General features: G+C 43.2%; 6 protein-coding genes across 10 annotated transcripts in view; 3 read left to right on the forward strand and 3 right to left on the reverse strand.

Moving 5' to 3' along the window:
• The first annotated feature begins 65642 nt into the window (after positions 1 to 65642).
• Positions 65643 to 122814, forward strand: LOC132012828 (aldehyde oxidase 4-like). The gene is made up of 35 exons (XM_059392634.1): positions 65643 to 65696; positions 69467 to 69524; positions 71482 to 71578; positions 74296 to 74404; positions 75714 to 75840; positions 79035 to 79096; positions 81507 to 81590; positions 82176 to 82256; positions 82706 to 82850; positions 83097 to 83189; positions 85052 to 85203; positions 86406 to 86499; positions 88362 to 88471; positions 90615 to 90799; positions 92014 to 92176; positions 93962 to 94054; positions 94762 to 94931; positions 95469 to 95583; positions 96117 to 96239; positions 97887 to 97983; positions 101488 to 101612; positions 103720 to 103853; positions 105460 to 105547; positions 105852 to 105938; positions 106113 to 106304; positions 107272 to 107499; positions 109844 to 109939; positions 111002 to 111130; positions 114522 to 114596; positions 115468 to 115520; positions 115949 to 116063; positions 116250 to 116315; positions 118450 to 118635; positions 120835 to 121002; positions 121833 to 122814. The coding sequence occupies exons 1-35, from the start codon at positions 65643 to 65645 to the stop codon at positions 121884 to 121886; spliced, it is 4008 nt and encodes a 1335-aa protein (XP_059248617.1). The 3' UTR covers positions 121887 to 122814.
• Positions 122815 to 132401: 9587 nt separating this feature from the next.
• Positions 132402 to 210818, forward strand: LOC132013437 (aldehyde oxidase 2). Its single transcript, XM_059393153.1, has 36 exons — positions 132402 to 132455; positions 134469 to 134526; positions 136699 to 136795; positions 138228 to 138336; positions 139696 to 139822; positions 141123 to 141184; positions 143804 to 143893; positions 146308 to 146388; positions 148144 to 148288; positions 152724 to 152816; positions 156602 to 156753; positions 158510 to 158603; positions 160448 to 160557; positions 161950 to 162134; positions 162788 to 162965; positions 164217 to 164309; positions 165393 to 165562; positions 166159 to 166273; positions 167776 to 167898; positions 170789 to 170885; positions 171688 to 171812; positions 172704 to 172837; positions 175272 to 175359; positions 178222 to 178308; positions 178495 to 178686; positions 180833 to 181060; positions 185580 to 185675; positions 187526 to 187654; positions 189545 to 189619; positions 190349 to 190401; positions 191543 to 191657; positions 195711 to 195776; positions 195885 to 196073; positions 198582 to 198749; positions 208331 to 208406; positions 210463 to 210818. Exons 1-35 carry the CDS (start codon positions 132402 to 132404, stop codon positions 208382 to 208384), a joined length of 4032 nt encoding a protein of 1343 aa, XP_059249136.1. The 3' UTR covers positions 208385 to 208406; positions 210463 to 210818.
• Positions 167104 to 222863, reverse strand: LOC132014431 (basic proline-rich protein-like). The gene is made up of 2 exons (XM_059395469.1): positions 221751 to 222863; positions 167104 to 167923 (listed from the first exon to the last, which is right to left on the reverse strand). The coding sequence occupies exon 1, from the start codon at positions 222861 to 222863 to the stop codon at positions 221877 to 221879; it is 987 nt and encodes a 328-aa protein (XP_059251452.1). The 3' UTR covers positions 167104 to 167923; positions 221751 to 221876.
• On the forward strand, positions 222629 to 236113 carry BZW1 (basic leucine zipper and W2 domains 1). 2 transcript variants are annotated; one of them, XM_059393154.1, is made up of 12 exons: positions 222629 to 222729; positions 223996 to 224069; positions 225798 to 225974; positions 227597 to 227691; positions 228805 to 228870; positions 229479 to 229614; positions 230469 to 230578; positions 230721 to 230891; positions 231351 to 231497; positions 232038 to 232176; positions 233743 to 233865; positions 234292 to 236113. In XM_059393154.1, the coding sequence occupies exons 2-12, from the start codon at positions 224006 to 224008 to the stop codon at positions 234321 to 234323; spliced, it is 1260 nt and encodes a 419-aa protein (XP_059249137.1). In that variant the 5' UTR covers positions 222629 to 222729; positions 223996 to 224005; the 3' UTR covers positions 234324 to 236113. The 2 variants fall into 2 exon arrangements, with proteins under 2 accessions (XP_059249137.1, XP_059249138.1); XM_059393155.1 differs by lacking the exons at positions 222629 to 222729; positions 223996 to 224069 and having other exon boundaries at positions 225897 to 225974; positions 227597 to 227602.
• Positions 236114 to 262857: 26744 nt separating this feature from the next.
• Positions 262858 to 273191, reverse strand: CLK1 (CDC like kinase 1). Its single transcript, XM_059393156.1, has 13 exons — positions 273049 to 273191; positions 270987 to 271147; positions 270535 to 270763; positions 269455 to 269545; positions 268992 to 269058; positions 266634 to 266750; positions 266387 to 266553; positions 265557 to 265651; positions 265330 to 265459; positions 264441 to 264523; positions 263927 to 264006; positions 263574 to 263664; positions 262858 to 263222 (listed from the first exon to the last, which is right to left on the reverse strand). The coding sequence occupies exons 2-13, from the start codon at positions 271145 to 271147 to the stop codon at positions 263079 to 263081; spliced, it is 1455 nt and encodes a 484-aa protein (XP_059249139.1). The 5' UTR covers positions 273049 to 273191; the 3' UTR covers positions 262858 to 263078.
• A 6747-nt stretch (positions 273192 to 279938) lies between these two features.
• PPIL3 (peptidylprolyl isomerase like 3) overlaps positions 279939 to 288358 on the reverse strand; it is a 9272-nt gene continuing 852 nt past the window's right edge. For 3 of the 4 annotated variants that reach the window (XM_059393167.1, XM_059393164.1, XM_059393163.1), the window contains exons 2-7: positions 287625 to 287709; positions 286281 to 286355; positions 285029 to 285122; positions 282888 to 282955; positions 280639 to 280757; positions 279939 to 280298 (exon numbers count right to left, since the gene is read on the reverse strand). In XM_059393167.1, the coding sequence (XP_059249150.1) occupies positions 280172 to 280298; positions 280639 to 280757; positions 282888 to 282955; positions 285029 to 285122; positions 286281 to 286355; positions 287625 to 287627 (486 nt within the window). In that variant the 5' untranslated portion in view covers positions 287628 to 287709 and the 3' untranslated portion in view covers positions 279939 to 280171. Of the gene's footprint in view, positions 280299 to 280638; positions 280758 to 282887; positions 282956 to 285028; positions 285123 to 286280; positions 286356 to 287624; positions 287710 to 288260; positions 288348 to 288358 lie in introns of those variants that run through there. The other variant, XM_059393165.1, reaches the window with a different exon arrangement.

Genomic DNA, 288358 nt, shown 5'->3' on the forward strand with positions numbered 1-288358 from the left:
TATTTATTTATTTATTTGAGAACAACGTGGGTAAACGCATCACACGTTAGCACAAATGACTTGCTATTCATGAGGAATGACTATATTTTTCCAAGAAAAAAAGCATTGAGAAGAGTGGCATTGCTTCCCAATTTTTGCTCGTCTCTTTCACACTGGCTTAAAAGAAGACAGCTGGATTCACATGTCCATGTCTCTGTTCAGCCAGACTTGTTACCACACATGGTCCAGCCTTTGGGAAGCTCCACTGTACCCTCCTGAGAGAATGAAAGCCAGTCACATGTTGCATTATAAAGTAGTTTTGACCTTTAGATCCCTGAAAGGGTTTCAGAGACTCTCAGGGGTCCTCTGACTCTACTCGGGGAACCACTGCTCTGACCTGTGGAGAGGAGTGTATGAATTATTTTCTTAACCAGAGATTTTAATTCATTTCCAGAGACTTCGGTTCTCTGTCATCCTTTCCAACAGAACACAAAACCGAAGGCCACAAGGACAGAATCCTTACGATAAAGAACTTGTCAGGGAGCCAGTCCGCCCTTAATTATCATTCCTATTTCCATCCCTTGAGTCAGTTAAGCAGCTTCTACCATGACTTTTGTTCCGTGTTGAAATTATTCGGAGTGGAACGGTTTATGAAAACACAGACTCTCACCAAAAGATCTGCCCTTTTGATGCCCCCCGCAGTGAACAAAATAGTTCTGTGTAAAATATTTTTACAAAAATATTATCAAATTGAACTCCAAGAAAAGTAAACAGTTCAGCCCGCTTGAGAAATGGTTCCCTTGTTTATTATTAACCAGTGGAGATGGTTTAAATCATGCTTCTTCTAGACGCACGGAACCGTTTCAGCTCCAGAGCACAGGGCAGGGAGCCTGACGCCCTGGGGTTCATGGTCGCATTCACATTCACCCTCTGTGTCACCTTGACCGGGTCACTTGCCCTCTCTGGCCCTCACTGTGACATTCGCCTGGAACACTAGACCCGTGGTTCTAATACCCGTCTGTAGGAGCAACGGGAAGTCGAGGGCTTGTCCTTGAGTACCACGTTCTTTGCTGAGCATCATAAAGTAGTGGCAAGTTTAGTCAGACCCAGTGGAATAGAAGTTTTAGACTTAGTAAATATGCATTATAGGATCCCTGTTCTGGATCAAGCCAGTGGGCACAGAAATTCATTAAAAAGAAAAGAGAAAGGGGAAGAAAAGAAAAAGGTCATGCAGTTAAGCACGGTCAGTCTATCTGCACATTATCCTCACACATAGTTATTTTTCCGTTTCTTTATTCCATCTACTGTCAACAATCGCTTGTGCCGTGGCTTTTAGAGAAACAGATGGGAGGAAAATTGCAAAGAAAGTCTGTCCGTTAACTACTTGTGCTGAGAAAAGTCCCAGCTTCCAACTTGAGCGGCAAAACCCCTCAGTTTTGCATCGGAAACAACAAATCTTCCTTATCACCTTTAAAAAGTCCAATCAATATTCTAGGCTTTTTACCTCAACAAACAATCTCTGAAAATCAAAAGAACTTCTAGTCAAATCCGTAACTGTAGAAAAAGCAAAGCCAGGGCTGGAGAGATTCTGGGGTTTTCCTAGGTTCACCTGGCTGGTTTGCAGCCGGGCTGGACTTAGAACCCGGGTGTCCTGTTCGCTGGTGTCCTCAGTGTTTTTCCACTCTCCAAGCTCGCCTGGTAATAAATTGCATATACAGTCCAGTGCACACACAGTTCCTTGTCTGTCGATGTTCTGTCATCATTTGTAACTTAGCCAACAATTATTTCTTCGGTTGAGAAGTTGACATTAGAAATCTCATCTCTGGCACATGAGATTCTTGTTTGTTTATAAGTTAAGATTTAATTAAAATTCACTTAGTTCTTTTTAAGCTACAAGAGATGGAAAAATATGCAAAGCAGCGAATTTAATTATGAATTGATGAGGCCACTGTTCTCTAAGTGTCTGTCTTCGTTTCGTCACCCATGGTAGGTTCTGTTCATTCTTGTTTGGTTTCTGAGCTATAATGAAGTCTATGTGTTTGTCATTGAGATCAGCACTGAGTCTGCATTTATCTATTGTAGTGGGTGGCAGAAGATCTCAAAAAGAATGTCTGGGGGCCCCTCAGTGGCTCAGTGGGTTAAGCCCCTGCCTTCAGATCAGGTCATGATCTCAGGGTCTTGGGATCGAGCCCCAAGTTGCACTCCCTGCTTAGCAGGAAGCCTGCTTCCCCATCTCTCTCTGCCTGCCTCTCTGCCTACTTGTGATCTCTGTCTGTCAAATAAATAAATAAAATAAAAAATTTAAAAAAAATAGAAATTTCTGGCTGTCCTTGGGGAGACAACTGCCCGGATCACTATAGAAACCCTAAATGACCTTCCAAGAATGAGGTACCCCAAAGCTCCTCATGTGATGGGGATGCCTCTCTTGATAGGCAGCAAAGAAGCCATCGTTCCCACGTCCTATCTTGAAAATCAAAGTTCGTGAGAGCAGACATGACTTGTAGCATCCAGTCACCAATGTAAATACATACCTGGTGTGTCAAACCCACCATCTTGCCCAACTAGTAGCCAGCTTGTTATAGAACTAGTATATTATAACCACTAGATATGTAACTGTATCTCCAGATCCTCAACAGTAATTTGTCTTCTCTTTCCTACTCTGGAACACAATGGGCTTTTTTCTGAGGTTAAAATTTCCTCCTTTAAAGTATCAGTAAATAGTTAAACAGATGTTTCTCTCAGGTTCTAGAGTGAAGAAACCTGCATGCGGGCTTATGGCTCAAGTCCAGTTCCGTTCAAACATGGGGGCGGTTGCTGAGGAATAAAGGCTTATTTGTCATAATTTTACTTCACTTTGCTTATTAGGCTTATAATAATCACTTCTAGGTCATACCGTTATTAGTAACACAAAACCCAACTGCCTTCTTTTCCACTCATGATAATTCTACCTTTTAGGACCTGATAAGAAATTTAAAGAAGTTTCTCGTTTAAAGAGGTTTTCCATCCAAGGATTATCTCTCTTGCAAGGATTTGGGGATGGTTTACAGCAACTCCCATAAAAGAAGGTATGTTCTTATTATAACAAAGCCCTTATGTCCAGATGGCTCTGCTCAAGAAAGCAAGGCTATTTGACACAATCGGAATCATGGGACCATGGAGATGGAGGAAATCATGTTTAGGCTTGCAATGCTGACCCACATCTGATCCTCTGAAAAGAGGATCTCCTCAGATTCAGGAGATCCTAGTAAAGATTCTACATCCTCTCTTGAGACTCCATTTTCTGCTGACAGCTGGGGCTCCACGAATGTTTGTTGATTCATCCAGAAACTCAGTCAGCTGTCTCTGGCCACCTCCAGTATTCAGGGAGTCCTCAAGCTGTTCCTTCCCTCCAGGAGCAGATGAGAAGAGCTACCACGGTGTCTCTCACATCGCCCGGGTGTCATGGCAGGCTCCCGGCCACCCACTGTCTCTTCAGTGTCCCTCCTCCCACTCAGCAGAACCAGTTCCAGTGGCTGTCCCAAAGGCATCCAACAACAAGAGCCATATATATATATATATATTTTATTTTCACAATTTAGGACTCCATTCTCTCGATCAGTATTGCTCTGTTTTATTAATGTCATCATTATTAAGCATCTACCCTGTGCCAGCAGTGGACTATAGGCCAGGAAATCAAGCCTACTGAGAAAGACAGGATTTCTTCCATAGGAACTCATGGTACTATGGGAAAGATAGATATTTAAAAAGATAATTATAGAGTGCTATAATAAGTGTGATATTTGACCTTTATATTTTCATTTATCATCAGTGCAATCTTCCTCCACAATCTAAGGGACGCTTTCCAAATTGTACTGTTTTTGCATTAACCCAGTGATAGCAATTTTTTATTTCAGTGAAGGCATATTTGGGGATTTTGAAGGAAGGAAAAGATGAAAAAAATACCCATTTCAAATGCTGTGTACAGTAATTGTAAAGCTAGGTATAAAGTTAGAAGCACTAGGTAAAATAAATATCTTGTATATTTATCCCCTTATTCACACTTTCTCCTCTATTTTCTATTAACAAATCTGTTTGACTTTGATAATGAGAAAAAATGGTGTTTTTTTTTATTAAATTGTGCTTTCTATCTTATAGAGATGTACTAATTAGATCTATACAAGAGCAGGGGTGATACTATGGAAACTTCTGCCTAATACGTCATTTTCTGTGATTATTACAGTTCTTGGGATAACTGGAAAATTGTAGTTTACACAAACACATCCACTAACAGATGTTTGTGTTACTGATTCACCTATGATTTCAATACTACAGAGTCCTCTCATGGTTCTGGCTTTTAATCTGAGAGACGAATTTATTTTCTCAATCTATTTACTTTGACATTGAACTTGGATCATGTGTAGTAAACGTTCTTTGAAGTCTAAATAAACACCTGTTTTATAATCTCAAGGGCAAGTGTTCAATGTCAAATCATAGTCACATTAAAACAGATCAAATAAGTCTATGTCCTGAGTTCACAGCACAGTATAAACGGCCTAGAAATGTGGACATGTAAATAGTTACCATCTTTCTAGATGAATCCTTGGGCTCTTGAGCTGGGATACGTGTGCTAAGTTAGCTTATTTGGTAAACAAAACAGAACCTTATTGACAAAAACTCTGGCCCAAAATGAACTCATCAGTCACATTTATTTATGCAAATAAAGATTAAATTATCCTTAATCAAACAGTCTTTGCTCCAAGAAGTACGAAAAGGAAACCTTTAAAATGAGAGCTGCAAAGTTTGTTTCAGATTCTTTTTGCAAGAGCCTTGCTTTCTATCCAACTTCCCAAAATTAAGGCATGAGCTCCCTCTGCTGAGTGAATTAACATATGTCAATGAGACAGTCTAAAACATCTGTGCATTACACGTTAGGACATTTTGTTCTTAGAAACGGAACAATGATGAATTACAAAGAAGTTTCCTTCTTTTAAAACTCATGACTCCAATATGGGCTGGAATGGAAAGGTGGAGAAACGTAATTTAGGACATTAGGATTCATTAATTTGGGTTTTTTCCTAAGCATTGACTCATGTCATGGCAATACTTTGTGACCACAAACTGGTCACTTTTTAATCTAATGACCAGGAAGTGTTTAGGAGCCCCTGTTCTCACACCTCCCTGTTCCCTGACTTCTGTTCTTCAAAGCACTTGTGATATCTGAAACTGCGTTACTTATTTATTCATTGATCTGGAGACGACTGTCTTTCCCTACTGGAATGTTGACTTCCTGACAGAAGAGTCATCATCTGGGCTCCCTGCCCCTAGAACAGTGCCTTCCACGCAGTAGGTACACGGAAATATTTGTTTAATGAATGGAAGGAAGAAGGCAAGCAGGCAGGTCTGTCACTACTGATAGTGTCACTTGGGATGGTGATTCACTTACAGTGGATACAGGGCTAATGATATGGAACTGGATACAAACTCAGTGGGAAGTGGAAGAAAGGAGAGAATTAATGGAGGCATGATGGAAGAGCTAAAGGAGGGGTTTACTGGAGTTAGACCAGGAAACAGGCATTATGCCAGGCACTGTGGATATAATGGTTTACTAACAGAAGGCGGGGGAGAGCATGGACCCTGCCCTCACGAAGGCTGACGGCGAAGATGGATGTCAAATAAGCACCAAAATAAATGGGGTGGGGGGTTTGGGAAGACGACTTCTAGTGGTGATCAAAGGGTAAGTGGGAGCAACCCAAAGAGAGGGGGGAGGGGTGCAGCATGGGCCAAGGGCCAGAGACAGAAAAGAGCACTGTTGCTGGAGTGGGAGAGGAGAAGGCAGGAGACTGACCTCAAAGCCTGGAGAGGGGGCACTGTCTTTGTCCCCGGAGTAAGAAATGGTTCTAATGGTTTCCTTCAGTTTTTCAGGGATCCTAAGCGTTTCTATATTTATGAGATGGTCTACTACAAGTGTGTGTTACTTTAATAATAAGAAATATGCAAAGTTTATGAAAGAGAAAGGGGGCATTATATGCCTACTATGGCCTTCTTGCCCTACTTGCCTTTTGCTCTGCCCGGCTTACAAGATGAATGAAGTCATCTTCTTCCACGCTGATCCCAGGAGCTGGCCTGAGCCTGGCCAGGTGCAGGGCATCGTGGGAGAAGTCACACCAAAGCTCCCAGTGATGAGACACAGACTGAAATCATCTGAGGACCTAGATCAGAGAACAGGTTCTCTAACCTACCACCTGGGTATGGGTACTTCAGTGAGGATATCCTATCACTCGGTATTTTCACTATGTCCTGCCACCTCCATCTGTGTTTTTCACACGGCTGAATCAGATGGATTCCTTAATTTCAGATCATTGTGGCATAAACCACTTAAATGACCAGGTTTGGGCTGGGTAGGGGGTACCTGCCTCCCTGGTTCCCCTACCCATGACCCCAAATCTTGTCTGTGGTTGTTAGGATTTGTGCTGTCCAGAAAGATCTATATATTTTTTAAGACTTTATTTCTTTATTTGACAGATCACAAGTAGGCAGAAAGGCAGGCAGAGAGAGAGAGGAGGAAGCAGGCTCCCTACTGAGCAGAGAGCCCGATGTGGGGCTCGATCCCACGACCCTGGGATCATGACCTGAGCCAAAGGCAGAGGCTTAACCCACCCAGGCGCCCCAGAAAGATCAATATTTAATGGCTCCCAAAGGGGTTCTCCAACCTGTTCCCTTAGAAAGACAACGAAGGGTTTTATTGAGAGTAACCAGCCTGGTAACAAATGCCAACGAATACCACACAATTCACTCACCTTCTGGGGTGATTCTGGACTGTAACAACCACAATCTGTAACAACAGCTCTGAAGTAGCGACGGTAACAGAACACACACGCAAGTAACTACAAATGCAACACGTGGCAGAGCTACCCTTGTTAGCGCCAGGTCTCTCTGTATGAAAGAACCCTTGGGCTGTGACTGCAGCCCCGTCTAAGCCCCTTCCGTGACAATGGTGGCCCTGTGTTTCAGCAGGTGCCTCCCGGATGCAGTAACATTGGCCTTCCAGCCGCCTGAGTCAGAGGCCGCATCTCTCTGCAAGGGCCCTTAGCCGGGGAGGGGGGGTCTCGGTCCTTGGATCTGCAGTCCATCATTCAGAGCGAGCTCCTCAGAGTCAGAAGCCTTCATCAGGGGCCTTCCGGGGGTGCAGCTTCCCCAGACAGCAAGCCCAGGACCGTGTGTGCCCTGCAGGCCGCCTCTCCTCTGCCCCGACTCCCCTCTAGCTCTGTTACCGGGGCACCTGCCACCCGCATCGCCCTGCCGCCCCGGGAAGGAGCTCACAGTGCCTGGCTGGAGGACGCGCACACCTCAGGGAGGCTGCTGTCCCCTCCGTCAGTCACGTCCTCCGGCCCTACCTGACACCTCACCCTCTCCCCGCTCACCCCGCCCTACCTGAGCAAGTTCAGGCCGTTGGAACAAAACACCGAAGCTTATAAACAGTGGGCATTTATTTTCATGGTTCTGGAAGCTGGAAGCCCAAGATGGGGCTGACATGTCGCATGCGGGTCAAGGCCCTCCTCCTGGTTGGTGGCTGGTGACTTCCCACTGTGTCCTTTCATGATGGAAGGGACTAGGCCTTTCTCTGGACGAGTCCCTCTTTTATGAATTACTTATCCCATTCATGAGGGCTCCATCCTTACGGCCTGATCACCTCCAAGGGCCCCACTTCCTAATACCATCATCTTTGGGGCTTAGCATTTCAACGTATGAAGGGGGGCCATAAGCATTCCGTCTGCAGCACCTTCCACCCCACTCCCCGCCCCGCTATCGCCCCCCACCCACTCCCGACTTACTCTGCTTAACCATTTTTTGTCTATTTATGCAAGTGACAGATGCATCATTTCAGAATGAATTCTTCATACATAAATCATAATTTGAGTCCCTCTAACTCAGAAATTAGAAGTGGGAGGCATTGAAGTGATTTTCACTATTTGTCTTCAGAGTTTCTGTTGTGTAAATAAGTAAAGGAATTCATGATTCCGCTAAAACATTTTTAGGATTTGCAAGGACATCTCTCATGCTGGCATTTTTTATTCTAATTACCCAGAATGAAGAGAAATGCCATTCTCTACTTAATTCAGCACTCACACTAAAAGCCCCAAGGTTGTGGATTCATCTTTCTTTTGGTCCTAAGGAAGCCATATTATGAGCAGATTTTAACCTAGGATGCCAACCATATGGAGTATAAGGAACTGCGTCCTCAGTGTGGTTTTAGAAGGGGGGGCTGACAAACCCCCTTTTAAGTGCTGATGTCAGTTTTATAACTATATTGAACACAGAGCGGTGGGGTAAGATGAACCTTCGCTTATGTCACTGAATACGGAAGTCGCTCTTCTCTTGCTGCAGACAGAAGTGACCGCACATGCATCATGAGGATAGTGGGTAGAAATGAGACACCGTGGGTCATCAGGAAGTACCAGCGAAGCACCCCAACTTGTCCCTCTTCTTCTCTATTCATTCTCAGGAGATAAAACATTTGTAATTGAAATAAGTTTATGACTAGTGTTATATATAGCAAGACTATGATGTAATGGAGCATAGAGTTTTATTTTAGGGGCAGATTTATTTTAATGTCTTTTTGACTTTCTGTCCTGGACTTATATGTTCAGGCTCTAAGAGAGAATTTCTTTTCTTTTTTTTTTTTTTAAATTTATACTTTGAAATTTTTTTTTAAGATTTTATTTATTTATTTGACAGACAGAGATCACAAGCAGGCAGAGAGGCAGGCAGAGAGAGAGGAGGAAGCAGGCTCCCTGCTGAGCGGAGAGCCCGATGTGGGACTCCATCCCAGGACCCTGGGATCATGACCTGAGCTGAAGGCAGAGGCTTTAACCTACTGAACCACCCAGGTGCCCACCCAGGTGCCACCTAGGTCCACTTTGGAATCCTTTATGGACAAATTTTTAACTACAGTGGAATCCCCAGGAGAAGATTCGTGAGGATTATAGACATCTCCCCTGGTATCAAGAGCCAACAAGATAGAAAACATCTAATTTTGTACTGAGCTTGTCAGATAAATTAATTGAAAAGGAAAGTTTCAACAGGACCAGAGTGGGGAAGTGACCCATATGAGGTGAAACAGAAAACAAAACAGAGCATTTTTTGGTTTATGGGCTACACAAAATACATCTCTTTCTCACTTGACTTTGGGCCAAAATTGTATTGGCCCGTCTGACCCCTGCCTCACCCATCAAGCTGGCTTCTGAATGCCTTTTCCCTCTTACCACTCAAACCCACCTTCAAAGGATAAAGATTTATTGCCACGGGGGCCTCAGACTTTGCAAGAACACCCTCCAAAAGAGTTCCCAAAACGTCCCGAGGACGCCAGTACTATTGAGAGAAATGTGGAGTCTCTCTTAAGGAGCCGCCTTCAAAGGGAATACCATTTATTTGCATGGCTGGGTTTCAGGATTGGGGTTGAAAATAATCACGTGACTTTCTGGCCATCCTTCCTGTACTAATGTTCCTATTATCTTTTGTGCCTCATTTGGTGAACCCGAGTCATATACCCATATTCGTCTCTGTCCCTCGAGGTATTTCAACTCTTTGAACTCACCCTTCTGCTCTTCCCACAACACACCCACCCGTCTTTATTGGCACATTTACCTGCTGATTCAGACCATTCTGGCCTGTAAATCACACATTGTCCCTTTGGCACAGTGCCTCCCATAAGCTGGAGGAGCTCGGCTCTGTTAGCCCAGGCAGGACACTGTTTCCCAAGGCAGGGTCCCAGGATACAGCCGGCTATGAACACATCATGAGAAAGTCCTGGTATTATGGGTGGCTATTTTTTCAGTTTCACTTTGACTTTAGAATGCGCCTGTATAATAAGAATACTACCAGATTTAATAAGGTAAAAATCATTTCAGTAGTATATGATACCTGTAAATGAAATGCTTCTTCCGCTCCCCCCTCCCAACAGAAGGAAAATGGCAATTACCATTTTCTTGATGCAAATGCAAGCCTTGAGCCGGGAAAAGTCCTAATTTCTGTTTTTTCCCCGTGTTGAAAAAGGTATGAGATGATGAAGTTTATGAGGTCCACTTTTATCGGTTTTCATGGCTTTATTTTTATCTTGAATTAAATTTACCATAATAAAAATAGAATTTTCAGCAAATACTTTATGCATGCCTAGGTGCAAACAATTATAATGGGTTAAATATTAATCTGCTTAATTAGAGAATTTCAAGACATTGCACTCTTTTCTTCAAACACTCTGCAAACCTAGGATCGTTGAAATCACAAATTATGTCATGGAAAGATAGTAATTAGCTAATTGTATAGGTGAGAGACTGAAGTACAAAGAAATTTAATGATTTCAATGACGTTTCATGGTGAAAGAGAGGCAGAACCAGGACCAAAATTCTTGTATAATAAAAATACTGAAACTGAATAGCATATTCTTAATTTTTTAAATAAAATGTTTAGGGTTAGCAGGAGCTCACCAACAGGGGGCAGCAGAGACCTCTTCTGCCTGCACATATTTTATGTTCCTAGTTTGGGAATGTGGCTTTTTCTCTGACATGGTTTCATAAGTGACAACGTGCAGCAAGAAGGCAGATTTGTGATGAGTTCTTGTCATCTACTAGTGGCGCATGGCAAAGTGGTATCTCTGGGGCCTTCTCTCCATATTTTATTGTAATTTAATATGCGCGTCCTACCTGGAATTTTGCTGCCCCACCGTCAGAGCCCAACGGATGACAGCACCTCCGTTCCTAGGCTTACTGAGTTGTACCGCTGTCTTTTCAGGAAGCTAGCATTTAAATCACCAGCACTCCAATCTGGATTTCCCACTGAGAATCCTTTCCAACAGTCAATAAATTAGGCAGAGTAGAGCAATGGAAGCAGGAAACTGCAATAAATTCTCATTTGCATTTCTAAGCAAACATCAGGGTCCTACTGGCTCCTGGGTTGGAACTGAGGAGCGGTTGGGAGGGGGAGAAGAAAGATAAAATCTGCAGGTGAGAACAAAATAAGACTAGACTGAACCAGTTCCCTGTCCCTCCTGCAAGGTGCAGGGGTGGAGCTGGGCGGGGAGGAGGGGTGCCGGCGCAGGCTCCCTCTCCAGTCTTCCAGGCCCTTTCCCAAGCTTCAGCCCTTTCCCCCTGGGGTCCTCTCTGCCCTCCCCCGGGTCTCGAATTTGAGACCTTCCTGTGCTTCCCAGTCTCTCAGTTGGGACTGAGACTGCGTTTTCCCAAATACAGGGCCAGTGCCTCTTCTGCCACTTGTCCTCAGCTCCCCTTGAAGAAATCAGTCCCACACCCAGCTTAGCCGCTGTGAAATGGATTTCATCAACTTTCACCTGTGCTTATCCTGCAAAACAGATTAGTTTTCAAGGAGCACCTTTTCTTCTATGTCCCCTGGAGTCAGAGCTCACCCTGATACCTGCCAAGCTGCTTTTAGAAGTGCTGGGGACATAGGTCCTTCATTGGGTCTAGGGCCAGGAAGTAGGGACCGAGAAATCGATGCGCAATTCGTGTGTACACATAAACACGTACATATTTGCACTTTCTTAATATAAAGTAAAACATGCCCTTTAAGAGACTGACGTGTATAAAAACGGTATCAAGGAAAAAAGTTAAATCTCGTGAAACTTACCACCCATATACAGCCATTGTCAAACTATTTTTAAAATATTAAAAACTTGGGCGCCTGGGTGGCTCAGTGGGTTAAGCCACTGCCTTCGGCTCAGGTCATGATCTCAGGGTCCTGGGATGGAGCCCCGCATCGGGCTCTCTGCTCAGCGGGGAGCCTGCTTCCTTCTCTCTCTCTCTGCCTGCCTCTCTGCGTACTTGTGATCTCTGTCTGTCAAATAAATAATTTAAAAAATTTTTAAATATTAAAAACTTGATTCTCATACAAATATCATTGATGAGGAAAAGCAGCAAGATGATAAACTAAATGGAAGTGAATTTGATAGTCTGAGGGTACAGACACAAAACAGTGATAGAAAATTGTTACTTTAGATGCAAAACTGGTTCATGTCTTACAGAGACTTTAACTGTAACCTCTGAGAGCAGAACTGATTTGATTTGCTACTAGAAAAAACATCCAATGTTATCATGCAACTTCACAGGATGTAGGTCCTACTCAATCATAAATAATAACGTCTCGACAGAGAATCAGGTAAACCTTGGGTTGGTCTGCTAGACCGTTTCCATATCGCATGGGAAGGGTATACTGTCATGTTTTTGCTTTCCCCCCCAAGTTTTAGATTGTTTTTAATAAATTTTCTTCCATTCTTAAGAGTTTTTAGAGTTCATATAAATATATGAATAAATAAAGCACTTCTTTTTACAAAATGGGGATTAGTGGGCATGTATAATTGTAAATATTTCTTCTTTCACTTACTAGTGTATCAGAAACGTGGTCCAGTCCGGAAATGTCCCGTGTCCTCCTCCTCACACCTACCATCCTTAGCTTCACACAGATTGACAATGAGGAAGAAGGAAAAATCTGGTTTAAACTAAATAAACTCCCTTGGAAAATCCCCCATCACAAGGGGGAAGATCTTTGCACTTCTTAGCAGATATTTCTATCTTATAAACACTCCTGCTGGGTCAATTTGCCTGGGTTTTTGTTTGTTTGTTTTGGTTTTGTTTTTTTGTTTGTTTGTTTTTAAGCGTAGGATCCGAGCCTAGCATGGAGCCCAGTGTAGAGCTTGAACGTGAGATCAAGACCTCAGCTGATAGCAAGTGGCAGAGTGGGACCCTTAACCTACTGAACCACCTAAGTGCCCCTATTTGCTGTTGGGGGGACGGAGGGGCAGAAGGAGAATGGAGAGAAAACCTTAAGCAGGTTCCACATCCAGTACAGAGTCCAACGAGGAATAAGTTTCACGACCCTGAGATCACAATCTGAGCCAAATCCAGAGTCCGGCGCTTAACCAACTGGGTCTCCCGGAGACCACCCCCAATCTTCTCTTTTTTAAGCATAGTGTGTAGATCCCCAGCAGCACCCCCAAGACCCAGTTGGACACCACATCATGGATCCCCCGGGTGTTAAATATGGCACAGGAAAGTTCCCGTATTTTGTAATGACATGTCTGCCTTGGCAGGAGAACTTGTCCTGGCTGCGGTAACCAGTACCCGGCCACACGCTAAAATTACATCAATAAATGAGGGCAGAGCTGGAAAGCCAGCAAGACCTAGCAGGCACTTAAAGGCATAATTACCGATCAACAGTCTACTCAACTCAAAACACTGGCTGAAGCATTTCACAAAAAACCACCCCAACCAACATTTAGCCTGATAAAACAAAATTTAAAAGGAAGAAAGAAAGCTGTGGGTCTGGGAGCGGATACAAAAGTAGACCCCTGCCAAGACAGAAAGCCAGTATCTGAAGAACCAGTCGTTATTATCAGAGAATGTAAAGGGTGAAAGCAACTCCCTCAGCTCATGAGATCCCCAGGAGTTTTAATTCTCTCCACTGATTTTCTGAATATCCACTTTCCAAGGAGCCTGAATTCCTAGGAGTGCTGTGGACTGAGTACTGGTTTAGAAGCTCCAGGATACACCCCCAGTGGAAGGTGAGAATAACAGACACACTTTTCTCCTCATCTTCTGCACCCCAGAAACCAGGGCTTTCCACTTCCCATGATGCACTTGCCTGGGGGCGCTGCTGTGAGCTCTGGCAGGTTCTTGGGCTTCCATTCACACAGAAGAGGGCCACATCATCCCATGAACACTTGGCACCTTTGGTGTTGTTTCTTGTCAGTTCCATCGACGCCTCTGAGACCCTGGCATTGCCTGGTGGGGTCCGTGTGATGATGGCTCAGCAGTTCCCCGTGACAGTGGCAGCGGAGAAGAGGAAACTGTACGCCCAGGACGAGGTAGGGTGACCAGAGTGTCTGCGTCTCTCAGCATCTTAATCATAGTGGTTGCTGCTCTTCCCTGGGAGTTTCCCAGGTGCCTTTAGACACATGACCCCACGTAGCCCTCCTGACACCCTTAGATGATTTATTTGTACTAAGGCCATTTCAGAACACACTTAAGGCAGCTAAGAACCCTGTTAAGCTGACAGAGATCTCTCCATTGTAAGATGAAGACACAGAGGTTTAGAGAGTTCTAGTAGATTGCCTGAGGCCATGGAGTTAGTGGTGACAGAGCCACGTTCAAACCCAACCCCAAGCTCTATCCTGCAGGTAACCACACACACGCCATACCCGGGCATGCTGACCCTGGCCAAGGGGACCCTGCTAGTGTATGTTTCTCTTCCCCTCAGGCGAGTTACTTGGTCTCTTTTTTTCTGCAAGTGTTTTATGAGGCTCAGGTTGTCTGTATTGGGGCTGCTGATTCATATGCTTATGCCAGGCAGGTCACAAACAGAGCAGAGATGGTGAATCAAGATGGGGAGCCTGTGACTGTGGGCATTCAGTCAGAATTCAGTCAGTCTCTGGTCATTTGGCAGTGATGATCCTTTCTGGAAAGTTCCAAATCATATTGTTACCGCAGTACTTGTGAAACCTCTTTCTCTTCGTGGCATTTCCCAGCTGCTGCAGAGATATAACACCAACCAGCAAGCATCTCCTAAAAGTTTCAGTCTGCCTTTCTTTCTACTCCCGCTACCTGGAAATGTGTCCTCAGCCCACAATGGATCTGTAATTGTGCCTAGTGGCCTTAAGTATTCCTGAAATGCTTCTGCTTGTCCTAAAGGGAAACCATTCCAGAAAGCCCCAAATCCCAAATTTGACATTCAAACCTTAGAAAGTTCAAGTCCTTGGCCTTGAATATTTTTAAATTTGAACTTTGTTTCTCTTAGCTCCTGCCCCATATTTCACCTGCTCTCATCTTTATCTCCCTTCAATTTTCTCTTGCTCCGTGTGGAACCAGCTTGCTCACCACTGAAGGTGAGAACTGCCCCTTTTTTCTGGGCTGTTCTGCACTTTTTGCCAGGTGCCACGGCAGAGCTGCAGTGGTTCCTTTTGTGCATTCCTGATATGGCCACTGAAGAGGGAAATAGCAGTCATTGGAATTGTTTGCGTTACGCTGGCCAGGGTAGAAGCCAGCTAGATGCCCTTGGCCCCTTTACTTAAGGGCAGAAATGGAAGATTTGTTGACAAATGAATATAGTAGAATGACATCTCACCTGGGGCCAGCTTCCAAGTGAAAATCAAGAATGATCAAAAATAACCTTAACATACCGTCCCACGACACCCAGAGAAATCGAGATATGAAGGATTAAAATTTAAATGTCAGAAATGAAATCCAAAGAATCAAAGAAGAAATCATGGAAGAATTCCTTTATAGTATTTCTAACTATGACTCAAAGTCTAAATTCCATAAAAGAGAAGATTAATAATTCAGTTACATATAATGACATACTTCTGCCTAAAGAAAAATATAATAAGCAAAGTTCAAAGACAAGCACCAACTGGAAAAATGTTTCCAAACCACAACACAGACAACAAGCTGATTTCCTAAGTATATAAAGATCTCCCAGATATCATGAAGGAAAAAACCATCAAAAAGTGGGCAAAGGATGCAAGCCGTCAGGTCACAGGAAGAAGAGATAAGTGACCCTTTTGTATATGAAGAGATGCTAGGTCTTACTAGTAGGAGAAATTCAAATCAAAAGCTACAATGAAATAAATGTCCTTTTTAACCTATCCGATTGGCAAAAATACGAAAGTCTGCCAACAAATTCAGTTGCAAGCTGTGGGAAAAAACAGGTAGCCTCTTATGTCACTGATGGAAGCGTAGACTGAAACAATCTTATGAAGGGAAATTTAGCAATATCTATTAAAATTCCAAATGCTGAAGCGCCTTGACAAGCAACCCTACTGTGGGAACTTATCCTGCAGTGTAGCTTGAACATATTCAAAATAAGATGTTTTCAAAATTATGTATTGCAGCATTGTTTGGAATAGTAAAATATTAGGAATACCTCTTGCCATCCATTTATACAATGGAATTTCATGTAGCTATATATATTTTAAAAAGGAATGAAGACGTTCTCTATCTGCAGATATTTAAAGATCTCCAAATTATACTGGTAGGTGAAAGGAAAATGCAGAAGAATGTTTGTACAAAGGAGGGTCATAAAAATATTTATTTTCCTTATATTTGCATGTAGAAACTCTGGAAGAACACACAACCCAATAATGGCAGTCAGCTCTGATAGGCGTAGGTAGAAACTAGACAGGGAGAAGAGCAAGATTCTTCATCAAAAACATTTTGTTTTTTTCTTTCTACATCATTTGAATGTGCTTTCTATTTTTGAAAAATAATTTTTTTAAAAGCATTGAAAAATCCCTTAAATTGTCTCTAAAGTACGGAACATAAGGTTTTACACATATGATCCTATTCCATAATGAAGTCTGAGAACAACTTGACTAAAATAAGGAGTGAAGTTTCAGTTGCTATGCAGGTGTCTGGGTATTAAGATCATTCTCCTTTAACATACCTGTCAGATTCCTGCCTGGGAGTGGGTGGAGAATTTTAAAAGGCACCTGCATGCCAGGAGGGATTAGACTAATCCAATTCCAAGCCTCCAGAACAAACCTGTTTTGTTGTTGTGAAAACGGGAGGAGAGGAGTGCTTGGGAGGCTCTGTTCCTTAAGTGTCCAACTCTTGATTTCGGTGGGTCAGGATCTCAGGGTTGTGGGTGGGGCCTTACACTCAGCAGAAAGTCTGCTGGAGATTCTCTCTCTCCTTCCCCTTCCACCCCCGCCCCCCCCATGCCTTTGTCTCTACTCTTAAAAAACAAAAAAAGGGGGGGGGGGGAGCAAGAATTCCCGATTTCAGTGAAGGTTGAAGTTCAGGGGTAAGTTAAGTATGTAGCTCATGGTGGTAATATTATCTAAACTCTGCCAGGCCAGGGTGCATGAAAAGTGCAGCTATACCCAGTGAGGCACAAGGAGGTCATATCCAAAACTGGTACTGTCCTAGGGAGTTCTAAAAGTGACAGTTAACATCATGTATGATTTTCGGAGTTAGGGATGTGGAGGTGACCCAAGTCAGAAATCATAAATGGCACTACATTGGTAATACATTTATTTATCTCTCAAGATGCAATACAACACAAACCATTCCTTGGACCTGGAAAAAAAGAGAAAAAAAAAAATACAGAAAACAAGGAAATATTGAGGATGCATTTCAATCCATGGATCAGATCACTGAAGGTGAATTCCTAAGTCTTTTCTCGTCATGAGAGTTTTCAACATATAGATACTATTTTAATCAATAATGCTGATTTGATAGAACCCAGATGCAATCAACTCATCTTAACTCTTCTCTTGGAAGTTGGTAGAGAGATGGACCATCCAGGACATCCGATTCAGAGAGGATGGGGATGATTCCTTGGCCAAAAAGTTAGTACTGGTTCCATAGACTATGGAAAATTTGAAAAATTTTTTGAAATTTTGAAATTTTGAAAAAGAGGGTGCCTTGATCAAAGTTCCCTTTAATAAATTCAACAGTGCAACTGGAGCAAGGTAGGAAGACAGTATCCATGGGAAACAAGTTGAAGGGCATTATAGTCTGTCAGGTGGAGATGATGACTGCGGCATTAGAGTGAAGAAGAGACTATACAAGCCATTGACTAGGTGTGAAGAGCAAAAGGGGATCGAAGAAAACCTTGAGATTAGAGGTCGGTTGACTGCCAAAAAGATGGTCATCCTTAACAACCTGGGGAGACACCATGACCCGTATGGAAGCAAGCTGAAGACAAGGGCTCAAGGGACTGGCAGGACATTCAAGGGGCACTGCCCACAGGCCATTAGAAGGGAGTTCTGCTGCTTCAGGAGACACTGAAGCTCGAGCTGTGGGTTTGGGGGAAGTTATGAAGGTGAACTATGTCACCAAAGGAGAGAATAATATCTGAAAATCTATTTTTAAAAAATTTCTAGATAAAAAGACAAGCACTTTTAGACCAAAACCTGAAAATAGAGGAAGTAGAGAGAGGAGTTGGTGCTAGGATTGAGTAATGAAAATTGTAACACATGGCGGAAGCAGGAGGGAGAGCAGAAAGAGAGAGAGGAGAGAGAGACGGTCTGAAGATAGAATCCTCAGCAATATTTCCAGTTGGGGTTATTATTATTTTCCACACTCCTGTCACCTAGAGAACCAAACGGGATGAACCATGTAACTTCTTGACGCTCATTCTGGACACTCAAGGGTATGAATTCAAGGGATGCCCCTATGGGCAATATTTAATATATATGCCCCTATATAAATATAATATCTATCTGATACCAGAGAGATCTAAAATTTATATCGACAGGTACACCACCAAGTATTTTCAATTGCCCTGATATCTCCAGTTTCTTGAATGCAAACAAACTTGGATTTTCTAACACCTAGGATTAATTATAGATTGCTGAAGTTTTTACTTCCTACTTGGGTGAAATTGGATTTTTTTTTAATTTTTAATTTTTTATAAACATATATTTTTATCCCCAGGGGTACAGGTCTGTGAATCACCAGGTTTACACACTTCACAGCACTCACCAAAGCACATACCCTCCCCAATGTCCATAATCCCACCCCCTTCTCCGAACCTCCCTCCCCCCAGCAACCCTCAGTTTGTTTTGTGAGATTAAGAGTCACTTATGGTTTGTCTCCCTCCTTTAAAACAGATTTCATCCTCCACTCCTTCCCTACCCCACCCCCACTTCTCCTCACATGGAACCATGTATTCTTCATAGCTAAGTTCCCTGGGGGTTTTCAGGGTGCTGAATTGTGGTTGGGGGTTTAATCTTTCCAGGGAAGCAAACAGTGTGTGACTGCTGGGTATCACTGCTGAAGGACCAGTCTTCCTGGGCCACCGGAAGTCATCTCTGCCCCTAGGCAGTTTCATGGTAGAAATGGATTCACTCTTAGGAAGGACCGTCTTGTTCTTTATTCTTCCGTGACAGCAGAGTTGTGGCTCAAACCAGTAATAATCGGTTGTAGATCTTGGCAACCCACCACCATGGGTAGGTGGGGGAGACATTTTAATTGCACACAACTCCTCAGGGATCTCGTGTGTATCTCATGTGTAAAAACAGCTGCCTGTGAAAACTTAGCCAAATTATAGTGATTCTTTGAAATCAACGCAAGAAACCAAATGTTATCCCCGTGACCGCGAAGAAAATAATATGAATGTTTAGTTAAATGCACTGCATTCTGTTTTGAATATATTTAAATTAAGTATCTCTAAAAACAAGAGTCTTGCCTGCTTGCTGTGTTGGGGACGTGCACTTTGGAGGGCAAGTGTGTTTTATGAGGAAACTCAAAGTGAATGTGGTTCAGAGGACAGAGAAATGGACATACACGTGGCAAGCCAAGAGGCAGCATTTTCATAGGTGGGTTTCCTTTTCAGTCATGGTTTTGGGGCCAGAGATGGTGCATTTCTAAATGAGTGTTGTCATGTTCTTGCTTTATAGCTGTAGAACCCAGGTATAAGAGATAACGTTCAGTTAGACCGTGACCATCAGGACAGGGGCAAAGCCCAGCCCCAAATTATATCCGTTTCCCTGTTCCCCTTCTTCTCAAATGAGGCCTACCTCCTACATCTCCATCATCACCGTCACCCCATTTCCCCTACTCACCCCAGCACATACATGTAGTTTCAGAGGGTGAGGTGTCCTCCCTCCTTTTCAGGGCCAACCCTTACACTGGCACCTTCGGTTCCTCTCGCTGTCCATAATTACCCCTTCTAGGTTCTATGCCTTTCATTTCCATCTCTTTACTGCCTCATTCTGCTCAGTCTGTAAACTCAAGCCTGTCCCGTCCTTAAAAGTGACCCTCTCTTGATCTCGCTTCAACCTTTAGCTATTGCTTCTGTCTCCTTCCCTCTGAGACAAACTTTTATATCAATCGCCTACCCTGCCTTACTTCCCATTTATGCTTCAATGTACTGCTTCTGTCAGGACCACCACGGGCTTGAGAGTTCTTCAATCAAAGAGACACTCTTCTGCTCTTTTTACCCTGTACTAACGCCATCTACACCACAGACTATTTGGTCCTCACAGCTCTACTACCTTGGCTTCTCTGACACTGCTCTTTCCAGTGTCTCCTCATGCCTCTTTGCTCTTTAATTTCCTGCTGGGCTTCTCCATCTCTCTCTTCCTGCTATTCTTCTGGGAGCCCAGATCCCTTTGAGAGTCTGAAGGCGTGGACCTTTCTCCCACATAAAAAGGACCTATGTTCTATGTAAGTAGCTCTGCCAGCTACAACAGACAGTCCCCAAATCTTCATGGATTGGCACAACCAAGATTGATTTCTTTTTTTTTTTTTTTAAGATTTTATTTATTTATTTGACAGAGAGAAATTACAAGTACACTGAGAGGCAGGCAGAGAGAGAGAGAGAAGGAAGCAGGCTCCCTGCTGAGCAGAGAGCCCGATGCGGGACTCGATCCCAGGACCCTGAGATCATGACCTGAGCCGAAGGCAGCGGCTTAACCCACTGAGCCACCCAGGCGCCCCCCAAGATTGATTTCTTGAGTGGACAAAGTCTAATGGGGATGCTGTCCTAGGGATGTGTCCCCGAAGGGTGACTCAGGGATCCACCTCCCTTTATGTGGCTCGGCCATCTCAGATTCTCGGGCTTCCAGCTGCACAGATGGCAAGTCAAGGCGGATGAAAGATGACGGTGAGCCTGTCCCCATTCCGCTGGCCAGAACTCACTCATACAATGTCACTTAGAAGCAGGAGAAGCTGAAAAATGGAGTTGGCTACATGCTCAGAAAGGAAAAGAATTGTATTGGTGAACATGATGCTGGAGGGTCCCAGACTCCTTGAAGCCTAGCGTAAGAGCTACATTAAGTGTTAGAGTTCCATTGGATCTCCATAGTCCATTGCTTCCCTTCTTTTGCAAGGTCCCATGGGTGCTCTCACTGCCCCTCATCTTTTCTCTACCCTCTTCATACTGAAAATTACTCACTGCATGTCTCCAGCTCTCACCTTTCTTGAAGATCTCATTTTCGTATCCAAGATACTTCATTTGGTTAGGCCACGGTCACTTCAAAATCAATAAGACCACAACTCCACTAAACATCTTCTTCCTTAAGCCGATTTCTTACTCTGTTTTTGATCTTAAATAATGACCTTATCATTTACCTACTCACAATAAGGCAGAAAACCAAGTGGCATTTTTACTCTCTCCCTCTCCTACATTTCTGCAGAAACGCCTCCTAATTACCTCTTAAATGTTTTTTTTTTAAATTATTCAATGTATTTCTGTTGTGTTTTACTCTTAAAATTTTTCATTTTGAAAAATGTCAATCATTTAGAAAAATGAACAGCTATAGACACTCTTACCCTGGATTCACCAGTTGTTAATAATTTGCTTCACTTGTGCCCCCCTCCCTCTCTCTCTGGTCCCCCCACACCCCCTTCTGTCAGTGTTCATTCTTCTGAATGGTTGAAATTTTTCAAAATAAAAGATTTAAAAATAGCAAAACATAAGAAAGAAATGAAATACGTTAAATACATATGTATATACACACACACATTCTTATAATATTCCCCTTCATTATCATAACACAATATTCTTGGGAAACTCAACATTGCTAGAATAATATTTCTGATATAATAGTGATATATGAGTCTTATTCAGATTTGTCCTATTGGCTTGTTAATGTCTTGAGGTTTGTTTGTTTGGTTTTTTCCAGGACTGAATTCAGGATCACTCACTGTATGTCTCTATCTCCTTTAAAACGGTTTCCTGGACTTCTTTTTTTTTTTTTTTTTTTTGAAATAATGGCATGAATATTTTTGAAGACCCAGGAGAATTGTTCAGCAGAACATCCCTTAGTTTGGGTAGGATGGTTGTTCCCTCTTGAGTAGATTCAAGATAAGCATTTTTGGCAGGGCTGTCTTTTGAGGGCATCACCCCAGAGGCATGTGACATGTGTGGCCCGCCATCCGTGACCTTCAGTTGGATGAGCTGGTTAAAGTGGTACTTCTGGGTTCATCGTGTGTGAGGACGGTCTCCCTTTGAGATGAGTAAGCTCCCAGGGAAGCGCTTATCTGAGGCTGAATGGCTAGTCTGTTCCCAGGAGTCTTTCATTCATTTTAATTTAATTTAATCAATTAATTATTTATTTCAGAGAGACAGAGAGTGAGAGTGGGAGCGAGGGGAGGGGCCGGGGGGGGGGGGGGGGAGACAAGCAGACTCCCTGCTGAGTGGGGGCTCCATCCCGGGACCCTGAGATCCCAACCTGGGTTATGTACCTGGGAGTAAGGTAAGGAAAAAGGAGGTATCACAAGGATTTTCATGTGTTAAAGAAGACTCACGGGATACTGGAGGCCTTGCCCTTGTCAAGTCAAGGTTGTTTTTCCCTTTAGCGAGGCAGTAACAGGATTGTTGGGAGGTTCCTGGCAGAACTTTACACTCTGCCCGCCCGCTTCAAGTATCTGCCAATGGGGTGCAGGTTATACAGACATTTCATTGCACCTATATTTCCTTCTGGAAGCTAGGCTATTGGTAGAAGTTCTTGCAGATTGCTAAGAAATCTGTAACCTGCAGGAGACTCGTGAGTGCAGGATTGTGATCTCTGTAAGTTAACTCTGTTTTTCCTTTCCTTAGCCTTAGGGCAGCCAGGAGTGTCACAGGTATCCCATGGGGGAGGGGGTTGTGGGGTGTCGCCTTCTGCTTTGTCCTCAGCTTGCCTCCTGCTCCCTCATTAAGAGGCTCAACCAACTGAGACACCCCAGCGCCCCACTCTCGTTAGTTTTCCTGTCACTGATCAGTCTTGCCTGGCAATTTCTTCTAACTCTCTACTGCACTTCACATTTATTACTTGGCATTTAATAAAGAACATCAAATTTTTTTTATTGATACGGATTCATAGATTCTTTTTTTCTTCAATTAATGTGTCAAAATCCATTCTGACCATTATTTTTGATGCTCAGATTGTCCTAAAATGGCCAGTAGGAGCCCGTCCAAGCTAGTTCCTGTAGCCTTTTTGATGAGGGAGCAGAAGTGTAACAGAGGACAAAGCAGAAGCTGGCACCACACACCCCTCCCCCGCCATGTGATATGTGTGACATTCCCCAGGCACTCCTGGCTGCCCTGAATTTTAAGCCTCTGCCTTCAGCTCAGGTCATGATCCCAGAGTCCTGGGATCGAACCCACATCAGACTCCTTGTTCAGCGGGGAGCCTGCTTCTCCCCTGCCTGGCATTCCCCCTGCTTGTGCTTGCTCTCTGTCTCTCCCTTTCTCTCCCTCACTCTCTGTGTCAAATAAATAAATAAATAATTTTTTTTAAAGGAAAAACAAATCAAATGGTTATCTGATAGCGAGCAGAGTCCCACAGGACAGGAGTCTCCCTCAGTTTGCAAACGTCTTAGTGATTTACAAGGGAAAAGTTTTCTTATCAATAGCCTAACTTCCAGAACCCCATAACTCAGTTTCCTGGAGCCCTAACATCACCCTCTCCTCCATGAAATTGAGGGAGGCTGAAGCAGAAGGAAATGTAAGTAAAATGGAATTTCCTTTGAACCTGCAGCCATCAACAAGAATGGGTGATGGAGGATGTCACATTCCTCCAGGAAACTCCCGACTATCTTCACGTTAGTGCCTCATTAGATGGAAAGAGCCTTGGCTTGACAATACCCAGGCCCCCAGTATCCTAAAGACTTTAGCATATCACAGTCCTTTTGGACACTCCCTTTGTCCTCATCTCCCTACTCCTGAGTGTATAATCAGCCACTCCTCAACACCACAGTGGAGCAGCTCTCTCTGCCCACGGGTCCTGTCCCCAGGCTTTCACAAAACCACCATTTTGCACCAAAGACGTCTCAAGAATTCTTTCTTGGTCATCGGCTCCGGATTTCACTGCACTGAACCTCACGTATATTCTAAAACTTCATCATTTTGAAATAAATTCTTCAGCTTTTGAGCACTTTCTGGCCCAATGAATTGTTTCAGGCTTTGTTTGTCCTTTTCTGGTCCCACACCTGGAACTGGCCTTTGGTTACATTCAGTGGAAAATGGTGTTTAGAAACCAGATCTGATGCTACTGGGCTATCTTTGCTCGTAGGCTTTTTTAGTAGACAGAGCTAGGACATTTTTTATTTTATTTTATTTTATTTTAAGAAATGAGGCCATGCTGATACTTCTAGTTCCAATCTGATACCACAGGGCTCACCTTCCCCCATTCCATATCTGCATCTCCCTTTGCCCAACAGTGAAAACCCTAGTTCCCAAAAATATACATGCATTTATTCATTTGCTCAATCATGCAATCCCCTCAAAATGGTTTCAGAATCACTACACTCAACACTGCCATACCCAAACTTACTAAACACAGTCAAGCTTTCTTTTTATTCTAACAGTGTTTCCCAGTGAGTGCATGACCCAAACATCAAGTTCAAAGTCTACTTGGATTAATGTTTTTTGGTAATATCAATTTTATATATGGCTAGGTTCATTTGTTTCTGCTTATACATTCAGTTTTAGAGTATTTTCTCCACTGCCATTTACTTAAATCTTTATTATAAAGAACTCCTCATACATATTAACAGTTGTGGGCACCTGGGTGGCTCAGTTAGTTGAGTGTCTGACTCTTGATCTCAGGGTTCTGAGTTCAAGCCCCACATTGGGCTCCATGCAGAGTGTGGAGCATACTTAAAAATGGAATAAAATAAAATAAAAATGAATATTAACAGCTGTATATAATGCTTCAGTTATTGAGGTTTACTAATAAGATACTTGGCTTAATTTCAGATTTTATGAGGATTTCTTCAGGGGACCCACAGAGACTTCACAAATATAATTAGTAATTTGTTCCCACCTGTGCCCTTGTACACCTGCGAGCGTGACATCTCATCTCCTACCAACCAACCTGCCCCAATTATCTAAGTGTGGCCTCTTGGGTGTGGGCTTCATGCTGGGACTTGCAGTCTTTATCCTTATCTCTATTCCTCTTAACCCCAGCCACAGTTTTTGCAGCATTCCTGGGGGTATTCCTGGGACTCACACCATCCTCAGGTGTGAAATGACCCAGCAAACACCATTCTTCTGAGCAGTGATCTTAATCCCTGATACACATTACTATCACCTAGAGAGATTTTTGAATGCTGATAATTATCTCTCCTTCCCAAAACCAATTAGATTAAAATCTCTGGGAATAGGATTTTATCAGTCAGATAACTTTTTTCTTAATGCAGTGTTCTAGTGGGACCTGCTTAACCAAGTTTGCAAACTCCAAGCACAAGATTCTTGGAATGCCATTCAATCCAGGTATCTATTCATAACAGCCTATGGAGGGACACTTTTTTCCCAGAAAGGTATCAAGAATTATTTATGCATCTCTGAACCTTTAGAAAGTATTTAAAATTTTATGTAACTTAGATGTCATTATAGAGAAAAGGGATGCTGGGTGGCTCTTTTGGTTAAGTGGCTGCCTTCGCTTGGGTCATGATCCCAGAGTCCTGGGACTGAATCCCACATCAGGTTCCTTGCTTGATGGGGAGCCTGCTTCTCCCCCTACCTCTGCTTACTGCTCTGCCTGCTCATGCTCTCTCTCTGGCCAATAAATAAATACAACCTTTTTTTTTTTTTTAGATTTTATTTATTTATTGGACAGACAGAGATCACAAGCAGGCAGAGAGGCAGGCAGAGAGAGCAGGGGAAGCAGGCTCCCCACTGAGCAGAGAACCCGATGTGAGGCTTGATCCCAGGACCCCGGGATCATGACCTGAGCCGAAGGCAGAGGCTTTAACCCACTAAGTCACCCAGGCGCCCCAATAAAATCTTTTTTAAAAAAAGATGTCATTATGGAGAATAAAGTAAAAATTATGTGCAGTGGTGCTTTGATATTAATTTCCAATTAGTTCCTCATCTAAGAATTGGTGAGTCTTCAGCCCATTGTAGCTAAAGACTGTCCTCATCTTCTTTCTCTGCCCCGATTCTATACCATGTCTAAGTCTCTCGTGTCTTTATTATCTCCCACAGCCCTGTGAATGTCTGATTCATGGCTCTCTTGCACTCCACAGATGATTCTCAGTTCCTCCAGACACCCAATCCATTTACCATTGTGTTTCTCTAGGGGCTGCTCCCACCATCGCTCATTGCAAAGAGTCTCCTGTCTGTCCTGTGGCCTCTAACCCAGGGGAACCTCCAGGTCTTCCTACCTCCCCAGTCCAAGTGTCACCCAGCAGAGCATTTCTACACCGGTGGACCAATGAAGTGGCAGGAGTCATTTCCTGATTGATGTCTGGATTAAACACAGATCCTGTGCTAAGCAGAAACATAGACATCATAGAAAGAAAAGGAGACTCCTTTATTTAAAGTTCCTCCCATCCTGCTGTTGTAGAGTTTTCGTCACCGCTTCTCACCTGCAGCAGCGAGGCCATTTCCAGCTTCTGTCTGGCCACCTGCTCCGTGTGGTCACCTGCTTCCTGCCCTCCCTGGGTCCATCACACAGCCAGGTTTATCTTGGCATCACAAGGGCTGCTGCTCAGCTATTTCCCAGAAAAGAACATTAAAAAAGCATGAGGCGTATGTTCTATTTTAGTAGTTCAGCCAAAATTAGGAGCTTAAAAGCTTCATATAGAAGGTAATACTAAGTGAAATAATGAAAGAAGAAAAGAGTGAGGTTCAGTATACCGCTAGGAAACTAGGGGGAAACCGCTAGGTTTCTGTTATGGGAGTCATAACCAGAGTAATGTTTCCTCAGAGGACAGCCTCTGTTACTCGTATGGGGTGGATTGAAGATGGAAATGGTCAGGGAAGACTCTGGAATTTGAACAGCTGCTAGGAAATTAAGTCTCAGGCAAGAGGATGGCTATTGAAAGAGGAGACCTGGGTCCTGGAAATACTGTGAGAGAAGAAATGAATGGTAGAATTTGAAGATGGATCAGTGTTTGGATGAAGAATGTGAGAAATTGGACTTGGAACTAAATTTTGCAAAGCAGGTAATCATTGATGTCCTTAATGTAAAATGAAGAATCTGGCCAAAAGACATCAGAAAGGAATTAAGAAAAAAAAAAGTAACCTATTCAGAGAGAATCCAATGAATAGCTGTTGATGACCAATCTTAAAAACTGAGAATTATGTGCAAAATCACCACAAAAAGTGGTCTATCATTACTCCTAAGAGCAACAGAAGAAGAACTTTTTAAAAAATTTATTCTTAAGTACTTTATTGTTTTGTTGTTGTTGTTTAATTTTTTTATCTTTTATTAACATATCACAGCACTCACCATAGCACATACCTTCCCCAATGTCCGTAACCCAACCATCCTCTCCCGACACCCTTCCCCCCAACTCCCGGCAACCCTCAGTTTGTTTTGTGAGATTATGAGTCTCTAATGGTTTGTCTCCCTCCTGATCCCATCTTGTAGAAAAAGAACTACTTTAGCACACAGATAGCTTTCCAGCTGCCTCATTTATCGTAAAAAGCAAGAAACTCATAGTTTCCTACTCTTTCCAGAGAGTAATTCTGCTCTTTGTCTCTTAACTTGTATATTCAAGAGAATATCAATCATTTCTGGAACATTCCACAAAGCTGAACTCGCAATCTCAAATCCTATGACATTGTGATTTTATTGTTTTCCTCTCTAGGACCTATCCATTTTATTCTAGAGCATGAGGATGGCATGTAAATACCTAAAGGACACCATCTACTACTTGGTATATGTTCAGGTGAGTGGAAAGTCATTACATTTAATACAAATTCAGGGATTCACTAACCTAAAGTTCTACATATCTGCAGAGCCCTGTGCTCACCAGGATCCCCGGACAATGTGATTCCTGCATCTTTTTATCAAGCCTCACTGCTGCTATCCCCTATGGCAGTTGAGTCACTGCACATAAAAGGGAACATTAATGCAGGGGATGAGAGAAAAGCTAAAGGAAGATAAAGGTGTGAGCAGAAGCTATGGCAGGTACAGATCTCTAGTTTCTGGGGCCCTCAAGAATACAGATATGCTAGGATTTGGGTTGAAATTTATCTAAGCCTGATTTATCCAATGTGTTTGTAACCTAGTTATACAAATGTTCCCACTTCCCTAAAGAATATTCTTTAGGCAATTTAAGCACTGTGGTCTAGAGCTTTGAATCTAGCAGGAAGCAGAAAATACCACTAAGAATCTAAAATAACCATTGCAAAGCTACAGCACTAAACCCCAGAAGATTTCATGTCACAAAGGAGGCTCTTGGGTCCTCACTCAGAGCTTTATCAAGCCTAATTTAGAAGCGTGGGTGTTTTCCCATGCCACCACGGATTAGAAGCAATCCCTACTCAGGTATCACCTTCCCTAGGAAATCTCCCTGAGGGAGCCTGGATTACCTTACTGAATTATTCACTCGGCGTGAGAATTAGTGGGTATTTCCCACATACCAGATTCTGTCTCTCCTTCCCTGTCCTCAGTACAGACTTCTAGCATGGAACTTCCCAATCCCAGTCTCCCTGCCGAACCATTGGCTTCTTGTGGGAAGACGGTCCCTGTCTTTGCACTTCTGTTTGTCTAGTATCTGGCACATAAAATACACATAAAAGAGGCTCACTGAGTATGTGCTGAGACCCAGCGTGTTGGAGCACACTATAAAGCAGTCAGGGAGTCAGAGAGGAAGAAGTCATACATGCCCTGCCTTCCTTAGAGTGAATTCTATCCACAGACAGGTAAGTAGTTGAGGATCCTTTAATAGGGCTTAAGAGTTTCAAGTCAACCGAACAGTGATTGAGATTAACATCATTAAAAATAATGGAAGAAACTCAAAATCCTCAGTCTGAAGAACAAAAGAGCTGAGGTACAAGTGTGGGTGAGTCAGGATACGGGAAGTCTCCTAGGGAAGAAGGGCAGCCTGGGAATGCTGGAAACAAAAGAAACAAAAGAAACAAAAGAAAACAAAAACACAGCTACTGGTTGGCCAGGACAGAATCCCTGCCCCCACACCGCCCCCCACCTTCAGTCTCCAAGCTGGGGCCTTGGATTTCCTCCCCTGCTGTGCCCCAACCCTCTGGCAGCTACTGTCACACATCAGAGCTCCCCACACTGACCCTCTGCAAACCCACTTCCAGCTGATTTAGGCAGCTGGGATTATAACCCCAGTGCAGCCCATCCAGGGTGCTGGCTCTGCTCAAAGTTCTGAAGAGCTGTGGGAAGGAGTAGAGCCATTCGTGGGTCTGATGGATGGAAGATGCAACCAGGGAAAATTGGATACAAGAGGCAGAATTCCCTATTGTATGAAAGCTGGCCAACATTAGAACAACTGCCTCCCTGCTTCTGTTCCAACATCACCAACAGGAAGGGATGCTCTAGGCCAGGTTTCAAACTGTTTTACCATGACCATAAAGTCAATTTATGATGGGACCCAGTACACACACACACACACACACACACACACACACACACACACAGAAACTAAATCACCCAGGACACTTAACTTTGTGATACAGCCTGATATTTCCTGTTCTTCCTCTTCTGTTCTATTTATTTTAATTATGTTGGTCCCATCTGAATGAATTGATTTCATGACTCATTATTGAGTCATGTTAGGCAGTTTGCAACACACCAAACAAGAAGCGATTTCTGTGGAGATGATCAGAGAACTCCTGTGTCAAAACCATGGAGATGCTAACCAGACCTCTGAGCCCACCTCCTGATTCTGAATTTTTAGGGTTGCTGAGGACCCACATACAGACTCCAGAAGGAAGCCCTGCACTGGTAGAGTTTGGAGGTGACCTCTAGAGTTCCTTACAAATCCAAAGACTGGGATTTCCTGGGCCCCTACCATACACAGATGTTATGTTAAGAGTTATAAAGACAGAAAGAATTCCAACAAAAAGTACCTGTCCAGCTGGAGAGACAGGACGTGCACACATAGAGAGCTACATAAGAACTTCACAATTCTAAGCCAGAGCGGAGTCCGGGCCTTGATACCCTGAGTCCAGGAAGCTGAGAAAACTTGTGCACTGCAGGGATCAATCAGGCCTCCCAGTCAGGAAATACTTGGTACCCATTAGTGGGAAGGGATGAAGGTCCCCTCTACTACTATGCTTTCTCACTGGTAACCACGACAACAGGTATAACAGCAATAAATAGGTAACGTTCATTGAACAATATTAAATAGCTAACATTTAATTGCTTATGACATGTGGCCTTATGGGAATTCTGATGTAGCAACAATCTTCCATGTTAGGTTATTGGTCCTCCAAGTGTAGTCTCTGGATCAGCAGCAACAGCATCATGTGGGAATTTGTTAGAAATGTACATTTGCACTGACTGAGAAACTGAGCCAGGACCAACTGTTTGTTTTAACAAGCCCTCCATGTAATTTGGATGCATGTGAAGTTTTGAGAACCACTGGGTTAGTAACAGTTTTGTCCCCATTGTTGCCTGTGGTGATGAAACGGAGAAAGGTTGAGTGAACTTCCAAGGTCACCCAGCTAATAAATGGTAGAAGCAGAGTTTGAACCCAGGCAGTCTGACTCCCCAGGATACTCTTGCCTGGAAAAAAGGAGACCACTCGCACTCTGCAAATGCCCAGGATTCCTTGGGCCTCAGCTGCTCACAGAATCTAATGTTGCTTACCTCTCACAGATCCACTTCTTGAACCAATGGTGGGAAAACATGGCGGCACTGAACACCACATCAATGGAGGCCGTGTACCAGGTGATACAGAACTGGTAAGTGGCTTACAAAAATGACTCAGGTTCCATTATTTGTGGTGGTAGGTTAAAGGTAAGCTTGGGGCACCTGGGTGGCCAGTTGGCTAAGTGTCTGACTCTTGGTTTCAGCTTAGGTCATGATCTCAGTGTTGTGAGATGGAGCCCCACATCGGGCTCCACAAGATCTGCTTGGGATTTTCTCTCCTTCACCCTCAGCCTCCTCGTATGCTCTCACTCTCTCTCTCTCTCAAAAATCAATCAATCAATCAATCAATCTTTAAAAGTAAGCTTTTTAGAATGTAGCTCAGAAGATGTGTGTGTACCCATACCCACTTTGAGTGGAATATAACCTGGAGATAAAGGTGACTCAGATAGGTTCCAGGTCTCCCCTGCCCTCTCTTTTTGAGGCAGCAGGGACCAGCAGGGCCCCTCTGCTGTTTTGAGGTGCTTTGTTGATGGAATTCCCAATGCTCATTCCCCTTTTGCTACGGTCTGGTCATGGTGTGTCCCTTTGATGAATGCCTCCAATTTCCCCCCAAAATACACTTCCTGAGAAGATCTCAGGAAATACTAAGGAAGGCTCTAGCCTAAAGGAAAAAACTCTGAGTATCTATAACACTCACGACATTTTGAGATGTCAGAAAAATTTAAAAATAACAAACATTGTTGGGGCGCATGGGTGGCTCAGTGGGTTGAGCCTCTGCCTTCCGATCAGGTCATGATCCCAGGGTCCTGGGATCGAGCCCCATGTCAGGCTCTCTGCTGGGCAGGGAGCCTGCTTCCCCCTCTCCCTTTGCCTGCCTCTCTGCCTACTTGTGATCTCTGTCTGTTAAATAAATAAATTTAAAAAACAAAACAAGCAAACATTGTTTCAATTTCTGCCAAATACAGAATATACATTAAATTGCAGAAATATCTTTTATCTATTCATGTAAGTATGAGCATATATATATATACACTCATGGATATATATGTATATGCATACACACACACACATATATAATGCTTATAATTTAAAATTAAGTAGCTGATCACTGAGGTAGGTTGCTAGGGACCCTGTGAAGTATTTCTCTCTGGTTGCTTCTGAGAATCAAGTTGAAAAATACATTTCAGAAGAGCTGACATTCCTCTGCCCTGAACAGGGAATTTGATTATTGCCTGTTTATGGTGGCATCAATCCAGATTTCATCACTTTGATTCCTTTTGTACTTGGAACACTTTCCAGGTAATAGAATGTACTCAACTCAAGCAAAATGCTTATAAGGTTCTTAACCTGTGGGGTCAAGGCTGAGCGTGCAAAGCCAATTTGCTGTCCGATAGAGCCTCCTGGGGGAGGAGTATTTGTAACAGAGACTTGGATGACAGCCATGGCAGCCAGATGCTGCCTGCCACTAGAGAAAATAGCAGACTGTAACTAGTCATCAGAAAATGTCTTCCAACAGACAGAAGCACAATCTTTTCAGTTCTCAAAACTGTTGATCTTAAAAACTTTATGTTTCTTCAGTATGTTCTTTCATGTTGGTTCCATAGTCTTCTATAGGCTAACCTCTATCATGCATACACTGTCTGTGGGTCTCGTGAAGCTTGGGATCGTCTCCTCCATATTAGGGAGTTAAACGTGTAGGGAACAATTGGCAGGACAACTTGCAAGCAAGAATTTAATCCATGGAATCCGATAGGATGCTGGCAGAAATTATGAAAACTTCATGCTCTAGCTATAGAGGAATTTTACCAGCAGAGTTAAAGAAGAAGAGAGGACTTGCCATTATCCCTGTAAAATGCTCAGTTAGGTATCCAAAGACATTTTATTATCAGGTGATTTTCAGAAATGCTTCTAAGTCTGAAAACAATTTTCTAAGAGCCTATAATAAAAGATCTATTGATACTACTTTTTAGAAAATTGTCAACTCCCAAAGTTTTGGTGCCGGTCTGGCAGATTGTTTCCATTGCTATAACAGCCACATGCTATGATTAATGATCAATTATTGACAACAAAGAAGGTTTGTAAGGAAAACTGAGACAAAAAACACCGAAGTTCTAACGCACAGATAATTTGAAGACTACCTTAAGTCGCAATCCCACTGAACAGCTGTTGTGTAACCCTTAAGTATGACTTCCTGGAAGGCTTATAAAACCTGCAGTACTGGCCCTGCACCACCTACACTTGGCTTTTAACTGATTGCAGCCACACGTTGGTGAAATTGTTGATTTCTCTTTAGGGCTTCTCATTATAGGCTATAAGATAAGCCCTTGCTTTAATCATCTCGTTAATCCTCTGCCTAGCACAAAGCATAAATGTCTAGATGGGTAGGCGGGTGGGTGGGTGGATGGATGGTTGATGGGTGGGTGAATGGATTGTTATATAAATGAGAAGGTGAAGCAACTTTGGGGGGCATCGGGTCTTCCTTTCTAATGTCTTTGAAATTGCTTTACTAGTTCTAGAAAAATAAGATCCATGTTGTGGTCTTTCCGACAAAGACACAGTGGAATCACTGGAAAACTACGGAGAAGATATCAACAATTCTGGTAGCGATTTGTGCCATGGAAATCTAGCAAATGCTGATTCCTGAAAAGCAATATTAATGACTGGGATTTTAGAACAATTTTTTTAACTGAGTTTCGTGGGATTGCACTAGATTATCAGGAAAAAAAGTAAAAAATATATAAACACTGCTACATGGACTATTCAGGGACTCTGTGCCAAAAAGATAAAAGTCTATAAGATGCTTCTCTTGCTTTTAGCAATCACCTTCCCATGGGTGGCCCTGGGAAATGGAGCAACTCCAATATTTTAAATTGCCCCAAACAGCAATCTCATTTACCTCTAGATGATTTGAAAACATAATCCTTACTTTAAACAGAAATTTCTTTGAAAAGCTTAATTAACCACACCCAGAATTGTGATTGTAACCAACCATTAAGTTCAGGGAAGACAATAACCAGCCTAGTTTTTTTCCCTCAAATTAATGTAAATGTATATTTATTAACATGTCCAAAGTTGCCTGTCATCTGCCCTTCAGTCATTCCTGTATCCCAGAACTTTTTACCCAACAAGGTTCTACTTGCTCAAGACATTTTCCCTTCTGCTCTGGAGAGACGTTAACTTGGGATTAAAGATTAATGAATTGCACCCACTTGGTAAAATCTGTATTTTAATGAGAGATTTCTAGAGTGGTGCCTAAATCTCCATGTTTCCCCAGTTTAGGAACCTCTGACAGCATTCAGAGCGCCATCGAACACATGCTTTATACCTGGAGAAGCTGCTTAGTATACCTTCTTTCAAGGACAAGTTGTTAAAATTTAAATTTTAGTGGCCAATGTTTTTTTCTGAATGAAAATAGCCTTACTGCTTTTTAAATAAATAATATCCTTTTTGTAATTATATAAATAATATGCTTATTGTGACTGTAAAACATGTTCACCGATATGTTAATATCCTTTTCTATACTGCTCAATGCATATGTACATGTTTGCATAACTTTCCACACTAGGGTTTACTTTTTACCTGCTATATGTTGTTGTGGGCTCATTTTAAAAGGGTTTGCCTTTTCTGTTGTGCTTTGTTTTAGTGGGGTGAGAGAATATGGCCTCCCCCCTCCACGCACACACTCCTGCAGGTAACCAGTATTAATAGTTTGTTAGCATCCTTCCATTTCTTTCTCCATATTTACATAATCATGAGCAAACATTCTCCTACATAAATGGAGTTGTGGCATGCAATATCTTTTTTTTTTTTTTAAGATTTATTTATTTGACAGAGAGAAATCACAAGTAGACAGAGAGGCAGCCAGAGAGAGAGAGAGAAGCAGGCTCCCTGCTGAGCAGAGAGCCCGACGCGGGACTCGATCCCAGGACCCTGAGATCATGACCTGAGCCGAAGGCAGCGGCTTAACCCACTGAGCCACCCAGGCGCCCAGGCATGCAATATCTTAATGTCTTTATGTAAGAATATTCCCTCATCTGCTACTTCCTACCATTCGTCTTTACCTCGTGATTGAGTAAATTGAAACAAGCCTAGTATCAAGCTGAGTAGAAAAACAGTAGCTGAAAGGGAACTGTAATGAGGTTGGGGTGACAAAGGCTCTGTGCCTCCCTTGGAAACCACGTTATACGCATTCCCTCTCAAGTCACCTGTCATCTGCTCTCAGTCAAGAAAGAGAAAACCCAGAGCCACTCAACTCTGCACACCTTTACCCGGCACGTGCAGTGAGACAGATGACGTAATGACGGCAATGGGGTTGCAGTCGGGGGATCTGCTCCTGGGAGGTCTGAGTTTGCGCCCTGGTTCTGTGTGCTTAATGGCTGTGTGACCCTGGCAGTTCTGCAGCTCTCCTCTGTTTCCTCATCTGCAAAATGGGAATACAGTAGTCAACCTCACTGCATTGTCAGGTGAATTAAATGAGATAATACATGTGGAAAGCATTTTTTGGTTATGAAGTGTGTTCGATAGTGTGGGACATATAAAGGAAGTATAAATCTTACCCAAATTGATGAGATTAACACAAAGGGAATTATTGCAGTGATGGGGCAGGTGGCTGCTGAAGGGTAGGGCCATATACCCTCACGACCAAAGGCAGAACTCCTCTAGATAGGAAATGTGCCCACACACCAGCTTCCTCTCATTGGTGGAGTGACACCTTTCCATCCATGAAAAACTCTAAGGGAAGGCCTTTGATCTAGGTCATACCCACTGGTGAAGTCTGGGCCCACTAGAATAGAGCAGACTTAAAATGCTATCTGTCAGGGCGTCTGGGTGGCTCAGTGGGTTAAAGCCTCTGCTTTCAGCTCAGGTCATGATCCCAGGGTCCTGGGATCCAGCCCTGCATCACATTGGGCTCTCTGCTCAGCAGGGAGCCTGCTTCCTCCTCTCTCTCTGCCTGCCTCTCTGCCTACTTGTGATCTCTGTCTGTCAAATAAATAAATAAAATCTTTTTAAAAAAATGCTATCTGTCAAAAGTGAGGTCCCTTTAATGACTGGACTGTTCAGAAAAGCCATTCCAGAACCTCAGATTCAAGGGCATTCCTATAAGCGAAGAGTAGCTACCATATAACATAAAAGCCCAAGCACGAAAGCAGAGTCATGCTGGTGAGGATATGGCTGAATGTGCACAATTACAAAAACAACTATAGACATTTTACTACACATATCCTCAGACCTACTGCTTTCACTGCTAAGAGTTAACAGCTTCATTGAGATATAATTCACATACCATAAAATTCACCCCATTGAAAACATATAATGCAGTGGTTCGTAGTATAATCACAGAGTTGTATAACCCTCACCACAATCTAATTTTAGAATATTTTTATCACCCCAAAAAGAAACCCTGAGTCCACTGCCACTTAGGAATTTAACCAATCAACATATTCATAAAAACTTTTTTGCCAAGGCATATATGCAAAGACATTCATTACAAGGAGATTTTGATACAAGAGTTTAAAAAAAAAAAAACACATACAAAGAATGCCTTAATTGGGACTTCTTAAATAAGTTATGATACATCTATATAATGAACTACTGGGAAGATATAAAAACAAATGAGGTAGACCTATATATGTTGATACAGAAAATTATGTAAGAATTGTTTATAAAATACCTTTTAAAAATTATTTTAAAATATTTTTAACATTCATAAAAATAAATTCTAGAAGGAATTATAAGAAACTGAAGTCAGCAGTTACTTTTAGGAAGAGGAGCAGGACTGATGAGCAGGCAACGGATCTTTCATTCTCTATCTCATGCCTTCTTGAATTCGATTTTTCTAGGTACATGTTCATAATCCTTTCTATGGAAACCTTGAAGCCAGATGTAGTCTGGAATTCTAAATTTTTTTTTATTTTAAGAGATCATATCTGTATTACACATATTACATAAGATCTCCAGTGGAGTCTAGAGCAACATACCCTATTTAAACGTGTTAATATTTCTGCAGTGAAGTGTATGATTATTCACACTAAGTGGAATTGTTTTAAAGACTATGAATCTTATCATTGGATGAGATTGAATCAGATTTGTGCACCAAATTGGTTTTCAGGGCCTTTTGGAATTCAGAATTGCAGTTAAGGGATTGTGGACTTACAGTAGCACTAATTGATTTTTCTTATAATAACAGGGTGTGGGTGAGTGATGAAATCATGGACCACTTTCGTCTTTCTATGTTACTTTCTCTTATCCTTACTTATCTGCATGCTTTTTCCTCCGCAGAAGCAGCTGAGGGTAATGTGTTCAGAGCGATAAGGAGAGCAAACTCACTAGGACAGAGTGTCCTAGCAAACTCACTGTCCCTAAACGACAACTAAAGACAGAAAGTCTGAAATCCAGCGAAGGACAATAAGGTCTAAATTCTACAGGTTGCTAAGAGTTTGGGTCCATCGGTTATGGCTTTGCAGGATGGGTAAAGCAGGGTGACGAGCTCTCCTTGTTGAAATCAACCACATAGTAGAAGAGACTCAGAGGGGAGAACGGTGCCCAGCAAACATTCAAACTATGACTCGTTTGTGCTGCGGACACCAGCCAGAGGACCGTGAGACAGCTCATGACCAAAGTCAAACAATATGGTACACATTTGGGCTTTTCCTTCTCAGTTTTCTGAGAACAGCAGAAACACCTTTGCTATTCAAAGGTGGTACACACCTTCGAATGAAATCATTTGTCCTGTCCCTACTGCATGAAGCTGTGGCTTTATTCCAGGGGCTTTGAGTAACTTACCTTCTTGTTAGGAACTCCCTGTCAAAGATTCTGGTACAGGTGGCAGGAAGAACAGAGTTCTCACTTTTATTTCCAGACTGCTGCTCTGGTTCATGTCTACACAGATGGGTCTGTATTGGTTGCTCGTGGGAGAACTGAATTGGGACAAGGTGTTAAAACCAAAATGATACAGGTGACAGAGGTAGTCTCAGTTTTGCCATCAGCCAAAAAAATTAGACTTTATAACATATTCCTAGGCACTGTATTATACTGCATTGGGGCTTTGTGATATAGTGACCAAAACTGCCCACAAGTAGCTCATTCTGGATTACAGGGAAATAAGTCAGCTGGGACTTGGGAAGCAGGATTTACCTCCCTTTTCTCTCACCAAAACTCCCCTTCCCCAGGGACCGGTGTCTTCCTTCCCTCTGGCAGAAGGTCTGTAACTTCTCGAGGGCTCCTAAGCCCAAGTGTTAGGCTGCCAACATTCCCTATACATAATTAGCACCCCAAACTCAGACTTCCTAGTGCCAGACAACCTGTTCTTTGCTCCATCAAACGTCTGCCTTCTCATGGTCACCCTCCACAAAGGGGACCCATGGCAGAGGCAGGGCCCCTCCTCTAGAATGTTGCCTATCCAGCAGGCCTCTCTGCGGGCCAGGGAAGGATGGAGAATCTGTGCTTTCTCTCTGTAGGATTCCCCTTTCCACAATAAAGCCTATTTTAACCCCATGCCATGTGACGATGTGGGATTTGTCCTGAACCGTGGCACTTGAGGGGTTTGGGGTATAGGAAAACACCTCCCATTTTAAAACTTTAAAACTCTTTATAAAGATTTTGGTTTGAAAATATCTATTTGAACCATAGCTTCTGAATCTCCTTATCCCTTTCTGAAGAGAAAAAAGCTTTTCTAATAGGTTTAGATTATTGTCCCAGTTTCAGCTTGGACCTGCATATTTATTCCATCTGTGTTCCTGTGCAGGGGGCCAGCCATGAATTAAAGACACCGATGTCTTCCATATGCCTTGGCGAGACGGATACCGCGACAGCGCCCAGCTCGATTCCCACGGCAGCCTCGCCAGTGCAGATGGCATTGGAAGAACCGTGCAGGTGAGGACTTGATTGATTCCCAACCTTCTCGTAGGTCTCAAACGCTTGCTCAGAGGAGCCATCTGCTCCAGTCTAGAGAACTTTTCCCCACTGCTTTTCCCCTTGAGCCCTGAGGTCACAGATGAAGCCCCTGAGATGTGGAGACTGTAAGTCCCTTGCATAATGAGAAGAAGCAGAACCCTCCATCCCAGGGATGTCTGACCCCAGAGCCCAAATCTCTTCATACCACACTGCCTTGCTCTGTGCCCAGTCCAGGGATAGCTCTTGGGCTTGCTGCTCTGGACAGCAGTTGTCATGGCCTTGTTAAGGATTCAGCAAATCATAAAAGAAGCCTTAACATAAAGCGAATAAAAATAGAGCTGTTTGGGTTGGGCTGGGCAAATAGGGCTCACATTCTATCTGGCTTACCTCTAGCCCCCTTCCTTGCCCCCTGGATGGTCTCAGGAGCCCACCTCAGCCCCTCTTCTGCAGGGACTCCAGCCCAGCCTTGTAGTCTTTCATTCTTCCCTTCCCTCGACTCTTAGTTATTCTGCTTTGCTACCTCTTGTTTCTCCTTTACCTCCTACCTCAGCAGAACTCCTTCCTCCTTCCAAGACAGATGCTCACAGGCTTATGATCCTGTACCCTCCGTCCTCCTCTGAGGGTCCATTCTGTCAATTATCCCTATTTTCAGATCTTTCTTCTGGTTCAATGAACCGGAAGAAAGTTACAAATACGTTCAACTTCCCCCGATCTATTAAAAAACAAATCAAACAACAATTGACTTCTGCCCTCAAAGTCCCAGAGACTGATCGACAAATAAGCTCATTTTCCCTTGGGTGCTTCAGCTTCAAGCCCTGCTGTAGAATGTTGGCTGTTACTTGGAATATACTTGGAATATACTTGGAAATTTCTTTGCATAAACTGGAGGTAAGAAGGGGAGGTTTTCCATAAGCTAGAGCTTAATCCTTATCCCGGGCTTTCCTGAGTTTGGCTAGTTCCCTTGTGGGCAGTGCCCCCAATTTTTTTTCATTAGCCTGGGAGGAGGAAGAGCCAGGAGTCAAAGAGGAAGGAGACAGAGTGCGTGCTTAGCAGCCTTCTTCCAGGAGAGGAGACCCAGCACAGCCTCTCACCCCTCTAGCCTCCCTTTGATGGGGGTGCGAGAGCATTTAGAGCTGAAGCTGTCACTAGGAAAGCACTTTTCACTGAAATGTCCTCACAATGAAAGTCGTAACCAATTAAATATCCTTAGCCTTTGGCCTATTTTGGTAGCCAAACTCCTTCCTTTTAGAGGGAACAGGGACAAGGGGAACTCTGGATTTCCCTTAGCCTATAGAACATCGCTTTTATCTGAACCTTTAGCCATCTCTGTTGCAGGATTCTTGGGCTGGCTTCCCCCAGTTAATTACACGATGCCCCCATGAGGATCTCAGAGCCTGAAATCTCCCATCCCACTCTTAAACCGGGTGATGCAGTAGCTAACCTGCACTGCTAAAAATCTGCAAACAAGACTCCAAGAACTTGTTTCATAATCAGCTTGTCTGGATTATATCTTGAGCTATTCTCAGCATTTTGGAATATCTACATAACAAATCAGCAGTGGAAGCTGCTCACCTTCTCTGAAAGGACAGGTGAGCTAGCAGATGATGGCCAGTGGATTCCCTTAACCTCAGCAAGCCTCTAGACCAGGAGCAAGTGTAAAAGGAATGTCTTCCACTCCTTCAAACAAGAGAGAGACTGTAGCCTCTAATACCTACTCACACAGTTAGATGGGAGGGATCATTCTATACCACCATCACTACAATCCCTCAACCAAGAAGCAGGCTAAGTTCACAGCACTGTCACTTTCACTGGCAGCCTTCCTTCCTGAAGCCACCCGCACCAATGAGAGGGCAACCCCAGCCTTCCAAAAGTGAAATCTACAGGCTGAAGGGAGCAAAGGCAGGGCATCCCTGCTAGCCAAGTTCGGGATGTTGAAGCAGAACGCTGGTACTGTTTCCTTACCACTTCCCCTTCTAATTTTCCCCCTACCCCATATGAGGCACAAAGGGACCCCCTGAACTTCCTCAGCCCCTCCAGCGTGCAGCCACAGATCCCCTACCTGAAGCCAAGCTCCCAGATGTCAGTGTAAATGGAAATTAACCCATTCTTTACTACTAACATAACCAGCCCTTTCTGTGGGTTGATAATTTGATGCGTCACCTCATCCCACTTTCTAGGGCCCGCACTCCACTCCCTCCTGTCAAGCTAATTCTACTCCAATTTCTCAGGAACTTTTGTAGTGTTCATTTTTCCTATTAAAGGCAGCTGAAAATTTTATGCAATGTCATATGAGGGGTTTGAGACCTGGGGTCCCATTTTAATATGGGCTTAATTTTAATAAGCTCATAAGCTTGAAGGCTTCCATTCTCTGGAGAATCTAAACTTCGTTTGATTTTTCCATCTGGTTTTTAAGTTTTAAAGACTGACATACTGTTTGATAGGTTGATTTTTTTTTTTCTGTCTCTAATCAAATCAGATTTATGGCTGACACCCAGATCCCCTTCATCAGCCCATTTTTACCCACAAAAAGTACAGTGTTCACTCTACTGTGCTTCCTAGGCAAAGATAGAAATTGTTTCTTTCCTTCGTCCTCTCCTTTCCCTGGGGTAAAATTTCTCAGGTGAACATCTGAGTAGAGTTTTTCAACATACAGTTCACTGCTTATTAGAGGATCATAGAGTTAGTAGACTAGTTACAACCACCATTTTTTAAAGTGTGTAGAATATAATACACTAGTATAAAAATATGAAAACGCTATACACATAATAAAGGAAGTGATTTGTTTCTTAAATATCTGTGTGTGCATCTGTATCTACACACATGTTGTGTAAGCAAGTGTACTGATAAAATGTAAAACATGTATCTTACATCGAATTATGGCTAAAATTTTGAGGAAACACTGCCTTGAAGTGTCCACATCCTATATCCAGGTCAAGTGCAATCCCAGTAAATTTATCACATATACAGCATAGCGTGATACATTCCCTACTTCAGTCCCAACAAATGTCATGAACATGGTTTTTTTAAGATTTTATTTATTTATTTGACAGACAGAGATCACAAGTAAGCAGAGAGGCAGGCAGAGAGAGAGAGAGGAGGAAGCAGACTCGCTGCCGAGCAGAGAGCCCGATGCAGGGCTCAATCCCAGGACCCTGAGATCATGACCTGAGCTGAAGTCAGAGGCTTTAAAACCACTGAGCCACCCAGGGGCCACTGTCATGAACTTTTTTTCTAAAAAAGATTTTTATTTATTTATTTGAGAGGGAGAGGGAGGGAGAAAGAGAGCAAGAGTGTACGAGCTGGGGGAGGGAGAAACAGACTCCTGCTGAGCAGAAAGCCAGACACAGGGCTCGATTCCAGAACCCTGGGATCATGACCTGAGCCGAAGGCAGACACTTAACCAACTGAGCCACCCAGGTGCCCTAAGCATCATGAACTTAAATCCATTCTAGAACAAGTTTCAGAAGAAGTAACTTTTCCATATGAACAGTTTCATAAAAGAACAGGCTGCTCAGAAATTTGGGTCTTGTATTGTCACTTAAATTAAATTTTTTCTTCTTTTAAAGAAACTTTATCAAAATAAAAACTTAAATGTCACGTTACATTTTGCCAGAATACATTTTCATATCATTAAAATCATCTGTTTCAGAAAAGGCGTAGCTGTATGTGGAATGATCCCAGGAGTTTTAGACTAGATAAAATCCTAAGAAACTCCATAAACAAGCCTAGATGCCACGGGAACTATTCAGGCCTGTGAAGGTGACCCATGATTCCTGCATTCTCTTCCTCCAGAGAGCTTACAAGAGGGACAGCTAGGTTCCTATTCCAGACCCTAGAAATAAGGGTATTAGTGGTAGAAGAACTTCCTTTCCAGTGCTGTGGCCTTTTGAAATCCACACAGGGAAATGGCCATAATGATGATCACAAATGTCTTTCCACCCGCTCCCCCAACCCCTTGCCTGTCTGGGCCAGAGGACAGAGGAGAGTGTGGGAATCCCAGTGGGGAGCTGGGATTGTCAACCCGTCACATATCCTTTCCTTCCCGTTTGCCATGGGAGGCATTTTTGTATCCAGGGCCCTGTTTTTCCCCATGTCTCTTCACCTTGTGAAGCCTCCCAGTCCTGGAAACTCGGCCCAGTGGGGCTTGCATCTGCTTACGCTTGTCGGTAAATGGTTGAGGCCTGGGGCTGCTAGGCCTAGGCCTGGACCCTGAGGACCTCTACCACCTGCAGCCACCCGACCCTCGGCAGGACACTTGGAGCACGGGGACCTCATTTCCCTGTGTATGGCAGGATTCAACAGAAGGGCTCCAGTGACATCGTGCAGAAAGCAGGTGTGAAGAACTACAGCCGTAGACTCCCTCCTGCCGGCCCGCAGCCCCCTGGCCTGCCGTGTGTGTGTCTCTGTGTGTGTTTGGGAGGGGGGAAAAGGGGGAGCTGTGGGACGTGCTGGTGAGCCCATTCGCCTCCAGCTGCGGAGAACTGACTGCTGCTGAGAACATGCCTGGCCATGGTCATTGCGGTAGGACTGGACTGAACCAGTGGAGCTGGGTTAACGAGCCACCTGTTAATGTCCTTGAAAGCCTTGGAAGGCCTTCCTGAGCCAAAATAACTGCCCCACCTGCCTGCTGATCCCCAGCCTTAGTCACACTCACAGCTCGAGGGCTGTATCTGAGGTGCGTTACATGAGTTGTGGCATGACAGATCTGTTAGGCAACAGTCGAGCTACAGCATACATGAGTAAGAAGAAGGTTATGTAAGTCACAGTCAAAAGCTTTTGATGGCTTCCCTTGCACCAATAATAAAACACATCATTCTTAATGGGGTTCTGGGATCCACCCTGCCACCTTTCCTAAGGCTCCTTGTGCCATGATTACACACTTTGGCCAACACAGCCTTCTCCAGATCCTTGAACGTATCCATCTTCTCTCCTCCTCAAGGCCTTTGCCGACGTCACCTGCATAACTCAGGATTCTCTAGAAAACCAGAACCAACAGGATGCATACGGAGATGTTTGTGTACATATATGTGTCTGTGAATAATGAATACATGCGTACACATCCATCCATGTAGATGCATACACATACACGTGTGTTTATGTGTACACACATCCATGTACACACACACACACACACACACACAGAAAGATGCTTATTTGAAAGAACTGCTTCACATAATCATTGAGGCTGACAAGTCCAAAATCTAGGCCAGGCCAGCAGGCTAGAAAGTCAGGTAGAATCTCTTCCGTACAGCTTTGAGACCGAATAGTTCCTTCTTCTCTGGAAAAGCTCAGTTTTTGCTCTTAAGGCCTTCACCTGATTTAGAGGCTTGCCCAAGTTGTCAAAGGACATCTCCATTACTTAAAGTCCGCTGATCACAGCTGTTAATCACTTCTACAAAATACGTTCACAGTAGCATTAGAGTACTGTTTGACCAAGCTACTGGGTGCCGTAGCCTAGCCCCGCTGATGCACAGATGGAGCCATCATACCCCCTCCCTGCTGGGGTTTCCCCTCCCTTGGTCCCTCCCCTGACCGTATCCTTCTCCCCTCTCACATGTCCGTGTAAATCTCACTTCTTCAGGAAGCAGCCCTGTCCCCTCACCTTACATAGGTACCAGAGTTGTTCCTTTTTCCTCTGTTGCTCTGCCCTGATTCTAAGCCCATCTTTGTGTCTGCTTATGTCCTCGCTGTCTCTCCCCCATGGATCTACACTCTGTCCCGCTATCCGGGCAGGGCCGAGGAGGGTCTGGCCGCCCCTGTAGGGCTGCTCTAACCCACAGATCATCTTTGGGTACAGGAGGAAAAGTTTCCCTTTCTCCAGGTGGATGTGCCTGGGAGCGAAGTGGGGCCTGGCTTTCACCCCACTGCCTGGAAACCCTTGTTCAGGGGTCATCCTGTACAGCCAGGCAGGATGGGAGACAGTGAGTGCTCTCAACAGAGGACAGGGCGAATGACTGTCCCTGACTCAGCTGAGCGAGGACCAGGTTCTGGGATGCTTAGATTTCCTCTGGAGAGGACAATACACAAAGAGGGGAGGAGCTTGGGGATGAGGAAGGTGGGGATTGGGAGGTGGGGGTAGGACTCAGCACTGGGGATGCCTCCATCACCAGAGTAGGGAGTAGCCAGAGAGGAGAAGCCTATATGGTAAGAGAAAGAGGTCAGTGAGGAACACCCCTTAACAGGAAAAGGAGGACAGGTCGGGGGCATCAGTGGCAATTGGCAATTGACAAGGACATAGAAACTTATACAATCCACCATATACCATATACCATATAGAAACAGAATTAGAATAGGCCCTGGGACATCTACCCCAGAGACTCTCAATGGCAGGCCCCACCCACCAAGGGGACACATTGAATCTCCAGGAAGGGACATGTGTACCTTGAAAAAGCATTGACTCTAATATTATTAGAGTTCTCTAAGTTTATGTTTTGGGAAAAGCCTTTTAAAGTCTCTGACTTTCTGAATTTGAAGTACAGAAGATAGGCCTCTGGCATTGGCCTGACTAGAAGTGTAATCAAGAAGCAAGATGCTTCTAAACCTTCATGTTCTTTTTTTAAAAAGATTTATTTATTTATTTGAGAAAGGGCACAGGTAGAGGGGAGGGGCAGAGGGAGAGGGGGAAGCAGAAGCAGACTCCCCATCGAGTCAGACGTGAGGCTTGATCACAGGACCCCGAGATCTTGACCAGAGCAGAAGGTAGACGCTTAACCACTTAACCAACTGAACCATCCAGGTGCCCCCCTTCCATACATTTTATTTTATATTTTAATTTTTTAAAAAGATTTTAATTTTTCATCTGACAGAGACAACAAGAGAGCGAACACAAGCAGGGTGAATGGGAGAGAGAGAAGCAGGCTTCCCACGGAGCAGTGAGCCCAACGCGGGGCTCAATCCTAGGATCCCGGGATCACGACCCCAGCCAAAGGCAAACACCCAACAACTGAGCCACCCAGGTGCCGCCCTTCTGTACATTTTATTCTTTTTTTTTTTTTTTTTTTTTTCCCTTCCATACATTTTAGAAGCTCAGTTCCTGCTCTGGATAATCCCTGAACCTGGCCAGCTTTGCCAGCCCCACCCTGGGGCATCCGCTGCTGGGGCTGACGGTCTCCATGTGGCAAGCTGGGCCAACTTCTGAACTGCTCCCTCCTCCCGAACGGAGCCCCTTTGGGGCCCAGATAGTTCCCACAGTCGAAACCAAGCTCTGCAACAGATCTCAAAGCTGCCCGTGAATTGGTCATGAGCGACAGTGGAAAATATCATCCTCTTAAAAAGAATGAGCCCACGGCAGGCAGTGGTGTAGACGAGGCCAGGGACTATCAGTGAGGACTGACACATGTTTAATCAATGGTGTGTTTACTCCACTAACATTCATGGAGGATCCTCGTCAATCAGTTGCTGAGCCAGGCCGGAGGACAGAGCAGTGAACAAGACAGAGAGAGCCACTCAGTGCCTCTCCAGTGGTCTCTGGCCGGCTGGTTGAGGAATGGAAGGGAGGGTGATCCCTTCAGATGCTTTTCTAAACCAGGTCAGTGTGCCCACCCCACCACAGGCTGAGTGTCTCAGAGTATGTTTATTAAAAATCCTCCCTTTTGGGGCTCCTGGGTGGCTCAGTGGGTTAAGCCTTTGCCTTTGGCTCAGGTCATGATCCCAGGGTCCTGGGATCGAGCCCCGACTCAGGCTCTCTGCTCAGCAGGGAGCCTGCTTCCCTCTCTCTCTCTCTGCCTGCCTCTCTGCCTACTTGTGATCTCTCTGTCGAATAAATAAATAAAATCTTAAAAAAGGAAAAAGAATCCTCCCTTTTAATTTTTAATGTCCTCCAAAAGAGATTCAGGAATGTGTCTGGGGTTTTCTGGGCTCCTCACTGTAACAGACACTATGATGGCAATTGGCAGGGAGAGGGGCCTGGCCCCGCCTTGGACAATGAAGAGCCAATTCAAATGGCCTGTGTGATGGTTTTCAGACCTGGTAGGGGGTCCCTCCTCATCTTGTTCATTCTTTGCAACTCCTTCAGAGATGCTTAACGTGCATGGGGACAGGGAACATAGTTAGTTGAAAGGTAAATTCACAGAGCTTCCATCCCCCCGCAGTGCATCTTTTGATATATCACCTGAGATTCAGTTCTCCACACCTCCTACCTTGCAAAAAGTGGCCGCTTGTCTTTAAAGAACTTATCAAACTCAACATCCAAAGAATAATTAATCCAGTCAAGAAGTGGGTAGAAGACATGAACAGACATTTCTCCAAAGAACACATACATGTGACTAATGGGCACATGAATAAATCCTCCACATCACTCGGCATCAGGGAAATATAAATCAAAACCACGATGAGAGATACCACTTCATACCAGTCAGAATGGCTAAAATTAATCACTCAGGAAACAGCAGATGTTGGCAAGCATGTGGAGAAAGGGGAACCCTCCTACACTGTTGGTGGGAATGCAAGCTGGTGCAGCCACTCTGGAAAACAGCATGGAGGTTCCTCAAAAAGTTGAAAATAGGGCTACCCTATGACCCAGCAACTGCATTACTGGGCATTTACCCTAAAGATACAAATGTGGTGATCTGAGGAAGCACGTGTACCCGAATGTTTATGGCAGCAAAGTCCACAATAGCCAAACTATGGAAAGAGCCCAGATGTCCATCGACAGATGAATGGATAAAGATGTGGTATATATATATATACAATGGAATACTACGCAGCCATCAAAAGAATGAAATTTAACCATTTGCAATGATGTGCATGGAACTAGAGGATATTATGCTTAGCGAAATAAGGCAATCAGAGAAAGACAATTTTGAAATGATCTCACTCTTTTGTGGAATTTAAGAAACAAAACAGAGGACCATAGAGTAAGGGAGGGAAAAATAGGAAGTCATCAGAGAGGGAGACAAACCATAGGAGATTCTTAAATATGGGGAACAAACTGAGGGCTGCTGGAGCAGAGTGGGGGGGTGGGGCGACTGGGTGATGGGCAATAAGGAGGGCCCGTGATGTAACGAGCACTGGGTGTTATACACAACTGAGGAATCACTGAACCCTACCTCTGAAACTAATAATACACCATATGCTAATTAATAGAATTTAATTAAATGCCTTTTTTTAAAAAAGTAAATTCACAAGTCCAATAGAACACTTTCATTCCAAAAATGAGTTATCCATGAGAATTTGCAAATAGGGAGCTAAACATCTTTCTACATTTATCAGAAGGGAATATGGATTTTAAAGGATGGTGCTAAAGAATGGTGCTTCCCATCCAGGTCTCGAATGGGTTGCAGACAAGTGAACAGTTGGATCTTTTCAACCGTGTAACAACCTTCAGCCACAGTCAACCTCCTCCACTCACCTCAGGTGTGCTGCACAATATTGTCACTTCTGAAGAGTGGCAAGACCTGAAAAAAGTTGGGAAGCTTCACTGATGGCTCAAGGCCTGCACTGTCCAAAACTGCCTCATGGCACTACTAAGCCCTTGAAAGGAGGCCAGTCCAGACAGAGCTGTGCTCTGGGTGCAAAATATACATTGCATTTTGCAGACATTACAAAAAGTGAATGGAAAATATTGTTAATAATTTTATATCAATTGGATTTCAAAATGTTAATATTGACCACATTGGGTTAATTAGAACGTTATTAAAATTCAATTCACCCCCTTTATTATTTTACTGTGGCTACTAGAAAATTTGGAATGATCTATGTGGCCTTCATCTGTGGCTTACATTACATGTCTGCTGGACAGCTCTGCTCTGGACAGACCCCACTGCATATTGACCTGGAAAAAAGAGAAGACTTAGGAGCACTGGCAGTTAGAAGAGATTTAGTGGCTCATGGGGGCCAGGGAAGGATACCAATACTCTGATTGTTTAAAAAAGAAACATTTATAAGATCCAGAATTTAAAGGTGATATCAAGGAAACAAGAGGAGGAGAACAGGAGAGGAAAGGGAATTGGGAGATGGGAGAGGAGGAAAAAACAGCAAAGGAAAAGGATCTCTGTCTTCAACGGTTTGGGCTGCTTTAACCAAGTGCCAGAGACTGCGCACCCTTAAAGAGCAGACATTTATTTCTCACAGTTCTGGAGGCTAAGAAGCCCAGCATCAAGGTCCCAGCAGATTTGCTGTCCAGTAAAGATTGCCTCCTGGTTCATGGAGAGCCATTGTCACGCTATGTCCTCACACAGTAGAAGGGGCAAGGAAGCTATCTGGGATCTCTTTTACCTAAAAAAAAAAAAAAAAAAAACCCACAAATTCCATTTATGTGGGTTGTACCCTCATGGACTAATCACCCCTCAAGGGTCTTACCTTCTAATACTGTTATCTTGGGAGTTAGTTAAATCTGGGGGGGACACAAACACCCGGTCTATAACAATCTCTAAACCTCCTTCATCTCTCAAGCTGCCCTTCCTCCCTGAACCTTCCCTTGTTGCAGGATTTCTTTTCTTCAGGTGCCCGGGGTTCTTGGTCACGCCGCTTCAGAGAATGAAGAGGTCAATCAAAGAGTGGTGGGCAGCAAAGCAAGGTTTATTGAATGATAGTAGAACAAAGTTTATTGAGTGATGGTACAAAGTTCCCAAAGAGGGAGAGGAATCGAGAGGGTTGCCACCAGAGTTTCTAAATCTAGGGGTCTTTATGGGCTTCTTGGCAAACTGTTTCAATCTGTTTCAACCCTCCCTGTGCCTGTCACCCAATCAGGTTTCTGTCATCTGCCCACCATGTGGGAAAGGAGGGAGGGCTCCTTCCAGGGTGATGTAAAACCTCTCGAAGGGGGTTTCCTCTTAGGGGTAGGGACCCCTTGTCCCTGCCTGCTTTTCTTCCAACTGTTCTTCATTACAAGGACCCCGCCAAACTGACCAGCCCACATCTGCCCCCCGTGACATTTGTGTTATGAACACCACCATTTAGCAGTGTGGTTCTCTTCCACAAAGAAGTCTGTGTGGCCGCTCTGTGTGAGGTGCTGTGCTGGGCCAAGAGAGAACCATTCAGAGGACATAAGTCCCGGCCCCAGGGAGGCCAGTCTGGTGAAGAAACAGACACGGAAACAGACGATCACTATAGAAGCTCTCCAGGGCCAGGGACCACACACCGAGGGAGCGCCAAGGACTGAGAGAAGTTTTCTCACTCAGAGTGCTTCGAATTCTTTGTCCCTGGCTAGACTGCAAGCTTGGGGACAGGCAGCCTGTCTCATTTGTCCTGCCTCCGTCACTGAATGACATGGTGGCTTTAAAACCCAATGGCCAGGTTTAAATCCCAGCTCCGCCCCTTAAATCAGCCGTAAGTGGGACCTTGGGCAAGTTTTTGACCTATCTGTGCATCAGCTTCCACATCTGTCAAATAGAGAAAATAGAGGACCTAACTATTAGAGTTCCTGTATTAAATGAGCTTAACTGTAGAAGTTGTTTTTTTTTTTAAGATTTTATTTACTTACTTGACAGAGATCACAGGTAGGCAAAGAGGCAGGCAGAGAGAGAGGAGGAAGCAGGCTCCCTGCTGAGCAGAGAGCCCAATGCAGGGCTCGATCCCAGGACCCTGAGATCATGACCTGAGCCGAGGGCAGAGGCTTAACCCACTGAGCCACCCAGGTGCCCCAGAAGTGTTTGACCCAGGACCAGCACACATGTTAACAACTCAATACAGGTTAGTGCTGATTACCATGATTGTCATGATGATGAGTATTACTCCCCAGTCAATCCTTTATGCTTCCTCATGTTTTCTGCTTTTTCTAGCCCGCAGCCCCATAATGGAGAAGTGAGCAAGGGACATCTGACTGAGTCACGATGGCAGAAGACAGCTCTCTGAGGTTTGGCAGGAAGCTATAAACAATAACCCAGTATTCCAACCTAGGGTCAGCAGAAACCTCCTTAGCCACCAAGAAGTGTTCAAACATGACTTGATTAAATAATATATTTTAAGATGCATGTGAAAAAACTAACTACAGTTCTGGATGTGTAAGGTATGTGGCAACCGATTAATAATTGCATTGCTTTTGGTTTAAACTGCTAGGCTCCTTCTTCAGGATCTAAGGCAAAAGAGGGGAGCAGAGAGCAGGCTGAGATGCATCACCTCAACGAATAATGTAGTTATTCAACAAAATTTTAGGGAGCAACTAAAAGTTGTGGCCAGGCATCTAAAGAATGGTAAAAATAAATCCCTGATCCCGCCTCATGGGGCTTACAATTTAACTATATATGGTCTTATAATGAAAGAAATGCAAGGATAAAAGTGTGCCAGATGCAGCCCAAATCTAGTCCTGTGGAAGGCGAGGAGGTAACATCCTGGTTATCTGGGAAGATCTAGAAAAAGGGACACAAAATAAAAGGAATTCCAGATGAAGGAAAATGCAGAAGCGAAGGACGGAGGTCAGACAAGATTCAGATAATTACCACAGCAAGATAATCTGGTTTGGCTGGAGAGTAGACTATGAAAAGGGAAAAATCCAGAAAGAAAAACTGGAAAACTAGTTTGGATCAGATCACAGATATTCTTAACTATAAGTCAACAGTTCAGATTTTCTTCTTTCAACAGTGAAGACTTCTGATGGTTTTTATCAAGGAAATGGCATAAGGATGACTTAATCTGCTGGAAGGTATAGCATGAATTAACACAGGAGATAACAGTTGGGAAGCTACTGATGGAGTCCAGAGCAGGCTGCCCCAAAATGTGTCACACTGACCGTCCTCTGTACACCTAAAAGCAGGAAACAGATTTTTCATGCGAAGGGTACACTCTCTGCACCTGGAGGGTAGAACGCATCCTTATCACCAGAGATAGGGAATTCGGGGCTGAGAATCCTGTGTAAACAAAGAAACCTTGTTACCTCTTCATTAATTTGTTACCTCAAGTCCAAACTTCTGCGTCTTAACTCTTCACAAATTTCCTCATCTAAAAGCTATAAAAGCCTGCCTTCTTTGATCATTTCTCTGAGTCTCATATTTCTATCAGCTCCCATACATTTGAAATTAAAATTTGCCTTTTCCTGGTAATGTCCTGTTTAAATTATTTGACCAGCCCAAGAACCTAGAAGAGAAAAAGGGAAAAGTTTTCCTCCCCTACACTACTGTGATAGTCAAGAGGTGACAAAGGCTTGAGCACCAACAGCGCTGGTGGGAACAGAGAGATTCAAGCAACAGTCCCTGCCCTCTGACAGGATGGGGTAGGCAAGGCTGAAGCAGCTGGGGAGGGGGGAATAAGGAGAGGGAGGAAGGGGGCGCCTTGCTGGCTTAGTGGGTTGGGCCTCTGCCTTAGACTCAGGTCATGATCTCAGGGTCCTGGGATCAAGCACCGCCTCGGGCTCTCTGCTCAGCAGGGTGCTTGCTTCCTCCTCTCTCTCTGCCTACTTATGGTCTCTGTCAAGTGAATAAATAAAATCTTAAAAAAAAAAAAAAAAAGGAGAGTGAGGAGGGATGGGGGAGGGAGAGAGGGAGTGGGAGGAGGAGGAGGAAGAAACAGGCAACACAGGAATAGAAAGTGCTTTCAAAGGAAACGTGAATTTGATTTTAGATTTATAGCCTGGCTGTCAGCCAACGGATTTACTAGACAGTTAATTCGGAATTGGCAAGAGGTCCAGGCTACAGACAGATTTACGAGTCACGCGTGCGATCAGTAATCAAGAGCCCGGAGACAGGTTCAAACTCCCCCAAGGGTGAAACGGCAGAGAAGGTAGAAAAAGGTAGCGGGGAAGAGCGAGCAGAAAATAAAAGGAAAGAGAGAGGAAGGAGTGAATCAAGGACGGTTCAGGGAACGAGTACGTGAGGGTAGAAGCAGGGGCAGAAGCACTAAATGCCTTGAAACTAAGGATGTAAAGTGCTGAGTCTCTGTGCACACACTCACAACGCACCCTTGGCACTGCCACGTCCGCCAGAGGGGAATGGGGGCTGGGGGGGGGGGTACCATTAGCAAGACTTTAAAGGCCCTGAAAAGTCCCTTCCCTTACTCGATGCCCCCACCTACTCACACAGCCCTACTTAAAGAACCTCTCCTCCTTCGGCCTCAAAGCAGGCAATCAGAACAACCCCGGAGTGGAGGAAGGCACTCCGAACTGCTGCGGGAAGCCTCTGTGAACGTGCCCCCCGTTCCAGGGGTGCTCGGGGCCTGGACGGAGCCTGGAAGCCCCCTCTCCCGGCTCTCACCGTCCCCTGCTCTTACCACACCCGCCAGGCTACCACAACGGCAACCGGTCATTCCGCCCCAGATCCTCCGGGTGCCCAACCCCCCCCCCCCATGCTGCCCAGCAGTCGGAGCCCAGCCAGGCCGTGCACCTCGTGAAGCCGCGGATCCCCACGTGCGGAGAAACGTTCCCGCCTCGCTCAGCGGATGCCTGGCTGCGGCCGCGCGAATCTCCCAACATTCCGCTCTTTCCGTCGGGTCCGGGGCGGGCAGCCCCGCCCACCACGCCCACGCGGGGGGGGGGCGGACCCTCGAGGCCGACGCCGCGAGCGCCGGAAGGGGAGGGGGCCCCGCACGTGGAGGCCGGGCCGCGCCCACGTGCCCCGCGCGCCACGTGAGGAGCCCGCGGCAGTTACGGTCGCGCAGCGGGCGCCATTGACCTCGCAGCGCCGAGTCCTCACCGAGCTGGCCCGGAGACCCGCGCCCCACCAGCCCTGCCCGCGCAGGGACCACGACCTGGTGACCACAACGGGGCGTAGCCGCGGCCGCTCCTCAGTGCCGGTCCCCGGGACCTGCTCGTGGAGAGCCCCCGGGGCCGGCGTCTTGAGGCCCACGACCGCGAGGCGAAAGTCTGGCGTTTTTCCTGTGCACAGTCTTTAAGCCAGATTAGTTTAGGCCCTTCGGGGTCTTTTCTCCGAAATACTGCGCGGCAGGGGCCCAAGGAACCCATTGTGTGAAGAATCGTTCCTGAAACAGCTTCAGAAACCTTGATGGGTCTGGAGCCCCTTTGTTGAACTTCTCAGAAACTCCGCGCAGTTCGTTTGTTTTAAGGATGCGGAACAGGTGTGTGTCTCTTGAGACGGAGCAAGGATGGCAACGTGCCGTGTTCGTTTGGGGATTTTAGTACGAGGGCTCCGGCCTCCCCGAGAATGCTGGACCAGGTATCTCGCTCTTGCAGAAGGGCTGTCCTCGTTTCCAGTGTGTCGGTTTGCTCGGCCCTGGGCAGAAGGAGGTGGCGGGCCGGACCGGGGCACGCAGTGCAGAAGGACGCGGGGGGAGTGGCCCGGAGTGCCGGAGGAGCCGCCCGGGAGGGTGAGTACCGCTGTGGGGCCCAGATCGAACCAATGTGCCACTTCAGTTGGGAGCTTGATTTTTGTAGCTCGAGACGATGAACCACGTGGCCGGTGTCTCCGCCTGCCGCTCTGAAGAGCCAGGATTCAGGTTTCGCTCTCTTCTGTGCCGGCAGGTGTTGAACCTGGGCGGCAAAATTCTGATCTTTGTGTATCTCCTTAGAATTTTTGGCGTGGATCCCCAGAAAAGAAACAGCACACGATTGTCATGGACAAAATGGGGAAAGCTGAGAGGCTCATCAGCCAAAACTTCGCGAACTTATTATGTCTGCTTTAAATTTAATGACCCCAGGGAACTAAGTTCAGGTGACTAACCTTGAAAAAGGCCCTTTCTGAATGACTTTTGTCATGCTCCTTTGCATCCTATATAAAGGAAAAATTGAAATCCAGGAAAATGTCTTTTAAAACTATGCTATAAAGACATCATCTTGTGCTTTTAGTTTATAATGAACGGACAAGTAATGAAAAATTTCAGGAAATTCTGTGCAATAAATACAAGCCTACATTTTAGGTAAATTCTGACCCTGCCAGATATTAGTGAATTTTAGTTATCCGTCTGTAAATCTTCCCTTATTTAGATAAAATACTGGTAAAGGAAGAATTTGATAGCTTAAGTGTAAGTTGTTTTACTTGTGTTTAGCTTTTTGCACCTGTTCCATACCAAATCCTTCTTCAGTTTCCATATCTCTCCAGTGACTACGTGTTTTTAAAGACTACATTTGTGTTTTGGTTTTTTGGAAGCCAGAAAAAGATGAGCTTTTTTAAACTCAAGAGGACTTTATGCTAATTTGCTTTTGCTTTTGCTTTACTTTATCTCTCCTTAAAGGGGAAAAAAAAAATAACTGAATTTTATTTTTTTAAAGATTTTTTTTAATTTATTTATATATATTTCAGAGAGCATGTCCAAAGCAGGGGGAAGGACAGACAGAGGGAGAAGTGAGCCCCATGTGGTACTCAATCCCAGGACCCTGGGATCATGACCTGAGCCTAAGGCACATGCTTAATCAACTTCCCAAGATTTATTTTAGAGGAGAGGGAGAGAGAGACAAAAACAGAGACCACACTTGAGCAGGGGAGACAGGGGAGCAGACTCCCCACTGAGCAGGGAGCCCCACTTGGGGCTGATCTCATGACCTGAGCTAAAACCAAGAGTCAGACACTTAACTGACTGAACCACTCAGGCGCCCCAAAATAACTGATTTTAAACTTACAAACAAGCACACATGAGGGAAGAAAAATCACAAGATTTTATGAGGCTTTCCCTTTTATATACTATTTTTAAAAGAAGCTCTACATATTTTGAATAATCAATGAGTAAATATGATGTACCTGAAGACCTACACTTCATAATTCTTTGTTTCAGTTTTGATAAAAGTCAAGAATTTTTTAAATTTTAAGAATTTAAACTCAAGAATTTTTGCTTCTGAAGTGCTTGAAGTTTGCTCATTCTAATAAGAACCTCATAAATTGATACTAATGTCAAAAGACCTGAAAGAAAAGATCAAACATAGAAGAGAATTTTTAAATAAGTGTGTTTGTCATGATTTGAGCCTGTTGATTCCCTGTCTTTACTGCTATAATAAAAAACAATCTCCTCGGGGCGCCTGGGTGTCTCAGTGGGTTAAGCCTCTGCCTTCAGCTCAGGTCATGACCCCGGGGTCCTGGGATCGAACCCCGCATCGGGCTTTCTGCTCTGCAGGGAGCCTGCTTCCTCCTCTCTCTGACTGCCTCTCTGCCTACTTGTGATCTCTATCTGTCAAATAAATAAAAAACAATCTCCTTTTAGCTACAGTAAGTATTTGTACATTTAATCTCTGCTGTATAGTATGTCAAAGAATTTAGGAATCCTTTTAATTTATCCACAAAAATCACAAATACCTGTTTGGAAAGAGAGAAAATAAACTTACACAAGTTGAAAAATGGGTGAAATATTTCCAAAGAGAAATTTTTGGGTGCCTGGGTGGCTTAGTCGGTTAAGCATCTGCCTTTGGCTCCGGCCATGATCCTGGAGTCTCTAGATTGAGCCCCATGTGAGGCTCCCTCCTCAGCAGGAGGCCCGCTTCTCCCTCTGTCTACCCCCTCCCCCGTCTCTTGCTCTCTCTCTCTCTGTCTTTCACACTCTCTTAAATAAATAAAATCTTTAAAAATAAATAAAAAGAAATTTTTCTGTAATTAATTATAGTGGATTATTTAATTTTTTTTTTTTTTTTTTTACTGCTTTTAAGTCATATTCCTTGTCTTCTGAATTTTTCTTTTAGGTGCCATGAATTGATTTTAAATGCTATTGCCTAATATTTGGGGCTTGAGAACAAAAGGTGATTTTCTGAATGACTTAAACACAGGACAGGTCATTAGTGTAAACATTTTCATCTCAAATATACAGAAAATTAGGGCAACTCATAATATTTGTTTTTCGTATTTACACAATTTTCACATTTACATATTTTTTAAAATGTCAGGTAACAATCAGTTATTATGTATTAGCAATTATGTTCCTATGGGGATTTTTTTTCCAAATGTGGATGGTATTTCTATGCATTTCTATTCTTAGGAAAAATGGAAGAACAGAAAAGCTTTTGTGTTTGCTTGCTATTTGTGGAGCTTCTTATTTAAGATGCTATGGCTAAAAATAATTTTTATTGTGCTTTTATCATTAATCTGTAGTCCAGAGTATAATAAGTGATAATCCATGCAAAGTGGTAATCCAAAGCAAATTCTTGTTTATTTTAGTGCACAAGTTGACTTTCTAGGGCTGTCAGTTATTAAAGAATCATTAATTCTGTCAATAAAATGTTGGATAAAGCAGAGTCCCCTCCTAATATGATTTTCGGAGAGGAATGTGAAGGAAATATGAAAATAATTAAATAAAATCTGTGGAAGTATTTGCCACCATTAACTTCAACACCGTAATGTTTAGCCTAATTCTGTTCACTGAATTTTTTTCCCTACATGTGTGCTTAAAATGAAGATTTTTTGCATTAACTACTAAAATAAATGTACTATGTTAAGGTGAGAATGGCCAAATAATTGTAGCCAATATACTTACGGGTTAAGTTCAAAAGGCATGAACACATAATATTTTTAATTCATCGAAAGCACGTTTAAAAAAAAGTCCAATCTGGAATATTCTAACATAAACTTTCAGATACTAAATAGTACAAAACATCAAACTTCTTTTTGTCCAATTTTTATATGTACAAACAAACTGGTTTTGCAAATGGCATTGCCGTACACCCACTCAACTCATTAAGTCCTTTTTGAATTCCCACTCATTCCTTTTCACCTTTTTCTTTCAGGGGTACTTCTTCCGCATCCATCGTTTTCAACACTGGGGCAGCTCATATGTGGGTTCTATGAAGGGTGAAGAGGATGGCAGGCTAAGTGGGAGTTTGAAATTAGGGAAGCAGTTTACATACTGTGCAGGTTGTCAGGAGTTTTTCTTGGAATTATAACAAGGAAAACCATAACAAATATAATAAGTACTTGTATTTGCATGCCACTTTCCAGTTTACAAAGCATTTTCATATGCTCCACCTACCTGAAGCCTCAGAGCTAGTTTGCTTTGGAGTACTTAATAAATTCTTGCTTTGTCATTTTTCTGAACCATTATATACAGCTGTCAGATTCTTAAGGGCATGGACTATGCCTTGTATGTTATAAACATACACATACATATAAACCCCTCAGAAGTAAACATTAACTGACTGCCAAGTTGTTTAAAAAGTAGAAGATTTGCTGGATTTGATGATGAAGGAACTTTTAATACTGTAGGGAGACTAAGGACACCATCAGAGAAGAACATAGGAAAATCTGTGGTGAAGCGGCTAAAGTCAGCAGGTTGAACACAGGAAGAGAAGACTCTAGGAACCCCCCTTGCCAGGCTTAATCCTGGACCAGAGCCCTTCACATCTTGTTTATAAAAATGTTGATTATTATTAATGGCTAAATTGTTTTTCATAGTAACTACATATCATAGTCAGCTGTTTTTTCCATTGAAGTGCATTTGTTCTAAATTTTTAGTAGTATGAGCAATGCATACTTCTAGCATGAAGTTGAACATAATGGTTATATCGTAGTTCTTCCTCCTAATTGTGTTTATTTGAATTTTCTCATTTTAAAATACTTATTAGATATTTAGATTATTAGATTTCCAAAAAAAAAAGATTTGGTTTTATTTATCCATTCTCTTTTCTCATTTTCTAAATATTTTTTCTGCTTTTGTCATTGTTACATCTACTTTTGTATATATCTACTTTGTCTTGATTTATTTTTCTTTTCTACTTTCTAGAGTTGAAAATTTAGTTCTTTAATTTTTAACCATTCTATGTTAAAAATAAAAACATTTGAAGTTAAGAAATTTCTCCCTGAATATAATCTTAGTTGCATCTCATAGATATTGATATATAACTTTTTCATTGCCATTTATTGTTATAAGTCTATATTTTTGGTTTTTATTCCTTCTTTGAACCTAAATATTTAAAATTAAAATATTATCTGTGGCTAAGTGTCTTTTTTATCTTTAATTTCAAATTTGATAGCATTGTGAACACAAATATTTAAAGGGAAAATGAGTAGAAAATGAAATAAGGAACAAACTGGGACGGGGGGCGGGGAGGACAAAAGCACGAGGCATCGTGCTAATGAGCAGAGAAAATAAAACAAGCATGGGTAAGAAAAGGAAGTAAAAGTGCCCAAGGCAGAGCAGAGGACTACGTTTTAAGAGTTACTGGCATGGCAGTAGGTTTGGATTATTGTATAGGGTACATGATGCACCATAGTATCAGGAGACCAGACAGATACAGGGGAGGAAGTATATGAGAAGAAATGGACAGGAAAGACAGTCCTCTGAGAAAATTCAGCTGCTACTTGGTTGTGATGGCACATGAAATCCAGCAAGGAATGTCTGGACACCACCTGATATGGTCTGATGGTTTAAGCATTAAATCATGGTTTAAGACTTAAGATATTAACCCTTTTCTGGCATTACCCCTTGATCTTTTAGGTTCTTGGGTGAATTTAATTATTTCTGTATCTGCCATTAAATTCTCAGAATGGACTTAAACACAGAAAATGAGCCAGGAACCCAAACTGAGGAACCCATCCCACTTGTGTTATTTTCTTCACTCAGCAGTCTTTTTGAGTTCCTGTTAGGCCAATACTGTGCCATATGATAAACACAAAAGGTCATCATCAGCTTCTAAACAACTGACTTATTTTCATCCCATATCAGTATGCCAATTCTTTTTGCTGAGCAGAAAGCAACTTCTTCCATGTGAGAGTGACTGGCCAAGGCAGCAGTTCCTTCCCTGCCAGAAGAAAATTCCATATACCCACCATATATCTGCAGTTCCGAAGTCACCAAAGGAGCGGAAGAGAAGATGGGTTCCCTGAGCCACTCCCTAATGATTTCTTTGATTGACAGGTTTGATTAATGAAGCGACCCAGAAATATAACATTCACAAGTCGCTAGGGAGGCCCTGGTACTTAGTAGTGACCAGCCAGGAGTCTGGAGCCAGGTGGCCTAGGGTTGAATCCTGGCCAGACTATTTATTAGAGTGTGACCTTGGGCAAGTTCGTTAAAGTCTCATGTCTTGGTTTTTCTGATCTATAAATGGGCAATTATAATAGTCTTTGCCTCATTAATTTGATTTGAAGATTAAATGGGTTAATACTTAGACCAGGGCACTAAGCACTCAATACAAATGAACTCTTATTGTTATTCCAGAATCCAGATGCCTTCACCACTGTGCAGTCATACAGACGGTGCCGGTCCTGCAGAGAGAATGAAGCTACCAAAGAGAACACAGATACGGGATGCTCAAGTTAAACAAAACCACAGCCACAGGAAGTCCTTTCATTAGAAAGTTAAACAGACATCCGGAAAGATGCAAAGCTAATCAGAGAGATGCCAAGACTGCACTAGAAATCACTGATGGGGATTTCATACTTCATGACTTTTTTTTTTTAAACAAATGCAAAAGCAAAAAGGGGAAGAACTGTCTGGCGAGCACTGTGAGTCCTGAAATAGAATGGGACTCCGAGAAGGACAGGAACAGCATAGATCACCCAGAAGAGGGTCCAGAAAGAATGCAGATTATTCTCAGCCACACTGCATAGGCTTATCATCAGTTCTTCAGTGAGGAAGAACAAGACCGCAATAGCAGACCCACTCTAAAATGTTTACTATAAAGATCTCATTATAGTATGGACTCAGTCATTCTTTTAAAAAATATTTAAGTGCCAGACATTGGAAACACCTGGTTAACAAGACAAATGTGGGCTCTATGATGCAATAGGAGAGGCTGGCATTAAACAAGGAATCATTCAAATATCATTGCAAGCTTTGATAAGTGCCCCAGAGAAATACAAAGTGGTCAGTGAAAATAATTTTAGGGGCTTTTAGATTTGGGGGTCAGACAGCTTCCCGAGAGAACAGTGGTAGGGCCATGCCTTGAATGATAAGATATGTTCCTGGGGAAAGAATTGCAGCAGATGTGCTGCTGGAGGGATAGCAGGCTTGAAGGCCCTGGGATGGAGGATGAGGACTGTGGCCCAAGAATGGGGACACCTGTGCTAGGAGCATGTCTGTGGGATGGAGAATCTGCGTGGAGCAGGGCCAGACCCTCAGACCACCTGGGCCATGTTCGCATCTTTGTTTTTTCTTGAACACAGGGCAAGTCACGGAAAGACTTTAGGCACACACAACTGACATTGACATATTCAGATTTGTGTTTTGAATGGAGCATTCCAGCTGCACTGTGGAAAACAGGTTTGGGGGACTAAAATGGAAAAGGGAAGTGCATTTGAGAGACTTATGGCCTGGCCATTAGAGTCAAGGCTATGGTGAGCACAACCATATACAATGAGCCCTTTGGTGGATGGAGTCCGAAAATACATCTGTCTGGCTCTATATGCTACAGAATGACACGCAGATCACAGGAGTCCATAAGAAGTAGAGCTCCCCAAGTAGTAAAACTTTTATGTGGATTAAATTCTGTTGATTGAAAAGGTCAGGAATAACCTCAGAAGTTTGTGAAAAACAGTGGGTTTGACCCAATGAAATAAGCAGCTGGGAATGTGGGCAGAGAAGTGATTGTGCTGGTGTGCCAGAGTTTAAAGAGGTCACCTGGATGCAGGACAATCGGGCAGTAGATAGAGAAGTTAGAGGAAGATCAAATTATTGTGCAGATTTTATTAAAAGCAAAGTTGGGGAATTTGGCTTAGATCTGAGGACAAGTGTTGCAAATATTTCAACCCTGAATTCAACATGCTCCAACAGATCACAGTAGGCCTGCGATCGGGGGAGGCCATGCAGGGTGCAACCTGTTTGGGGGGCTTTTACCTTTGTAAACTCTTTCCTCCATAAATATTGAAATTGTATTTTACAACTATATCAGTACGTAAGTACAATCCAGCCTCATTTATATTCATTTTTTTCTTCTGATTTTAAAAGGCAAACATTTTCGTGGACCCCTAAACTGGGATACATCAGCCCAGCAGAGGGCAGAATCCAGGAATTGCAGGTGGGGGGGTCCTGAGATAAAGGAGGAAGTGGAGGGGGACTTGAGCTGAAAAGTGCCAATAACAGTGTTACTCTCATAGGGTCCACCCAATGGAACCTGCTGCTTGTCTCTTCAACAAAGTACACTAGGATACAAATAAGTGTTCTGCTTCTAGATGACCGGATTTGCATACTGATAGATTTCCTGTTCCCATGGATCTGTGTACCAAGCAGCACTAAGGAATATTGTCTGGTAACCAAAAATATCTGTATCTCTTAAAAACTGTTCGTTGAAATCTTTAACTCATCACAGCACTTCTGAAAAGCTTTGCCCTGCCTGCCACAACTGCAAAAGCTAAAAGCCTTAAAAATGACCTATTTTGTTACAACGTCAATATGGAAAGTACCAGCAGAAATGCCCTTTGCGGAGACCAGCGGCAGAGAGGCAGGAGAGGCAGGAGCAGGGGTAGGTGAAGTGCCTGCTCTCTTGGCTCTGACACATCCACAGAGAATTGTTGCAGGAGTCTGCTTTTTACCAGAAGAAAATGACAATGTTGTCCAGCCCTCCACGGGAAAGTTTTAGTTCCTGGAGTAGATAACTGCATGGCAGAAGAATGCTGTGGAACTCTGGGCTAGCCACTTGATGGCAGAACTGAGGGCTCCATTTTGTAGATGAACCAGAATTCAAAAACAAAATCAAGTACAGGTTCTAAATGATAGACCAAAGCTACAGAAATGTTGGAGGGAAGCAGTACCTTTTAGACAGTTCTGTCCCAAGGAGCTTTATTTCTGCCTGGGTGTTTGATCTGTTACTGGTACTTTCTGACTGGAGAGTATGATTCCTGGATGAGGTCTCTGGGAAGCAAGGCAGCTGAGCTCTGAGCACAGCCTGTGTTTCTGTGGAGAATGAGACTTCCCGCCCAGACAATGAGATGTCCAGTTTTATGTCTTTGAGCAAGGAACTCAAGAACTATCACTCCCAGGTATAATTGTCCATTCTCACATAGTAGGAGTGACTACATCACTATATTATGTTTAAAGAACCCTAGGGCTCTGGAAGGATCTCTGTGCTATTAAATCTTGAACAGCTGGTGTTCTATATATACACATTTCTACACACCAGGGAGACACTGCAGATCCATCTGCTTGGATTAAAAAAAAAAAAAAAAAAAAAAAAAGCCTGGACCTGGAATTGCCAGTACACCTCAGGAGGGTCATACTGGGTCTTTCTACCAAGTATGTCCCATCGGTGATAAAACTAAGGCACCCAGAGTCCGACCTTAGAGTTTTTGAAAATTTGATGGATAAAAGCAGCTGACTAAAAGCTGCAGTCATCTGCAGTGGAAACTTTATTGCCCTATTAGAGTAAAATATGCAGCATTCCAGGGAAACTGAATTATTCTCTGTCTCACCAGGGTGTTGAGGGAACAAAAGGAAACAAGTGTGTGAAATTTTAGAATTATTTGATTGAGCACAGACTCCGAGTACAAAACATGACTGTATCCTTCTCTGGCTGCTTCAGATCTCTCATTTGTAAAGTGGAGATTTTATTCCTACCTCAAAGATCGGCATGAAGATTAGATGAGCTAATACAGGGTAGCATTTCACTTGGCATATATGTGAGTACTAAATGAGGTTGACTATGACACAAATGTAGAATAATTCAGAGTTAGATATATAGACACAGACTTAAATTCTATCTCAAGCTCCATTCCACCAGGCAGCAGAAACTCAGTCCCACTCAATTAGAGGAAACCCCATAGTTCAAAGTTTCTGTGGTAGATTCAGGACAGAGGCATGGGGTAAGGACACTTGCCTTTGGCATCCCTGTCCACAGCCTCACCTGCCTTTGTTCCTGGTGTCTCTGCCAAGAGTCTCAATGGCTTTTTTGAGACTATATTTAAAAAAAAAAAAAATTTTTTTATTCCTGCCATAAGGATCCACTCCAAAGGCCAGGAATGTGGAATGCCCTCACTTACAGCTAAAGAATGGGGAAAGCAATGGCCAGGAGGAAGCACATCAGCTAACATTCAAATATCTTGCCACAAGAAATGTGACTTTTTTTTATGGTACTTTATAGTCCCCACAGTGTGCTTACACCATCTATGAGCTGATCATTCATAAATTGGCTGCTTCAGTCTGGACTTCTCTGACCTTTGGATCCCTACATCCAGCAGACATGTGCACTTGGAAGTCCAATTAACTCAAACTAAAGACACCCCCGTGGTTCTACATCCAAAATTCGTATCAGCCTGCCTCTTTCTCTCCACCTCTGCTGCCATCACCCTGCACCCTGGCTGATGCTTTTTTATCAGCCTCTAACGGACAACAGAGAAAAGATTTCGGAACTGGTCTCCTAGCTATCCTCTTCCCAGTAATAACGGTGGGATGATACAGTACAAATCACATGATGCTATATCTTCGCTCAGAAGTCTCCAGTGGCGTCCCTTCCCACCTTAGAAATCTGCAAACCCCTGGTCCTGGCCCCTACCATCTCTCTGACCTCCCCTCACTCTCCCTTCATCCTGCCATTCACGGTCTGCCACAGGGGCCTTTTAACATGCTAGCCTCAGTTCCTTCTCAGGGCCACTGGAGGCTCTTCTGCCATGCTGCCTCTGCGTGGGCTCACCTTTAGCACTCACGTCAAACACACACTAGCCCTGACTACCCAAGACTAAACTAGTGTCCTAAGTCACTTGGTATTAACTTAACCTAATGATCACATTGCTTGCCATCTGAAGTTACCTTGTCTCTCTAGTTTATTTTCCACCACGTTAGAAATAAATGTCATTTTATCTAATGCCTTAAGGTTCCCACAGAACTCACATATGCGCGTGCACACACACACACCCCTAAGCTCCATGAGGAAAGTAATCTTTTCAAATATTTTTGAATGAATGATGCTATTTGATACTCCTATTTCTGTCATTCATTCCCAAGCAATTCATATATAAGAACAAAACTACTTTTAAATCTCTGAAACATAATATGCAATTTCAGACTTCCTTGACTTTACACAAGTGGTTTTGTCTGCTAAACATGTCCTTTCTTTGTTCTGGTAAACTCCTGTTGGTCCTTCAGACCCTTACTTGGGTAAGGAGCAATCAGGATGAGAATGGGAACTGTGAAGGCAGTGAGGCAGGGGAGTGTGTAGGCATACTGCTCAGTTGGTGAGGTCAGAACTTAGTATTTAAAGGAAGACTGGATTGGAGTCTTAGAGGTGAAATTCTGCCCCAAATCTGAAGTCCTCCCTCTCTTCAAGACAAAAAAAAACCCCAAAACCAGTTTTGAGTATCCAACAACCCACTCACCATCTCCATTTGCATGTTTTTTAGGTTTTCCAAACTTAACATGTCCAAACAGAACTTACGATAGCCTCATCCACCTGCCCAACCCAAAAGCTGTGGAGACATCCTTGACTCAGCCCCCCCAATACCTTACATCCAGTCTGTCAGCAAATCTGACCCCTTCTTACCCATCTCCCCACTGTCATCCTTGTCCTAGCCTCACCATCTCTTGACTGCACCACTGTATAACTTCTAATCCTCTCTCTTCTTCCAATCTGGCTCCTACCTTTCATTCTCTGCAAAGCAGCCAAAGCAGTCTTTTTAAAACTTGAATCTGATCCTGTCATCCCCTCCTCAAAACCCTCCAGTGGCTTCCCATTATATTTAGAAGACTCCGCATAAGCCTTAATAGGCCTACAAGACCTCCCTACGTACTCAGGAGTGCCTGTTCTCCAGCCTCATTTCCTGCCAGGTTTCCATGTGGAGCACAGGAAGGAGATGAAAGGCACAGACTCTGGAGCAACTCTGCCACCCATTGCCTGTGTGACACTGGGCAAGTTGTCCAATATCTCTGTGCTTCCATTCATTTGTCTCTAAATCAAAGATGACAGTAGTTCACCAAGCTGTTGAAGGATGAAGCCCTGAGAACAGATGGGAGCATGGCAAACCTCTGTACATGTTTATGGGTTTAGGTAGTTTGATGTCGTGAACCCTTAAATTTGAAGAAAGGTGAGTACAAAAAAAGATTAAGGAAGGAGAATAAACTCGCATGTTGTTATAGTTGAGTTTGAACAATACATTTTATGAAGTCTTTAGTTCTATGTGTGGTAGAATCTTCCCTCTGCATAGGAAAAATCAAAGATCTTTTGATTTTGAAAAATCAAAGAAAGAAAGTTTTATGAGGTTTAATAGCACTGTTGATTGATGACTTGGCCAGATAACAGCCTGTTTAAAACTCAATTTTTATCTGGCTTTAAACACATTACCCTGGGGAAACCAGTCAGACTCCAAAAGGGATGGGCAAAGACACTGACTTAATTTGTAGGAAAGGAGAACACAGGGCGCTGCCAGGAACCACTCCAAGTCCCTGCGGGCAGAGTGGGCAGAGAGCCCTGGTTGGTGCTTCTCACGTGGCAGCGTGGCTATAAATCACCCCACGCAGCGGGCAAGACTAATGGTTACCCAGGTTTTTGCTCTAATATATCTGCTCTTGAGAACAGACAGACAAACCTCTATTCTGGTGGAGGCATTCTTTTCCTGGTATGATGGCTTCTGTTCCCAATTCTGATGAACTGATTTTTTTTGTGAATGGAAGAAAGGTAAGTTTATGAGAGGATTAATGTGAATTTTTGTATACCAGGGACAAAAGCCAAGCTTTTTTTCTTTTACTGCAGTGCTACTTGTTGTATCTTTATTCTCTCTCCTTTTTCAAGTCAGCTATCATAATATGAACTTGAACATTGATCATTAGTTCAGGATTTGGTGCACAATATTAAGGAATAGTTTCTTTTGGAATCAGTAAGGGACTCTCTTTGTTATGTTACAAAATCAGTTCTGCCACAGGCACGAAAAACTGTCATTCTCCCCCTTTTTTTTGGATATTAGCTCTATTTGAGTTCACCAATTCTATTTTAATAGAAGGCCTATATGACATTGAGGATAACAGTAGCAAAGAATGATTTTGTTTTGCTTTAATCACCTCAGGCTGATGAATCAACCTAGAGGCAGAGGCCACTCTGTCTGAAACACGGACTACTCAGTAAGCTGCCTTCTCTTCAGAAGAGATGTGGCGGCTCTAATGCTTAGCCTGGGCCAGTTGTTCTCAACCCTGTACTTTAATGAGCAAAATGAATACATGGGAAGTTTGAGGTGCCTTGGGACAATTAGAGAAAAAAACTAGTTAAGTATTAAAATGAAAAATTAGTTTGGACAGTCATTTGTTGCTAATGCTTCTCAAGTTTCAGTTATTTTAGATTACTGATGTTCTTCCCTAAAGAAAGAAACACAACTTCAATGAAGGCAAGAATTCTTGGGATTTTGGCTTGTCAAATAGCAGGGAAACATCATTTTTAGGAAGCCTTTGAACTAAACAACAGAGAAAGAAAAGAACGAAAAAAGTCTGGGTTTAGCAATAGGTCAGGACCTTGAATGACTGAACGTCAGAAAGATGATTGGTGAGTAACAATTAGTAGTAATTCAGAAGCTAAGAACTTACTCTGAGTGTGAGGTAAATAGACTTTGCTGCTTTTCCTTTGTTGGAATAAAACCATTTCTCCCTTAATATTACATTAGCATGATTATTCCTTCTCCAGGTCTTCAGTCTTTTGCAAACACAGATGATATTTTGCTCTTTTTACCCTTCTCTATCTTAAAGATTTCTAAGACAAGTTACTGATGGCCAAAGGGGGGAAATTATACACCTCTTTGTAGAAATTGGTTTTGTTATTTTTGCGGTTGTTTTTCCTTCCTTTAGACCCACCGGCACAGAGCTGAGCAAAGCACACTCACCTCTGGCCATGGCATTCCATCCCCACAGTCTGGACAAGACTCCTCTTTTGTTTTCTTTTTTCTTTCTTTCTTTTTATGTCCTATTGTCTCTTTATTTCTTTCCCCCATAAGCATCTACTCTGTGCATTTTATATATATGTCCTTCCCATCTACTTTCTATATAGTTATTTAGAAATATAGATGTATCTTAGAAATATACAGTGCTTGGCCTGTGTGGTATTGTGCAGGAGTGTGTGTGTGTGTGTGTGTGTTCTTACTCAAGTGGTATTGTGACTTATAAATTCCCTTTTGTGACACCACCGTTTTGAGATTTATCCATGTTGCTCTTTGAAAACCTGAGACTTCTGCATGCTAGTTTTCCAGACTGCACATCCTTCACTCTGCTTATCCAGGACCCTAGCGATAGACACATAGGATGCTTCCAATTCCCCACTACCCCGAGAAATGCTGCAGTGAACATCCTACGACGTGTCTCCTCACCAACACTGGCAAGAGAATCTTTGAGTGAGCTTGTACCACGCTGCTTTCAGAGGTCCTTCTAGGTGGCTTTCCAGAATCCTGCACAAGTTCCTTTTCCCACAGTTCATTGCATGACAGGTGCTGTTTCCTTGCCTGTAGATGATTTGCCAATCTTTAGTGTGCCAAAACTTGCTATAATCATGCTTCCTAAGGTTTGCTAATCTAATGGGCAGGGTGTCTCGGGGGTTTCGCTTGCATCTCAGTTACTGGTGAGGTTTTCCCTGTTTTCATATGCTTACTAAAAAGGGATTTTTTTCCTAAGTGTCTATAAATTACTGGAGGAAATGATGTACCCATACAATTTTGTGAGCACAGCTATTGGTATGACCACTATTTCTCATATGATTACTGAAATATTTTTTGAAATACCATACCAAATATATTTTGAAATCTCAGATACCATATATCTGATATGTCAGAACTGCATTTGGCAGTCTTTAATTAATTTCCCAAAGTCTAATCTTGCCTTTTCCCTCATTTGGAACCTGAGCAGACCTTGTCATGATTGAAGGAGAAAGCATTAAATCAAGTGTTGCACTCACTGGGCATCTAAAGAGGTTGGGGAGGGTTTACTATTTATCTGGAATGTTGTCTCAGGTATATCAATGTCTTTATACCACAGAATAGTGTCGTCAGTCTGGGTTTCCCCGTTATAGAGGAAACAGGAGGAAGTTATATTAGTCCTGGCTTGCCCACCATCACTCCCTATCCCCTATCTTGCTCCCACCTTTGGAGATAATTTCCATTGCCACACATTAGGGTGTCAAAGCAAAGCTAACTATAATGCTTTGTTTCTTTTTTTTTTTTTCTTTTTTTTTTTTTTTTAGCATACTCCCTTTTATTTTAAGCACCTTCAGGTTTGGCTCAGGTATTAGAAAGGAGAGGATTCCCAAAAGGAAGGGGGAGCTCCATGAACTGTGCATTTTGGCTATGTTGGTCTCATGATGAGTCTTCGTGTGTGGCGGAGGAGGGAGGCAGGGGCAGGGTGACCGTTTCCACCCTGTGTCATCAGGGCCACTGCTGCTCACGGGGCTCAGGGGTGGGACTGAGCCTGTTCATCCTGAAGCCTAGAGTCTCCCCTTTCCTGCACATCACATCACTGTCGAGGGGACCAGCCCCTTGAAGTCTGCCCTACCAAATGCCTAGGTGAAGTCTCTCCTGGGGGGCATTTGTAGACACTCTCAGCTACAGAAACAGTGAGCTCAGAGCAGCAAGGTTTCTGAGATGCCACTATACTTAGCCTCCTCCTCATGCTAAGATTCCTAGTGGAGGGCTGATGAGCTCATCTCTAGCTGAGTAAATCTTCTAAGGACTTAGAAATTTTGGAAATAGGCAGCATATGAAGAATAATGTGGTTTGTTGCCTTTTTCTAGGGTGATAACAGTAAAAAACACTTTTAATGGAACAATGTCCTCTGTTTCGGGTTCATTGCTACACTTCCTTGTAAGTTTCTCTTCCATTCTCTCTAATCTCGCCTGACTATACCTAGCAGAAAAGCTGTCTGGGCCAGCAAAAGCAGACGGTTTTCATCTCATGTGCCAGCTTCTTTCTATTGGCAGTAACAGCCAGGAGTGCGACATGAGAGGCAGAGCCAGATTCATGCTCCCGTCTGCTCGTCCTTTGCTTAGTGGCACCTCCATTTCACTAGGGGGCTGGGAGCAGGGTATGGGAACAGGAGGGGCTCCCTTTGTAACATATACCCCATGACTCCATTAAGAAATCTCTGGCTAACCTTTTCTGTGACTTCCTATGGCCACAAGTTATCTGAGTCGATTTTGGAATCTATGTATCTGTTTTCCCATTTGGGCCCTCTCTGGGTGACTATAAGGAAAAGCAATCCAGAATTTATAATTGTCATATATATGGGAAAATTCAGAGATGTTGAAATAATATGCCATAATTTCTTTAAAATTGGTTCCAAGTGTTAGAAAGTTTTCCTTTGTTATCTTTTTCCCCCTGTGAAACTACCATCTGTCAAAAACTTCCCCAAAACAATGGTTAGAGTTGCCCTAACATGTTGGTACTATCTTCCTAAAATCCCTTTTCTCGTTTCATAATGTAGGTTGTAGAGAAGAATGCTGATCCTGAAGTAAACCTACTGTACTACCTGAGGAAAGTCCATATCCTTATATTTTACTGTAATGAATCTGGCCTGGATGGTAAAAAGTGGACATGCTAAGACTTCTGAAAAAAGTCGCCCTGTATTTACTCAAGGTAAATACCCTTGTGTTTAACTTGTAGAGTCTAGTTGGAGTTTACAAAAGTCATCCAAAAGTGAGAGATTCATGCTTTGTCATATATTTCACCTGAGCAAAACCAAAAGAATCATCCAGTGAAACAGGAGTGTGTAACTTTAGAAATAACTATGACCTTTTGGGTCTCATGCCCACCCTGATAACTTTTTATATTCAGGAGTGTTAAAAACATCCAGCCAACTGCTCAGGGGTACATGGTGCTGGCATGTGTAGTTTCCCATGAGGACTTCCCTGACTTGTCACTTAGACCATTTCATAAGTCTTATTGGAGAAAACAAGGTTCTATAAACATGTTTCAAAATTCCAACATAGAGCTAATGTACTCTCAGCTCTCCCCCTCTAATCTGGAACTTTTTTACTCCCTACCCCTCCAGTACCTTCAACAGACCTGCAACAAACTTTCAGAAAAAAATGTCTTAGGTTTGGGGAAGCACAGCTATTGTGGGCATGGTGACATAGATCTGTTTAGGAGAAAAAATTGCGTAGAGCAGTACCTACATGGTACATGTGCAGGTGTAAGTGGCAAACTCTGCATAAGCTCCCTAGTCTGGTTATCAGTGTAATCCTCAGGTCAGCTTCCTGCTTTTGATGTTGTATTATAGCTATGTGGGATGTCATCTTTGGGGCAAGCAAGGTGACAGGTTTTGTTACTGTTTTATTGTTGTAACTTCCTATGAAACTATAAATATTTCAAAACAGTAAGTTGAAATATATATACTTACTGAATACCTACTAAGAGCCAGGCACTATGTTAGGCTCTGGGGAGTCAATACAAGACATATACAAGATATATACAAGATAATGTTATCCCCTCTCTTCAGGATCTTCCCCGTCTTTTTGCCTCCCAACATACCCACCTAAAAACATCCCTTTGTTTCTCTCTGTATTTTCCTGCCAAACTTATCTAAAAAATTATATGTACCTGATGCCTCATTTTCTTTCCAGACTGTTTCTCACCATATAACCCCTTGCAATCTGGTTTCCTAACCCATCATGCCACTGCTTTAGCCAGGACTGTCCCCTAATATCCCGATCAGCTCACTATTCTGCCCAAGCCAATTATGACCTCTGCCCACGAGATCCTTTTTAAACTCGCCCAGAAAAGGCCCCAAGCAAATTCCAGTAGATTCTTAAAGAATCTAAAGCAGAGGATTTACATATATTATTTGTTCTTTCTTTATGAAAACATATAAACATCTTACAGGGAAAAGGTACACAGGGCTTGGTGACAGTACCAGTTCAGGAGCTGTGGGTATTAAATTAATATTCTCTAATCTAGTAAGAAGATAGAAGCATACATTGCTGAACAGGGCAAGTTAAGCTCCCAGAGACAGTTTTCTAAGTTTTTCCCATGTACTATTTCCCACCACCTAAATGATGACCCCTTATCCACAACTCTGAATTCAAAAGCCTTTTACACCTCTTTGGGATGTAAACCCTGATCTCTCATGAGGTCCTTGGTTGTCTTCCTGTTTCCCACTTAGTGTGAATATCCCTATGGTTCACTGCAGAAATTCTCACGTGTTTGATTACAAGGTGCTGCCCTAGCCCCACTTGGGAATGCTATCTTATTACCTTTGTAAAATATGGAAACTTTTACATCAGAAAGGCATCTGGCCTTGAGGGTTTCGGATAAGGCAGCGTAAGTCTGTAATTTCTTCTCATCTTTCCCCATTGAGCTCATTTATATGCCAAAAAATGAAATAGCTCTCTAAACAAGAAACAAGAAAACATGTTTCTTGTTACCAGTATCCGAGGAAGAACAACGTAAGAAGCAAAGTGGCCTGCGCCCCCTCTTTTTCCTTGACTCCCTTCCTTCCAGTCTACCTCACAGGCACCAAGTACAGCTGTGGAAGTGGAGGCTGCGGCGCCTGCACCGTCATGGTGTCAAGATACAACCCCAAGACCAAGGAGATCCGGTATCCTTTGTGTTGGGCCCAGCCCTGTCCTAGGCACATCTGGGGAGGACGCAGAGGTGTGTCTTACTTTTCCTGTCCACAGGCGCTCCCCTCTCTTCTTTCCAGGTGTTTATCACGCTCACAGGACCTCTAGGCCTGCTCAGCCTACAGCTTCGTAAGCTCCAGATCTTTCCCATGGACTTTGTTTCCATCAGAATCTACTGTCCTGTGTGCCAGTCTCTCAGGGTCATGCTCTCTCTTGCTATACAAATACTTCTTTGCTTTCAAGCAAGAGATGTCAAGAGTTGGGGGTCAGACAAGAATGCTTAAACATGAAGTAGCGATACATTGTCCTGGTAGGAGGTTTAGGTCTTTGACACACTAAGAGGAATTATTTGCCTGGAAGAGCTGAATGGGATCTCAAATTACCTTGGCCTAAAATGCAGATTTGCTCAGAATGATTGAAATGGGTGGTGAAGGAGTTGTCTGGCAAGATTCCAAGTTCTTGTCTTAAGTCACTGGGTGGTGCTCTCTACAAATTAGGGAACTTGGGAAAGGAGCAGAGAAAGGGAAAGCAATAAATTTAGCTTTAGACACATTGCACTAGATTAATTACGAGACACCTAAGAGGAATTGTCCTCAGGCATCTAGATAAACCGTTCTGTCACTCAGAGAAGAGGTCTCATCCAGACCTATACCTTACCTGAAGCTATCAATCTAAATATTAATGGTAATAAAAATAGCTAACATTTATTGAATGCTTATCATATACCAGGCAGTGTTCAAAGTAGCTTACATATATTGTCATATTTAGTCTCCAAAGCAGCTTTGAGATAGGCATCACTATCACTCACATTGAAAAAAGGGGAAGCTGAAGCAAAGAAAGTTAAATAACTGGCTCGAGATCATGTGGGCCATTTGGTGGTGAAGGCAGGCATTCAGCCCTGGGCCATCCGGAATGAAGCACACTGCACTTACCAGCTCAAGACACCGTAGAACAGACATCTCAGAAAGGAGAGGAAGAAGGAGTTGAAGGAGGAATAATGAGAGGAGAAAGTTCCTAGAAGGTAGAAGTGGTCGATATATGAGAATATATGAGAGAATATATGAGAATATATATGAGACTCCAGGGAATGACCTAGGGCCATTAGATTGCTCCTGGAGCACGTTCAGCAGACCGACAAGGCCGGCGCACGAGGTACAGACGACACAGGAATGGCGGAAAGGCCAGGAAGCTGTGGACGGCCTTTGAAGAAACTTGACTAAGAAGGGAAAGAAAGATGGACCAGCATCTGGAGAGAGACATCGGTTTGGTTTGGCTTCGTGTAGTGACAGCAAACACTTGAATTTACTTTTAAACTCAAGGGAATTGAGGGGAATGAGGCTATAGAAGGGAAGAGGTTAAGAGGACTCTCAGTGACGGAGCAGGCCCGGGGCAGAGCACAGGGAGAGGGAGGAAGGATTCCTGCCCTCCTGGCCTAGAACACAGGGCGGGTGACTGCGACTCTGGGTGAGAAGTGGTGGGCTGGGAGTGGATGGAGCTCGAGCTTCTAACTTCCAGATGAGGTACGAGGGTAAGACTGAGGAAAGCAATGAACATTGGAAGAGCTGTTGAGAGCAAGGAGAGAGGGAGGTTGAGATTAAGGGGAGGTTACATGTAATGTGGGGGAGGAGGAACTTAGAGGACACAAAAAACAAAAATTTATCGGTTGCACTCTTTCTCTGTACACCAAGCACTCTCGCAGTCAGCTGGGTGGCTTCCAAATGCCTTTGACCGAAGAGCTGGTGGAGCCAAGAGCAGCACTTTTTTTTTTCTTTTTAAGATTTATTTAGAGAGAGTGAGGTTGCAGGGTATGGGAGGGGCAGAGCGAATCTCAAGCAGACTCCACACTGGGCACAGAGCCAGATGGGGGGGCTTGATCTCATGACCCTGAGATCATGACCTGAGCCAAAATCAAAAGTAGGGCATTAACTGACTGAGCTTCCCAGGAACCCCTGTCTTTTCTTCAGAATAGCATGCTTACTGTCTTCCAGGGTAAGAGAATAAAGGAAAAGTTCCTAAGGAGAGGGACAATATCCCATGCCTGAAAGAGAATGAGACTTAGTCTGAATGGGACTAAAGAAACTAAATTAGGCTAATGAGATCTGGACCACATTCCCACCCTGTGAGATGAGAATCTGGTGCTAACCACATTCACTTCATCATTAACACAGACTCTACTGTGGGAAAGATGATCAAGATAAGGGCGTAAATGGGTGGCTTCCACCTGTGGCCGTACATTAGAATTGGCTGAGGAGCTTTAAAATGTGGTAAAGTGGTCCACCCCCAAAGATTCTGATTTAACTGGACTAGCATGCAAGCAGAGTGTCTGTATATTTAAAAGTATCACGTAGTTGAAAATCAAAAGGACTAAACTACCCCATGGTGGAGTTTATGTAAGTCAGTGTGCTATCTGAAGAATAAAAGATTTCCTCTCCCTAGAATGGGAAATAATAAAGAAGGTCTCTTGGCGTTCTTACACAGAACTGTTCATTATTCTTTTTCTCCATTTCTCTCTACCACTTGATGCCAGCCATATGTAGACTCTTTTCTAGAAACTTCTAGAAATCTATAGATTTTTACCAAGTATTCTCTGTATTCTCAGGAACTGTTGTCCCATGACTTTCCTGGACTCCCTGATTGACACTATTCACTCCCTATGATTCCAATGTATTCTCTTTACAAATACCCATCACAGCCACTCTCCAGTTACAGCGTGCCTGGTGCCCATCTGCTCTCTGCATGGGGCTGCTGTCACAACGGTGGAAGGCGTAGGAAGCATCAGCACCAGGATTCATCCCGTGCAGGTAAGAGTGTAATTCTGGTATAGACATCCCACATAGTCTGCTGTACTCTCACCAACTTTGAAATCCTCCGTGCTTTTAAATTTTCATTTTGCCATAATCAGTGCTTCATAACTAAGGTTTTCTTAGAGACTGGTATATAAAGCAAGATTCCTTCTTTGGTTTTGGCATCTTTATTTCTCAGCCCCACCCTTACCCTAAATTAAAACAAGGACACTTTATACTACTAAAATTGATAGAAGCTACAAATTAGAGGGCTTTTTCCCAGAGGTTCTGTTGCTAAACCTTTACCACCACATTTATAGGGCAGTTTGTATGCCAAATCCCAAGGAATTTGCCATCTAGTGATAAATCCAACACAATTCCCTCTACTATTAGAACAGTATCTCTCCTTTTAGTTGAGTTACAGTTGAAGTATTTGGCTTTCATCTTAGGGGTCAATTTGAAAAATGTCTATTTAAAAACATTTGAAGCACACTCGAGCCAGCCAGTTAAGTTGCGTACCCTGTGAGAGACACATGGAAAGGAAACACAGGACGGACCCAGAGTCATGTTCCCCACTTATTTTTGTTGCTTCTTTGTTGTATTTAAATGCATAAAAGTTGAATATGCTTAAATTAAATATATGAATGGCACAACACTACTAAATGACACTTAACTAACTAACTTAACTAAATGACACTTAACAATTTTTGAAGCATTTATATAGATTTTGTCATTTAGGTCTTCAAAAATTCTATAATACAGAGAAGGGGATAAAAATGACTTCCCAGAAACTGCTAGGTGATTTGCATATACTCATTCATTTATTCTCGCAATGATCCCATATGGTAGATACCATTATTATTCTAATTTTATTTATATTTTATTATTCTAATTTTAAAGATGAAGAAAAGTAAATCACCAAGGTCACACAGTTAATGAGGTTTAGTAGAGACCAAAACTCACAGGAGGGGGACTCCAAAGCATTTTACTTATGCCCTAAGCTACACTTTCTATTTCACAGATAAAGAAATCAGCTGGAGACTAAAGACAATTAATCCTGCCACTAGGCTTTTCTTCCGAGATCAGACGAGATCGGGCGCGTTCAGGGTGGTATGGCCGTAGACACTAGGCTTTTCTTGAGGGGAGAAAAAACAGCTTTCAAAAATAAAAATATTTTCAAGAAATAGAAATATTTTCCTCCAGAGTGAACATCTTTTATGCTGCACTCATTTCTGGAAAGCTAAATAAATAAGTTGTACTCCTTTCTAGTATCCAAAGTAGGGAAACAAGAGATTTGAAGCATAAATAATGTACTATTTCCTCCTAGGAAAGACTTGCCAAGTGTCATGGCACACAGTGTGGCTTCTGCAGCCCAGGGATGGTGATGTCCATCTACACGCTGCTGAGGAACCACCCAGAGCCAACCCTGGAGCAGATAACCAAAGCTATTGGAGGTGAGCTTTCTTGGTCCTCTGTAGGTAGGGCCTAGGGTAGAAAGTGCCCTAATAACTAGAAGAGGAAATCCCAGCCCATGGAGAGACATTGTGGCAAACTTTGAGATTCCAGGCACCTGGCTAACACGAAGGCCTCTTTAGTACCTTTAATACTTTCTAGGAAGTACTACCTTCCTTTTGTGAGCAGTGATGCCAAGAACTGGGGCAATATTGGTTTCGTTACAAATCTTTCTCCCTTAACGGATCCCAGTGTCCCTCTATGAAGGCATTCAAATAGGTTCTTTCTAACATTTATAATATTATAATCTTTTCCAAATGTGGAAATTTGGGTAGTGTGGACGAATGAGATTTTTGTTGTTTATTTTTAAATTAATCTGTTGGACTCATTCATTAACTCTGCTTACTACAGTTAATTTTTTAAAAATTTTTATAAAGAAGATAGACTTTCTGATACTTTATTTTTATGTTCTGGTTGGGTTAAGAAGTCACAGGCAGCAACTAGTTATCACAAATAAACTTAGTAATTCAGTCTCCTAAAATGAAATAACTATCAAATCTAATGAACAAACACAATTTTCTATTAAGAAAACAAAAACAAAAATGAAAGAAAAGCATGTTAACAAATGTAGTTTCCTCTACAAATCTACCTACTTTCAAGGTAACTGGCCCCTAGTTCTTGGAAGGAAGCCGTGAAAGTAAACCTTTTAATATTATATGAAAGCTCTTTGTCCCTTTCAGTAAACAAGCCTAGTCAGAAATTCAGTATTATGATGAAAAGACGTAGACTAAAACAAAATAAAAATGCAATTTAAATTTTATGTAAGTGGTATATAAAAATAGTATTTTCCCTTGTTTCTCAACAACTTCTTCAGTCAAAACTTTTCACTTTCTTACAAAGTACTACTAAAACTTTGACCTATGGTTTCAATTATAATTTTAACCCAACCTGAATAGATAATCTTTATTCAATGAAATAATCCATACTAATGAGGAAATGAGAGCTTCAAAAAGCAGAGATCTTGAGATTCGCCCTACTTGTTGTTTGTTTTTTTGCATATGTACAGTTTTAGGATTATTTCCTCCTAGATTCTGTGCCTGTAATTCATATAACAACCATCAGGAGGTGGTGCTATAAAGTCTGGCTAAATTGATGAAGTAGATAAACTTATGCAGGGTATGAATAATTTGGAAGGTATATTTTGGTTCACAATCCATTTGCTTGAGCTCTTTCTAGAATTATAAATCCTAGCCACACTGATAGCTTTCATGTTAATATTTTAAGGGAAACAATAACATATAATAAAGTCCAAAGTAATACAGTTAGGGGTGGCATATATCTTCTAAAATGATCAGCTGGTATAAATCACCACTTCATGTAATCTTGTCTTTCTCTTCAAGACTAAGGGGAAAGTTGTTTTTTTTAATTTCCATATTTTTTCCCCGCAGAACCGGAAGAATTTCCGCAGTGGCTACTATTAGCATCCCTGTGGTGGGCCTTCCTGTGGTGGGCTTGTAGACTTGTCACTGATTATGTGGCCAAGGACAAAAACACGACAGAAAACTCTGATATTAGCTCTCTCTAACCTTTAATGTTTACTTATAGTTTATCAGAGAGAAGGTGTCCATTGCCTCTTAAATACTGGTATCTCGTGCCATGTTAGTTATGTTTTAGACATTTCAGCTCTTTTCCTTGACTCCAAAAGGAGATTCTTAACTCACACACTTCTGCATTCTTTCTTCTTAGCAAAAGGAAAGATAGATTATGGGGTCTGAATTCCATCTCGAGCATGCAGATTCTTCTTCAACTGTTCTGTTCTAAAAACAAAAACAGAGGATAATCTGTTAACCAAGTTTCCGCATGACTCACTGGAATCAAGCTTTTACACTTTTGGATGTTTAAACCTACCCAATTCACACATTTATATAGCTTATGAAATTGTTAAGCTGCATCTGGACATATCATTTTGAATTTATTTTTAAAAAATAACAGTTGGGGGAAATTGGAAGGGGAGGTGAACCATGAGAGACTATGGACTCTGAAAAACAATCTGAGGGTTTTGAAGGGGCGGAGGGTGGGAGGTCGGGGTACCAGGTGGTGGGTATTATAGAGTGCACAGATTGCATGGAGCACTGGGTGTGGTGCAAAAATAATGAATACTGTTATGCTTAAAATAAAAAATAAATTAAAAAAATAACATATTCCTGTTATGAAAAATGCAGAAAAAAATTAAAAAGAAAAAATCTCATTCATATTTCTGCCCTCAGGAAATAACCACAATCACACACTTCTGTTTGCTGTCAGTCTTTTCTATGCATAAGTTTTGTTTTCTTATTTTGAATCTGACGGCTACTATATATATGATTTTATACTGTACTTACAGTTTCAACAGTGTAACATAAGAATTTTTTCATTTTATTAAAAACCTCTTCATAAATATTTATAATGGCTGCAGAATTTCAGTATACTTTGTTAAAAAAGTATTGGGAGGGTTCATGAAATCTAAGATATTCCTTGCCTTCTCCAGGAACCTAAGATCCATTGAGGGAGATGAAGCATGTACATAAATGACCCTATGCTAGCACAGTTGATGACAGCCTGCAGAAAGACCCAGACAGTGAATACAGCTCTGGCTGGGGTGTTAGAGCAGACCCCATGGAAAAGGGCCCTGACAAATGGACATATTCTCCCTAAGAGAACATGTGAGAGAGAAAAGACTATGTAAGAAAAGCTTAACAAAGAGACAAATGAGATGTTATGGGAGTGGCAGGGTTGCTTGAGTTAGGACAGGGGTAGGAAATAAGGCGGAAAGAGTTGATTGGAAAAATTATGGAGACCTTTGTGATATTTCAGGGAAAAAAGGTAATCTCAAGTTTTTTTTGAAGAACATCTCTGTTCCCAAAAGAAAAAATCTAATTAGTAATAGAGCTATTTCACTGAAAAAAATGAAGCACAAATAAAGAATATATTTCATTACTATTCCTTAAAAATTGATCTCTCTCTCGCTTTTTTTTTTTTTTAAGATTTTGTTTACTTGGGAGAGAGAGAAAACATGAGCGGGAGACAGCATAAGCCAGGGGGTGGGAGGGCAGAGGGAAAGAGAGAAGCAGGACCTGGGATCATAACCTGAGCCAAAGGCAGACACTCAACCAACCGAGCCATCCAGGCACTCCAAAACTCATCTCTTCTTAATCAGGTAATTTGTGCCGCTGTACTGGATACCGACCAATTGTAGAAAGTGGAAAAACTTTCTGTGAGGTAAGTTACAATAAAAAAACTTTTTTCAGTTGATTTAATACATTAATGGACATTTGCATAATATCTTCTATTACATTAAGTTATTTCTAAAATATCCTCATGTTGACTTTTCTAACCATTGAAAGTTGTTGAATGCCACTGTTGGTATTTTTTAAATAAACCTTTTAGCATGTATCTTATTTATAGCCCTAAAATAGGTACTTTCCTGAGAAGTAAAGTATTGTTACATGACTTCAAGAAATGCAAACTCATTTAAAGAAAATAATATAGACTAAGGAATAGTCTATATTATTTTGGACCAATAGACTAAGACTATAGACTTTTTAAAGAAAAAAAAATATAGACTAAGAATTGAAAAGCAAGATATTAAAAGTTCAATATATCCCCTATACCATGTATATCAGTTTTGAAGGAACATGGATTAGAGAGAATTAATGAGTGGGAAGGGAAGAGACAAAGGAAACACTGGAGGAGGGAGCTCTGAGCTTGGCCTTAAAAGAAGTGATAGAGATGAACGAGTGAGGAGAGGCCAGTAGGAAATTCCAGGTAAGAAAACACACTGAAGTAGGAAAAAGAAAAGATGTGCAAGGTTCATCTAGAAAACTGATACATAGCTAAAGCATTAGGAAGTAAAAAGATATTATTCTGGGCTAAGGAATTTAGACTTAAATTTGGTAACCAATATACAGTCATTGTCTGTTCTCAAGCTAGGTGTAACATGGGAATAGTATTTCAAAGGGAAAATTCTTGGCATCTGCCAGTAAGAAAGATAAAACTGAAAGGGATGAAGGCGTGGACTAGTGCAGCCCCCCATGAATGAAGGAGTGAGGACCTCGACCCATGTGGTAGATATGGACCCAAAAAAGATAACTTTCAGGAAGGGGATTGTCAGAATCATAACCTCCAGACAATAAAGGATACAGTTAAGAGGAAATCCAAATCACCCTCAAAGTTAAGAGATTAAGGAACCAGACAGGATGAAGGAAATCGGAAAAGAACGCTTTAGCATATGGCACGGGGTGTGGGAGGCTGTAGTTTTGAGATATATTAAGTTTTCAGAATGTTAAATATCAACAAGGTTTCAGTTAGGATGGAATTCTAACACCCATTTTTTTATGGTGAAAATTAATTTTATATAATTTTTGTTGACCAAAAACAATTCAAGTTACACAAGTTAATTCCAAATACCAAAAAGTCTTTGGGAAAAAAATCTACTTTTAGGCCTGTGATGAAGAATCTGAAAAGCTTTACACACTACAGCTACTTTGAAATCCTGGGTAAGATACCGTTCATGTCGAACAATATGAGTGGTCAGTCCTCCACCAGTATGACTCACAAAAACAGCAACTTCATATGATTCATGATTCAACCTAATATGTGATTTTACCTGGAGGCCCAATCTACCTATACAAAAATAGATTTTTTTATCTCACTCACTTGGGTCCTCACATTCAGCCATTTGTCATTTGTTCCTTTACTGTGCACAGCATTGTCCCAAAATCCAAATCCCTTCTTCCTCACGGGTGAAAACATCAGCCACCACCTCTGCAGCACTTTCTCTGTGTCAGATACTATAGGTGCCATTTACATATTTAAATCAAACAGACCGGTTTGGGAGGGGTTTTATTTCCCTAATTTAACAAACTCAACCCAGTTATTATGTGTTAAAGTAGGAACTAGAACCCAGGTCTCCTTAACTCCATGTACAAAGTCAAACCATATATCTCCAAAGCACCCCAAAGCCTTGGGTTGTGTCTACACATGTAAAGGACAAACAGGAATGAAAATAATTAGGTAGAGTTGCAGTAACTGACCAGGACATTCAGTCCAAAACCACTACTTGGGGTCTGCAGGAAGTGTCCTAAAAATTAAGGTAAAATGGTTTGGGACTTGAATCATCCAAATAATTCAGAAGAGCTCCAATAACACCCAAATAAAACTCGGGTTTTCAGTTTATTTTTCTTTGTGTATAGAAAGTCTTAAAGGCAGTTTGCCTTCCCAGGACTTTGTGACAGATATATGCTGTATCACTCTTAGGATAAAGAAAAGCCATCTCTTTTGTTTTTTTGTTTACTACCTTGTTAACTACTCCATTTACAGCACTTTACAGGAAGCCTTAGCTGGCTGACCCCATCTCCTCTGACCTCCTTCATGATCCCCTGGCTTTTGAGCAACACATTAACAAGACCTTATCATAGCATGGTTACATGCTCCCTGTAATTTTCCCTAATTGTTCAGTGATGGAATGGCTTGTTCTCCACTCCACCCCATTACGGAGCCCTTGAAGGCAAGGACAGGCTCTGTTACTTCTTTCATCACTTCTGTGTGGCCTGGGGACTTCAAGTACTCAGGTTGATGTTTTAAGAACTAACCGATGAATTTATTTTAAATTCTTGCATTACTTCCTAAGGAAAAAACTGTTTGTGGACTGAAGGGATCAGGAAAATGCTGCATGGATCAAGAAGAGGGGTCTTTTATAAACAGACAAGAAAAAGTAAGTATCTGGAGTTCTACTTCAGTTTGGATTGACTGAAAAATATACACATGAATCCAAATGTATTCATTTCCTATTTTTTTCAGTGGGTAAATTAAAAGGAAGAGAATTCAGGAAGTAAAATATCTTTAAAATGCTTCAAAAATTAGCAGGCCCATGACTTTCATGAGGCCAAGCACCACAGAGGCATTTTCCTTCAGGAGCATTACAACTTTCTGTACCTTAATCAGGTTTACCACCACCCTTCCCTGCAACAAGTACTATGAGAGATGCAAGCAGTGCATCTTCATGCTCTTGGCAAATAAATATCTGTGAATAATACCTGAGACCCAGCACAGAAGCTAAAACCTAATTCCCGATGCTAAAAGAGGAAGCCAAGAGTCCAGTACATCTTCCAGGAAACCATTACAGTCTTCTGAGGGTGGGAAGAATTCTACTCAGTGGTACTTTGTGGCTCTGGCACCTCCATTTTGTGTCTGGGGTGTCAGAGGTATAGCCCTAACTCTGAAGTCTCATGCTTAGAAATTCCTGTACATCTTTCAGTAACTCTGAAGTTTTATTTGTATTTTGTTTTGTTTTGTTGAGATGTGTACCAAACTGTATAATGAAGATGAATTCCAGCCCTTGGATCCATCCCAGGAACCTATATTCCCCCCTGAACTAATAGTAAGATGCTTTACTTTTGTTGTTTTGTAACGTGACGTGGTACAAAGCCTTTTTCAGTAGGCTCTGGAATTACTGAGTTTTAGACATTAGAATTTGGAAATGTGTCCAGTGCGATAGCCCATTGGTATGAATTTGTTCGGTTCAACTATGAAATTGTCGAGCAGATAGCTTAGAAGAGTAGTACTGCTAGGACCTCAGAGATGCTTTGATTCTTTGTTTACTCAAAGACCCTGAGCTCAGAGTATAGGTAACTTACTCAGCATCACATAGCTACATTGTGAGATATATTAAAGATAGTTTGAAAAAGGATACTTATTATAATGGAATTACATTATTCTTACTGCTAAAATGACCCATCAGGCCATTTGGACAACCAGAGCAGTGGATGTCCTCATGGCATGTAGCTCAGCAGCCTTTCTCAAAAGCCTATTGGGTTCGTTTCTCTGCAGAGAATGGCAGAAGATCCAAACAAAAGAAGACTGACGTTCCAAGGGGAGAGGACTACCTGGATTGCCCCTGTGACTCTTAATGACCTTCTGGAGCTGAAAGCCAGTTTCCCTGAAGCCCCCCTCATCATGGGGAATACTGCAGTAGGTGGGTGGTTTTTAACCGTGTTCCTTAGTCTAGCTTGGGTAACCTAGACATCTGTCTCTCTTTTTAAATTCCTCATAAATGCAGTTCATTTTACTTAATGGATACTGATGGTCCTTTAGAATCATTGTTTTCTTTTGCAAATATGTGGGTTTTGTCACAGTTTTCACTCAGGATTATAAGTAAGCAACATCTATTACCACCCATTGACTTCCTTTTCTAATTACTTTAAATATTTTTCTCCTTAAGGACCCAGCATTAAATTTAAAGGTGAATTCCATCCAGTTTTCATATCTCCCCTTGGGCTACCAGAACTGTATTTTGTGGACTACACAGATGATGGTATGAACCTTCATTTTCGTTGGCTGTTGGTAGGCTATAAGTAATTATATGCACTGGGCTTATTTGAGCACTTCATAGAATGTATGGCCTCATTTATTCATTCAGAAATATTTATTGAGCATCTACTGTGTGTCCTATATGAGCTTTATCTAACTGAATTATTCAACTTGCCACTGAGTACTACATGGTCCTCAGAGCCATAATGGTGGGAAGATGCCATATAGGTTGTCCAGAAATGGAGAGATTGACTGAATAAAGGAGACTTAAGACATTGGCTGCCCTGTAGGAAATGTTCTTGCTACATATTACTCCCTGATTCATAAATTTGCTCAAGGCTCAGCCTATACCCACACACATTCAAAAAAAAAAAGTCTGGGACACAAAATTTGAAAATTTAATTGTAACTATCTTATTTATAGTCTTTTCACAATTTACCAAATGCTTTCACATCTCTTGTTTCTTTTGATCCTCATGACAGTCCAGGAAGGCAGAGAGAGCAGGTGGGAAGCTTGGTAAAGATAAAGAATCAAAGGACTTAAGTAATTTCCCCAACTTCACACAGCTAACACATGATCAAGTGGATTCCAGGGTTTCTTACATTTAGTCAAGTTCCCCTTCCACATAGTGCACTGAAAAATGCTATCTGAGAAACATCCAAACTCAGCATTTGCGTAGGTAATGGTATAGGAGGTAAAAATTCTACTTTAAAATAAGATTCTCTCCAATGAATAAACAGAAATCAAATGAGAAATTGTCTGCTTTCCCCTCTGATCATTCTTTTTTTTTTTTTTAAGCCAGTTAGAATGTTCATATCAGTGGACTGTTAGGAAGAAATGGAGGAAGGGGAAGCCGGGCTGGTCCAGGAGAGGGTTGGAAGTAAGGTGTGGAGGTACTTGGTTAGAGCAGGGCGGGAGTGAAGAGACTGGGAGGGAGGGAGAGCCTGGAACACTAAGTCAGTGTTTTCAACCTTTTCATTATTGCCTCACTAGGGAGCAATAGACATTTTCCCCCTAATCATCCCTCCATGAAATTTTAACACCATAGATAGACCATATATCTGTTTGTGTACAGTGTGTATTCAGGGCTTTACACATCAAAAGAGTAAGGCTTTCTTCACCCTCTTTGCACTGGCATTATCCTTGAGAATGCATGAACTAGATCACATCACTACTCAAAGCATTCCCAGAAAGCCCACTTGCCAGCAAAACTGACCCAAAGTACAGGCAGGAACAAGAGGAAGAGCTGGCTGTAGAAGACAGGCGAATGGGCAACGCAAATGTGTCAGTCACTGCCCACATAGACTCAATGATCTTTTAAAAGACACAGAATCAGGGCACTTTGGGTGGCTCGTTTGGTTGAGCATTGACTCTTGGCTTCAGCTCAGCTCATGATCTCAGGGTCACGGGATTGAGTCCCGCATGGGGCTCAGTGCTCAGCTCACAGTCTACGGGAGGTTATTTCCCTCTGCTCCTCCCCCGGCTCACACTCTTTCTCTCTCTCTAAAATGGATATATAAAATCTTTAAAAAAAAAAAAAACAACAGTCTTATAGAATCTTGACTGAAATTTTTGTATTTGATCAATTTATTCAGGAAAACACTTAACTGGGAGTTAACAAAGTAATGAGTTTCAGATATCTGTGCTTGATGTGTCCCAAAATGTATGGCACATAGGACTGTACACGTGACTGAGAAAAAGAATTTGGTACTTAATATTTGGGAATAAAGCAAATTGCCAGAAATGTCTTTACCTTTCATTTTTCTAAGTTAATATAAAAAAAAATACCTGAAATATTCTTTCTGTGCAGCCCATGCATCTTGTCATAATTTGCCTTCAGTTTCTGTTCCACTGTCTTTTTGGCAGGGGTGACCATAGGTGCAGGATACAGCCTGGCCCAGCTGAGCGATGCCTTACATCTTACTGTTTTGGAGCAACCAAAGGAGAAGACTAAGACTTACCGTGCCCTCCTGAAGCATCTGAGGACACTTGCTGGAGCCCAGATAAGGAATATGGCGGTATGCACCCTAGTGTGATACAAAAGAAGCCACAGTTACAGACAGTCTGACAGTCTATTCAGCTTAGCAACATTACTCTGAAGAGGAATCCCCCGTCAATGTCGAACAAGTGTCTACAATATGAGTGTGCATGTGTGTATGTGCTCAGAGTGAGAGTTACCACACTGCGTGTATGTGTGTGTCCAAAGTGAGAAATGGCATATTATATCACAAGATTATGGCACTGAAGTCTGAAGATGCCCAGATTCTAAACCCGGCCTGTCACCCATGAATGGTATGATCCCGGAGAAGCCCCTTGACCTCTTTAAGCCACTTTTTTTTCATTTTAAGAGCTAAAGTCCAACCAAATGGACTGGCCAGCTCTAACAGGCTAGGAGATATGTCTTATCCAAGATAGAGTAACAAGAGCCTACATTTCGAAAATACTCTTTTATGGCTGTTTCTTGTCTTAAACCTTTGCGCTGAGCTCAGCTTCTTAACACGTATCCCACATGTCTATTCTTGGACGTCCCCCAGTTGTCTAGCTTACTGAGGTTTCCTTGTTATTCAAGATTTAAGAGTAATGGTTTAGGTCTCTGCCCATTCCACACAGGATGGGTAGTTCAGTGAGACTTCGGTGTGGGGCATTTCTCCTGATCGTCTCTGCCTCTATTTCTGTTGGTCCTCGAAGTTCACTGTATGTTTTCATCCTCTGCATCTTTTGTTCCTTTTTCTCGACCAGGTTATTCTTCTCCACTTCACCCCTTGCCCACCATCCCCTCAAAATTTCTCATTCAAGCCTATGTCTGAGGCAACTTTATTGATGATTTGGAATAACAGAGATGAATTCTACTGCATGACATTACAACAAGCATTTTGAATGGGAATGCTACATATCCCAATTCTTTAGAGTTTACTCACTCTAGTTCCCCACTTTACCCCCATGTTATTGGACACTCGTGCTAGGGTCAGCTCTCAAAGAAATTTTCTTCCTCATTGCACACAGAAAAAACATTTTCTCAAGCAGTAAGCTTGAACTGGGTTGGGGGTAGGAATCTTGCACAGTATGTGGCCTAACTCTGTTTAGCTCCCCTAAAATCATACCAGATCATTCTAGGAAACAAAAAAAGAGAAAAAATTAAAACTTAAGATTCCTATACATGTAATTCCTTATTTTTCAAATAACTAGCTTAAAATTGTTATTTTTTTTTTTTTTTATTTAGACTTTAGGGGGACATGTGGTGAGCAGACCTAATTTTTCTGACCTAAATCCCATTTTAGCAGCAGGAAATGCTACCATCAATCTGATATCTAAAGGTAAGAGATAAGCTTTGGACATTCTGTTTTATAATTATCACTGTCTGTTATGTAGCTCCTTTCACAAACCGTGAATTAGGAACTCAAGTATATCTAACTCAGACTCACCAAATATATAGACTACTTCTATACTACCTCAAGTGTTAGGATGAAACTGAGATCGATTATCCCATTCTCAGATGTTATGTATCTTGTAGATCAGATAAGTTACTGCACCTGAGAGTTTTTCCTGACTGTTTGGCTACATTTATGTACAGTCCAAATTGTAGTATCAAAGCATTTTTTAAATGAGTTGTGTCTCTGAAGTTTTATTTATTTATTTATTTGGCAACTGCGGCAGGACACGAATGTACCCACAGTTTTAAAGCTTTAGAGCACATTTCAGAGTTTTATAAAGATGGAAATTTTTCTAATAGGATTTTTCCTTCTCTTTTTTAAGATTTTTTTTTAAGATTTTATTTATTAATTTGACAGACAGAGATTACAACTAGGCAGAGAAGCAGGCAGAGAGAGAAGGGGAAGCAGGCTCCCTACTGAGCAGAGAGCCCGATGCAGGGCTCAATCGATCCCAGGACCCTGAGATCACGACCTGAGTGGAAGGCAGAGGCTTAACCCACTAAGCCCCCCAGGTGCCCCTAAGATTTTATTTTTAAGTAATTTTATACCCAGCGTGTGGCTCAAACTCACAACCCCAAGACTAAGAGTCATGTGTCCACTGAATGAGCAGCCAGACACCCCTAGAACTTTTCATCCTAAACAGAATCAAATTTGTGGAGCGTATTCCTCATTACTTCTCTCTTCATTGAAAGACAGCTTGAGCTTGGCCAAGAGAAAATTATTTAAATTTAGTGAAATAACAATAAATGTATATTATTCACAGAGCTATTGATATAAGATACCCTCTCTTTGATTAAAATCACGTTTTTAGGGGCACCTGGTGACAGTCAGTTGAGCGTCCAGCTCTTGATTTCGCCTCAGGTCATGATCTCAGAGTTACGGGATTAAGCCCTGCTTCAGGGTCTGTGCTGAGCAGGAAGCCTGCTTGGGATTCTCTCTCTCCCTCCCTGCCCACCCCCCTCCCAGCTCGTGTATGTGCTCACTCTCTACCAAAGAAAGAAAGAAAGAGAGAGAAAGAAGGAAAGAAAGAAAGATAACACATTTAAAAAACAAATACAGTGACTCAAATAAGAGAGTACTGTAAACTGCTTATGAAAGACAAGCTATATATCAGGCATTCCACCTCTGCTACCTGTCCCATCTCCAGCACTTTGAACAGATCATTTAACCTCTCTGGACCTCTGGACCTCAGTTTTTCCATTTGTGAAACACATTGTACTAGGTTGTTTCCCAATAGCTTTAAAGTTCTTCAAGGCCAAAATTTGTGAGCAGTGTGTGCTAAGAACCAGAAAAGAATTTTCTTCTCTCTCTCTTTTTTAAGACTCAACTTATTTATTTAAGAGAGAAGAAGAAAGAGCATGCATGAGTGGGGTTAGAGACTGAGGCAGAGGGAGAAGCAGACTCCCTGCTGAACAGGGAGCCCAGCACAGGCCTCGACCCCAGGATCCTGAGATCATGACCTGAACCAAAGGCAGGTGCTTAACCGACTGAGCCACCCATGGGCTCTCAGAAAAGACTTTTGAGATTATCTGATCCAACCTTCTCATTCTACAGATGAGGAACCGGAAGCCCCAAAGGTTCTGTGACTTGCCTAAGGTTTTTCAGTGTGGAAGCTGTAACTAGAAATCACATCTTCTGGCTTGTAGCTTGCACTCTCTCTTTCCACCAGATGCAGCACACCTACCCCTTGCTACATACTCTTTTGTTTGATAAATGCATCTAATCAAGATCATTTTCTCTAATAGAAGGAGAACGGCAGATTCCTTTAAACAGCCTTTTCCTTGAGAGATCACCTGAAGCCAGCCTTAAATCCGAAGAGATTGTGCTATCTGTTTATATTCCCCACTCTACTCAGGTAAAGGCTTCCTGACTCACTGCCCACCTGAGGGGAGCCCTGCTTACCCTGCAGGGAGACTTTGGGGCTGCTCTCAGAAAGGGGCAAATTCTCAGAGGACCTTTTTGGTTTGCTTTCCTACCAGGGCAACACTGTGACTTTCCTGGACCCTTGGCACTTTTGCCTTTGTGGCTCCCTTCCTCCATAAAAAGTAAAATAAAAATACGACTCTATTGGTATAAAGATTAAAATAACCCAAATCGTATTCACAGTGTTATATATTCATTATTATTATATTCATTTTTTTCTTTTGTTTTTAAAAGAACTTTAAAGGAAAACATTTCTTGATATTTTAATAATGTTGGAGAGTGACTGATGGGAGCTCCACTTGTGGTGAGCACAGTATAAGGTAGAGAGATGCTGAATCACTATGCTGTAGACCTGAAACTAATGTAACATTGTGTGTCAACTATACTGACATAAAAATTTTTTTTAAAAAAAGAATAACATTTCTGTGGGCCCTATCCCTCTGCAAACAGAGAGCCCTTTGTGTGAAGAGTTGAATTTTTGGTTTCAGATAAATATTTATCTTAGCCAAGACTGAGAAAAATTATAATCAGTTTCATCTACAAGTTTCTAGTAAATTAAAGTTTATGATCATAAAGATAATTCCAAATCAACTAACATTTATTAACTACTTTAAATAAAATTATTTATTTATTAACCATCTACCATTCGACATGTCAAGCATAGTGCTAAATCCAGAAGACACTTCATGTATTCCTAAGACATGGGTTTCTGTCCTCAAAGGTCTCTAGATCTGAGAGCAAGGGCTTGAAATTGGAAACAGCTAATTATCTCAGCTAGGAAATGTGTGCGCAGAGAGCCAGCGCAGTTCCAGCGACAGGGCTGGAATGTGCGTGTTGCTCAGAAGGGAGGGAAAGCAGCTGGGATACAGCAAAGATCAGGGGAGAGAAGTGGGTGCTCATTCCAGGCGGGAGAACAGCTAGGGGTTGGGGACTAGCTGGAATGGCAGGTTGGAGGCTGGGCAACAGGGCAGGGGCGCTGGGGCAGCCCTGTGCGATGTGGCGGGGAGGGAGGCTGGGGCTCCGTCACCGAGCAGATCTACTGTTCCATCAGGGGGGTTGTTTGTATATGTCCTAGCGGACAGCCATCTCTAAAGTCTTTAAAGCAAGGTAAAATCTGAATGAAAATGGTATTTTAGGAAAGCCAATCTAACGAGAAAAATAGAGGATAAGCTGGTTGGAGGAGAAACTGGAGGTTGAATGGCCAGTTCAGAGGTTACTGCGGTCCTGCCATAATTCAGGTGGGCATGAGCGCGTGGCAGCAGGACCAGAGAGGAAAGTCCCCACCAGTCAGTACAATGGACTAAATAATCAAGTTTGTCACTTTCGCTTTCTAAATTAAAAATGTTCTATCTTTGACAGGGTCGGCGGTGGCACCCCTGCCCCCACCAAGATGCCAGCCACACAGTTTCTCCTACTCTGTGGCTCTAATATCTCACACTAGTAATGAGATTAAATCTAGAATGAGAGATTGAAACCTGGAAGGCACTTTGAAGACCATATGATCCAGTGGTTTCCAAGCTTCATTTTTTTTTTAAGAGTAAAACTCCGTCATTCACATGAAATTTATGTAGAATGCCAAACCAAAACCGTTCAAAGTGGAGGTATAGTTCCTCCCGAGAGCCACCCCCCACCCCCATTCTCCCTTACTCCTCTCAGCAGCCCTGGAGGCGCCGTCTGATCAAACCTTACCTTTTCTTTTTTAAGGAAATTAAGACCCAAGCAGTTTAAATCCTTTGCCTGAGGCCACATGTGGTGACTCAGAGTAGAAAGTAGGTGACTGTCAAGTCTGGAACCAGACTGCTTAGATTTCAACCCCAATTCTGCCACTTGCTGCATGACCTTGTACAGGTTGTATAGCCTCTCAGTTTCCTCACCAGTAGATTAGAAGTGAGTACGGTTGCTCTCAGGATCAAATTTTAATACCTATAAAGCATGGGGGCTGGTACTCCCAGCCAGCACTGGTCCAAAGCATCATGTACAGGATCCTCTTCATTACAACTAATCATCAGAGCTGTGGCTCTGCAGCAGACAGTGGAGAAGAACATTAAATATTCTGAATGTTTTTCTGTTTCCAGTGGCACTTTGTGTCCGGACTCCGGCTGGCCCAGCGTCAGGAGAATGCTTTTGCCATTGTCAATGCCGGCATGAGTGTGAAGTTTGAAGATGGTACAGACACGATTAAGGACCTTCAAATGTTCTATGGAAGTGTTGGCCCCACCGTTGTCTCTGCAAGCCAAACGTGCAAGCGGCTCCTTGGGAGGTATGTCCCAGCACATGTGCACCTAAAACTCGGGCTTTGTATTTTTTTTAATATTTTATTTATTTATTTGATAGAGAGAGAGATCACGAGTAGGCAGAGAGGCAGGCAGAGAGAGAGGGAAGAAGCAGGCTCCCTGCTGAGCAGAGAGCCCGATGTGGGGCTTGATCCCAGGACCCTGAGATCATGACCTGAGCTGAAGGCAGAGGCTTTAACCCACTGAGCCACCCAGGTGCCCCACGGGCTTTGTATTTTAATGTCTTAATGAAAATAGCACTTGGAGAATTTTTTTCTGATTCCATACATATTACATAATCATATATGAAATTTAAGCGCTGTGGAAGAATAGAAAGAAAATAAAAGTCACCCAAAAGCCAACCTTCTTAAAGATACAATTCTTTTATTGCAGTTTCTCTAGAAAGAGGAATCTAATCTAAGTAGATAGTATTTTCAAATTTTCATTTTTAATTAACCTGCAAAATAAGTCAGTGTTTCTAATACTGTACCCTAAGACGTCTGAAAACGTCCTTACACCAGAGAAAGAAGGTGAAATATTCAAGAAGGTTAAATGGGCCTTCCTCCTATCACTCTCATTGTTTCTAGAGTTTGGAAAGTAAGTTTTAAAAATTCTTCCAACCAGTGCTTTTACGATCATTTGTATCCACCTGTAATAGTCACTGTCAGCAATGCAATGCAACTACATGCAGCTTTCTTTCTCAGACACTAAAATGAGTTGATGCTCTCAAAGCATTTCTGTAGAAAATCTTTACTTGTGAAAATGTTACAACTGTCATCAATAATTGGGTCATTTGCTGGTCATTACCGTGTATGTGTGCGCCAGGCGTGGCCTGTTTGCTGGGGATGTGGCAATGAACAAAACAAAGTTCCAGATCTTGGGAAACTCTGATTTTACTACTTTGTTACCCCAGCTCTTTGAAAACCCATGGCTTTCCCAGGCCGTGGAATTACAGGTAATAATAAAGGAGGGTGGTAAGGAAATAGGAAACCACCGCAGCAGATTCTAAAGAAATCTAGTGACATATGGGAGGGTGTATTGTCCAGACTTCAAAGATGAATATGGGTTTTCTCCATCTTTCCTTGCTCTGTCAGTTTAGGCTATCTTCCCCCTCCTGTGGCGTGTTTGCATTCTTTTCTTTTTTTTTTTTTTTTTAATTTTTGTAACTACTTTTTTTTTTAATTTTTCATTTTGCTCCGAGGCCGTGGGATGACCACATGCTGAGTGATGCGTGCGGATGGGTCCTGGATGAGATTTACATTCCGCCAGCAGCCGAGGATGGCATGGTAGAGTACAGGCGAACCCTCATCGTCAGCTTACTCTTCAAATTCTACCTCAGAGTGAGGCGAGGATTGAATAAAATGGTAAATGACTTCTCTGGGTCTCTGAGTGCCTGATACTCTGAGCGTGAGTCTGCATAGGAAGGACTTCCCTTCTTTTCCCTAATGCAGCAAGGGTATCCGGAGGGGATGGAGCCCGCAGTGCGGTGCTTCCTAGCCTCCCTCCTCCCTCTCCTGCCCTCTCCCTTCTCCTCCTGTCCTGGGCTGGGAAGGGGACAGTCTTGCTATGACATTTGCTCTATAGGTTGTGTGACAATACTAATATGCAATAGCCAGTTGGTCTACAGTATTGAAAAGCTTTCAGTAATTACAACATCTTTTCCTATTTTAAGAAAATTTTCTTGTTAAAACAATACCTTCTTTAATGTTTACAAAATGTGGCTAAGCCATAAAGGAAACAAAAATCCTTTGTAATCCCATCATGCATAGCTAGCTGTGATTAATATTTTAGGGTATATCCTTCTAAGCTCTTCTTTATGGGTGTGTGTACATACGTGTCACTCGAATGCGTCTATAGAACTGTTTAGCATAGCTTGCTTGTTTCACTTAGTAACAAACAGCTTTCAGTGTCATTAAATATTCTTCATGACAAAATGATGTAATGGTTGCATGATGTGTCCATGGATAGATGAGCCATTATTTGATCTGTTCCTTATTTTTGGATATTTAGATTGGTTCTGGTTTTTTAACTTTTTTTCTTACCTGGCCTAGTTTAAAATGACCTTCACAGGCACTGTTTCTCAGAATGTGGTTCATGACTGTCAATGTCCCCATGATAAGTCATGAGCTGATCCAAAAATGACAGATAAATGACTATACACACATTTCTTTTATGGGTGAAAGCTTTACTCTGTTAATTCAACCAGCCCTTTTTTATCATTTTTACTAACATTATTTATCATTAGCAGTATTATAATATTCTATTATAGATTATTATATACTCTTATTTATTATATATGTTCAGTATATAGATATATAATCTATATAACCTTAATGTTATTACATATAATTTATTAAGTATATGTCTCTTGTTTTATAGTCTTATATATTATTATATGTTCTCTTACAGATTATGATTATATACTCTATATTTATAGAAAATGCAAAAACAGAGAAACAAAGATTTTAAAAATCAGCTATAAGCCAATAATCCTACCATAAAGACTGTCAACATTTGGAATACATACATATATAGTTCTCTTTTCTTTTTTTTTTTTTTTACAAGAAAAAGGGATCATACCATACATAAACTTTTGTAATTGATTTTTTTACTTAATTATAATTCATGAGCATTTAATGTCCGTAAATATACTTCTACAAAATCATTTTAATAACTGCAAAATATTTTATCTCATGGATGTTCCATAATTCGTTTAGTCAGTTCCCTCTTACTGGATATTTAGGTTAATTCTAGTTTCCTTACTCTGACAAATGATCTGTAGCTGATTAATCTGTAGATTAATCTTCATCTCCTCCCTCATTTGCTTCTTTGAGATATGCACAGAAGACTGGCCCTGACTTGAAAACACAGCTTCCATTTGGAAGTGTACATATTTCCACCCATTTGAAAGGAGAGCTGGTCATAAAGGAAGTCTCTACTTCCTAGAAATAGCTTTCACTTTCCTGTGTGCGTGAGCAGAAAACCGTCGTGCTGCTGCCAGCCTAGGGAGCTCAAAGCTCAGGGCTCTCTCCCAGCAGACCTGGAGACTAGTATCTGGGAGAATAAATTGGATAGCCTATTTCTATGTATGTTTCTCCAAGCCAGTGACTCAGAATGTAAAATTAAACGTGAAACAATCTTCTTTTCAGGATCCCCAGAAGTTTCCTGATATCCCAGAAAATTCCATGAGTGCTCTAGAAGATTTCCCCATAAAAACACCCCAAGGAATTCAGATGTTCCAGGTCAGTGGGTAGAGTTTTTCATTTTTTAATCTTTCTATGCATTCAGATGTATGCATTATGCATATATCTTCCTCTTTTCAATAGCTATACTTTTTATTATTTGTAAGGGCCAGTTGACATTACCCATTGTCACTCACACACAGTTTCATAATTTGTTTGGTTTAACTTCTTTGCTTTTACTGAGGCTTCACAAGTAATTAGATTCTTAATGTTCCTCCTCAACTATTTCAGTTTTGTTGCTTAAAACGTTCTCCTCTTCTTAGTAAATGCCTGTCCTTTCTTCAAAACCTAGGTCTACATTCACTGCTTCTAGGAAGCCTTCCCTGCTTTAATAAAGTCATCCTAAATCCCTCAGGAACTTGTGTATTTTTTTGTACCATATTAGCTGTACAAACTGTTCTTTAATGCTAAATGAAGTTGATCATGTTATTTTACTATGTGTTTGTGTGTATTCTGACACCCTTAAACGCTTATAGAATCTTCAAGGATGAGAACAGTGTCTTCCTTTTGGAGAGGTGAGGGGTAGATTATAACCAGAATATATCTTTTACCACAGTACTCAATGGACATTTATTAACTTTGGCTCACAGATATGGATATTAGCTGCCTATAGTTTTTCCTGACTTGTGAAGAAGCCAGATATACAGACCCAGTTTTTGGTGCATGAGAATGTCTGCAAGTAAAACAATTGCTTTATTTATTGATAGTGCGTGGATCCCTACCAATCTCCACAAGACCCTGTCGGCCACCCAGTCATGCACCAGTCAGCCATCAAACACGCTACAGGGGAGGCTGTATTTAATGATGACATGCCACCTTTTGCCCGAGAACTCTTCCTCGCTGTAACAACCAGCACCAGAGCTCACGCAAAGATCATGTAAGGAAATAAAAGACACTTCTTTGTATTACTGGAATGCATTCACAGTTTCACATTAAAGTTGAGAACTTACGGGGCGCCTGGGTGGCTCAGTCGGTTAAGTAGCTGCTTTTGGCTCAGATCATGATCCCAGGGTTCTGGGATCAGGACCTTGTTCAGCAGGGAGCCTGCTCCTCCCTTTCTCTCTGCCTGCCACTCTCCCTGCTTGTGCTCTCAATCTCTCTCTGTGTCAAATAAATAAATAAAATCTTTAAAAATAAATAGATAAAATCAAGACCTTATTATATATTTAAATTAACTAAGAATATTCATTTCCTCTTCTGTTTGGAAATCGGTCCTTTTTTCTTTTTAAATCAGTCCTTTTTTAAACAAATTTTTGAAAGAAACTAATGCCAAGAGTCCAAACACCTGCTAAACATTGGCACTTTTCAGCATCAAAGTTTGTCCCATGATTTAGGTATGAGGTACATTGTAGTTTTTCCCTGGGTTTGAGGAATCATTTATGTTTGATGTACCCTTTCAAATTGTCCCTCCTAGATCAATTGATGCTTCAGAAGCCCTGGCCCTTCCAGGTGTTGTTGATGTGATAACAGCAGAGGACGTCCCAGGAGCTAATAACCCTCAGGGAGAGATCCTCTATGCGCAGAATGAGGTGTGTGGTTTGTATGGGGCCTATTATTCAAATGCCTGTTTAGAAAATCAAAATGACTATTGGTCATGGACTAACATCCATGGACTCGTGTTCATATCACAAAAACAGGGAACCAAGGACTCCACATCCGTGATTCTCAAGTTCTCTTTTGAATTGTGGACCCTGTTAAGATTCTGATCATAAGCCATAAGCCCTGTCAAAGATGACTTCTTAAAAAAAAATTATGAAACCATAGAAGCAATATAGGACATTAAAAGAACCAACAGAGTTCCAGGATGACTGGATTAAAGTGATATGGGAATAGTGAGGAACGCAGCTGGAGACAGTCAGAAGCCAAGTAGTGAAGTTCTGTCCTCGGTTTTTGTACCCTCTAAATCCCACTTAGTCCAGTGTTTAAATTTATTCTCATAGGTAGAAAATAATCTTTCTTTTGGTCACAAGAACCCAGTGGGTAAATGTAAGAGTGTGGGAACACTAATCCCTTTTTAATAATTGTGTGTCTTAGCTAATGGCGACACGTGGCTTTTCTGTAGGTGATTTGCGTGGGTCAGATTGTCTGCACGGTGGCCGCTGACACCTATGCTCATGCAAGAGAGGCGGCTGAGAAAGTGAAGATCACTTATGAAGACATAGAACCACGGATTATCACCATCGAGGTAGTCAGGCCACTTCATGTCTTCTAGAATGACTAGGGCCGTATACTCCCGGCAGAACACAACCGGTGGAGTCATCAAACAGTAACATCCGGGCTCCATCTATACCCTGCTCGGTGTTATCTGTAGTTTCAGAGTGAAGGCTCTAGCAATCTGCACCTTGAGACGTAATACTGAGAATTTCCCTGCCTGGATTTCCCCTTCATTTCTGTGACCACTACTTCTCCCATTGCCCCTTGCCAGGGCAGGTCCTCAGAATACAAGTAAGTAACCCCAAAGCAATGTCCTTATGGCCTCCCTGTAAAACTAGTCAGTGGGAAAACCCAGAGCACTGGGAAACAGTACATGTTGTTAACATGTACTGAATTACAGTCTGGGTCCTCTGTCTCCTGCACACTTCCTCCAAGCTCTGGAGACAGAAAACCCAGGTTTGAATTCTGACTCCATCTTTTAGAGGCCTGTCAATAGCAATGAAAGTTTGGGCAAGTCCTTAAATTCCTATTACTTTCTCAACTGTAGAATGGCAACTATGAAAGCGCCTACATAAAATATCATTGTGAGGGTTAGATGAGAAAACCCAAGTAAAATGCTTAGAACAGCACCAGGGAGACATGGAATGCATGCATCTTTGTTATTATTTTTGTTTTAGTTGTTGTTAGTGGAGGCATAGTGCTTTGTAGCCCGTGTTTAGCAAAGCACTGAACTCACGGTCCACCTTATTAAATGTGTGTGATGGAGAGACAGATGAATATGTGGGTACATGAGCAGTATGAAACCCAGCCAAGTAGGCTGCAGTCTTCAATATCCTCTGATTCTCCTCTGTTCTTCCCAAGAGTTGCCAAGTTCAGGTCTTTCCCAGTTATCTTTTAAATAAATGCCTTTAAGTCTGCCCCTTTCTTTCCAATCTCAGTTTCTTGTACTCCATTTCAACCTACCTAACCACCACATTAACTCTTCTAAGCCTCCATGTTCACCAGGTCACTTTTCTTATATAATCATGTCTCCTTCAATAAGGTTCTCAGCATAGAACTCAAGGTCTTTCATAGTCCAACCTCATTGCCCCCTTTGAAGCTCATCCAGCTCCTTCCTGATAGAAAAACTGCTCCCCAGCCCGCCTGACCTTGTTCTCTTTTTGGCCCCTCAGCTTGTTTTCAACCTCAAACTATTGCTTTGAGGTGCCCTTGACTTCAAATGATTTCCCCTCCTGTCTCTAACTGTCCTAATTCCATGCAATTCAGCACCTAATTTAGGTCACCTAGACAAGACCATTTCTGATCATTTGCACCTCCACCAGCCTCCTCCTGGGACTCTCTCTACCCTCTTATCCCATCCCCCACGCACACCACAAAGTTGGCACCTGTATACCCTACTGCCTCAGGTCACCCCTCAACAATCTAGAGGGGGGAAACAATCTATGCTTGTTTCCCCCACAGCTCTTCCTCAGAGCCTTGAACAAAACTGAGTCACCAGTGCCTGTAGTCCATCGTATCCCAGTTCCTGCTGGCTCTCCACACTGCTCAGATTGTCTGTTGTGTTGTGTAAATATCTGAAAAAGCAAGAGCATAGCCGTTTGATGGGGGATGACTGACTTATTAGGATGTGAAAAAACAAAACTTTTATTGTTTTGGTTTATTGGTTTTTCTCTTGCAGCAAGCGCTAGAGCACAATTCATTTCTTTCCGTTGAAAAGAAAGTGGAGCAAGGAAATGTAGAGCAAGCCTTTAAATACGTTGATCAAATCCTTGAAGGTAAGTGGTCTTGGGCCAGAGAAGTAACTCCTCTGAAGTTGAAGGCTCTAGGTTTAGTCATCTGGTTTGAGAAATACTGAAACTCCAAGGCAGAGCTCTCAACCCTAGTGTGATTATTTAAATCAAAATTAAAATACACAAATAGTAAGTTTACAGTTTGATGAAATTTTATGTATCAGTACAAGTCTATGTAAACACTACCCACATCAAGAAACAGAACACTTCCAGGATGCCTGGCTGGCTCTGTTGGAGAGCATGCAACTCTTGATCTTGGGGCTGTGAGGTCGAACCCCATGTTGGGTATAGAGATTATTTAAAATAAAATCTTTAGAAATATATATATAGAACACTTCCAGCAGTCCAGAAAGCTTCCTCTTGCCCTCTCTCAATCAATAGTTCTCCCAAAGGTCTTTATCACTACAGAAAAGTTTTACCTCTTTTGAACTTCATACAAATTGTTGCATAGATCAGTAGTTCTTTTTCATTGTTTAGGAGTATTCCATTGTATAAATAATTCCACAATTTATTTATCCATTTTACCATTGATGGACTATTTAGCTATTTTCAACTTGATGTTATGAGTAAAGTTTCTATAATATTGCACATATCTTTTGGTGAACATAAGCAATCATTTCTATTGAAATATACCCATGAATAGAATTCCTAAATAATAGTGTTTTTATGTACTTACCTTTAGTAGTTAATGTCAAACATTTAAAAAAAATTTGTTCCAGTTTGCACTCCTATTAACAATTATGAGAGTTCCATTGTTATGTTGTTGTCATTAGTCTTTTTAGTTTTATCTAATCTGGTGGAGTAATATCTCATTGTAGTTTCCATTGAATTTCTTTGATGACTAATGATATTGAATCCTTTTCATATGTGTATTGGCCCTTTTTAGATCCTCTCTTGTGTAATATTTGGTCAAATCTTTTGCCTGTTTTTAAATTAATTAAAAGTGGTAATTATAATAATATATTGCTATAATTATTATATAACTACTTATCTAATAATTACTTGATTTTCTTATAAATTCATATAAGTTTTCTATGTTTTTGGTATAAGTTCTTTGTTGGTTGTAAGTATTGCACGTATCTTCTCCCAGGCTGTGGGTTGTGTGTTCACTGTCCTCATTATTCTTTATCATGAACAAAAGTTCTTGATTTTAATGAAGAACAACTTGACAGTCTTTTCTTTATGATGCCCAGTGTTGTTGAGCTGTCTTACTTGCTGAAACTCTACTGTAAGTCTTGAAATCTGAAAGTATAGAGTCCTTTTGTTAATTCTTTCTCAATATGACCTTAGCTATAATAGGTTCTTTGCATTTCCGTGTACATTTATTGTCAGCTCATCAATTTTCACTAAAAATAACTTCCTGGGATTTTGGTTGGAATTGCATAGAAACAATATCAATTTAGAGACTGAAAATATTAATAGTATTGAGTTCCAATCTATGAGCAAGATAGACACTGCCTTTTACTTGGGTTTTCTTTAATTTCTCTCAGTAACTATAGAGATTTTGCATATCCTTCTCAATATTTATATCTAGTATTTGGTGTTTTGTGATGCTGTTAAAAATGATATTTATTTTTATTTCATTTTCTATTTGTGTCTAATATATAAAAACACAATTACCTTTTATTTAACTTCTTAATTTTGTATTTAAATTCAATTAGCCAACGCATATTGAATCATTAGTTTCAGATGTATTGTTCAGTAATTCATCAGTTGAATCTAAAACCCAGTGCTCATCACATCACGTGCCCTCTGCCACAATTAGCTTTTATATCTTGATCTTATATCTAAGAACGTTACTAAATTCACTTACTATTTTAAAGTGAATTGTAGATTCTCTTGAATTTTCTATATATACAAACATATCACGACAATTTTATTTATCTTTTCCAGTCTTGACACTATAATTTGTTGGTTTACTTGTTTGTCTGCTTTGACTTACTGAACTGGCAAAGACCTAGTTAGTATGACTTTTTTTAGTTTTTATTATTTATTTATTTGAGAGAGAGAAAGAGAGGGAGCACAGCAGGGAGAGTAGCAGAGGGAAGCAGCCCCACCCCTCACCCCCCTGCTTGCTGATTTGAGAGCCTGTTACTGGACTCAATCCCAGGATCCTGGGATCATGACCTGAGCTGAAGGCAAACACTCAACTGACTGAGCCACCCAGGCACCTTGATATTTTTTAAATAACCAATGCTCAGATCCCACCCCATACCAATGAAATCAGAACTTTGAGTACAGGGTGAGAGCACCAGTATTTATCTAAAAGCTCCCCAGATGATCCTAAAGTGTATCCAGGATTGAGAATCACAGTTCTTTAAAGAGAATTACTTCCAGTCTTGGGTAAGAGAAGATAGTAATTTTCACAGAATCTATTACCCTCTTCTAGAGAGTTGGAACAGAGAGCTCTGTAAGCTTTTAATCTTTTATGAAAACTTGGAAGAGAGCTTTTTTTTTTGGGGGGGGGGGGGCTTTTTGCATGACTCACATTTTGTTGTCCAAAGAAATAATTTCAAGAAATCCTCTGGCTCCTGGCAAAAATAAACTTCTCACTTATTTTAACAGCATAGGAATCTTTTGACCAATTTTTGTTGTTGTTGCTACTCTTAATTAAATTATAGTTGACATACATTTAAAGTAAAAATACTGAAGGATATAGTATTTTCTTTCACTTTAAAGTAAAAATGTGCTCCGGGTGCCTGGGTGGCTCAGTGGTTTAAGCCTCTGCCTTCAGCTCAGGTCATGATCTCAGGGTCCTGGGATCGAGCCCTGCATCGGGCTCTCTGCTCAGCAGGGAACCTGCTTCTCCCCTCTCTCTGCCTGCCTCTGTGCCTGCTTGTGATCTCTCTCTATCAAATAAAGTAAAAATGTCCTCCAAATACTGAAACTAGGGCCAAATGCCTCTTCTGTTATAACCTAGAAAATGATAAGGGTACACTGAGCAAGCCAAAAATCTCAGTTAAACCAGCAGGAGCAGGCTGCCTGTTTTTAGGCTTTTAGGGAAAGAAACGACCTCAGCTCTGCCATTTTAAACTTTGTGTCCTTTCATGAACTATTGATCTTCTGTGACTCAATAATCCTGACATCACCGGACTGAGGTCCATATTGTTGCTTACCCTCCGCCCCTCCCCGTTTTACAGAGGAGGAAACGAGGGGTTCATAACTCAGCCAAATTCACCAAAGAGAGGGTGGTGGTGCCTGAGTGTGTGGCCAGGTTCGTCTGTGGGCTCAAGTCCAGCACATCACAGATCTCACCACCCCACTCAACAGATGAGGAAACTGAGGTCAGGAGAGAGGGAATGAATGACCCAGGGTCATAGAGCTGGTTGTGCACAACAAGTCTTAATTAGAAAAAAGGGGTTTAACCAAATGATATAAAGCCCAGCTTTCCATGAGCTAAAGCCACTCGCTACTCATAAACCAGATACCACAGAGAGCACCCAGCTTGGGACTTTCAGCTAAGCGTTGTCCTGTGTTTATGCCTTACAGGTGAGGCCCATGTAGAAGGGCAGGAACATTTCTACATGGAGACGCAGACTATCCTGGCCATCCCAAAACAGGAAGATAAAGAAATGGTGCTATACCTTGGAACACAGTTTCCAAGCCATGTGCAGGTAACAGGATATTTTTGGAAAATGAGACTCCAGACGTGCTGTGCTGTAAGGCCTTGCAACCAGGCACTGTGCTCCAGCGGCCTTTGGATTCCTTCCTCTCCTGGGACTCAAACTCTCTGTATATTTGACATAAGCTACGGTCCAGAATGAAGAAAACAGGGCAAACATTTCCCTAAAAGGGCTGACTTTTCAAAGAGATATGAAAACTTTGTTACCTTCCAAAACATGGGCAGGATTTATCTGACCCTTATAACAATTGATAGTGTAAAAGCTAATGTCAGGGAGGTCAGAGCCTTAGTATTATATTTAAATTTCCTTTTGTGATTCATTCGTGTCACTTCTCTGTCTTAATGTTTGCATGTATTGGCAATGCAAGTTTAAAGCAATTGCATTTCCAATGCAGTAGCAGGTGATTTCCAGTCCTGTTCCAGTGGTTGAGATATAAGACATTGCTGCACCCAGGCAAGTAGAAGAAATCCTCTGACATTCTCCTCTTCTGAGATGTAGAGATATTGGTTCTAGAATAGTGTCTGGCACAGGGGGATACTTAAACAGTTATACTGGCAGGAGGATTAATAACAAGTGTTACTGAGGGGAAAATCTGAGGGCTTCCTGGTAAAGCAGAGTGAGTTAGTACCTTGGGATCTTGTGGGGGTGGATAGGCTCAGTGGGAAAAGGAAGTTGTTGTTCAAGGCAAAATGAAAGTCTGAGGGGACTGATGTTGAGCTGGGGTGTGTCTGTGGCCTCCACAGTTGCAAGTTTTGAAGTGGACCACAGAGGAATGAGAAGTCATGGTTTTGCTCCTAAAAAAACTATGTGATCTCCCACAGGTTGCTGGGCACCAGTATCTTTTTCTATAAATTGAGGGAGGTGATAAATATTACTTCAGAGCTCTTTTGGCAGAGTATGCAGCTCTGGGCTCCAAATGGATAAAACATATGTCCCGGGTCACCATTGCTTTCTATCATCAATACCTTCTAACATACAATTAGTAACTTCATGAGGCATTTCCCAGGAGTAACAGGGTACAAGGTACTCACAGCCCACAGCCCAGAACCTGGGGCAGTATCTAAAGCAGGCCCAATAAAGAATTTGAATAGATAAAGAAAGTCTATGAATGACTAATAAGCACACGAAAAGATACTCACAGCATTGTCACTAGGGAAATGCACACCAAAACCACAGTGAGAAATCCACTCCACGTTGACTAGAATGGGTGTAATCAGAAGATGAAGATGTGCTCAATTGAAACCTTCATACATTGCGGATGGTGTGAAAAATGGCACAGCCTGGAAAATAACATGGCAGTTTCTAAGGATATTGAATATGGTGACTGCATAACCTAACAATTCCACAGTTAGGTATCTACCCGAGAGAACTGAAATTATCTGCCCATACAAAAATTTATACATGAGTGTTCATAGCAGCAATTTACAATTGCCAAAAGTGTAAACAATCAAATGCCCATCACTTGATGAATGGGGAAACAGAATATGGCATATCCATACGGTGGAATAATGTTCAGCCATAAAAAGGAATGAAATACTGTCACATGCTACAACTGAACAGCATGCTTTCCAACAACCTTGAAAACATTATGCCCAGAGAAAGAAGCCAGTCCCAAAAGACCACATATTGCAGGTTTACGTTTATATGAAATGTTTCAAACAGGTAAATCTAGGGAGACAGAAAGCAGATGAGGAGTTGCCTAGTGCTGGGGGGCTGGAGGAAGGTAAGGAGGGACTGCTCGGTAGATCCAGCGTTTCCTTGGGGACGCTTAAATATTCTAAAATTAGATTATGGTGATGGCCACACGACTCTAAAGATTCTAAGTCCACGGAACTAAGTACGTTCTCAGTAAATGCACTCCTGACGAGTCTGAGTCGGTAAGAAGTATGCCTTTCCCAGAGGCTACCGGTTGAACTGTATGTGTCATACTTTATTTGCATGAGTATTTGTCATACAAAGTAGTTAGAGGTGTTTCTTCACCTAGGCAGAGGGGAAGTACGCAGATGAGGGAATGAAATACCAAATTGCACTTTAATGTGGGAGGGAATGAAATACCAAATTGCACTTTAATGTGGCTTCTGGGACTTACCTCTTGCAGGAATTTGTGGCTGCAGCATTAAACGTCCCAAGGAATAGAATTGCCTGCCACATAAAAAGAGTCGGAGGAGGGTTTGGAGGAAAAGTGACCAAGCCTGCTCTGCTAGGAGCCATCAGTGCCGTGGCCGCCAACAAGTAAGAGTCACGGTAGCCGCTAGTAATGCCAGCGGTCCCGATGGTGCAGAGACCATTGTGTCCTTCTGGCCCTGCACCCCAGCTTCCATCCCGCGGGACACAGCCCTTCATCTCCAAAGGTGGGGTTAACGTGTGGGTGAAGGAAGACTGGACCCGAGCCAGAGATCTCTGTTCTAGCCCTACTCTTGAACTGCCCATCACTCACAAGGTCACCTCGACAAGCCACCTCAATTTCATCACCCATAAACTGGGGAAAATCATGTCTACCTGTCTTGTAAGATTATTATGTAAAATAGATGTAATCACTGTGTGTCTTGACTCAGACATAACCATGTATTACTTCCTTATTGACTTTAACTCTTTAAAATGTTTATGTTTTAAGTTATTAAAATAAATCAAGCTGAGGTTGTCTGAGTGGAAGAAAGGTCAGAACCCTAACCATCCGAGGGATTTGTTTTGTATGAAATAACCTAGGCTCTGCTGCTCCTGGGAATGTTCACTTCACCTCTGCATCTTCCAGATGGAATCACCAGACACAGGAATAGCCGTGACTTTTGTCAATGTTACAACTACTAAACCTCTAAATTTTCAAGACAAGCTTAACTTATGCTAGGCTACTACTGCAAAAAGAAAAACCGTGAACACCTTAGCTCATTGGCACTTTCTAAGAATAGAAAAGGCTATTTTATACGTATGGGTGTGCAGGCACTGGGGACATTCCTTCAGAAGCCAGAGGAGTCCTCGATGGACATTTTAGGAACAAGGAGCCTGGATGAAAAGGAGCCTGACAGAGCTAAAGAGAGCGTTGGTTCTCAACCTTTCCAGCCTCAATATCCCCCATGGCAGTCAGTTTAATGCCCTTTTAATATCCCAAAATAAATTAGTAACAATATAACCTATTTATATATATAATTGCAACATAATCATACAATGCCTTAATTTTTTTAATTTAAACTTTATTTTATTTTTTCAGTGTTCCAGGATTCATTGTTTATGCACCACGCCCAGTGCCCCATTCAATACGTGCTCTCCCTAATATCCACCCCCAGGCTCACCCGGCTCCCCACCCCCCCTCCCCTCTAAAACCCTCAGTTTGTTTCTAAGAGCCCACAGTCTCTCATGGTTTGTCTCCCCTTCCAATTTCCCCCAGCTCCCTTCTCCTTTCCTTCTCCCAATGTCCTCCACGTTATTCCTTATGCTCCACAAGAAAGTGAAACCTATGATAATTGACCCTCTCTGCCTGACTTATTTCACTCAGCATAATCTCCAGCCCCACCCACGTTGATATGAAAGTTGGGTATTCATCCTTTCTGATGGACTTACAATGCCTTAATGTTATTTAAAAAATAAATAAATAAAGGAAAGTAACTAATAACAAAATAATGTAGCATTTTGATAAATTCTCAGACATGACTAAACCAGGATAATAATAGTAACTGTGGGTTTTTTTATTTTAATGTCCCCAGAACTTCTGAAATGTTGTTTAAAGCACATGACTTCCTCCACTGAAAACCACTAAGCCTGATTATCTCAAACCCCCTTCCCCATCTCTTTGTTTCTACAATTTATCAACCATCCATCATATTGACAGAGTCATTTCCTATAGGACTGGACGCCCAATCCGGTTTATTCTAGAGCGTGGTGATGACATGCTGATAACTGCTGGACGCCACCCACTCCTCGGAAAATACAAAGTGAGTGAGATCAAAAAATTTTAGGAAACTGCCTAAAACATTGTTCAGTGATGACCAACCAACCGATAGGAAAGCCAATTACTAGATTCTAAACTGCTGGAGAGGATATGTGGATGCTGCCTACAACTGATCAGAACTTTCTGTTGGGATCCTAGTCAACTTGGGCATCCACCTCAGTGTCCTTCTGGTGACTGTCACATCGAACCATGTTCATAAGTTAGGTAGACTGACAACTGTGATCACATGTGTTTGTGTACTAACATGGTTGGATTGAGAAAGTGATTTTACTTATATCCCTTTGCAGATTGGATTCATGAACAATGGTGTGATCAAAGCTGCAGACGTTGAATATTATATCAATGGTGGATGCACTCCTGACGAGTCTGAGTCGGTAAGAAGTATGCCTTTCCCAGAGGCTACCAGTTGAACTGTATGTGTCATACTTTATTTGCATGAGTATTTGTCATACAAAGTAGATGAATTCTGTGTTCTAGTTAGAGATAAAATTTGGTTAAGTGGTTTTGAATATTTGATAGATGCGAAGTTTTATTTTGCTTTAATTCAGGTAATGGAGTACATTGTGCTGAAATCCGACAACGCATATCATATTCCTAATTTCCGGTGCCGGGGTAGGCCCTGCAAAACAAACTTGCCATCCAACACGGCCTTCCGAGGATACGGCTTCCCCGAGGCTGCAGTGGTAGCGGAAGCTTACGTAACCGCTGTGGCGTCTCGGTGTGACTTATCCCCTGAAGAGGTAACAAGTCAGAACGCCCTAAAAGAACAGCATTGGTTCACATATGTATGGAGAACCTGCATATGGCATTACATCAGCTTCTAAGTAGATTCTGAGAAATAAAGTACACCATCTGTGTATCAGTTCGCTTTGGGTATGTAGCAAGTCAACCACACAGCGTAATGGGCTGAAATAACAGAAAGTATTTCTTCTGGTTCTCAGGTCAGTTGGGTAGTTCTTCTGGTCTGAGCCAGCTCAACGGGAGTTTTATGGTCTAAGACAGCTTCATTTACATGTCTGGTCACGGGGCTGATGAGGGGACATCTCAGCTGAGAAGGGTCATATCCGCTTCACAGAGTCTCATCCTCCAGCAGGCCAGCCCGAATTAGTCCGCATGATGGCGGTCACAGAGTCCCCAGGAGTGGCAGGAATGTGGCAAGGCTGCGAGTGTCTGCCTGTATGAATCTGTATCAGCCCATGGGTCAGAGCAAGTCATATGGCCGATCCCGGAGTCCGGGTGACACCACCTTGAGCATGAATACAGAGAAGGAAGTGACTGCGTTTGTGTAGGCGTTCTACCACAGCTCCGGATTCTGAGGAGCTGATCTCAACGGTTCAGAATAAGAACGTGTTGTGTAGGGGAAGAATAATTCTGAGTGGGGAGTATTTTGTCTCACCACTAACACACTGGTGGCAAGGCTCACAGTAGTTGGGACCTGCTCTTTCTCAGGGTTGTGGTGATGTTAACTGAGATAAGACACTTGGCCTACAGCCTAGAGCAGGTGGAGTGCTTACTGGTATTTTCTGTTGTTATTGTGGTTGCTGTTGTTGTGATGTTATACATGTACACTTGTACTCGCATATCTGCAGCCACTTAAATGGTTTCTTTTTGTAGAAAGACTTTCTTCTTATCAGGTATATCACAAAAACCCATGCTAAACTAATGGAATAAGCATATACCCATAAAATCCATTCTATTGTCTTTCAGGTTAAAGAAATAAACATGTATAAGAGAATTAGCAAAACAACCTACAAGCAGACATTTGATCCAGAGCCCTTGCAAAGATGCTGGAAAGAATGCCTGGAGAAATCTTCATTCTCTGCTAGGAAACTGGCTGCGGAGGAATTTAACAAAAAGAACTACTGGAAGAAGAGGGGGCTTGCCGTGATTCCCCTGAAGTTTACTGTTGGGTTCCCTGTGGGCTACTACAGTCAGGTGAGTTTGAGAGAGATGTCTGTCTGCTCACCAGAAGCCCTTTTCCACGTGACTGGCTAGCTGAAAACGGCAATTTTGTGCAACAAAATTGTGGGCAGAAAGAAGAAACCAGGGCAGATTCCTACAGCAGGGAACAAAGTAGGTTTAGGCAAACACAGGACCACAGGAATCAGGGCAGATCGGGTGTGACACGGTACCAGGACTTAGAAAGTGATCAATGCAGAATCTAGCTCGAGGGGTCTGACCTAAGGCAGGGCCCCAAACATGAGCATTGGGGTGTGGGGTCTAATTTTAAATCCATGAGAGAACTGGGAGAAATAAGAGGATCTCTTTTTCTCTTTCCTAAATTCTCAGAACAGTGGGGTCATTTGAAGACAGAGCTTTCAAAAACACACTGAGAACAGTCAGAACTACCCCATTCACGCGGGGACTTGGAGTTACTCTGTGAAAGCTCGGTGACTGCTGTGCTTTGTTTTCGTTTAACCTTGAACAGTGTTTCATGGGGCTCTGCTTCTGATTCGGTCTTATTTATTTTTTGCTTCTATCCCCATCAGCCTCTGAAATGTCCCCTTAACAAAGCCATGCCAAGGGTGGAATGAATGTCTCTCACCAGATCGCCTTCCAGACACACCCTTCCTTGGCGTCCACTAACAAGGCAGAAAGCAAAAGGAGAGGGTGGCTGGGGAAGGCGGGAACACTGCACCTCTTGGAGCAGCTGCTGTCTTTCCCCCAGGGACGCTGCTCAAGCTAGAATAACACGCAAAACCCCCTTTAAAGGAAAAATTTTCTGTGGACTCTCAGTGATCATTTATATTATTTATTTTGTTGTTATTTGGCTGTGAGTAATCCCAAAACAAGGAATAAGCTTTTTATAGCCTTTATCAAATACAAACAAAATTGGAAATTAAATAAAAATAGTATTACGAATGCCAGTAAGATAATAGTAACATGAACTTACTGTGGTAGAATATGTGGCTTCTTTAAAACTAACTCCTCGCTCACAAAATGATGGTAGTTCCAGCTGCTGCTGCTGTACAAGGCAATTTGAAATATTTATCCTAAATGTCTATGTAAGGTGTGCTGACACCGTGCCACCTCTCGTCTCTAACATGTCCCATGAGTTAAAGTAGTCCTACTTGGTGGTTGCACAGTCATCGACATAAAATGTAACACGCACTCTGAAAGCCTGTGGCCATACTCACTGTTACATGGCTATCCGTTACTCTCGTTAGATTATCATAAAGTGAAAACACAAAGTTTAAAAGTTCTTGTAGAGAATTTGACAGTCCTGAGAATACAGTCTCAGACTTAGGAGACCGGCAGAGCTCAATTAGTTGACATTTTCAGTGCTCGGTGGTGGAGACACAGGCATGACCACAGGGGTCAGGTCCCAAGAGGGCACCTGTAGTATGCTGAGCACATGCACCAGCCTGAGAGAGGAATTGCTCTAAAGAAAAATTCCAGCAACTTGCAAACCACCTAACACAGGCCAGCTTCCTCCCTCCTCCGGCCTGGTCCCTGGAGCCACTTGCACAGGCTGTGGATTCTTCCACTGAAACCGTCAGCCCCGGAGAAAGACAATAGCAGGGAGTTTGAAGGAGACAGCCTGGCATAGATGTGGAGGACATGGGGCTCAAGTTAGGAGTTGTGGGTGTCAGTCCTGACTCTGTCACAAACTAAGCACCTGGGTTTGGCCATTGCTTTCCTCCCCAGGCTTCTGTTCATTCCCCCCAGGGGCAAAGTGAAGAATTTGGATTTAATCAGTGGATCCCAAACCTGGCCAATCATCAAAATCACCTGGGAGTTAAAAACATGGTTGCTTAGGCTCCACCTCCCAACTTCTTACAGAGTTGGAATTTCCAGAACGAGACCCATACCTTTTCCCTGCCATGATCCTGAAGGTCAGCAGCATTTGGAAACCATTAAAACATCTCAAGGGTCTTCCAGCTCCTCTAGTACTCAAGGCCATTTGTGCCTGGAAATGTACCCATACAGATTCTATTTGCTTTAAAATTAATTTCCATGTCCTGGAAAGAAGAAGAATGAACTATTGTGCAAGTTGGGGTCATGGAGTGACCTCAAAGCAATCCCACAAGGTCCCCAGAAGGCCAAAGACCGGTAGGAGGGGAGATGTGCCACCATTCCTACATAGACATGGATGGTTTTCCAGTCTGGGCTTTATTGACAGGGGTGGTCTATTGCCTCCTGTAAAGGCTTTCTTCTCCAGGATAACCAGTGAGAGATTGGCTCAATAAAGCAAAACCGTTCATCTGGCGACCTCAGCTAAATTCTCAGCAACATTGAGCCTCATCATTTTCCAAAATGATGTAACTATTTCCCCCAGGCTGCTGCTCTAGTCCACATCTATCTTGATGGCTCCGTCCTGGTGACTCATGGTGGCTGTGAAATGGGACAAGGCCTTCACACCAAAATTATTCAGGTAAGATAAGTGTCTGTCATCTCCACTGTGGCAAAGTATAGCGCCTTGCGGTCGGCTTAGCGGTTTTGTTCCTGTTGAGCAGGAGAAATACCATCCCGCTACATGTACAGCTCCACTGTAAGACTCGTCCTGGTTTCAGGAATGCAGACCGCAGGGGGTGAAGGAAGCGAATGTCAGAACTGAGGAGATACGTGATACTCTTCTTCCTGAACACAGAGAGTCGGGTCTTCTGAAAAATGTGATTCCAGTTTTCAAAGATAAAATACTTTTCAGCTTTGTGGCACCTGCTCAAACCAGTGCTATGTTAATTCAGATCTTCAATTAAAAATGGATGTGTTTAAAAGGATGAGAAATTAGGTTTGTAGAATTTGCAATCTACTTAGGAACTCCACATGAATGGGTATTTCAGAAAGACGTGTTCCTAATACTTTTTTAAAGAGCAAGAGATTATTTGTAATGGGAAATTTTTCTTTCTTTTTTTAATATTGAATAAGATACCTGAATCAAATTGTGGGAGCAGGTATTGTGGGAGAGAGTGGAAAAAACAAACTTCTCTCCTAATGAGAAGTAAGGAGAAGATACTTTCCTTAAGGAGATAATACTCTTTAGTAGAGTACTTGGAATTGGGAAATTATAAAAATCCACAGGGCCTTCTTTGAACATATCTTGCTTCTTCATAACAAAATCCTTATACCTGCAAAATGTCCCACAAAAGAACCATAATCTACTAAATTATCTGTAAATCACAAGATGAAGGTAAAACAGTAAGACCGGGCCCCAGCCTTGCCTGCTGCATGTGTCCTACCAAAGTAGGTGTCCCAGAGTGACCGCACCGCCACATGGCTCTTATGAAAGTGGGATAAAAAGCAAAGCACAGAAAGATTATTTGGTTGCTTCAAACTCATCATCTCCATATGAAACCCAAGATGCTGTCTTAAATGTTTGTCCCAATAGGACCGTGAGGTTTTATACTCAGTTCAAAAAAAGAACTAGAAAGTTTTTAATTGGGGGGGGGGGTGCTTAAAGTCAATGGAACAAAGAATATTCTTCTGCTCTGGACAGGTGGCCAGTCGAGAACTGAACATCCCGCAGTCGTACATACACCTGTCTGAAACAAGCACCGTCACAGTGCCCAATTCTAGCTTCACGGCGGCGTCGATGGGAACAGACATCAACGGGAAGGCTGTGCAGGTGACTTTTCCTTCAGTTCTCAGTCACCCAGTGACAGTGCGGGAGGAGACCTCGTCCTGCCCCTCCTTTTATGGAAGATGAAACTGAGTTCAAGAGAGGTCAAGTGGGTGGGTGCGGGTCATTCATTCAGCTTATGATGTGCAGAGCCAAGACTCCCAGTCCAGTTTCCTGAGTCTCCCAGCTGGTGCTCTTTCTGCTGTCCGGGGCTGTTTTTCATAATGAATGTTCGGTTGCATGTGAAACCTGCAAACTTCAGCAACCTCTCTTTGTGTTAGATGAGAGAATGCCAGCCCGCCAGCTCTCACCCCAGCACACCGGAGAAGTGCAGAGTAATCACGTTACTAACGGGGCATCCTCATTCCAGGAAGGGCTTGACTTGTTTTTTAACCTCTCTAAGGATTAGTTTCCTCTTCTGCAGAACTTCACCCAAATATCACCCATCTCATAGAATCACTGGGTGACTTGCAGAGATCATGCAACAAAGCCACCACACCTCCTCCCTTCTCCCCACACTCTAACCTCCAGAAAACCACTGATTGACCATTTATCACCCATAAAAGGCAAACACCTAGATATAAAAAAATTTCAGCCTGTCAAATATGCCCATGTATCATGTGAACCATGGATTCCCAAAGTATGTTCCTTGGAACAGAAGTCCCATGATGGTCTCAGTGGAGAAAACGGATTCTGTAGTCAACAAGTTTGGGAAATGTTATGTACTACATTCCACTCATAGAGGCTTATGCTGCATATTAGCATGATAAATGCTCTGACAAGCCCTGCAATGTAGAAACCTCTTTAGCTTTGTCTCACCAAGTTTTTCCCCAGCTTGCTTAACCATGAAAACATTTTCATTAATAAAACCCCTCCTAATATCTATAGAATCAGCACCCAAGGTAAACAGTCTCGGAAATTCTAATTTGGTTAAAACATGTAGGTGACTGAGTCCATTTTTCACCTTTTATCTAAATTCTAGTTGCCTTGCAAGCACAGGTGGCACAAAGACACTCAGTGCATAGCTAAACATAGTCTCAGGCATTGATAAAGCAGACATACTTTAAAAAAAAAAAAGGAAACTAAATGCTTTTAGAAACATTTTTATATTTTATAATGAAGAATCGTCATTTAAAAGTCATAAATTTGTATGACTTCTTCACACTTAATTTTATTGATCCCACACTGATTTAATGAACATTGACTGAGGGCCTACCACATGCTAGGTAGTATAAGCAGTAAATGAATCAGGACAAAGTCCAAAGAGCCTGCCTGCTCTCACAGAGCTTACATTCAAGCAGATAACACATCAGTCACTCCTTGAGCCCGGTCGTGAACACAGCAAGGAAAGAAGCTGGGCAGGTTATTAGGGAGCAGAAGGAGCTAGCTTTCTATGCGTGAGAAGCTGCAGCAGGCCTGGGGGACTGGAGCAGAGACTGTAAAAGGGAGCAAGGTAGAACAGGGAAGAAAGATAGCAGAGAAGTGAGACTGGGGTAGAAATGTTTTGTGGGGTTTTTTTAGATTTTATTTATTTGACAGACAGAGATCACAAGTAGGCAGAGAGGCAGGTGTTGGGGGCGGGGTGGGGGGGAGGCAGGTTCCCTGCTGAGCAGGGATCCTGATGCGGGGCTAGATCCCAGGATCCTGGGATCATGACCTGAGCCGAAGGCAGAGGCTTTAACCCACTGAGCCACCCAGGCACCCCAAATGTTTATTCTTGAAGCTGGATAAGGGGGGCTAGTGTATTATTCTCTCTGTTTTTATGTATTTTAGTATTTTCTATAATGCAAAAACTGGAAAATTTTCTATCTGGCATTTAGAGCTTCAATAAAGGGAGGAGACCCTACCATACAATGTAAGCTGAAAGAATTCTCCATGCAAAGAAAGGAGTTCAGGAGGTTGCAACTTGTTCAGGAGGTGAAATTGTTCTCTGCGATGTCTCACTCTCTTAAAGGGAAGACTGTCAGACTACTGAGTGTAAAGCTATGTGTAGGAGTACAAGGTCAGGACATGATTACAGGAAGAATACGTGATATTTGGGCAGGTAGGAATCCTGTGACTTGGGCTGCGTCGGATGTGGCCCTCTTTTGGAAGGCCCCCATTTGTAATAAGGTCAGTGATAGAAAGCTGAATGAACCAGCAAAGTGATTTATGAAAACAAGGGTCTCTGGGGCACCTGGGTGGCTCAGATGATTAGGCGGCTGGCTTTTTGCTCAGGTCATGATCTCGGGGTCCTGGGATCAAGCCCCATGTCTCAGGGTCCTGGGATGCAGCTCTGTGTCTGGCTCCCAGCTGAGTGGCGAGTCTGCTTCAGGATTCTCTTTCCCTCCACCCCTCCCACTCTTGCTCACTCATTCTCTTTCTAAAATAAATAAATTTTTAAAAAGAGAAAAGAAAGAAAGAAAACAAGGATCTCCCTAACACATGAGAAGCCAGAACCATTTCCAAAGAGGGGATGATAGAAAAGAAAGAGCACAAACTACGAGAGGGCATGAGAGGTGATCTGAGGTTGAGCTGAGTACGGAAGTGCAGACTTGAACAGATTCCTGTTTGAACTAGGGGTAGAAGTCAAGTTGAGGTCCACTGATATCAGGAGTCAACAGGTTTAATCTCAAGGTTCCAAGATTTCACCTCAATCCTTCTTACTTTCATTGCACTGCTAATGTTTTAAAGATTTAAAAAGGACATCATACATCATCAGAAGGACCACTCTGTAAGTGGAGTGTTGCCAGAAGATCTCTTTGCCCACATTCGGGAACAAGAAGTATACTTTGTGTTAAGGCAGCAACAGACGAGCAGAGATGGACTTCATAGGTAAACACTGTTTTCTTCTTGCCCAGCAAAAAGCCGATGATGTCAAGGTATAAGGTGCAGATGAAAATCTCAGGCAATTTATGTAAGAAGAGTGGAGAGAAAATTACTCTGTTGGCAGGCAAGCAGCAGCACACCGAACCCCAGCGCACCTCGGGGAGAGCAGCCGAGATGGCCCCATTCCAAGCAGCAGTTTAGCTTCAGAGAAGCAACATCATCAACCAACTAAATTAATGTTGTTATTTTGGATTTTATTGGTGTGTAGATTGGCTTATGTGCTTTGTCATTGTATTTTGCTTGGAGGTACAAAAGAGCTATAAATCCAGGAGACTCAACTAACTTTATGTTAGCATATATTAAAACAAAATTATAATAAAAATAATGGACATCAACACCGTAGGATCCACATGAATATTTGTTTCCTTCAAAGGGATTCCCTAAATGACTCAACTTTAAGAAACCCTGCCTAGAGGACTAGCAAGCAGGCTCACAAAACTGATGGATTCCATTTGAATTGATTTGAATATTTAGCATTTTGCTGTTTCCTGTGCCTTTTATTTCTGTCATATCAAATATTTATTTTCAGAATGCCTGCCAAATTCTTATGGCCCGTCTTCAGCCAATCATCAGGAAAAACCCTAAAGGAAGATGGGAGGAGTGGGTGAGTGTCTCCGTCCTTGGCCTGCCAGGACAAGCCAGATACATACGTGCAGATGGGCGGCGGCCCTTAACGCCTGGGCTGACGGGTGCTGCCTGTTCAGGAAACAAAGCATTTACTAACATTTACTTCTGCTTTTCTGAAAAAGCAAAAGCCATGTCTGGATTCACTGAAACTTGATTTTATTTCAGAGCCTGATTTCTCACAGAGAATGCTCTAAAGTAAAACACACCTTAGGGTTACTGTCCCAGCTCTGTCACTACTAGCTCTGGGAGACAAGGGTCACCCTCAGTGCCTCAGGACCTTGGTTTTCTCTCCAGAGCAACAGAGATGATAGCAGTCCTACTATCAAAGGATGACTCTATTTTTAATAATTATTATTAATATTACCATTAGTATTCTTATTCCCAGCCCTACCCAGGTTATACTCTAGGAGGGAAGCTGATGTACTATACTAAGTGACAGCGGGTCAAATTATTTGGGGGAAAAAAAGCAGAGGAAAAGTACATACATATATAGACATGAACATACACATAGAAACATGTGTGTATACGTACATATCTGTGTAGATACTTACATACAAAAGTGTGTGAATATGGTCTAGCCCCCTCCTTAATTTAAAAAGCCAAAAAGGCATTAAAAAATAGCTTTAAAAAATAAACTTTACACTGTCCAACAAACGATAGAGGGCCTCGGGGCATAAGCAGCTGCCCGTACACATCTGTTTGGAAAAGCATGGCCCATGGCTCGTACAAGGTGCACGTCTCAACTGAGGTGAATACGGGTAGAAAGCTTGTCCCAAACAGGAGGAGGAAGGTATTTTTCATTACTTTCCCTAAATTTATATCTCTTTGTAATCAATCATCTCTTCCAGATTACAAAAGCCTTCACAGAATCCATCAGTCTCTCAGCTACTGGATATTTCAAGTAAAGGACATTTTACTTTGGGTTGGATTAGAGCTGGGCAGAGACAGTGTACATTCAGCAGTGCGAACAGGTGCCCGGAGAGCCCGGGGGGCCCTGCGGGGTGCCTGCTGTCGGCGCTCAGTGCTGGCTCACGGCGGGGAGGCCCAGGGCTTCCACCAGGAAGGCCGCCACAGCTATTTACACACACCGGGACTAATTCCAGTAACTGCCTGCTGGAGGGTCGGGCCCAGACACTTGAGGGCCTTTTCCCTGGGCCTGCGGTGGAACCATTACAACTCTGACCACACCTGCGCTTACTGAAGAAGGGGAGGGATGCGGCAGCCATGGGGTGGGTGCCCTCTCGATCCCCAGGCCCCACAGCACAGGAGGCGATGAGACCACTGTGAGGAAAAGGGCCTTTCCTTTTCACTGCTGCTTTCTCTTCTCAGAGGCTACCAGACTCACATGGACTGGGAGAAGGAGAAGGGCGAGCCCTTCCCGTACTATGTGTATGGTGCGGCCTGTTCAGAGGTTGAAGTGGACTGTCTGACCGGCGCTCATAAGGTAAAGAGCAGTATTTGGGTTCGCCCTCTGCATCGAGTAAACACAAACACTGACGTGCTTGCCGTGCCGTACGTGATAATCAACTTGATCCTGCAGGTGGAAAATCCAGGGACAGACAGCCAATTGCAGTCAAGAACTATTTTAAATAAATCCTTTTTTTCCACTGTGTATTTTCTCTTGGAACAGCTCCTTAGGGCTGACGTCTTCGTGGATGCTGCTTTCAGCATAAACCCAGCCGTGGACGTCGGACAGGTGAGTGATACCAGCATGCTCTGACCATAGGAACTTTTGGTCGGTTCCATTCAGAAAAGTACTTCCCAGAATTCTGCAGGGTTGTTTATACCTGGTGCAAGTTCTCTGCTATACATTAAGTATCTGACGCACATGCACACAAATGGATGAAATACTGGAAAAAATTTCAAGAAAAGGCTAACAATCATTGTCTTTGTAGGGCAGGAATATGTGTGACTTAGCCTGCTTTATAATTCTCCGTGCCTTCTAATTTTTCTCATGAATATTAATATGTTTGTAATTAGGGAACACTACATAAATACATAATAATAAAGTTCCATTAGTATTCATATTAATATTAAATTTAAACAGACTGCAAATAGGGAAATGTAAAAGAAAGAGAAATACTTAAGCATAATTTTTTGCCTCCTGCTGAATTTAATTCTGATCTTAATCCCACAAACAATAAAATTAAGGCACCAAAAAGTCTTTTTAAACTTTGAGTTAAAAACTTTCTAGCTGTTGGTGTAGCTTTGCTTTTTTCTACCCTGTTACTGAAGGTGGAGCCAGTGGACCAGCCACCTTAGCCCCAGCCAGACCTACTAACCCACCCCCCCAGTGAGGCAAGGCAGCTGGTCCCCAGGGTCCACCTGAGGAGCATACTGGAGCCATTGAGCAGCTTAGCGTCATACCTGACAGACACCTGGTGCTTTCATCTGCCAGCAGCTTCCCAGTATCCTAAGTCCTAAGAGACTGGTTTACCTGGGTTGGCCATTGGGCTTTATAAGGAACAATTTTATTGATCCCTCTGTGCTTTTCAAGATGTGGTCCTCAGACTCTGCAACAGAAGTACTTGAAAGTGTTTATGGAAACATGGATTCCTGTACCCAGGAATTCAGCCCAGGCTTAGACTTGGTCTGTCTTAACTTTGCTGGGCTGAGACAGAAACCGGCACATTTAACCTGCACCTGAAATTCATCTCAAGCCTATAAAGTTTGAGAACCACCACTCACCCAGTCCTCGACCCCCCTTCCCTGTCTTACCCACTTCTCCCAGATCCTTTCTGCTTCTTTATCTTTTAAGCAAAGGCAGAAAGGGAGATGTCATGATTAAGGAAATCCTGCATTTGTCTCACCGGAAAAGGGAAGAAAATGAGTATATTAGACTTGATCTCTTAGACTTCAGTCTTTTCCTTTAGGAATAAGAATTTGGAAATATCCAAATCTAAAATTTAGATTCATATACCTTAATTTTGCATTTTCAATAAAATACAAACTGTAATTCTCCTTCAATTCTTTAACCTCCAGGCAGACACCCCTTAATCCTTTTTCCTAGAGCGTATTTGTTTGTAAATAGAACTCAACATGACTTTTAATAAAAATATTTAACTTAATATAAGTTTTTTCCATCCCATCTTATTTAACATTTATCTACTTTCCATGGTAATTTATAAAGGGAAGTAAAGAAATACGGATATTATAATAACCTACAGTGTTCCATGCATTCTAGTTCATGTTCCTTTAATGTTAGCTTCTTTTTCCTCTAATTCAACAGACATTTACTAAGAACCTATGTAAAAGGCCTCAGGTTAATAATAGAATACAAGAAGGCCATGGCCTCCAAATGCTCATACACATGAGAGAGAGCAAGGAGGAAGAGGTGGATGGAGGAAATACTCTCTGAGAGCCACTATGTGGGGGAATGTGTTCAAGGTAGAGTGAGCTGGGAGGAAGTAGGTCCTAAATCCCCCCAGGAGGTGGTAGAAGGATCCAAAAGGCTCCAAATAGGCAGCAACTTGGAGGATGACTAGGAATTCTCCAGGGGGACAAGCTGAGATGGGGAGCAGTGAAGAGAGTCAGGGGAAAACCACAATACAAAGACTTGGCGGTCCAAATGGAATCTGGTGGGCTTGAGAATTACCCAGAACTTACCAAGAGTCAGGTACCTGGAGGATGGGTCACTTGGGCAAGAAGAACTAGGGATGAGACCAGGCAAGATGAGAAGCACCAGACCCTGCAGGACCCTTTGTAAACCCACCCCAGGCTGTCAAGGATGACTCACTATGGTCAAGAGAAATGGTTCCATTTTCAGTCACATTGGAGTAGTTCATCCATCAGTATCATATACTTATAAACTGTGAAATTTTTGCCTGTAGATTGAAGGAGCATTTATCCAAGGCATGGGGTTGTACACCACAGAGGAACTGAAATATTCCCCGGAAGGTGTCCTCTACTCTCGAAGTCCAGAGGACTACAAAATCCCGACTGTCACTGAGATACCAGAAGAGTTCTATGTCACTCTGGTGCGTTCCCGAAATCCCATAGCCATCTACTCGTCCAAGGTAAGAACACAAGACCTCTATGTTAGTTCGTAGGGCTCCCATACCAAAGGACCACACACTGGGTGGCCTAAACAACCTAAATAAGAGATACATTTTCTCACAGTACTGGAGGCTGGAAGTCAAATCAAGGATTGCTTTCTTCCAAGGCCTCTCTGGATTGCAGATGGTCACCTTCTCCCTGTGTCCTCCCATAGTCGTCACCTCTGAGTGCACATGTCTGATGTCTCTCTCTGTATGGCCTAATTTCCTTTTCTTGTTAAGACAACAGTCATGTTGGAATAGGGCCCTTCCTAAAGACCTCATTTTAACTTAACGCACCTCTTTAAAGACCTTATCTCCAAACATGGTCAGAGTCTGAGGTAGGGGGTTAGGACTTCAACATATGAATTTTGAGGGAGCACTGTTCGGTCTATAACAATCTACCCTTTCAAGAAATAATGGTCTGAGCACAGACCACAGACCAGAGTACTTTGAAGGAAGAAAGAAGAAAAATCAGTACAAAGAAGCATTGGTGACTCATTCAAAATATAATGCCCCCTGAATTTGCTTACTCCTTTGAATTAAAAATCTCAGCAGGAAAAGGGAAAAGAAAAGCAAATTCATGGCAAAGTGGTGCTCACTGACTCCAGAAGACCGAGAAGACTCTTCACTCATGAAAGCGAGCTTGAAACAAATTTAATCAAAACAAGAAAGGTCAGAGGCGCCTGGGTGGCTCAGTGGGTTAAGCCTCTGCCTTCAGCTCAGGTCATGATCTCAGGGTCCTGGGATTGAGCCCCACATTGGGCTCCCTGCTCAGCAGGGAGCCTGCTTCCCCCTCTCTCTCTGTACCTGCCTCTCTGTCTACTTGTAATCTCTGTCTGTCAAATCAATAAATAAAATATTTAAAAAAAAAAAAAAAACAAGAAAGGTCAAGGAAGAGTAAAACATCTTAGGTCATTAGGCTAAGTGCCACCATGAGATAAAACCGAAATTGTAGGCAAATTTTACCAGCCCAGAACTTTATTTTCTGTACCTTTTACATATCCTCCAGACTCAGTTCCCTCTTATTTGTCTGCCTCTCTCCACACCTCCCCAAACTGGAACAGACTTTCAAACGAGTTTCTCACTCTTTGCTCTGAGCTGTAAATAGTTGCTGATCTAAGAGGTATTGAGTCTGTGTTCCCTGGAGCATGTGGGCTCTGATTGGCCCATAAAGACCTCTGGTGAGGATTCTTGAATACAAGTACACAAAAAAAACACAACTTCCCCCAACTTAAGTTCTATTCTGAGCCCACATCTGGCCAGACAGATGGTAGGCTAACCTTAGATTTTTCAGGAAATTTCCTCTCCTTCTTTAAGTAGGTCAAGATTGGGAAGAAGACAAGACTTCCTGTCTGAATGGCCTCTATCTCTACTTCTGCACCAGGAGCGTCTCTAGAAACCATCCTGACATGGGGTGCAATCCTGCCTTTTAGAGTCTAGCCACCCCCCTGCCAGTTTGCTCCAAATAGGACATAAGACCTTTCTGCTCCCCTCCTCCTCACTTCAGAGGAAACCCTTTCTTCTACCAGCTCTACATCTCCCTCTACATTTGCTTTAGAGGTGAAATCAAAGCCAGGGATAGGCTTTATTTGCTTGGAGATAAAGGCCAATCTCTGAGGCCCTGAGCACAGACCACAGACCAGATTACTTTGAAGGAAGAAAGAAGAAAAATCAGTACAAAGAAGCATTGATGAATCATTCAAAATATAATGACCACTACACTATTAGTTCAGAAACATCCAGCACGCACCAGGGACGTTCGCACACAAGCAGCTTCAACAAGTCACTCTTTACTGTCGTTTAGGTTCAGCTACAAAGAGTGCGGTGGTTTTGTTTGGGTTTTGAGTTAAACAAAAATGGTCTGGAACCCAAAGTGGAATATTCTAGAGGCCACCAAGGGCTTTGGTTTTTAGAACTTTACCTGGGCAAAGGAATTGCCCCACTATCCTGATGTCCTGGAACATCTTCATGAGCGACTTTGAGGAGGACCCCACACACAAATCAGCATGGGGGGCATTCGGTTCTGGCAATTCAGACATACTCCATTTTAAGTATTCCATACTCACCAGAAGAGGTGAGTGTGCATGTGTGCGTGTGTGTGTGTGTGTGTGTGTGTGTGTACTCAAATTAGTCCTAAGAGAACCATGCATTTCTGACAGCCTTTTACCTTCCTCTCAGGGGTTGGGTGAGACTGCAGTGTTCTTGGGATCCTCCGTGTTGTTCGCCATTTTTGATGCAGTGACTGCTGCCCGCGAAGAGAGGGGTCTGACCAAGATCTTCAACCTGAAGAGCCCAGCAACTCCTGAGTTTATTAGGATGACTTGTGTGGATCAATTTACTGACATGGTAAAGGTGGTGAGGGGAGGTCCCTGTGGTAATCACCGCTTACATAGGCCTTCAGGTTCTTAGTATGGATTTGGTCACCATGACAAAACCCCAGGGCAGGTTCATCTTTTCCAATGAAAATTCTCACTCTGCCTTTACCTGCTACTGCCTATATACTAATACTTTAACGTAACTGCAAGGTGAGCAAAACTCTTCAAACGATGGCTTGTTTCAGACCCCAAAGAAAAGCAGACTCAGTGGAGCTAACGCTAGTAGCAAATCCACATGGTAGCTGACTTCTTGAAACACTTAATCAAAATGCAGTTGAGGTGGTATTGTGATCACCTTAATAACTAAATGGGATGAAATAGATAATGGATCTGGTCAATTATTCAGAAAGCATTTGTTAAGCCAACTGGTAAAAACAATTTAAATTAAAATATCAAAGTCACTGGGCACTCTTTGATATGCCTTGTAATGACACACAAATAAAACACAGTTTCATTTACCAGCTGCTAAAAATATGTCTAGAACTATCATCAGAGACTGTTCCTATATTGAACTGCTTACTGCAGCCCTAACTGAACTGGATTGCACTTTATGCCTTTGAAAGTACAGGGCTTCTGAATAAGATGCATCTTATCCCAAACATAAGAAGTTTCTGAAGATAAAGAGATTTATGACTCAAGGATTGAAAGGAATAGGAAAACTATATATTTTTTATAAGAATAAAACAGACATTGGGTTTTTCTTTTTTAAAAAACAGTTTTTCTTCTGAATTACACATTTTGCATATATAACATTTTACTAATAATTATCTTCCTTCTTTTGGTTTTTTTTTTTTTTTTTAGATTCCTAGAGATGATCCTTCAACATTTACACCTTGGTCCATCCGTGTGTCTTAATACTACATTTCTCTTAGAAAATGAAAGAATACATGATTGACCTTAAAATTTTCAAACCAGAACGAGTATAAATTGGATCCTGATTGTCAAGGATAATTTTAGTATTTTTTAGCTATTCTCTGTGGTTTAGGTCGCTGTGTGATTATGTTTTAGGACATAAATTTATACCAAAAGATATAATGAAGCTTAGAATCAAAAATCCTTCTTATTATTTCCATTATCCTGAAGATCTACAACATCATGATTTTAAAACATGGTAGAGTTTCCATTCCCATGGAACAACTCGAGAAACTGCTTGTGGTTTAGTCTTCAGAAATCTGATCACTCATAAAATCATCCACCCCCAAAACTCTCAGGATTGGATCCCCAAAGCCAATGGTGTGATTATGATAACCAGCTCACCTGGAAAAATTCATGATTGATAGCGGTTGCCAATTTCTGTGGTGTAAACAAACCCACCTCGGCCAATTCCGGGCCACTAACAATGTGGTCTCTGAACATGAGGTTGGAAGAAATGTCTGTAATTGACTCTTGTGGTCTCCAACACTGCGAGCCCACCACAATCCTCAGGCCCCTGCCTCTCCCATGTGGCCAGTTTAACTGAGGCTTAGGGGTGTAAACCGTCCAGAGCCTCCAGCGGGTCCTCATCTGCCATGAGCATGGCAGTGTCTTCCTTTCCCAGGAAACTACACAGAGTAGAAATAGTGATCTCAAATCATTTTGCAGCCCCTTGATTTGGCTCAGTGTCTGAGAAATGAAATCGGCACCACCTTCCTTTTGCCATTTCAGAGGAGCACTGAAATCCTGAGGGGTTGGGTTTTGTTTTTTTTCAGTTATTTCTTAGCCATTTTGCACTGCATTTTCCAAAGGAAGTGCAGGGTTATGCCAGAGAAGATGTTCAGTCCCTATGAGGTTTGAAACAAAATAAACAAACTGAATCACTTGTTGGAATCTGTGTGCTAGATATTAAAGCTCTGCATTTATTCACAGAAATTTTGTGGTAGAAGAAAAAGCATGAATGACTGTTGATGTGTGTTTGAGACCAGACTGGGGGAAGAGAAGGCTGGCAGGAGAAAGGAAAGGCTTCTTTCCAAAGAGAAGTCTCACCAGTCAGTGTCTTTTATCTAGGAGGGGTGTGTGCGTATGTGTGCGTGCGCGCGCGTGTGTGTCTGTGTGTGTGTACACATATTTTTTTTTAAAGATTTTATTTATTTATTTGACAGACAGAGATCACAAGTAGGCAGAGAGGCAGGCAGAGAGAGAGGGGGGAAGCAGGCTCCCTGCAGAGCAGAAAGCCCAAGGCGGGGCTGGATCCCAGGACTCTGGGATCATGACCTGAGCTGAAGGCAGAGGCTTAACCCACTGAGCCACCCAGGCGCCCCTTAAATGTCTGTTTAAATCCACCCAATAATTTAGTTTGCCTAGAACCCAGCCCACACAAACTCATTGTGCCAGACAGAACAGAAAAATAGGATTACTGGTTTATTTTTCTAGCAGTAAAAGAGGAAGACACATTTATCACAGACACAAATTAATTTAAAAAGTATTGTACTCACAGACCATGTGGTCAAAACCACTGAAAAAACAGAAATTGAATTTTTACAGAAAAAGTCTGATCACTTCAGCAGTACTTAATGAACTTGAAGAATTGGGGTTTGGGATAAAGTATTTACATAAATAGTACATTTTACAGAATAGCAATTTCCAAACAAAGGATTAAAATTCTAATGCCCTTTAAATTTGACGATTTTTAGCATCTATTATATTAAAACTTAATCCATAATACTAATTTAGATAAGTATCTTAAAATTTAATTATTGACTGTCTCTTTTAAAGTGTTATCATAGTGACAGTTACACAGAAGTGTAAGATAAGATCTTTCTAACCAGTGATCTGTAAATGGTCAAGAGCCCTTTCAATGGTTAAAACATGATCATTATTAACTTTGGGCAAAACAGCTTTTGCTTTTTACTTAGAAACTTGTCATGGCTATTGCTTAATTGTGGGCTCAGTAAATGTTCATCGGAAGAGAAGGAGCGTGTGGCAGGTCCACGCTTGTTGTACTCTTCCTTGCTCCTTTCAACCTGTGAGGCCAACAAGGGTGTCTCACTTCTCCTGGACCAAAGTTTATGACAGACCAGCCTCGCACAGTCTTAAGAAAACCCTGGGCAAATGGAGCTGAGCGAATAGTAATGGGGAAGGATTTGATTTCTGTTTAGTGTCTTCAACCTGCAGACTCTCACGTGCACTCAGGTTTTTGAAATGGGATTGATCAAAAAGAGGGCTGGATGGGAGGCCTGAGACATCTCCATTGTTTCTTTTAAGGAAAAAGTCTTTAAATCCTCTGCACTTGTTGCTTTCAATGACATAAATTGGCAGAATTCCTCGCAGTATCAGAGCACTTGGAATCATAGGCTGAGTTTGCTGGAAGCAGAAGCCCAGACAGAGTATGGGGAGCAGGATGGTTTTCAGGGATCGACACCTGAGACAGGAAGGTTGGAAAAGCAGAATGGGGCAGTGGGAGAAATCAAGCAAGACCCTGGAGGCATCAGGAACTCAGCATGGAGCCTGGAAGCAAGTGTTGCCCCAGGACTTATCCTCCTTAGGCTGAAATGGACAGGTCTGTGTACCCCTCGGTCACTCAAGGTGGGGCTGCCCCAGGAAGGGCACGGCCTTGAGGAAGGAGACTCTTTGCCCCTGAGACAGACCCTGAGGGGGCTCCCTTCTGTTTGCTAGACGGGACACTGCCCAATTCATGAATTGTTGCATAAAGCCAGTTAGATCCTTAAGTTTACTCTGTTGAATTTTATTTTTTGACAGTATCATGTATCAAATATATAATATAAAGTATCTTAAACTATGCTTTCCATCTTTTCATTATTTTTGCTGGTTCAGAGATGAGTAATTGCATTTCTTAATTTTGAGGTTCTACTATACCATTAGTTATACATTTCCATTTACTTTGAGAAACAAACACATATTTCTCTACCACTATTTGAAATAAAGATACCAGTATTCCCCGATGAAAAGTTACTCTCCTGGCCTCCTGCTCTATCTGTCGTCATAATTTCACCCTTTGCCCCAGTAAAATAATACTTTTGTAACTTTTACTTTCCCCTCTCCCCAGCAACCCCCAACCCTTAAGTTGTTGAGGCTGTGGTCTGTTTTAGTCCCAGACTATTGAATTCCCTTTACTATATGACTCTTTAGCATTTATATTACTTTCCCTAATAGCCTGCCCTATCCACTTGGACCTCCTCTCCCCTTTCGCTTTCCATCTGAATTACTTTATTGTTTGATCCTTTTTCCTCAGGTGGGGTAGTCTTTATCCAGGAGGGAAGAGGATATTTTGCTCCAACCACTTGGTCCCCACCGCCTTTCTTTCCTCTCAGAAACCGGCAGCTGCTAGTCTCCTGCCCTCTAGTGGCCACTGAGGCAGCCGGAAGTTTGATGCCCAGAGGCAGGTGCTCACCAGACCCAAAATCTGCAGGAGCCTTGATCTAGAGGTAGGATCTTGGGGAGGAAGAGAAGGAACCTCAGAGTCAAAACGGTTGAGACTAGAGTGTCTGAATATAGCTGTTTAATGACCAGCCCAAGGGTCCTAAAGGTGCCCTGTTATCAGTCCTCTTGCCTGTGTTCTGCATTGGAGTTTTGAAGAGCTCACCATAGAGGGCAACACCCTATGGACACTGAAGTCATGGCCAGTACTGTTCCATTTATATCCTTGAGCAGAATTTATTGCAGGTTTTTTTCCAGAAATAGGTTTGTTTAGATTGCTGGGGAGGGCAGTGTCACATCTAATATTAATTCTTCTATTGGGTAACAGGGACTTTTTGATGTAAGCCTTAAGACTTTCTTTTCGTAACAAACATAGAATTTCATCAGTCGATACATGTCAAGTTTCTCTTACCAGAATAATCCATTTTAAAGTGAAGAAATTTAGCATTCCCTTTTCCAAAAGAAAAAAAGAAAAAAGCAGTGGTGGCTTCTTTTCCTTTGTTTTGACTAAGATCTGAGAGTCAGAAAACCTTGGCAGAGACTGCATGCTACCTTCTTACTGTGGGGCAACCCTTTGTTCACTCTGCAGCAAGTCATTTTTACACTTAGTTCCCCAGAGCCCTGGGGCCTTCTGAAGGAGAGAAAATCAAATGACTTTGGGCCTCACCCTCAGCCCTCTGGGCTAAGCAGTAACCCTTTTCTTTCATTTGTTTACACTTTATAAGATTTCATTCGAACAAAAGTTTTGGCTGAGACAAGTTTGAAAAACACTTCTCTAAAGCCATCAGATTTCAGATTTCAGTTTCAGGTCAGATTTCAGTTTCCCAGCAATTAATGTGTTTGGTTCAGTAATCCAAACTACTTTTGTATCTTCCAAATCTAATACCATAGTCACACCTTAGTACCTAAGACTGTTCTATTCTTCTATGTTAAATGCTTGTATTTTATGTTGACACTGAAGCATTTATTCCTATAAGTATTATGAAACCCCATGATCCACGCTTTGCATCATCAGTGTGTGTGCTCCTGTCAGTGGAAACCATGAGCTCTTGGTGTTCCCTACTTTCCCTCTCCTAGGGGCAGAGCCAGGTGGTGAATGGACTGTGAACCCTAAAAAAAATCCCTGTGTCAGTTTTCCCCTAAGTGGAAGCAGCTATAAGGACATCTTCTGTCTCTACTTTTTCTCTCCCCAGGCTGCCTCCCCTCCATTCTTAGATCTCGTAGAATCAGCTACCACTCATCTGATGGGACTATATGTCCCTCCTCAGGCCTTCCCTGATCCCCCTCCACCAAACAAAGCTAATTCCCCTGCTCCATGCTTCTCACAATGATAAATATTTAATGGTATGTCAGTACCCACTGGGTGAATGAATGAATGAATCACTGATGCTTCCTTCACTTAAAAGCATCTTGGGTGACCAACCAAGCATATATCCATCCCCTCAGTATCCAAGTTGTCATTCATGCTGAGCACTGTAGGGGATACAACCAGCTGTCCTAACTTCCAAGAGCTTGCTACCTAATCAGGAAAATGAGATACATGAAGTAGACAACGAACTGTTAGTGGCAGATAAGAGGCTAGTTTCCCAGTTCCTGGTTTATTAAAAGAAAAGTAAAGAAGCAGTTGGTTGGATCTGCAGGTGCTTTTAGATTTAATAGAAAGAAGAAAGAGTGAAAATGAAAACACAACTGTTCAAAATCTTTGGGATAGCAGAGATGATCCTAAGACGGAACTACAGAGAAATACAAGCCTTTCTAAAGAAACAAGAAAGCTGGAGCACCTGGGTGGCTCAGTGGGTTAAAGCCTCTGCCTTCAGATCAGGTCATGATCCCAGGGTCTTGGGATCGAGCCCCACATCGGGCTCTCTGGTCAGCAGGGAGCCTGCCCCCCCCCCAAATCTACCTGTCTCTCTGCCTACTTGTGATCTTTGTCTGTCAAATAAATAAATAAATAAAAGAAACAAGAAAGTTCTCTGTTGAACACACAACCAACCCTATACCTAAAGGAGCTGGAGACAGAACAGCAAATAAAGTCTAAACCCAGGAAGAAGAGAAATAATAAAGATCAGAGCAGAAATCAATGAAATAGAAACCAAAAGAACAATAGAACAGATCAATGAAACTAAGAACTGGTTCTTTGAAAGAGTAAAATTAAACTCCTAGCCAGTCTTGATCAAGATCAAAAAGAAAGGAGAAAGTGGAGAAAGTACCCAAATAAAGTCATAAATGAAAGAGGAGAGATCACAACCAACACTGAAAAAACACAAACAATTACAAGAACATATTATGAGCAACTATATGCCAACAAATTAAGCAATCTGGAAGAAATGGATGCATTCCTAGACACATATAAACTACCAAAACTGAAACAGGAAGAAGTAGAAAACCTGAACAGACCCATAATGAGCAAAGAAAATGAAGCCTTAATCAAAAGTCTCCCAACAAGAAAGAGTCCAGGGCCATGAGGCTTCCCAGAGGAATTCTACAAAACATTTAAAGAAGAAGAAGTAATACATATTTCTCTGAAGCTGTTTCAAAAACTGTAGAAATGGAAGGAAAACTTCCCAACTCTTTCGGTAAGGCCAGAATTACCTTGATCCCAAAACCAGACAGAGATCCCATCAGAAAGGAGAATTACAGACCAATATCCCTGATGAAAATGGATGCAAAAATTCTCACCAAGATACTATCCAATAGGATCCAACAGTACATAAAGGGATTATTCACCACACCCAAGCAGGATTTCTTCCCAGGCTGAAAGGTGATTGATCAAGGTGATATACTACATAAATAAAAGAAAGGAAAAGAACCATGTGATCCTCTCAATAGAGACAGAAAAAACTTTTGACACACTGTAACATCCTTTCTTGATTAAAACTCTTTACAGTGTAGAAACAAAGGGAACATAACTCAGTATCATAAAAGCCATATACATAAAGCCCACAGTGAATATCATTCTCAATGGGGAAAAACTAAGAGCATTTCCTCTAGGTGGGAAGCACAGCAGGGATGTCCACTATCACCGCTGGTGTTCAACATAGTACCAGAAGTCCTAGCCTCAGGAATCAGACAACAAAAAGAAATCAAAGGCATCCAAACAGGCAAAGAAGGAGTCAAGTTTTCACTCTTAGCAGATGACATGATATTCTATGTGGAAAACCTAAAAGACTCCAATCCAAAATTGCTAGAACTCCTACAAGAATTCAACAAAGTGGCAGGACATAAAATCAATGCACAGAGATCGGTTGCATTTCTATACACTAACAGTGAGAAAGAAAGAAGAGAATTTAAGGAATTGATCCCATTTACAATCACAGCCAAAACCTTAAGCTATCTAGGAATAAAACTTACCAAAGAGAATAAGGATCTATAGTCTGAAAACTATAGAACACTCAAGATAGAAATTGAGGACACAAAGAAATGGAAAAACATCCCATGCTCATGGATTGGGAGAACAAATATTACTAAAATGCCTATGCTTCCTAGGCAATCTATACATTCAATGCAGTCCCTATCAAAATACCATCATTTTTCACAGAACTGGAAGAAATCCTGAAATTTGTATGAAATCAGAAAAAAACCCAAATAGCCATAGGAAAGTTGAAAAAGAAAACAAAAGTTGGTGGCTTCACAATTCCAGACTTCAAGCTCTATTACAAAGCGTGATCATCAAGACAATATGGTACTAGAACAAAAATAGATGCATAGATCAATGGAACAAAATAGAGAACCCAGAAATGGACCCTCAACTCTATGGTCAACTAATCTTTGACAAAGTAGGAAAGATAGTCTCTTCAACAAATGATGTTGGGAAAACTGGATAGCCACATGCAAAATAATGAAACTGGACCATTTGCTTATATCAGACACAAAAATAAACTCAAAATGGGTAAAACGCCTAAATGTGAGATAGGAATCCATCAAAATCCTAGAAGAGAACACAGGCAGCAACCTCTTTGAGCTCACCCACAGCAATATCTGGCTAAACATGTTTCCAAAGGCAAGGGGAAAAAGGCAAAAATGAACTATTGGGGGGCACCTGGGTGGTTCAGTGGGTTAAGCCTCTGCCTTCAGGTCAGGTCATGATTTCAGGGTCCTGGGATGGAGCCCCACATTGGGCTCTCTGCTCAGCGGGGAGCCTGCTTCCCCCTCTCTCTCTGCCTGCCTCTCTGCCTACTTGCGATCTCTCTGTGTGTGTCAAATAAATACATTTCTTAAAAAATGAACTATCGGGACTTAATCAAAATAAAAAGCTTTTACACAGCAAAGAAAACAGTCCACAAAACCAAAAGACAACCTACAGAATGGGAAAAGGTATTTGCAAAAGTTTTATCAGATAAAGGATTAACATCCAAAGTCTATAAAGAATTTATGAGACTCAACACCCAAAGAACACATAATCTAGTCAAGAAATGGACAGAAGACTAGGTGACGGACATTACGAAGGAAGGGCACGTGATGTAGTGAACACTCGGTGTCACATACAATTGATGAATCACTGAACTCTTCTGAAATTAATAATATACTATATGTTTATTGAATGTAAATAAAATAAAATTTTTAAAAAAGAAGGGAGAGGAAGTTCAGTGTTGCTTTTTGATGGTAGTTAAAGAGAGTGGGAGGGCAGTCATAGCAGGATAGAAACAGGGTTGTTATGATTTCAGACATGGAAAAGCCTTCAGTCATTTAACAAATATTTACTGGGCATTTATTCTGTGGGAAATTTACACATTCTAGGATACAGTGATGAGTTGAAAGTAATGTTCAAACCCTTATGGAGATTATGTTTTAGTAGACAAAGCAATTAGAAAGGTAAGCAAGTATCCGTGTCAGGTAACAACAGTTGCTCTGAAGAAAATGAATCAGCGTGGTAGAAATGAGAGTGCTGGAGATACTACTGCAGACTGAGAGATTGGGGAAGAGCTCAGACCCCCACAGCAAGAAGACACCAGCCATGCCAGTGTCTAACAGAAGAGAAGAGAAGTTGAGCTACATGAGTAACATGCACCAAGGTCTTGGGATAGGAGAGAATTCGGCATGTTCAAGAACCAGGGGAAGACCAACATAGCAGGGATTACAAACAAGGGAGGAAGTGGTTGAAGATTCACTTGGAGAGGTGGGCAGGGCTAATCCCATGGAACCTCCATGGAAATCATATGGAGTTTTGCTAAGTGCTCTGGGAGGCCATTGGAAGGTTTCGAGTAGAGCAATGTCATGTTTAAGCAGAAAATGTCAATGAGAAGAGTAATTTGCCTGGAACGTGAGATTTTTTTGAAAAGCACACAATCTGAGGCCTGAAACAAGGACAGACTATGGAAGGCTTTGCACCCTGGGCTGAGGAGTTAGGGCCTGATGTTCCAGGCCTTGAAGAGCTATTGAAGGTATTTTTAGCAGGAGTGACATGATCAAAAACACTGACCCATAGGTCATACCTAATTCACAGCATGATCTCCAACATCCCCTCTCAGAACTCTCTTGTGGGTTTCTTCAGCAACTTCTTAACATATGCAAAACACCTGCATACATACCCCGTTTCCACATAAGTTTCAACGACGTGGAAACACACTTGCAAACACTGTCTCCACAGGTGTAGGAAGTTGCCTGGAACCTCAGCACTAGAACTCTAAAGAAAGTTGGAAGCTACCAACTCCATTTGGTTAGGAGTGTTTCTGGACTAGTTCTGTGGTGGGCAGGATTCTGAAGCCACATGTGGACCAAGGAGGAAAGAGAATCATCCTCAGGTAACCAAATCAGGGAGGTGCTAGGTCTTTGCCGTGTCTGGCCTGAGGCCCTGTCACAAGGTGAGGCCATCTTAAGACAAAGGAGTGACTCTAACTATGGTGGGCCAAGGCTCTGTGCCCTTGTGAAGGAAGTGTTAGGGAGAGAAGAGGTCTTGCCTCCTCTCTTGCAACCAGTCCAGTTGAGCAGCCACCTGCTTTACTCATACGTGAGGCCGAGTCCTGGGCATTACTTTAGCTGAAAGAATAAGAATGGCTTGATTTTTTTTTTTTTAAAGATTTTATTTATTTATCAGAGAGAGAAAGAGGGGGAGAGAGCAAGCACAGGCAGACAGAATGGCAGGCAGAGGCAGAGGGAGAAGCAGGCTCCCCGCCGAGCAAGGAGCCGGATGTGGGACTCGATCCCAGGATGCTGGGATCATGACCTGAGCCGAAGGCAGCTGCTTAACCAACTGAGCCACCCAGGCGTCCCGAATGGCTTGATTTTATCTCCTCATGCCAAACGGACAGGCTCAGAAAGATCAAACTTCATATTTTTCTTTTTATTAAGGAATTTGTCTATAAACTTAAGGTGTTTTAAGCCAAGAGATCTTGGTTTGGGTTCCTGCTTTGCCACTTAACTTTCTCTGTGTCCCTGAGCTACCAACCTCTCCTATCTGGGCCTCATTTTATTCATTTATTCATTTTATTCATGGCTGCCTTGACTGTATCACTTTCCCCATGGAGCAGTCTTGTGGGTGGGGAGGAAGCAGGGGTGGGGTAGAGCGGGGCCGGGTGATTGTGACATCCCAGCCCTCCACTTTAGGGCACGGAGTTCACTTATGCTTCCTACAAGGACATTTCTGCAGCTAGAGTAAGAAAAAAGTCGGGAAAAGTGGGAGGTCTCAGAAAGCCCACTTCTGGCTCTCTTTGAGAAGAATGAAATCTGTCCAGAATATATTCCTGGGGCTGACAGTGTGCAGAGTCGTTTCAAGTTCAGGGGTTGTTTTTGGTTTTCACACACTGAAGCCATTCAGCTCACAAGAAAGCCAAAAGAGTGGGCTGTGCGTGGAAGCCAGGATTGGTGGGAAGGAGAGGAAGAGGCTGGGCCACATAGTACCCTAGACTTAAAAGGCCACAAGCAGGGACGTCTCCACCCCTTGCCCTGCTCTCTGGGGCTCTCAGCTGTCTGCTTCTGCACAGGGAGGGAGTTCAGTGGCTTGGCACTAAATTCTCATTTCTCTGGTGCCAAAGAACACCCGTGCTTAGAGTTGCAAGGCGAAGTTTATTTACAGGTGCAATGCCTTGCCCATCGAAGTCGGATGACTTGGTTTTCTTTGTGAATGGGAGAAAGGTAAGTGTTGGGTGATTCTACTGAGGCTTGCAGAGACACCAGGAAACTACCAGCTTGAGGGCAGTTCTTGTCCAGTCAGGGACAGGAAGCCAGGGACTCAGAGCCCATACTAACTTGGCCTCTTGCCCACTCAGCCAAGGCTCAACTTCTGAGAATCTGGGGAGGTGGTAAAGCCTCAGGGTGAATCCTGCGTTCCCCAGCCTCGAATCCAGCTCTGCCCTTTACTGCATAACTTTACGGGAGTTACTTCACCTCCCTGAGCCTCAGAGGACCCATCTCTAGGATCTGTAACTATGTTATAGATTGTTATAACTTTATAGAATACATATACTATATATAGATTGTTATAACTTTAACTTTTTATAGAATGTTATAACTTTAATCTTAAAAAGATTAAAATAGAGTTGCTTCTTTCATCGATTAGGAATCCCCCAGGTCCTTATAAAGCACTTAGCACTGGGCCTGATATCCTGGAAGCACTGTATCTAGTAACATATCTTGATCCTCAAGCTCGGGAGGACAAGAAATAGAGCTTTATTTTTTCTATTTATTAACTTAATTTTTCTGTCAAGACTTCATTAATCAGAATTCGTCAGAATGTAATTGCAGTCAATTTTCAATCCAGGTGGCAACTAAGTTCTAGGGGAACCTATATGACAAGAGCAGTGGGCTCTGCCGTTGTCCCTGTCCCCTAGCAAGTCCCTGTCAGTGCTCACCATCCGTCCACACAGGCTGCTGGTTGACCCTCAGTGCCCTCTGCCAGGTCCCCTCTTCTCAGGAACTTCTAGCTCTCAGGGGAACCATTCTGTAGTTCCCAAGGCCTGTGGCTCTGCTTTGGTCTTGCCACCTCCTCCAAGGCCTCTCAGCTTTCCAGCTCCACAGACCTAACTGCGATCTGGCTACACACAGCCTCCCACCCCAGGAAAGGAGATAGGACATGGTTTCACCATGGCCTTTGTAACTCCCTTGTAACCAGTCTCCACAGCCAGCAGCCACCATACATTCTCCCAAACCCTCATTCATGAGCTGAGTCCCAACTCACTTGTTCCACTCGCCTAGGCTTTGGAGGCTCCTTTGTCTATTTTCTGTTCCAAATCCCTCCTGAATCATGAGCCCAGAATTACTTTGGGGGGTCTACACAGGTTCATGTTTTACTTCTAGGGGAAAAAGGAGACCCTAACATGAATAGCCCACTATGTCTCCCTCCCTCTGATGCCACAGCACGGCTGGAGGTGTTTAGAGGATCCTCTAAGATAAAATCAAAGGAAATATCCCAAAATAAGCAAGTAGGAAAGAAGCACCAAAGAAGATCCCTCCAGGCTTCTGAGCGATAGCTCCCCACTTTTCAAGGAGAGGGAGGGAAGAATTCTAGTGCACCACCAAAGACACCCTGGGCCCTGAGCTGGGACAAGAAGTCTCACCGTTAGCTCCTCTGCCATGAGGGGACTGGCACACTCAGGGACCCCTTCAGGATGACAGCAACTCTCCCCACCTCCCATCTCTGCCACCAGCTCTTGAGATCCCTCATGTTCTCATGTGTGCTCCCCACTAGGGGTGTGTCAGAGGTGCCAGGAAGAGAAACTCTTCCTCTCTAGATGTCTTCCCTCCGGGACCCTTCATTATGCGCGCGCGCGCACACACACACACACACACACACACACGGCATCCAAGTCTCTTCCCAATTTCAAATATCCTAAGAGTACAAAAGACTGAGTTGGAAGGTTACACACACACAGGTAGTGGAGCAAACATGAAGAACATTAACTCCCTGTGGGGGCTTACTCAGTGGTGGCGCCCCATTCTAATCACACATAAAAGCATTGTTGTCGCACTTACTTGGTGAGTCTCCAACTCTGTACACCTATGTGAAACTTGTTTGGCTTCAGAGCAAAAAATAAATGGGCAGATGAAAGTATTATACCGGAGCCCCCGAATCAAGCAGGCCGTGGCAGACATTACCCTGGGTCACCCATTCAATCCCCATAATAACTCTCTTTCCTCTTTCCAACGCAGGTGATAGAGAGGAATGTGGACCCAGAAGTCACTCTGCTGACCTTCCTCCGGAAGAACCGGATCCTTTTGATCAAAGTCTGGGCATTGTCTGTGTTTGCCTTAAAACTGAAGCCTGCTGTGATTGTGAAGGATATTCTAACCTCTCCATCTCCAGTCAGCCCCATTGGTCCTTGCTATCTCTTTGCTTTTGGCAGTGGTTTTAAGGATATTAAGTTAATTGGGCTATTTGGGAGGATGAAGTTTCTCCAGAGCTTCTTATATCTGGATTTAATAGCAATGAAATAGAAGCTAAGCTCTTTACTTCAGCACTAATTATTCTTTAAGGGCTCTCCAAATCCCCAGCAGGGTGGTTATGTAATAGAGGTCTGTGTTGCATGTACCCCGTCCTGGCAGGAAACCAGATTCTCCAGATTCAGGAAGAGCACGTGTCTTCGGAAAAGATTGCCTTTCCCTCCATCCGTTCTCTGACTAGAGATTTTCCCTACTATTTCCCGACCTTTTTAGATCTTCATAATGCCAAACGTTTGGGTATTTTTTTTTTAAGATTTATTTATTTATTTATTTATTTATTTATTTGACAGACAGGGATCACAAGTAAGCAGAGCATCAGGCAGAGAGAGAAGGGGGGAAGCAGGCTCCCCGCTGAGCAGAGAGCCCGAGCGAGCGGGGCTCCATCCCAGGACCCTGGGATCATGACCTGAGCCGAAGGCTGAGGCTTTAACCCACGCAGCCACCCAGGAACCCCATGCCACGCGTTTGAAGTGGTAAGTCTAATGTATCTCTCCGAGAAACTGAAAGGTAAATAAAGAAATGGCAGAAATTATAGATGGAGGGAGTCCACCCGTGGACAGGTGTTGCTTAAAAGTCCACATGGTATTTAGTTAGTTATCAATGTTTGAAAATTAGGAAGTCTCATACTTTATAAAATCAAGATTTTCAGCTTCTCATGAGAAATAAGAGAATTGTCTTTGCTGCGTGGCGGCCATTTTGCTGAGCAGAGAAAGGACTGTCCCTAGCGCCCTACCTAGAGTGGGCCACAGGCTCTCCGGTTCCACGCAGCCCACTCCGCTCATTTACATGCCTCTCTGATAAGCATCTGATGTTATAACTTAATTTACATGAATAAGCCCTATGGCTTAAAAAAAAAAAAAAAAAAAAAGCAGTGATTCTGAAATCTTCTAAATGAGTCTAATGAATTACATCCAATCTCGAAAACTAAACGGGGTGGAAATGGACCCCATGTAGGAAGAAGGAGGAGTAAAGAGAAGGGGATGGAGTCTGAGCCTGGATTTGGGGCTCGGGCTCCGACCAAGCCAGAGCAGAGGGACACTTTAGGTGGGATTTGAAAGTAAGGATGAGAGTTTTTGCCAAAGCTCACTCACTTGTTTTCAAGCCACAAGACTCTAAATCATAGGAAACAAACAGGTTTGCTTGGAGGAGAGCAGGTGAGGAGTTGGGCTAACTGGGCGACTGACATTAGGGGGGACTCATGACGTCATCATGAGCGATGAGTATCATATGAGAGTGATGAATCACAGCTCTACCTCTGAAACTAATCCTATATTAATGTTAATTAATTGAATTTAAACTTAAAAAATTAAAAAGGAAAAATAAAACAATTTAAAAACAAAACAAACGCAATACAAACGGACAGAACTAAAATACATTGAACTGCTAAAAAATGCTCTTCTCGGGGCGCCTGGGTGGCTCAGTGGGTTAAGCCTCTGCCTTCGGCTCAGGTCATGGTCTCAGGGTCCTGGGATCGAGCCCCGCATCGGGCTCTCTGCTCAGTGGTGAGCCTGCTTCCTCCTCTCTCAGCCTGCCTCTCTGCCTACTTGTGATCTCTGTCTGTCAAATAAATACATAAAATCTTTAAAAAAACAAAAATGCTCTTCTCTCCCAGTTACAAAATTGGAACCCGGAATACCTATAATGAAATAGGACTTTTCAAAGGGTTTTCACAGCCACCATCCTGTAAGATGCTCACGATAAGCCCGTGAAGATAAAGTAGGTATTACCTTTCTCTCTTAGCAAGTGAGAAAACAGACAGGAAAAGTTAGTGGGTTCGGTATTGCACAACTTAAAAGATCTAGAGTGGCCTTTACTGAGACCTGGCAAGGGAATGACTTCTCAGACCTACATTTCCCCTTCCTCACTAGCGACACCCTAGGGAGGCAGCCATAGGGGGTAACGCATGCCATGACAACCTTTCCTTGACCAGCCCCTCTAGTACGCCTCACAGGAACCAAATATGCCTGCGGAAGAGGAGGCTGTGGGGCCTGCACTGTTATGGTGTCTAAGCGCGATCCGCTGTCCACGAAGATCAGGTATCCGACCCAGAGGCCAGAAGCCAAAGGCCAGGGGGGCTTGGGTTCTTGGTCAGGCTTATATTCCTATTGGAGAGCAAACTGTCTCTAAGATCATGTGACTCTAACCTCTCTAGACCTTTAACCCCTCTGAAAATCAGATAAAAGCTATAAGCTCTCTACTTGGAAAGTACATAAACGAATCCAGTGTTGCTCATAGTTTCAGGGAGATTATAGACCTCCTAAGGCCCATCTATGTGGAAATTCATAAGATTTAATAAACACATGCCTCCCTAGTGAGACCAGTTGAAAAGCAAAGAAGGGAAAACTGAGCCCCCTTTACAGTTTCTGGGCTGAAAACAGCCAGATCCTCATTGCGGCTCAGTGCTCTCATCCGGGGAGTAAATGCTTGACTTTGGAGAAGCATTCATCTTTGGAGGTCACTTACTCCCTGTCTGCACACTCATCACGAGCACAGCTTGTCCTCCTCACATTCTACTCCCTATGCTATTGCCTTGATGATTAAAGTCTCACATTCCGTCTTGTTTTTCTTATTCCCTTGTTCTGTTGGTAACGTTCACAATAAAGGTGGGGGCAGAATTTGACTTGGGACCTTTTGCCACTAAAGCATCTTGTGCCCCCTGCCCCACCTTCTCCTTCCTCCTACTAAGGTGTCTGCAGGGATCTTTTCATCCACCACCTCAGGGTTTGCTGGCCAAACTGACACATCTTTGTGTCCCAGGTTAAGAAAACATTCATTCTACAAATGAATGAGGCTTAAAGAGATAAAATGACTTGTTCAAAGTCACACAAGGTTCTAGAACAAGGACTTGAACCCATATTTTCTGCCTTTGAAGCTAACATCTTTTCTACTGCTGGGTTGGACCAGCCTTGCCAAGCAGGGACCTGGGCCACGATTGCATCCTTTCACTAAGGGTCAGATTCCAGGACTTGGGCTACTCTCAAATCTACTGCCTCAAGAAATCAAGAAATGGCCTCAGAACACATGTCATTTCACTGTGGAATGACCTTATCCAGAGTGTTTAAAATTAACAGCAAAAAAATTCTCAAATGTAGACATAAAAGCTGTAAATATGCCTTTTACCTGTCACAGGGTCAGCATCCTAATGAATACTAGTCCATATCCAATCATACTCCTGGCAACATGAGTCCATTCCCGCTGAGTCCAGACTCAGTGGGTCTATACGGGCTTAGAAAGTTCTTCTGAGGTTCAGAATGCCCGGGTTCCCTCAAAGGATCCTCAGTTCCTACAGAAAGTACAAAGTCAGCAGAGAGGACTCGACATTTTCCTTCCCTGTCACCCCGTCAGTTCCCCATCCCGCAGGCTGAATGATAGGCTTGGGGGGGTTCTGCTGCCCTTCCTCATTCCCAGATTCCCAAGAGGCAGGACTGTGTTACTTCCCCTGATTTTCCTTGTGTTCCTCCTATGAAGACACTTCTCCATCACTGCGTGCCTGGTGCCCATCTGCTCTCTGTACGGGGCTGCTGTCACCACTGTGGAAGGTGTTGGAAGCATCAACACCAGGCTTCACCCTGTGCAGGTAAGAGCACATTGTCATTTTCTTCTTAGCTTTTTCTTTTTAACCAACACTGTGTTGACTGTGCTGCCTGGAACTTCTAGGTTGTACTCAGGTAAGTAGAAGCTTTGGATGCATATTGATCGAGATAATAACACCCAAGTGATTTAAAGAAAGCTGGAAATCCATCCACATTTTATTAGATTATTATCTTTTTTCCTCCTTTTTCCACCTGAATGATAAGCAGGATTATCAAAACATTGACTGGAGCCTATGTGACTATAAGCTGGAGTAAATGCTGTGCATGGGCTCTTCTCCATAGAATAAAATGTCAGAGGTGAACTAGATAAAACCCAGTCTTATTCCCTGTGGCATAGGAGGTCCTGGGAGGAAAATTAGAACCAAGGCTGACTATACCAGAGCACAAGGACAATCATTTCTCCAAACCTTAACTTGAAGCGGGAACACAGAGGCTGGTTTTAAGCTTTGGCAGAAAACACATCGACTCCTCTGTCATTGTCACAAAGAAGGGAGACAGAGAACTGGAGAATCATAGGTCCCAATCCACCAGGACCACAGGTGCTTCCAGCAGGGCCTCTGGGTTTTACAACATGAGACTCGATTCCAGGAAAGCTCAGCAAAGGCCAAGGACCCAGCAGAATTTACTGAAATGTCTGGGGGGTTCAGAGAGGATAATGCTGTGAAATCTAGAACAGGGCTTCCCAAACTTTAATGCATGAAGAATCATCTGGGAGCTTGTTACAAATACAGATTCTGAGTCGGGAGGTTTGAGCAGAGGCCTGAGGTCCTGCACGTCCTGCAAACTCCCAGGTGGGACCAACCCCGCTGGTCCATGGACGGCACTTCAGACAGCAAGGATCTGGGACACAGACCAAAATCTTGGATCTTTGAAAGTAGAACTCCTTTGGAGCCAATACAAAAGAATTTAAAGAAGAAAGTAAAGTGAGGTCAACAGTAAATAGTCTCCAAACTAATCAAAAAAGAGGTGGCCCCATGGTCAGAATTAGGTTGGACGAGATGTGGAGGTGTTCAAGAAAATTGTTTTTGAAACTTACACATACTTTTCCTAATTACTGATTTCTGGAGAATACTCATTCTGGGAATAGAAGCTGTACCCCGTTAATTCCCAGTTAGAAGGATTTAAGCATCTGAGCTTGAGAGATGATTGTAATGATAGACTATGACTTCTGAGATACCTCATCCAGAGCAGCCAAGGGAAGGGGTGCTGGCCTTCTCCGAGCAAGAGGAGGGATGCACTGCTCCGGGACTGGGTTCCACCATGATTAGGGAGGTGCCAGATGGGGACTTTGGTGAGGGGTGGTGACGGCAGAAAGGCCTGTGATCGTGCATGTGTCCTTCTAGGAGAGGATTGCCAAGAGCCACGGCACCCAGTGTGGGTTCTGCACGCCTGGGATGGTGATGTCCATGTACGCGCTGCTTAGGAACCACCAGCAGCCCTCCGAGGAGCAGCTCTTGGAAGCCCTGGGAGGTAGGGCTGACATGCACGGAGACCACCACCCGCCTGAGGCCCGGCGGGAATCATGCTTCAGGCTGCTGGGGCCCACTCACGAGGTCATCCCAGTGCCCAACCAGGGGCCACCTGGTTGTTTCTAGAGTAGCTACAGCTCACCCAGGAGCAGAGAAGAATGGTAGCGTACTTGCTGGAGAGGCCACATGCCCATCTGGACACCTCAGTTCTCTCTCCAGTGACTGAATTGGCTTTTTCTATCTTTCCTGGCGCTGTCACATCAGAGTCCCACTAACAGGGTCAGTTAAAACAACAGGAATTTATTCTTTCCCAGCTCTGGAGGCTACCCGTCTGAAACCAAGCTGTCAGTAGGGTCGTGCTCCCCCTGGAGTCTCTGGAAGAGGATTCTTCCTTGCCTCTTCTTTGCCTCTGGTGCTTGGCAGCCATCCTGACATTCCTGGACTTAAAGATGCCTCACTCCAGCCTCTGCCTCTGTCTTCTCATGGGCTTCTCCCCACTGTGTTTGTGTCTAAATTCTCTTCTTCTTATAAGGACCCGAGAGTCCTTACAAGGATTAGAATGGACTCTAATCCAGTAGGACCTCAATTTAACTATCTGCAAAGCTCCTGTTTCCAAATAAGGTCATATCCATAGGTTCCAGGTGTTAGAACCTCAGCCTATCTTTTTGGGAGGACACAATTCAACCCACCACAGAGCCCTTCACATATTGAAAGGATGCTTTAAATTTTGCAGTGGGTTGAAATTACTAAAGTGGAGTACCTACTCATATCTTTTTTTCAAGATCAATAAACACCATTCTGAAGCATCAGCAGTCCCTAAACAAGTCATCTGTTAAATACATAAGTTCTTAGATTGAGACCTGAGGGGTGAGCACAGACAATTCTCGTAATCCGCCAGTCGCTGGCAGTTGCTTCCTTTTCTCTCTTCACCCCATTACAGAAAATCATATAGTGCCTTAAATCTGGCCCATAATTTCTTGTTTTCAGATCCCCTGTATCTTACATAGATGCATGCTGAATGAATGAACAAACTAATAGTGGATTCAAGTGAGCTCACCAGATAGATGGCCATCTCCTTTAGGACAGAGAATAAAACTGGAATTGATGTGGTGGGAACGTTCGTGTTATAAGAAGAGGAAAAAAGCATTGGACAGTCTGGCAGATATTTAAACACTCTCAAAAAAAAATAAAAATAAAAATAAAATAAAAACCCCCAAATCAACAACCAAGTCTGTTTCAACTTTCAAAAAGAAAGTAGTAAAAATAAAGCCTACTGATAAGCATGTCTCTTCTCTGTTAAGGTAATCTTTGCCGCTGCACCGGGTATCGGCCCATTCTCGCAGGTGGAAGGACCTTCTGTGTGGTGAGTAGGTGACTGGGGATGCCCTACAGAGCGAGAACGGCAGTGACAGCGGCCCAAGGCTGGGAATGTGGGGGCTGAACTGTTCAGATCATAGAAACAGACAACAAGGGAGAACAAGTGAGTTAGTTCCAACCGACTCATGAGAATTTTAGCTGTTTCTTGAGGATAGGGGGCGAAAGTTACACGACCTCTGATGTTCCACATCCCACCACAAGTAGGAGAGGTGAGCCTGGAAATGGACCAGCAGGTGCATCCCTCTCCCCAGAGCCAGGCCGGTCCTCTTAGGCGCATGTCCCAGACTTCTGCTGCCACATGGGGGAGCCAAAGTTGATAAGCTGAGAAATAAAACCAACAGCTTGTAAACCCATTAAACTGCCACTGTAGCGGTGCCTGGTGCCTGGGTGGCTCAGTTTGTTAAAGCCGCTGCCTTTGGCTCAGGTCATGATCTCAGGGTCCTGGAATCGAGCCCCGCATCGCACTCTCTGCTTAGCGGGGAGCCTGCTTCCTCCCTCTCTCTACACCTGCCTCTCTGCCTACTTGTGATCTCTGTCTGTCAAATAAATAAATAAATAAAATCTTTGAAAAATAATAAATAAATAAATAAATAAATAAATTGCCAGTGTAAGGGAAGCACATATCAAATATGAATAAAGGAAATTAAGGGAAACCTCTCTTCCTCTGGAATCTGGATGTTATCCACCTTTCCAGGCACAGACTCTGGGGATAAAGGAAAAAATATGTTTGGAAACCCATGTGCCTCCAGCTGGCCCCAAGGACTTTAATGGGTGAAAGAAACTGGGCCCCCAGTGGGAATACCTGAGGCTCACATCTACTAGGCCAAGAGGAGACAGGCTGTTTCTGGTGTAGCTGACTCATGGTCCATCGTGGACACTCTCAGAGCTCTGAGTAAGAGAGGAAGCTCTGGTCACTGGGCCCGGATGGTTTTGCTTCTTGGACAGAGTTAGGAAGATGACAGCCTGAGGCATTTGGGCAGACAACTAGGGTATCTGAAAGAAAGTATTTTACTAGGTACTAAGGAGAAATTATTTAAGGAAGGATACACAAGAGGTAAATTTGGAGGAAATGGGAAATGAAGGAACCAATAAATGGAAACCTGCGGTAAAGTTCATCGATTGTCCATTCATTTCCAGTCAGTCCCCTGCAGACCCTAAATGTATAGAAAACCCAGTTCCAAAATGAGTTTTTTTCTCCACCTTTCTTTATTTTTTCTTTTCTTTTGTCTTAAAGGTCCTTATATAAATGATAACATTTAGTATTGCTAGATCTTACATAGGCTAAAGAATGAATAAATAATCATTGCCCTAAAAGGTATCATATCAATTAATTCTACCACTAGGAGTTCACCTATGAAAAAATTCGGAGACGTACACAAAGCTGTCCATGTGATGAATAGAAATGTTCATTGTGTTATTTATATTTATACAATGTAGGGGAAATAACCCAAGTATATAACAATAGCAAATGTTATGAATATTTCACAGAATAGCCAGAAGATAACTATTATATGATCAGCAAATTATATTTTAAAGACCATTTGAGATGTACTATATGTTGGCTAACTGAATTTAAATTTTAAAAAATTTTAAATTTCAAAAAATTAAGACATTTTAATGATATGGAAAAAGATTCACAATATAAATGAATAAATAAATACATAAATGAACAAAATAGTAGGCAAATAAATGAATAAAAAGGCAAAAAGAATATTATACTTAAATGTAGTGCAAATATAGGATATATAAAACTTCATCAGTGGAATAGGGTAATAGTTTCCTTTATGCTTCTTTACATTCTTTATTATTACACTATATATTTTTGTATATATTATACATCATATTATATACTTCATATAGTCTATACTATCATTTTACTTTGTTTAAGATTTTATTTATTTATTTGACAGCGAGAGAAAGATCACAAGTAGGCAGAGAGGCAGGCAGAGAGAGAGGAGGAAGCAGGATCCCTGCTGAGCAGAGAGCCCGATGTGGGGCTCAATCCAGGACTCTGAGACTATGACCTGAGCTGAAGGCAGAGGCTTAACCCACTGAGCCACCCAGGCGCCCCTCGTTTTACTTTTTTTTTTTTTTAAAGATTTATTTATTTATTTGACAGAGAGATCACAAGTAGACAGAGAGGCAGGCAGAGAGAGAGAGAAGCAGGCTCCCTGCTGAGCAGAGAGCCCGACATGGGACTCGATCCCAGGACCCCGAGATCATGACCCAAGCCGAAGGCAGCGGCTTAACCCACTGAGCCACCCAGGCGCCCTCATTTTACTTTTTTAATACTTATTTATTTATTTGAGGGAGAGAGAGAGAGCAAACTCACACAGAAGGAGAAGGAAAAGCAGATTCCCTGCTAAGCAGGAACCTGGGATCATCACCTGAGCCTAACACAGACACTTAAACCACTGAGCCGCCCAGGCATCCCAGTCATTCTGTATTTGAAATAAAGCAAAAGAAGAGAGATCCTGTTCCAACAGAAACTACCAAAAATGACTAAAAGAAGTCTGGAAGTCTCATTTCAATTGACAAGCCTTTCAAGGCACATACCCATTTACCTATTAAAAAGTTTTCATCTGAAGGCATTTTGCTGTCCTAGGAGTCAGATGGCTGTCCACAGAAAGGAACAGGAAAATGCTGCTTGGATCCCGGAGGAAATGATGCTTCCTCGCTCCACAGGGAAAGTGATGTAAGTCCCTGTCTGTTTTGTCCTCTCTTTGAGAATGTTGTTTAATACTGGCCCAGTGTTAAAACTTGGCTTGTAAGTGTTGATGATCACACTTTGCATTGCTTTCAAATCTCCTAAGCACATGCGCAGATAAAGCACTTTTCATCTGGAACCCGGAAACAGGGTGGTTCAAAGCCAGGCTCTCATTGCCCCTTCTGTCTCTGTCAGGATGAAACAAGAAAACATAAACCCCTCAGACAAGAGGAAAAGACCTCCCCCAACTATGATGGCCCCCTTGGGTGGGAAAGGGATTTTGTGCCTCCCCCATGCAGGCAGGGCTGTCCTCTCTCACTTTGTCCCCTCCTTTGCAGAGAGAGGGCATTTCAACCTCGGGAAGGGAGCCTGTCTGAAGTCACATAAGAGGGCACGATCATCACCACTGGGAAATCTAGCTGGAAACATTGCAGTCTCTGGCTTCGCTCTCTGAGAGACACAAGTTTCCAAAAAGGACCCACTGCCAAGTTCTTAAAGGAATTTGGATAAAATAGAGTCTCCTTCCTGTAGACAAGAAAATGTGAGAGAACAGAGCTGCCCTCAGAGGAAAATGAGCCCATCACCCCCTGCCCTATTTCCATCCTGCACACCTACTTTGTTCCCATTCTTGGCCTCCTGCTGTCACTTCATTTTGGTCTGAAGAAGATGTGCAGTGAAATAGAGGGTTATTGCCAAAGAGGGCAGCTGCACCGCCCGCCATGAGCACTTCACAGAAGATCAGTGCGCCTCAGAAGGGGTAATACATTTCAAAGTCTGATCCTCAATTCTGTGGCCTCAGGAAGTCCATCTGGGCAATGATTGGGCTCTGGGGACCACCTGATTCACTTTAACCAAACTTGATATTTAACATGATATTTAAACCGGAATATGCCCTAGTATTCATTTACAGAAACACAATTATAAAGTGGATCCAATGGTCACTGAGCTGCAGGTTCTTTCCCTACAGAAAAAAAAACACACATAGGAAGCCACATTATAATGAGGTTGCTTGGTGAACATGGATGCAGGGCAGTTGGATAACCTTAAGGGTGACACCGCAGAAGAGCCCTCTCTTCCACCAGGGTAGACCAGCTGGATGGCAGGCATCTGCCCCATGACTCTCCCTTCTCTTACAGCTATGTTAAGATCTTCTATTATTAAGACCTGGCCTAACACCTGTTCAGAAGAACTTTAATTCTTCAGATCTGACTCATTATGGGTTTTGTTGTTGTTGTTGTTGTTTTCATTCTCATATACTATCTTATTCTTGGGTTTTAGAGACATACCACTTTATTGTCCTCAGGTACTGCCTGCATTTCTCAGTCCAGCTAATGCAAAAATGTTGACCTGTAATTCCTCAATCTAGGGTCTTACTAAGAACCTTTATAATGAGTAGTTGCAAGTTTCCCTTCTGGAACCTGGGAAGACCCCAGAGAAATAGAAAAAGAGGGGGGGTGTTGGACAAATGTCAATCCATTTCACCTAACTGTCATAAATTACCCTTCCAATTATATCATGATTTCCATGAGAGAGGTTAAGTATCTTTCCTTTGGGAGGGTCAGGGAGCCAAGTCGTGGCAGAGCTGTGAATTAACCCAGATCTGCCCTGGTAATGGGGTGGTTCAAAGCCAGGCTCTGATTTTCTCCTTCTGTCTGATGTCTACCCATGCTCTTCTCCACTACACAGACCTCTAGCTCTGCTTCCTATGGTTCTCCCTGTTTGCTGTACCATTTCAGGAATGTTTTCTGGGAGTAAGTGTTTCCAAAGCTTAAACAGATCTCTTTCAGACAAGATTAGAGTTTGGGTAACTTTCCACTATGCGTTAGTTTCCTAATTGGTAAAAATGGAGATGATAATTCACATTCTTTCTATAATTGTTGTGAGGACTAAACAAATTATTAATACATGTAAAAGCACTTAGAACATAACACTCCATAAATGTTAACTATTGTTATTAAAATTAGTGGGGATGGTTTGTGCATAGGCATGTATGTCTAGAGTCACTGTTATTCAAACTTCAGGACTTCTCATAGCCTTTAGCATTTTGAATCCTGATTTGACAGGTGAAAGGACAGTGTCTAGGGCACAGTGGAGACCAGTCCCCCAACTTATTGACCTCTGGTAGTTTCTCATACATTGTCTTGGTGTTTCACAGGGGACTCTTTGAACTATTTCAGGAAAAGGCCTTTTCCTTAGTATCATATCAGGGGCAAATCAGTATTTCTCTTACAACAAGATTCTTATTTAAAACTTTCAACTGGTTTGAACTATTTCCCATTACTCTCCTATTAGGAGAGTGGAAGAATTATGACTATGTTCATTTTGCCCAATTAACGTAAAGAATTATAATGCTGTTTCTGGTTTAGCTGAGCTAACAAGGCCATTTTCTGCCCTTTATAAAGATTTGCACAGAGTTATTTGCAGAAGACGAGTTCCAGCCCTTGGACCCTACCCAGGAGCTCATATTTCCCCCAGAACTCTTGGTAAGATAAGTTGGGTGCTTTATGTGTTTGTTGAAATGTCAATGGTTGTAAAATCAGTTTTATAAAACCACCCTTTCCTTCCTGTGAAGTTGTCAAACTCTGGAAATATTTGATTACACCAGGAAGCCTGTCCCCGCCCAGCTCAGCAAGCCCTCCCTGGCTGATGCCCTGGACACACTCCCTGAACCCCCAAGAGAGGCTCTCTGTTGAATGGCTTCGTCATCACTCTCATCATTGTCATCTGCACTGTGTCCCCATTGATTGTCCTAGTCATCCAGCTTTGCTCAGCTTCTAACCTGGTCTTCCAGCAACACTAATAGATTGACCCCAAGGAGCACTTCCAGGGCCCTCCCTAGCCCTACCCTTACCTCTATCAGCATCTCTCTCTCCTCTCTGGCATCCAGTGGTCCCATTCTATAAAATACCTATTTCTGAAGGGGTTCTGATGTGTTTATTTGCTCATTCAGCAAATACCAATCATCCAGCAACACGCCAGTCACTGTCCTAGGTACTAAATATAGAGCAAGGACTAAAACTAACACAAAAGCCTACTCCCAAGGAATTGTCATCTGGTAGGGGAGACAGGTATTAAGCAAGATAACAGATAAGAGATACAGTGAGAAGTGATAAGAAGGGGGGAAAAAAAAAAAAAACTGAGAAGGAGGCTAGAATGCTGGCCAGAGAAGATTTCTCTGAGAAAATAACGTTTGAAAAAAGTTCTACCAGAATCGAGGGAGCAGCCTCCACAGTAGGGGGAAAGCAGTCCAGGCGGTGCACAGAGCAGGTGCAAAGGGGCCATTGGTGGGAGAACCGTTGTCCTGACCAGGGTGCGGCCCGCCTGGAGCATAGTGAATGGGGTTGGAAAGCTACTGGGGAACAGACCACAAGGATTTGGGCTGCTGACTTTACCCTGCAAGAAATGAGAAATGATTAGGGAGTTTGGACAGGGGAGGGATGGGTTCCTATTAATGTTCTGAGGGAATCATTCTGGCTGGTGGGGTGGGAATAGCCTGCCGAGGGGCACGGGGAGGAACAGCGAGCCTTGTCAGGGTGCTAGTGCCATCCCGAGAGATGGTGGTGTCGGACCAGGCTGTCAGCATGTAGCTGAGAAGAGAATGGATTCTGGAAATATTTTGAAGGAGAGCCAACAAGATTTGCTGCCAGATGTGATGTGGGGTATAGGAGAGAGAGAGAGTTTGAGGCTGACTCTGGGACTTTGGGCAGCTGGAAAGGACAATGGCCACTGACAAAGAAGGGGAAGACCTTTTGGTCTTTGGGGGATCCTTTTTGGGGGTTTTGGAAAGGATGGGATGTGAGGAGCACAGTTTGGGGTATGTTAAATCTGAGATGCGTATTAGACATCTCAGAGGAGACTCCAAGTTCTCATTCAGATCTATGAGTTTGGATTTCAGAGGAAAACTCTAGGCTGACAATGCTAATTTAGGAGTATTAGTGTGATTATGATTTTTAAGGCCATGATACTGAATTGTGTTCAACTACTGCATACTGAAGTGTCATTGACAGAGGCCAGCCTATATCATCATTGGCCAGCCAAGAGCTACATATTTTAAGTTAAAGAAGTGAATATCTAATTGTGGAAATACAGGCATTATTCAAGGGGTGTAGTGTAATGAGTATCTTTTTGGTCAAGTAGACCCTGGGACTCCCACATTATCTCTAGAGGAATGTTCCTCCCTCTGGGATTCTGAAAGGCAGGTGTGCCCATGTGCATACACACTTGTCCTTTGTACTTAGAGAATGGCAGAGAAGCCAGAAAAACAAACTCTGACCTTTCGTGGAGAGAGGGTTACCTGGATCTCCCCTGGCACCCTCAAGGATCTCCTGGAGCTGAAAGCCAAACATCCTGAAGCCCCTCTCATCTCAGGCAACACCTCCCTGGGTGAGTGATTACAGCGTTTCCTGTGCCACCGTTAGAGCCACGCCCAACCTCCTGTCCCCTACTTCACTCTCAGTCTACAAGCTCTACATTTCAAGGATAAAACCTCATCCTTTATAATAAAAAGAATATAACATAATTGTGTATTATAAAAATTATTATAGAAATAATTAGATCATTATATCATATAATATGTAATATAGAAGTACACAATATGCTATTTTAGGTCATGAATATATGTGATATATATATGATATAATGATCTAATTATTTCTATAATTTTAGATATAAATAACATATAAATTGTATATATTCTAATAATATAAAAGCACAATACAAAAATCATATTATAATATAATAAAATGGTCTCCAAAGTTGGATGTACCTATACCTTGAGAGTATACATCATGGACACCCCTGAGGTGTGGAGAAAAAAATATTAGAGGGTTTTTTTTAAATCATTTCATTTATCTTATCTTTTTTATTTTGTTTTTGTTAAATAATGAGTAGATATAATAGAAATGTATAAAATATGTATGTTAACGGTGCACGCACAGTTATCACCCACACCCAGTTTAAGAATGAGAACTTTACTGAGAACTTGGAAAGCTCCCTGAGCCCTCCGAAACCACACCCCCTTCCCTTCCTTCTGCTCAGAGCAGTCATTAGTCCGAATGTGGCGATGGTCAGTCACTTTCTTGTTTTTACAATTTTACCACATATATTTGAGCCTTTAAGCCACGTGTCATTTACTTTAGCGTGTTTTTGAACTTCGCAGAAATAGACTGACACAGTACTACTCTTCTTCGGTTTGCTTTATTTGTTCAACATCCTTGACCTGAAACACACTCCCAGTGGTGCAGGTAACTACTGGGTCCCGTTGTCTGACCACGTACAGTCTGCTCATCTGTTCTACTGTTGAAGGACATGGAGTGCTTTCCAAGTTTTGGCTATTACAAATATTCCTTTTTTATTATTTTTAATTTTAATGCCAGTCTAGTCAACATGCAGTGTCATATGAGCTCCAGGTGATACGATGTAGCGATGCAGCAGTTCTGTATGTCACTCAGTGCTCACCGTGGTGCGTGCGGTCTTCAATCCCCACCACATAGTTTATCCATTGCCCACCCACGTCCCCTCTGGTAACCATCAGTTTGCTCTCTATAGTTAAAAATCTGTTTCTTAGGTTGTCTCTCTCCTTTTTTTTTTTTTTTTTTTTGGACTTTGCTCATTTGTTTTGTTTCTTAAATTCCACATATGAGTGAAATTATATAGTATACATCTTTCTCTGACTGACTTATTTCACTTAACATTATACCCTCTAGCTCTATCCGTGTCATTGCAAATGGCAAAATCTCACTCTTTTTTATGGCTGAGTAATATTCCATTGCATGTATACATCACATCTTCTTTATCCAATCATTTACTGATGGACACCTGGGCTGTTTCCATAATCTGGCTATTGTAGATAAGGCTGCAATAACTTAAAGGGGCATGTCTCCCTTTGAATTCGTATTTTTGTATTTGGGGGTTAAATACCCAGTAGTTCAATTACCAGATTGTAGGGCAGTCCAATATTTGACTTTCTGAAGAACCTCCATTCTGTTTTCCATAGTGGCTGTGCCAGTTTGCATTCCCACCAACGGTGCACAAAAGTTCCTTTTTCTCCACCTCCTCACCAATACCTGTTGTTTCTTGTGGTTTTTATGTTAGCCATTCTGAAGGATATAAGGTGGTATCTCACTCTAGTTTTAATTTGCATTTCCCTGATGATGAGTGATGTTCAGCATCTTTTCATGTGTCTATTGGCCATCTGTATGTCTTCTTTGGAGAAATGTCTGTTCAAATCTCCTGCCCATTTTTAATTGGATTATTTGGTTCTTGGTTGTTGAGTTGTGTAAGTTCTTTAAACATTTTGAAAACTAATGCCTTATTTGATATGTCATTTAGAAATACCTTCTCCCATTCAGTAGGTTGCCTTTTTAGTTTTGTTACTTGTTTCCTTTGTTGTGCAGAAATTTTAATTTTGATATAGTCCCAATAGTTTATTTTTGCTTTCATTTCCCTTGCCTTTGGAAAATGTTACTATGGATGCTGTCAGAGAAATCACTGCCTGTGTTCTCTACTAGGATTTGTATGGTTTCAGACCTTGCAGTTAGGTTTTTAATCCATTTTTAGTTCATTTCTTTGTAAGGTGTAAGAAAGTGGTCCAGTTTCATCCTTTTGTATCTTGCTCTCTAGTTTTCCCAATGCCATTTGTTGAAGAAACCATCTTTCTCCCATTGTATATTTTTACCTGCTTTATCAAAGGTTAATTGGCCAAATAACTGTGGGTTTATTTCTGGGTTTTCCATTCTGTTCCATTGATCTATGTGTCTATTTTTATGCCAATGCCATCCTGTTTTGATTACTACAGATTTGTAATATAATTTAAAGTCTAGAATTGTGATACCTGTGGTTTTTTCCTTTGTTTAAGATTGCTTTGGGAGGTGTCTCTCGTGGTTCCATACCAACTGTAGGTTTGTTCTAGTTCTCTAAAAAATGCTGTTGGTGGAGAGCCTGGGTGGCTCAGTGGGTTAAGCCTCTGCCTCCGGCTCAGGTCATGGTCTCAGTGTCCTGGGATCGAGCCCCACATTGGGCTCTCTGCTCAGCAGATAGCCTGCTTCCTCCTCTCTCTCTGCCTGCTCCTCTGCCTACTTGTGATCTCTGTCTGTCAAATAAATAAATAAATAAAATCTTCAAAACAAAAATGCTGTTGGTATTTTGATAAGGATTGCATTAAATCTGTAGATTGCTTTGGGTTGTATAGACATTTTAACAATATTGTGCTTCCAACTCATGAGCATGGAATGTCTTTGCATTTCTTTGTGTCATTTTGAATTTCTTTCAACAGTATTTTGAAGTTTTTCAGAATACAGGTCTTTCATCTCTTTGGTTAAGTATATTCCTAAATATTTTCTGATTTTTGGTACAATGGTAAATGGGATTGTTTTTTTTAATTTCACTTTCTGCTGCTTCATTATCAGTGTATAGGAATGCAATGGATTTCTATACATTGATTTTGTATCCTGCAATTTTACTGAATTCATTTATCAGTTCTACATTGTTGTTGTCATTTTTGATGGAGTCCTTAGTATTTTCTATATATAGTATCATGACATCTGCAAACAGTGAAAGTTTTACTTCTTTACCAATTTGGGTGGTTCTTTTCTCTATTTGTTGTCTAATTGTTGTGTCTAGGACTTATAGTACTATGTTTAAGTACTAGTCCTTAGACATCTTTTGTCTTATTCTGACGTTAGGGAAAAAGCTTTTTGTTTTTCCCCATTCAGTATGTTGTTAGCCATGAGGGTTTATTTTATTGAGGTATATTCCTTTTAAGCCTACTTTGTCGAGGTTTTTTATTATGAATGGATGTTGTACCTTGTAAATGTCTTTTCTGCATCTACTGAAATGAACATATGGTTTTTATCCTTTCTCTTCCTGATGTGACCCATCGAGCTGATTGATTTGTGGATATTGAGGCACTCTTGCATCCCAGGAATAAGTCCTGCTTGATGGTGGTGAATGATTTTTTTAATGTAGTGTTAAATTCAGTTTGCTAGAATTTTGTTGAGGATTTTTACATTCCTGTTCATCAGAGATATTGGCCTGTAGTTCTCGTTATTAGTCATATCTTTCTCTGGTTTTGGTAGCAGAATGATACTGGCCTCACAGAATGAATTTGGAAGTTTTCTTTTCTATTTTTGGAATAGTTTGAGAAGAATAAGTATTATCTCTTCTTTAAATGTTTGCCTGGGTGGATCAGTCTGTTAAACATCTGCCCTTGGCTCAGATCGTGATCCCAGAGTGCTGGGATTGAGCTCTGCTTCGGGCTCCCTGCTCAGCCAGGGGCCTGCTTCTCCTTCTCTCTCTGCTGCTTCCCCTGTTTGTGCTCTCCTGCTCTCTTTCTCTGCCAAATAAATAAATAAACTCTTCAAAAAAAAAAAAAAAAGTAAATGTTTGGTGGAATTCACCTGTGAAACTCTCTGGTCCTGGACTTTTGTTTCTTAGAAATTTTTTGATTACTGCTTCAAATTGCTAGTAACTGGTCAGTTCAAATTTTCTATTTCTTCCTGCTTCAGTTTCGGTAGGTTGTATGTTTCTTATTATGAATATTCTTATATATGTCTCCTGGTTCCAATATGTAAGAGCTTTCTAAGAACCTCCCATCCATTATTTTATCTATATAAAAAATAAGCAAATACTTTTACTGGAAGAGCATCCTTTTAAGTTTACTTTGCAGGGTATATAGCCACTGCTTTTATATCTGTACACATTTATTCTCAATTTTTAAAAAATTAGTACCTGAATATTTTTATGAGAAACTTTCAATGCCCCCAAAAAGGGCATTTTCTGTTTCCTAAATCTCTCTAAAATACATATATTTACTTTTCAGGACCTGCAATGAAATCTCAAGGACATTTTCAGCCAGTTCTCCTCTCTCCTGCTAGGATTCCTGAGCTCAGTGTGGTATCCGAAACAAGCGATGGTGAGTTCCTGGTGCTCTTAGGAGAACCCTGGTGAACCATTGTCTGCCCAAAGCTTACACTTGCCAAGGAGCTTGGAACCTACTTACACATTAGTCTTGTCTGACCTATTTCCAACTCTTCATCATTTCTCTGATGTGATATAACATCCCCGCCATAAAACCTTACTATCAAAAGCTTTGCCCAGAGTATGAAGTATTCAGATGATATCATTCAAGACCTTATAGTCACCTGCAGGATTCTTGCCTATAAAATGCCATGGTGACCTAAAGACAATAAATTTGCAGTGCAATTTTGATGGGAAGACAGCAAGGGACTAGTGCTACCCATCGGTTGATAGTCAGTCTCTAGGAGGGAGGATGTTTGCAAGGAGAAAGTAGAAGAAATACTGTCTGGCCCTCGAATGCTACTTATTTCATGCGGACAACGGCGAGAGGTAAAATGAGACAAAGACCTGCCCAGGCAAACACCCCAGTCACTTACAACATCCTTAAGGGCCCGCTCCATGCAAATGCTACTACATCGGGCAAGGCGGGTACTCACAAAGTAGACAGAAAACCTGCAAGACTTTGCACGGCAAACCCTTTGACAAAAGGAACCTTATTTTACTCCTTTCCTCGCCCCGCGGAGCTCCTAGCATGTGACCTCATGCCTATAGTACGATACATGCATATAAGCGCTCGCTTCAATGACTGACGAATGAATCATTGGGGAAAAAATAAATGAATGAGTGGGTCAGGAACCTGAGTTTGGGATGCAGTGGTATGGATGACTCTATTAACTTGGGCAGCGAGGAGGCAGACGGAACAGAAAGCTAAGTCTGGCTTGTAGGCCATTGTGCACTTGTGGGAGTCCGTAGGAGCTGTACCATTGCCATCCAGGGGTCCTATCCTCCTGGCTCCTGACGGTCATCAGCCAAACTCGGGCCGCCCAGCAGACCAGCAGGCGTGCCTCTCCCGGCATCTCCCACCCATTTGCAAGGGAAGGGACCCGTCCTCATCCCGCCCCCGCACTGCAGCTTTACAGGTCCGGCCTCCGGACGACTCCCATAGCACATCCGCATGTCTCTGGGAAAATGAAAGGAATGTGCTTCGACTTGGGGGGCAATCTTGGTGAGAGCAGGAGGAGGAGAAGAGGCAGGGACAGAACGGGTGGATGGGGAGTGGATGGGCAGCGGAGGTAACCAGAATAGGGAGGAAGTTAAGGCAGGAGAACTCTTCCTTTATCTTCACCCTGGCTATCATTTAGCCCAGTTCTCGGACTTCTCTAGCTCCCCAACCCTGTCCTCAAAAAAAAATCTTAAACAGAATAAATAAATGAAAATAAGCTGCTCTGTTCAGAGGAAAGGGGAGACTTTTCACCATCCCCCTGTCACTGAGCCCCCTTATGTCTGTGCCTGAGAGGACCTTCAGAACACGATTCAGATTCCTCGGAGTTACCCAAATCCCTCATTCTTAGGAATTCTTCATGAGGGAGCCAAGTTGCAAAAGGAGAGTAGGCTTGCCTAAGTTCCCCCAAATCAGCCGGTGGCCAGGACACCAAGCCACACATCTCCCATTTCCAGTTGAGAACTCTTTTCCTCACTTGATGAGCTTTTCCCCATCTCCCAGGCCCACTCTGTGGCCTGCCCAGTTTGTTGTTGGAATGGACTGCTCAGTTTGGATCTACAAACAAAGTAGAGCCAGATTCTGACATCTGAGGAAGCCAATATGCCTTCCTCAGGCCCTCTTAAAATTAAAGTGTGAGTACCCTCTAGTGGCAGAATGTTCCTCCAAGAACTTTTCCCAAGATTCCCAAATATTTCCTAAGGCCCAGAAGAATGCCAACATTGGTGGGGGAGAGGCACATTGGAGCCAAATTGTGTGTTCCCCCCTCCTAGGACACACCCCCATGGGAAATAAATTTCTGTGAAGGCTTATGTTTGTGTAAATTGTGCATGCTGATCCAAACCACATACATGTCTGACTCGGTATACAGGTTTTCCTCTCAAAATCTTTAATACAATAAGTGCTCCAGAAAGTCCGTACCTCTTCATCCCATAGACCCCTGCACTCTGAAAAACATGAAGTTAGAGCAAAACCCACATTCTGAGAATAAACAAAGTTGGAGCTCTTTCCAATTCTATTGAAATACAGGCTAGGTTTTTTGACCAAAGATGGAATAAAACATGAATAGAAATACAGTAAACAGAGTTTTCTCAGTACAGTCATGTCAAGCCTAGCACGAAGTAACCGAAATAGAGCAGAGTAGATAGCCAGCCTTTCACTCCCTCCCGGGGCTGCACTGCCCTGTCTTACCTGTGTCGAATACGAGATGGTCATGCTGGTCTGAACAATGCTTCTGACCTTAAAATAATAATAATGCCACCAATAACAACAACAACAGCATCTTTTTATTTCTGACTTCTTCCCTACTAATAAGGCTCTGGGTCTATGGGGTAGGAGGGAATGCATGGCAGGAAACAAGTTTGGACTTCCCACTGCTCGGGAGAGAAAAGTATGGATTTTTGCAGAATTAAAGACCAAGCTCCAATGGACCCTGTGGTGATAGAAAGCGAAGAGCCGTCGCTGAGAGGTCTGGGATGGGCTCCCACGTTCCGGAGCGCCTTTCATCAAACACTGAGCAGCAACAGGGTGCGGGCTCTAGGCTGAGACATTCCAGGGGGAGGGAGAAGTTGAGTTCTTTAGGCAAGATCTGCTTCCTATAAGGATAATAAGGAACAGATAGTGGTTTCCCTGATCACTGAGGTTAGCTGTGATGACTGAAACTGCAGGTGTGTAACGTGTTAGGTGGGTGCGCTGGCAGGGGTGGGAGAGGTATTGTGCCAACTACATTTTTAATATTGATAAAAGATAAAGCTATGTGGGAGAGTAAAACCGTCTCTTCAAAGGTTAATCCACAAGAGAAAAATCAAAGCCTAGCCTGCGACCTGCTGAAAACAGACTAACTAAAGTTAGAACCCAGCCCTGGAAGTGATGTCAAATCAGACTGTATGTGCAAGCCATTCCTCCCACAAACCCGGGGAAGTCAAGGAGTCATTTTAAAAGGCCAGAGAAGTGATCTCCTGATGGTTTGGGTGACTTCTTCACTTTCAAAGACTGATCTGAACCTGTGTCTTCCCTGTTGTAGGGAAAACCCAGAGCTGGTATAATGGCCTGCCGATACGAACAAGCAGTCTTCTTGGTTGCTCTCCCATTGCTCCCACTTCCCGGCCACTCCCTGGGGACTCCCAACAACACCCAACACAATATCTGGGGACGCCCCTCCGGGAGCTGCGTTCATTTGGATTGGCCATGCCCTCGTGGAACTGCTTGTCAGGGTTGTTGAGCAGCAGCACTGCCCGCAGGGGTGCAAATCCGCGGCAAAGCATTATCAGTTATAGAGTGATCTAGGTGACTGAAAGTCCCTTGTCATTACTTTAATGCCATCAGATTTCTTCCCCTTAGTCACAAACAGCTTTGCATTGTTTCACTGTGCTCAGGATGGGGAAAGTCCTGGTAGGATCTGCCCCCTGCTAGTTGTTGCTGTCATTCCTTCTTTCTCGCCTGTTTCCTTATATTTGTCTAAAGAAGAGTACAGACCAGCCCAGGGGTTCCTCCTAGCTGCACAGCACTACCTGGGGAGCTTTCGAAAAAGCCCTGTGTCCAGAAATTCTGACTGAATTGATCTGGGAGTGAGGGTATCTGGGCTATTGTAGGTTCCCAGTGATGCTCTGTGCAGCCAGTGAAGAGCGCCGGCACCACGATGGCTCCTCCCACGTCACCTGTAAAAACAACCTACTTCCTAGGACTGACAATAGGTGCTGGCTGCAGTCTGGCCCAAGTGAAAGACATCTTGGCTGAGCGAGTTTCCGAGCTTCCAGAGGAGAAAACTCAGACATACCGAGCCCTCCTGAAGCAGCTGAAGACTCTGGCGGGCCAGCAGATCCGGAATATGGCAGTATGTTCTGGGGGCCACTCATCACACACACTGCACCTATTTCTTTTTTTTTTTTTTAAGATTTTATTTATTTACTCAACAGACAATCACAAGTAGGCAGAGAGGCAGGCAGAGAGAGAGAGGAGGAAGCAGGTTCCCTGCTGAGCAGAGAGCCCGGTGTGGGGCTCGATCCCAGGACCCTGGGATCAGGACCTGAGCCAAAGGCAGAGGCTTTAACCCATTGAGCCAACCAGGTGCACCTGCACCTATTTCTTAATCTCAGTTGCAGTTTTGAAATAAGCACTGGCAAAATCAGTATGCAAAAAGGTCTAGCAGACTGAAGCGACAGGCACAATAAACAAACACTTAAAATTTAACAAACATTTAAAAATATATTTAAAAGAGGATTCTAAGTCAAATTCACTATAATAGCCAAATAACAATGCAAGTAGGGAAAGGAAGTCATAATTTTGCTAATTTCATAAGACTGTCAAAGAACCTAATTTAGTTTAAGGCTGCATTAACAGAAGTATTATACCTAAAATAAGGAGGGTAGCCTTCTCTACTCCATACTGTTCAGACCATAGCTGGAGAATAATGCTCAGATCTGAGAGTCACGCTTTAAAGTCTGGCTGTTTCTGACCTCAGAAGAAACAGAAGAGACATGGGTTTTCAAAATAGGCGTGTTCCCTCTGCTACATACCTCCAAATGGTATGTGAGAAATCCTTGGGATATGGGGTACCAAGGAAGCTTTTTCCTTTGAAAAAGCTCTTCCAGGGATTCCTCCTGCCAAGAACTCGGAGTAACACCTTGCAGCCTGGTGAGGAGATGATGGCAGGAGAGTGCAGGGCTGCAAACCACATCAGAAAGAGGAATGGTGGGGACTGGGACAGCCAGAGGGATGGCGAGCGCTGCCTTCAAATACGTACCGACTCACGAGGATAGATGTGATTTACTTCGTATAGCCACAGAGGGTAGAAGTATGCCTGATAGGGAAAATCCAGGGAGGTAAATTCAGCTCCATGGAAACAAGAACTTGAACTTCAAGCTGTTCCTAGAGGAGTGGGGTTCCCTGTCCTCACCCGATGGTCCAGCGCAGACTGCAGCCACCCAAGGTGGTCACAGGAAGCGCCATCACTGTGTGGGGAGGAGAGTATTAAGTTGAATGGCCAGTCATTTCTCTCCCAAGTTCTGAGAGGCTGTAGACTCAGCCAGATCCCAGAAGAGGAAAAGGGCCACTCTCCCTCATTGGTGTGGGATCCCAGGGCCCCAGCACAGCCACGGGAGGTCTGGCCTTGACGGAGGCAGTGTTAGACGTGGGACAGCAGCTCTGTAGCCAGTATCCCAGCCACCTGTGCTGCAGCCAAGGCTGAACAGGGGGTGGTTCCCAATGGGCCACTTGGCTTTGAATCTCAGTCCTGCCCCTTCCTCGCTGGGAGACGGGGCTCAACTTTCATAACTCCTCTGTGCCCAGCGTCTTCATCTGAAAAGTGGGATAATGGCATCAGTTGCACTGGGCTGTTGAGAGAAGTGAGTGAGTGTGTGTGAAGGGGTAGAACGGACGGAATGCTGTGTGTGTGATAGTTACCGCCCGCTCCTTTCCCCATCCAAAAAAGTGGGCGGGAGTGGCCCCCCAGATGGTCGGAAAGGAGCCCCTCTGCAAACAAGACCAAGACTCCTTGGGACACTTTCACTGCAAGAGGAACTTAAGCAGGTGCTTGTGGGGCATAGGATCTGAGGGATAGAATGACCAAGGCTCTAACTATCTCTTCTTAGTCCTTAGGGGGACACATTATAAGTCGGCACTGCTATTCGGATCTGAATCCAGTTTTGGCTGTAGGCAATGCTACCCTCAATGTGATATCAGAAGGTAAGCTAGCCCAGAACTTTCTGAACTGGGCCTAGGACTTTCTGTCTTTTTAGGGAACGGCTATAAGTGAAAGCCCTGGTTTCTGGCTCTTGATCCAGCACAGGGAACTCGGGCTCTGGAAGAAAGCACACGGAGGCTAGGGAGCGGCTGGTGCCTCCTGCTGGCTCCACACGCACACCCACGCCACACCCGCCCCACCACAGCCTGTGACAACCCAGCCTGTGACAGCCGTGGTGGCGTGTGACAACCGAGTGGAAGGCTGTCTGCTGCCTGAGGACTGCTCCCTCCTCCTCTTCATGCGCACCTGGCTCAGGTGCTGGGTGTGAAACCAGAGTCCAGGGAGGACACACTGCCCACACCACAGGCCCTCTGGGGACAGGAGGAAGGGAGTGACTAAGTTTGCATGTTGGCGGGAAACACCATTCCCGCGGGACCGTTACATGCAAAACTACCCCGGTCTCCTGGAAACGTTCCTCTCCCTCTGTGCTGCCGCTTCTCCAGGGATGGCCACATGCCCCTTCACTGGGCGCTGTGCACCCGGCTGTGCCTCAGCTTGGGCACAGCCTGGCTCGTCCATCCAGCTGCCCAGCTGAGGTCACCTGCAGAGACAGACACGGGGTGGGGACCACTGTCTGCAACAGACTGCCCCCGGGAGGCCTCTGCTTCTCCCTGTGGTCGCTCCCCCCCCGCCCCTCCCCGACAACCCATCAGACGCCCTCTCCTTCTGTCCACCCCACTCGGCCTGCCAGTCTTTTGGCGACGGCGTGCAGGGAAGCTATCAGTCGGCTCCCCACATGAACTTTGGGGGTGTGTCTGACCCGGAATTATATCACAGGCGACTGTAACCCTCCCAAGGGGTTTGTTGGCCATAATATGAGCCCATCCCTAAGTGGGGGGAGGTAGAGGAAAAGCTCTCGTGCCCCTATTCAGCTTGGCATGGGGCCCGCCCAGGAGGGAGGACCCAAGAGGCCTGCCCCTGGCCCTGCCCTGTCAGCCATTCTCCTGAGTCCTCCCCGCCTGTGCCCAAGACAAACCCAGCCTGACCCCCAAAGACTAGGAAAGACGAAGCGAAGACTCTGGAGCATCAGGAGAGCAAAGACAGCATGGCTCCATGCAGAGCCCTCTGTGCATTAGTAGTCGTAGTACTCGTAGTAGGTAGTAGTACGCGTAGTACTCATACTGGTAGCGTTCTTCTACTGGGGTGCTGGTCATTGCCTTTGGCTTAAGGTCTCCATTTTCCAGATTTGCCCAAGCCACGTCCACCCTGAACGCAGCCCAGCTCTGGCAAGGCTGGTGGATGAGCTCACGGACCCCGCAGCAGGACAGGCCAGGAAGGGTCAGCAGGGGCTCCTTTGGGCACCCCCGCCTCCTTCGGGACCACCCTACATTCCAAGCAACATCTCACTGCTTTTGTCAGGGACAGAACCCACCGCTGTGCCCACCGCTGTGGAGCCACAAACCACTTTTATAACAGGGGGTATGGCTCTGACTGCCACATTGTAATAGTTGGGTAGAAAGGGGGTTTTGTGAATTAATTTTAAGAGTGTAGGTATCCAGCAGCAGCAGCAGCAAGAACAAAAAGCAAATGCAAAGATTTGAGCTCTGCCAGTAGTGGAGATGACCCTGTTTCTGCGGAGCTCACAGGACACACGAGTGCAGAGCAGCCACTGCCTCCCTCCCTGGGCAGGGGAATGAGGGAGCCCCGGACTGTCGTGCACACGGACTGCTGCCTCACTTGGGGCAGAGGAAGGTGACCTTCTCTGCTTTGCCACTGACTTATCAGAGTACAGAATACTCAGGCATTCTTTGTTGCAGCTGAAAAGAAATATCATTTTCTTCAACAGAAGGTACACGGCAGATTCCCCTAAATGAACATTTTCTTGCCGGGTTGGCAAGTGCAGACCTTAAGCCGGAGGAAATTTTGGAATCTGTATACATCCCTCACTCTCAAAAGGTAAGAATTCTGCTGGTGGCGTTTGAGAGTTGTTTTTCCCCTTTTCATAACTGAATGCAGTCATCGTTAGAAATCTGCAAACAGATGGAAGGAAAATAACTCAGCCCCGAAAACCTGTTTCCTGTTCACTTTGGCCCAGCGCCAAAGCCCTCAGACACCCTTGGGCAAGCAGCTCTGGGCTGTGGGTTTGGGGCTGTTGTTTCAGCTGTGGGGTGGGGCCCGTGAGGGCAGGCGCTGGTGCTTCCACACCCCTTTGTGTCTACAGATCGACTCTGGGAGGTACAGATCGACTCTGGGAGGCGGAAATTAAAGCTTCCCGGCTATGGAATGAGCCTCTCTGCCTGACCCACAAAGAGGCGGACGCCGGGGCTGGGCCTCCCCAGTTCCCCCTCCAACTAAGTCCAACAGCTCCTAGGAACAGAAGGACCTCCAGATGTTTGCTAACACAGGCTATCTGGGGTTGACGTGACCACCCAGCTGGCTGTGGCATGGGTCCTCTGTCCTCACTCCATGTTCTGTGTCTCTCCCCAAAACTGTACCTGAATCCAAGAGGACAGTCTTCCCAGAGAGAGGCAATTCAGCACACACACACATACACACACACACACACACACACACTGATCAAAAGCCAGGCGTTAGCTTGGCTACACAGGAAGTCTTATATTAAGTCATGTTTTCAGCCAATGTGTCACCTTCATTTATTTTTCCTTGGCAGTGGAAACTTTGAGACATGTTCTAGTCAAATGGGCATCTGAGTAAAGTCCCCAGACAGAAAACCAGGCTGACTCTAACACAGCGCCCTCCGCGGCCCCACAGATGGAAACACACTTGAGACACAGGTCATCGCCACTAACTCTGCGTCACAACACACACAGTCACCGTCCCAAAGAGCCCAGTGGGGCAGACGTCACCCTCCTGACTCTTGTTCCTGATACAAGATTCCCTAGTCCACTGTTAGAAAGTTCTAGTTGACTCCTTTGTGAATTTTGCAAAGTGGAAACGTAGTCATTTCTACAAACCGAGAGCTGTGGTGGGTCTCTTTCACACTGTAAGCAAATTGCATTTGAAAGAGCCTGTGCTGGGAGGCACCTCTATCCTCACGAAGACAGAAGCATCTGGAGACTAGAGGGAAGAACCCCTGGAAACAGAGCACACGGACATGATCCCGGCATCTTGGCCTCAGGAAAAGTGTACAGTGATCCCCGTTCCTCAGGGGTATCAGGCACTGGAGCTGAGCCTTTGGTGGCCCCCAACTTGTCCTCTGATTGTGCCAAATGACTTTAGTGTTCCCTTGGGTTGAGTCTAAGCGATGAACTAGTGGCACCAAAAAGCAGAAACCATGCTCTTAGTTTTGACATGTCAAACGACCCCAAATGGTTCTTGTCTCCGCAGTGGGAATTTGCGTCAGCCTTCCGACAGGCTCAGTGCCAGCAAAATGCCTTAGCCGATGTGAATGCTGGCATGCGAGTCCTCCTCAGGGAAGGCACAGACACCATTGAGGACCTGAGCATCTCCTATGGAGGGGTTGGGGCCACGACGATCAGCGCACAGAAATCCTGCCAGCAGCTCGTGGGGAGGTAAGCAGCAAACTCTGTGCCCCAAAGGTGAAACTTAATTTTTTAAAAAAAGGCGGAAATCTGGTTCTGGTCAGTGTTGTTAACAGCCCTGGGAAGATGGAAACTCCTATCTGTAGAACCACTGCCTGTTCTCTTGGTAATTTTGCTAATAAATCAAACCTCACTTGACTTTGAATAGTGAGGGACCACTCCTTGGGTGAGGGATATAACAAAACTAGCCTGGGACCACATTCAGCGGCAGCCCTCACACACACACCAGCATCCAGCAAACCCACACCAGCCGGTGTCCAAGGGCACTGATGGCTGCCGCTTGGGTCCACGCAATTTCTTCCTCAATAAAGGCTTGTCCAGTTCCTAATGGAATTGTCCCCAGTGGGCTGTTTGTGTAATGCCTGGTCCCAGCATGGTCTGGCCCTCAGACGTGCTTGGTTCATGTCGCAGTGAAACGGTCCTATCCTCACTCTGCCATGACTCTCCGGTCCCTCAGTGCTTGCACTTTCTTGAAGGACTTGGATAGGTGATTTCTAAGTTCCCTTCCGACTCACAAAAGGAGACCTGGGGTTCTCTAAATTGTCGCTGTCCCATATCTAGTGTGTGCTGTGCAACTGAAACCTGCCTCGAGCTCGCCCCTTCCCTGCCTCCAACCCCCCCAGGCCCTGGAATGAGCTGATGCTGGAGGAAGCCTGCCGGCTGCTTCTGGAAGAAGTCTCCCTCCCAGGCTGGGCTCCAGGGGGGAAAGTGGAATTCAAGAGGTCTCTGGTGGTCAGTTTCTTCTTCAAATTCTACCTGGAAGTTCTGCAGGCACTGAAGAAGCTGGCGAAGTTCATGGCTGTAAGTGCTCTGGCATTCTTGTCCTCCTTAGAGCCAAAAGCCTCAGCTTTTCCGCTCTTGTTGCAACCTGTCTTGTGGGCAGCCCGGGCCACTACCCGTCACCTGCTCTGAGTCAGGCCTTGTCCGTTCCCAGCCATCCCTCCTTCGGGCATTCAGCCCTGGAGGGCGACTATCTAAGGGCCAGCACGCCAGGCTGTCTGCATTTCACAGACATTCGCTGCATGCCCTGAGCAACACAGCATCACGGCGCCCTGCCTAGAGTGGACAATTGCTTTTTCTTTTCAACTCAGCTTTACTGAAGTATAATAACATATAATAAAATGCACCTCTTTAAACTCAGTGAGTTTTAACAAATGTGCAAACCCACATAGCCTTCTCAAACAGGGTATAGAGCATTTTCATCACCCCAAAACTACCTTTTGCCTCCTTGGTAGTCAATCCTTCCAGTCCTGTCCCCAGGCAACCTCCGATCTGCTTCGTGGCATTAGAGATTAGGTTTGTCTCTTCTGAACGTTTATATTCAATATAAAATGTCAGATAAAATTTTATTTTTCAAAAAAAATATGAAAATTTATTTGTATGCAACTATTTAAGTGGCTGCTTTCTAGAATTTCTGATTGGAAGCTTCTGGAGTAAGTTAAGCACTCTCTCTTTCCTTCCCTCTGAATATAACTCTCACCCTACGCTGTACCCCCGTTTCCAACCACACCCCACCCGACGTTCCTCACATCGCCCACAGTGTTCCATTTCCGTGTACTCAGAGGTAGACCCCCACCAGCCACATTCACCAGGGCAATCATCGCTGCCATTCATTTCTGAGTCAAGACACTTGGTATGTTTCAGAAACCCGAGCGCCTTCCCAGTTTCACTGCCACGTTGCTGAGAAAAGCCAGCAGGATTGGGCTCTTTTGTGTACGGTGAACTCCAGCTCATTCTGGGCTGGCTGGCCCAGACCCCGAGTTGCTTGCTTCTCCTGCTTTTACTCAGCTCTCTGACAGGCCTTTGCAGCCTCAGGGTGACTTGAGCACCAGACTGAGATCAGTCCAGTTCCTCCTTATGTGGAAAGGGAAGGAGAGCAAGATGCCTTCCTACAAAGGGAGATCCTGGGAGGTGCTGTGGCCGGTGGTCCTCCAGGCTGCTCTGGCCTTGTAATTTCTCAGATGCTTTAGCTGAGTCATTTCCACATACATCAAAGCCCAGTTTAATCACAGACTAATCAGTTCGTCTTTATTGTTTTGAATTGTCTCTCAGGACGGTCATCATTATCCCGAAATTTCAGACCAGTTCCTAAGTGCTCTAGAAGATTTCCCCATCACAGGACCGCAGGGAGTGCAGAGGTACCAGGTCAGTGAGTATAATTTAATAGAAAGCTAGAAACTGAGAGAAAAGCTATAGCTCTGTGAACAAAGCAAGCACGTCAGAGTTGGGATTTCTAATTCTGACCTTGTTTTTGCTGGTATGTTGCCCTTTGTTTGAGCCGAGTCAGGGAGACACTGAATCTAGGATCAGGCCTGAGCTACCACTGTACACGCTTGAGGCTGAACCAGCCTGGAATGGTTTGACCACCTGACTAATAACCAATAATCTCCTCCGACCGATGTTCCTTGGGCATTTGTTTGAAGAGCACCCAAGCCAAGTGTGGGGGGAGGATCGAGTAGGACAGTAGCAAGGATCAGCCTCCAGCCCTGATTGCCAAGGTCTGATCTCCAGCCCGCGCAACAAGAGCCCTGCCTGTACGTGAACCGCGCCCCCTCCTTGAAGGACAATTTAGAAAGTATCCATTATTCTCTGTTAGCACCCAGCCCCTCCCCCCACCCCATCCACACACAGATTGTCCCTGAGAAGAGTTCCAGAGCAAACCCTTTCTCCATCTCCCTTATCCCCCCAGTGATGTTTTGGGGCCACTTGCAGGGACAGCCCACAAGTAGATCCAGGGGGACTCTACTGCCATTGGCTCTCCTCCCCTCTCCCCTACCCCAAACCCCAAACCCCATTCAAGTTGGCCCTTAAGCTTTTGGCTTTGATTTTGGTCCCCCACCATCAGGATTTATATCACTTTAGGCTTTATTATCATGATCACTTCAGCTGTGAACAGTTTGGTCATGAGAAAGGTAAGAAAGCAGACAGGGAGACCCTCCACATTCCAGAAAAAGTCCAGGGGAAGGACTCGGAAAAAGAAGATGCCAGAAGGAAAAGCTAGGGCGCCCTTTCACCTATTTCACAATGCTGCGAAAAGGTCGGCATTGCGACATAACCGACAGGACAATTCCCCGGTCTAGTTACATCATCAAATTGTCACATTTATCATCTGACCCACTCCAGGGCTTTTTGCCTGAGGGTGACTGATTTCTTAACCCTGAATCAGGAGTGGCCGGAACACTCCTGGAGATTCAAGTTTCCCAGGGCAACTCTCATCTCCGTCTGCAGAGTGTGGATTCTCGCCAGGCCCTCCAAGACCCAGTGGGACGCCCCGTCATGCACCTCTCAGGTCTTAAACATGCAACAGGTGAAGCCATATTTTGTGACGACATTCCGATGGTGGATAGAGAGCTTTTCATGGTTTTGGTGACCAGCACCAGAGCCCATGCAAAAATCATGTAAGTAAATGGGAAGCTTTCAGAAAACTTTTAAAAGCACACCTGCAGTTTCCCACGGAAGAATGTGCCTGTTCCGCAGTGTCCTGAACCCAGAGATCCTAAAATTGAAAGAATAAAGAAAAGGTCATCATCCCCAGGAGGAGGAGCGGCGGGGATCTGGAAATGACCATTAAAAAGAGAGAACAAAAACAGTGGTTGTGAGCTCCTTGCTTCTGTTCTAACCTCACAACTCTTCAGCTCTCTGCTGGAGCCCCAGGCACGGCTCCCAGGAGTAACTCTGAATAGTGCGATACCCAGCTGGTGATAAAACCCCGAAATACTGCATTTCTGAATGGTAAATGCCCACTGTCCTAAACTTCCAAAGAAGATCCCTTGCCACAGCCACACGGGCCCCAACTCCAGCTCCCCTCCAGCAGCTGAAGGGTTACCCTGACCCAGCCTCCTGGATCCTGAGGCAGGTCAGCTGTTATTGGTCAGGACCTAAGCTGGACCAGTGGTTATATATTTTGATTTTCAACAATATTCTATCCCTCCCTTAGGTCTGGGGCCTTCAGAGTTTGCTGACTTCTATTTCTTAAATATTTATCTTTTTTCAGATCAATTGATTCATCTGAGGCCCTTGAACTACCGGGGGTGGTTGATGTGGTAACAGCTGAGGACATTCCAGGCACCAACGGGACTGAGGAGGACAAGCTGATGGCTGCAGATGAGGTACAGAACGTGCCTTTTCAGGCGACTTTGTGCAGACAACCACCAAGGTGCCCCCTCAGCTGGTTTTCAGCCACCCCCCACCCCCACCCATTGGGGGATAGAAGTGCCAATTTTTACACCTCCTCTCTACACCTCACATTTTTATTCAGGCAGGCTTAGCAATTACATCGTAAAAATGACATTTATTGCAGAGAAGCGAATCCTAGCCTTCCCACTGTGTGCTCAGTTGACCCTGGTCTGAAGAATAAATGTAGGACCTGGCTGTATCCGGAAAGAATACCCTAGAAAGAACTAGAAAGGAGAATACAAGAAATACAGCTACTCCGTTATTTATACTGACTTCCTCTCTTCCTGGACCAACCCCACATACACACCCCACCCCCACGGACTCTTACACCCGCCATTTTTGATAACAGTGCTCTTGCTCTCCTTGACCTTTTAATTCAATTCTACAATCTTTCACTGAATACCTGCTTTTGGAACCAGGCTACCTTGGTTGCTGTTCTACCTTCACTACCTGTGTGCCTTTGGGTATCATTATCTGTAAAATGGGACTCATCATAGCACCAACCCCATGGTGTCGTTGTGAGATTTAAATGAGTTAATGCATGTGAAAAGCTTACCACAGTGCTTGGCACCTGAAGGCTCTCCGTAAGGGTTAGCTAGTATCATCACATCTCTGTGAGTCACACAGACTGTTTCTCCCTCACCCATGAAACGAATCACTGTTCTCTTGATTGCACTCCAGACCAAGAGGTCAGCTGTTGCTTAAGAGCTGTATTATCTGCTCGGGAGGCCATTACAAAATACCAGAGACTGGGTCACTTGGAAAAAAACAGAAATTTATTTTCTCACAGTTCTGGTGGCTGATCCCTCGAGATCAAGGCACTGGCAGGTTTGCTTTGTGGGTGGCCATCCTCCCACTGTGTCCCCACACGACCTCATCTGTGGGTGAGCCTCCCTGGTGTCCTTTCTCTTCTTGTAAGAACATCCGTCATATTGGACTGGAGCGCCACCCTGACAACCTCACTTACATTTAATTACCCCTCTAGCGGCCCCGTCTCCAAATACCACCACATTGGAGATTCAGGGCTTCAACATACAAGTTTGGGAAGAAGAAGGGGACACAGTATAGCTCCTAACAGGAATCACTTTGCACAAAAAACACTTTCCTTATCTTTAAACTCTAAAATGATAAATGATACCATGAAGATGACACCTGAGAACCAAGCTTGACAGAGGACATAGCAGATTCAGGTCACAGCCAATCTCACACCCCCTCGGGGGCTGACATTCATTGAGTAAAATGGCCAGTGGAATCATCTGTAATATTTAAATTCATTTTTCAATTGAAATGTTTGTTAGCCAAGCACATGTGGCTGAATGTGACCTCCAGTATGGTTATTATTGCTAAACAATGAGAATGAAGACACCAGCCACGGGTGAGTAAGACAGTTTCTACAGATATTCTTCTACCTGCTTCGTGCCCGTACCTTCCACAGGTGCTCTGCGTGGGCCACATCGTCTGTGCTGTGGTTGCAGAGACCGATGTACAGGCAAAGAGCGCAGCTGAAAAGATAAAGATCACCTATGAAGATCTGGAGCCTGTGATCTTCACCATCAGCGTAAGCAGGGCTGGCTGGCTTCTTCCTGTAAGGGTGTAGAATCAAAAGCACCTTTGTAAATTTCTTTTTTATATTTTTTTAAATGCTTTATTTATTCATTTGAGAGAGAGAGTGAGAGCACCTGCATGGGGAGGGGCAGAGGGAGAAGCAGACTCCTCACTGAGCAGGGTCTGGATCCCTGTTCCTTGAGATCAGGACCTGAGCTGAAGGCAAATGCTTAACTGACTGAGCCACCCAGGCGCCCACCTTGGTAAATTTCTGAATGCAAGACTAATTCTAACTTTGTCTTGTCACTGACTTGCTCTGGAAAAATCAGCTTTCTCTGGAAGGTATTACTCATATGAGTTGAAATTAGCATTGGCTGTAAGAAATGAGGGGACAAAGACACACCAAGAATTGAAGTTTCTTTCTCTTTCACATTCAGAAAATCTAGAAGTGGTCCATCCAGGGCTTATGTGGGGTTCTATATGTGAGGGATCTGGGCTTCTTCTATCTAGTTGCTGCCTGGTTTCTATACTCCAGGTCACACTTTGGTCCACAATAGCTGCAGAAGCTTTGGCCATTAAGTCCACGTTCCAGAGAGCAGAGAGAGTGAGAGGATGAAGAAAGGCATATCCCCTCCCTGTAAAGACACTTCCCATATCTCATTGGTTAACACCTAGCCAGATGCCACGCCTACCTGCAAGGGGAGCTGGGAAATGTAGGCTTTATGCCAGGTTGACTACATAGCCACCAAAAATTGGGGAAGGTGAGAAGAATGGATATTGAGAACGATCATGTATTCAAGGTGGGGCCCAAAAACAGAATGACTTTCACGATGGAATTCCACAGAAATTTCCACTCTTTATTTTTGGGTCTAACTGATGGAATGCGAATGCTATTTCCAAAGCAGAAAGAATGAAGTTAGAATAGGAAATTCAGATATAGACTGGGATTAGTAGGTTCTAACTCAATAAAGGGCAAGTTCAGAGTAATTGAGTTGAGAAAAGCTTTCTTATTTGTGCACTTGTAACAGAAAATAGAATTTTTTCAAAGGCCCAGTGAATTACTTGACATTTTAAAAATGTGCCTAAAAGGTACAACTTGCTCAATATTCAAAGTGTTAAAAAGCTCATATTTCTTGATCTTTCTAAACCAAATGAATTCTGTTCCAAATTCCCATTTCACCAAGTTTACAAGAAGTTCACACCTTTTTCTTGACTCACTCTCTGTCCCTGGGTTGTACTTGGATTCTAATATCAGTTTTTGAAATCTCAATTCTAATCTCATTTCCTCAAGAGGAAATGACACCCAGAAGAAAAATCATGAAATATCCTGGGACTCAGAATGGTTAGAGATCTAGTGTTCTCTCAGTATGGGACTGAACAGAGTCAGCTAAAAATTTCTTTTGTGAACAACAGTAGATAACAAAATAATCGTATATACCAATATTTACTTACTCATCCATCCATCCGTTCATTTCAATGACTGTATATATGAGAGACAGTGGAGGTAGTGGCTAAAAGCACAGGTTCTAGAACCAAACCACTAGATCTGAACCCTGGCTGCACACCTGATAACCGTGTCACCTTCATTAGTTAAGGTGCCACGGTTTCTTCACCTGTAAAATGGAGGTAATAATAATAGCCACTTCATCCAGTAGTTACAAGACCAAATGAGATAATACATGGAAAGCACTTAGCACCCTGCCTAGCACACACTCAAACCTCACTAAGTAAAGCACATATTAAAGATTCCATGATCTCATGACATATTTCCAGTATAGCTATAAACGTGCTTCCCCATGAACTCAGTGATTCATTGACATCTTGGTGTAGCAGAAAGTGAGAAAGTCCACTATCTGGTACACACTTTCTGCTGCTTGGAGAAATCAAGTATTCCTCACCAGGCAAGAGGCTTCTGAAAGCCGAGCTGGGGCTTGAACACTGCTTCTGTCTCTTATTTGCAGCATGACTTTAAGAGAGGTATTTAAGCTCTCGAGGCCCAGTCTCTGCATCTGGAACTAACGTGATAATGTGCGCACGTGCGCTGTGTGTTGTGCAGTGCTTGACACAAGGCAAGCAGTCAACAAATACTGGCTGTTCTCATTATCATCACAAAGAGCAAGATAGACGGTGAACAGGAAGGCTATTGGAGAGTCAGAATGCGGGAGCCAGGAGCCAGGAGCCATTCGGAAGTACGGAAAATCAGGCCAGGCCTAAAGGCTCAGTGGAGAGGGGCTGTCAGTAGGTGAATCCACAGGGACTTGGAGTGGGACAGCTTCAGTCTTCACGTGTAATCAGTTCACGCTATCGTCAGAAAGAAAAGACAGAAGAAAGGGCTAGAAAGGCCCTTATGAGATTTGCCAAGAAATGAGCCCAAAGACATGAGCATACTTCCTACCATGTCATCTGGGCCTTCTTCCCCAGAGATGTGTCAGGATTTGAGTCTTCTCCCTCCACTTGGCCTCAGCAATTTAGATCCCTGAGTTGGAGGTTCTTGCACATGAGCTACTAAGTCTGGCACAAGTGTTTTTCTTCAGGGAGAGCATACAGAGGGAGGGCCTAGAACCTCACCCCTCCTGCAGTTAGACCCATCACTGTTCCCTGGACACCCACCCTGAAGAGGAGAAATGAGTAATTATCGTCCTGGGCCATCACTGCACCCCCAGATCTCATTTCTTGATGTTTCCCTAATCCTTCTTGTCGGTCTTCCCTGCAGTCTGAAGACAACCTTCTCACAACCATCTCGTCTCTGCCACGAGCTCACGACTCTAGTACTTCCTTTGTTGATGACCCTTCGTGGCCATTTTGGGGGAGTTTACTGGCCTTTGATTAAGAAAAAAAAAAATTTTGCCATTGGAAGAAAAAAAGTTGTTTTAATTGGCTTGTGTTTTTTGCCTATCATTTAGGATGCCATAAAGCACAACTCATTCCTATGCCCTGAAAAAAAGCTTGAACAAGGAAATGTTGAGGAGGCATTTGAAAAAGTGGATCAAATTGTTGAAGGTAAGCCGCTCAGGATATTTATTTATTTATTTATCCCCAAATGAGACCTTTTTTATTTTCTTCCTCCATGCATTCCAAAACAAGAGAATCAAACTAAAGCAAACAAGCAACAACAAAACTAACAACCACAACATTGGTAATAACAAAGATAGTTTTTCTTCTCCATTTTGTTAAGATGAACAACATTCGCCCAGTTTGGCCCAAAATCTAAGAAGTCATATTTGATTTCTCTCTTTCTTTAACTTTACATTCAATTCATCTTCAAGTTTTATAGGCTTCTCCTTCAAGACGTATCCCAAGCAGGAACATGCTTTCCCACCTCTGTAGCTCAGGATGTTTAACAGAATCTTTGCACAATTCTCTTCCAAAGTAGACATAGAGAGAATGTGATTTCCTCTCAGAAAGGGCATCCTCTAAAGACTCAGCACTTTGCCAAATTTCATTTCTCTCTCTTCCTCTCAGATTGTGTGTGTGTGTGTGCGCAGGCGCGTGCATGCGCGTGTCTTGCCTTTAGAGGTTGGAGGGTGGGGAGCAACAGAATATATTGAAGAAAAATCCCTAGCATTTTGATTAGTCAAGAACAGAGGAATAGAACCATATAATCTGAACTTGTTGTCCAAAACTGTAGTCTTGGAAACAGATTGCCCTCAGCTGCCACAGGACAAATGCCTGACCCATCAGCTCTTTATTCCGAACAAATCCATTCTGGTCAGTCCACACCTTACCTGCTTTTGAATTCCTCCACATGGTAGTTTCCAACTAGCACACACTTTCAAGAATCTCCCTACCTTGCACTTAACAGGAGAGGTCCATGTTGGAGGACAGGAACATTTTTATATGGAAACACAGAGAGTGCTTGTCATTCCGAAGGCCGAGGACAAAGAACTGGACATTTATGTGTCAGCACAGGATCCAGCCCACGTGCAGGTGAGGTCCAGGATCGCCTTTACCTTCCCAGCCTCCTAATTCCATCACGGCCTTCGATCCCCACAGCTTCGCAGTTGGCAGCCATTTTACCTGCAGGAACTTGATGTCCAGGTACTGGACACCAGTGGAGCAGCTAAGATACCAGAACCCTTTTGTTGTTTCTGGTCGTGACAGGTAAATAAAACAAGTCGAGCAAGGTGACGGCGATTAAGAGTATACTTACCATGATGAACACTGAGTAATGTACAGAATTGTCGACTTACCATATTTCACCCCTGAAACTAACATAACACAGTATGTTAACTATACTGGAATTAAAACTAAATAAAATAAATTAAAAAAAAAAAAAAAACAGCCACAGTCACATCAGATTTGAAGATTGCATTCACTTGCAGCATGCTTGCATGAGCTCTAGCACTAGATAACAACACTAAATTGTATCTGTACATGACTTTTCTCTAAATAATCACTATGGATAATCTTTGGAGTGAACATATCACTTTATAGCACATTTTCATCTCCCAGTAACAAAGTGCCCTAGGTTTTAGCTGCAAACATCTTCTTTAGCAAGTTGTCCTGCGTTTGCTGATTTTCACCTTGTTGGGACTTCAGGTCTAGGCATTTGGCCATGATTCCAGCTTCTGACAGGAAACTCAGGCAGTTTCCCTTCTGGAAAATACCATTTTTCAGCTGGAAAGGCTATTCTGTAAGATTAACGATGTTTACAAACTCAATAGAGCTCTGCAGGACAGATTTAGACTATCTTAGTTTTTTGTGGTTGTTGCTTTTTCTGACAGTAGGTGTGGTTGAATATTGCTATAATGTTTCAGAAAACAAAAGGCTTCTTTGCCATTTCTTGTAAAAACTTTTCCACTCACCTCACTTTTACAGAAAACAGTGTCCTCTACTTTAAACATCCCCATCAACAGGATCACCTGTCACGTCAAGCGGGTGGGCGGAGGGTTCGGCGGGAAGGTGGGAAGACCCGCTGTGTTCGGCGCTCTTGCAGCTGTGGGCGCTCTCAAGTAAGTGCGCTTGGGGAGACAGGAGGGTGTAAAATGTGCCAACTAAGGGTGAATCAGTGAATGAGCGTCGCTGCTGCCATAACCACCTGAGTGTCCTTGGGCAATTCAGGCTCCTGTCTCTTTTTCTTTATAACTAGAGATACAATACTCACCCTCCTAGTGTTATCGGAAAAGTGGAATGTACATAGGACTGGAAAGAGGCTAACTTGCTATAGAAAGGTAAAGTGGTATTATTAGTTAAATAGCTCCAAGGCTGCGGCTGCCCTGTCCTTGAGCTTCAGGGAAAGTGACCCATTTAGGGGTGGGACAAGTGTCCCGTGCGAGTGGGACACCATGGGTGTGGGTCCTCCCCCACTTTTCCTTCCTCTCTAGCTGCAGACAGGGTGGAGTGAGGCAAGAAAGCTGCCCACCCTGCCTCTCTGCACCTGGGAAGGGCCGGCTAGTCAGTGTTTGCTGAACCACGGATGACATCCTCAAAGAAAGTTCCCGGGTTAACCTCAACCACAACGCTTGCTCCTTTGCTGTCCACGCTGTTCAAGCTGCTGGCTTTTCTGTTCCTCGTTCATTCTCTGTGGCTGTTTCTTAGTAGTAACAAAGTACTGTCAGAGCCCAGTCAGCCCACAAAGTCCAAAGGTCCTGCTTCCTTTGACACATTCTGTGTAGTTCAGAGCTAGCTCCAAAGCATTCAGCCGCGTGTCTCATTCTGCAGTGAGCGGTGGAAGATCACAAGATCTGAATCCCATGTCCAGTTCTCTCCATAATGAACCTCTCTATTTGCACCCACCAAGTACCCAGCAAGGGATAATCAGCTCATCATACTCCTACCAGGCTTTGTGCCCTTAAGACCTCCGAGCATTACTGCACATCAGAATCATCCAGGGAGCCCTTAAATCCCAATGCCTAGGCTGCCCCATGAAGATCCAGGCATCACCATATTTAAAATTATCCCAGGGGTACCACTGTGCAGTTAAGTGTAGGAACCAGTGTCGTAAGCTACAGCCCTGCCTTCGCACACGTCTGGCATACAGTTAGTAGTTCCCAGAGTAGAGTTCCCGAACCGTTGATAAGACTCGCCCAGGCTCCTAGAAATCCCAGACCCACCAAATCAGAATCACCAAGGGGTAGTCCCAGAAGCTTTCCATTTAACTGATGCTCCAAGCAGACTTCACCATTAAAAAACAACAACAACAACAAAAAAAAAAAAAAAAAAAAAAACCCACACCCACACACATACAAGAAAAAAAAGAACAGGAAACTTTGTGCCAGAATTGTAGCTTTCAACATGTACCTGAAAATAGCTGCAGAAGAATCACTGAGAAGGGCACATGGGTGACTCCATGGTTAAAGCCTCTGCATTCGGCTCAGGTCATGATCCCAGGGATCATGGGATTGAGCCCCACATCAGGCTGTCTGCTCAGCAGGGAGCCTGCTTCCCCCTCTCTCTGTCTCTGCCTGCCTCTCTGCCTACTTGTGCTCTCTGTCAAATAAATAAACAAAATCTTTAAAAAAAAGAATCACTGAGAAAAATGCCAATTCTAGGCCCCTCCCTAACATATTGAATGACAGTCCTAGTGCTAAGACTCAGGAATCTGCATTTCACCAGCACACCAGATGATTCTTTTGTACTCCGCAGAGTCCAGGAACCGCTACCCTAGAGATACAGCAAGGCTAAAGCTCTGAGTACCCGAGGGCCCAGCTTGGCCAACAGAGTAGCATTCATAGGCAGAGATGAAGATGCTAACCCAGCTGGCTAAGGGCTTGGCCTTGGTTTTGCAGTTGTGTTGCTAAGTTTGCATTTATCTATTCGCACTCCTATTCTTTTGTAGCTGGTGGTGGGGATATGCAAAATGGCTAGATCTGGTCAAGCATCAAATCTGAAGCCATAAGAACACACGTTAGGGGTGCCTGGGGGGCTCAGTTGGTTAAACATCTGTCTTCAGCTCAGGTCATGATCCCAGGGTTCTGGGAGGAAGCCCCGCATCGGGCTCCCTGCTCCGCGGGGAGCCTGCTTCCCCTCTGCCTGCTGCTCCCGCTGCTCGTGCTCTCTCCCTCCTTTCTCTCTAACAAATACGTAAATAAAATCCTTAAAAAAAAAAAAACACGTTAACTGGCGTGCTGCATCAATATCGCTTTAGCTAGATCTCCAGCCATTGAGTAAAGGTTGCAGAGACAGTGTAGTTTGGCCACATGTCAATTCAGATCGGCGCCCAGCTCACTGCGGGTGTTCAGGGAATACACAGGGGACGGCTGGACGGTGAAATGAGTGGACAAATGGGTGGGACAAGGGATGAGGATGGCCGGGTAGAAAGGCCAGCGATGGGAGGGCGTAGACCATTAGATGAGGGAATGAAGAAATGGGTGGGCGGAAGCTGGATGGGGAAATGGAGGAACAGGGGAATGGGGGGGGAATACAACCAAGATTTGTTTTCTTTAGAACTGGTCGTCCGGTCCGGCTTGTTCTTGATCGCGAAGACGATATGTTAATAACTGGGGGAAGGCACCCATTATTTGGAAAATATAAAGTGAGTATTAAAGATGAAATTATTAAAATACCTCGTTTTATCTGAGTGGTTTTATCATTTTGATTTTGCTAAATTCTAAAAACGATCATCTCACCTAAAATATTCAATGAAAATGCTGTGTATTTGAATACTCATCAAGTTTATAAGGAACTTTTAGTAAATCTAGTATAGATTGTGAAGAAATTGAATGATAAAAACACAATTTCAATTGATAAAAAAATTACTGAAGGAATAAGACTTTCGTTAGTGGTTCCTCAGAGACAAAAAATGAAGGAAGCTACAAGCACTTGTTATACCAAAACTTCCTGATTATAAAAATATTTTGTAGTAGGGACTCCTGGGTGGCTCAGTCAGTTAAACATCTGCCCTCGGCTCAGGTCACGATCCTGGAGTCCTGGGATCAAGCCCTGTCTCAGGCTCCCTGCTCAGAGGGGAGCCTGCTTCTCCCTCTCCTCCTCCCTCTCCCTCTCCCTGTGCCCCCTGGCCCCACCCCCGCTCACTTTCTCTCTCAAATAAATAAAATATTTTTTAAAAAAAAGAAGAAAATATTTTTCAGTTGAAATGTTTGGAAGCAATTTTACCATTTTAACTACAAAATCATTTTTACAAGTGTTTCTGCCAAATTGTTATGAAAGTGTCACAAAAGTTCTTTGCAAATAGGAAAAAAAAACCCACTAACTAATGAAATCATTTTAAATTGTTTCAAACCATGCTCATCGCGTTTTATACAACTATGGCATAAACAGCATTAAAAATACTTTTAACATCTAGTCGACAACAATAGTACTTTTCAAATTTGTGACTGAGTTTTTAGAATGGTTCTAATGTAATGTTTCTATATCAAAGATGTTTTATCTGGGAATTGCTTAGTTAGATAGTCTACCTGATGTCATGTCTAATGATTTAGATTACTAAAATATATTTCCTGGATTACTAAAGCCATACCACAGCACCATTTATTTTCTTCCCTCAGGATTAATGATTTTTGTAATTAGGGAGGGAAAGACCACAGCTGGCCATTAAATTTTTCATTTGTCTTCAAATGCACAGAAATCAATACAACTATTATTATCTTCTAGCACCAAGAACAACGTAGAGGCACAGTCTAGGATTATGGTTATGTGTTTTGTTATGGTGGCTGTTGAGTTCTTTGGTTTTGGCCTGAGTTATAAATTAGGCTTTATTTATATTGCATTTATGCGGCTATTTTAGTACTAGTACTTATTAAGAAGATTCTAGACTATAAATATTTTGGTAATTATAGTAACATAAAATATAATTAAAATGAGGGAAATAGACTTTGGAAAATCCAAAGTTTATTTAATTTTTTATTTTCTAAAGATTTTATTTATTTATTTATTTGATAAGAGAGAGATAGCACAAGTAGAGGAGCAGCAGGCAGAAGGAGAGAGAGAAGCAGGCTCCCGGCTGAGCAGGGAGAGATGCAGGGCTCAATCCCAGGACCCTGGGATCATGACCTGAGCCAAAGGCAGGCACTTAACCCACTAAGTCATCCAGGCACCCCGTAAATTTTATTTTATTTTTAAAGAAATACAATCTTACTTCCAATATAGTAAGATGTTAGTGTGAGAGAGGTGTGTGTGTGTGTGTATGTAGAGAGGGAGATCCACATTCAAAACTAGCTAACAAAGTTTTGCTCTGTTCATCAGAGCTATTTGTAAATTAGCATAAAAATGTTTATGTGAAAGAGGTTCTGAAATTCTTGAAAATTTTATAAACAATTTAAGAATTTTCTCTACTACCTTATTTATTACTTTGTTTTGCTTAGCAGTCCTTTCTTCATGAAGTCACAGATAAACTTCAACCTAGCATTTGTCAAAATTACCATAAATTCTGAATTTGTGGCTTTTTCTACATGTGCTAAGTGCTCTGCTTTGTTATCTAACATCTCCATAGATGATAATAGCCATATGGTTGTGCCCGTTTCCAAAAAGGCAAAGGGACCAGGGCCAATCCTTTTCTGGTACAACTACAACAGGAAGCAGGAGCTTTTCAGTCAGGCCTAAGTGGGTAGGAGGGAGCGGCAACTTCAGAAACACGCAAGGTTCTTCTCTGAGTCCCAGTAAGAAGGGCGGCGGCACTAGCCCGCGTCTGTGCGTCCCTGTTCACAAAGCACTTGAGCAGCTCCCTACGGTGAGAGCAGCCCTTCTCATGTCCGTGCCCCAGGCCTCGGCTTCCAAGGCTTTCCCACAACGAGATGCTCTGTGATTCATTCCCACGCACTCTGGAATTCCAGAGACTTTTCCGCAAGGGAGAGAAACTACAGACTAAATTAGAAGGAAAAGTAGTAAAAAGTGAAGGAGACTTGGGGCGCCTGAGTGGCTCAGTCAGTTAAGCATCAGTTAAGCTCAGGTCATGATCTGAGGGTCGTGGGAATGAGCCCACGGGGAAAAGCCCTCCATGGGGCTCCTGGCTCAGCAGGGAATCTGCTTCTCCCTCTCCCTCTGCCCTTCCCCCCACTCATAAACGTGCTCTCTCTCTCTCTCAAATAAATAAAGAAAACCTTAAAAAAAAAAAAAAAAGTGAAGGAGACTCTTCCAGAAAGAAGGAAGGAGAGGGTAGCAGTTCTCCACCAGCGGGCAAGCAAGGGCTGTGAATTCCATAACTGACTGGGAGGCCAGTCCTTTCCAGGACTCCTGGAAAGGAAGAGCTCCTCCAAAGTCAGATCTGAGGAGGTCTTTGTCAGGTAAGCACTGAAAAAGAGGGGATGGTCAGGTGTGGCACACACGGAGCAAAGGAAAGCATTGTGTGCCTTGCAATCCTGCCCAAGAGCTGGGCTGTGACTTAAACTTGGCTTGTAAATTTTAAACAGATCATAAAATGTCCTTCATTCGGTGACAGGTGGGGTTCATGAACAATGGGAGAATCAAAGCTCTGGACATTGAGTGCTTCCTTAACGGAGGATGCATGCTGGACGACTCCGAGCTGGTACGTGCTTCAGAAAACGGCGTCATTCTGGATCCTAACCCCAGGGCAGAATTTCCAGATGAATCTTTACAGAGCATGTTTCTTCAAGTCCTTGCCCAAGTTTCACAAGCAGTTAGACTCTTACTTGATTTTTACAGGAAAAAAGAAGTATTGGCCAATATATATTAATATCTCCCTTCACTTTAGGTAACAGAATTTCTTATATTAAAGCTGGAAAATGCATATAAAATCCGCAACCTCAGGTTCCGTGGCCGGGCATGTATGACACATCTACCATCTAATACCGCCTTTCGGGGATTCGGCTTCCCACAAGGAACCCTGATAACAGAATCTTGCATCACCGCTGTGGCAGCCAAATGTGGCCTTCCGCCAGAAAAGGTAAGGTTGTAACCAAGGCTGTAACCAAGGTTGGTGAAGGCTCATCTGAGCTGGGGAACTGGCTACCCAAGGAAAGACCCAAGGAGAACCGCTCAACTTAGCCTTGTCCCAGAATTTGAGATAAATTCAGAGCTACTTGGAAGAAATGACTTTCCACTATCTTCCTACCTCCTTATGGAAACAACTTTCTGTTTCTTTCTTTTTTCTAATTGGTACAAAAATAATTACTCTTTTTAAAATTCTAACCACACTGAGGGAATTAAAAAGTGATCATCCGCCTTTTCATGCCATCCGTCCTTACTGGCCAAGAGTAACCACTGCTCATAGTTCTGTGTTCCAACCCTCTACATTCATACACACACAGGTCAACACGGACATAACACACGTGCACGTGCACACTCATACGCACACACACATATGAACATAGAGAATATTTACCAAAATGGGACCATGATAAACAAATCATACTTTTTCTACTTGACAGTAAGCCATGGCTATCTTCCTCTTTCATTAGAATGATCCATTTCATGCTTTTTCATAACAGTATTATGTAATAGGGACTTGGTGGAATTTATTTAGCCACTCCACTATGATACACATGTATGTTGTTACCCGGTTTTGGCTATCAAAATGATGTTGCAAGAAACATCTTGGTACAGATACACCAAAATGTAGATGTACTTTTGCCCTATATTATATATGTGTAGGATAAATTTATAGAAGTGGAATTGCCAGTACACTTGAAAATTTTTGAGAGATCTACTACCAAAAGATGCCTCCCAAAATATTATTTTATAGTATCCTAGAGGGTGCACAGTATAGACAGGTTGCTAGGCGAGAGAGAGACAGCCACTGTCAGTTGAGATAATTACCAATAACACCTTTCTAGCCCTCAGACATTTCAATTAGACCCTAGCCTACTTTTTACACTTCTTTTCCCTGTTTCCCCAATATGGTCCCCTCTGCTCCAGAAGCCACACTTAAATATTGCCCTTTGAACCCCTTGGCCCCAAAGTTCAACAGAGAGGACCACCAGGTTTGTGACCGTCAGGGTACTTCCTACACACAGGAGAACACCTACATGTTACTCAAGGAAGGCCACAGATATCCTAAGAGAAGTCACATAGAGTGTTCTGTGAGTACAAAGGAGAAAGACATCGCTTTGGCTGGAGGGAAGGAGAGTCAGCAAGACCTTTCTGGAGAAGATGACCCTTAAGATAGGCCTTGAAGAATAATAGGCAGAGATCATGGAAAGGTGATGCAGGCCAATTGAGCAGCTCCAGCAAGGAGAGGAAACCTCTTTGTGATTCAGTCTCCTTATCTACGAAACACTGATGATATGACTCACCACACAGAGTTCCTGCCGGAATCAAATGAGTTAGCACTTGTTAAAACATGTGTTCTCACAAACTGGATAGTAGTATTCCAGTGTCACTGCTGATAATGGCAATTATTCAGTGTTACTTAGAGGGACAGGGGGAGAATGAAGACTTCCGGAGCATATCTCAGTAGGCTCTCCTTTTTCAAATCTTACAGACTTTCAGGACCTACAACACCCCATATTCAAATACATTTATAAAAACATTTGACCACACATTCCAGAGGCGATGGGAAAGCTTAGAGTCGATCTGCTGTTTGTCACCAGAGGCAGTGCAGTTCCTCTGTAGCAGAACAAATCTTGAGTTGTGACAATACATCCTTGCTTTGTTATACAAGCTACCAACTCTTCCTCATCCCCTGAACCTTGTAGGAAAATAGGAGTATCTGCTTCCCTCAGCCCCTCCATCCTGCTGCCCTCCAGGGACCAGTTACTACCACTACCCTCCGCTTTCAGTGGGGAGGGGAGAGGAAGAGCAGAGGGAGAGGGAGAGCAAGCTGCCTGCTGAGCAGGGAGCCCACTGTGGGGCTCAAACCCAGGACCCTGGGATCATGACCTAACCGAAGGCAGACGCCCAACCGACTGAGCCACCCAGGTGCCCCTAACTCCCATTATTTTTGCAAAATCACATGCTGTTCAAAGAAAGAAGCAGCACCTTGTCTTCTCCCCATCAAAGTTTGTGTTTTAATTTGGAAGTTTTTCAAGTCTCTCTTTTGCAGTCAGTTTCTGTCTTACCATAGCTATCAACTTGACTTCTCACCATTTCAGATTAGGGAGAAAAACATGTACAGAACAGTTGATAAAACCATCTACAAACAAGCATTCAGCCCTGAGACCCTGATAAGATGTTGGAATGAGTGTCTGGACAAGTCTTCCTTTCACAGCAGAAGAATGCAAGTGGAAGAGTTTAACAAGAAGAATTACTGGAAGAAGAAAGGCATGGCAATCGTCCCCATGAAGTTTTCAGTCGGCTTTGCTGCCACAAGCTATCATCAGGTAAGGCTTTTCTACATGATAAATAGCCCTCAGAAGGGATGCACTTCTCACCCTGTCGGCTCATGCTGACTTTGGGAGAAGGTCACATTCCCCAGGCACCGAGCCCCTCCCTCCCCCAGCCCCCCACCCCCCCAGAGAAATGTAAGAAAGCTCGGAGCAGCTGCCCCATCCGCAAGCTCGTGCAACGCGGTCCCGCAGGAAACATGGCTCTGTGGCAGAAAAGGGCATCAGGAAGCCTGCTAGCTGCCGGGTCTCAGCAGTGACCACGATCAGCACCCCACCCCACCCCAAATCATCCCTATGCCAAAGGGAATGAGAGCGCACAAGGCCTGGGGTGCTGAGCTCTCTGAGCCCAGGGCTTACGGCTTGGGCAGGAAGTGGGCTTCTCCCGGTCTGTGCCCCAGGCCCTCAGCTCTCCTCCGTGCCCCAAAGTCTAGGCAGAGAGGTCACTGCATGTTGCCCTGACAAGCTGGCTATTTCCAGTCACCTCTCCCAGGAATCTATGTCAGTTCTAGTGGGGAAACGGGTGCATGGTCCAAAAGTCCTTCCAGGGAGATTGCAAAAGGAAGAGGCAATCATCCTCTGGGAGAGACACTCAGGGGCCCCATCCAGAAGGCAGGAGGAAAGGTGGCAAATAGATTAGTCCATTAAATAACACAGGACTGGTATAGACGAGTGTCCCCAGCAATCCCAATGGGTGCCCTATGGGGAAGCTGTTTAGAAAATCAGGAAATGTTATCGCCTCCCCATTATTGTCCACCAGAAGCAGAAACTCTGCAACTGGTAAAAGCTTATACACATTAGATCTAAATCTAAATATAAAAATGTATTAGATCTCCCTGTGCATGTACCAGTGAAAGCATTTTCCCACTTAACACCCAACTACCAGTAGCCAATAGACACCCATGCATGCACACACATCAAAAGCTGCCCTGCCCGAGGAAACCCTTCTCATGGCATAAAGCACTTGCCCCCAGACTCCAAGCAACTGGAGTCGGGTGGACCCGAGCAATGCTTGGCCCTGCCGCTTACTAGCTGTGTGATATTAAGCAAGTTACTTAACCTCTCTGAGTCTCAGCTTCCTCGATTATAAAATGAGAATAATAATCCTTTCTCTCAGGATTGATGAGGACTCAACAAGCTAATAAAAGCAAAGCACTTGGCAGGGTTCCTGGAGCTCTGCGGAGCTGTCCAAGGCTGCACACTCCCCTCCCCTAGGAGACCTCAGATGCACCTCTCAGGGCCGCAGCTCCCCCAGTGAGTAGGAGGAGACTCCTGGTCTCCTGAGTCAAGGCCAGCAGCCTGTCAACAGGGCGGTGCACAAGGTTAACCGTCACCACTGTGGGCCTGGACTGATTCAGCAGCTGGAGGAGTGAGTCTAGATATCTGCCTGTGTGGTTTTCTTTTTTTCCTCCAACACCAAATGCTGTGTTCTTTTCCACACCAATCCTCAAACAACTGAGCGGGAATCCAATTCTGACACTAACTACCCAGATCTAGCACAGGCCCTACCGATCAAGGGCTAAGCCCCACGAGTCTGCCTCCATTTCCATCACCAGCAAAAGTGAGGTGCCCAAGCTATTCACACTCTGCCCGGGCAGCTACAAATTCAGGGGTTTCCACTGCCCACCTCCCTTAGGTTCGGTGATTTGCTAGAGCAACTCACAGAACTGTGGAGAGCACTCTGCTTACTATCATGACCAGTTTGTTACAGAGGACAGCACCGAGGAAGAACACACAAGGCAAAATATGTGAGAGGGGAATGGGGCTTCCACGCCCTTCCCCTCCAGCTGGTGGCTGTGGCCACCCACCCAGAAGCTCCCCAAACCCCGTCGTTTGTGAGTTTTATGAAGCATTCATTACACAGGCACAGCTGATGAAATCATTGGCCAGTGGTGATCAAACTCAATCTCTGGTTCCTCTCCTCTTCCTGAAAGTCAGAGGGTGAGGCTAAAAGCTGAAACCCTCTAACCACGTGGTCGGTTTTTCTGGCAACAGTTCCTACCCCCTACAAACTGTCTAGGATCCTCCCAAGAATCATCTGAACAGCAGACAAAAGACAGTAAATTCCCAGAATTTTTGGACCTCTGTGCCAAAAATCAGGGACAAAGACCATATATTTATTTTTTATTATATGATACGTCCCCTCACCTGTATGGCTGCCCTTCGCCTAAACCACAGTCTACTCTGCCATCATCCAAGGGAGCCAACTTCTCACCTCAACACACACAAACACAGCCTTATATCAAGGAATGGCTTTAAAGCTCGATTTGAAAGGCCTCCAGTTTCTTCACAGAGATCCAAACTGATGTGTCCAGGAATCACCAGGCTCAGAGTTGAAACGTGTTATTTCAGGGCAGCTGATGACTCACAAAGCTGGAACACCTACTCTCCAAACTAGGCATGGGGAGCACCATCAGAGGGAGTCAGAAGGCCCACAGTGATAAATACTATTATTAGCATCTATAAGCCTGGGTGCCCCAAAGCTCCTCCAAGCCATTGAGATAGAATACAATGAGGTCCTAATTCTTCCCCCTTCTCTTCCTCCTCCTCCTGGAATGAAAAATACCACATTTCCATTGGTCCAATTCAACAAACATTTATTTAGTGTCTCTGTGACTCAGCCTTCTCTTAGTTCTCTACAGGACACGAAACCGAATGAGACCAAGTGCTCTCCTTCCATGAGATGCTCCGAGAAGGGCGGGTCACCCCCTTTATTCACTGCCTGCAGCTGTCATAAGGAAGTACCACCGACTGGGTGGCTTCCAACAACAAATGTATATTCTCCTGGTTCCTGAGGCTTGAAGTTCAAAATCAGGGTGTCTGCAGGGCAAGGCTCCTCAGAAGTTCCCTTGCCTCTTCCAGCTTCTGGTTCTCCCCGTGTCCCTTGGCTTGTGGCCACGTCCCTCCAGTCCCGGCCTCCATCTTCACGTGGCCTTCTTTGCTGTGTGTCTTCACACAGCCTCATAGAAGAACATCAGTCATTGAATTTAGAGCCCATCCTAATCCACTATGATTCTTAACTAATTATATCTGCAAAGACTCTATTTCCAAAGAAGGTTGCATTGGAAGGTTCCAGGTGGGCAGGAATTTGCAGGGGACACTAGTCACCCCAGTTCGCCCCCGTAAGAGGAAGGGCAGAGAAGCAGGTGACTGATCCTTCCCAGACGGGAATGAGAAGTGTTTGCGGAAGCTCTAACCGAACAGAGACCAGAGGTATGGGTCTGACAGCCTGGGAGGCCAGGAAGTGAGAACAGCTCTAGCATGAGCACAGGTCAGGAAGGAGCAGCAGTAAGGCAAAGCAGGAAAAGATAGCGATGGGACGGGAAAGGTACACTAGACCGAATCCTCAAAGACCTCATGTGGTAATAAGGAGCTAGGCTTTGCCATACAGACAGTGGGGAATCTGGGCCCACCTTGCCCAGCGGTAAACCCGTCTTCCCTTACATGATTCCATGCAATTGTGTCCTTAGGGCCCCCTTCCCCAGGCTTCTCAAAAGCAGTTGGATCTGCCCTCCCAGGTCCCGAGGGCCCTTATACCCTGCCCACTGTCTCACAAATCATTCTGCCTTATGACCTGCTTTCCAACCTGTCCCCCATCCCAGTGGGAGCTACTACATTGTTGAGGAAGATCCACATCTTGTTCATCTGTGTATATCCAGAGCTGAGCACAGGTTGGCACAGAACATGCGTCAAGTACGTAATAAATGTTTAATTAGGTAGCTCAATGGTCATCCAGAAACTTTAAGCAGGGGAGTGACTTGCAAAGAGTTGGAACCAATAGTCATAACTCCTGAGTATCCAGAGGAGCTCCTATTAAGCCAGGTTCCTGGGACACCTGGGGGGCTCAGTCAGTTACGCATCCAACTCTTGGTTTCAGCTCAGGTCCTGATCTCAGTGTCAGGAGATCGATCCCCATGTCAGGATCCATGCTCCGTGTGGCGTCTGCTTGAGATTCTCTCTCCTTCCATTGCCCTCCTGCTCCCCCACTCATCCTTACTCATGCTCTCTCTTTCGTGTTCTCTCTCAAATAAAAAAATAATTAGAAATTATAACATGGTGACAGTGGATGACATACTTGTCCAAATTGTGTATTAGCAACCTAGTGTCCAAACTTTAAAAATCATGCATACTGGTCGAAATAGAAAAGCTGGGAAACTCTTGCTGGAGGTAAAGCCTGCACGGGGCACCTGCCACAGTTCTCCAGGGCTCACTGGTGGTGGTGTCACTAACCACAACCTCCACCCAAAAGCCTGGCCAAAAAATTTTAAATTAAATTTTCCAAAAAATTGTAAATAAAAAATATAAATAAATAAATAAATAAAACCAGGTTCCTAAATAGGAATGTTCTTTACAGGTGACTTTTGCCTAGAACAGAACTAAGCTTCAGAATCCCAGCAGGAAAGCTTGCCTCTCCGACCCTCCTCATTCAGTGAGACTGGGGTGTCACTCCCTCATTGGTTGACATCGAACCTCACTAAACTTGCACTGAGCTGTGCCTTCTGGGTTGTTTTATCAGGCAGCTGCCCTCGTTCATATCTACACGGATGGCTCTGTGTTGGTCACCCACGGAGGCAACGAACTGGGACAAGGTATTCACACCAAAATGCTGCAGGTAAGCTACCTACAATTAAGTCATTTATCTCTCTGTACATTGTTGACGTGACTGGCAGTTGGCACTAATTACAGGGGAGATGATCAAACCCTAAGGACTTGACGATTTGGTTGAAAATCTTCTTCCATAGCAAATGGAATGTCTGAGATAGCAGAAATCCCATGTACGTACGAATAGTCCCAGAACGTGGCCAGGCTTTTGGGTGGAGGTTGTGGTTAGTGACACCACCACCAGTGAGCCCTGGAGAACTGTGGCAGGTGCCCCGTGCAGGCTTTACCTCCAGCAAGAGTTTCCCAGCTTTTCTATTTCGACCAGTATGCATGATTTTTAAAGTTTGGACACTAGGTTGCTAATACACAATTTGGACAAGTAAGGACAAGTATGTCATCCACTGTCACCATGTCATAATTTCTAAAGTACATTTTAACACGCGCACACACATGTGCACAGAGTAGGAAGATAGGATCTCAAGAGAGAAAAGAGAATAATCCTTTAAATTGAATACATTTAACCATGACCAATTTATTAGATTACTATAGTACCTAGCTCAGTTTGACCCTCCAGCCCCTTAGCTCCTCTGGACTACGCCCCCTACATTCCACAGAGTCCTACAGGACTCCGCAGTTCTCGTACCTTGTAGCCCCTCTCCCTCCCTTCCCCAACTCCAGCCACCGACAGAGGCACAGGCGCCAGGTCTGGCTGGTCACAGCTCCTGGACGCACCGGCTGCAGGGACGGGCCCGGGGGAGAAGCGTGGGACCAAGATCCTTTCCTGCACCGATGTGCCGATGCTGGCAGAAAAGGACTAGCATCGCCTCACGGTTGCTGAGCTCCTGTGCTGTAAGCCAGGCGTTGTCAGAGGCCCTTCTCCTGCACCATCGAGGAAACATGCCTATTCCTGGAAATAACAGCCATCGTAGGAAGAAAAATGAATGTGAGAGGCAGCGAGGCAGCGAGAGGACCCTGAAGAGACCAGAAAGACTTCGGTGCAGATGTGTGTGACACAGCCTCCCCCTGTCCTTCCCAGCGAGGGGACCCAATACATCTCTTGGGCTCTTCATCACCAAACACCAATAAAATTGCCCCCCCTTTTTTTCTTTTCCCATTTTGCCTCTTTCTGGGGAAACTTAATCTTACAACAGCGTTAGTCTGTAGATTGGCACTTGGGAACAAGTCCGTAACTACAGACGTCGGGAGAAAAGTGTTTTTGCCAAAACTAAAAGACAACAGAAACCAAAATCGTGCTTTTTCCTTCCTTCCTTCCTTCCTTCTTCCCTCCCTCCCTTTCTTACTCTCGTTTTCTTTCTTTGTGATTAAATATCTTTCTTTCCACATGTGTCAGCTAGAGAACCTGGAAGAAAAAGAACAGGAAGGAAGAAAGCGGACAGCAAAGACTAGAGGAGCATAAACAGGAGGGAAAATAGAAGACAAAAGAGGGAGAATCGAAGGATAAGGCTGGGAGGACATGAGAGAAGACGGGCCCTCGAGGTCATTTGAAATTCGTCGGATGTTCATACCAACAGATTTAAGACCAACCTCTGAACCAGTTGGTCCCATCTCTCTCTCCCTGCCACTGTCGCCAAATAAAACTCAGGAAAAAAGTAAACCCTTCACATGCTAAACACACTAACTTTGAAAGAAGAACCACTATGGAATATTACCAAGAAAAGGCTTTAAAAATCAGCAGGGCTCTACTAAAAAAGTGGTTTTAATTTTTTTAAGACACATTAATTGAGGCTTTCAAGGATAACATGGATGTAATATAAACAGTAGGATTTTTTAAACTAAAAAAATGACTCACATCTTCCTAGAAGACTTGACCAGACTCGAAAATATTTGTTTTTCTCCCAGGTGGCCAGCCGTGAACTGAAAATCCCCATGTCCTCGGTGCACATCTGTGAAACAAGCACGGCCATGGTACCCAACACCATCGCTACAGCAGCTTCCATCGGCTCGGACGTGAACGGCAGAGCCGTGCAGGTGCCCTCCCCAGCCTGTCTCTCCCTTCCGCAGCGTGTCCCTATCTCGGGCTCTCCAAGCTCGATGCAGACACAAGCAGTTGGCTTCCGAGAAGTCATCTGTGGCATTAAACACAGTCTCAGGATAACCAGACTGTCAGAAGAGCGTGCTCATTTGAGGAGGGGACCCTGAGGGGACACGTAGACACGTAGTGTCAGCGGCTCAAACACGGCAAAAGCTCCTGCCTTGCGCACAGAGCGGTCCAGAGGGAGCGCTCAGGCATTAGAGTACCTGAGACTAATGGCAGGTCCTCCGCCTTCAGCGTGTGGCTCTCAAGGCTGCCCTGAGCGTCATCACCAGGGAGAAAGGACAGAGGGCAGACCAGGAAGAGATGCAAATCACTTCCACTAGTCATCGCCTGGCGGCACAAGTCTCAGCCGTGTCCAAGTGCAGGGGAGGAGGGGTGCGCCATAGGCCCAGCTGCTGTGGAGCAGGGGGAGAATGCTGCTTGGTGAATAAGCAGTCTCTGTCCCTGGGACACACAGAGAGAAGAAATCTGGGCGCCGAGTATTGCCGAGCTGGGCAGGTTTCCTCTGACACAAGCAAGGACCAGCAGGCAGAAACCCGGCCCCTTAGGTGTGGCTCCGTTCAAGTGTCTACATCAGGGCCGTCCTACCACAGCACTCGTGCTAATCCTTTGTGCTTATTTTCTAACTGATATTTCTTCTGCTAAATTTTCACTTTTTCAGAATAGACTATGATTCCTTAATTCAGAGACCCGATGGCATATACTTTTGAAGTCATGTCATGTTTCTGTTATAAACCTTTCCATTGGGACATTGTGGAGAGCATATTCTCCAAACCTTGCACTTAGGCTACCAAAAGGGACCATTTTCAAATCCATCTGACCTCCACAGACACACTTGTTAGGGGCTAAAATCCAGAGGTTCTTTCACTCAGAACAAACGTGGAGGAAACTTCTTGAGACCCAGTTTTGGGTAGGATCAAGCACAAGATAGAAATAGCTCAGTGTGTATGGGGGCCGTCAACCCAAACTAAGCATTAACCCATCTTCTGGAGTTTTATGTTTCTGTGTTAAGGATCAGAAACTTTCCAGATCTAGACTATTATAAAGACAAATTTAGTTATCTTCTCACTTCACATCCAAAACCAAGACCTTCCTTACAGTGGTTTGGGGGCGGATGGATAAACAGATGGAAGAATGGACAGAGAGTGGAGTAATATCTCAGACCCACAGGGCTGTTGCTATGTTATTGTTGCAGACCAGAAAGCACAAATTAGAATGGAAATAAGATGTTTTGGGACACCTGGGTGGCCCAGTCAGTTAAGTATCAGCCTTTGGCTTGGGTCATGATCCCAGGGTCCTGGGATGGAGTACGCATTGGGCTCCTTGCTCAGCAGGGAGCCTGCTTCTCCCCCTGCTTGCCACTCCCCCTGCTGTGTTCTCTCCCTCTCTCTCTAACAAATGAATAAATAAAACCTTTTTAAAAAATAAATTAAATAAAAATACTATAGCTTAAAGAAAAGATCTTTTGTTCCTTTGATTTTAATGGCTAGAAAATACAAAAGAAGGTATAAGTCAAAAATGTAGAAAAACAGAAGGAATTAAGAGCACAACTAGAAAGGGGAACTGAAAGTAGAAATTCAGCTGAGCCTGTATTTTTGTAGGAAGTGAACCAGGGAGGTTTTAAAAAAACCAATCATGCAGTAACTGATACTCTCCTCAAGGTCAGGGACTGTGTCTTCACTGTCTCTGTGTTCCCAGTGTATCCATATCAAGCACTTTGTAAACATTGATCAACCTGATCAGTTATCAATCACTATTCTTCCACACAAATCCCAACCACCAGGTCCTGCTCTAATGAGGCTTCCCTTCTTTACCCTCTCAAGGATGCTTGTCAGATCCTTCTGAAACGCCTTGAGCCCATCATTAAGAAAAATCCAGAAGGTACATGGGAAGACTGGGTAAGTGTTCCACTCTGTTCGTGACGACACATGAGAAAACAGTCCCAAGCAGGGCCGAGAGGAAAACACACAGTTTTTCTGGGAGGGATTTCTGCGTAAGGGCAGGATCATGAAAGCCTGACACGGCTACTCCATGCTGTGTACCAGGTACTTGTAAGAAAGCACATAGGGAGCAGCATCACTGAGAGGAGGAACGGAAGCATATGAAGAACACCCTGAAAGCCTTACCACTCTGCTTCAATAAGAAGAGGAAACGACTTAGCCTTCCTAAGCCCCCCCCACACACACACAGTTGTTTTAAATGGGGAGGAGGAAAACCAAAAGGCCTTATTGTTATTAAGCATGTCTCAAAGGAAATGACTCATCTAATCCAACTTTACAACATCCTTTCTTATCTCATTAGAACAGTTATCTCACACTCAAACTCTCATCGAGGGTCCTAACATTTAGAAACGAAGCCCCCCAACACCTTGCGAGCTCAGCCCCTCCGTCACGGATGTGCAGCAGGAACCTATTGTACTTGTTTAGTTCGGACAGCTCAGCCCAACCAGAAGGAAGCTCTTAGTGTACCTACCAGCTGAGGGAAGAAACGTTACAGTGAGTTCTATCACCGGCAACAAAGCACCAGCAACAATTACCAGATGTCAATTTTGATATAGGGAATATTTTCATTTTCACCTCTCAGATGATGTATCTATTTTGTTCTGACTAAATATGCCCGTTCTGCAGATAGAAGCTGCTTTTGAACAAAGAATCAGTCTTTCGGCCACTGGATACTTCAGGTAAAAATTACAATAATATTTGAACGGAGCTGATAAAATAAAAGGTGACCCAATTGCTCTGGGGCTTAGCTCCCTTATTTGTAAAACAAATTTTTATTATGTGGTCAGTGAGGTCCCTTCTAAGCCTAAGATTATATGATTTTATGTAAGCCTTTGAACTATGTCCAGAGAAATGTTAAATAATAAAAATACCCTTATTGCGTAAAAAAAAATTTAGTATAACTTAGAACATCCGATCATCATTTACTATTCATTGTTGAGTAGTAGAAAATACCGTCACTAGAAACAACTTCCAACTCGGTTTTACAAATCTCCCTCCCTCTATCATAAAACCTCTCTGTTTTGAGGCTCCTCTCTGGGCAGGAAGAGACTCATAGGATGGTCCCCAATCATCATTTGCTCCGTTTCTGTCTGTGGGAGGCCCTCCGTCAATTCATGCTTATTGAATGAAGCACAAAGAGAGCCGGCTGTCACGTTCAGGAAGTGTATGACATGAGTTTTATAACCTAGTGAAACAAATCAGCGAACTAAACACACACATGCACAGAGAGAGAGAAAGAAAATAGTAAAGCAGCTTTTTCATGAAGAAAGAAGAAGAAGGTGACAGCCCAGTGCCCTGTACTTGACGAGCTCGAAATCTCTGAGTTCAGTTACCAAGAAGAGAGCAAATCAGCCCTTTAGCCTGGCACGTGTTCCATTGTACATTAAGGCACTGAGTTCCACGCCCTTTTTTAACCATCCCTGAATCATCACCGATTCCACAGTTAGCACAGCCTAGGGGGTCCCTTTGGGAATGTTGATAGAATCAGCTGAGGTCCTCAATCCACAGGACTAAAGCTCAAACCCTACACCATGGATACAGACACACTGGGAGGTCCAGACCAAAACAGTCTGTCGGAGTCTCTCTCTTTTTGGCATCCTAACTGTAGCACGAAGAGTATCTTCTTTAAGTGGAGGCACATGAGAGTGCTGCTGTAATTAGCTGGGTTAGAAATGCAGATGGCAGTTTAAATGAGCTTAAAAAGCAGTTGAAATAAGTATCAATACAATAAAATACTATCATGGCTTTTAAAATGAGTCAACATTGTTTGGAACCCCACCACCACCACCACAAGCTGATGGGCTTTCTTTCTTCCATCAGGGGCTACAAGGCCTTCATGGACTGGGAGAAGGGAGAAGGAGACCCTTTTCCATACTATGTCTATGGAGCAGCCTGTTCCGAGGTTGAAATTGACTGCCTGACCGGAGCTCACAAGGTCAGCCGAAGATACCTTTCCTCTTGGCAAGTTAAAACAACAACCACAAAATTGTGCTATACGATAAATACTTGTAATTGAACAGTAAATTTTGTAATACTTGTACAACAAGAACAGGATTTTTTTTTTTTTCCAGTTCCTTGGGAAGGTCTAGAGATCCAGCCTCACGCTGAATTTCCACTTAAAAAGGAAGGAATTGCTCTTCCCAGTGGCTGGGGGTCGCCAGACGTAGGGGGTAGAGGCATAGTTGAAAGGAGTAGAGGGAGGTCAAAAGCTACAAGCTTCCAGTTATAAAAGAATTAAGTCACATAGATGTAAGGTGCAATGTGAAGACCACAGTTAATAATACTGTACTGCATATTTGAAAGTCGTTAAGGGAGTAGATCTTAAAACTCCTCATCACATGAAAAAAGAATGTTTAACCATGTGTGGTAATGGTAACTATGTTAACTAGACTCCTGTGATAGTCATTTCGTAATACACACAAATATCAAATTGCTATGCTGTACACCTGAAACTAATATAAAGTCATATGTCCATTATACCTCAACAAAAAAATTAAGTTAATTAAAAAAAATTTTTAAAGATGTAGTCAAAAAAGAATTGCTCATGATAGCCTAAAATGCATTGTTTTTTATTCCGTTTCAGGCAACAAAATTGCTTTCCAAAGTTTTTGCAAAAAAAAAAAAAATCTGTTCCTAAAGTAAGGTCAAGTTATCTAATCCAAAAGGAATAGGTCATTGAGTAAATTGTCTTGAGTAAACATTTGAGAACACATAGCAATGTGATGTTTCTCCGAAGTCAGTTATCCCAAGGATATTACTGTCCCTAACAAAACAGATGGGGCAGGGGTGAAAAAATAATTTTTATGTTTACTACTTAATCAAGCATCCTGCTGGAGGCAGAGTCATATTTAATCAAAAGCTAACAACTTCCCCCCAAAAAATGCTGACTTCCACCATAAAAGGTAAACCATGAATATACCTCAGGTATCGTTCTTAGAATAGAGAGACTACAGAAAACTTAAATATAATATAGTGTCCCCAGTAAGAGACTCTTAACCATAGGAAACAAATTGAGGGTTGCTGGAGGTGGGGGGGAATGGGGTGACTGGTGATGGGCCTTAAGGAGGGCACTTGATGTAATGAGCCCTGAGTGTTAAATGCAACTGATGAATTATTGAACTCTACGTCTGAAACTAACAGTACACTGTATGTTAACTAATTGAATTTAAATAAAATAAGTTATTTTTTAAAAAAAGAATATAGGGTCGCCTGAGAGGCTCAGTGGGTTAAAAGCCTCTGCCTTCGTCTCAGGTCATGATCTCGGGGTCCTGGGATCGAGCCCCGCATTGGGCTCTCTGCTCAGCGGGGACCCTGCTTCCCCCTACCTCTCTGCTTGCCTCTGCCTACTTGTGATCTCTGTCAAATAAAAAAATAAAATCTTTAAAAAAAAAAAAGAATATAGGATAACCAAAGTATAGTAATTGTTAGTAAACTTACAGAATGGACCAATGACACATTTAAATTCCATATACAGATTATTCCAGCATCATCTTGAACCATTCTTAGCTGAAATTAGAAATGGTCAATTTGGGGCACCTGGGTGGCTCAGTCAGTTAAGCATCTGCTTTCAGCTGGATCATGATCCCAGGGTCCTGGGATTGAGCCCCACATCGGGTTCCTTGCTTGGTGGGGAGCCTGCTTCTCTCTCTGCTTCTGCCTGCTTGTTCTTTCTCTCTCTCTCTCTCACGAATAAATAAATAAAATCTTTAAAAAAAAAAAAGGAAATGGTCAATTTATGTAAAATAGGAAGGAAATTGCAAATACTAACTGGAAATTCTTACCAAAATGACTTCTATTGTCCCATTCTTAGTAAATCTGTCCATCACTTAAACTTTATATAAATAAGATAGAAAATACAGTAAATGAAGGGATGTCTGGAGAGCAGTTGCCCTCCATTCTACTTGAGTTCACCCTTAGGGTACATTATCTCTCCATTTTCACTCTAGATCATTGTGAAGAAGTAAACTCATGAAATTAGGATCACAGATTGTTCATATGATTATTTTAAAACTGTGTTTCCTAATGTTTTTCACATCATGGCACACATAGATAATGATAATATTGGCACAGCACGATTTTTCAAGCAAGGAACTCATGTTTGCAGGTGACCAGCCTGAGGATCCTGTCCCAGACTCGCAGAAATCCAAGTGCCAGTGTCCTGACACACCTGTAACCCAGCCAGGGCTCCACACTCAGTGGAAAGATGTTTTTAAAGGTGTTTCTGGTTTTTTTAAGATTTTTAATTATTTATTTGACAGAGAGAGATCACAAGTAGGCAGAGAGGCAGGCAGAGAGAGGGGGAAGCAGGCATCCTGCTGAGCAGAGAGCCAGATGCGAGGCTCGATCCCAGGACCCTGGGATCATGACCTGAGCCGAAGGCAGCGGCTTAACCCACTGAGCCACCCAGGCGCCCCAAGGTGTGCTTTTTTTTGTTAAGATTTTATTTATCTGACAGGGAGAGAGAGAGCATGAGCAGGAGAAGGGGCAGAAGGGAAGGGAGAGGCAGACTCCCCACGGAGCAGGGAGCTTGACAGGCGGCTCTGTCCGAGGACTCTGAGACATGCCTGAGCCGAAGGCAGACACTTAACCAACTGAGCCAGCCAGGCGCCCCTGGAAAGTGTTTTTAGGAATCAACTAATATTCTGGTTCTCTACCCCATGGGTGGTGTTGCGAGATTTAGTACTAGCAAATAAAAATACAGGATGGCTGGTTAAATTTGAATTTCAGAGAAGCAGCAAATAAATTTCCAGTATAAATATGTCGCTGCAGCATTGGGGACACACATATTGTATCTGACAAGTCTAGCTGAAGGCTTTGGTATAAATCCCTGAAGAAACCAATCCCATGGGGATCTTCCAGAATTTATGGTACCAGTAAAGTTAAAATCTGGCTGTCCCTGTGGCTTCCTTATTACTGGTTAAGGTTCAGCCATTGTGGTATCACATAAGTCTGTGAAAGAGTTTATTCCTTGAAGAGGCAAACTTCTTTTAACTAAAGGGAGATCAGAGAAACTGAATGGCAGGCCTGCTCCTGCTGGCTGAGCCGGAATGTGCGTCCGTCCCGTTAGTGCACAGTCATCTCTTCTCACTGCCCAACACCCTTAAGGCAAAATATGTTTTCAAGATGGAAGTGAACTCAAGGCCCACTCTGAGATGTGTCTAACCTCCTGCCCTATCTGTTGAGAATAAATGAAGGATAGTCCCAATGTCCATGGAAGATTGTCTGAAAGGTCAACTTTTGAGTCAAAACAGAACTGCTGACCCAAAGGGCTTGATAGAAGGGAGGAGCCCAGCTGGTAAGCCCAAACAGAGGATGCTGGTACTGTCAGAACAAGCCCAGGACATGGGGGCGGAAGGAAAGCCCAGCGATACCCCGAGGTAGACCACTGGCACATAGGGCTTTCTGTTTCTCCTTAACAACCAATCTGCCTGGGCCCTATGCCAACGTATAAGGGCCAAGTTAGTGTGATGTTTCTCAGGGAAGGAAGGAGATTAACATAGTCAAAGGCAGTCTCAACATTCACCTCCTGTGTTCCAAGATCTTTCATAACTCCAATTTCATACTTGCCAGTATGGCTACACGGTTTCCTCTGCAAAATGGCAATAATAGCGCCTCCAACAAATCATCGCGAGGACTCCGGGAGCTCGTGAAATGCAGCAGAACAACAAATCCAGGTTTAGAATCAGGTGAGCAACCAGGATCAGTTATTCAGTAAGCGACACTCAAAGGCACTCAGATACCATGGACTTTGGAATCACTTAAAGGAAGTCAGAACCAGGATTACGTAAGATCTTCTGGGGTCATGGCTGGTCCCAGCACTAACGTGGAAGGGCTTGGCAGATTTCTTCCCCCCCTCTAAAACTGAGGAGGTTCAGGGGGGGTGATTAGCCAGCAGGAGTTCTGGAGTAAGTGGAGACCTTTAAATAAACCTTAAGATAATCTTTTTAATTTAAGTTTTTAACGGTGAGATCATTATCATTTTTGGCAGAAAATCCGAGCGGACATCGTCATGGATGTGTGTTGCAGCCTAAACCCTGCCATTGACATTGGGCAGGTAGGTGCCGGCCCACGAGGATGGACACTTCCTGAAAGTCATTCTGGAGTAGCCAAGTACTTCTAAAAGGCATACAGCATCACGGAGCTCGACGTTTTCTCCTTTCAGGTTGAGGGTTCCTTTATTCAGGGAATGGGCCTTTATACCACTGAAGAACTAAAATATTCCCCAGAAGGTGTTCTGTACTCTCGAGGCCCAGATGAGTACAAAATTCCAGCCATTGCTGACGTCCCAGAGGAGTTCAATGTCTCCCTGTTGCCATCATCACAAAGCCCGCCAACCATCTATTCCTCCAAGGTAAGCACCCAAACACCTGCTGCTGTGTGGTGTGATCATTGAGCAGCATGTAAATGAAAGCAGGTGGACAAAAATAATCATAATCATGGTCATAATCATGCCAACCTGTATCAGGAGCAAATGACAAGAGACTATTAGAATTTGGAGAAGAGTCACCCAGGGATAAGCGATCTCTGCGCAATGGCCATCCTTGGCCAAGGGCTTTATGTGTTAGTATCCTCTTTCACTGGAAATGCTAAAATTCAGTGAAAAGTTCTGATCTGACAGAATAATAGTTTCACTTAAGAGCCTTACGGCTGAAATAGTAAATGAGATTGAAGGCGTCACACTCCTGAAATCCTGGGAAGCTGCGGCAGCATGGGAAGCATCCTGGACCAAGGCCTCAGTGGACCTGGGTTCCTACCCTCACCTCGCCAGCTCCCTGTGATGGCAGATGAAACGCTCACCTCTTGGGGGCTCAGGGTTCTCGTCCATCCCCAGAAATGGATCCAGAACACTGGTTCTCCACTGGGCCACAGGGGATATTTGGCAGTGTCTGGGGATATACGTGGTTGTCACACTGGGGTTGTGGAGCGAGGAGATGCGACTACTCTGGGTAGAGAGGCCAGGGATGCTGCTAAATAAAGAGCTTTCAGTGCACAAGAAAGCCCCCAGCAAAGGCTTCTCTGGCCCAGAGTGTTGGTGGTGTCAGGAAACAAAGACACAAACCGTTAGTAATTGCTAGCGTAGTGGAGTTGCGAACGAAAAGAAAGGTTAGCTTTTACTGGCACTGCTGCGTGGAGATTATGAGAAAGTCACTCTCGGTAGAAACTTCCTTTAGGCTTGAGATGTATTGCTAAAACTTCCTTTCAAGACTTTCAGGTGGCTTCTTACTAGGGGTGATGAACTGATGTATGAGAAAATGAGTTCACCTATATCTCTGGAATGTTCTCCTTTCCAAACTGGAGCGCACTGTCAGCCCAGGAACTTTCTCTGGGTGTGCGTGGTTGGGGGGGGGGGGGTTGCAAATTTGAAAGGAAGGAAAATCAGCATCCCCTTTGGATTCTCATTAGGCTGGAAATCACTCAAAGAGCAGCTTTCAGGCCACCAAGAACAGTAGGACGGGGAACCCGTGAGTCCTGTGGCTGTGGCCAGCCACTCATAGGCAGAGCCTGAGGAAAATCATGGGTTTACAGGTGCCCCATGGAGTGTACTATGTAATAATAACAGGGACCTACCGAGTACCAGGCGCTATGCTAGGTGCTTTTGCACTTCCTGAACTTTACAACACCCTGTAACGCAAATATCATTGCCCGAATTTCACCGATAGAGGGACAGAGGCTCTGAGAGATAATCCCACCCAGAGAAATAGAGGAAGTAAGAGCCAGGATGCGAACTTCATGTCTCCAGCTCAGGGTTGCAAATTGGGGGCCCACTGGCTAAATGTAGGCTTCAGATGTGTTTTCTGTGACCCACACAGTGTTTTTTTTAAATCAGGGAGTTGTAGGGGCACCCGGATGGCTCAGTTGGTTAAGTGGCCAACTCTTGATTTCAGCTCGGGTCATGATCTCAGGGCCCTGGGATCAAGCCCCACACTGGGCTCCGTGTTCAACAGCAAGTCTGCTCGAGATTCTCTCTCCCTCTCCTCGCTCTCTCAAATAAATAAGTCTTAAAAATCAGAGAACTGTACATTAAAATAAGATTATCTAAATTCTCTTGAAAAATTGGATGATCTGGTAATTTTGGTTATATTCTTAGAAGACATCAATTGCTAGAACTGAAGAACAGGGGTCCCTTTAGACAGGACATGGCAATATCTCTATTCCCCATAATTCCCACTTTTCCTTGCTGTCCCTCAACTGCTCACATCACTCATGTATATTACCTGACTGTTCCCTGCATGTGATAGGTCTGCACGCCATCATCTGCTGCCCAAGTCTGTACTCTTCTTCTAGAGTATCCTACCTCTCCGGTGCTACAGTCCTAACGAGGCATTTTTCTCTCACTCATGAAGTTGGCCGTTGAATGTGCTTCTCTAAACAGGATACCACACAGGGCACCCGGGAGGCTCAGTCAGTCAAGCATCTGCCTTCGGCTCAGGTCATGATCCAGGGTCCTGGGATGGAGTTCCACATCAGGCTCTCTGCTCTTCAGGGAGCCTGCTCCTCTCTCTGCCCCCCCGCACTCTCTCTCTCTAATGAGTAAATAGATAAAATCTTTAAAAATAAATAAATAAATAAACAATAGGATACCCCCCACACACACACACATGCACGCACCTACCTTTCCTATAGACAAAGATTTAAAGACAACATTACAGATCTAGGAAGTTCAGGGCGTACTGGGATTTTTATGAGTACTCAAGCTTCATTCAGTCAATATGTCAGTGAACAAATTATTGAGAATTACTGTGAACAAGACATTGTGCTAGACATTAGGGATACAATGATGGAAAAAGACCTGGGTCCTGAAATATAGTAGCTTGTAATCTAGTCTAGAAGATTCTACAACAAACGTGCTCTCTTGCAGGGCTTGGGGGAGTCCGGAATGTTCCTGGGCTCATCTGTGTTCTTCGCCATCACTGATGCGGTGGCCGCAGCCCACAGGGAAAGGGGCATAGCCGAGGACTTCACAGTGAGGAGCCCAGCGACACCAGAATGGGTTCGAATGGCCTGTGCGGATCGGTTCACAGAGATGGTATGGAATTATTGATTGTTTTCCTAAAAGGTGACTTTTCTGTCTCTTATTTCTTAGGCCTCTAAGGTCAATTCATAACCCAATCTGATCAAATTACAAGCTCAAATTATAAAATAAAAGCTAATCAGAGTACAAGAGGGTAAAAATAAATCACACAATACCTTTTTTAGGTGTAGCAATTTTAAATTTTTTAAAAGCATTTCCACATCTGGTATGTGTTTGGTTGTCTCGGCAGCACTGAGGTGGGATGATTTATCATGCTTCAAAAACTAGTAGCTGAATAGGAAGCAACTGGATAATGTCACGGAGCTGTTGTAAATATTTCCTCCTCTGTCCTGCCTGATCTATCCTACTCTTCAAGAAAAGCAAACACAGAAACTACCCATGTCTCGCGTGGCTACATCTGATAATGTATTGTCCATGTGCCCTTTACAAACATAGAGGACACCTTTCCTAGAGAAATGGCAGGATCTTTTTACGAGCTGCTGCTTGTGCACGGCACGACCATGCCTACCAGCCCAGGAGAGGGAGGACGGGGCCGTCACCAGCGACATGCGCCCGCACGCAGCCATCCCAACCCCCGGCTGGTGCAAACACGTCCCCTCGGTGAGGTCGTTGAGCCCACCTGTGCCCATTTCCTCGTAGATCCTAATGTAACTAATAACACTAGTTACACTGATTGAGCACTGCCCTAAGTATTTTACACAGATTATCTCATCAGTCATTTCGCTAACTCTATCAGGTAACTGGTATTATTTTCTTCATTTTACTATTGAGGAAACTTTGTCCAAAGTCAAGATTCGAACCCAGACCGTCTAGCTCCAGTATAGTACGTTGCCTCTTAGAGAGAAAAGAATTGATTCTGTACCTCTTAAAAGAAATTTGTGTGTTCAGATCTATAGTGAAAAAAGCCTCAATACTTAACTAACCTCTTCAAAGCAGCCAGCCGTAGAGCGGAAGAGTAATGTGACCCAGGATTTGGGAACGCCGCTCATCACGACACATTTCCTTCCCTGACACGATCCGGTCCTCTTCCCACCTCCAAATCGGACCCCACATTTCTTGCGCTCCCGCCACACCCGGCGGCCCCTCTTTCCCACCAAGTGTCCCGGCAACAGCCGCGCCCCCCGAGGCGGCCCCTCACCTGACTGCCCCAGAGGGTTACTACCGCCTGCCTCCGCTCAGTCCTGCTCAACTGGCCACAGTCGGAACCAGCCTCCCCCCATGGCAGGGAGCCCTTCCCTGGGCTGACCCGAGCCTCGAGGGCCCGGTCCGCCCTCTCCCAACAGCGATGGTCACACGGTAACTGCGGAATCACTTGATTTCTACCCCAAAGCGTGAGCACTCCTGACCTTTCAAAAAATGTTCTCAGTCAGCTTTTGCAGTAATAAATATCCCTTCCCCAAATGGGGCAGATTAACAAAACGAAAAACACACAGCAGCAGGTTCTAGTCTCCCTTTCTTGCCCACGTTTAACTTCGTCAGTCTTCAAACGGCCTGGCTCCCAGAAAACGAATTCCTTCGTTTCCAGGCTTTGGGGCCATTTTTAATAGTTGGGTTATCTGGCAAAGTCAGTCTGTCACACGCAATGGTAAAAAGTGGATCACTTGGATTCCAATTGCCCATTTTCTCCCAAGTCTGTTGGTTTTTTGATAAGTCGAATTTAATATGTCTTTGTGCATATAACTCACCTAATAATTGGTATACCCATCCACTAATTATGTACACCAATTATTTTTTAAAGATTTTATTTATTTGGGAGCAAGGGAGTGGAAGCAACTCTCAAGAAAGCACAAGCAAAAGACCATAAGCCAAGGGCTGGGGGCAGAAGGAGGGGGAGAAGCAGACTCCCCACTGAGCAAGGACCCTGATGCGGGGCTCGATCCCGGGACGCTGGGATCATGACATGAGCTGGAGGCAGACACCTAACCGACTGAGCCACCCAGCCTTCACATTTTCTAAAACACATCTAAATAGCACCTCATGTTATAATCTGGATTTGATATTATAAACCTCATTTTAGTTACATGTATTATTTTTTATTTTCATAAAAGTAACATACATCCATTATGGAAAAGTAAGAAATATGTCACAAAGAATAAGATTAAAATTAAAATCAGCCTCAATCCCACTAATGGGAAATAATCATAAAAATTTTGGTATTCAGGGACACCAGGGTGGCTCAGTTGGTTAAGCATCTGCCTTCTGCTCAGGTCCTGAGCCCCACATTGGGCTCTCTGCTCAGCTGGGAGACTGCTTCTCCCCCTGCCTCTGCCTGCCATTCCCCCTGCTTATGCTCTCACTCGCTCGCTCGCTCTCTCTCTGACAAATAAACAAATATAACCTTTTTAAAAAATTTGGTGTATGTATATATATATATATATATATATATATATACATATGTATATGTATATATATATACATATACACTTGTAATCATCTTTTAAGTCATAATTATTTATACGTAACATTTATCTTATTTAGTACTCATTTTCCAAAATTGAGATATCCCTGCCATAAATGGTTAAAAACATCTGGACAGTATAATTGCGAGTGACTTCATGATAAGAGCAAAGCTTCTTCAAATTCTTGACAACACTTCAGGGATTCAAGAGTTTCTCTGTTCTGACCTCCAAACACTTAACAGCGAAGGGAGAACCAGAAGCCAAGTCTTGAGTGGGTCCAGCCTTGAGGGGGGCCTCCCAAGGGAAGCAGAGAGGAGGAAGTCCTGACTCTTGGTTTTAACAAAGAGAACAAGAAACACACAAAATACAGATTCTGTTACTTCCTGTCACCGGCCAGGGCAATGCTCCTCCATCCGTATCGTACCACAAAGCAGGTGGCAGACCTTGTTCAGGGGGCTGGGAATTCCGAAGTGAATGAAACAGAGAGCAGGACAGAGAGCAGGCTCTCCCTTTGTGGTGCGTCCTTTCTGGGGGCCATAAGTACCTTCCATCTCTCTAGTCTGGGTGGAAGCAGCCTCTTTGCTGGCCTTCCCATTCCTAGTGCAGCCAGAAAGTCATGGTGTGACAAATATGACCATGTCACTCTAGCACGTATACAAGGTGAAATGCTCCCGTTGCTCCTCAGATAAAGATAGAACTTTTCAACTTGCCCTGCCAAATCTGTAAACCTGCGGCATCCAGCATGGCCAGCCTCACCCTCTTCTCCAGCTCTGCGTGGTTCCCTCCCCCGCCTTCCCTCCTCATGCCTGCTGCCTTCTGTCTGTTCCTCCTGTCAAGGACAGGGGCCTCCACCAAGCTCTGACTTTGGCTTGGCTAATCCCTACTCACCTTTCATATTTTTAATCAAATTCAAGAAATCAATTTAATACTTTTTGCATATTTTGAGGTACTGGGAGTATACTGGTGAACCAGGCTCACAGATACTTGCTCTAGAGTTGTTTACAGTGTAGCAGGGGAGAAAGACAAATAATTATCATGAATTATAGGTGCTAAGCTGACTGTGGGTTATGCCTGTACATCAATAGAACAAAACTTTTCTAACTTTGCCTTAACCTTTCCTTAGAGTCAAAGCCCCAGCTTTGGTAATTCATGCAATCATTCATTCATTTTTCCGTGCACTGGACACTGCTGGGGAATAAGAGAAACAGTGAGCCAGCCAACCCCTGCACCCATGGGGCTTGCACACTACTGGGGAAACCAGACAGGAAACAACAGACTCACAACATAATCTCAAGTGGTGATAAATACTGTGATGCAAAATAGGAAAATCGGGGGCTCGAATGGGATGGAGAGATTATTTTTTATTATTATTTTTGATGGTTTATTAGAGAAATTTTCTCTAGGGCATTGCCATTTGAGCTGAGGCTGGAATGAAGTGAGGGAACAAGCATAAAGCTCGTAATGGTATGGTTAGAGAACAGTTCATACAAAGGCCCTGTGGCAGTTTCATTGGATTCCAAGTAGCACAGGACCAAGTAGCCCTCAAACACGGCCTTACCTTGTACGTCTCTGATATTGGTAGAAAAAAGCTTGTGACTAAGAGGCTGCAGTTGTTGTTCTTCCTGGCATAAAGGTAGGAGAAATAAAAACGTGTGGGGGGCCTGGGTGGCTCAGCCAGTTAAGCATCCAACTCTTGATTTCAGCTCAGCTCACAATTTCAGGGTGGTGTGTTCAAACCCTGCATCAGGCTCTGTGCTGAGTGTGGAGCCTGTTTAAGATTCTCCCTCTCCCTCTCTCTCTCTCTAAAATAATTAATTAATTAATTAGTAAAAACTAAAATTTATGGCTTACTTATCTTCACATCAGGAGGGTAAAACCTGAATAACCCTTATTCCGGCTTCCCTCGCCATCAGCCTCTATCACAACCCGGGGCTAAATCTTCGGTTCTTTAGAAATTACAATTTGTTCACACAGTAGGCCTCCTAAAGTTCTCATAGCCTGGCTCCTCACACGGACCCGTCTCTTTAAAGCATCTTAGAACAAATCTGAGCCTCTCTAACAGATTTACATATAATCAAACTACAACATGGTATTTTTTTTTAAAGATTTTAATTATTTATTTGACAGACAGAGATCACAAGTAGGCAGAGAGGAGGAAGCAGGCTCCCTGCTGAGCAGAGAGCCCGATCCCAGGACCCTGAGATCATGACCTGAGCCGAAGGCAGAGGCTTTAACCCACTGAGCCACCCAGGTGCCCCATACAACATGATATTTTAATAGAAATACAGTCAACTCTTGAACAACACGGGTTTGAACTGTGCAGGTCCACTTATACCCAGATTTATTACAGTACAGCCTGTAAATGTATTTCTCTTCTTCCTTCAGAGTTTCTTTATAACTTCTTCTCATCTCTTACTTAATAATAAGAATACAGTATAGAATACGCATGTGTTAATCAGCTCAGTTATCAGTAACATCGTTCGTTTCAGTCAACAGTAGGCTATTAGTACTTAAGTTTCGGGGGAATCAAAATTATAAGTGGACTTTCACCTTCACAGGGTGTCAGCACCCCAGCCCCCACGTTGTTCAAGGGTCGACTGTATATAATGATTCACCCCGGCATCTAACACTGTACTAGGCAAAAAAACAAAAACAAGCTTTTTTTAAGAAACAGATGTTAACACTGCTAGTATATTGGCCTTTGAATTCTGTTGTCAAAACACAATTTGTTCCGACATATAAGAAGTCAAGAGTTTCAGAAGTTCTGTGTCCCAGAGCATGAACACAGGAAAGTCTAAAATAGCCTCTTTTAATAACCTCCTTATAACCATAAGGTAAATAACAGCTGGGCTATATCTATTTCTTAAACAAAAATGATGGCCAAACCCTCAGTACTTTTCCTTTGGAATTAAATAAAATAACACAAGTAAAAATATTGTGTAAATATAAGTCACTCTGTAAATATTAGGTGAAGTTTCCACCAAACACCCATAACTATTCATGAATTTCTTCAAAATATGCCCCTCCCAAAGGGCTTGAGAAGAGTTTCCACATTAAATTAAGTTGACCTGGTAAATCAAAAAAATCTACCCTTAACACTAGCAGCCTCATTTTCACAAATAAGTAGTTTTAAGTTTCAACGAAAAGCAGGCCCCCCCCAAAAAAATATCTTCAATTTGAACAATCATTTACTATATCAAAGATTGTTTACATCTGTGGCTTTGCTTATCTTGATCAGAGTTGTTGATTATTGTTTTTATCCACGGCCCGTTCCTCGGTGCTCAGCGGCTGCTCAGAACGCATCGCTGAGCCCAGCAGAGCAGCCTCCCATATAGCCAGAAACACCATCCCATATATTCCCTTTTTGGAGACAGGAGAAAGAAAAATGTATTTCTTGGAAAATGTGTTTTGTAGAGTCATTTAAAATTCCACAAGGGGGAAAAAAGGACATTTCTCTTAAAGATATACAGAAGATACCGAATTAATACTTTCAAGTTAGAACTTTTCCTTAGAAACAGTGATTTCATCCAAAAAACCCAAAATAAAATAAAACTTTGGGATTCAGAGACATGAAGAGCTCCACAGCTTTAACAATTAGAAAAACCCTGCCTTGAAGAATTTGGCAGTAGGATGAATACAAAAACCTTGTTATCACTCGCAGCAAGAAGTATTTATTAAAGCAGCCACAACACAGCGGCGTGTGGGGGCTGCCGCCCGTGGGAAGCCATGTAGAGCCAAGGAACAGATTCAGTGTCTGTCTCCTGGAAGCTACAGCCCGACACTCAGCTGACAAGCAAGTATCTAGACGGGTTTCAGTCCCCCCTCCCCGCCCATTCTGAAGGGGCAGCTTTATCGTGCTGACTCCTAAGGAAGGCTTGCCACCACAGCAGGTGGCTGTGGCGTATGTTCGGCTGAGGCCGGGCTGTAGAGCAAGTTCACGGGCACCCGTCCTTTCACTGTAGACCGGTGCCCAGCGCCGGGGGCCGGGCCTGCCCTCCTCTGTGCGCGGGCGGGTGTGTGCTCCCGCAGGCCTTCACCGGCTCCTCTGCAAACCCAGTCCCGCCTCCTTCCACCGCTCCCTTCCCTCCGAGGCACTGGCACCTCCGCCCCGAGCTGCTTCTCCCCTTCCCGCTTCTTTTGCATCCCAAGATGCCCAGACTGAGCGAGAGCTGGCAGCACTAAACGCGCCACCTGCTTAGTCGAGCAAAAGAAGCCCCTCCTGCCAGACGAAGGAGAGACACATGAGCATTTTCCACGCTGTCAGCGGCCCGGTTTCCCGCACTGCCCTCGGCTGGTTTGTCCCCACACACTAGTCCTCAACCGCATACCCTGTGCTCTGCCTTACATTTCTCTGAGCAGAGGCAGAGGTCCTGCCTGTCCCACAAGATTGTGTTCTGCTCCTTTGTAGTGTTGGGACCTCCCCCATCACGTGTAGAAACACGCCTTCCGCATCCTGTTCTGCTGAAAGCTCAGCCACACACACTTGGCAAGGCCTTCAAAGCAGCCCAGACACACCTCGGCCCCGTGGGCCCTGGGAGCTGGAGCACAGACACCGACACAGGCTCAGGAGCGGGCTCGTGGTAGAGGCTCCCGGGGGCCTTGCTCAGAGCACTGTCTGCCGTTCTGTTCCCGTGAGGTGCGCACACACACACACACACACGTACTCACGTGCACACACGCTCAGACAGGCATGTGCCCTCGTGTTCTTCATCTCATTCTCCTCCTCCCTGCCTCTCTGTTACCGAATGTGCATTTTTGAAGCTAAAAGCTCTCCTACCTGGTGTCAGGAAGTTACCTCCTCCAGCTGCGAGAAGCGGAGGAAGAAGAGAGGCAGGCACAGACCTGAAAGGGAACAGGGCGAGGCTGGATGCAGAGAGGGAAGCAAGCAGTGAACAGCATGAAACAGGCAAGAGGCAGCGGCTGAACTAGTGGCCAGGAGCTGCCGTGCGCTCTGTGGCTCAGACACAGGCCCTGGAGTCAGGAGGCTGTGCCCGGGAGCCCTAGCTCTGCCTTTAGTGATTTACATAATTTCTCCCATCGTCCTGTTTCCTTATCTATGAAAGGAGGAGAGAGGTATGCAGAGCAAATAACTCTAATTACTTGACAATGTTGTAGTCAAGAGTGATTAAGATAACGCATGAAAAACACGTCACAGTTGTCACACATATTGGTCAAGGCACACTAACCACGAGGACGGTGATGGTGATGATAACGAAGATGACTGAGTCAGAAGCACCCATGACCACCTTCAGATTTAATGTGAGACAGACTCACAGAACGCAGAAAAGCGGGTATACTCACGGTTGTGGTTTATTGCAGTGAAAAGCTATGGGCGGACATCAGCGAAGGAAAACGGAACATAGGGCAGGGTCCAGGGCAGACAAGGCACCCACTTCCCGTTGTCCTCTCCCAGGGCAGTCACACAGACAACACCTAAATCTCCCAGCAGTGATGGGTGAGAAGGTGTACAAGGCATTGCTAACCAGAGAAGCTTACCCGAGCCTTTGTATCCAGAGCTTATTAGAGATCGGTCAAGTACACACCAGTTGTCTGCATCTGACCTTAGTTACTCAGTGTCCAGACCCTCCAGAGGTCAAATGATACCACATGGCTCAAGGGCTGAGGCAAACAAAGACATCTTACCAGTTGGCATTTTAAGGCCTTCGGTGTTACCTTCTGGGAGCTGGTCTGGGGCTAAAGCTTTTTTTGAAGTGTGCCAGTTTGGGACAAGCCAGCCTGCTGACTTCATGCTTGACTGCACGATGATGATGGTAAAGAGTCCTGCATTGATGGCAGCTCCCATTGCCACTAGACCTTGAGACCAACGAGATTGGGCCAGATATAGCTCAGAAGCCGAGAGTTCATGAAAAGCAGAATTGATCTTGACAGTCATGGTGAATATTGCCTTCGTTAAGAAGAAGATGATGGCAGCAGGGAAAGAAGATAAAGGGAAACTCTCCCAAAGCCAGCGGAGAGCAGCTTAAGTCACAGAGGTGGGGTCTCGGAGACCCCCTCTCCCAAAGAAGTGAGGTCCTCACTCCAAGAGCTAGGGAGTGGTGAGACTCAAGAAGGCCAGGAATGACTGTGTTCCAAAGCTGAGGGGCACCCGGGGGGCCTAGGTCTGGTGAAAAGAATTGGAAGCAGGTTTTGGAAAAGAGTAAAAATTCCATTCCCTTTAGCAGAGGAGCTGACCTGAATCCACCTCAGACTACACTGAGGAGCTTTGTCCCGGTCTTGCCCAGCCCGGGTGCACCAGGCTGATTGTAGACGAGATGGCCAAGCAACTCCCCAGCCGGGGAGGTGGAGAATGCGGGAAGGCACTCTGAGAAAGGCACACCTAGCCTCCATTTACACTTCAGTACAGACTAAAAGCAAACAGAGCAGAATTTGTAAAGATAAGAAGTTAAAAGTTGTGTTTTGCTTCTTTGTCTTTTTGTATTTCTGTGCAAGAAATATCAGGAGAAAAGCTTTTTGGAATCTTCATAACTTTCCATTACTTATGGGAAGTTTGTTTTGTTTTGAGCACTTTTGTAACTAAAAGCCAGCTCTCTAAACAAAACTGGGGGGGAGGGGGGGGATGGGAGGTGTGGGGGGTTGAGGGGTTGGATGACTCTTTGCCAGACCTAAGAGGGGGATTCCCAGCAGAGGACTCAGGAATTAAGGAGCCCAAGGAAGAAGGATAAACAAGTTAAATTCTTGGGGCTTGTAGCCCAGGATAATCAATGAGCCCGGGGGTTAATTAGCAAAGGCGCGGATCCACACAAATCATACCTGTGTAGACGAGGCTGTTCTCAGATCACTGCAGAAGAGACCAAGTGTGTAGGCTCCCATGCAAACGACTCTCACCTAACCACTCTCCCCTTCCCACAAGCCTCCCCCAAACATTTCCTAAGATCTATCATTCTCAGGGGCGCCTGGGTGGTTCAGTTGTTAAGCATCTGCCTTCAGCTCAGGTCATAATCTCGGGGTCCTGGGATCAAGTCCCACATTGGGCTCCCTGCTCAGCAAGGAGCCTGCCTCCCCCCCTCTCTCTCTGCCTGCCTCTCTGTCAAATAAATAAATAAAATCTTTAAAAAACCTTTTTTTTCAAAACCTACAGATTCAAAATAGTTTTTTTCTGATAAGCTATTGCAATGGCATTATGACATTAAGTATTTGATTTACTTTCTTTCTTAGATCCCAAGAGATGACCGGAAGACATTTAAACCTTGGTCCATCCCTATAGCATAACATTGCTGTCATTTCTTAAAAGGTAAGAATATTAAGCTGAAAGATAAATTACTCAGAAAGAAAAAACATCAGCGGGTTGACTAGCTTTCAAACGGTATTCTAAGGAAATTTAGGATTGCACAGATGTATAAATCGAAATTCTTTTTTTTTTTTTTAAGATTCTTTATTCATTAGAGAGAGAGAGAGAGAAGGAGCAAGGGGAGGGGCAGAGGAAGAGGGAGAGGCAGGCTCCCTGATGAGCAGGGCCCCTTGCCACCCAGAACCCCAGAATCATGACCTGAGCCCAAAGCAGACTTTTAACTCACTGAGCCACCCCAGAGTCCCTCTAGTTTCATTTTTAAATCTTACCCAACATTTTAACACTAAACATGCATGGCTCTGGATGCCGATAAGGAAAGTCAGGGTATCTTACACACAAAAAAACAGCAATTTCTCTTTTCATTTTCTTCTCTTTTTAAAAGATGTTTATTTTTAGGTAATCTCTACACCCAGCATGGGGCTTGAACTCACAACTCATGTTGTGACAAGAGTCACATGTTCCATGGACTAAACCAGCCAGCTGTCCCAGTTTTTCTTTTCATCTTAAAATAAAATATAAAATGAGAAAGCTGTGGATTAAGATATTTTCAAAATCCTATTCCCTGATTCTTTTGAGAATTACTTATATCTTGAGTGCAAAACATCAAATTAAAATCAATTGCTTCCCACATTTATAATTAATTAGTGCTATTTAAAAGAGGTATCTAGTTGTATTCGTTGAGCTCAACTGCTACAATTTTGTAGTGCAGCTTAACACAAAACCCGGACCACTGAAGGCTTTGGAGCACGGCCACCAAAACAGTCTGGGAGATATATGCTGACAAAAAGAAAGATACTTTTATTGTTGGAAAAGTAAACCGTTTTTCTACACACTTACTGGGCAACATTTTCTAATGCCGAATATGAAAGCAGAATTGAGAACTACATCATAAATTCAGAGAAAAAATTTTTTTCATTGTATTCTAATTTTCCAATTAAATGTCTAAAACAACCTATGCGTATTAACAGATATGTTTAATTCCACTTTGTTTTGTCACATAAGAACTTGCATTGATAGTTTTGCTAAATCAGACCAAACAATTGGTGAGACTTTTGTTTCTCTTTTCATAATAACAGCAAAAATCAAAATAGTCAACATTTAAAATTATATCTTAAATCATTATAAAATAATAATTAAATAACATGCACCCACGTATAGAGGGCAGAATACCTAGCTCCTAGCCCTTTAATTATTCTCTCTCTCCCTACCTCTGTTGTTCCAAGTACTAAAATCTGGATATGATAGCAAATTCACTCTACTGCCTGTATAAAACAAGGTTTGTAAAGGGCACCGCATTGTGCCTGACACTAGTATTCAATCAAGAAAAGCTACACACACACACACACACACACTCAGATATGCTAAGTGCCAAACTTTAACAAATTGGAGACCACCAGTGAATGAACTGGGTTGTCAAGTTTTTGTACAAACTTCAACATAAAGGCTTCAGATCGCAAGAGAAACTTAAAAAAACAAAACTCAAAACCAAGCCCCCAAAATCTCTTTTGCTGCTTTACCACTTAAAGTATTTGTTGTGTCCGAATGATCCCCATGCTGTGCAATTAAAATAAAGATGGAGATATAAATCACATTCTGAGTCTTTAACTGTCATCCTTTACCGGCATGTTCAGATTTTTGCTTTCTTCAAAGTAGCATCATTGTTCTCACATATCTGCTTTATAAGCAAATGTTAAAACATTGACCTTCTTAAATTTATACCACACTAAAATTGTGTGTGTGTGTGTGTGTGTGTGTGTGTGTTCTGATAACATTTTAAACCTCTGCTGAAAATGTGTGAAAATCTCTGAGCTCCTCCAGCTTCTCATTTGTTTTATAAATGAAGACACAGGAGCCAAGGAAGAATCAGAATGACCTAAATGTACTTATTCGTATCCATAAAGCTCCACCCATCCAATTTTACAACTATTCATTGTTTTCCTTATAAGCAAAAGTTGGGGGATTTGCACTCTTTTATAATTATTCTCTTTTTTTTTTCCAGGTGTTTCAATCTTCACAAGTGAAAAGGTGGTTTGTTAATCCCAACTGATATTCTTATACTGTTGTGGAAAAAAGACACAAATTTTAGAAACATTATTCAAGTCTGATTAGGTTAAAGATGGATCATTATTTATAAATTATTTACTTAGACTTTCTAGGCTAGAGGCCACCAGACCAACTCTGCAATAGCCACAGTAGCCAAGTTTAAGTTTGATTTGTTTCTGAGGATGTCATGTAAATATTGCTCTAAAAGCAAGTTGTTTCTTTCTGTGTCCATCCAGTCTGACAGGACTAGTAATGCAAGTTACAGAACTAGAATGAAAGAGGCTTCTCGGTAAATAAATACATGATTACTTTTCCCAGGGATATGTTCGATTCAGTGGCCACAGATAGGAAGACCGCAAGAGTTCTGCAAGGTTTGGTTTTGTTCCTGCTGTGGATTAGCTGTGGGTCTGTGCATGTGCATTTGACAGCAAAAGAGTGGTATTTTAGTCATGTACGTCAGCTATTCAACCGGTTAACACTCTTTTGGAATTTGGAGAGAAAAGGCAATGTAAAAACGTTTTCAATATATTATCATAAAACCCTTTTTTTTTTTTTTGTCTATAAAAAACACCTGATCTAATATCAGTTTCAGAAATACTTCACTGCTCCAATTCCCATATATTGGAGGGGACTAACACAGAGCAAAAGAGTTCTAAACTGTACGTTGTAGTTTAAAACATCAGGGATGCACCCAGTTCCCTTAATCTGATTTTTAGAGGTCATCAGAGGAGGAGAAACCAGAATAAGAAGTAGGCCTTTTTTTGACCAGGAAGTCAGGAGGTAAACTGACATTCTGCCAGGCAGAAATTTGCATGATAAGGTCACGGAGCCAACTGTCTCAGAGACTCAGGAAGTGAATGAGGGAGGAGGGGCTGAGCGGAGAGCACTGGGTAAAGGGTGGGAAAGACGAAAATCGGGCTTGCCCTGCAGGGAGCCTGTAGGTCCTTGGAGGCCATGAGCACACCTGGTTGAAGCGACTGGGATCCGGCTGTGTGCAGGCCTGTCCGCGGACTTTGGAGGCTTCACTAGGCGGCAGGGGTCTAAGGGAAGAAGTGGGGACTGGAGCCCAAAGAGAAAGGAGACTACAACAGAAGCGTCACGGGCAGGACAAAAAATTACGCAAGATTCTTGCACACATAAGCAGAAGAGCTTGGGAACTTAGTGGGAGTAGCCAGGGCAAAATCAGTTGAAAGTAACAAAAAAAAGTTTTGACTCTGAAAAATAGAATGCTTAACTCTGTAATCTAATGTGAATACAAGAAATTTATTTTGGGGCACCTGGGTGGCTCAGTCGGTTAACTGTCTGCCTTTGGCTCAAGTCATGATCCTGGGGTCCAGGGATCAAGCCCTGCGTGTGGCTCCTGCTCAGCGGGGAGCCTGCTTCTCTCTCTCCCTTTGCCCCGCCCCCACTTGTGCTTGCACGCTCGCGCTCTATCTCTCTCTCTCTCTGTTAAATAATAAATAAAATATTTTAAAAAAAAATTTTTATCATCTGTATCGTTTTAAACAGTGGTAAGTGTTACTCATATTTTGTAAAAATTTGGTCTGTTGGGGCTAAGGATGGTTAGTTACTAGGCATTTATTTTCTATTTGTCACAGTTGAGAACTCTAAAGGAGCAAAAATAGAAGGGTCTGTATGAAAATCATTTGTGCGAGTTGATACACAATCTGAATGGCATGGATATCAATCAAATACTTTTTCAAAAAGGCTCATTTGAAACCACATACTTGCAACCAGTTGTTTGGGCTCTAATAAGCATCGTTAAAGGATAGTTACTAGATTCTTTGAATTAATAATACATTCACACAGTTCAAAAATAGAAAAAGGCATATAGTGCAGGGACTTACTCTCAGACCATCCCCATCCAGCCAATTCTCACACAAGCAAGAAATATAACCACTTGCTTAAACAAAAGATTTATTTATTTATTTATTTGAAAGAGAGTGAGAGAGAATCCCAGGCATGCCCCATGCTGAGTGCAGAGCCCTACAGGTGTGGGGCTCCATCCCACGACCCTGAGATCGCGACCTGGGCCGAAATCGAGAGTTGGACGCTTAACCAACTGAACCACCCAAGCGCCCAGCCATTTTCACTAGCTGCTGCTTTCTCCCCCTTCAGGAATAGTTGGTCCCAGAAGGCCCAGCCACTCTGGTCAAGATTACAGTTACTCTCAGCTGGTCCCACACACAGATGGGACACGGTGACCAAACGTCGGGATGGTAGGGGAAGTCTAAGGTCTCGGGACGCGCAGCTTGTTCCTGCTCCTGTTACACCTGCTGGGCCCACTGAACGAGGTGCTGGTCCCCCCTTTCCGTCTAGACAATTCTATCCCCTTCCCCGTGTCAGCAGCACATCCGGTGCTTGTACCAGTGAGGAGTACAACCCTTCACGCTTGCCATGGCTCTGAGGAGACTCCAGTTTTCCCTACGGGGCTGGGGCACACAGAAGGCATTTGTCCTCTTGCCTTCTGAACCCCGGGCTCTCTGAGTGGGTGTCTTCTCGTGAAAGCAAAAGCAGCCTGCGCCCAGCTCCGCCCCTCGAATAGTGAAATTTAACATTTGATCTGTTTCACATACCTGGGTAGACAAATAGCAAAAAGATACGACTTCTGATTCATAAGATGCAGAAGTTTAAAAATTAGGCAGAATTAGTTGGAGACAGAAATTAAAGGCATTTCCTCAGTCTCCTTACACAACCTCGAATGAGTTGATACGAAGATACCACGGAGCACAAAACAAGAATGTTCTTTCCTTGGCACAGCCACCAGAGCAGGACAGACATCCCACACTCCCTTTACTTCGTATTAGGATGATGTCACCAGCTGTCTAACTGGTCTTGTTCCAAACTATTCTGTGCAGAGCTGCCCAGAGAATCTTTCCCAACATCTGTAACCACCTACGTTCACTGGGTAAAAGAGTAGCATTCAACAGGACAGTTTCCGCTTCCAAAAAGGACTGTGCTGCAGTCTGTGTGGGAATCACCCATTGTTTCCATCCGCTCGGGGGGGTTTCCTTTGAGGAGTTCCCCATCTTCCGCTCCATGTGTTCCAGGAGCGCTGCTGGGGGCAGCACAGGAGAAACTGGGTCCGAGTCTCTCCTGAGAGTGAGACTCTGGAGTAAGGCCCATGAGGGTAAAAGGCCGCCGGAACAGACTGCCTGGAGGGCCCAGCTGTGGAGAGCAGGTCCACAAGCTCTGGGGCTGGATCCTCGGGGCCGCCCCTGTCCCTGTGCGTCTCAAGACCTGCTTCTCCAGTTTGCCCTCAATCCTGTCCGCTAGCCAGGATCTTCCCCGTTTTATTAGTTTTGTAGAGCTGCCATCACGAATTCCCACAAACTGGATGGCTCAAATATTTATTCTTTCACAGTTCTGGAGACTAGAGGTCCAAAATCAAGGTGTTAGTTGGGCCATGGATTCTAGGGGAGAGGCCTCCCTTCCCTCTTCGGGTGACTTGACTGTATCGTAATTTCTAAAGTATTTTGAAGTAAATTACTACACAGAAAACAACACAGATGAAGACCAAACTTCTGAACATATCTGCCTAGGCCCTTCCTAGACGAACCCTCACATCATCTCCACTGCCCTCCCCGAATGCACACAGACGTATGTCCACACACACTCCACACTCCGCACACCAAGCTGGTCCCTGCTTTTAGAAGTCGGCAGCCATCGCCACTCCTCAGGCTTTTCCACAAGTAGGGGCTGCTTCTTGCCCCTACTTCTTCATCTGACTAACCTCTTCTATTTCATCAAGTCCCACTTCAGCTGCCTCCTCTTCAGAATCCTCTGGGACCCCCTTCCTTCCCAGCTGTGCAGATCTGGCCACTGCCTCATCCACATTCTAGTGGCATCTGGTGTGGACCTCCCCATCTGCACGTTCCCGGCGGCGCTGCGCTTGTGCCTATCATCGGGTGGACGGCGCACGTCGTAAGAACCACAACCTACTGTCTTCCGACCTCTACAATGGCGCACCAGGCACACGGTAAGTACTTAGTGGATATGTGTTGAAGAAAACAAAAGTGAAGGTCCTAGAACATTTCATTCTTTTACCTCTTCTGCCCAGGAAAAACAGAGAACTTCCTCACTGTTCTTAGCAAATGCTTTGCTCCAAGACAAATCTGTTGCTTATGTATTGTTCTTTCTAGGCAAGTGATTCTCAAGATGTCATAAAATACCAACGTTCTTAAAAAAAAAAAAAAACAACACACACACAAAACAAAAAACAAAAGTTCTTAATGTTATTTCATAACACTTTTTTACCTGGGTTCTAAAAGTTCATGGAATTTGTGCATTTTGAAACATGACTTACACTCAGAGGAATAGGTATAGAGAATTGCTGCAGAATTTCACACGAACGCCTCCTATGACATTGGCCCAAGGCTAAGAACCTCTGCTGTGGACAAGCCTCGTTACATCAAGCCCTCTGAGACTGTGGTCACCTGCACTAGACAGGTTCTGAAAAATAAAGCTATGTTTCCAAAGACACTTTGTTCCAGAAAGACCTAGGAAATCCTCCAGGACAGTTTTAATACTGCATTTTAAGAGTAGAATCAAAAATGCACGATGAGTAAAAGGGTACTTTTCTCATCAGATAAATCGGCATTAGATTTCCATCACAGATAGTCCACGACCTTCTTCTGGAAGAATCATCATCAGTGATATTATATGTAGCTTCCCTTGAAAGTTAAACAGCCCCGCTTCCTCACAGAGTTTCTGTGGAGAACTCTAAAATGCACGTGAACATACTGCGTCAACAATAACATCTTCTCTAGAGGAAAGATCTACCAGGACCACTCTTACTGCTAACGGTAGCACGCGCTGGTCGCAGCAGTGTCGCGCTTATAGCAACAGAGTGGTGTGGCTGCGGCCACCACCGACAGCTGCAATACAGCACCAACGAATGTCCCTTCCGCTCAGCTGCTTTCTCTTTTTAGGCTAATAACTTTATATCACACAGAGGGCCCTAAAAAGTGAAATTTGGGTTTATAAAAAGAGAGTGAAGAAAGATGGCCGTCTAACGGGCCAGGCAAGAGCTCAACATACACTTGAGATCATTTTCTAACACAAAGACTTTCAGATCAGGGCTATCAAGAAGATTTCTTGTCCTTTAAATGAATATTAATATATTAAGAAATAAGAATTAGTAAGCAATAAGCAGTCCTTCATCCTATAACTTACAATTATACCATACACCTTCAGTTAACCTTGTTGTTTTTCTTTAAATGCCTTGCATGTTACATAACTTAGAATGTAGCTATTGTGGTCATCCAAAATATTACTTACTTGGCAAGTTTCCTCAAACTATTTCTGAATAAACACTTTACAGGAACAAAGAGTTTTCACCTTAACCTACTATCATTCCTTGGTTCCTTTGTGGAGAGAGAGATTGAATGCCAGGTTTCTTGAATACCTAAACCTCAAAAATCTAAATAATAGAGTCTGTTTCAAGGGGAGAGATTAGTGTCTTGTTGTTGTTGTTTGTTTGTTTGTTTGTTTGTTTTAAAGATTTTATTTATTTATTTATTTGACAGAGAGAAATCACAAGTAGATGTAGAGGCAGGCAGAGAGAGAGAGAGAGGGAAGCAGGCTCCCTGCTGAGCAGAGAGCCCGATTCGATTCGAGACTCGATACCAGGACCCTGGGATCATGACCTGAGCTAAAGGTAGCGGCTTAACCCACTGAGCCACCCAGGCGCCTCTGTTTGTTTGTTTTTAAGATTTTATTTATTTGAGAAAGAGAGACACAGCGAGAGAGGGAACACAAGTAGGGGGAGTGGGAGAGGGAGAAGCAGGCCTCCCAGCCAAGCAGGGAGCCTGATGCAGGGCTTGATCCCAGGACCCTGGGGTCATGACCTGAGCCAGAAGCAGACACTTAACGGACTACGCCACCCAAGTGCCCTGAGAAATCAGTGTCTTTAAAGAATAACTTATTTACCAAATTTTACTAAAATGTTCAGGTAACCAACAACGCTTATTTCTTATTTTTCATTATCTTGATTTTAACAGATAGTATTAATAGTAAATATTATTAAAAGTCAAATAGCTACTAAAACTCTTCTATACAGCAAGTGAAAGCAATGGTATATATGAGTATGTGGTTAACTCAATCAGTAGAACATGCAACTCGATCTCAGGGTCATGAGTTCAAGTCACACCTTGGGTTTAGAGATTACTTAAATTAAAAAAAAATTTTTTAAATAGTATATATGAAGGACACCTGGGTGGCTCAGTCAGTTAAGCATCTACCTTTGGCTCAGGTCAGGGATCAAGTCCCACATTGGGCTCCTTGCTCAGCAGGGAGCCTGCTTCTCCCTCTGCCTGCTGCTCCCCCTACTTGTGCGCTCTCTCTCTTTTTGACAAATAAATAAATTAAAATATTATAAAATAATTAATAAATGGTATATATGAGATATGGAGCAACAATTTAACACATTTTCATCTAAAATGAAATTATTTGAAAACACACTGCACCTCAACACTTTTGCATTGTAAAAATCTTGTAGAGCCTATGAAAATACTTCTAGCCACATACAATACGTACATTCATATATATGTATGAGTATACATGCATTCATATGTGCGTATGTATACGTACATATAAACATATATATGTATATATATATACATATATATATATAGTGTTTAAGACAGGTACATAAGGTGTTTTACAGTCTTCTATCCAAAGCACAGGAGTATAAATACTTTTCCCAGACCATATCAGAAGCAATGTGCTCTTTGGAACAGGGCCTTGTCATCTTCCTAATTTTTGGAAGAAAAACCTATTGTTACTTACCCTTGGAAAAGAAACACTTATCTACTTCTACCACCAAAGTTAAAACTATTAGCAAGTTCACATGTTGCATCTAGCATCTTTCATCTAAGTAGGTCAAAAATTTTAAATCCAAAAGTACTATGGGGAACTTGCAGCAGTGGCAGAATGAAGGTGTCAGCAAATCCTCTCTCCAAAACTAGTGGTAAAACAGGGCAAGATTGTCCAAAACCACCATTTCAAGACTGTAGAATAATGAAACAGAGGCCAACAACAAATCGACACGTGCTATTCATAAAAAACTGTTAAACTTGGAGTAAGAATAGGTCATCAGTGGCATTCTGTGGAAATCACTGAAATAAAAAACAAAACCAAAAGATAGAGAAAAATCAAGAAAACCAAAAGATTTGGTTTCTTTGAAAATGTTAACCAAACTGATAATCCATTAGCTATACTGACTCAGAAAAGAGAAGACACAAATTATCAAATGAGGAATGAAACAAAAGACATCACAACTAACTTTATAGATACTAAGAGGATGATAAGAGAATTTTATGAACAACTGTATGCCTGCAAAGTAGACAACTTAGACAAAATAACAAATTTCTGGAAACAAATTATGAAAGTAGACTCATGAAGAAACAGGAAATCAGAACAGATCACAAGTAAAGGAACTAAATTGTTAATAAAAAATTTTCCCACAAAGGAAAGCCCAAGCCCATATGGCTTCACTGATAAATTCTACCAAATACTTTTAAGAGAAATAATCCCAATCCTACATAAATGTTATGAAGACTACTGGGAGTGATTACTGAAATATTTTCATTCATGAAATAAATCTTCGTTTAAAGTAGAGAACCCAGGGACCCTTGGTTGGCTCAGTCAATAGAGCATACGTCTGGATCTCAGAGTCCTGAGTTTGAGCCCCATGTTGGTGTGGAGCCTAGTTACAAATAGATAGATGGATGGATGGACGGATGGATAGATAGATAGATAGATAGATAGATAGATAGATTAAAAAACAGGGAATGCAATCTGGCCTAGCAATGATGAAAAAAGTTCCAAAATACTTTAATCATAAGACATTGTCTTGAATGTTTCTAATATTTTACCAAAAACTTTATTATTTATACACTGGAGTTTGCAAGGTTAGCCATTACAGAATTCTTCTTTTTTTTTTTTTAAACCCTAACCCCAAAGTGATATTTGGAAGTAGGGCCTTTGTTTTGGGTTTGGTTTTTTTTTTTTTAAGATTTTATTTATTTATTTGACAGAGAGATACAGCCAGGGAGGGAACACAAGCTGGGGGAGTGGGAGAAAGAGAAGCAGGCCTTCTGCTGAGCAGAGAGCCCAATGTGGGGCTCCATCCCAGGACCCTGGGATAGTCACCTGAGCTGAAGGCAGACACTTAACGACTGAGCTACCCAAGAGCCCCTACAGCATTCTTAACTGAGCACAGAAAGTCTAAATAACAAAGTCCTGCATAGCACTAACAAAACAAAAGGCAATTTCAGGCAAGCTTGGGGTCTTGTCTTATAAGGCATTTCCTCAAAGATCTAATTCATCCTTCTTGTCAAGCTCAGAGCTCAATAACGTTAAGCTCCTTAAACATAAATTTAACACTTTAAGCTCCTTAAACTGTGACAGCAGTACAGCATTTATCAGGTACGCAAGCAGTATACTGTTGGGAACTCTAGTCAGTTTACGGATACCAATAATGAGTCTACAGAAAGATACGGAACCCCAGTTACGAGTGTTAGAAGGGTTTTAGCTATCACGTAAAGCATCCACACTCACATTTTACAGAGAGCTTAAATGGTAAAATATCAAAAACAGCCAGGGATGAGGTTCTCCTTTCAATGTCTATCTTCCAGCATTGCTATAAGAAATCAGCTTGACCTTCCTTGTGACCCTTCTTTCCCTCCATGGTCAAGTCTTCTTCACGCAAAATACTAGTTTTATCAAACTCATCCCATACTCACTAAAGCACATTGCTTGCCATACACTGAGGCACTACTGAAATGAGCAAGAAATCAAGATCGCCATCAAGAATTTCAGTATGGGGGCACCTGGATGGCTCAGTGGGGTAAGTGGCTGCCTTTGGCTGTGTTCATGGTCCTGGAGTCCTGGGATCAAGCCCATCTTTGGTCTCTACTCAGCAGGGAGCCTCCTCCTTCCTCTCCCTCTACACGCTGCTCTGCCTGCCTGTGCTCTCTTTCTTTGTCAAACAAATAAATTAAATCTTTAAAAAAAATTTTGTTTTTAATTTCAGTACAGGATAAAAGATAAGACAGTTGCAGTGACTAAGAATGGCTTAAGGGAGGGTAGTATTTGAAATGAGGCTTGAAATGATAAATAGGATTTTGACAATAAAAAATGAGGGAAGGACATCTCAAGAAGAGGGACATCTCAGTCTGACTAAAGCAGACGTCAGGTGTTTGGAAACTGTTCTGCCATGGTACAGTTCACAAACACTTCCCTTGAGAGCCCACCGCACCTCCTCCTGTGGGCACACCTGGAAGCTTAGATAAAATGGGCTCGCCTTCCGTACATAGTTCCCAGGGGGCCCCTCCGTGCTGACTTCCAGGAACATGTATCAGAATGGAAATAAGTGAACAAGATCTTATATGGATAATCTTCGATCTGGTTTAATTTTTAAAGAAAATCACTTGCTGGGGCATCTGGGTGGCTCTATAGGTTGAACATTCGACCCTTGATTTCTACTCACGTCATGATCTCAGGGTCCTGCGATCGAGCCCCATGCTCAGGCCCCACGCTCACCTTAAGGATTTTCTCTCTTTCATCTTTCCCCCTGCCCCTCCCCTCTCACACTCTAAAAATAAATAAATCTTTTTAAAAAATAAAAATCACTTGTTGAATTTAATATAGTTTTTAGTCAAAAATTGTTTGCTCTATGCCTCACAACAGAGGGCCATAACAGGTTAAGAACCAGCAATGATATGGGAAGTAAAGGTGAGAAACATTGGTCAGAAATATCCCTGGGTGATCTGGAGTACAGACCAAGGCGTTTAAACACTGAGGAGAAATGATTCAGGCTGCATTTGGGAAGATTACTCTAGAAGTGTAGGGGAAGAGATAACAGTTAGAGGAGGTTATTGCAAAAGTCCCAGTTAGGGGAAACAGAGACCTAAATGAAGATGATACTAGAAAAAGATGACGACATTGAGAAATGTGAAAATATAGAAGATAAGCTTTGTGAGGTCAGAGGTCTAACTTGTCAACTGTGTATCTCTAGTGGCCCTTAGCTCCATAACTATTTGTTGAATGGATAAATAAGATCTTGGTGGCAAGGCAGTAATGCTACAGCAGTATATATAGCCAGACTGCCTGGGTTCAAATCAAGCTCTTCCATTCACTAGTTCTATGACCTTGGGTAAGTTACTCGCTCTCTCTATGCCTCAGTCTTCCAGTCTACTAAATGGGGCTAATAACAGTTTCCAGATCATAAGGTAGTTTGTTTGTTTGTTTGTTTGTTTGTTTTGATATTAAGGTAGTTTTGAGGATTAAATAAGGTGAAGTGCTTAGAGGAATACATTACACATATACCTGCTACATAAAGTGGCTATTATTTTTATTAGTAGAACATTGTATTTTTAAGAGAACTTCAGAAGTGAGAAAAACAGCTTTGGGTGGGAAGAAGAATAATCAATAGCACTTAAGAGTGTTTGGTTTGGCATTTAGTGGAGATAACAGTTAGTGGGACTATGGAGTTCACCATAAAGGGTTAGACTTAAAAAACTCCGGCTTTGACCAATCACCTGTGCTCCCATCTCCCAAGGTCCTCCCATCTGCCACCAAGGTCCAGTCACACTAGCCCCTTCCCATTCCTCCAACAGGCCAAGTTTTTCCTACCTCAGCACTTGCCCGCTGCTATTCCCTCAGCCTGGAAGGGCATAGAGCCTAGACTCAACAAATATTTAAGGATTCAATAAGAGAATGTGGCATTCTTTGAAAAGTTAAATCTCTAGGAATATACGAGAGTATCATGTAGGAAAGCATGATGGAAGATAAAAGGTATGAGCACAAAAAGGAGGTGGTGGCAATTACAAAGGAGTCTCCGGGGGTAACCGGGACAGTTGGAACAAGGGTTAAGGGGACGGGTAATGCCCTAAATGCTCAGGGGAGGGAAGGAGGGTGAGAACTGAAGGATCGAAGGATCACTGGATTTGGCAATAATTTCAGGAAAGAACTCTGAGAAACTAATTTTCCAAAAAGTTGTGAGGGAAGGGGTCAGAAGTCTGAGTTCAAGAACATATATCAACTAATGCAAACTAATTTGCCCAAAATATTTGCTAAGGAAGAGAAGCAGAGTCCAGGGAAGGTGACTTCTGTTTTGTTTTGTGTTTGGCAGGATAAGTAGCAATGCAAACCACTATGCAGAGGCTGGATCCTGGGAGACATGGTGCATCGCTATTTGCTCAGGTTTATAATGTCCACGGTGCTTTTCACACACGTTACCTGTCCCCCAGCTCTCCGATGAGACACCCTCGAACCGGTGCTTCTCAAAGTGCAGTCCCCAGACCAGCATCATCAGCATCCCACGGGACTTGTCAGAAATGCACGTCTTTGAGTCCCACGACAGGCCTACATCATCTGTGCTGGTGGGACCCAGTCATCTGTGTTTGTAAAAAACCCTTCAGGGGAGTCTGATGCCTTCCAGGTCCCCGCCAGCACCACACTCAGGCGCAAACGACGAGGACCACGCAAGGAGGGGCGGCCACAGCAGGGAGGGCGGATTTTCGTCCGAACGCCTCCACCTGGATCTCCCACCGCGCCAGCACCGCACAGCGAAGTCCTCCCGCTCCGGCGCCCCCGGCGGGAGCCGCGGGCCGCAGCCCGGCCCCAGGCCCAGCTCAACCACCGCCCCAGGAGGGCCCCGGCGCACCCAGCCCTCGGGCTGGGACTTCCTGCTCGGTGGGTGGCGGCGGCGGGGGTGGGGGGGCCGCGTCTACGCGGCGCGACTCTGGGCGGCCTCCGAGCTGGAGGGGGTGGGCGCGGGCGAGGGGTGGGCGCGGGCGAGGGGGTGGGCGCGGGCGAGGGGTGGGCGCGGGGTGGCTGCTCCTCTACCCCCTCCACGTGCTGAGAGGCCGGACGACGCAGAGTTGGGAGAAAACACGCCAGTCCGGGATACATTTCCGGAAAACCCGGCTCCCCACAGAGAAACAGAGAAGCCGGGGGCACGCGCCTCCCGCTCCCTCCCGCGCCCTCCGCCTTCCCACCGCGCGCCCCGCGGAAAGGAGCCGGCGGAGGCCCCGGGCGGCGCCGCGGAGGGCCGCGGGGGAGGACGCCGGGGCGGAAATCTCGCGATAGGAGGCCGGCCGGGGCGGGGGTGACACTCTTCCCTCCTCCTCGCGTTAGTTCCGGTCGCAGAGGAGACACCGCCGCAGTTGCCGCCACCTCGGGGATTTCTGGCTCTTTCCTCTTCGCCTTAAATTCGGTGAGGCGCGACGCCCGCTTGTCCCCGGCCGAGGTTGTGGCCCCTCGTCGTCGGACAGGGCGGGGGCACGGGGGGGGGGGGGGGCGGGTCCGATGCGGCCCCGCTTGAATGGGCCCGAGCGGAGGCCGCCGCATGAGGCCGGGCGGGATCCGGGGCCTGGATTCGAGGGTCACCGCCGCCGCCTCGCCGGGGAGATCGAGGGCGTGCGGCCGGGGCCGGAACGTGGGGCCCGGGCGTGCGCTGCGGCGCCGGAGACCGCGGCAGTGGCCGAGGCGGCCCCCCCACCCCCGCGCCGGCCGCGCTGCCCGGCCTGGGTAACAAAGCCGCTGCGGCCTCTGTTGGGTGATGTACGCGTGGGGGGTTCTGGCGGGCGGGGCGGGGGAGCCGCCACCACCTCTGCGGCCGCCTCCACCGCCGCTGCTGTGGCTGGAGGGCGGGCGGATGTACGGGGCGGCGGGGCCCCCGGCGCGAAGCGCCTCGGCGCCTGCGGTCCGCTCGTTGCGGCGGCCGCCACCGCCGGCGACGGGGTCAGTGGGGAAGGGGCTGCGGGCCGGGACCAGCCCCTACGGCACCCCGCGGCGGCCAGGGGCGCCCTGCGTGCGGGCGGGTTGTCGCGTTCCAGCGGCGGGCGCCGGAAGGGTGTGGAGGGGCGACACGTGCCGGGGAGGAGACTTGGATCGCCGGGAACGGGGCAGGCAGCTGGGCCGGCTGCAGGGAACGGGGCAGGGAGGCTAGGCCGGCCCTCGGGGCGTTTGGCCGGCGGGGCTGGTGCAGGCGGCCGCCGCAGTCACAGCCACCATGGGTAGGGGGGCTGCTGCTCAGAAACCCCTCTAGAAAGGATTCACCTCTTGACCGGTGTCTGAAAATGGACGTAACGTTTCTGTATCCCCCCTGACTTGGGTGGTGATCTCTTTTAGCCGTCTGTGGTGCTGAGAAGTAGTGGAATCAAGGGGAATTTAAAGAGGAACGAGGAGGAAAGCGATTGTGTTTGTGATGGGTGTTCTGCCACCGCTCACTGTGGTGCTGTAAAGGCATTTAAAAGTGTACATCCCGCCTTTAAAAGGTTTCTTGTAGGGAGAAATGCAGGTTTTGAAGTTACATTTAATTCAGGCAAACGTGATTCTTTGTTTCCCCCAGGTCTGTTGCCAGGCTGAAAGTTTGTGTTAATATTTGACTTCTGTGTGACTAGACCAAGGTTTGATGCTTTGGTTTTAAAATGAATGTTAATGGCAGTGATATTTTTAAGGCCTTATTTTTCTTTTCTAGGGTGTCTTTTATGAATAATCAAAAGCAGCAAAAGCCAACGCTATCAGGCCAGCGTTTTAAAACCAGAAAAAGAGGTAAATATTTGTGTTTTAACATCTCTCTTCACATCTCCAGAATAACTTTTTTATCTTGGTTTCTCTGGCAGGCAGTGGTTTAATAGTGAACTTTAAAAGAAAATACCAGAAAGGACCTTGAATCTGTAGTTGACTGCCATTTCAAATACATCCTTAATATTTCCAGTGTTTTTCTAAGCCTTTATTTTTTAGTATCAACATATGTGTCTTTAAGCAGGTTAGTGAATGGTCTTTTTATTGCAAGGCTAAAGTATATTTCTTTCTTCTTTTTTTTTTTTTTAAAGTATGGAGTGCATTTTCACTAGCTAAATTTTATTCAAGCAGATTTATGCTTGAGGGAAAAAGTTAGCTAATGAAAGGAGAGCTATTGTGATTGCTAATTCCTCCCAAACTTTGTGAAACTGTGAGAGAAAAACCTTTATGCATGGAAGTTAATTATGGAACAGAGTTCACACTGTAGAATTACATTAACTGCTTCTGTCTTCGTGGGTGGGTAGGCGAATATTTAATTCTGTAGCTAGTCACTATACTAGTGATACAAAGTTAAATAGGTGTGGTCACAGGTATATTTTGTATCCTGCTTTCCCCCCATATCTTCCAGTGTTACTGCTCAAAAACACCTATTGACCTTATTTTACAGGAAATAGAATTGGGTCAGCTACTGGTTATAAATTGTATTACTTTACCCTAGGTAGCAGACACTTTGAGATGTGTATTACAGAGTCTTGTAATCCCTGATCATAGACTCTCCTCTTGTAGTGGGGAGACTGAAGACAATTTGATGCTAGTCTTTGCAGATTTTTTTAGTTTTTAGATTTTTTAGATTTAACCTGGTAAATTTTCTCAAGAGGAGGAACAGAAATTGGAAACCAGAGCAATTCAGCAGTGATGGGGGAAAGTCTTTGTTCTTTTGAATGTGTTTAGTATCAAGTAATTTTATTGTTCCTGGCATCCGGAAGAGCTGTCACTTCCCCAGTTCCAGATAGAGATCACTCATGCCCCCCTAATTCTTGATGATGGGGTTCTGGGTAGCATGAACCATCATCCAGATTTGTCTGAGACTGAACACAGTTCCCAGGACATAGGCTTTCAGTGCTAAAACAGAAAAGTCCTGGGCAGACAGGGAGGAGTTGATTACTCTAGTGCTGTGTGAAAATTAAGATAGCATCTAACCTAGATGGAGAGGTCAAACCCTGTCATGACGAGTGTAGTAGCAGCTCAGTAAAGGCTGGGTTTGTGCGTAAGGCACTGTTAAGTACCAAATGAACGATTTAAAAAACAACATAGAAAGTGTTACAGGCACTTAGAGAAAAGAATGGAGAGTTCCAGTGTTTGGACAAAATTTAACTCAAGAATAAAATTGACCTGAAATTTAGAGGATGCCCTAAATTTCAGAAAAGCTCACAGGCAGTAGGAGAGCATTTAGGGTAGAAATTGTCTCCTGGCTATAGGAGCACACTAGCTCGTTTTATAAATCCTCATTTATGAGACTTAAGTGAAAAAATAGTGGGGGAAAAAGCCACGCAGTTCTCATGACTAGGTAGTCCTGCCTTGCATTGCAGAGAGTGTGTGTGTTTAGGTCTTTGCTTGGTGTTTTACAGCTGTTGAAATCAATGAGATTGTGCTAAATGTGGTTCATTTATTCAGGACTTAGACTTTCGTAAGGTGGTGGTTTGGTGGCATTTTGTAAGCCTGTTAACACTAAATGTTGTGGGGTTTTCCCCCCAGATGAAAAAGAGAGGTTTGACCCTACTCAGTTTCAAGACTGTATTATTCAAGGCTTAACTGAAACTGGTACTGATTTGGAAGCAGTAGCAAAGTTTCTTGATGCTTCTGGAGCAAAGCTTGATTACCGCCGTTATGCAGAAACACTCTTTGACATTCTGGTGGCCGGCGGAATGCTGGGTAAGTAAGTGTCTGGGTTTTGTGGGAGGCGGAATGTGTAGAGATCACGTGGGATTCAGAATCCGAGCTGTTTGACAGTCCTCTCAAATTGGGGTGGCTTTTTTGGCTTTTACCACAAGATTTTTCCATTTTTTTCCTCCCTTATCATAGTAACTTAGCAAATTTTCTTGCTCTGTCTAGCTCTATAGTTAAAATCTGTTACAAAACCATAATATTTGGGGATGCCTTTTCTGATACCTATGTCCTTACTACATTCCCAGTCAATAAATTCTTCCTGCTTGTTTGAACGTTCTCAGTTAGTAGAGAAACCCTTATTACCTCTTCTGTCTTGTGAAATACAACTTCTGTGTGCCGGAGGACTACTGCACTCCTCAGTACATTAGCCGCTACCTGGGTGTGGCTATCTGTCACGTGGGATATGGCTGATCTAAATTGAGAGGTGTTGTCAAATACACATTGGATTTTAAAGACTTAATAGAAAAAAGAATGTAAGACCTCATAATAATATTTTGAATACTGAATTGTTAAAATCCGTATTTTTGATATGTTGGGTTAGAGTATACTAAAATGACACTATTTTAAGTAAGTTTTAATAAAGTTCCTTCGCAATACGAAATGACCTCGTGTGGCTCACAGTGTATTCCTGTTGCTCAGCAACTTCTGACTCCTCCCTCCGCTCTACGCGCTCAGGAAATCTTAAGAGAATGTGTCATTTAGCTCTATATCGTCAAATGATGGTGGCACTTTCCTTTCCATGGCTCTTTAAAATATTTCAGAATGTTTTCAGTGGTAACTGTGTTGCCCCTCACAGCCTGGCTGATAGAATCAGAACTCAGGGTGGAGGCTTAGAGAGGTTTCAGTGACTTACATGCAGTGGAATAATTACCCATCGTAGAGCCGAGGAACATGTTGTCATATGTTCTAATGCCTAGTCCAGTGAGAATTTCTTCCTCTGCATTACCAGTTTATGGTAAGAAATACCCATTTTCTATTTACAATACTACCAATAAGCCTGCTTTTAAAATTCTTTGTAAAACCTTCACTAAAGAAGTTTTTGAAGATATCTTAGAATAGTAAAACAAATGTCTATTACCCAACGTCCGTAACGGTTAACAGTCTGATCTGGCTGTGTCCCCCTGACTTCATCCCTCTCCCCATATTTCTAAGTATGTATCAGATACCACTGTATCTGTAAATACATATAAATGTATGTAAAAGATAAAGTCTCTGACTTGTAAGTTTTTAACCGCCCAACCTCTTCGGCAACTTACAGGGTGGTTTTATTTATGAAAAGTTACGTTATCAAAACCAATTCAGCATCTCCACTTGTGTGACAGATTTGATACTGCTGAGTGGTTATTAATACAGCTTTATTTGAGTTACTAATGCACCGAGTTTATTTGGGTTGCTGAAGGGCGTTATTCCCTTAAATTGTTTCACTTTATTCACACATCCTGAACCAACTAGTCATACTCCTACTGAGATCCTGACTTAGCTTCCAGATCATCTTTTAGAATTTTTATCATTTTATTTTATAATGGGAATCCTTCCAGAAAGTAAGATGGAAACAATTACTAATTTTCAGTGAAGGTCACTGCAAATTGTTTGTAAATATACCTCAGCCCCAGGTGGTACGCTGGCAGATGACATGATGCGGACAGATGTCTGTGTGTTCGCGGCACAAGAAGACCTAGAGACCATGCAAGCATTTGCTCAGGTAAATGAGACTTTATTTATCTTGGTTAGCTACCATCCATCTGAATAGGAAGAGTCTACTTTGAAGAGGTTGCAAGTAAAAGCTTGAAGGAATTTGAGCTGAAGATTTAGAGATACTTTTTGGTGCAATATAATGAAATGTGTTAAGGAAAACAAAACAAAAAAGATTGAATTGGTTATTTTCCTACTTGTCCCTTTGGAATTAATCCATTTTTAAGAAAAACCTCAAGCTGAAAAGGAAAATCATTTCCCTGTCATGATTTCCATCATAGAATTATTCTACATATAATTTTTTTTTAAGATGTATTGATTTGAGGGACGCCTGGGTGGCTCAGTTGGTTAAGCAGCTGCCTTCGGCTCAGGTCATGATCCCAGCTTCCTGGGATTGAGTCCCACATCGGGCTCCTTGCTCAGCAGGGAGCCTGCTTCTCCCTCTGCCTCTGCCTGCCATTCTGTCTGCCTGTGCTCGCTCTCTCCCCCCCTCTCTCTCTGATAAATAAATAAAATCTAAAAAAAAAAGATGTATTGATTTGAGAGAGCGCCTGCAGACGGAGGGGTAAGGGGACAAGCAGGGCTCAGTCCGAGGACCCTGGATCATGACCTGAGCCGAAGTCAGACACTTAACTGACTAAGCCACCCAGGCGCCCCTGTGTATAACTTCTTAAAGATGAATAGGTTATAGGCAGATTAGCTTACCAATCAAAATTTCATTTGAAGGTTTCGTACATAGTTAGGTTTGTGTTATTGTAAGCAAAGAATTCATGTGTATCTAGCCTAGAAATTGGTTGTCTGTGTCATTAGGAAAGTAAAACTATATCTGTGCTCTTACTCTATTAATATCCTACAAATGGGTAAATGACTTGTATTTGAGCAATAATTAGTCCTTGCTTTTAACATTTGGCAATAAAAATCTGTTGTGGGATGGCTTAAGTGTTAGATCATATACTGTAGGGTTTGGGAGTTGACAGACTCTTCCTAAGTTGGCTTACACAGTTTGTAAACTCCTATCCAGCAGAAGGTTTTCTTTGATGTTCTAAAGATACTGAGAGATACTCAGATTTTTTAGGAATCTGGCAACTATAGTTATGAAATTATTAAATTCCTTTCTTCATAGGTTTTTAACAAGTTAATCAGGCGCTACAAATACCTGGAGAAAGGTTTTGAAGATGAAGTAAAAAAGGTAAGAAGAACAGTATGCTTTATGGGAACAAAAGGTCGGGGTCAAAGAGGAGAACATTGTATCTTAATTCTGCCACAGATTTGAAATGATTAGCTATTTATGTGGCCTGAAAGGTAGTTTGGGGTATATCATTTAGTTCAATTTGTTATACACAGTTTCTTAGCTTGGTGTCCAAACAAGTGACAAAAGGCTAAAAGTCAAAATGAGGTCTGTTCAAGATAGGGGATAGAGGATTAGAGCTAAGCATATTGAGAAAGAAATTTTAACATACGTGCTGTTGGAGTCTTGGGTATTCTGTGTATAGGCGGACCAAAGAATCCAGTAACATTAATAGTAACATTTATCACGTTTCAGGCACTGGTGTAATTATTAACTCATTTAATACAAAAATCTTGTGAGGCAAGTTTTATTATCCACATTTACTTGTGAGGAAACTGAGGCATGGAGGTTAAGTAATTTGCCCAGCATCACTCAGCAAGCAACTGAAATAAAAATGTGGACGGTCAGACCTCAGAGCCCACACTTTTTTAACCAAAATCGTTTGCCTTACTGCTTCTCTTTATGTAATGCAGTTGCTCTTTTTAACCTTTAATTATTTACTTTTATAGCTGCTGCTGTTCTTAAAGGGTTTTTCAGAGTCGGAGAGGAACAAGCTGGCTATGTTGACTGGTGTTCTTCTGGCTAATGGAACACTTAATGCATCCATTCTTAATAGCCTTTATAACGAGAATTTGGTTAAAGAAGGTAATGACCTCTTAGTAAAGAGTTGTCTTTGGTTGGCTGTGGGTGGGGATAAGATCATGAAAGATGTGAACTAACACAAAAGCTCGAATATAGTTTATGTAGATATGGCTTGTTTGTAATTGTGTTCGTTTTCTTCACTATCCTTTAATTTAACAAAATTCATTAGATGATATTTCATGCATACCTTTGGCTCTCTTTAGGCATACAGCAAATATCCAAAGCTCAGACAAAATGTGGTTATAACCTAAAAAGAGAAATGCCGGGGAAACCCAGAAAGATTAATTCCAGTTGGGGGATATGTTGAACCAAAAAGGAAATAAGGTCCCTTTGTCATTTTCATAGTTAAATAATTCTTTATGGTTAAAAATCTAACTTTTTACATTTTTTTAGGTTTTTGTTTTGTTTTGTTTTTTGTTTTAAGGTTTTATTTATTTATATGACAGACATGGAGAGTAGGAGAGGGAGAAGCAGGCTTCCTGCCAAGCAGGGATTCCAGTGCAGGGCTGGATCCCAGGACCCTGGGATCATGACCTGAGCTGAAGGCTGATGCTTAACAACTGAGCCACCCAGGCGCCCCAAAAACTAACTTTAAAACTAGACAACTAGGTACTTAATAAGATACCTTTGTCAAGTGTCAGTACCATTACTGTCATTTTATACATTTCAAAAGCAGTGTTAATAACTAAAAATATATAACTAGTAAATTATAGAAGAGAAATTGGAGTGAAATGCTAAGCAGTTTAGTGGTAGAAAGAAGTTTAGAGAGAAAGTGAGTAATTCTATGCCCCTTGAAAATAAGGGGATAGAACGGTTGAAACACACTTATCTATTAAGTAAGCTCTTTTGTTCTACAGGGGTTTCAGCAGCTTTTGCTGTAAAGCTCTTTAAATCATGGATAAATGAAAAAGATATCAATGCCGTGGCTGCAAGTCTTCGGAAAGTGAGCATGGATAACAGACTGATGGTTTGTAGTTTGCTTCGTGCTTCTGTTCTTGGCGACACTTAAAAGTGTGATGAGGGAACTTCAGTTTCTAATCTGTGAAAAGAGGAGTTGTTTTTCTTGATAGGATTAAAGATCATTTAACCCAATTAAATTCTTCTTTCAGGAACTTTTTCCTGCCAATAAACAGAGCGTTGAACACTTCACGAAGTACTTTACAGAGGCAGGCTTGAAAGAACTTTCGGAATATGTTCGGAATCAGCAAACCATAGGAGCTCGAAAGGAACTCCAGAAAGAGCTTCAAGAACAGATGTCCCGTGGTGACCCATTTAAGGATGTAAGATATTTTTATTTAAACCATCTTAATGATTTCTTTCTGGCAGAGAAAACGATTATTCAGTTGAGAAGTTTTCAAGTATTTCACCACAGTGGGTTTTCATTAATAGCTCTAGAATGTTCTGCTGGGGCTTCTCGTCAGTCTTTTTCATATTTAGTGCTTTACTGGTGCCCAGAAATGACAATGCTTGGGGATTTTGTGGGGTGCAGGCCAGTGGATAAATCCTGTATTTCCATCTCTGTCCTTTCCTGGCCAGCTTGCTTGTGTGTAAGTGAAGGTTTGGACTAGAGGTCATCCCTCCCAGTTCTGAACGGTCTCTGCTTTCGTGTGGTACACATGGAGACACTGCCAGTTGCACGGAAAGGTGTTTTTATGTTTTTGTAAAAGGTCTGCGTTTGATGTAGGGAGTGTACATACCAAAATTGATTTCTTTTACTAAATTTAAATTCTTTTTTGCAGATAATTTTGTATGTCAAGGAGGAGATGAAAAAAAACAACATCCCAGAACCTGTTGTCATTGGGATAGTCTGGTCCAGCGTCATGAGCACCGTGGAGTGGAACAAAAAGGAAGAGCTTGTAGCAGAGCAAGCCATCAAGCACTTGAAGGTGTCAGAACTAGGCCTTTTCAGAACATTTCTCTGCTCTTTTTAAAGTGGGGACACGTGAGCTGGTACTGTACTTAGAGAATAGATCCCATCCTGTGGCTCCTGGGGATGAACACCAGCGAGTAGACAAATAACTGTTCATGGTAGTTACAAACTATTGATGATCTTTTAAAAAAAAAAAAAAAAGTCTAACTTCAACTTTGTTCGGTTCACGAGTTAAAAACAAATACACGTTTAAAAATAGCATACACCTACAATTTGGTGTTTGCTTTTATGGGAGTATTGGAAAATAAGAGCCCTCCTGTTTTATCCTCTAAATTATTAACTTCGTATTGACAGTTGTCTAGAAGCCCTGGTGCGATATTGCATATTTGACTTAGACACTTTGCAGCTGCTGCTTTGTTTTATTTGCTTGATTGTTTTAGTTTGCACAACATAGAATATAATTCACAGTGATTTTAAAAGTTCTGTATCTTAGGAATTCTGAAATGGAGGGTCATTGTAATAAATGGCAAACCTTGTTCTCCTTTCCCTTTAAAAGCAATACAGCCCTCTACTTGCTGCCTTTACTACTCAAGGTCAGTCTGAGCTGACTCTGTTACTGAAGATTCAGGAGTATTGCTATGACAACATTCATTTCATGAAAGCCTTCCAGAAAATAGTGGTGCTTTTTTATAAAGGTAATTTGAAATTTGAATTTGGTGATAGAAATCCTAGGGGTGCCTGGGTGGCTCGCTCACACAGTTAAGTTTCTAACTTCAGCTCAGGTTGTGATCTCGGGGTCCTGGGATTGAGCCCCCATGGGGCTCCATACTCAGCAGGGAATCTGCTTCTCTGTCTCCCTCTAAACCACCCCCCCCCATAAAAATCTTTAAAAAAAAAAATCTAGAATACTGCTAATAATTCCAGTGAGGAGTTGTCTGAACATCAGCTCCATAAAATATTTTACTTTAATCATGGGACAAAATTGTCTCTAATTGAATTGGGTGCTTTTTAGTCCACTTATATATCAAAACATCTCTAAACCTTACTAAGTTAAAACCTAAAATCATCTTGATGTGTCCTCAAACTTCACCTCCCATTCTCTATCAGTTCTCTTCCCCAGACACACTTGTTACATTTCCGTAGTCTTGGGCCTATGACAAGTTGAGTTCGCATCACACTCTACCCCATTACCCGTTTGTAGACTTTTACTTGCCCTTCGAGACTGTAAAGATTATAAAACCTTCTGTTTAGTTACTATTCCATTTCTGTTTAGTTACTATTCCATTTCTGTTTAGTTACTATTCCATTTCTGTGATCCTATTTCAGAAAACTGGTCTAAAGTGGTAATAAAAATAAGCACTTTGTTGGGAGAGAGTCCATTGCAATATTTACATGGTTATTAATAATGTTTTCTTCAGTTCTGCATAAATCAGACCACTTTGACCCCAGTAAGTGTGGTTTGTGTGCACATGTAGTATCTCCATGCTCTGGTTTTCATAAATGATTTTGTTGGTTCGTATATTCTAAACTTAGAGATCTGTATCCCCACCCCCAGAATTTTTTGCTCTTAAGAAAGAGTAGGGTGATGAGTTCCCCAGTATTCGGGCTCTGGCTCTAGTCGGGCTTCTGTATGTAGTGCGCAGTAAGGTTTCTTGGAAGTATGCCTCCATTTACATCTGCCCCCCACTCTTAATCATTTATAAACAAATCCTAGAAACCTTCATTTAATTAATTTCTCAGTATGGCTTTGTAAAGTACATGGACTTGTTTTTGTTTTTAGTAAGACCACAGTACCATTGTCACACATAAAAAATTTAATGTCACCCATCAGATAGCCCTAATCATTTATCACAAGGTTTCTCAGCCTTGGTACTGCTGGTATTTTGGGCCGTTTAACTCTAGTTGGTAACAGTCCTGTGCATTGTAGAGGGGCGAGTAGCATCTCTCCCTGCTGTAACAACCAAGAATGTCTCTCAACATTGTCAGATGTCCCAGCGAAGGGGGCTGTAAGTTGCCTTCAGTTGGGAGAATCACTGGTTCAGTGTTTCCTAGTTGCGGGTCATACGTTGGCAACAAGTTGATAAAGCTTTTCGTAATGGAGGACTGTCCTTACAGAATTGAAGAAACCAGTTGAGCGTTTTGAATACGGTAATTATCCATACCTTTGAGTAGGCTCAGTTTTGCCAGGCAGGCAGTTCCGCTTTAGGTGGCCTCTGACTTCGCCTGAGAAGCCCCGGATGTAACGATCGCTCTCTTTGTAGCTGAGGTCCTGAGCGAGGAGCCCATTCTGAAGTGGTACAAGGATGCGCATGTTGCAAAGGGGAAGAGCGTCTTCCTTGAGCAAATGAAAAAGTTTGTAGAGTGGCTCAAAAATGCTGAAGAAGGTGAGTCTTGTCTTTGGCGCAGTGTGTGTGGTAAAGCCCAAGAACTCATTGTAAAGCAGTCATAGAATGTAACTACCTTTTCTCATTGAGATTACCATTCTGTACCTCGAGGACAGATTGTTGTTCATTCGTGACCGACCTGCCAATACTCACTTGCTTTAAGGCAGGTGGGAAGAACTTGACTTGAAATACTAAAGTATCCTGATGGCTTGGCCAGTACACTAACATACGTATTCGAAGGGAAATTGAAAAATTTGAGACTACTTACTAGATTTACAAATGAAGGTTTTTGAATATCCCCCTTTTAAGTAGGTGGTTATTAATAAAATTACTTAATTGTAATAAAGAGCTTCAAAGTTAATAAATGGGAACTTTTTGCTTTCTGATATTTATATAATGCTTGACTGCATTTTTCCCCTTTTCTAGAATCTGAGTCTGAAGCTGAAGAAGGTGACTGAATTGTGAAACTACACCCTCAGTAAAGCAAACAGGAGTTGTAGATAAAATGTCATGTCTCATGTGTCCTGGTTCTTACATCTTCCTACCTCCCTATATCAAGCATGATATAAGGGCTTTCATGGCAAATTTTATTTTAACTGTTTCTATGGTTACTGGAAATGTTGGGTTTAGTTTCTAAAACCATGTTTTAAGTAGCTACAGGAGCTATAGATTTGAATCTAATGTTGCATTAGTCTTTTCAGTTATCTTCTACCTCCTGTATTTTCTACTGTAATAATGTAATTTAAGGCCTTCCACAATGAACAGTTCACTTTATTCCCTGGGTTTTCTATATAAACAGTTTTCAAGATATGATTTGGTTAAAAATAATTTGTTATAAATATTCTGTTTGCAAATTAAACTGTAAAAGTATCCGAAGTCTCAAAAGGCAATGATTTGTGTGATAATTTGGTATGCCCAAAGCCCTGCTCATCAATGAAAATCTCATATACAGTAATTGAATTCATTAACATGAATCTTGAGTATTTGGACCATTGCTTGCATGTTGATATTTTCTTAAATTTTTAACCCTGGGTGTTCTTGAACTCAGTTGTTTGCTCTCTGGTTTTCATCCTTTAGTAGAGCCATAGAGAACAAGCTTAAAAGTGAGTTCTTTGGGAAATTTTATATGGCGGAGGTAGTGGGAAGAAGAAAAGTTGAGCTTTTTCCCATTGAGAAACTTCTGCATTCAGTTTGTATCTTTCCCTGAAAAACAGAGGGATATTCTTCTCTTTACACCCATTTTCAAATGTACCTTAGTAAAATCTTGTCATTTAAAGTATTTTACACTTATCGTGCACTTCGTTTGAAGTTTTGGAAAGGACCCAAAAGAACGTGAGTTAGGGGCGCCTAGCTGGCTCAAGTCGGTAGAGCATTTGACTCTTGATTTCAGGGTCATGAGTTTGAGCCCCACACTGGGTTTAGAGATTACTTCTTGGGAAAAAAAAAATAGTGTGAGTAAAGGAAATGATTATACTAAACCCAGTGAGTTAAATGTTAAGTGGTCAGCATGTTCTAATTGAGACTCTAAGTGTAACTCATTTCCTCTTGGCTTGAAGTATTTGTTGTAAAGAATGAAGTGTAATGGCCATACATTCCCACCTGACCACACTGGGTCAGCTTCATTCACGTAACACGCTTCCAGCTCGAGTGGCAGGCTGTTAACATACCCACGCTGCCATCTTTTTAAATTGCCATGAGCCAAATATCTCTTTTGTACAATTGATCCATTTATTTTAATGGCTGCCTTTTAACTTCCATTTTTCTTTTCTTGCTGCTACCCATATATATATTTTATATATATATGTATATATATATACACATATATGTGAGTGTGTGTGTGTGTGTGTGTGTGTGTGTATATAGTCATTAGAAAACAAAATACGACCACTTTGGTGGAGAAACTTCATGTTAAAAGTAAACATTTTGAGAGGTTTTTTTTTCTCTTGATGAAAGAAACAAACTTGGAATAATGCCACCAGAGACTGAATGGAAATTGCCCCTTTCAAAGGTGCCATTCTCATGAGCCAAGAATTTGAGGGAATAACGTGTAATATATAACCTTATGAAGAAGAGCGTTATAACAGACCATTGTGAATGAGGTGAAATTGTTAAATGAATAATTTTGATAAAGTTTTCATGCACAGGCAAAATGTATTCACTAGGTTTCTACATAGTGATCTGCTTTTACTTTGTAATTTGTAGTCCTCAAAAGACTTTTTTTAAAAAATAAAGTCCATCCTTACACTTAGGTTAGAGGTCAGTCTTCTTTCATTTGTTTATTTCTATATATTCCATGTCAATACCTAAGAGTGGGTATATGTTATGTGTTCAGATGTCTCTGCTGTGTTAAGCATTGAGTAATTGTCCTTCTCATCCTTACGATTCCCAAACCAAACACCCCCACAGAATTCTGATGTAGCGAAAACTACATTTAATATATCTACAGCCAAACCATTGCATGTTACTGTCGTACAGAGTGTACCCTATTTTATTATATACTGTGTATAGTGAAAGAGTGTGTAGTCTTCCAGAACTACATTATGATCTTTGTCTGATCGTAGTTTTTTCCCTTCATAATGACAAAGTAGTATTTTACTTACTACAGTATTATAGTAAATGGATAAGTGTAAAGAAAGGGAATGCTTCCTCAAGACTGCAGATTTTCATTTTGAATTTTAATTGGTAATTTTGGAACTCCGCCTCCAGTGCCCACTTATGGCATCAAATATGTAATGCTTAATCTAGATGTTAAAATTGTACTTGTAATTATGATTGGATAAATGTTAGTTGATTTTCCAAACTTGGTGTTGGTTTCTAAGGATAAGTCTTCTTAGGTGCCATAATGAAACATGTTTAGAGCTGATCATAGGTTTCTTAAGTATTGTCCTAGGGATATTTATTATTCTGTTTCATGAAAATTCCAAATACCAAAAATTCTACATTTTGACAAAGCATAGTGATGGTGGTGAGAGGAAATGCATGTGACTAAGAGTTGTATAACTGCTTTACACATGAAAAAGAGTAAGAGTGATATTTTTGTTGGCTTTTGGTCCCGCATGGCAGTGACATCACTCCTACTGCAAATGCATGACCTAGTGTATCTTCTTTTAAAGGGGAGGGGACCTAATGATAGCCATTTGCATTGGCAGACATCTCTTAATGCACATGTGTCTCCTGAGACAGGATTTTTCCTGCCCATCTTTACAATTGGACTTTACACCGCGGCCCGCCATAGGCAACAGACATATCATTCCCCACTGGCTTGGAAGGTCTTCATGGATTCTTACTTGATTGTAAATGTTACATTAAGTAAAATCATTTGGGATCCTTCTAATATATAAAAGTCAAAATCCTAGGTGAATGGTTTAAAGTCGTTAGGCTAACACGTGGATAATGGTATTGAAATTTACTGATGAAACTACAGGAGATTAGGAACTGACAAATATTGGTTGGCTTTAGGTGTAACAGATGCCAAAATTTTAGTGTGCATAATCACTTGGACCACTGGATTACCTTTGTGAAAGTTTTCTTCAGACGCTATTTACAGGTGTCATGTAAAATAGGTTAAGCATTTCTGTGAGAATTCTGGTAAATTGCCTTGCCAAGATTTTTATGTAAAGTATTAATCCTTTAGCATTGATAGATTGTGTTTCTTTTCACCAGCCTACTGAGGCCTAAATTTTTAAAATATAATTAAGTTTTTCAGTAGGTTTTATTTAAGTGGACTCTCGAAGATGTATGTACTTTTGACTTCAAAATAATTTATAATTGGCTTTTGTTTAAAAATGAATTGCAGTGGATTTGTGCCTCAACCCAGTCATCCCTAATTGTATGACACTGTGGATTAGAAAGCCTTCCCGACTCCCTCTGCCAGCTTTTTCCTCCCTGTTTAACTGGGCAATGAGCAGCCATATCAAATCCAAGCCATTTTTTTTTTTTTTTAAAGATTTTATTTATTTATTTGTCAGAGATAGAGCGCGAGCGAAAGCGAGCACAGGCAGACAGAGTGGAAGACAGAGTCAGAGGGAGAAGCAGGCTCCCCGCGGAGCAGGGAGCCCGATGCGGGACTCGATCCCAGGACGCTGGGATCATGACCTGAGCCGAAGGCAGCTGCTTAACCAACTGAGCCACCCAGGCGTCCCCAAGCCATTTTTTAAAATCCCTTTTTTATTTAAATTAATTCAATTAGCGTGATGTATTAGTTTCAGAGGTCGAGGTCAGTGATTCATCCGCCCTGCAGAGCCCCCAGTGCTGGTTTCGGCACACGCGCTCCTTCATGCCCATCACCCAGCTACCCCACCCGCCACCCCTGCCCCCCCAGCAACCCTCAGTTTGTTTCCTCTGATTAAGAGTCTCTTCTGGATTGTCTCCCTCTCTGGTTTTGTCTCTGTTTTTTTTCCTCCCTTCCCCTATGACCCTCTGTTCTGTTGCTTCAATTCCACATGTGAGTGAGATCATAGGATAATTGTCTTTCTCTGGCTGACTTCTCAAATCCAGTCTTTTTTGTTTTTCATGCCCTTACAGTTTTTTCTCGTTCCAACGCACTGAAAAAAGGATGAGGACACTTGACAGATGCGCTTAGTCGCTGTCAACTTAGTCATTTGTTTTGACTTAGAAATTTTTAATAAGAACCTTACTTAAATGAAAAGTTCAGCTGCTTGTGGTGCCCACTATAGTGCCATAGAGGAGGAAACACTGGTGAGAAATCTGAGTCTTGTTTTGTCGACTATTTGAAGGGAACAATACCTTGTTCAAACTATGACATAATTAGAATGTCGATGACTGTTAAGCGCAGGCTTGGGAATTGCATCAAGTGTATACGTTGAATTTGGGGTGTGACAAAGTTTTCAAATATAGTTGAGCTATTCCACTTCAGGAGTTTCCATTCCATAGAACTGTTTTACAATAAGGACAAAAATAGTTGAAACCATTTTCTAAAGCTGAAATCCCAAGGGCTGTGCTTAAGCGGTTGACCTAGAGGTTACTCTATTAGGGAAATAAGGGACCCATTATAGACTGAAGCCTCTATTACTTCAAAAAGATGTTCTATGTTCTCTGGCATCTTAAGAATATTTTCTCTGTAAATACACCTCATTTCCATTCTAGTTAGGAGTCCTGGACCCCGGCATGGCGCACAGTTGAAGAACGGAGAAATCGGGGTCGCTGCTGCTCCGGCTAGTTGCTGGCGCTCAGAACCACCTCCAGCGCAGCCATCCCAACCCGTAACCCCACCGCTGCATTATTTCTGTGTTAACTGTGAAATCTGCTTCTTGTCTGTACCCTTAAAGTTGAATAAAATTTCATGAGACTCCTTGTTAACATAAAGAGCGAAGCGATGACTCTTGTTGCATTGACGGTTGTTTGCTGATCACCTGGAAGCACCGGAGTTGGTTATGGCTCCGGTCCTCGTCCTGGTCCTTTCGGTTTGCACTGTGTTGTGAAGCCCGTCAGAAACACTGTACCTCCAGAGACCTTTTCCTTTTGCTTTTGTTGGGCTCAAATATACTTCAGACTCCTCCAAACAGTCAAAAAATATGAGTGTTTTACTTCATGAAATGCTAGTGCATCTGCCCTCCCAGGAAAGTGAGAGCTCCCCTCCCGGGAAGCCCTCCCATCCAATGGATCAAGTTCGGTCCATTTCAACTCCCAACTCCAGGTCCAGTTCAGGCCACCAGCGTCTGTCAACAGCCAGAGTAGTCTGAAGGCAAGTGAAGCCGTTGCCGGGAGGGATCTGCACGATTGATTGATTCGCTTAATCTGCCTTTTTCTCTTACTCACCCCTATATGTGCAGCATCCAATAGCATCGTCGGGTAGCAAGCGTTAGACATTAGGTAAGTGAAGAAATGAGAACAGGCATAATACTGGGTTTGGTCAGAATACTGATGTTGATAGGAAACATGCGGTGTTGCCAGCACAAAGCTCTGTGAGTTAGGGATACATAATTGTTCAGGGGCAACTTAGACAAGATTAAATCCAAGATGTCTGTTCTGTGGTTAGGATCGCTGCAAGTGACCAGACTAAGAGAAGAACCTGTCAGTCAACCATCTATAAATACGTGTCGTCCAATGCCCCGCTGAGCTTTAATTTAGCATGATGTGAGGAACAGGAGTGGATACCAAAATTCAGGTATTCCAGAGGAGCTAGGTAATCAAGAGTGAGGTGAGTGCAAAATCAAGGGCATGGTAGGTACTAGCAAGTGGGACTGTCTGGTTTCAAGGGTTACATAATCTGTAAATGATTAAAACCATGCAAGAGACATTACACTTCAAAAAAAGTAGTTTGGAAGTCCCTAACACTGAACAAAACAGACTGCACGTGCCCACCTGGAACAGCCTCCTAGCTGTGTGATGGGCAAATAAGTCAACCTCTGAGCCTTGTTTTCTGCCTGTATAAAATAAGAATGACCATGAGTGAATGATGCCTTTCTCATGGAGTGGTCAAGAAGTTTATAACAAAACACTTAAAAGGAAGTACCTTAACACAGTTACCGGTCCTAATAATCATTCCGGGAACTATTGGTCAAGGATGTGTTTGGAAGGATAAAAAGCCACTGACGCTACTAAAGCCCCGAATACAGGTTTCCTGTTGGATTTGAACTAGTAGAAGGTAATGAACTTCCCCGAAATAATCATGCATGCTTTAGCAACTGTAGAAAGACGAGATGAGCTGAAGTCCTCATGGCCCAGCAGCAAGAACTAAAGTCGTACTTTGTGAGTGTGGTCAAGTACGCAGTCAATGTCCATTCTAATAACAATATAAAAGTTAGAAACCCACAAAAAGTCAATGATAGTTGATAAATATGTTGAAAGCAAGCAAACAGGTGAGCAACTGGTGTGGTTTTCGCTTTCTCTGTTCTGCTAGGCCCTTATAGTGCGGCAGAGAGCTAGCCATAACTTAGATGAATACCGTAGGACCAAGGGAAGTCTCAGAGGTTGAGGGGCACTGGTTCCTTTAAGGTAAGGAGCAGGGCTGAAAACAGATGAGCATCTTTAAAAGAAGTAGCCACCTTCTCTGTCTGCTTCCCTTAACTTATACCGCCAGGTGACTGCCCTTAAATTCAGCAGAAAACAAGGTTTTACCCTGCAGAAAGAAGGAAAAAAGGTGGGGGCTATGGATGGTGGGTACGGTAAGAGTAAGGGCCCTGTATTAAGAATCAAAAAACAAATTAGTAAAACAGGTAGATCCCAGCACTGTACACCTGTGTGGCAGAGACTAACAGTGTTCCCTGATAATTATTCCGTTTTTTTTTTTTCTTAGAATCCCCAACTTTTAGCTAGACACACGATTGCTCAAAGAGTATCTCCTAGCCTCCCTTGTAAGCTGGCCACATGATTAAGTTCCAGAAGATGGGATGGGCTATTTCCAGTGGCCTCGAAGAGACCATGTCTTCCCTTTTTTCTTCCTGTAGCTGGGAAACGGGCATCGGGACTGGGGTTCAAACTGGGCTCTTGGACCATGAAGATGAACAACAGACTTGCTGAGCATTACAAACCAACAGACAGATCCTGAGTTCTTTTTTTTTTTTTTTCTCCAAGATTTTATTTATTTATTTGACAGCACAAGCAGGCGGAGGGGCAGGCAGAGGGAGAGGAGAAACAGGCTCCTGATGAGCAGGGAGCCCAATTCAGGCCTTGATCCCAGAACCCTGGGATCATGACTTGAGCCTACGGCAGGGGCTTGAATGACTGAGCCACCTCAGCGCCCCTGAATATATGTTTTCATTTCTCTTGAGTATACACCTAGGATGGAATTGCTGGACCACATGACAACTCCACATCTATCTTTTTGAAGAAGGACCCAAATGTTTTCCAGAATGGATGCACAATTTTTACATTCCCTCTAGCAAATTTCTCTACATGCTCAGCACATTATTGTTGGCCTCTGGTTATAGCCAACCTAATGAGTATGAAGTATTATCTCATTTTGGTTATTTGCAAAGAAACCTGATAAATAATAATGTTGCATACCTTCTTGGCTCTTTGTATATATTCCTTGGAGCTAATTCTATTCAAAATCTTTGGCCTATTTTTAAGTGGGTATCCCTTTCATTTACTGTAAAATTTCTTAACATATTCTGCATATGAGGGCATAATTCTTTAAATGTTTTGCAAAAATTTTATTTGTCAGTAGATTGTCTTTTCATTTTTTTTTAAAGATTTATTTATTTGACAGAGAAATCGCAAGTAGGGAGAGAGGCAGGCAGAGAAAGATAGGGAAGCAGCCTCCCTGCTGAGCAGAGTGCCCGATGCGGGCCTTGATCTGAGGAACCTGAGACCATGACCTGAGCTAAAGGCAGAGGCTTAACCCACTGTGCCACCTAGACACCCTGTCTTTTCATTTTTTGATCCTGTCTTTGAAGCAAAAAAACTTTGAATTTGTATGAAGTCCCATTTATTTATTTTTGTCTTTTATCCCCTGTGCATTTATTGTCATATCAAAGTAACCACTACACTATCTAAGTTCATAAAGACTTATTCCTATGCTTTTTTGCAAAAGTATTATAGTTTTAGTTCTGACATTTAGGTATATGATCCATTTTGAGTTAATTTTTTATATGTGGTGTGAGGTAGGGATCCAACCCCACTCTATGCATGTAGAAATCCAATTGTCTTAATGACATCTCCTGAAAATATCATTCTTTCCCCCTTTGAATTGTTTTGACACCTTTTTCAAAAATCAGTTGCCCGATTTCTCCATTCTCATTTCAACTCCATTGATCTTTAGGTCTATCCTAATGATAGTACTATCCAATCTTGATTCTCACTGTAGCTTTGTGGTAAGTTTTGAAACTGAGAAGTGTGAATCCTCCAACTTTGTTCTCTTTTAAAATTGTCTTGGGACTGCCTTGGTGGCTCAGTGGGTTGAGTTTCCAACTCTTGATTTCAGCTCAGGTCATGATCTCAGGGTCACGAGATGGAGCCCCATGTGTGACTTCACACTCACCTTGGAGTCTGCTTGTCCCTGTCCCTCTGTGCTTCACCCCATTTGTGCTCTCATTCTCTCTCTCTCTCTCTTAAATAAGAAAAATCCCCAATAAACAAATAAATTAAATAAAATTATCTTGGCTATTTTGGGTTCCTTATATTTCCACATACATTTTAGAATCAGCATAGCCATTTCTGCAAAAAAAGGAAGTTAACATTTTGATAAGAATTGTTATATCTTGGGGGGCCTGGGTGGCTCAGTGAGTTAAGCCTCTGCTTTTGGCTCAGGTCATGATCTCAGGGTCCTGGGATCGAGTCCCACATCGGGCTCTCTGCTCAGCAGGGAACCTGCTTCCCCCTCTCTCTCTGCCTGCCTCTCTGCCTACTTGTGATCTCTCTCTGTCAAATAAATAAATAAAATCTTAAAAAAAAAAAAAAAAGAATTGTTATATCTTAGGGTGCCTGGGTGGCTCAGTTAGTTAAGCATCTGCCTTCAGCTCAGGTCATGATCCCAGAGGCTTGGGATGGAGCCCTGCATCGGGCTCTCTGCTCAGCAGGAAGTCGGCTTCTCCCTCTCCATTTACCCCTCTTGCACTGGTTCTCTCTCTCAAATAAAGTAGTAAAATCTTTAAAAAACAAAAAAAAGGAATTGTTATATCTTAGATTAATTTATGAGTATTGCCATCTTAACGACACTGTCTTACAACCCATGAATATGAAATGTATTTCCACTTCTTTAGGTTTTCATTAATTTCTTTCAATGATGTTTTAGTAGTTTTCAGAGTACAAGCCTAGAACTTTTTTGGCTAACTTTATTTCTTTTTTATTTATTTATTTATTTATTTATTTGACAGAGAGAAATCACAAGTAGATGGAGAGGCAGGCAGAGAGAGAGAGAGAGAGGGAAGCAGGCTCCCTGCTGAGCAGAGAGCCCGATGCAGGACTCGATCCCAGGACCCTGAGATCATGACCCGAGCCGAAGGCAGTGGCTTAACCCACTGAGCCACCCAGGCGCCCCTGGCTAACTTTATTTCTAAATATTTCATTCTTCTTGGTGCTATTGTAAATGGAATTTTCTGAATTTCATTTTCAAATTATTAACTGCTAGTGCATAGAGATACAAAAAATTGATTTTTATATATTGGTTTTGTATCTTACAGTCTCCCAGAACACATTTATTAGATCTAATACCTTTTTTCAGTAGACTCCTTAGGATTTTTCTTGACACATATCAAGTTCATGTCATTTGCAAGTAGAGAATTTTACATCTTCCTTCCTGAGGAATTCTTGCCTATTTTCCTTGGCTAGAATCTCCAGTTCGTTATTGAACAGAAGTGCCAAGATCGGACATTCTTTTTTTGTTCCTGATCTTCAGGGTAAAGTGTTCAAATTGTTCAGTTTTTTACCATTAAGTACAATGTTAACTGTGGGTTTTTCATAGATGTCCTTTATCAGATTGAGGAATTTTCCTCTTTCAGCTTTATCGAGATATAACTGACAAATAAAAATTGTATGTGTGAAGGGTGTACAGTGATTATTTAATATATGTATACATTGAGAAATGATTACAATAAAATTAATTAATACATCAATCACCTCACATTGTTACTTTGTGTGTGTGTGTGTGTGTGTGTAGATACTTAATATCTACTCCCTTGACAAATTTCAAGTATACGATACAATAATATTAACTATAGTTAACATACTGCAAACTCCAAATTTATTCATCTCATGACTGAAAGTTTGTATCCTTTGATCAACATCTCTCCCGTCCCCTTTCCCTCATTCCCTGGAAATTACCATTCTACTCTCTACTTCCATGGTTCTCAGATTCCATATATAAATCAGAATATACAGTCTGGGTCTTTCTGTGTCTGGCTCACTTCACTTAACATCCTCCAAGTTCATTCATGTTGCCACAAATGGTAGGTTTTCTTCTTTTATGTGACTGAATAATATTCTAGGAATCTCCCTTCTATTCCAAGTTTATTGAGTGTTTCTGTCATGAAAGAGTGTTGGATTCATCAAAGACTTTCCCACAACTGTTGAGATTATTAAGTGTTTTTTGTCTATTTATTGGATTAATTTGGTGCATTACATTGATTGATTTTCATATATTGAGCCATATTCTTTTCGTTCCTGGGATAAATCCCATTTGTTCACAGTGCAATCTTTTCATATGCTTGCTGTATTTGGTTTTTAGTATTTTGTTGAAAGTTTTTGCATTTGTATTCATAAAGGACATTGGTCTATAGTTCTTTTGTTTCCTTTTTGTTCTTATTTTGTTTTGTTTTTTAAGATTTTGTTTATTTATTTCACAGAGAGAAAGAGAGATCACAAGTAGGCAGAGAGGCAGGCAGAGAGAGAGAGAGGGAAGCAGTCTCCTTGCTGAGCAGAGAGCCCGATGTGGGGCTGGATCCCAGGACCCTGAGATCATGACCTGAGCTGAAGGCAGAAGCTTAACCACTGAGCCACCCAGGTGTCCCTGGGTAATCTTTACACCGAACAAGGAATTTGAACTCTGATTTGAACAACCCTGATTTCAAGAGTCACATGCTCTACTGACTGAGCCAGCAAGGTCCTCTGGCCTGCAGTTTTCTTTACTTGTAAGGTCATTGTCTGGTTTTGGTACCTGGTTAACATCAGCTTCATAGAATAATTTGGGAAGTGTTCCTCTTCTGAGTTTGCTAAGAGTTTACAAAGAATTGATGGTAATTTTTTAAACATTGGTAAAATTCACCAAAAAAGCCATCTGTGTCAGGGCTTTTCTTTGTGCAAAGATTTTTTTTTTTTAAGTATTATTTTAAGTAATCTCTACACATGGTGCTTGAACTCACAACGCCAAGATGAAAAGTCACATACCTTTTTGACTGAGCCAGCCAGGACCCCCTCTTCATGCAAAAGTTTTTAACTACTAATTCAATCTCTTGTTATAAGTCTTCTGTTCTATTTTTCTAAGATTTTTTTTGGTTATTTGACAGAAAGAGAGAGAGAGAGAGAGAGCACAAGCAGGAGAGCAGCAGGCAGATAGAAAGAAGCACGCTCCCTGAGAAGCAGGGAGCCCGATGTGGGGCTTGATCTTAACTGACTGAGCCACCCAGGCGTCCCTAAGATTTTATTTAAAAATTTTTTAAAATTTTATTTTTAAGTAATCTCTACACCTAACTTGGGACTCGAACCCACAACCCTGAGATCAAAGAGTTTCATGCTCTGCCAACTGTGCCAGCCAGGCACTTCTATTTCTTCTATTTCATCTTAAATCAGTTATCGGTGAAAGGAAATTTGGCATTATGAATCAAAATTTTATTTTTTAAAGATTTTATTCATTTATTTGTTAGAGAGAGCGTGTAAGAACACAAGCAGGGGGACTGACAGGCAGAGGGAGAGAGAGAAGCAGGCTCCCCTCTGAGCAGGGAGCCCGACTCAGGGCTTGATCCCCGGAGCCCGGGATCAAGACCTGAGCTGAAGGCAGACGGTAACTGACTGAGCCACCCAGGCGCCCCTGAATCAAAATTTTAAATAAGTTTATCTTTCAACTTAGCTCTTCCAATCCAATAATTCATTTCCATTATATATTCCTATATAAAAAATCACCCCCAAATTTAGCTACATAAAATAACAACTGTTTTATTACATTCACAGAGTCTGCGGTTCAGGAATTTGGGTAAGGCGCAGTGGAGACTGATCGCCTCTGTGCCATAATGTCTAGGTCCTAATTCAGGAAAATCTAAAGTGGAGAGAGGGAAGTAACACGAATGACAGAAGTCTGGAAACACCTGGAAGCTGATCTAGGATGACTTGGAGCCTGACTGGAGGAATTATATGTGGCCCTTCTCAGTGACTTGGGCTTCTCATAGCTCAGGAGCTGGATTCCAAAATGCAGCCCCTCAAGAGGGAGCTGCTGAGAACAAGTGTTCCATAAAAACAAGATGGAACCCGCAGAACCTTTTATGATCCTAGTGTGACTTCTGCTACTGCTATTATGTGAAGCGGTTAGCAGCTCCAAAGAACATGTGAAGTTGGAGATATTGTGGCAGATATTTTTAGAAAAAGCTGCCACACCTATCTTAGAGAAAACTTGTATTTGTTCATTAAAAAAAGCAAGGGGCACAATCTTATTTGTTTTTTTTTTTTTAAAAAGATTGTATTTATTTATTTGAGAGAGAGACAGGGAGAGAGAGCATGAGTGAGGAGAAGGGCAGAGAGAGAAGCAGACTCCCCGTGGAGCTGGGAGCCCGATGCGGGACTCGATCCCAGGACTCCAAGATCATGACCTGAGCCGAAAGCAGTTGTCCAACCAACTGAGCCACCCAGGTGTCCCAGGGCACAATCTTATTTGTAAAGTTTCAAAATGTGTACGTAGGTAGACATACAAACGCAGAGAGAAGGAGCTGGAAGGGAGTGGGATCTCTGTACCCGTGGTCGCGGTGATGGGATGGAGGAGATGAGGTCAACCTGGGCTCTCATATATTGCGATCTACAGAATTTAAATTGTTTGACTCTTTTACAGTGAGAATTATTAATCTATTTTTTTGCACAACAAAATAGTAATGTTGAAAATAGTTAAGAAAAGAAAATACCAGTTACATAATGTATGGATGCCTTCCATTTATAAGACAAAAGAATAATGTAAGGCAGGATGTATATTGTAGAGGCTGCTTTTAACTTGATCGAGGCAAAAGGACCCACACACAAAGTATCTACAGGCCTTAACCAACCAATAGGTTACTTAGAATCAGGCAGGCGTACCAAAAACCGGGAATCCCGAACGTTCCCAGACCTCCTCACGGTCCCTCTTCATCAACAACCCCCACCTGCTGCCTCGCGGCAGACAGTCTCTGCTTTGCCGTCCTGTTCACTGCTCCCGGCAGTGGATACACTATAAACTTCTCTCTCCTTTGTTCTGCCTTGGGTGAATTCTCTCACTGCCCACGCCACTGCCCCCGCCCCCACATCATCACCCAGCATCTGGGGGCCCCCATCTGATCAGGAGTAACACTCCATGTACAATATAATAAAATGCCATTGACTAAGGCTCAGAGATTAGAAACACAGGGGTGGAGTGTCTGGGGGGCTCCGCTGGTTAAGCCTCTGCCTTCAGCTCAGATCATAATCCTGGAGTCCTGGGACCCAGTGTAGCATCAGGCTCCCTGCTTGTGGGAAACCTGCTTCTCCTTCTTCTCCCAACTCAGTGCTCTCTCTCTCTCTCTCACTCACAAAAAAAAAAAAAAAAAAAAAAAAAACCCAAACAACCACCAACAAAAAAAAAAAAAACCCCCACACCCAAAACAAAAAAAAAAAAAAAAAAAAAAAAAAAAAAAAAAAAAAAACCCACAAAACAAAACAAAAAAAACACAAGGGTTTCCAGAGAGATATGAAACATATAAAAGGAGACTTTCTAGAACCTACGATCCAAAGCTCTTTGTAAAGGCAGAGCGACGGCAGTTATCCCATGCTTGACGCTTACCCAATTTACAAATCTAGCAGTGGAGTAAATGTCACATGATGCAGGGAAACTAAGAATTTACAGTGGGCGAGATACACTTACAAATATTAGTTGCTAATCTGCAAACGAAAATCCCAAGTTTTGCTGTTTAGGAGAAAGTACCAAGCGTTTTTTGTTGGTTGGTTGGTTGATTTAAGCAAAATCTGAGGGATCCTTCCCATGCTCGCTTTTCTCTCCTTCAGTATTCTGTGGCTGTGATTTTGGCTTCCGGCAATGGCAGGATAACTTCTCCCAAACGAACTCTCTTACTAAGAATAACTAGAAAATCTGAACAAAATGTAAAATACATGAGCTTGCAAACACTGAGGAGTTACCAAGGCAGTGATGACTTGTGGGGCCTATATCCTTGAGAAAAGGAAAGGGGGCTGAAGGAAGCAGCCCTTCAAAGTACTGGGGGATTGACCAAGAGTGGCTGAAAGGCTGAGCAGAATTTTAGGCAGCTGCATGGCGTGAAGGGGAAAATAGTGCCGGAAGCCTGCCAAGGAGGACCCCAGGTTTTTCACGTGGGGTCCTGTGGCAGACCCCACTGGAGCCCTGCCCATTTCCCTCAGGTCTTCCCATTACAGTAACTGGAGGTTAACTTCCAGGGGCCAGTATCTCATCTGCGTTTCTTTTTCCGAAGTCTTCTTTTGGCGGCACAGGCCACGCCACGTTTGGCAGGCTGAAGTGCCAAGAATTCATTCTCTCCAGCCCCGCAGTCCTCAACATTACCCCTTGGGGAGAGCATTCCTCGACTCTTCTGCCCCGGCTCCCAGAGTCCCGCAGAGGCATTAATCTCCAGGTACCCCCAACAGGAGCTTCCTTGATAACGCGTCTGTCTTGGAGGTCAACCCTTTCCCCTCTCCCTTCTTTACTCTCTTACGGGTGTTTTTCTGGAATCACCTCCCAAATAATCTACTTGCGTTTGAAATCACGTTTCAGGGGCACCTGGGAGGCTCAGTGAGTTAAAGCCTCTGCCTTCGGCTCAGGTCATGATCCCAGGGTCCTGGGATCGAGTCCCGCATCGGGCTCTCTGCTCCGCGGGGACCCTGCCTCTCTGCCTACTTGTGATCTCTTTCTGTCAAATAAATAAAATCTTAAGAAAAGAGAGAGAGAGGAAGGAAGGAAGGAAGGAAGGAATGAAAAAAGAAAGAAAGAAAGAAAGAAAGATAGATCAAGATCGATCACGTTTCAGAGCTTCTGCTTGTGGGAAAACTACCAACTAAAGCATTGGGGCCGCGAACTGGTCCTACAGACCGGGGTTCCCAAGATGGGGCTCTGGGTGGGGTCGCTCCCTGACCGGCCGGTTCGCAAGGGCCACGCGTGGGGGAGCAGATCGCCCGGGAACGCGGTGGCACCGCCGCGGAGACGCCGGGTCGCGGACGGAGCGAGGAGGCAGGTGGCGGGAGACGCGCGGGCTTCCACGGCGCCGCGGCCGCTGGCGAGAGGGCGACGGTCCCCGGAGACACCGGGGCTCGGTCTCGCCACGTGCGGCGCGTGCGCCCGGCTGTGACTTCGGGGAGCCGCGCGGGAGCCTCCTCGGGAGTCCCGGGACCGAGCCGGGGCCGCGCGGCTGCGGGAGATCCGAGTCGGCTCCTCCCGGCTGCAGGAGCCCGGACGCGAGCACGGGCAGGGCGGGGAGACGCGGGAAGGCCCGGCAGCCGCCCCCGCCTGTTCCGCGGCGAGGATTTCCTCGTGCCGGGCCCGGAGCCGGCGCCGCGCGCCTGGAGCGCACCTGGCGAAGCTCAGCGGAGAGGGAGGAGTCGCGGCCTCGGACGCTCGCTCCGGGCAAGTCCCCCCACGGCTGCACGTCGCGCCCGGCCCCCCTCGGTTCCTGGCTGTTGAGTCCTTTTGAAGCATTTGTTCTTTGCTTTTATTTAAGTTGGGTTTTTTGTTTTGTTTTGTTGTTGTTGTTGTTTAAACTTGCGAGCGCGTGTGCGCGGGCACGAGCGGGGGAGGCGGGAGCGGAGGGAGAGGGACGAGCGGCCGGTGCTGAGCTCGGCGCCCGCCCAGCCCGAGAGCACGGCCGGAGCCGGGACCGGGAGCCGCCCCCTCGCCGACCCAGCCGCGGCTGCACCGGCGCCGGGTTTGCGTAGGTCGTTCGATCAGGTTTGCGCCGTGTAGAGGACGACACGCCTCCGGTCCACAGGAGCCTGTGTGGAGCCGTGACACAGTTGACGTCCTGCAGCGCCCCCTGATCCGGAGCAGCACCGTGGGGGGGGGGGGTTCTGCGGGAGCCAAGACCGACGAACCCCCTTAAAGATTTTATTTGTTTATCAGAGAGAGAGAGAGAGAGAGAACACAAGCAGGGGGAGCAGCAGAGGGAGAGAGAGACGCAGACGCCCTGCTGAGCAGGGAGCCCGACGCGGGACTCGATCCCGAGATCCCCGAGATCACGACCCGAGCCCCAGGCAGTCGCTCCACCGACGGAGCCGCGCGGGCGCCCTCGAGGTCGCTGTACGGCTGAGTGAAGCCAGCGCCGTGCAAAGCCACAGCTTGTGCGTGTGCCCTCGCCGCGCGCGCAGGACCCAGAGCGGAGTCGCGGCGGGGCCGGTGGTCCCTGGGAAGGCCCCGCGGGAAGGGAGGGACGGGGGCGGGGGGAGGCCCGGGGAGCCACCCGCCGGGATCCCTGCGGCCCGCGGTGCGCGCGCGCGTGCGGGGCGGGGACTGCCGCCCCTCGCAGGGCTCCGCGGGGGACACTGGCTGACGGTGACTAAGAAAGTGATTTTCATTGTGCCACGGCCGGGCCCCAGTCTGCGTTCGGCTCGGAATGGCTCTCTCGGTTGCTTCCTTCCATCGCGTCGCCTGCAAACGACAGACAGCTCTGGCTTTGGATCTCTTGGTCCGGGAGGCGGCTCGTCTGCTTCGGTGCGTGAGCCCCGCCGCCCGCCTGCTGGGGACGAACGAACACTCACAAGTCCGGGCTCGGTTCCAGACTCGCTTCCTCCGTGTTCTCTCTCTGAACTTTTGACTGGGAAGATGCGGGATACGCCCGTTCCCAGATAAAGGCCGTTAGGACGATTTTGAATAAATGGGGCAGAGAAAAAGCAGGAGGGAAAGGCAGGAGCTGGACGTAAAGAAATGTGAGTCCAAACTTAAAATGGACCTCAGCGGGGCGCCTGGGTGGCTCAGTGGGTTAAAGCCTCTGCCTTCAGCTGGGGTCATGATCTCAGGGTCCTGGGATCGAGCCCCGCATCGGGCTCTCTGCTCAGCAGGGAGCCTGCTTCTCTCTCTCTCTGCCTGCCTCTCTGCCTACTTGTGATCTGTCTGTCAAATAAACAAAATCTTAAAAAAAAAAAAAAAGAAAAGAAAAGAAAAGAATCGGGGTGGGGGTGGGGCGCCTGGGTGACTTAGTTGTTAAGCGTCTGCCTTTGGCTCAGGTCATGATCCCAGTGTCCTGGGACCCAGCTCTGCATCAGGCTCCCTGCTGGGCGGGGACGCCTGCTTCTCCCTCTCCCAATGTGTGTTCCCTCTCTTGCTGTCTCTCTCTCTGTCAAATAAATAAATAAATCTTTTTTAAAAAATGAATCTGGGATTTTGGTTGTTGTTTTTTTCCTTTTTTGTTTTGTTTCTTAAATTTCACATATGAGTGAAATCACATGGTGTTTGTCCTTCTCTGCCTACTTGTGATTTCTCTCTCCATCAAATAAATAAATAAATAAAATCTTTAAAGGCAAAAGAAAGGTATGAGGAATAGGAATACATTTTTGTTGAAGAAAAGGAAAGTAATTTTTGCCTAAAATGAGATTGGTTGTTTAGAGAGAGAAGGTTTAAGACAAAATCTGAATGAAAAAGAAAGTTGTAGGTTTTGAAGGAAACCTTTGGAAAATAATTTAATGCATGCTCAGGGCTAAGACTGGAATGAAGTACACATCCTTCTGTAGTTGCCTTTAGAATCTCTTACTGCCACTTTGGTAAAATAGATAATTAAATATTGAGTGTTATAATCATGTGTAATCCTATTTAAGCACATGCTTTAAAACCTTCTGAGGTTTTCTTTTTTTCTTAGGAGCACTTTTTATTTTTTTAAAGATTTTATTTATTTATTTGCAGAGAGGCAAATAAATTTATTTATAAGCAGAGAGGCAGGCAGAGAGAGGAGGAAGCTGGCTCCCCGCGGAGCAGAGAGCCTGATGCGGGGCTCGATCCCAGGACCCTGGGATCATGACCTGAGCCAAAGGCAGAGGCTTTAACCCACTGAGCCACCCAGGCGCCCCTGAGGTTTTCTTTTCTTTTCTTTTTTTAAGATTTTATTTATTTATTTATTTATTTGACAGAGATCACAAGTAGGCAGAGAGGCAGGCAGAGAGAGAGGGGGAAGCAGGCTCCCCACTGAGCAGAGAGCCCGATGTGGGGCTTGATCCCAGGACCCTCTGAGATCATGACCTGAGCCGAAGGCAGAGACTTAACCCACTGAGCCACCAAGGCGCCCTGAAACCTTCTGAGGTTTTTAACAGACTTCCCAAGATTTGAATTCTAAATGAAGTCTTTTTGACTAACTAGGCTTGTTTATTTGGTGTATTAAGTTATGTGGGAAGCATTATCAAACATCTGATGATAAAATTTCTTAGGTTATATTGCATGGGTAAATGCTATAAATGTTCTAGAAAATTTATTAAATTCCTAAAATTGGGCCCTGGTTACAGCACCATTTAAAGAGAAACTCTTCTCTTGCAGCAAGTTTGCTAAAAAATCCTACGCTATACCAGACCATGAGAGTAGTAGAGTCTAAAGAAAGCTGCATTTATAGCCCTTCAGTGCTAAAAATCTGGACCCTGGTAAGAGAGTGGGGCTCTCTGACCTGGGATGGGGTATACTTGAGATCTTGAACCCCCAGATTCCCTGAAGCCTCTGTCATGGTTGAAGTTGCCCTCTCCCCCCACCCCTTGCAAGAAGATAATGTCTCCAGTTCTCCAGATGGCCATGAAAAGCCTTCATATAAAGCAGATGCCTCACAAAATGATTTATTTCCTCCTGAAGATCCATCCTTGCCTGTCCACATCGCTTCTAGATTATAATCAGGATTTTCATCAAATCCTATGACTGCTTTGGGAAGAAAGGTATTTTCCAAAAGTGTCACAAGATCTGGCTAATATAGAGAGCAGGAACTGGAAGAACATGACTGGAATTGAACTTGGAGGTGCTGGGCCAGGGATGGAGAGAATGATGTAACACAAGGCTAGGTAAGGGAAAGTTTGTTGATATGGGGGAATTTTCCCTAGGCTAAGGACTTAATTCCAAGGGCACCTGAAGCTTGAACAGTATGCTGCTGAGATCATAACTTGAAACTCAGAAAAACTGATGGCCTACAATAAAATAAGGAGGAGATGCTAGAATTGTCTTGACAGAATATTGAGGAAAAGGCCAGAGTTCTCGGAGTGATAATAATAGACAGGCTAAAATGAATTTATGACGTTAGATGAGAGAATCCATCAGCTAACCATGCTTCACAGGAGCCATAGGACACTCTCTTCACTAAATCAATACGGAACAGGACACCCAGCATCACTGAGAAGCTTAGAGGTAGGTCTCTCCTATCGGCTAGGATTATGACTGGGGGGTGTTACTAAAGAACTGAGTTTTTAGCATCAGTTGGAATAAGTGGATTCCAGAATAGCAGAGGTCAAGGTCCAGTATTTCATCATCAGAGGCGAGGTGGATGTAATTTGTCAGCAAATTCAAGTTGGCAACTAGGGCAGCCTAGTTGCCAACAGATCCCATCAGGGGATCTGTGACAGCTATGTCACCCCTCCTAGTGTTGAGATATGAGATAGCATTTAAGAGTGTTACTTGATGTATATAAAAACCAAAAAAGTTCAAGAACAAAAGAGCAAAAGGTTGATGTCAGCTACTGTGGTGAAAAAATCACAGTGTATTTCTAGTTGCCAGATTTGAGTTTGTTCTCAGACTGACAAACCATAGATTAAAGGGAAGGCTGCTCTCCCTTAAGGAAGACTCCTTCAACACTTCAGCAACTGTATACAGTGCCAGTCTTTCTTTGCTTTCCCCAAAGGCCATTACTATAGTAAATGTAAGCTGGGGAAATTAGGGGATATCAAGCTCTTTTGAGGGCCTTTTAAGTCTGCTATAAGCCTGGGGTCTGCTATAAGACTGGGGGCATGTGTCCCTCAAAATTTATATGTTGAAACCCTGATCCCAGTGTGGTGTTATTTAAGAGATAGGGCCTTGTAGGAGGAAATTAGAAGCCTTCGTGATGGGATCGGTGCCCTTCGAAGAAGATACCAGAGAGCTTGCTCCTTCTCAGTCTCTCTCTCTCTCTCTCTCTCTCTCTCTCTCTCTGACGTGTGAGGATGCAGCAAGGTCTGAAAACCAGGAAAAAGGCCTTCACCAGGAACTGAATTAATCAGCACCCTAAGTCTGGACTTCCCAGTCTTCAAAATTGCAAGGAAAAAATACTACTTAAGCCACCCAGTCAATGGTATTTTTGTTATAACAGCCCCAAAATAAGACAGGGTGTGAACTGGTATTTATCCTAGGGGAAACCGAAACAACCATCATGGCCTTCCTATTAGAGTCAAATCCGGATGGTAAATGGAGTCCTGGCCCAAGTCTGTCTCACAGGGAGTCCGATGGGTCCCAAGGTCATACTCTACAGTCATGTCCCCATTCTTTGAAATAAGGATGGACAGTTTAGCAGTTGACGAATTCCTAACATTGATTCCCCAGCTGCAGTATACGAGATATTGAAGTAGCAAAGGCTGAGTGGAAGCCCCTAAAACTGCTTCCTCTCCCCAGCCAAGATCATAAGTCAGAAGCAATTCTGCATCTCCAGTAGAGTATTAAAGACTCATGAATGGTAACTTCAAGGTTTTTAAAAATGTGGGGATGGTTTTACTTCCCATTTGGCATCTACAAAAATAAGATGGTAGATAACAATGGGTTACCCTCGATTTAACCCAATGGTAGCCCCAATTTTAGCTGCTGTGTCAGGTTTAGTATCTACTAGATCGGATCAACACAGTCTATGAAACATTATGCAAAACAGAAAAGAAATGGAATGCAGCTAGTGATTTGGCCGGTGCAGTGTTTCTAATCACGTAAGACAGAGGATGAGGACAGAAGCACGTCACATTTACACGGAATGGCCAGCAATTCCTCCTCGCGGTCTTGTCCCAAAGCCGTATTAGCTCTCCTACTCTCTGCCACAGGATCTGCACACTCCACAGAACATCATGACAATCCATTTGATCAATGACCTCATTTAAATCCAACCTGGGGAAGTGGCGGGTATGCTGACTGTTCTGGAAACACACATGTAAGTCAGAGGATGAGAAGTAAATCTTCAGAGATCGAGTCTGCCATATCAGTGAAATTTTCAGGAAGAGGACCAGCCAGTACATTCTCTGCCAAGTAGTGAACCCACTGTACCTTCTACCAGTGAGAGGAGCAGTGCTTGGTAGTCCTCTTTATGCTTTCGGAAATAGCACATCCCACTTAGAAATACTATTCTTACTCACTTATCAGGTAACTGGGACGGCTCTCAACTTTGAGCGAGGCCCAGTGCAAGACCAAGCAATGCAGCAAGTCACACTGTGGCACGAACAGCCCTGCCTCTTGGGTCCGGGAATACTGCGTGGTACTGGAAGTTTCCATGCAGAGACGGATGTTGTGGGAAAGCCTCCAAAGAAGTACGACTGAGCAGATTTCTCAGATTCTGCTGGAAGGCTGTGCTGTCTATAGTGGAGATCTGTTCACCATTTGAAAATAGCTTCTGGTGTGCAGCTAACCCTCTCCGTGAGACATCAAGTGAGTTTGTGACTCGAGCTGCCCACTCTCATCCGAGTATTCTCATACATCCCTGCCCACCAGACACACACACACACACACACACACACACACACACACAGCCTCCTGTGAGATGTCTAATGTAGGGTGGCTGGCACATCTGTGCCTTCTCCATCTTTCTCTTTTCTCTGGGAGGAAGAAGGGGGAGATTCTCTAGGTTGGCTTTTCTTGTTGTTGTTTTTAAGTAGGCTCTACACCTAATGTGGGGCTTGAACTCACAACCTCAAGATCAAGAGTCTCATGTTCTACTAACTGAGCTGGCCAGGCACCCTGAGGGTCTCTAGGTTTTATTACTCTTAGAATATAAGCAAATGGCCCCAGGGCCAATGAACCTTTAAAATTTCTGGAGTAGTTCACTTTCTCTGATTTCCAAGATACATTTGTCAATCCGTCATTCTTTAACCCAGAACGACAGTCCTTTTTGCGCAGGGAGCCCTAACTGTGAAGAAACACCACGTGTTCATGGAGCACTGTCTTCCAACACAACCTGTTGATGGGATATATTTTAGGCAGGTCCAGAGGGCACAAGTTGGTCACCTCTTATACTTATGTTGCACCAGCTTTTCTCCCTCATCTGACACTGTAGGCCTTGGGGCAGTGGAAGGAGGAAGCCAGTGGGTGGCCTGTTGTGGATGGGACAGCTCAGGAGGTTGGAATATCTGAAAATAGGCTGCTTTCCCAGCATAGTCCCGCCCAACAGTGACTCTCGAAGCTTGTGGTGAGGGAAAGAGCAGGCAGAGCGTGGAGCAGTATACCTGGCCATTGATAGGTTTTAGGGACAAAGGTGGCCTGATGGGAAAATACATATGGACTCCTGATCCCCAGGCCAGGAGCCTGAAAGGACTAACAACTGAGAGATTGGAAACAAAAGGTCTGGAGAAAGAGCACGGAGACAGACCCACAGGTGTGGGCAGAAGATACCCGCTTACTCAGAGTACAGCAGGCGCTGAAAATCAAGTGGTTGCGATGATCCACCTGCGAAAGGCTGGCCACCCCCCTTTCCTGCCCTGGGGGCCTTGAAACCAGGATGACAGGAATGGAGACTATCAATGGACCCAACTGTAAAACTGTATTCTATTCAGTGGGGACATTAAGTCTGATATAAACTGCCCCACTGGTGTAGGTCTGCCCCGCTGGCAGCAGCAGGTGATGCCTCCCACTATGGTACTTGACCTTGAGAAGACCGGTGAGCCATTTGGGGGCAAACTTATTGTATCAAACTGCTTCCACTCTGGAGGCGACAGCAATTTCCAGAAGTGGAATTTGACACATACTCCAAATACAGGTTAGCCTTCCTTGCCCTAGGGCTTTGGCCAGCCAATATCTAGGGTTTTATGGAATGTCTGCTTTATCATAGTGGGAGCTCGCTTAAAAGTCGTATCAAAAACAGTTTATGACAGGGTCGCCTGGGTGGCGCAGTGGGTTAAGCCTCTGCCTTCAGCCCAGGTCATGTTCCAGGGTCCAGGGATCAAGCCCCGCATTGGGCTCTCTGCTCAGCAGGGAGCCTGGTTTCTCCTCTCTCTCTGCCTACTTCTGCCTACTTGTGATCTCTATCCATCAAATAAATAAGTAATCTTTTAAAAAAAAGTTTATAACAAAAGAGGTTTTTCTTTTTTTAAAAAAAAGATTTTATTTGAGAAAGAGTGAGAGATAGAGCATGAGGGTGAGAAGGGGCAGAGGGAGAGGGAGAAGCAGACTCCCTGCAGAGCAGGGAACCTGACACGGGGCTCAATCCCAGGGCTCTGGGAACATGATCCAAGCTGAAGGCAGACACTTAACCAAATGAGCCACCCAGCAAGAGGTGTTACAATGGGCACATGACCATGGGATTTTCCAGTCCCATTGGTATAGTAATACCACCTCACCTCACAAGCTGCTGATCAGGTAGAATACTGTAACAGCCTCTTAAAAGTGTTGTCAAGACATCAACTCAGGGGTGATAATCTGAGACAGCACTATCCTTCATGATGTGGTGATGTGGTATCTACTTTGAACCAGTGGCCATTGTGTGCTGCTATGTCCCCACTGGATAGAACGTGTGTCCAGGAAACAGTAAGTGGAAGTAATTGCTTCATTCACCATTGCTCCAGCAACTCACTTGGGAACAGTCCTGAACTAGAGGTTCTGTTCCAAGGACAAGAGGAAGCTTCCACAGGGGATTCCCAGTAAGAGTTCCATCAAACCTGCTGCTGTGACTGCTGCCCGAGTATTTGGGGCTCTTTATGCTGGTTGACCATCAGTGAAATAAAGATGGCAGCATATCGGCAGGAAAATTGGCCTGATTCCTCTGAAAGACAGGGTTGTTGCTATAGGAGCTGGGCATACACTCTCTTGGTGCGTCTAAGACTTGATAATTACAAGTGGGCAATTATACCAACCATGGCCTTAGAAGGGCAAGGTAAGCAGAGACAGTTGTCAGAAGGGATGAAGGTATGGTTATCCCATCAGGAGCAGCCTTCTAGACCAGCAGAGTACAGATCTAGAATGTTTGGTAGAAGAGAGAGGTGATAAATATCAGTATGGCCCCCTGGCCAGTTACAGCAATGCAGGCTTTACAGCTTATTGTAATGAACTTCCTGTTGTGAGTTTATTTTTCCCCCTCTATTAAAAAAAAATATATGTATATATACATATATATTATATATTATATATATATATATATATATATTTTAAAAGATTTTATTTACTTATTTTAAAAAATATTTTATTTATTTGACACAGATCACAAGTAGACAGAGAAGCAGGCGGGGGGTAGGAGGCGGGGAGTGATGCGAGGCTTGATCCCAGGACCCTGAGATCAGGACCTGAGCTGAAGGCAGAGGCCTGCCTAAGCCACCGAGCCACCCAGGTGCCCCAGGAGGTTCCTGATTTTAATACTATCAGACCTGATTATTTTATTTCCAAAGGATTATGACCATATATTGAAGATAGCAACAATGGAGGACTTTAGCAAAAAAACTAGGAATGATGAACTAGAATCATTATAAAAACCCTAGAGCCAAAATATATCTGAAATTAAGACTTCGATAGATGAAATTAACAGAAGACCGGACAAACTAAAGAAGATCAGTGAACTAGGAAACAGACCAGAAGAAAATCCCCAAATTGAAAGATGGGAGAATATGGCGATGCCTGGGTGGCTCAGTCGGCTAAGCGCCTGCCTTCGGCTCAGGTCATGATCTCAGGGTCCTGGGATTGGGTCCCACATCGAGTTCCCTGCTCAGCAAGGAGTCTGCTTCTCCCTCTGCTTGCCACTCCCCCTCTGCTTGCTTCTCTCTCCGTCTCTCTGAAAAAAATGGAGATGGGAAATGTAAAAAGAACACAAGAGACACTTCCAGAAAGACAGATTGAAGTATTTTTCCCTGCTCCTTCCACTAAGTACAACTAAAATCCCCAAGCATTATATATAAAACAGAAGAGACTCTGAAAGGTTCAGAGAAGGCAGAGCAGCTGGGGACCTTAGCTGTATCTGAGGACTGACATGGTTACTTTTCCTGGCTTTTTTTTTTTTTTTTTTTAAAGATTTATTTGACAGAGAGCATGCAAGCAGTGGAAGCAAGAGAGGGAGAAGGGGGCTCCTCACTGAGCAGAGAGCCCTATTGGGGGATCTACTCAGGACCCTGGGATCATGACCTGAGCCAAAGGCAGATACTTAACCCACTTAGCCACACAGGCACTCCCTTGGCTTTTATCTATCCTAGACTTGATGCTGGATAAGTTGGTAACCTGGAAACACCAACAGGTACAGACAAAAATCTTCAATAACGTTTGTTCTTTCTAGCCAAAGGACCAAGAAAAGGGCAGGCTAGCAAAACAGAGATCTTTTTAAAATTTTTTTTTGAGAGAAAGCAAGAGAATGAGTCCAGGACGGGGGAGTGGTTGGAGGGGTAAAGGGAGAGGCAGACTCCTAGCTGAGCAGGGAGCCCAAAGTGGGGCTCAATCCAAGCGGAGCCTGAGATCATGACCCGAGCTGAAGGCAGATACTTAACTGACTCAACCACCCAGGCACCCCAGGACAGGAAACTTTTAAAGACAATGAGTGCTCTACTCCAGCCAAATACCACAGAAAAAAACATGGCATTACTTCTACTCCTGCCAGCAAAAAATCAAGTGGGGATCCTAGATTTTCACCCCTGCCAGGTTCTAACAAGATTTTTCAACCCCTGACAAGGTGTCAGAGGCTTGGGAACTGGGACTCTCATCCCTGCTGCGTGAGAAGGCTCCTTCCAGTCTCCTGTTGTATCCACTGGGAGAGCCTGGACTTTCCTCCTCATTCGCGGTGGGAACGAGTTACCCCTCCCTCTTCCTGCTGATGTGGCATTTCAGGAGGCCAGGTGGAGCGTCTCAGAATTTTCGTGCTGTCCAGAGATAACATGGGTTGAGGCCACTCCACCCTGTGTCAGCGGAGCCCTAAGAGGCAACAAGTGAAGCAGCACTCCTGCCGCTCCAGCTAGAGTGATAGCAGAGGCCCAGCGGGGACTAAGAACTCCCAGCTCAGCCCAGGAGACATTCCAAAGTCCTGCAGCTAGTCCCGGCTAATATTCAAACTAGACAGTCTGGCTCTGGAGTTTATTATTTTCTTTTTTAAAGATTTTATTTATTTATCAGAGAGAGAGAGGGGGAGAGAGCGAGCACAGGCAGACAGAATGACAGGCAGAGGCAGAGGGAGAAGCAGGCTCCCCTGCTGAGCAAGGAGCCCGATGTGGGACTTGATCCCAGGACGCTGGGATCATGACCTGAGCCGAAGGCAGCTGCTTAACTGAGCCACCCAGGTGTCCCTGGCTCTGGAGTTTAAATCCTCATTCTAGCAACAACAATTTAATTTTTAAATTTCTAAAAAACCCCAAACTCTCTTCAGCAGTGCAGGAACTGGACATCCACACATAAGATTAATCCTTCAACAAAAATGAACTCAAAATGGATTAGACTTAAATATGAAACACAAAACTGCAGAACTACAAAGAAAACCTAGATGATCTTGGGTATGCTGACTTCTGAGACACTAAATTAGGCATAACCCATTAGAATTTACAATCCAGGGGCACATGGGTGGCTCAGTGGGTTAAAGCCTCTGCCTTCGGCTCAGGTCATGATCCCAGAGTTCTGGGATCGAACCCCACATCAGGCTCTCTGCTCAGCAGGGAGCCTGCTTCCTGCTCTCTCTCTCTCTGCCTACTTCTCCACCTACTTGTGATTTCTGTCAAATAAATAAATAAATAAAATCTTAAAAAAAAAAAAATTACAATCTAGATTCTAAGAAAACTTCTGCTCTGTGAAAGATAAGCCAGACTGGAAGAAAATATTTGTAAAACACATCTACTAAAGAACTATTACCCCAAATATAAAAAGAACTCTTACTATAGCCTTACTATTTGACCTAGCAATTACTTCTTATCTACCAAAAAGAACTGGAAACTTATGTCCACACGCAAACCTAACCATAGATATTTTTAGCAGCTTTATTCCTAATTGTCTTTGAAGCATATAAATATCCTTTAGTAAGTGAATGGATAAGCTATGGTACATCCAGACTATGAAATACTAACTCATAAATAAAAAGAAACAAATGATAAAGCTGTGAAAAGATGGAGGAAACTTAAAAACACATTATTTAAGTGAAAGAAACCTGAATGGCTAAATATTACAGGAGTCCAATTATAGGATATTATGTAAGAGACAAAACTACAGACAGTAAAGATACCAGTGGCTGCCAGACTATGGGAGGGGAGGGCAGGATAAAAGGCAGAACACAGGATTTTTAGAGTAGTAAAAATGCTCGGTATTCTCTTATGATGGATTCACATCATCTTCCATTTGTACAAACCCACAGAATGCGATGCACCAAATGTCAGCTAGAAAGACTACTTTCCCAATCCCAATCTGATCATGTGTGATCACCAGACTTCAGGTGATCATAGTTTCAACAAACGTACCCCTTGGTGAGGAATGTTGGTAACAGACTACGCACGTGCGGGAGTGGGAGGTACACAGGGAATCTCTGTTCCTTCCTCTCAGTTTTGTTGAGAACCCACAACTCTAAAAGTCTTAGAGAAACTAAAAAACAAAACAGAACGGGGAAAAAAAAACCTGACTGTAGAGTCTTAAATGGATCAAGCATAAATAAAAACCATAGACAAATGCCTGATTCAGGGTGCCCGAATGGCTCAGTGGGTTAAGCCTCTGCCTTCGGCCCGGGTCATGATCTCAGGGTCCTGGGATCGAGCCCCACATTGGGCTCTCTGCTCGGCGGGAAGCCTGCTTCCCCCTCTCTCTCTGCCTACTTGTGATCTGTCAAATACATAAAAGAAAAAAATGCCTGACTCACTACAGCCACTTAATATTTGACACTTCACTACAAAGTATTCCGGAAGCTTTTTTTTTTTTAATATTATGTAATCTCTATCAGAAAACTACCCCCCAAAAAACCAAAAAAGTAAGAAATCTCTACACCCAGTGTGGGTTGAACTCACAACCCTGAGATTAAGGGTCGCATGCTCCACTGACTGAGCCAGCTAGGTGCCCTTCTGGAAGTTCTTCTGTTATTTGTTAACAGTCTTGAATGAGAATAAAGGGAGAAAAAAACTGGGCACTAATCTCTAGTTCTTTGTATTCTGTAAAATTTGGACATTACATTTTGTTTCAAGAAGGCAGGCAGAGGCTGGCAATTCCTTAAATAGAAACAAATCTAAGTATTTCCAAAGACTTAAAGGAAGCCTCCAAAGATAGAAATACAGAGAGGAAAATGGTGCTAAAAACAAACTACAGATTCTGATAAATTTCGTTTAAGCACAAAAATTTTATTCTGAATAAATCATTTTATACAGCAATTACTGGAAAAATGTTCATTACTTCAGCAATTTACTTAAATCAAATTATCCAAGCAAAATAAACATAGCAATACAAAAATGTAAGAATTTTACAAAAGCTATACAAAATAACTTATTATTTAAAAATTGGACTGATACAGTCTATAAAATCTCTTCAAGAGACTATAGATCTATGTAGCTTTTTTTAGGGGGTAAAAGAAAGGATGCTTTAAGGCTTCTTTGAGAGTAATCCTTTTAGCTGGATCATACTCCAACATTTTCTCAATGAGGTCAAAGAGCAGCTCATGTTCAGCATCCTGAGAGAGCATAAATTCCTGAAAGGAAAAGAAATAGTCAATAGTCGAAAATTTTCAACTACCATTTATCATAACTTACTTCTCTACCATAAAAAGAAGGGAAACTCAAGCTTTTTTTTTTTTATAATTAATTTATTTTTTCAAAGATTTTATTTATTTATTTGACAGAGAGAAATCACAAGTAGGCAGAGAGGCAGGCAGAGAGAGAGAGGAGGAAGCAGGCTCCCCGCTGAGCAGAGAGCCCGATGTGGGACTCGATCCCAGGACCCTGAGATCATGACCTGAGCCGAAGGCAGCGGCTTATCCCACTGAGCCACCCAGGCGCCCCGGGAAACTCAAGCTTTTAATCGTTTAATGGCCCAGACTCACCTTCAGCGGTTTACAGCGCCTTGAGACATATCTGCCGGCAGAACTGTGTTCGTCCCAGTCTAATCGATCATGATGGAAATATTTACGTTTCCTAAAAGTCAATATCCATTGATGTTTATAATGCTGACAATGAAAGCTTAAAACATATAGTGAAAATGACTGGTTTCATCAATTATTATGCTTTTATAGATCAAAGACTAACACTTCACTAGAGACTTGAAAACAGCCTAGCTACTGGCTTCCCAACAAAGGAATCTGTTTAAGTGAAAAAGCATTAGTCTGATTTTTTATAAAAGTTCTACAGAAGACCTAGCGGTACAAAGGATGGCACCTACTCTTAAATAGAAACATACCTGGTTTTCTGTATCATATGTTTTGGTAAAGGTCCAAGAATCCTTTCCATCATTGCCAAATGCTCCTTACTGTCATGTGTCTAAAACAATAAACAAAACTTGTTAAGCACATTGTGTACTTTGTTCTCATTTAACAGAGCTGCTAAATTTCTAGTCCATAGAAATCAAAAGGAAGGTAATTACTAAAAAAGGCAAATTTTTAGCAAGTTACAGCTGATGATAAATACTAAGAGCCAAAGAACAAGCTCACCAGTGATTATCTCCAAATGAACAGGATAACTGTTACAGTATACTTGAAAAAATTTTTAAGTAAAATGATAAATTATGAAGGAAATACAAATACCCAATAGCACGTTACAGAAACTTTATTCCTTTATACTTAACAATTAGTCTATAGTTAGGGGAAAAAACTGCCTAAATGTGTATACTTTTGCTTTATAATGTTCACTCACATAAACACCTTTTTTTTTAAAAGCACTTTTTTTGAGCAAAGCCACTGAAACTGATCACTTACTGGAAATACTGTAAACCCAAGGTAGTATTCAATAAGAATACAACCTATACTCCAGACATCACATGGCTGGGACCATCCTAAAGCTGCAAAGCAAAAGCAAACTGTTAGGAAAAAAAGCTTTATTTCTTGAAGACACTGAAAAACAAACATGAGCTTAATATCTTTAATGTGTATGTATTTTTTTTAAGATTTTATTTGACAGAGATCACAAGTAGGCAGAGAGAGAGGAGGAAGCAAGCTCCCTGCCGAGCAGGGAACCCCATGTGGGGCTCTATCCCAGGACCCCAAGATCATGACCCGAGCCGAAGGCAGAGGCTTAACCCACTGAGCCACCCAGGTGCCCCTATGTGTGTGTGTTTTTTTTTATTTTATTTGAGAGAGAGCACATGTGCGCGTCCTTCTGCACACATGAGCTGGGTCGGGGTGAAGGCAGAGGGACAAGCAGACTCCCTGCCAAGGGTGGAGCCTCCCCCACAAAGTCCCAGGAACCTGAGATCATGACCTGCACTGCAGTCAGATGGTGCTGACTGAGCCACCCAGGCACCACCTACCCATATTGTGTTTTTTTTTTTTTTTAAAGATTTTATTTATTTATTTGTCAGAGCGAGAGCGAGCACAGGCAGACAGAGTGGAAGGCAGAGTCACAGGGAGAAGCAGGCTCCCTGCAGAGCAAGGAGCCCGATGTGGGACTCGATCCCAGGACGCTGGGATCATGACCTGAGCCGAAGGCAGCCGCTTAACCAACTGAGCCACCCAGGCGTCCCCCATATTGTGTTTTAAGTTATTAATCTCTTAAAGGGAAAAAGATTTTAGAAAATCCCCACAAAGAATAAGAGCAGAACTACAAAAGGATATATACACATTCCTAAAGCACAATTAAGCAACTTACCCAAAATAACTTCAGGTGCCCTATAATGCCTTGTAGATACCAATGTACTATGATGTTCATCATCGTAAGTAGCGCTTCCAAAGTCTACAACTTTAATATCTGGATTTATTAAGGTACGTTCATCACGTTTCTGAAATCACAAATAATGGGATAAGGAGGCACAATATTAAGAAGGCATAGGATATTAATTAATTTCAAACAATGAAAGTGACATACTACAGACTTACTATTTTGGGATTATATGCCTCTGTATAGTCAGACTGCACAAATAAGATGTTTTCAGGCTTTAAGTCTGTGTGAGTCAACTTGTTACTGTGTAGAACTGAGAATGAAACAGAAAGTTGTCATCTGAAAATCAAAAACCTAATGAAACTCAAAAGTCCTACAACAAAAACCTCTCTGATGCTTTTCCTACATGTCCAAAGTTTTCAACATTCAAGAGGCTACTAGAAAACTACCTACTACCCTCAAAGTTAGTCTACCAGCAGCTAACCACTCAAATGTGAAGAAGTTATTTTTATTCATGAAGCCAAGATTGCCTGTTTCTAATGATGGCTTTTAACTTTTTAAAACTGTGTGCATTATTTTTTGGTGGGGAAAACATAAAATCTTTCCAAAAATAAAAAAGATTACTTAAAGTCTTAAAATCTTTTTATTTTTTTAGCCATTATTTGGAAAGCAGATCCATAAATAAGAAAGATCATCACAGCCGATGCTACATACAGAAATGACTACAGTCAAAAATTTGAATCTAGACTTCACCACAGAGACCATCAGAGCAGGTATCAGAACCACAGGAGCAAGAAGTAGAAGCAGCAATTATAAACCAAACTAAACTACTCTTCTACATGACAATATTTTACTACATGATGGACAATATACTACTTACTGAATGAAAGCAAAACTGACCAACAGCTAGTCATCAACATCTTTCTCATACCTACTCTTAAGTCAGGCTTATGTTAGATCCTATTTTTTTCTTAAAAGATCCAAATCAGTCTGGCATTAAGTTAGTCTCAGTAACTTCAAGTTTCTTGAAGACATGCCAAGTACTTACAATTTACTGACTTGCATATCTGATATGCCATCTTCCTGATATGATCCAGACGAAATGGCAGAAAACCATTTTCCTTAATGAAGTCATACGTACTAAGTCCAAGTAGTTCAAATACAATGCAAATGTGACCATGATGCTCAAACCACTCCAACATCTGGACACAGCGGCTATAAATACATGAAAAATAACTGAGTACACCTTCTCATAATTCAAATCTATCTGAGAGGATCTTCTGAGTTCTACTTACAATGTACTACTGGGGTCTGTTGTATTCAAGTGTTCCAGAACTTGTATTTCTGAGCGAGCAGCTTCACAGTATCTATCCACATTTTTAACTATTTTTACTGCCACATGTCTACCTCCTCTGTTAGAGAAAGTTGAAAAAAAAAATGTTAAAAATTATATCCTCTTCCACTTTCCTATTACTCTTTTCCAATTTTAACGACTTCTACTTTGACCCACTATATTTGTTTTCTTGAATTTATGGTCTAGTATTCAGTTTTATCTGATTATACCAAAGTATTCTAACAAAATTAACCCAGTTTTATAGGACTATAGCAACTCACTATAAGCAACAATAATGATCTTTATTTTTTTCTAAGACTTTTCTTGTTGGAGAGAGTGAGCGAGCAAGCATAAGCAGGGGTAACAGCAGGTACAGGGAGGAGCAAGCTCCCCGCCCAGCAAGGAGCCCGATGTGGGACTCCATCCCAGGACCTTGGCATCACAACCAGAGCTGAGGGTAGACACTTAACCAGCTGAGCCATCCAGACATCCCAAGAATGATCTTTAAGTATATGGTGGAATCAGTTGGTACAAATACATGTTGAATGACAACAATTTTTTTCATCAAACCACCACTCATATGAATTCTTTTTTTGGTCCTTCAACTAAACTATGTATTAATAGCTATAAAGTAACAAGATTATTGGGGTATCACCACTCAACTCGTAATCCAATTAAAACTCAATACGTATATGTAAAACAGTTTCTTCTTTAGTACTTGTCACTGACAAATATTTTATCAAATTCTTTTTTTTTCGAAGATTTTTTTAAATTTGAGAGACAGACAGTGAGAGAGGGAACACAAGCCGGGGAAGCGGGAGAGGGAGAAGCAGGTTTCCTGTGGAGGAGAGAACCCAATGCAGGGCTTGATCCCAGGACACTGGTTTATCATGACCCGAGCCGAAGGCAGATGCCCAACCACTGAGCCACCCAGGGGCCCCATTTTATCAAATTCTTCATTTTGTCTAGGTTACCAGAAAAGTTATGGAAGGGGCCATGTGATACCAATTTAAGAGTTCTCAACCATGGCTGTGCCATCAATCATAGCATTTTCTAAGAATACAGTGTCCTACTACCCTGAAGAATGTGTCAATATGCCTTGGGTGAGCCCAGTTCCAAACACCCAAGAAACCAAGGCTGTGGAAAGTTCTGATTTAGATCAATGACTAGGGGAAGGAGGGAGGCCACAAGAACTGTCACAACTGTGCCCAGTGGGACAACAAACTATTTTCTAAAATAATAAAATCTGGGGTACATGGGTGACTTAGTTGTTGGGTGTCTGCTTTGGCTTGGGTCATGATCCCGAGGGTCCTGGGATCGAGCCCCACATCAAGCTCCTTGCTGGGTGGGAAGCCTGTTTCTCCCTCTCTCACTCCCCTTGCTTGTGTTCCCTCTCTGTCAAGTAAATAAAATCTTTTTAAAAATTAAAGCCAGTGGGCTTATCTGATAAAAAAAAAAAAAAAAAAAAAGAAAGAAAGAAAGAAAAAAATCCATTCTCAACTTAAAATCAAAGGCTACACACATTATTAATAGCTAGTGTTTAAAAACCCAAAGGACTCGAGCGCCTGGGTGGCTCAGTGGGTTAAGCCTTTGCCTTCCTCCCAGGACATCATCTCGGACCCTGGGATCATGTCCCCACATCGGGCTCCCTGCTCAGCGGGGAGCCTGTTCTCCTCCCCACCCCGGCCTACATGTGATCTCTGTCAAATAAATAAATAAAATCTAAACATAAATAAATAAATAAAATAAAAAATAAAAAAATAATCTAAAGGGCTGTTCATCCTCCCTCCCCCAGCTTTTTAAAATATTTTATTTATCTAAGGGATGCCTGGGTGGCTGAGTTGGTTAGGCGTCTGCCTTTGGCTCAGATCATGAGCCAAAGGCAGACACCTGGGTTCCAGTCCCATCCGGCCCCTTGCTCAGCAGGGAGCTGGTCAATCGCTTGCCACACCCCCTGCTTGTGCTAGGACAAATAAATTCTTTAAAAACAAAACAAAACAAAAAATTATTTATCTGAGAGCACACAGAAGAGGGGGAGGTGGGCAGAGGAAAAGGGAGGAAGGAGCATATTCCCTGTGAATAGGGAGCCCAACACAGGGTCTGATTATAGGACCCTCAGCTCCTGAGCTGAGCCAAAGGAGATGCTTAACAAACTGAAACACGCAAGTACCCCTATCAGGCTGGAACCTTTTATTGGGAGTTTCCTAGATCAAAGCAAAAAAACCAAGTGAAAGGTTATGGTCAGACAATATACTAAAGCTAAAAAAATTCTCTCACATTGGTGACAGCCCCAAATGCAATCTCAGGGTAGGAAACTTACGCTTTATGATCAATGCACTCCACGACTTTTCCAAAAGCTCCTTCTCCTAAAGTATCAACAATTTCATCTAAAAGAGAGAAATAAATCTCAGTTATATCAAGAAGTGGAACAGTTTACTTATCATAATAAATGCTATCAATGCAGATTATTCTAGTTGATGCTACAAATTTCCTTATCACTAGACATTTTATTGGTCAACACTGTCAAAAAACATTTATAACTATTTTTAGTTCTAAATTCATTCTTAAGCTCATTTTATTAACTTGATTTACTATTTTGGAAGTTCTGCTTAACAAATATTAAATTTCTAAAGAAAGAAAGAAACACAATCCCCCCCCACCAAAAGAAATGAAGAACAAACAAACAAAAAAACAGAGAAAGAAAAGATTTCCAAATCCCTGAAATCTTTATATATAGATTATGTTATCTGAAAAGTTAATAAGTGTTGAAAAATATTCTATACATCTTGCACTTAGTACGTCTCCACTCTGACAGATCAGGTGACCCTCCTCATCATCCTCTACACTCCTGGTTCTTTTCCTTCGGTGACTCTTCTGGAAACGTCAAGTGGGCGGCACCAAGATCATCCAGCCAATCAATATACCCGAGTGAATTCAGGGCAGAATACGAAATTCATTCAGCGGGGAGATATTCAGGCATTCAGATACACGCCAGGCCACAAACGGTTGGCAGGAGCAATTTCAAATTCAGTCCCCAGAAATTCACAGGGCACATAGTTTATGTTAACAGGAGAAAAACATGGCAAGGAACAGATTTTCAGATAAGATACTCAAAGTGGCAAGGCAACAAAACATAATACAATTGTTTTTCTTAAAAAAAAAAAAAATGCTTAATTGTAGCATTCACTGAAACATAATTTTAAGTTTCTAGTGTTCTAATTTAATGTTGTTAAACTGCAGGATGAAATATTTACTTGGTCAAAGTAGACTGTGGCCAAATTAAGATTTCCTAACTAATCTAAGAAAACAAATACTGAAACAGTAAATAAAATTAAAGTCCTAATTTTGGGGAGAAAAAAAAAAAGATCTGGCATACAAGAATAACACTATGTCACTTAAAATGTCATCTGAACTAATATTCAAATTAACCCATAACCCATAATGTTCAATCTGTTAAGTGATTTGCTTAGTGAAAAAATTAGAGCATGCTTTATTAGAAAAAGACATGCCTAAACCCTCAACCATACAAAAATAAAATGCTTATTCTAACTTTTGTGACAAGACTTCAATTTATCAAAACAAATCATTTCCTGAAATACCATAAAAATAAACTAATCTAATCACCTCCACTGATTTACTGGAATGACAATTAGTTGCCAATAATAATAAAATCTATTGCTATATAACTTAATATGTACTGTATTTCAGGAATTTCCTATTCAATGCACAAACATAAAAAATCCAAGTTAAACTGAGATGACTTTTTTTTAAACAGAACTTTCTCAAATGATCAAACACAAATTCAAGTATTCCTGTTCCACGTGAGAAATAAAATTAACAGAATGTTTTAAAAGAGCTCATACCCCATGTGAACGATGGCGTGAAGTACTGTGGTGAATCCTGTGTTTGCTTTTATAACTACTTCTTCCACTTCTCCCAGAAGACTTGCTACTATGGTTCTGGTATCTGCTTTCATGGTCTCTATGACGATGTCCAGGTTCACATCCTTGACTGTAGTCATTTCTGTATTCATCAATGTAGCGTCGACTATGATAATCTTTCTCATTTATGGATCTGCTTTCCAAATAATGGCTAAAGAAATAAAAAGATTTTAAGACTTTATGCTTTCCCCACCAAAAAAATCCACACAATTTTACAAACATTACAAGCCCTCATTGGAAACAGAAAGGAATGTGATTCATCATTACTTACGTAATCAGGAAAATATACCCCAACTTTTGCTGAGATACAGTTGACGTACAGCATTGCAGTGAAATGTATTTTTATACTGAGACACTTTAAATACCATTCTTACCTATCAGATGTTTTAGAATGATTATATTTGCAGCGCTTGTTCTCTCGGGCACTGCTATGTGATCTCTTCTTTCTTTTATGACTGCTGCTGCTTCTCCATTTTCCACAGTCCCAATCCTTTTCATCCCAATCAGGGCAGTAAGTTCTCTTTGAGTGTCTCATCTACATAAAAGACACATTTTTCCAGTTAAGTTGTATCCCACCTGCCAACACTGAGCAGTTTAAGAAAACTCTTCTTTGCAAATTCACTCTAGCTTTGACTTTTTAAATTGTTTTTTTTTTAAGATTTTATTTTATTTTTAGATTTTATTTTATTTGACAGAGATCACAAGTGGGCAGAGAGCCCCCCCATGGGGATCCATCCCGGGACCCTGAGACCATGACCCGAGCTGAAGGCAGAGGCTTAACCCACTGAGCCACCCAGGAGCCCCTAAAGATTTTATTTTTCAATAATCTCCACACCCAGTGTGGGGCCAGAACTCATAACCTGGAGTTCAAGAATCTCTACTAACTCAGTCAGACAGCTGCCTCTAAACCGTTCTTTTAGGGGCTCCTGGGTGGCTCAGTGGGTTAAGTCTCCCTTTTTGGTCTGGTCATTATCCCAGGGTCCTGGGACCAAGCCCCGTGTCCCACATCGGGCTCTCTGCTCAGCAGAGAGCCTGCTTCCTCCTCTCTCTCTGTCTACTTGAGATCTCTATCAAACAAAATCATTTAAAAAATCTGTTCTTTTAAATCGAAGTTCGTAAGTCATAGGCGGGGGGTGGAGGGGGGGGGGGCAAGTGGCTAAGTCGGTTAAGCGTCTGCCTCGGGCTCAGGGCAGGATCAGTCGATAAAGCCTCCGCCTTCGGCTCAGGTCATGATCTCAGGGTCCTGGAATCCGGCCCGGCTCCGGGCTCTTTGCTCAGCAGGGAGCCTGCTTCCCCCGCCCCCTCTCTGCCTACGCGTGATCTGTCAAGTAACTAAATCAATCTTAAAACCTCCCCTTTCCCGTCAGCAACATAAACATACTGTAGGTCCACACGTGTGGACTACAGGTCCCCGTTTAAATGTTCACCGGAAACCAGCCTCCAACTCAAACGCACCGCAAACGCCCTCTGCGACAGAACTCCTCGCGATGGATTCCGTCAGGCCGATAAAGCGATCGAGCTACCACTAAGTCAACCGTGGCATCAGGAAACCACGAAATACCATCTTTTGGGGTACCCAGCACACTACGTAACAAAACCTAGCTTTTCTAAAAGCAATCTTACATAATTAAGGGGAGGGAAGCACCTTCCTTCCAGTAATGTTTCGAACAAAAATCCCTGATTACTGGTAAAAAAACATTTCATGGAACTGACTTTTCATCAATACCGTTCTTACTAGTCCTAACTGCCGAGTCTCCGCCACGTCTCGCACTAACTCTGCATCAAAGCGCTCCAATCCTTCGCTAGGGGTCTGGGGGTAAAGGGGCGCAAAAATGCCAACGCTCCTTCCAACACACCCTACCATCTCGGCTTCTCCCGGTTTCTGGATCTGGTGTTCGCCAGCGCCACCGCGGGCAAAGGCACTAGCGATTTTCACTCAATCTTTCAAGACTGGAACGACGTTAAGGGATACCTCCTCTACCAGGTCAGTGTGTCCTCTCCATTCGCTACAAACACCGCTCCTTACCGGAGCGTGACACGCACCTTCCAGGACCCAAGTCAACACCACCCACCGCAGGAAGCTTCGCCTCCTCCGCCCCGCCGCCATCTTACAGCTCCGCTGAGGTGGCCGAGGCCGTCGCCAACAAAATGGCGCCTAAGGGCGCTCGGCCCGGACCTTCCAGCCCAGCACTCCCTCCCTCCCCCAGCGCCAGTGTCCAGGGCGTCGCGGTTCAAGGAGAAACTCGCGGCAACGGGCTCTGCAGCGCGCGGAAGACGAGCGAGCCGCCTTCCTGCTCGGGGGTGAGAGGACAAAAAGGGGTCGTCGTGCCGGGGATTACAGGCAGGGAACAAGCGAGGAGAGTGGGCACCACCAGGCGCTTCCGCGGCACAGAAAAAGGGCCCTGACTGCCCAGCCCGCTTCCTTCTGCGTCTTACCGTCCAGGCCAAAGAGTCCAAGCCGAAGGAGACAAAGCTTGCAACGCGAAAACGGGAAAAGCCCAACTGACGGCGACGGGCTCCAACAACAAAATGGAGCTGACAGCCGCTGCGTCGGGACTCGACTCGAAAACAAGGGTGACGCGGCGAACGCGTCCCGCCGCAGGGCGGGGCGGGGCGGGGGGTGGGGCGGCGCCTGCACCCGGGGATGGAAGGAGACAGCGGTGGCCGCCGTGTGCGCAGGCGCCGCGTGGGGAGCCCGAAGACTGAAGGCGGAGGCGGGGAGTCGTGTCGGCCATGTTGGGGGCGGTCTAGGTCCGAGGGAACAATGTGAGTGCTGGAGAGTCGAGTTTCGAACGCGCTCGTTAGAAGTGGTGTCTGGGAACGTTGGGTGCAAGAGAAAGTGAGGGACCGTGATACTAAATAGTCTGTGCACTGATTGCAGCCACCGAACAATCCTTTAAAAAAACACGATCTCCGTCCTGTCGCTCTAAATTAGTAATTGTATTTCGACTTTGCTAAGCCTCTGAGACCTATTTAAACTAGTTGAGTCTTTAGTGGTTGGGACTCACACACACTGAAATTGGATTGCAAGGATTTTTCTCGAGGAAATGAGCAGGCAAGAGCTTGGAAACGGGAAGTGAGGACCCTTCATAGTTAAACATTTTGGCATTGAGCCAGTCCTCTCCACTGTCAAGGCCAGATGAACTCTAAATCGGTAAATGCCAGGTCGTGAAGAAAGAGTATCAGGAAACAGCCTCTGAACAACAAAATCATCAAACTGCATATTAATAGACCAAAGTAATTGCCAGTCCTGACCCCGCGCCCTTCCTCCATTTTGTTTCTTGTTTACTCATCCCAAACTCAGTGGAAAACGTATAAAATTGAACATTACAACTAAGCATAAGTTTATTGTTCACACTTGCACGGGAGAGCAGCAAATGTAGCTAGCCCTACACAGATGCACAATTATTGGGTAAAAACTGATGAGGAATACGAATTTCCAAATTTCCATGGTAGTCTGCATTTCATAAGACCCTTCTCTTTATGGTTTTAAAACCATTAATACTTATAAAACCACTAATACTTAAATCTTTATATTGGGGTCAGGGTCCCCAAATAGGAGATAAATATTTCACAGAGGGAGAAATTCATCACAATAACTTGTGAAATTCAGGTTGTATTTAGCACTTGGGAATCCCCATCTTTGAAAAGATAATAGGCATTCATAGTTACAGAGCTAGTTACTGTGCTAAGCACTGTACATACGTTCTCAAGTCTAACAATCTAGGAGATGGGCATCAACTGTATTCTGTTACAGGCAATATTTGCAGTGAAGGACTATAGAGCAATTTGGAAATCCCCACAGTAGGATTACAGGGGTGAAAGACGGTGAACTTGGAAAAAGTCTGGTATATACTTCCAAAATTAGTTTCCGAAATGGTTTTAAATTTAGCAAACCCTTACACCTAAACAATTACTAACTTGGTATTTTCATTTATGAGATTATTTTCTGTGTTCTTTAGTGCATGTTATTGGTTGTTTGGGGTGGCACTGTCTCTCCAGTTCATGTTTAAGTCTTAACTGCCCCTCCCCCACCCCAAGATGGTGAGTTATTTGTAGAAGCGGCCTTTACAGACCTACCTAAGGTTAAAATGAGGTCAGTAGGGTGGATCCTAATCCTGTCTGACTGATCTTTCTTTTTAAAGAGATTAGGACACAGACACTCACTGATTGTGTGAAGATAGAAAATGGTCTTCTGTCAGCCAAAGCCAGACCTTAGAGTTAACCTGCTCACACCTTGATTTTTTTAATTTCCAGTCTGTTTAACAGAGAATTTTAAGTTATCCAGTTTCTGGTACTTCGTTATCACAATCCTAACAAACATAGTGCAGAGATTTAAAAATGGTAATTTGGAGGAAACTTGCAACTTTATTCCCTAATTAGTGAAGTTGAACGTCTTCCCTTTTTTCATTACTTGCGCATTCATATCTCATTGCTTTTTTGGAATATACAGCTCTCATTCGTCCTTGAAGTTTTTGTTTTTTAAAGATTTTATGTATGTATTTGACACAGAGAGAGAGAGGGAACACAAGCAAGGGGGAGTGAGATAAGAAGCAGGCTTCTTGCTGAGCAGGGATCCCAAGGAGGGGCTCAATCCCAGGATCTTGGGGTCATGACCTGAGCCAAAGGCAAAGACAAACACCTAACAATTCAGCCACCCAGACACTCCAGTTCTTGAAGTTTTTTAATTGCAATCAAACTTTCGATTTTTATATAGTTAAACTTGTTCTGTCTTTATCTTTGTCATGTTTGTAAACTGAAATTCTTTCCTTTTCAGAGGTGTTTTTTCCTTTTTTTTTTTAAGGCATCTGCAATTTTGGGTAGAAATTGCATGTGGGGTAAAATTCTTTTGCTACTTTTCTTCATATAACTTACTGATTATCCTAACACAATTTATGAAATAACTTTTCTTTTTAAGGATTTCAGATATTGCTTTTTAAAAATTTTTTTATTTTATTTTATTTTTTTATTAACTTGAGAGTGAGGGAGAAGTAGGCTCTGCTGAGCTAGCCCAATGTGGGGCTCTGCAGAGCTCTACCCCAGGATCCTAAGATCCTGATTTGAGGTGAAGGCAGACGCTTAACCAACTGAGCCACCCAGACACCCATGATTTTATTTTAAATAGTCTTTACACCCAATTTGGGGCTTGAAACCACAAACCTGAAGTCAGGAAACCACAAACCTCCACCAGCTGAGCCAGTTAGGTGCACCTGATTGTAATTTGCTTTTAAAAATTTATATTATCATTTATTCTAGATTTGCTTTAGAGTTAATATAGTTTATTATTAACCATATTTATTAAGTTTATTAGTCTATTATATATTATGTAATAATATATAATAGAGTTTGAGTTCCCATCCCTACCTTTATAGTTGGTATGAACCGAATTGAAAAGAACCATTTGTTTTCATTTAAATTCACTAGTGAAACAGTAACTAATCTATCCAGTTTGTTAAACTGATTAAAAGTTGAGTCCTATATATTAAAATTTTATCTATTTGTGTATCTGTTAGCTTCCTAGAGTACGCTCCCTTGGAATAAGCAGTGTCCTATGCACCTTCACATACAAGTCTGGAAGAAACTCAATAAATTACTTGTTTTAATCTTTTCTTTTCTTTCTTTTTTTAAGAAAGATTTTATTTATTTATTTGACACAGGAGAGAGAGAGCAAGAGAACACAAGCAGACTATCCACTGAGAAGGAAGCCTATTGCAGGAGCCGATCCCAGGACTCTGGGGATCATGATGAGCTGAAGGCAGACTCATAACAGACTGAGTCACCCAGGCACCTCTAGTTTTCATTTTTTGAACAAAAAGATGAGAATACATATCTTTCGAAATACCCAACATAGCTTAGATATTGCTAAATGGATTTGGAAACTGCCAAGTTTAACCAAGGTATAAATGGTAACTATTCAGTTCACCAAAGGCCTACAGAAAGAGCTCTCCTGGGGTGCGTGGGTGACTTGGTCGGTTAAGCATCTGCTTTAAGCGCTGGTCATGATCCCAGGGACCTAGGGTCGAGCTCCACATAGGGGCTCCCTGTTTGGCAGAGAGCCTGCCTCGCTCTCTCCCTCTGCTTCTCTCCCTGCTTGTACTTTCTCGCTCTGTCAAATAAATAAATAAAACCTTAAAAAAAAAAAAAAAAAAAAAAGAAAGCTCTTTTCAAAGAGCTCCAAACCAAGAACTAACAGGATTTAGGTATCCTAATGGATAGGTACAGGAACATTTTTAGAGTAGTGAAGGAACTATCAAGATATCTATTGATTGCATTATCCCTTAAGCTCATCAAGCTCCCTTTGCAATGAAACAATGATTATCTGGCAACTTCTGATATTCTAAATCAAAGATTAGCAAATTTTCTTTATTTTTTTTTATGATTTTATTTATTTATTTGACACAGAGAGAGTGAGAGAAAGAGATATCAAGGAGGCAGAGAGGCAGACAGAGAGGGAGCAGGCTCCCCGCTGAGCAGAGAGCCTGGTTGGAGCAGGGCTTGATCCCAGGACCCTGGGATCATGACCTGAGCCGAAGGCAGAGGCTTTAACCCACTGAGCCACCCAGGTACCCCTAGCAAATTTTCTTAAATGGCAAGATAATAAGTATTTTAGGCTTATAGGCCTTTTATTCTCTGTCACAACCAATCTGTACTGCTGCGGTAGCACAAAGCAGTCAGAAAACACCTGAGATGGGAATGGTTGAGATCCATGAAGACTATTTGCAGAAACAGGTGGCCAGCCTGAGGGCAGTAGTTTGCTAACCTCTAGTCCAAAAGGGAAGCCTTATTACTCTTCTTTTTAAAGAGAATTGGGTTGATCAACAATATTCTAGTCTTAGTCTTAGTAATACATACTGTCAGTTAATACATGGAACAAAATATCAGTCACTCAACTGCCCATGTGATTTGTGTGAACCAGTCAACTCAGTCAACTTCTGAATGGACAGAAGATAATGTTATGGATTTTGATCTCAAGATGTCTCCTAATAGGCCCAAGGTGGGCAGCCAGACTATCCCTCTGCCTATCTTTCTAGCTATAACTAAACAGACATTGTAAGAATGAGCTCTAAAAAACCCAAAACCCACCATTTACTAGCACTTAAAAAAACAGAAGCAGAGTTTAGAATAAAAATTGAAGGAGTGCCAGTCAGTACCAAAACATCTTGACAATCAGTAAAAGCCTCTTAAGAGAGGGGTGCCTGGGTGGCTCAGTGGGTTAAGCCTCTGGCTTTGACTCAGGTCATGATCCCAGGGTCCTGGGATTGATCCCCATGTCAGGCTCTCTGCTCAGCGGGGAGCCTGCCTCTTCCCTCTCTGCCTACTTGTGATCTCAGTCTCAAACAAATAAATAAAATCTTTAAAAAAAATTTAAAAAACGCCTCTTAAGAGAAATGACAAAAAAAATCTAGTGCCATTCAGTTGGAAAGGAAAGTATCAGTTATATGTCAAAACAAATTCTGGCCCAAAAGAGGCTTTAATATTAAAGTCTAGAAATGTGGAGGCGTGAGGGTGGCTCAGTGGGTTAAAGCCTCTGCCTTCGGCTCAGGTCATGATCTCAGGGTCCTGGGATCGAGCCCAACATCGGGCTCTCTCCTCAGTGGGGAGCCTGCCTCCCCTTCTACCTCTGCCTACCTCTCTGCCTACTTGTGATTTCTGTCAAATAAATAAATAAAATTAAAAAAAAAATCTAGAATGATTAAATGATTCAAATGATTAAATTAAAAGGCTGAATCAAAATGTGAAGGCTTTAGGGGTACCTGGCTGGCTCAGTAGGTGGAGTCTGCAATTCTTGATCTTAGAGTTATGAGTTCAAGCCCCATATTAGGCATAGAGCTCATTTAAAAGAAAAACCAAAGTGAGGATGTTAGTATAACTGGCACATTAGTTTAGTAAAAGGTATAGATGGTAATTAAGAGGATATTGCAAGCTAACATCCAAACTGTAGTTAAGAAAGAAAATATTTAGGGTGCCTGGGTGGCTCAGTGGGTTAAAGCCTCTGCCTTCAGCTCAGGTCATGATCCCAGGGTCCTGGGATCGAGCCCCGCATCGGGCTCTCTGCTCTGCAGGGAGCTGCTTCCTCCTCTCTCTCTCTCCCTGCCTCTCTGCCTACTTGTGATCTCTGTCTGTCAAATAAATAAATAAATAATCAAACAAAAAAAAAAAAAAAAAAAGAAAGAAAGAAAATATTTAGATCAGCCATCTGCAGAAATGATACAAACCGAGAAACATTGGGCATCAGTTTTAGGAATACTATCGAGATGATTGAAGCAGACTGAAGAATACTTTTTTTTTTTTTTAAAGATTTTATTTCACAGAGGGAATACAAGCAGGGGGAGTGGGAGAGGGAGAAGCAGGCTTCCTGCTGAGCAGGGAGCCCAATGTGGGGGCTCATCCCAGGACTTTGGGATCATGACCTGAGCTGAAGGTAGATGCTTAACCACTGAGCCACCCAAGTACCCTGAAGAATATAGTTCTTGATGAGATCAATAGTACAGCTTGATAAATGAGGACTGATTAGGTGAGAGCCCTATGGTGGAAAGGTCAGGAGAGCAGCTTCCATTTACTCACTACAGAATACTCACTACAGAATCACATGCCAGAAGCTTTACACACATTGTTTGATTCAGTCCTCATGAGTCTTATGAGGGGAGGAGTCTTCAGGGATGAGAAAACTTGGGAGATGATAATCTGTCTAGTAGGAGGTAGAGCTGTGATTCAAACACAGTCCAGGACTCTACAACTGGTGCTCTTAACCATCTAAATGCATTTTTCAAATGGATCACCTGTAGAATTCTATCCTGCAATACTGTAAATGATAAGGTTTCAAAAATGTTCCATGGGCAAATGAGTTGGGAAATTGAGTGCTCAAACTGTACTTGAGGACTTCTCTGAGCCTTTATTGTAAATCTAAAGACTAGAGAAAATAGGGGCGCCTGAGTGGCTCAGTGGGTTAAGCCACTGCCTTCGGCTTAGGTCATGATCTCGGGGTCCTGGGATCGAGTCCCCCATCGGGCTCTCTGCTCAGCAGGGAACCTGCTTCCCTCTCTCTCTCTCTGCCTGCCTCTCCATCTACTTGTGATTTCTCTCTGTCAAATAAATAAATAAAATCTTTAAAAAAAAAAAAGACTAGAGAAAATAGCAAAATGGACTGGTTGGCTTTTCTAGGTCATCTCTATCTTGCCCTTACTCTAACTGCACAAAGTGAATAATTAATGGAAAAGACTACTTCCAGGATGTGGACAAGATATGGCAAGCATATGTAATCAGAGTGCTCAAAAATGCTGTTTATATATGAATGTTTATGTGTAACAAAAAATTACAAGTAGAAGAGTTTTTTAAAAAATTGAACTTAAATACATTAGATAATAGTTATAGTAAAAAATATGCTGTAATAATGGAAATGAAAGCTGTTTGGGCCCTCATGGTACCACCAACTCCTAGAAGATCTTAGCTATAAACAGGCAGGAAGATGATGTAATCTTTCTACATAATTAAAACTGGGTAAACACAATACGTATGTTCCTTGAATAGTCGGCCAAGTATTTTTCCAGATCTATTATAGCTATTGTGCAAATGGATTGGCATGTATTGTTATGTCCTTAATGTGTACATCGTTAAGAGGTCGATAGGTCTTCTCATTTACTGGTAACTTCTCCAGTTCATCCAGAGTCTCCAGACCATCTATCACCCTGAAAGAGAAACAATATAAATGGATGAAAATTTCCTTAGACTGAAACACAATATCCAAATACCTATTACAGTTTCCTGAAAGGACCATGCTCATAGTTCTTTGAATTCCCTAGTTCAGTGGACAATAAAAAATACTGATATTCTGTCATGGATAGGAGTCAAAATCAGAAACAAAAATTCATTTTTATGCCTTAAGACAACAGCAATGGGTAGGAATACTACCATCAAAGTACTCGCACAGCACCGCTACAAATGGATCTAATACAAACCAGTCATAAGATTTTCTTTGGTATCGGAAAGCCCAGAGAAAGTACGGAAGGATGACACCAAAATACTCACTTTCCAAATACTGTGTATTTCATGTCCAAATGTGGCTGCTTGCCATAGGTGATGAAGAACTGAGATCCATTGGTGTTTGGGCCATTATTAGCCATAGATACAACACCTCTAACATTGTGCTGTAAAAGATAGGGCAAAATATTTACCTGTGTTTTAATATAAATATTCCAAATATAGGACTGAAACAAGACCTGTACTTTTTAAGGGACCAAGAAAACATTTAATCAGCTTCTATTAAGGCTAATGCCAATGTTCACTTTTTGTATTATCTGTATTTCTAAAACTTATATGTAAATTGGTCATGTATCAAATCACATGCCCCAGTTAGTTTCATTTTCACTTTGAAGGAGTACAGCCACAAACATTTTTCACAATACCAAGGTATAATAGAAATCCTTACATTTATATTAAGGAACATGCTGGCATGGAACGATCAGGCAGACAACAAAACCAAAATCCCCATAAACTCTTCACATATACACTGGACTCTGGCTAGTTTCTGTATCTGTAAAACAAGGGAGGGTGGTTGGACTAGTTCAGGGGTTTATTCATAACTCAAGTGCCTGCATGAGTCAGCAGGTAATAAATTAATTGGACAGAATGTACACATTGGGGAGTGATGGAGTCTGGCAAAAGGAATGGTGTTATCTCTTGCCTGATAGTGCTAAACATTTTTTTTAAGCCAATGGCCATTGAGAATATATCTTGGGTCTTCTACCCAAGGGCAGTCAGTTCATGACCCAGGACTGAATGATCAAGGGAAGGTTTCCTACAGCTCTAATTTCATGATAGTATTTGTTAAACAAGTAACTATTAAAGAATTAAAAGGACTCTACTGATAAGATGGAACACATGACAGAACTGTGTTATAAGGAGTTGCTGCCAATAAATAATGATTACTCTCTCCTTAGCTATTTATCAGGAAACACTAGTGAGACAAGCAACAGAAATACAGCTACATCAAGATACTAATGCTTTGATGGACATCAGGGAGGGCATGTGATGTAATGAGCGCTGGGTATTATACGTAAGACCGATGAATCACAGGCCTGTACCTCTGAAACCAGTACTACGTTGTATGTTAATCAACTGAATTTTAAAAATGTGAAAAAAAGATATTAATCCTTCATTGTCTTCCTAAAAGGTGACTCCCAAATGTTACATTTGATACATACACAAGAGTGTAATGTACCCCTTAGAACTTAATACTCATTAATCTATTTCTAAGATTTAAGAATCCAGCTTACCCAACTGTTGCATATGCCTGTATACTCCTTATCTGTCACCTCAACCTCTCGGAGAACCATTATTCTACTATCTTTAAATATGCCTAAACAATATATTTTTTTCTTTTGCTTGTTTTTGAGCTAAGATAGTATCATGCTATTTTAATTTTTTAAATTTAAATTAAAAAAAATTTTTAAAAACAGGCATGCATTAGTTTATTAACAAAAACAAAACAAAACAAAACCAACAAACATTCCGTGGGGCACCTGACGAGCTCAGCTGATGGAGCATGCAACTCTTGATTTTGGGGTTGTAAGTTTGAGCCCCACGCTGGATGTAGAGATTACTTTAAAATAATTTTTTTTCTTTTTTATACGAAATTAAAAAGAAAATGTTCTTTAGAAAGTTTGAAAAATCAAGAAAATGTGAACGAAAAATGTGAAAAAAAAAAAACAAAAACAGGACACGTGGGTGGCTCAGTTGGTTAAGCAGCTGCCTTTGGCTCAGGTCATGATCCCAGCGTCCTGGGATCGAGTTCCACATCGGGCTCCTTGCTCGGCAGGGAGCCTGCTTCTCCCTCTGCCGCCATTCTGCCTGCCGGTGTGCTCGCTTGCTCTCTCGGATAAATAAATAAATTAAAAAAAGAAACAAAAAGAAAAACAAAAACAGGAAGGAAAATAAAAATCTCTAATTTCACCATGCTATGCCCTTCCCTTTAACCTAGTGAGACATTTAGCCCTGTTGATACGTTACTGATTAAACATTTCAGGTTGGATCCGAAGATAAGCTCCCTTAATATTAAGATACATGGGATTGTGAGATTCCAAAATACATTTATATATTCTAAAATATATTTAAGGCAAGAAATTTTTCTTGCCATTTTCTCCCTGACATTTATCAAGTATACTAAAACTACAAAAAAAGTTTGTTTGTATACTAATGACATTAACAACATACGTACTAGAAGTTTTCAAGTGTAAACAAGGCATGAGAAAATAGATTTTGAAGCACTAGAGATATACCTTAAGATATTCACTATATTCATCCTCAAATTTCTTGCCCCAGATACTGTTACCTCCTCTTCCGGTACCTATATTACAAGACAAATCAAAATAAGTATCTAATTAAAAAAACCAAAGTATCGGTGCGCCTGGGTGGCCAAGTGGGTTACAGCCTCTGCCTTCAGCTCAGGTCATAATATCCTGGTCCTGGGATGGAGCCCGGGATTGAGCCCCGAATCGGCTCTCTGCTCAGTAGGGAGGCTTGCTTCCTCCTCTCTCTGCCTACTTGTGATCTCTGTCAAATAAATAAATAAAATACTTAAAAAGAAAAAACAGAAACCAAAGTATCTAGTTAAAAGTTGAAAAGGTTGATGGGGCGCCTGGGTGGCTCAGTGGGTTGAGCCTCTGCCTTCGGCTCAGGTCATGATCCCGGGGGCCTGGGATCGAGTCCCGCATTGGGCTCTCTGCTCAGCAGGGAGCCTGCTTCTCCTCATCTCTCTCTCTGTCTGTCTCTCTGCCTATTTGTGATCTCTCTCTCTGTCAAATAAATAAATAAAATCTTTAAAAAAAAAAAAAGTTGAAAAGGTTGATTTTCTTTTCTTCCTTTTTTTTTTTTTTTTTTTTTTAAAGATTTTATTTATTGGACAGAGAGAGAGGCAGAGATAGAGAGGGCGGGAGCAGGGAGGAAAGGCAGAAGCAGGCTGGCCACTGAGCAGGGAGCCTTATGCCAGAACTCAATTCCAGGACTCCAGGATCATAAACTGAGTTGAAGGCAGTCACTTAACCAACTGAGCCACCCAAGTGCCTGAAAAGGTTCAGTTTCTAAAACATATGGGCTATTTTATAACTATTTATTTTATTTAAGAAGATTTTAATTTATTCATTTGACAGCAACACAGTGAGAGAGGGAACACAAGCAGAGGGAGTGGGAGAGGGAGAAGCAGGCTTTCCACTTAGCAGGGAGCCCTATGTGGGGCTCCATCCCAGGACTCTAGGATCATGACCTGAGCCAAAGGCAGACACTTAACGAATGAGCCATCCAGGTGCCCCTGTTTATTTATTTTTAAAGATTTTATTTATTTGTGTGAAAGAGAAAAAGAGGGCACAGCTGGGGAAGAGGCAGAGGGAGAGGGTGAAGCAGGCTCCCTGCTGAGCCCAACATGGGGTTTGATCCCCGGACTCTGAAATCATGATCCCAACCAAAGGCAGATGCTTAACCAACTGAGCTACCCAGGCACCCCAATAATTCTTTAATTATAAATAACATTTGGGGTGGCTGGGTTGTTCAGTTGGTTAAGCATCTGCCTTCGGCTTTAGTCATGATCCCAGAGTCCTGGGATCGAGTCCCACATGGGGCTCCCTGCTCAGCGGGGAGTCTGCCTTCCCCTCCCACCCCCGTTGTCACCCTCCCATGCTTGCGCAGGCAGTCTCTCAAAAATAAATAAAAAAAAAAAGTTAAAATTATATATGTCCCCTCTTCTCAAAATTTCACTTCACAGACCAGAAAAATAAAGTATCTCTACAAAGAAAGAAATCCTTTCACTGTCAATAGTGTTCATATTTTAAGATGTTATTTATTTATTTTGAAGAGAGAGAGTGTAACGAGCAGGAGGGGCAGTGGGAAAGGAAGACAGAACTGAAGCAGACTCTGCACCTGGCACAGAGTCTGATGTAAGTCTTGATCTCACTCCCCCAAGATCACGACCCAAGCCGAGACCAAGAGTCCAGTGCTCACCCCACTGAGCCATGCAAGCACCCCTGTCCTACTTTAATGCAAAGCTAGATGCCAGCAGCTTCTACTTAAAAAATTTCTTGCTATGGTAAGGTAGCCGGGTTATAAAAACTCTGTGTGCTTATATCTTTGGTTTTATTTTATAAAAATTAAATAAATTTTATTTATTAAAAAAACTTGTTTTCATATAATTCTCTAAGTAGGCTCCAAGTCCAGCGGGGCTTGAACTTACAACCCTGAGATCAAAACCTGGATCAAAATCAAGAGTCAGATACTTAACCTCTTTGAGCCATCCAGACAACCCCCTCCAAATATTTTTAATTGGAGCATAGTTTATATACAATGTTACATTATAAATTTTTTTATTCTTTGTCTACTCTCTTCTTCATACTATATACCCAATTCTCTAGATATTGATGGAGAAACTTACCTGTCGGATCTCCTGTTTGAACCATGAAACCCTTGATATTTCTATGAAATATACAGCCATTGTAGTAATTACTGGCACAAAGAGCCAAAAAATTCTGAAAAGAGTAAAAATAATGATTGGGAAATGATGTAACAGAAACACATTTAAAGCAATGAGCAAACTATTTTATTTACTAAAAATACCATTAACAATGCATTTATGTTTTTAGGAATTACTTTGGATCTCACTTTTCTGCCTAAAACACTTTAATGGCTTCCTTTTGTTCTTGGAATAGAATACACAATCCTACCTCTACATCTCATGTGTTAATAATTTCTTTCTATTACTATGTTAACCCCACTATCATTCTGAAAATTCATCTGAAAGGGGTCGGCTTACCCACCTAAGCCCTTTGTACTTCTATCTCTATACCTGGAATATTCTTTTTATGTCTTTCCATGAAAATGCCTTCATTACCTTCTGCACTAAGTTTAAGTATCACTTTCCTGGCTAGGCCTGCCCTCAACTTCTTTTAAATAATTCCTTTCCATTAGTCTCCATTTCAGTACTTTGTTTCCTACAACGCATTATCATGATCTGGAATCATTTTTTTTCTAGAATGACTCTCCCGCCCCCCAGCTTATTTTCTCAGAGTATTAGCTCTGTAAGGGCAAGGGATATCTCTTGTTCATTACTGTATTCCTTGACCCTGGCAAGATAGTCTTTCATAAGTAATTGCTAAATGAATATAGAGAGAGAGCTAACTTTTTCCTTCCTTGTCATTTAAATAATTAAAATAATGTAAGAAACAGTTCTCTTACCTAATATCCTAATAAAATGAGCAGAAAAAGATACCTACCACTCTACAGTTAAAGAAAAATTATCAATCTTTTCTTTGCTCCACCTTTAACATCAAAAGTAAGTAGAAACTGGGGCACCTCGGTGGCCTGCAGCTCGGGTCATTATCTCAGGGTCCTGGGATCAAGCCCTGCATTGCGGGGGTAGGGGTGGGGGTGTGTCTGCTCAGCGGGGAGCCTGCTTCCCTCTCTCTTTCTGCCTGCCTCTCTGCCTACTTGTGATCTCTCTCTCTGTTAAATAAAATCTTTAAAAAAAAAAGAAAAAAAAGTAAGTAGAAATTAAGTGAGAAATTATGCCGCCTAGTTTTTCCTGACACTGGTTTTATATACAAGTGTTCATTGTTTTTTAGGTTAATTTCAAAATGGTTATCCTGCTGCATTAACTCATTAACTTACAGGTACATAATGGTACTCACCTCACAAGTTTTGGGTGTCCTCTCACAGAAAACTTCTATTTTAATATCACCTACATCTGTATGCAGTGTCACTGACTAAAAACAAGAAAAATAAAAAATGAGATTTCTTCATGACTTTATGCATTGTATTTATTTCCCAAACTAGGATAAAGATGACAATCTGAATGAAAACACAAAAAAACAACATTTCAGAGATGAACTGTCCTCATAGCTGAGAGTAAGCTGTACTTCTTCAAAACTTATTTCAACAGTAGAAAAAAAAAAACTCCAGAAGATGAATATGTTAATGTAAAATGGTATCTATCCTAAAATTTGATAGTAAATACTGTAATGGAAATACTTAAGTGTGAATTTTTCATCAATAAAAATGAAAACAATGGTCATGTTAGTAATACTGATTTAAATGGAAACACACCAACATCATTTATATTGAAAAATAGTAAGAAAATGACTTTTCAAAACAGGTTCCACCATTTTCCTTATGTACTTTAATTCTGAGTGACAGTGTTAAAAACAATTCCTTTCTTCACTAAAGACAACAGTCTTCTGTGTTTCTAGATCCTAAGTGTACAGAGGTAACCATATTATTCTTGCTTGCTTTTTGTTTATCTGCTGTCCCAGTAACTTGCACATCCCTTTGGTTGCTACATTGTGGGGTGGGGGGTTACTCTGAGGCTTCCTTTTTCATTTCTCTTCTCCCAATAGTTTCTCGCAGTCAGAAAGTATGGTCAGGTTGATAGAGGGCAAGAGTGTGTGAGCCGGGGGTAGGGTGGGAGGGAGACAGAGCATTATTCTCATTGCCTGTCTTCTATGGCAAGCTCTGGGTGCTACCTTAGATCCAGAACAAAAGGATTCAGTTAAAATTATCACACCTGGGTATACTCTGCAGCTCCCTCTTTCCATGTATATGCTGTAATCAGTCTTTTTCTGTAAAAAGTAAATTCTGTGCATTTTAAGTGAAAATGCTGAAGAATTTAAAAGTAATTTTGCTTCTGGTTTTGTTTAGAGCGGTCATCTGCTGTGTGCTTCTGTCTTACCATTCATGTCTTGCCATTAAAGTCCACACAGTTTTATTTCCCTTAACTGAATTTCTAAAAATTATTTATAATGAAAGACATTATGAATTGCACAAAACTGGGAACGCCTGGGTGGCTCAGTAGATTAAGCGTCAGCCTTGGTGTCGGGTCATGACCCTGTCATCCTGGGACTGAGTCCCACATTGTGCTCCTTGCTCAGCGGGGAGAACCTGCTTCTCCCTCTGCCTGCTCTGCCTGCCTCTCCCCCTATTGTGCTCGCTCTCTCTCTGACAAATAAAATCTTAAAAAAAATTTGTACAAAGCTTACCATTTTTCTTCTTGATGGTTTCAGGAAGTACTACTGCTGAATTTCTCAGTCTTACCAAGAGAAGTTGGAAAACGTGCCTCTATTCCTGAAAGACAAAACTATGTTTATTTTCCTCTCAACTCACACATGCTCATTTTTACTGCATATTTAAAAGAAAACGTCTCGAATAGCATCCCCAAGTAATAAAAATCTGACTATGGAAACGATGAGAACCTTCCCGACTCAAGCCCCTCAATCTCTCACTTACTCTTATTCAAAAGCCTCCCTGCAACTCCTGCAAGTCAGGTACATTTCCGCCTTGGGGTCTAGACACCGAGTGTTCTCCCTTTGGAGCACTTAAACTCGGACGTCTGGACAGTTACATCCCTCACGTCCAAGTCTCTGCTCGAAAGTCAGGTCTCACTGGCCTGATAACTCTATTTAAAACTGCCTTCACTCTAGGACCTGCCCAATTATCTTCTCCTATAGTGAGATGCCTAAATTATAACCATTACCGCTATTTCTGCTTCTGTACCTTCGCTTGCTAACCCATGAGGAGATGGAAAAATACCAGCAGACTTTCTATGGACACTCTGGAACCACACATCCCCCGCCCAGAATTGACCCTGACAGAATGGCTGCTCCCGGACCCCCCACCTGGCTCTGGGCCGAGAGATAACAACCATCTGGCGCCCTGCGGCTTGACGGGAAGACCCTGGTCAATCCTGAGGTGACACATACCCTGGCGGCGCCAA

The sequence above is a fragment of the Mustela nigripes genome, chromosome 3, assembly GCF_022355385.1.
Source record: "Mustela nigripes isolate SB6536 chromosome 3, MUSNIG.SB6536, whole genome shotgun sequence".
NCBI lineage: Eukaryota > Metazoa > Chordata > Mammalia > Carnivora > Mustelidae > Mustela > Mustela nigripes.

What these genes read in the sequence shown, in the direction of transcription:
- BZW1 (XM_059393154.1), top strand. Translation starts at nt 224,006, where the DNA reads ATGAATAATCAAAAGCAGCAAAAGCCAACGCTATCAGGCCAGCGTTTT. An exon ending in GCATGGATAACAGACTGATG is followed by an intron (nt 230,579 to 230,720) that starts GTTTGTAGTTTG and finishes TTCTTCTTTCAG; the next exon opens with GAACTTTTTCCTGCCAATAA. An exon ending in AGTGGTGCTTTTTTATAAAG is followed by an intron (nt 232,177 to 233,742) that starts GTAATTTGAAAT and finishes CTCTCTTTGTAG; the next exon opens with CTGAGGTCCTGAGCGAGGAG.
- LOC132014431 (XM_059395469.1), bottom strand. Translation starts at nt 222,863, where the DNA reads ATGCGGCGGCCTCCGCTCGGGCCCATTCAAGCGGGGCCGCATCGGACC.
- CLK1 (XM_059393156.1), bottom strand. Translation starts at nt 271,147, where the DNA reads ATGAGACACTCAAAGAGAACTTACTGCCCTGATTGGGATGAAAAGGAT. An exon ending in GATATGCAAGTCAGTAAATT is followed by an intron (nt 265,652 to 266,386) that starts GTAAGTACTTGG and finishes TTTCATTCTCAG; the next exon opens with TTCTACACAGTAACAAGTTG. An exon ending in GGCGCTGTAAACCGCTGAAG is followed by an intron (nt 263,223 to 263,573) that starts GTGAGTCTGGGC and finishes TTTTCCTTTCAG; the next exon opens with GAATTTATGCTCTCTCAGGA.
- LOC132013437 (XM_059393153.1), top strand. Translation starts at nt 132,402, where the DNA reads ATGCCTTGCCCATCGAAGTCGGATGACTTGGTTTTCTTTGTGAATGGG. An exon ending in TGCCAGCAGCTCGTGGGGAG is followed by an intron (nt 162,135 to 162,787) that starts GTAAGCAGCAAA and finishes CAACCCCCCCAG; the next exon opens with GCCCTGGAATGAGCTGATGC. An exon ending in CATTATTTGGAAAATATAAA is followed by an intron (nt 175,360 to 178,221) that starts GTGAGTATTAAA and finishes ATTCGGTGACAG; the next exon opens with GTGGGGTTCATGAACAATGG.
- LOC132012828 (XM_059392634.1), top strand. Translation starts at nt 65,643, where the DNA reads ATGGCTTCTGTTCCCAATTCTGATGAACTGATTTTTTTTGTGAATGGA. An exon ending in CCCAGATAAGGAATATGGCG is followed by an intron (nt 85,204 to 86,405) that starts GTATGCACCCTA and finishes TTTTTTATTTAG; the next exon opens with ACTTTAGGGGGACATGTGGT. An exon ending in CACGGATTATCACCATCGAG is followed by an intron (nt 96,240 to 97,886) that starts GTAGTCAGGCCA and finishes TTTCTCTTGCAG; the next exon opens with CAAGCGCTAGAGCACAATTC.